Source organism: Bombus vosnesenskii, unplaced genomic scaffold (genome assembly GCF_011952255.1).
Source record: "Bombus vosnesenskii isolate JDL3184/JDL3185 unplaced genomic scaffold, Bvos_JDL3184-5_v1.1 scf7180000014105, whole genome shotgun sequence".
Taxonomy (NCBI): Eukaryota; Metazoa; Arthropoda; class Insecta; order Hymenoptera; family Apidae; genus Bombus; species Bombus vosnesenskii.
The window spans coordinates 4,564,562-4,852,919 of record NW_022883371.1 but is presented as its reverse complement, the minus strand read 5'-3'; the positions used below and the strand labels follow the sequence as shown (position 1 = coordinate 4,852,919).

The 288,358-nt window shown below is 36.0% G+C and overlaps 1 protein-coding gene across 5 annotated transcripts; it reads left to right on the top strand.

Annotated features, from left to right (window-relative positions):
• The first annotated feature begins 125,561 nt into the window (after positions 1-125,561).
• LOC117239588 (Down syndrome cell adhesion molecule-like protein Dscam2) lies at positions 125,562-285,070 on the top strand. 5 transcript variants are annotated; one of them, XM_033505294.1, is made up of 33 exons: positions 125,562-125,745; positions 139,451-139,540; positions 222,342-222,528; positions 232,009-232,151; positions 245,760-245,924; positions 265,438-265,584; positions 266,106-266,246; positions 267,055-267,245; positions 270,068-270,308; positions 272,447-272,600; positions 272,666-272,817; positions 273,686-273,955; positions 274,877-275,022; positions 275,484-275,919; positions 276,518-276,811; positions 277,457-277,687; positions 278,111-278,266; positions 278,364-278,434; positions 278,603-278,846; positions 278,968-279,114; positions 279,553-279,714; positions 279,801-280,017; positions 280,093-280,181; positions 280,251-280,454; positions 280,794-280,982; positions 281,101-281,286; positions 281,366-281,813; positions 281,983-282,209; positions 282,364-282,532; positions 282,683-282,846; positions 283,140-283,242; positions 283,806-283,994; positions 284,688-284,739. In XM_033505294.1, the coding sequence occupies exons 1-33, from the start codon at positions 125,697-125,699 to the stop codon at positions 284,737-284,739; spliced, it is 6,054 nt and encodes a 2,017-aa protein (XP_033361185.1). In that variant the 5' UTR covers positions 125,562-125,696. The 5 variants fall into 5 exon arrangements, with proteins under 5 accessions (XP_033361185.1, XP_033361188.1, XP_033361186.1 ...); XM_033505297.1 differs by having other exon boundaries at positions 125,563-125,745; positions 283,806-284,022; positions 284,688-285,070; XM_033505295.1 differs by having other exon boundaries at positions 125,564-125,745; positions 282,698-282,846; positions 284,688-285,070.
• Positions 285,071-288,358: the final 3,288 nt, after the last annotated feature.

Below are 288,358 nucleotides of genomic sequence, written 5' to 3'. Positions count from 1 at the left end.
TCAAAGTCAGCTTTTCTCTACCTCGTTAAAGATTCATAATTTCAGCGAAACTATTTTAAATGCTAGTTGCTTCGAGGCATTCTGACCTGAATGAAAGAATCAAACCAGCGTATAAAACATTTAAACTAGCCCACCGCTGACGATTTTCGTTAATAATTGTTTCGCGTTATTGTCCGCTCGAGTTAACGGAACGTTTTCATGTTTTCGCTGATAGGGCGCCCCGACCTCTGCTGCGCTCGTGTTATTATTTCTCCAGTTAAAAAAAGAAAAATTCTGATTTATTTGTCGATTTGGCAATTTTAGTAACCATCTATTTTCCTCTCTGTGTCTTTTCTCTCTCTCTCTCTTTCTCTCTCTCTCTCTCTTTATATATATATGTGAAAATATCAACTTTTCCGATGCGTTGGTCAGCGGTCGAGTTTAATTTTTCAATTTTCTCTTCCCTCTCCCCTCGATCCTATTTTTCACCGACGGGGCATTATTCAAGATCGGATGAAAAATGCATCGTTCAAGGTATAAATAAACATCAAGCGAGACAGTTTCGCGTAATAATCGATTTAAAATAAAAAATATGCACCGATCGACGCCTTTTGTAATAATTCTCACGAGTTTTATTCAGCGGTTTTTTTTTCGCTTGTTACATCGGTCGGGTGCTCATCGAAACGAACCGAGATCAATTGAAATATTAGCGCCACTCCATAATCCTATATCCGATGAAGATATCAAAGATTCACAGCCGATGCATCCCAATGTTTCATGGAATATTCGCCGGCGCGTCCTCCTCATGGTGCAGTTTCAGGGAATAATATTAAAATATCGTAGGCACGCGCCGCTTTATCACGAGTTTCCCTCGTAAATTTGTAACGTCGATTGAACGGAATTGATACTCGGCCTCGGAGGTGCAACCGTGGAGCTTTAAAAGTCTCGAGGAGTCGTCGCGATACTTCAATTCCAGCTATGTTGCGTTTAAATTCCCCATCGAGCTCGAATTCCCACTGTTTCGTTCCGTAATATATTTTCTATACTGTCTTCTCTTCGTTTTTTCTACTTTATCGATACGAACACGAGCCAAGTCTAGTGGTGCTCCGACTATCAGCCACAATTTGAATTTGAATTTTCGATATCAAACGGAAACTTTCTCGTACAATGTCGCTGTTCCTTTAGAATGTTACTTGGAATATCTAATTCTTTGAAATCCATATTTTACGCAATGAGAGCTATCAAATTGTCCTTATTAAATGAAGTATAGAATGTAAATTAAATTTAAGTAACCTCTGATCTCTAGGATGTTATGGGCACCTATGATTCAACGATACCGATCGATGAAAGATGATGGATCGTGTTATGGTAGATGAATAAATCGTTGATATTTATAAAATGTACGAGTCATGTACTTCTCGAAGAAATGTTTAATAGGTCGACTTTTGCGCGTGTTAAAATCTACGTTGAAACGGTGGAAATATATTTTATGGAACATCTTGGAAACTGTTAAAAAAAAACAGATTTAAATATCGATCGCTTATTGGACAAACATTCTATGACCGCTTTTAGCATTTTCGAGAGAAACAGTTTAAAACATTTCATCATATTTTATAATGAAATAAATACTTTATGTATTGTATTCATCTTTATCAACGCTATTTCACTTGCAAACTGCGTGTTGATCCTTTTTAGGTAACACAAAATGACGAAGATGGTTCATACGCTAAATACGCTAAACAAAAATATTATTTTTAACAAATTTACAAACTGGGTATAAATACGATTTTTATACAGCATAAAGAAATAGTCAACAACTTCTGCGTATAAAATCACAAATTTCACAGAATATGGACATAGTATATTTATGCAGTAAGCAGAGGAAGAAGATTTGAATTTAAGGCAAACTCGCAATTACACGTGACAACGCCGTATTTAATTTCCACAATTGCGATATAAAATTGAACTTTGACACGAGTACAGCTTACCTTCGTTGTATTTAAATCCACTCGACGAGCGTGAATCAATATCATAAGACAAAGGGTTAACATAATCTCTGAGTAGTTCTTTTGTTTTATACGGCACAATAGCACTCAGCTGTTGCATTTTATTTGTTTTCACTGCCAAGGCTCGTCGTAACGTTTGTTACGCGGGTCCCGAGGTTTATTAATGGAATTAACGAGACGGCAGCTAGAGACAGCGTAACAAAATGTACGTATATATAAAAAAAAGGCGCGTAAAAAAATTTACGAGCCGTTAAAACGCGGTATTCGCTGCCGTGGCACCGGGTAATCTAGAGTGTAAAAATTTACGACCGGTCACGCCCTCCGAATTTCTCTCCGGCTGTTTGTTCGAAGGGATGGCTCCGCTCGTGCAAGCGAAAAGCAGCGAATGTTCCTTTCGAATCGCGCCACTTTCGATCCGCACCCGACCAAATTCATGGTGTCTGATACATTGTGTACACTCTGCACTTTGCCGAGTTCTTTCGAGTTTTAAAAGCACTACAAAACGATTGTTAAATGCTTGCAAACGTAAAGGGATGTGAATAGGTTCGTTCTGCTCTTCCCTTTTTACACAGCATATCGATTTCACGAAGATTACACTGATGGCGGAGATATGGAAAAATATAAGGCTTTCCGTGTTCGTTTTATTCGCGATCGCGTAATGCCTTCTGATAAGTAGACTGCAACACGGCTTGAAAATATAAAGAAATACAAGAGAATGTCAGATGCTTGAAAGAATTGTTCAAACTAATTCGGAAACTGTTTCGGAAATTCTTCCAAACACTTTGATGTATCTCAGTTTAGAGAAATTTCATTAAAATGCACCTTTGAAATAGTAGCTTGTCGATTAACATGGAAGAATATTTTGAGAAAAAGTTTGAAATCGAAAAAATGTCGAATATAAAATGTTGGAGGAACATCGAGATTTCTATTAGAAATTCACAGACGGAATTTGCTGATGGAAATCTGAAATATTAAAAACGCTCTAACGTCGACTTCGTTTCCCTTAAAGAATTCTCGACATATCTTCACGGATCAATCCAACTTACAGAGAATCATATTCCATAATTTCAAAGGTATACGTATTTGCTTTATTTTTCCGTCAGTTTGCGTAACGTATCATGAAAACGTACGATATGTTTCGAAAACTATCGAATACAACAATTAAAATTTTCTTTAATCTGCTTCATCTTCGCCTGGAATACATATTTTACAAAATTCTCCATCATGGAAAATTCTTATCACGCGTTTAATCTCGTCTTTGCCCTCTAATAACCAAAATATCGAAGATTTTGAGCATCTCTTCTCAAAATTCCAATCGCACATCCCGATCGTTTTTATCCTTCAACCGATTCACGAGTCATCGGCTCACCGAACAATTCATTAAACTTGCAAACCATGAAATCTACATTGAATAGATCACAAAGCGCCATTAATAAATCATGTGAACCGCGTTTAATAAATCCTTAAAACCGTTAAATCACCGAATCCACATTCAATGAATCATTAAAATAACAAATCATAGAATCCCACACTTAATAAATTATTAAAATCGTCGAATCCAAGTTTACTAAATGTTTACATCTGACAATTCTTTCTTCAGCATTTCATCCTTTTGTTCAGGTTGACTGATAGAGGAACGAATGGATGAATTTTTAATAGAAAAATATATTGAAATAAGTATACGTACAGGTATAGCGTATGCTGATCGAAATCCCCACTCTTACAGTGTTACAATACAATAGAAAAAATGATAGGGAGCACGTTCATATATTTACAGCAAAGGACATTACCAAAAAATTAACCTTGGTGTGTAGATCTAGCTGAAGGCTACAAGAAACAGCAATAGAAATCTACTTATAGTTCTTTCGTTTCTACACCTTGTAACCCAAAACAAAATTTATATTCAAAGGCACAATAATATGGACCTCTCCTTATTTTGAATTTTGTCACTAAATTCTATTCTCTTGGTATCCACAGCGGTCTCCAGGTCACGGATATACAAAAGAAAAGATGCAGAGTTTTTCTTGAAGTAATTACTTCAACATCTTTAAATCTAGTTTAGAAACTAGTTAAGAATTATCCTCTTCTCCGTCGAATTGGTGGCACGAATTACACGCTACAACCAGGATACTATAACTCGCATTGAGCATCTTTTTTTTTTATTTGGAAGAATTTTACAATCAGTTCTCATTGAGAATTATAAGTAAATTATTTTGGCGCGTTTACTATGTCGTGTTTAATAAGTGTTTATCGTATGCTTGATTCTAGTTGGATTTAATGCTTAAATCTAAGGGGTAATGTCTTTTTAGCCTGCGGAGCTGATCCGTCGTGTCAAGTAATTAAATAACTAGTGGGTTTTATCTATTACTGAATTTGCATATTTCTTCTTTAACTGTAGGTATCTTAAGGTCGCGATGTATTGTTTCATTGGTAACATACCAAGGTGCATCTATTAAGGATCTTAGAATTTTCGATTGGAATCGTTGAAGAATTTCTATGTTGGAATTACTTTCTGTTCCCCATAGTTGGATCCCATAGATGCAAACAGGTTTTAATATGGCTTTATATAGCATTATTTTACTCTGCGCGTTTAAGTTGGAACGTCTGCTAATGAGCCAGTAGAATTTTTTAAATTTCGATTTAAGTTGTTTGGATTTATCTACGATGTGTCGTTTCCATGTCATTCTTCTGTTCAGAATTACGCCCAGATATCTGACTGACTCTTTGTTTGGAATTGGAGCATTAAGCATCGCGTGATAAATATATTTCATCTATATCGCGGTGAAGTTTCGTTCGGCTTCGAAAATAGCGACTGGGGAAGTAGTGGCGTTGCAACGACGACGAAGTTTAAGAGCGACGTTACAGTGGCGCGAAATAAACCCGGAATGCCAGCCTTTTGATACCGCTGTTACAGGATCGCGTTAATTGCGCTCGTACTTAAAGCGTTGCCTACGGAAATTAACGCGAGCTTTCCGTGTTGCGTTTTTTTCCGCGCTCGTGCTTACGCGCGCTACCTACCGTTCGTTTGGCTCTCTGTTTCTTTCTTTCTTTCCTAGTCGTTTTTCTTCCCTCCAGTCGCGATTATAACGATTTTACACCATAGCTGTAGCATTGGCACAGTTGTGAATCGAAGACACGAAGTCATTTCAAACGAATGATTCTTTTTTAAGAAATAAAGAAGGTAAAAGCAACAGAGGATTCGAAAGGGGCTAGTTTCGAGGCGAGATTTTCAACAGTGGATTATTTTTCATGCGGAATTCTTATTATTCCAAAACTGGAAGAAGGTAATTGTTAGGGAAAAAATGAAGAAATTATTTGTTTTATATTATCATGGTTATATGGCTTTTATATTATGTTTTGCTGGTATTTTGTGAAAGAAATGTGGCATTATTTGAACTTTTGCAGAGTCAGGTTTTTAGAAGCAATGGAAAAATTGTAAGGGTTGAGAATAAATGATTCTTGCAGGCTAAAGAAATTACAAATGACGCCAATATCAGAGATGAGTTATCCTTCACGAGATGAAGATGTTACAGATGTAGCAAACAACACCTTAACGATTACATTTCTATTTCTTCGAGTTGTATTGATACGAGAAATATATAGTACGATTGCTTTCCTTCGATGTGAAACAAACACCATAAATCAAAGGATGTACTGAAATCAATATGGCATAGCGCCTAAATCAAACATTCATAGTACATTTTCTCAACCGCAATCGATGTAACAGAGACGCGTTAAGCGAATTTCAATCGCATGTACCGTTCGCAATGAATTTACATCAACAATTGCCAGTTTTAAAAATCTATTACACTCGATCCAGACATCGTTGCTCGTACAATTTCATTCAAATTCATACAGAAGCTTGTTATTTCATTTAGCCAGTACAACACGTCAACTGTTCCTACGAACAACACGTTAATCTTAATTTCTATGAATCGTATTCTTTTTCCTTAAACAAACGTTCATTTGTATGCTTCGCTTGCCTATCGTATTCACGCTATTCTGAAATAACTTTCCTATTCTAGTCGGAAATAAAATTATTTCGTTGGATTTCAAGTTTACTGAAATTAGTACTACGATAAAAATCACTAACGCGCTTACTTGCCTTTGAACAAAACGTAACAAATACAAACAAGAAAATTACTAACTGTATCATCGAGTATAGTTTTTAAAACGTTGATGCTGTAGCCCAATCGAACTGTAAATAAGAAATTGATGGCGTAACGTTGATATCATATCGATTTGCCATGGATTAGTTCTTTTAGTAAATACAGTCGGACAAAATAAATACACTGTAATTACAGTACACTGTAATGGAAGAAGTTGTGCAACTATTGTTTAGTAGAGATAAGATATATTCGTTTTTTTACATTTAAAGTTTCTTTGGATCTTGAAAACATTTCTCGCACGTACTCCCAATTGTTGGAAGTCTCAACAATTCGTATTATTCTGCGATTCTCGTTGCTCCATCTATTCCTATCGTTTCTAGCGAAGACAAGTGTGGAGAAACGATTTTACATAGACACAGTAAAATAAGCCATAGGTATACCGTTGGAAAGAAACACCGTTTGGAAAAACGAGAAAATGGAAAAAAGGGAGCATACCACGGAGATGAAGTCAGCTTTGACATGGCGCGTAGGCATCGTCTAGAAAAGCCGGTCGCATTTCCTACGTGGAATCTAATTCTTGTCATCCATTTCCCACTCCATTCTCGTGCTGCTCTCATGAATATGACGACCAGTGACAGCGTGCAAATATTTCAGCTGGAAATCTATTTTCTACGACCTGTGAGAGAGAACAGGGACCGCGAGCTTTGACGAGTGATTCGATTAAACGTGGATTACTCGACGGCTGATCCTGCTTTTTTACTTCCCAACTTTTGTTCTTTCGTGCTCGTTCCTTCGAAAATGAGTATTCTTACGCCGTTTGCTTCGGAACCAACTTGTTTTTATTTCTTTCTTTACGGCCTGATGCTCCTAAGCGCCGAGATCTTTTCCCCTTTGGAGCGTTTGTCGAGTTGCTTCGGAGAATTTGTTACGACGATAGGGATGTTAGGCTGATGTAAGCTTCCGTACGAAACAGCAGTTAACTTTAGAGATTAATATTCTCACACAGAGTTTGACAAAATCTTTGTTCCAAATGCATTCTATTCGTTTAGGCCGATCAATGTTCAAATTCGAAGAAATCTCCTATATATTGTACATATATGTACATGCACAAGGTCATAATACAAGGCAAACCGAAGAAGCTACCGTAAAACGAATACCTGTAACAAAATTTCTAATTAAATCTCTTGCGTCATTTATATCCTAATTTCAACTATGATTCTTTGTTACTGAGCTGCATATATATCCGTGCAATCTCTCTATATATCCGTACTTGCATGAAAGTATCTCGTTATTGTCCAGTTCTACATATTCGCACTCAGCATAAACGCATGAACATCCATCGTCCATTCACTAGCATTCTCGCATAGAACTTGCAAAAATTGCAGTGTATTGGATTGGCAACTAAGTGATTGCGGATTTTGTCAATACCACCTAATGACAAAATCCGCAATCACTTAGTTGCCAACCCAGTAGTTCAAACGACATAACGTTGGCGTTTTACCATCATATTTTTTCTCTTCAACGCGTCCTCCTAAGCTCTCGAATCATCTATTTCCGATTCGAGGAGCCATTGATCCCTCGAATAGCATCGAGAAGCACAACGGTTCGTTAATGTCGCGAGGGGCTTCGTTCGCGTTCTTTCGACGATGGTTGCGCATCGTGGAAAAGAATTGCATGGAAGTTTTACGACGGCCTTGGCGTAGAATCGAGATTATGCTACACCGGTAATCCACTTTGTCGCGGTTACAATCGACTTGATATTTCCAGGCCATTTAACCGGGTAATCGTCGATACGGTGCACGCTCTTACAAAAGGCATCGTGGGATCTTAAATTGCCTCTGAAATTCACCTCATCGGGGTGAAATTTAATTCTCGCGGATTTACATGCTGAGAACGACGGGGAGAAGAAAGGGACGAGGCCATTTTCATCCCGTGGAAATAAACGGCAGAGGAGAATGTCTCTTGTCATGAAACTTTCTCTTAGACGACGATACTACGCGAGAGCAATGATCGATGCGCTTATGCTAATTCCACCGCCATTGTCCATATTAAAATTTTTCACCTGGGCGCAGTCGGGTACCTTCCGACTATTTTATAAGAATGAAGATCTCGTGGCTGGTACGCATACTGGAAAAGCGATACGTCTTCGGAGGCTTGGAAAGTTATGCGGGTTGAAGTTGGAAAGGTGTAAATTAGATGCGAGTTAACTACAATACGCTGGAATAGTTTAGAATTATGGGATAGGGAAATTTTTATTGAAATTAGAGACACTTTTCTTGGACATACTTGATGTATAGAGCAAAAGGGATTGGACTTAAAAGAGTTCTCTTCTGAATAGAAAACATTAAACGAATATTAATTTGCGTATATAGGGATGCGTAAGGATTTTATTGCGTAAATAAAACACCGACAAATAATATAATTTTTACGCATTCAATCGTTGATATCGATAAATTGAGAAATACTTGTGTCAATGTAGTTTCTTTTATTTTTTAATTCGATCTACACTTTGACAATTTATCGTCAAGGAAATTTGGACGTGGTACTTCAATTTACTTTGAGATTATTTCTTAGTAATGTTTTATTTATTAGATTCTTTGCTTTTTTAAATAAATATATATCATAACACTAAGTAGGTGTATGTGCGTGTGTCCAAGGTAATCCGAGAAACTGTTCGATCGATTTGGTTATTTCTTTCACCGTTGAAAAGTACATTTCCTCCAGATGACCACAGTCTACATTTTATTATTATTGCTTACTTCTCAAGGAACCGAGCAATGAGCACAGATTTGATCCAAGTCGCACTAACGCAGTTTAATTTCCATTGCAAGATCGGCAAATATTTCTCCAAAATTGCTTACTATATTGCCATCTGTTACAATCGATTGAATGTTATGCAGTGAATTTAGAATAACAAAGTTAAACTCATATTAGTTTCTACGCAAACGAAGTCGCGGACAACAGCTGCTACTATAAAGTTTAAAGGGCGGGAAGCTTCCGTTTTTTAATTCTACTCGCGAAAATATTAACTTGTATAAAGATCAACAGTCTAATTATGAAAAACGGAATACTCGAAGATTGGAAAAAGATTGGAAAAAGAATAACAAGTTTTCCATAAAATTTAATAGAACGACGTATCTTTCTCGAACCTTGCTACTAATTTTTCTTTTTTATTGATAAAATATTCGGCCGTTCGCGACAATAACAAGGCAGCCTTATCCTCAGTTAAACATCCTCTTTCTCCATCCATGAACCTATCCCACGTCGTTGTTATTTCGCGGTAATTCTTCGCTGAGAGTGGTCGTCTTGTCCGGCTGGCCGTATTAAAACGTGTTTTCACGACACTCGTTGGCAGAGGGCCGGTCTCGCGACAAGGACCGACTCGTCCGTTCATTTTGCAGCTACATACGTCATGGAAATGTCATTTGCAGCGTTCGCGTACGCGCGTCGCGTGTGTATTATGTAATTCAGTGGCCCTGCAACCGGGTCACATGAGTTACAGGCACGTAGCACGAGTATCTGGTCGGCCTGGTCAAACAGGCCGCGCTAATTACAACGCAAACCGTCGCATAATCAAACAGGTTACGTGTACGTCAACCTGGCTCCACCCCCTTGTTCGTGTATTAATAAACACTCAAGATCGCTGCCGGACCTAACGAACGCAGATCCTTCGCTATCGACCACCAATTTTACTCTGGCTGAAACGTTTCTTGTTGCGTTATGTCGAGTATTAGTCGACGAGGGTAAATTCCCGATGTTTGTAGTCGTAATTGACGTAGCTAGCTGCTAAGGTGTTAACAATTCGTCGGGGCTTGTTTGTATTTATTAGAACCGCTATTGGAGGATTAAGGGATTAGAGAGATACGTACAGAATCCAGGATATAATTTCAGCGTTCAGAGTTTCTCGTTCCGTAGTGTTATTAAATTCGGTATGTGACGAGGAGGGGGTAGGGAAGATCGATTCGGCGAATCGAGAATATCGTATTAATTAGGAATATTGTTGGAGGATTTGGATGTGTAGTATTGGGATTTGTACAGAGTCGAGTATGGAATTTGGATTTTTGCATCTTCTCATTTTCTTTATTTATCCCTTTATTTATTTATCTTTATTTATTTTCTTTATTTATTATTTAGAAGATTGGTCGGCAATTCGTATTTATCAGGATCATTGTCGCAGGATTAGGGTGCGTTGTGAACTTCTCGAAATTGGTAATGTCGTTCAATCAAGACAGTGATGTTGTGTTTATTAAAAACATTAAATTCGTGCAGAATAAATGACGTAGATTTAGTTTTCGGGTTGTTTCCTGTCTCTTTTCGATTAGTATTCAGATCAGTGTATCTCTTTCTCATTGGCAATCAATTTTCTGAAGATTCGTTCTTTGAAAAATATTACATTTAAGAGGATCGAAATTGGTAATTCTACTTTGTAAATGACTGTTCTCAGTCTTTGAAGAAATCACGATGATGACAGATATGCTTTTGAGTTTTATTATATTTTTTTCAATCGAGTTAGCTTGAAAGCGGATGTACATCGTCGAGGAGGAGATCGGTTTATGAATGAGAGGCAGAATTTTACGATCGTTCGAGATTAATTAAGTGGTAATTGAGTTATTAGACAGCTGGAAAATGATACTCCGCGCGAACAAACGCTTTAAGGGAAAATTATTAAGGAAATAGATGTGTACAGTAACTACTTTATATAGCTACTGATTAAATTGAGATTGGAGAGATACCATCGACCAAGATGAATTGGAAATTATGCGAGAAAGAAAAATTTATCTGGAGGTTTATCAAGATATTTCACGTTTCTCTGGGTATTTTACAAAAATTTCAGCTGATATTCTTCATTATCTTTTAATATAATTCTATAAGGGACTATTAATTACTCGTGATACATTAAAAATCTTGAATCCCTAAAATTACCTCTTAATGTACAAGTTTAGAACATTCCGTATTAATATAGACATTGCTTAGAATTTTCAATATAAAAATCTTAATTTCTCAAGAACCGTTCAAAGTCATCATTAAATTACGAAAGATTCTGATATTTCACGCTATAGCTAAATATCTCAGTTAACTGTTTCCAATTCTAGTTACAATCGAATCAAAGATACACGAAATTTTCAATATTTCCTACATTTAATAAAATATACATATTTTACAAAGAAGTTTATATCGAATCGTAACTTCAGCAGTCCACGAAATTAAATCACGCAGCCGAATTAATTGCCAATAGGATTTTTGAAAATATTTTTGCTAATTTTTGCAGAATAGCCTTTCGAACCGAATAAAAAAATCTATGCAACTAGCATCGATTCAATAGCATACTAGTACATACTAGTCAGTCGCGTACATCAAGAGTCGAATAGTCGCGGCATCGTATTTTAATTTTAACGACGACAATTTTACATTGACGAGTTAATTATTCCGACGAAGTCACAGGAGAGTCGAGCTCTTCAATTAGCTCGATCAGGACTTGTGTTCATTAGGACGAAGCCTGTTCAAAATCGTTGGTACCCGCAGCGTACGGCCTCATTACACGCCGCGGCTGATTAAAATCCCGCGTGTCCCGTCTGAAGAGTGCGTGACGTTCGCTACTTCGATGCCTGTCGCGTCGCATTCATGTGGACCCGACATTCAACCGGATGGACGCGACACGCGGCGATCGCCCGGCGAATTTTCAATGGACTAATCGAGCGGCGGCTTTTGATTCGCGGGATGATGTAATACGAGGAACATGCAACGCGCGTAAATTGTATGCGTGATTGAAATGGAAATGTCCTGTGCTCCTGATATTTCATATCGATCGTTGGAATTCTTTTTTTCAATTTTTTATTTTCTATTACCTCGACAAATTTTGTGTAAAGCGTATTTAGGAATTTTGCGACGTAGAAAATTTTAGGAAATGTTTTCATTAGACAAATTATTTGCTTATTTATAATTAATTATTTATTTATTATTCGTTTGGTATTTTTTCTATTTCTTCTTTTTTTTTTTACGAATTTGATCCGTAGACGCTCATAGAATTTGTCGCTGCGCAATGTCACAGAGCTAAGTCCATCACAGAGTTCCCTTCGTCGAAATGCATTTTCGTACTTCTATGGACCAGCAATTCAGCCGATTTGAATGCCATTCAAAATGTTCGAAGTTTACTTAACGCTAGAACTAGGCACGTCATACGTGATTAATTAGAATGAAAGTAATATAACGAATATATGTAACTATATCTAGCTATATTTGTATTATACTATATGTGTATGTATCTATTACATATAAGGCATATAAGTTAGTTAAATATACAGACTTTTATACGTTTATCTTAATAATTTTATTATATAATAGTTTAGGAAATTTAAAGGTAAAAAGGAACGCAGATAATATGCAAAAGAATACGAAATACCCAAAATGGAACACTTGTCACAACATTTAAAACGTGAGTTAAATATCTGCTTAGTCTAATTACGATTCCATTTTTTTTGTATCTATAAAGATACGAATTTGCAAAAATGTTATTGCAGCTTAGTTACCGTGGGTATACTATATTATTTTTTCCCAGAAAACGTTCACGGAAAGGAAAGATTACGGGCGATATCGGCGAATTTCCATTATCGAATTTGCGGTACAAGCATTTCTCGAGTATCTACTTGTTCGTTCTTCTATCCAAGACGCGCGAAACTAAGGTAAACAGGAAGTTGCGAAATCCGATTGACCGAGGATACAATGATCGCGAAAGAACGATTCGATTCGTAAATGCAACGAAACGTCAGATTTAATAGAAATGGAGATCGATCTTCGTGAAAAATAGACACGATTTTCAACGAGATGAATCGGCTACTTCGTAAAAGTATTCTATTATCTATCGTTGCTCTCCCTTCCGACTTGTATCGAGGAAAAATCGCGTAACGCGATTAAAGGCGGGACTAATTTAATTATCGAACGAGGTTCGATCGAGTAGGGGTGTGGTAATCGTCTGATAGCATCGAGGGGCTCGGATGAGATGATGCTCGTTTTAAGTATATTTATCGGGTTACTTTCGATGATGGAGTTTCAAGTTTAGAAGTTTTTTACAGAATTTTCTAATTACGATGAAAATTGAACAATTTTTGGAATCGTAATTTCAGAGGAAGGCAGAGTATTTTAATTGAACATTTGTATGTAAAACATACATGTGATAAATAGGCCATGAGATTCATTGTAACAGTTCGGTATCGAGCTAATATTGTATTCGTAAGAGAAAATAGTACAACGATGTAATGATAAATCAGAATTTTAAAGATTTAGACGCGCGATTAGACGACGAAACTTGTGAATCGAATGATCTTTGATTCCAAGGGATTCGAAGAAAAGTAGAAAATTCTAAAAGTTTATATAAGATTCTCTATATGTATAAAATTCTCCCAAAACTTGTGATTCTATTTTCTAAAAAATTTTATTCTTCGAGAAGCGTTCTTAGAAGGAATCTAGGAAAGCTAAAAAATTTTAGATAACATTTTCTATACAAAATCCTATCAGATCACATTTGCTCTCAAAAATCTTATTTCTTAAAAACATACATATACATACAAATACCTTCTCTTATTCCTACACTTACCTCCCCTTTCTCTCCTATCACCTCTGTTCATTACACAAAATATTCATCCCCTTCGAAGGTCTATTCACGAAATGTCCAAAAAAAAAAAAGAAAATCAACATGTCTAAATCATGTTCAATTTGTCAGTCTCAATAACGACCATTAACCTAATTATCCGTACGAAGATCACTTCCATCCCGTGCAAAAAAACATTATCCCATCCGTTTCCATGGACTCCGGTGACTTTGGAGAAGATCAGCCGGGAAAAAACCAAGGAAGGAAGACGGATGAGCGAAGATCGCGGCGCGATTATCCGGAAGGGATAAGGGTGACCACGGCGGGTAACTGATCCCTAAACGTTCGGAGAAGAAACGAGCGGAACGTTTCGAGGCCATACCCATGGATCTCTGTAACGTATCGCGGCGGCATCGAGCGATTTAAAGAGAGAAACGAGCGTGCCAGTTTAAAAATGTTTCCACGGTGAAGCAGTACGTTTCCTACGGTCGTTCTGCCACTGAAACGCGACCCTGTGTACCTAGTGTTCTATACGAAGGGGTTTACACCATGGTGAGCATGCCTCAAGCACGTCGAGCTTCCGCGAGAATTTTTACAACCGCCACGAAACCCTTACGACGTTGCTTGATTCTGCCGAATAATTACTTCGCAGGTTTTTGAATTTTGCAGTAACTCTTTCGCAAGAATAATTGGCCAGTGTTACCGAGAGACAGAGTTATCGGGGTTGTTCTTCAGCCTTCGCGTTTCTTTCCTTTGCTTGGAAGACTGAAAAAGCGGAGTGGATCTAGGGGATGAAAAAAGTATGCTTCTTTTCTTTGAAGGAAGATGCTATACTTTGAAGGAAGATATACACTATACGAGACTCATGTCGTAATATCGAGGAGCTAGTTTGTACTGCTAAATGAGAAGAAAAAGTTACATGGGAAATCGATACAATATATTCGAATAACGTCGGTTGTTTCTTGGAAATTTTGAAGGAAGAAAATAGAAAAAGTATTGGAGTGTGTTATTGTTGATAGCATTGAGCAATACCAGGCTACAAGGTTTTACGTTTCATCTTTGCTTGGAATTGCTTTGCTTGAAATTTTAGGAACGACAGCTTCCATACCATTAGCACGTCCCTTGGTTCCTCTTTGCGGCTGGACAATTGTGTCACAGTATTCTGAATATTAAAGCAACAAGAACAATTTCTCGTTTCGCAAGAATAATTGGAGAGCGTCACAGGGACAGAGTTATTGGGGTTGTTCTTTAGACTTCGTACTTTTTTTCTTTGTTCGGAATGTTGAGAGCGAAACGGATCTAGGGGATGGTAGAAGTATGCTTCATTTCTTGGAAAGAAGATATAAATACGAGGCTATTGTTTCGTGTTTCCCTTCTTAGGTTTCACGTTGTAAATTTTGGAAAATTAACACTGCAATTACCAAATCTATCGATATAACAAATTCTTGCAATTCTAACAAATATTTGTCACAATTGGTATATTGATGTTTCTGTTATATATAGACATATTTATTTTAATTCATATCATTTGAATGACAATGATTCATACACGTGTAAAATATTTAATTACATGTTGGAGGGAATTGAAATGTTGAGAATGTTGAATTGCAGATAGATTTTAATTACCTTATAGTGTATTTAAGAAAATAGTTTTTGGTAATGTATAGACGGTTGAAATATACAGACAGCTTCGATTTAAACATGTTTGAGAGATGTTTGTGAGGGAAGTTTGCAAAGTGAAACAAGTATTTGGGTTGGACAGAGGATGTATAATTAGAAAAGTGATTTTAGTAACGAATTAGGTCGCTGGGATTTCAGTAATGGAGATTTCGTCTCAGGAAAATGCTGTTAAGAGTGGCTTTCGGTGATTTTGAGATTGACGAATTGTTTTCGTTTTTATTTCGAAGCAATTGTTGAAAATGTTCTCTTACAAATTATTCATAACTAATTGAAAATTTTCTATTTTAAATAGATATACCGAGTGTCATTGAAGTTGTGAAATTTGACATGACAACACGAAGGATACTAAAAAAGGATACATTTTTATAATGATACCTTGTTTATCTCCATCAGACGACGACGATGTAAATTTTCATTCTTCAGAATAAATTTGATATCCGATACTAAAAAAGTGAAACTTAATACGCGCGAAGAACCGATGAGAAGTAAGAAAATACCTTTTTATAAACCCTTAATTATTCTTCCAAAGGTATTAAGGTGATTGAATTTCTCACAAAAAATCTATACTAAGAAAAAAAGTCTAACTCGATAACACAATAAACGAGAAATGTGTATAATCTACTACGAAGGAGAGTATTTAATTAAAAAAATAATCTTCATCTATCGTATCTTCAGTTTGTACCATAAACCCAGTAAATAGTATAAATTTATCATCGAGATTATGCTTGTGCATCACGAATTCATTAATAATATTACAATCGCGCGGGTATAATAATAATAATAATAATAATAATAATAATAATAATAACAATAACAATCACTGTGATTTCTGAAACTACTAACGTGCTGACGTATATTGTGGTAACATAAGTAGCTCACCATGAAATTACATTGTAATCTCATATGATGGCAAAATCGATAGTATTAGCGCTTGTGTTTCGTTAATTACCACACTTGATGAACGTCGATGAATGAAAATTAGTTGAAAAATATTTCTTTCTTACAAACTAGGTCCTTTAGATGATTATGTACAATGATCTATGTATGTACACATTAAGTTGTATTTGAATTTGACCAAGACGAATATACAAACTAAATTTTGCGATTGGAGTTGCACATGAATTAAATTTTGGAATTGAAATTGAATTTGACAAATTCAATTTTCTAATTAAAATCGATATTAATGACGAACTGATAATTAGAAGCACCACTTTCTCTATCGTTTCACGTAGAATTCCGCGGAATTTTTCAGAAGAATCGAAACTGCAATTAATTAATCTTTAAAAATGAAAATTATAATCCTAATACTTTTAAAAAATACCGTAAAACGTACAAAAAAGTTCATTTTATCTAAAAAGCACGATATTCCTTCTACCTTATAGCCTTGAGTATAGATACGATGATTGTAAAGAATAAAATTTGTTGCACATCTTTTTCATCTGTAATTTCATAGCTAGAACACGTTTTTTCTTATTCTTCAAACAAATGTGTACAAAAAATATTTTATCTAAGAAAACGCAGGACGCTTCAAAGTTTATAGCGTGCGTGTAGATATGATGATCGTAAAGAATAAAATGACTGCGGACCTTTTCACTTGTAATTTCATAGCTAAGAGACGTTCTAGCAAAGGCGTCTGGATACTTTTGGACGGTAGTGTACGTAAAGCTGCGGTAGGATTTTGCGTCTCTATTCGAAGCGTAAAATCGTCCAGCGGTGCATTTTTACGCCGCCCCCGTAATTTCTCGTCCTTCCACCGACACTTTCCTTCTACTTTCTTATTGTTGGTCCCGGCGTCGCAGCGACGTTTCGCTAACGTTGCTTCGAGTTACCGTTTTGTTCATTGCTTTACGAGAAGTACATATATAAGACGTTTCGCGGTTACAATAGAGACGTTCGCAACGTGATGGTTTATTCCCAGCTTTTGGATTCAAACGCAACACAAAGTATACAATTTCCTATTTTATTGGGAAGCGAGGTCGTTCTTTATTGAATTTTCGATGCAATTATGTATCTTGTTGTATCAATTGTAGTATTTGCTGATCTTTATAACACTATGTTTAGAACATACTTTTTGATACGATGAATTTAATTTAGTTAGTTTTACGTTTAAGGACTTGTTTCTTTTTTATAGTATCTTTCCTTATATTTTTGTACACTTGGAAATATTTGGCGTTTGATTGGAGTTTGAGGACTATGAAGTTTTATTCGAGATTTCAGATTTTTTAACGTAGAATTTTATTTTAACTTCTGAATATTTCACAGATTCGACGGTATTTTAATCTAGAATTCTACGTTCTACTTTCGCAGAAATATATCTTACACTATGACGAAAGTTTGTACCGTAGGTTGGAAGATTTTTTGGTTCAGTGAACTCGGAAGGGAAATTCATAATATTTTCATTCTCATTTCTTGGGAAGCGAGATAGTTATTCTAATAGTTTATCCCAAATGATGGAGGTGTTTCGTATTTAGAAAATGAACTCGGAGTGCTTTTATTATGAAATACGAAATTCTAGAATTTCTAAACTTCAATAAAAATATCCTATACCGATAACTCATTCTTTTCTATACTCTATAATAAAAATTTTAACAAATAATACCAGGTTTTCTCTTTCAAAAAATTCCCAAATCAAGCAATTCTTTAAATACGAAAGTAAAATGCCAAATTTCAAACATCATTCGTTATCCAAATTCCAGTAATCGTATATTTCGTTTGCCCTAGAAAACTTTTTATTCTCCACTTATCGCATCGAAATTCGCGTATTAAACTTCGAAAAGTGACTTTAATTCCACGTACTGGCATATTTGAAAAATATGAAGCGCACCTTTCGTATCCACGTTAGTTGCTGCGTTTCCCGGTAAAATCTACCCTCGTCAATCCTCCCTGGAAGCAGGAAGTTCCGCAACTTTTCGCTCAGTTGGTTTTCCTCGCGCCAGACCGTCGTCCCCTTCGAATTTCAAGCGTGAAATACGTCTAAGAGGTCAGCCCTTAGGACAGCCGGTGACACAATTTACGACGTCGACCCTTTAAAAATGATTTTCTCATCGCATCAGAGTCACATGGCGGTGCAGCCTGTTTCTATAGCAATGAAGTTTCGGTCGAAAGCTTGGCAAATACAGGATATTAAAAAGCGCGGTAAGCGATATTTAGCGGATTGAATACCATAATTGTGCAGGTCAAAATTTTAAGAATTTCGATTCAATCACATATTTAAAAAAAAAGAGACAGAAATTTAACTTTTACTTTCTGAAGTTATAGTTAGTTTTACTTTCTGAAGAATATTTGTTGCAATGGCTCGCAGGAAATATTCGAACATCATTTGCATGCTAATTAATTACAGATTCACGTACAAAATACAATCAAATTCAACTACGAGAATATTATACTGTGAAAATAAAATGTATAAAATCCGATGTATAAAACGCTTTACCGGAGAATAAGGAGGCTAATAATTTTTGTAACCACGGTATAACTTCAGAAAGTAAAGGTTTCCAACGTTTAGTGCAAAATAGGTAAAAATAGGCGACGTACAGTGTGAAAAGCTTTAGTATGCCACTGGATTAAACTTTCGTGAACGGATTATAATTAAAGAACGCGTGTCTGTCTGTTTCGTCGACGTTGCAAAAACGATGATTCTTCTCCTGTTGGAAAGCTTGCGTCGCGTTTGCAGATAATTATACGTCGTAAAGCGCCTTACGAGCGTTTCGTGTCTGTCGTTAATTTGTTAGGTCGACATCGTAAAAGTCGCCATAATTAATAAGCTGTCTATACGAGCCTGTAAATGTGCTTCGTCTGTTTTATGGTAATCGCAATATGTAATGATACAGGTTATGGCTACTATTAATCAATTTATGATGGCAACACGTCTTGTCTGGATTGGGATACGGGTAATAATATCGGTAGTAACACCTTTATGATACCTTTCTTCGATAAGTTCTAGATTCTTTATAAGCAGTCGCTGTTAGTTAATAAAATTTTAGAAGCTTCTAAGAGCTTACTAAGAGATTTGATTAATTCTGAATTTCTAAATAATTCTTCCCCTCTCTGATAGTCAAATTTCATTTGCAAATTCTCTTTCTTCCACAGTTTTATCTTTCACAACATGTTTAATCAAACCTGAACGAGATAAACGATTACAATTATAAGAACCGATAATAATTTCTTAGCTGTTCAATTTAGAGCTTTTCTATTCTTTATACTCACGAACAACTGCTATATTACATCATAAAGATTCGTCCATTGAGTCGAATTTAGAACAACCCTTTAATTGTATTATAGAATCTCGACCTAAAATTTTTCAATTTATCCTTATCTCTCACATTACACAGATCTTATAGATAATTCTCTCTGTCTTCCTTACATCTTTGTCGTACCAATTCTCCGTTCAAAAACACGTCAGTCAAATCCGAATTGCAGCACAATTACATTTTATACTTCTGATCGAAGATATCCGAACGTAGAACCTTATCTTTCCCTGTTTTATTGTACAATCGCAGATAATCATTTCTTTCCTGGTATCACGTCTATCTTCTACGATATCTCCATTTAAAAACACGCCGATTAAATCCGAATCGGAACGATTCTCTCAGTCATACCGCATACTGTCAATAACTTAGCTTTCTATGGCTTACAATTACAGATAACACTTTCTTTCTCACAACACGTACAACAGCTTCTTTCTATAAGATCTCTGCTTAGAAACAGGTCGTTCAATTATATCGTCTCTCAACTATGTCGAAAATTTCCAATTATAGAACCTTGTCTAGGCTGCGAATATTTACGCAAAGTTATATTCTTACCAAGTTGATTAAGAAACTAAAACTTAAACAAAAGTTTGCTTCACGTAAGGTAAACGTTACAACTCTTTACTCTGTGCTTTACTCTTCATGTCTGATACGTTTTCTCGCTCTGCACTCTTCTTCACGCGCACTCTGTTAATCTTCGCATGCGCAAATTCTTCATAAACGCACAAAATTCCGCGATCTACAAACCACATTCTACGATCGCCAAATGACCTTCTTTCTCGTTTCGCCGCATCTTGCTTCCACAAGATTTCTATTCAAAATCGCGTCGATCAAGTTGCGGATCGTAGGAACCTCGTCGATCTCCCATTACCGTGTCACCATCGCCTGCGAAATCGAAGATCCTCTCGCTGCTTTTCTCTCAATCGCGTCCAGCGTTCGGTCCTTTCTCCACGTTCCCCGGTTTCTCGCCTCCCGGTGACGGGGCAAGTATTACTCGGTGAACGAAAGGCGGTGGCGAAGTGGAGGAGAAGAGCGGGGCGGCGGTGTAGAAAAATGGAGAGAAAGAACGAAGGAAAAGGGGACGCTCGACTCTTTTGGCGCGCGGAATCTCGCACAACTCGAAAATGAATGGCACTTCAATCCTCGGCCCAGGACGAGGGGTCAGGCGACGCGGTGGAAGCGGCGACGGCACCGGTGTCTCCATTGTAAAATGATACAAAGAAGAAGGACAAAAAAGCAGAAAGAACGAAACACAGAGGGAATCGGGAGCGAGTGTTGGAAACGCGCGCGCGGGACAGGAGACGGAAGTAAAGACAGCGTACAGGTTGTGAAAGGGCGGACAGAGACGGAGAGAGTAGGAGAGAGGGCAAACACGAGTGTCGCGTGTCTGTTCAAACACGTCCCTGTTCCCTGGTTCCTCTTTCAGCCTCTTGCGCCAACCCATCCTCCCCCGCCTTTCCGCCCTCTTCGCGTGGAGCGCGCGAGTACGAGGGACCAAGTCGAGAGCGACACTCCAGCTTCATTGCATAATACATACACGGCACACCGAGAGTTACCCTGAACGTACGCAAAGCTCGTGCGCGTTTTCCTCGCGCTTTGATACGTCGGAGACCAGCCCACACAGAAATCAGACACCGCGGTACGATTCGGCGCCAGAGAATCCGCCACTTCCGGACGATCGTTTGTTAGGAATTTTCGTGGTGAGCGCGGATTGGAGTAGGTGATGGATGGCTATGTTTTGATACTGTGGATCGTTACTTCTTCATTGATTCCATAACGAGTTATAGAGCTTCCATTTCATGTTCTTTATCGCTTCGTTCTCTTGTTCTAATTTAACGCGATGCAATGACAACAGGATGATAATAGAAAGATAAATATAGTAATACTTTTGTAATATCGTAAAGTAGTTTGAACTAGAGATCGGTTGAAAATAGAAAAAACCGTGTACGTCGTCCTTTTATGGTTCGTTTACATTTAAGAGCGCCTATGTGACTAAAGTCACCTAGTTCTTACATAGGTATGAGAAAAACAATAGACAACGTTAGATCAAAAGGACGGTTTCGTGTTTCAAGGTGGGACGACCGAAAGGTCAGAGTGTGCAAGTCGAAAAGTGTGTGTGTTGCGAGAGTCAGAGCTAATCGAGTCGTCGAAGAGTAGAGTCGTTAGAGTCAATCGAGACACCGAAGAGTAGAGTCGAGTTGTTAGAGAGAGAGAGAGAGAGAGAGAGAGATTCGTTGTGACGAGAGTGGCCAAAAACTGTAAATCACATTTAATATCAGTTAAACAAATATCGTTTCTGTCCAATTTATATTTGTATATTCAATTTAATATTACTAAATTGTAAGCAATCGGAAAAAAATTTATATCTTTATTTTCCGATATTATACTTTATTTACCTTATGGCGAGTTTACAATGATATAAAAGTAGCTGATAAACTACTGTATCGTCTATTCTGTTAACGACCAAAGATATTACTTGGTGTTAAGAAAGAATGAAAAATAACGGGAAAAAGAAACGAGATACTAAACGAAACGTAACTGTTTTGGTGTTAGGTTATGTAGGTTATGTATGTTATTTTGGTTATGTAGGTTAGGTTAAGTGGTGTAGGTAATAACCGAATAACTTTTGGAATAATTTCAAAGTCGCTCCCTTTTGTTGTAATTTCTTTGTCACATGGGATGAGAAGCATCTAAGAGACAGGAAGCTGTTCGAACGAGTAACATAATCTGCTTTTTTCGAATGAGATTTAGAAGAAACATTTTAAGCAATTGACTCGGAATTTTTGTTGAATGATCGTAGAAAGAAAATTATATGGAACTATAAATCAGCGAGTCTCTTCGTTTCTATCTCGTACTATCTTCACAAATAAATCCAGTAAAAGAGCAAAATAATCCCGCGTTGATTTATAACTTGAGACAATTTCTGTCATTTAATCTTATTGCTTTACTTAAGTGTTCTAATTTATAATGTTGCTGAATGAACGAAAGTAAAATTCTACAAACACAATTAATATCTCTGCCATGAAATACGACCAAAGAAAATCGTTTTGAAGCTACAATAAAACGTCAAATATAAATTACGAAGAACCTCGGCGAGACATAAATTCCTGCAGTATCACAGGATGGTTCGACCGATTCGTTCGTTCGTTCGTTCGTAAACTCGATTGACCGAAACGTGATTTCAGCCTGTGGTAATTGCATTACGCCCTATTCGCCGGAAGTACCACCCCTGGACGACTGCCTTTCGTTGCTCTTAATTTCTAAAACGATTTTCCACTTTTATTTTCTCCCTTCTTCGTCGTTTCGCTTATCGATCGTTGTATATCTTAACCTTCGTTCAGATTCGGCAAGTTTTCTAAATTCCAATATCGTAGCAATATCTCAACAAAAATGTTAAATTCACAAGTAACATATTATTTTCAATTCTAACGTGCAATTTATTTTGGAGTTTGATTAATTGACGATTACGATATTCTGATTTTATTAAGAAACAACTCGTGACATATTATATATTAAAGCAATTTTATTGATTGAAGCGAGCAACTGATTTCTGCAATTTGATAAACAATTATTCTGTACGTTTCTATCGGAAACATTACGCTTTTTCTAACTAGTTAAACGAGTTACGTTTACAAATAGTTAGAATCTGTGTCGTGAGGGAAAAAAATGTTTGCAGTGGCTGGACAATAGTCGTGGAGAGTAGAAAAAAGGAAGAAATTCGCGATAGGCATTGTTCCCCTAATGACTCGGTTTTCGCGGTTTTCTTTCGCGTGCGCGTCGTCTCATCTTGCTGTTTCGTCGCTCGAAATTTTTAACAGCGAAATCCTTTTGCCCATTGCAACGCCGCGAATAATTAACGAGCGTGCTTTGTCGCCGAAAGAATTGCTCGGAAATCGCTTAGGCGTGGCAAACAGTCCCGTTATCAAATTGAAGAGAAGATCTTGGTTCGTTGAATAGATTACGGTATTTGTTTTCTATTTTTGCTTTTTTAATTACATTGGAAGAAGAATTGATAGATTTTTTTGGTATTCAGGGAATTTTGATTTTTTAAGGTTTCATTTGTAGCATAAATTTTATCTAATAAATCTTATCGACGTGATACTTTAATAATAGTACAAGTTGACAAATTTTAAAACAAATGGATGAAAATTAGAATAATTGTTATTTGACATTAGTAAAATATCAAACATAATTCTTGTCACTTAAAGAGTCGTTTAGAAATTTCATGTAATGAAATGTAAAGTAACTTAAGACGAGGAATAAACGAAGTTTCCGTTGTAATACTGTAGTTTTATTATTATATTCGTTAACTTAAAACATTCTTAACGTTACACTCATTTGCTGTGGCGGAACTACCATGAGCGAAGTAGCATAAGTAGAGCAAAGCTGCGCCGAGTTCAGGTAGTCGTGGCTCGATGCTCACGCGAGACGGAACTCCTCACATTTGTTATAATTATCGTTCCAATATACTTTGCGTTACCTGGTTTAAACCTTCGCCACACATTCATTCAATTACCGTAATAATACCAATTCGTCCTTTCTAACCATAATTAAAAATAACATAGTACGCATTAAAAATACTAAAAATAATATTTCACGTGTTTCTCCTTAACAAAATCAGACTATTGTAATTATCGATTAATCAAATTCCTAAATAAATCGCACGTTGAAATTAGAGATAACATATTGAGTGTTAAAAATAATGAAAGTAATATTTCACACATTCCTCTCCAACAAAATCAGAATATGTATTATAATTATCAATTAACGAAATTTCTAAACAAATTGCAGATTAGAATTAAGAATAATATATCGTCTATTGAAACTAATAAAAATGATATTTCGCAGGGTGATCTCTCCAGTAAAATCAGAATGTTATAATTCCTAATTAATCGAATTATTAAACGAATTAATCCGATAGATAATTCAAAGAAGAAGGACGATGATATTTAACAAAATGTCTTCACAAATACATTTTAATAACGCGATTGTCAAGGTTCAGCGGGCAAAAGTAAGTTCTCTAAGAGATTACAAGAGAAGTTAAGACCGCCTTTCTCTGGTCTATTCGCTTCGACAAAAGTAAAAATCAAGAATCGAGCGACCGAGCCAGTAAAGGAGACGGTCTTTTGTTTCTAATCAAGGAATTACACCGAGTTGGAGCAATCGCTTCGTTCAGGGCCAATGTCGTTGAACATTCCATCGATTTAATTCCGCCTTGTTCCTGTTCCACGCTACCATCTTCGCCGCATTCCTTAAAGGAACGAACAAGGAAACGCGAATTACATAAACGTCATCCCGCCATTAATCCAGCAAACCATCGAATCACATTAAATCTTAGAGTTCTGTCGTTCCTTTACGAGAGTTTTGTGGTTGGATCGTTGCAGGGTAATTATGAATAATTCGATTTAAAGGCTGTTACAAAAATATTCGATGTTTTAAAAAATAGACCGTGAAAAAATAAATCAATGATCGTTCAGATCTAAGTAATTTTAAATAAACTTTATAGATATTTTATTTAAATATTAACTACATTTAACTATATTAATATTTCAACATTTTACTATAAAACATCTAATTAACATCGATAGTATTAGTTAAATATTAGAGAAGCTTTTAAGCGGTTGAATTTAGGCAGTATGTGTGATAATATTTTATTGAAATTCAATAGATTATAAAATATTTCAAATATGCGACGTGTTATTTGAACTTGAGTAAAATTCTGATATTTAATTCGACGCTTTCGATATGAAGCATTTCCGATCAACTAAGTGCCATGATACTTTATATATGCTGTTTAAAAATTATACTTAAGACCATTTTAACATTTTCATAAAACACAGGTTCAAACAAATGCAGGCTGTCTCACTTGAAATTACACACGAAATTCACAGCGAGAAATGTTCGAATGGAAACCGAATGGTTTCGAAGAGATTGACTTGATCGCACATTGATTTAAAAAATCACAGTCGATCTTCATAACAACGACAACAATCGTACAAGCTGGTAATTTCAAACAAGGCACCCTGTATACATATGCATTTCAAAAAGCAATAATATAAGAACAAAGGTATGGAGCGTCTAAAGGAGAAAACAAAATTACAAGCTCGGATCCATCCAACATATCCGCTTTCAGTGAGTAGCAACAATATCAATCACATTACGGTAACTCACACTTCCATTCAGTGTTTCATCCCTCGATAACAATCGCGATAATCTGATCATGAAACGCACACACCCTCCGACCATGCAATTCTCCAGGGACTAAACTCGTTCGCAAAATAGACACGTTAAGGTCAGCTCACATGGAAGTATCATTAAAGTTCGTCCAATACGAAGGTACAAAGAGAGTTTCTAAAGGTTTCTTCTTAGTTTCCCATTGCACACGAGGGTATCATAAGCTAACAGACTGTCGTAATCGGCATTTGTTCGCATATCGTGACACCAACGCCTTACTGTAAGTTCTCTGTGCTTTTGAAATGAGGAATGGTGTGCAATAGTGATAGTACTAATTTGTAAATTTATATTATCGTAATTTTGTATTATGTAAATTTATTTATTATATATAGATATATAATAAATTTGTAAATTTAACTAATCGCATTTCATTTCTATTTTGTTATAACATAGCAGTTGGTGATAGCTTGAAGTATCATAAACATGGAACAACTTCAAAATTTTTATTTCCAGTATTAATCGAGCTTTTTTAGACGGTAAAGTGAATCCTGTTTTTTATGATTTCTTAAAATTCACTATTCGAATGCACATCTGGTTTTGAAGAGTCGAATGTTTTAATTTTGTAAATATGTTCATCGATAGGAAACGTAAGCGTGAATAACAGTGAATCCCAAGGTAAATTTATAATAATAATATTTGAAAGCGTTCAATTTGTAAAAATATTACATTTTGTCACGTTATGGAAATATCCCCTTTCTAATATTTACAAGTGGCTATATACGTGTAGTAAAATTTCTTTTATTAATTAGACACAATTAAACGTCACTGAATAACTAACGCAACCCATAACAACACGAAAGAATAAAAATTATATGACAGCGAGTTAATTAAAACTACCCAGTACGCTTACGAATCTACTGTCTCTTCGAAAACGAATTTTCAAATAAAAAAATCTTATTCTACACTTCCAAAACATCTTCGTATACGAATCTTCTTTACAAAAAGAATTCATTTCCCCAAAATCTACTTTCTTACACTACAGTTGATAATCCAGTATACTATTAACATTAATTGGTCGCACATAATACTTTCATATTGTTTAAATAACTAAATAAGAACACCATAATCACCAGTAAGCAACAATAGTAGATTTTCGAATAGAATATCGATAAAAGGGGTTTACTAAGAACAGCGAACATTCAGTAGAGAAGCTAGCCACGATGTTCTTACTACTTTTATCTATTTCCGTGCCTGGTTTAGACCTCCTCCCACTTCGTTTTGCCTTTTAATCTGCTGCAATCTGCGGCGGTTCCGCTCGCGGAATTTTCAAACGTTCCTCGACACGGATTTGCATTAGCGTAGTTTGTATCCCGTTGAAGGCGAAATCGGATATTAAGTCTTGAGAGAATAGGGAAGAGATAAAGGCCCAGTGAGAGAAAAAGAGAGGAAGAGAGAGTTTTCGACGGTCTCCCGAGAATCGAGATTATGAGCTGCTCTCTGGTTTCTTGGTAAGAGGACGATTTGACGCGTTGGAATAATTTTCGGAAGGATTTCAAGAGCTTTTGATAGATCTTCAAATGGAAATGGAATTGAAAAGGTGAAGGGTTGAGCTTCGTTCTTGGAAAGTGCTTCGAATTATTTCTTTTGGTTTTAAAGTAGTTCGAATAAAACTTTTAACGCAGTTTTATTTAAGCTATTAAAGTTTAGCATTGTATTAACGGGACATTTCATTCGCGATTGTTCTTTCAATTACTTTATACCGATGAATTTATAACAAAAAGTATCTTCAACAATATCTTTCGCGTCACTATTTCTTCTGTAACTTAAATGATTCGATTTTCTGATGTTTGAAGAAGTTGTAACAGCTCTATATAGAATTAATTAAAAACTCTTGATAAAACTAAATATGCAAGTCAAGTTATTTATATTTTTCGATAATATCGTTCACGAAACTTTTATCCTTTTGTTGTCCAGTTTTTAGTGATGTTAATAAATATTCAGCACGAGAGTGATAATTATTTTGCTCGTTAAATGAGACAGAGAAATTAAGTAAAAAGATATTTCAAGTTTACTTTACGAGGAAATCTAGACCACAGAGTCAGAAAACGATAGAACTTCATCTACTATCCACAAGAGTGTACTTTGTTCCATCAACAAGATTACTTCCTAACAAGTACTCGGTTTAAGCCAATTTGTTTAAGTACCTTCACGGCTAGTAGCGTCAGCTTTAGTGTAGATATAGACGTAGGATGTATAAGTATAGTGATTTTAACACCGGTCTGCCGTGAGTGGATTTCGAGCGTTCATGTCGCTGCATAAATTTGACGAAAAACATAATGAACGTTTATACGAAATTTATAGTAGGTACAGTTATTTATTCAATGTGATTAATATGTAATACCTAATTTAAACATTTTACTGACAGTTTATTATTTTTCGAGACTATTATATTATATTATATTTATTTTTCGAGAATAATTGAAACTAAATCAATATTTTAATATTCTCTATCTCTAATATATATAATATATATATATATATATATTATATATATTCTCTATTATTATATATATATTATATATATATATATATGTATATATATATTCTCTAAATTTAAAATTTTAATAGTTCTACAAATATTTCAATCTTTATTACGATGTCATAAGACTTTATTAATTTATCACCAAAGAAATTAAACTAAAATTTAATTAAAAGTTAAATTTGTAAATTCACCTTAAATTAAGAAAGTAACGTAGGATCGTCATATGTCAGACACAGAGGAGTTGAGGTCAACGTACTCTGAAGAAGCAGCGAAGGAACGTGTCTAAATAGGCAAAATCAAACTTGTCGAAGTTTTCAAGAATTTAAAAACTCCATAGCACAAATTAAAAGTCTCTCAGTTATTTAAAAGTAGCTTGTCGAATTTCTTATATCGTTTTATTTCCGATCGAAACTTCTTGCCAAACGATAAGCAGAAGGTCTGTGTTGAAAACGAGTGCTCCAATAGCTTTTCTCGAATCGATATAATAGCATTTCATCGTCTTCCTGGTCTGTTAAAAATTCCTCGCTAATCGTCGAAAGTCAAGGGCCAGAATTTTCAGTATCTTCCTCTTCCCATTACTACTTTCCCCTGCCTTTCTCATTTTCCAACACATTAAGCCTCCTCCCCTCAACGACTTAAGAACTTGTCATCAAATTATCAAAGTCAAAAAATCTTCTGCACAAGCGGCCACGTCGCGTCGTAAACTCCTTCGGTGATCCTCGGCATCGGTCTAATCAGAGTCTCTTACCGGAAGTGTGACGCTCGATCGACCAGGGGATTGCAGTGTTCTGGAAACTGGTTCACTTCATTGTAGCCGCTGTTTGTACGTCACCTTCCCTGGAAGAAGAGGACGGGACAAGACCAGTGTAAACGTGAGGAAGAAACACGGAAACCAGAATCGAATCTCTTCGTGAACGAAGATGTAGTCTGTCGTGGTCGTCGTTCGATTTCTCGAGGCGGTGGTTAATTGGATCGAATCGAGGCGACGCAAGGCCAAACTGGTGGCCGTCGTCTACGTCTTGGTGGATGCGCTCGTTTCACGTCTTAAATTTCAATTACTCCGAGGCATCGGCCGAAGGCGAAGGGTCAAAACGTCGAGCAATTTACCGTTGATAGGACGGCGACGTCGTTTCCGCTGACTGACCGCAATTAATTAAAGTGAGTCCCCGACGGAGGGAGAGGCCTAGGTGAAAATCAGTTCGTTTCTGCTTCTCTGTTTACCGTGTTTCGTGCTGCTTGCCAAGGGGAATATTAAGAGACTCTTTAAAGCTCGTTCCTATCGACCTCGATGATTATTAATCGTCCTCTTGAAGTTATTCAGCTTTCTCGTAGCTTGGATGAAACGTCGATTTCTTTTTAGCAAATCTTTCTGTTATTCTATTCGATTATTATGCGTTTCTATGTATTTTCTTCGCGCGTTCACAGACTGTTTTAAATATTTATTTACGTGTTGGTAGTCTTTTCTGGTTCACAAGTTTTTAGAGATGCATCAGTGACTACGGTAAGCAAGTGAAATTTTGTAAAACAAGTATAGAATTATTTTGGAACGAGCCGAGAGGGATAGAAGGTGAAGAAAGTAAATGAAAATAGAATGTACGATATTAGTTTGTTGAAAAATTATTTGACAAGTTACTCGACAGAATACTTATTTTTGAGATGATAAGGAGAGAAAGTATAGATCGACGTTACAAACGAATGTGTTTCGATTCCGTATTTTTCAGTGTATACAAATTTTTAAGAAAGATCGAAGGAAACAATTTATCACTACGGTAATCAAACATGAAAAGTAGTATGAGCGTATATATGATTAGTAATCAATCTCCTTTTGGAACTCTCGCATATATTCAATTACGTATTTCAAATTAGGGATTATATACTTCAAGATGAGTAATGAATTACCCAACAAACTGTTTAATCTCACTCCATCCTTCCGACAACCCTTCGAATTACTAAATCCTCTTACTTCATCTTGATAAACCAGTTTCTGACTCGACACTTCCAAGACCAAATACTATTGTAGAATATCCATTTAAGGCGTTGTCTTCATTTGCAAATTAGCAACGAAACATTAAGCTTCTGTATTTGCGTGAGAATCAACAATTTTCATATCATTTTCCATCCGCGCCAAAACAAGGAGAAAGGAAAATCCAACTGAACGCCAAATTTCAGTGAAATTGTTGGAATAATTCGTTTCTATAATAAAATTGTTTTAAGACAACATATTTTCTTGAAAGTCAAGACCTCGTCTCCACAACGAAACACTAAGCTGTTGCTTGCGAGTAAAGTCCAGAAATTTCTACATAATCTTCCTTTTATTGGAAAACAGGAAAGACGGAAAACCTTGCACCGAAGATCGAACTCGAGCGATCGTTGAAATAATTCTCTGCTGAAGGAAACTGTGGTATTCGACAGAGATGCAAAAATCTCCGCGAAATAGTCGGAAACAAGGGAAAAGGGAACTGAAGGCAGAATTCCAAAGATTGCTGGAACAATTCGTTTCTAAGCAAAATTTTGTTGAAAGAACATATTTTTTAAAAGTCGAGATCCCATTTCCACGATGAATCGCCAAACTCTTGCATCCAAGAAAAGACCAGAAATCTGCGCATAATCTTCCATCCACCGCCCCCTTCCAAAAAAGAAAGTGCAGCCGAAAAAGGTAAAATCCAAGCACGACAGAGGGAGGCGGCTGGAATAATTCATTTCCGAACGAAATCCTTTTAAAACTCGGCGAATGCCCTCCAAGAAGTCCCGGATTACCGGCATTAACGTGAAAGCTTATCACGAGCAGGCCCCATAGCCCATATTCTCAACCCCTCTTTTCTTTGCTCGTCCAGGAAGACAACGAGCTTAAACCGGGCTCGAAAGGGCGTCGTTCTGACGTGCGTTCCACCGTCGATGCGTCCGCTCCGCTCGTTACTTTTTCCTTTACCTCTTTGCATAGGTAATTGCCTCCACCATGGGATCAAGGTGGCAAGAGGGTGGATGAAAGGGGTGGGCGGCGCGCATTACGGACGCCAGACGAGCAGGAACGAGGCAAAAAAATTGGATTGTGCCGTAGCCGGCTAACGGAGGCACGATATAAACGGGCCTCGTTAAATCCTCTCGCCCAGTCACGCAGGATTTTCTTCGATCACGATGCACCGCTGGTATCCGCTTGCTCTCCTTTTTCGCGTCGTTTCGACTCATTTAGCCGACGATGCGTTTCGTCCAACCTTCCGAGTCACCTGCAACCCTCGTTTACCGAACGGAATGAGTAGTTTAACCGTTTTATGGGTGCAGTTTTTTTCATTATAGGTTGTGGACTTGTAAATTTTCTAATTGGTTGAAGTATCGTTAAGACGGTTGAGCAGATCTACTTTTAACCGACGTTATATAATACAGAAATATTTTATACGGTGTAATTAATTTTTGTAAGATTTTAGAAGACTTTTTGTTAGGTGGGTGAGGTAGATTTATCGTTGACGGGTGTTAATTTAGGTAGTGGTTAATTTTTGTAAATACTCTTAGAAAGTGTTAATTTTAGATTTTTCATAAGTCAGATGGATTTATTTCTGAAGGATGTCACAGAAGGATGTTACGTTATCTGATTAATGTAAAGCGTTGATTTGAGAAGAGAAAGAACGTTCTTCTGTCTTCAACTTTGTCTGTATTTTGTATATAATGATAGCACGCTTATGGGCGTGATTTTTTCCATTGCAAGTTGCAAATTTTATAGTCGGCAGAAGTAACGTTAGGAAGTTTATGTATATTTGATGTTTGAGATGTATAGTACAGGGATCTTTTATATCGTGTAATTCATTTTTATAACCATTCTTGAAGCATGTTAATCGTAGAAAATTGTTAGTTACGTAGATCGGATAAGATTCATTTTTGCGGGCTACCATAATACAGAAATCTTTCGTGCCGTGTATTTGATGCAAAGGGTCGATTGTGAAAGGGAAGGAGAATTTTCATTAATATTCAACTTCATCTTCGTTTTATAAATATAAAACGATATAGAAATACAATAAACAGTTTCTTTTTCAAACGAAATAAACAGCTTCTCAACTCTTATAAATTTACAAATGAAATAAAAATACTCCTCGGCTCCTTTAAATTTCTAAATAAAATAAACGTTTGCATAATTTTCTCTAAAGCCACGGCGAATTCGTTGAAAGCATCGCGACGATAAGACTCACGCCTAAGAGTAACATTACTCATACATCTACGATAATTGGTACGATTTACGAAAGAAGAGGAGCAGAGATTGTAGAAGCGTGGCATATATCGAGGGAATGTGAGAAGCGATTTTGTACGGCGGTGTACATCCGATAGAGTTAAACAAAAGTGTCCCACGTCGGCGTTGGAATAATTGGTGACGGAGGGAATTAAAGTTTGTGGATGCGGCCGCGGCAACTCCACGAAAATCGATTTAAGTTACCTACATGGGGGATACTCATTTATGAGGGAACGCGGCAGCTTGAGCTACTTCCGTTTTAATGAAACTTTGTTGACTCCCAGGAGATTCGGCGGTGCTTCATTACTACCCTTGCCACGGACTGCTTTCCACCAGGTGAAATACTTTTCAAGTTTTCATACCGATACCCCGATGTTTGCGCCCCGGCTCCTGGAAAATCTCGATCTAATTGATTCGAGAAACGATTCATCGATATTTTCCCTTGGCGGATGCTCGCGTGCATTGGCCAAGTTAGAACTATGAAACTGTGGAGATTTAAAAGCAGAAGAAGATTGCAGTAAATATGAATGATGGATTTTTGTAGAATTATGTGAAATTTGGAAAGTTTGTGAAATATTCCTTGACGGTTATTATACGATATATATTCATATTGTACAATATGAAGATATTGCCACACTTAAATATTGTATATATATTGTTGTTACGTTATGTGGTATATTTTTACATCGAAGTATTGGCGAAGTTAGTGCTATAAAATCGTGTAGATTGTACAGTAGTAGTGAACGATGGAATTTGTAGAATCATTGAAATAATTATTGAAAGGAAATCGTTACAGGTATTTCCTTATGCGATTAACTTCCGACGTTTACTTTCTTGCATTTTTGGATAAGCCAATGTCTGGAGCGGTGTAAAATCCGTTGTTCATGCAAATTCACGTTATCACGAGTACAGATAAAGAAACGAAATTTAAATGTGAAAGAATGCTTCATTGTTTGAATTTAACAATACGTGCTTTACCCTCGATATTTTATATACCTTTGCATTCATACGTATTCTTCTACATTTCTGGATACTTGTATTTGTTTCTTGAGAATGGAAAATTAATTATTTCTATATCCGATCAATAGAAATTGCCAGATTTGCAGAAAACCACCATTTTAGCGATATATTCTTTGATACTTGCCTCGTACCTCTGTACTGAAAGATAAAACTGAACAAACAAGACCAAGTACAACCGGTACATGGAAAAAGTCGCGTGTTCCCAAATTAACCTTTCAATTACAGCGAACCTTCGAAGTAGGACAAGAAACTCACGGTATAACAGAGCTTCTTTTAGCTTCATTCGGCTCGAACGTCCTACATTTTCGGACAGACAACCGGAACACAGGTCCGGAACACGTTCACGAAGTAACAGGAGCTGCGCGTGCACCAACGTCGCCCATTAATTCCATTAAGTGGTAACCACCGGGTAACAAGTGCTTATAAGTAACGAGATCCCCCTCGAGTTCGGTCGCCACGTCGGATTTACATTTCTGCCGTGTTACGGTTTCATTTGCATTCTGGCGCAGCTCCTATTACCGATTTCGTAACGACCGAAAAAACGAGTATCCACCAGTGCACCGGGTGTCTCGTTTCTTTTCTCTCCTCTTTCTTTCTTTCCAGTTTTTAGCCTTTCCTGACTTTCTCTTCTTCGTCGAGCCAGACCGTAATCACAATTATCCTGGCACTGTCGCCCGGAGAAGCGGAAAAATCGAAGGGTTACATCCCCCATCTTTGCTCGTTAGCTTCGGCTTATGTAAGTGGAAGGTCGTAAGGGCAGAAGATCGCGTAGCTGCAAGTCCGAGAAACGTACGGGCGATTTTGTACTTACGTTGGTTTGAATAGCTTGGGTTAGGTTGGTTATTTTATGTTGCTTGGACGAAAGTTTTAGGCTTCTTTAATCGTACTATTTTTACTATATTTCGTATATCTTTATCTAGTTAGAGTTTCGATCAAGAGAAAAGTTTTTGATACTCTTTGGCGTGGAATTCAAATGAAACACGACGCGTTCCGATGAGGATTCTTTTGTAACAATAGTCTTCTCGAATTTGAGAAATCGTCCGATGGCATAGAATTGCGAAGGGACGTGGCAGGGTTAAGGATGAATTTCGTTTGATTAAGAATTTCAGTCTTGTGGATCGAGTCATATTTGAGTCTTGCATTGGAAAATTATGAAAATCGTCGGAGAAAAATTTCGAGGGATAAGAATGGAAAATTGCAAAATTATACGGTTTCCCGGAATTTAGTCTTTTTGCTAACTAACTTTACTTGGTAAATAATTTTTGTATAAACCTCCTAACTCCTGAAAACCAACGAATATCAGAAATCCCAATCTTATAAAAATTCGAGAAAGAAAATGTATGAAAGAAAATTCATTCGTAGATTTGAAATATTCGACACTTCATGTTCGGAAGGAGATATTCGAAAAGGCAGGAACGAGATCGACGTTCGTATTTTTCATTGATATTCCTTCAGCCTTATCGACTGTAAAACTGCGAAGTAACGATAACGAAGAAACTTGCCACTATCCCAGCGAAATCTGAAGGAGGAAATTTGCGAACGTATGAGAATTGTTTTTGAACTCCACGCGAGTCAGCACAATTCTACTTCATGTGTGTGTGTGTGTGTGTGTGTGTGTGTGTGTGTGTGTGTGTGTCGCGAAAGAAAATCATAAGGTTCTGGAAGATTCGTGGGGAGGATGGTCAACGACCCCCGAAACTTTCCAATACGAAATCGGACTAAGCAGTTTCAAACTTTCTAAAACTCCATAGAGCTAAGCAACAAACGTCACGTAAGATATTTGACATTTGGTTGAATTGGATTGCCAAGGGATTGAAAATACATTTCATTTGGTAAGTAGAAAAAAAAAATTGGCTTATAGATAGACGAAGACTGGAACGTTTTGAATTTTATATCCTTTAGAGGAAAGTGGCAAAATACGAAATGGTGCCATTTTTAATCATCATTTTAAAAATCTAACAAATGGTTAAAATTTATGGTCTGCCGATTATGAGCTATCTCAATCGTTCAATTCTGACAAGAATTCGTCCTGCAATAATCTGCTGAGGAAATATGAATTAAATGCACGTTACTCATATAATTCATTCTAGGCATACGACTAGTATGCTGTTTGCAGACTTTGGCGCTTGGATATGTGATTATTGCAGGTAGCAATTTTTTAAATGTAATCAATAAGAAGAATACAATTATTTTTTGCTTGTTTTCCATAAAAGTATCGTATCTGATGTCAGTGTTTCATATTTGACAACCTGTTCCACGTTAGGTACATAAATTTATGTTTGTCTAATGTTAGTCCAATATTGAAAATTATTCATAACATTAAAGACACGTGACTGGTCTTAAATTGACCGTAATTATATGGCTGAATACCCACAAAAGTCTTTTATTTGTTGCGATCGATTCTGTCAGAATGACATTCGGGAAAAAAGAAAAGATATTTTTTACTTGGCTACTTTCCTCTACATTAATGAAGTACGGTGAGTAATGAATGAAGAAGACGTAGGGTGGGAAGCAAAGTACAAGAAGAAAAACACGGAAGGGGGTTCGCAATCGATGGAAAGTTGGCGGTTAAATAAATTCCATCTGGTCTGTACACACTTTGGATGACCTTTGGTGTGGATGTACGCGAGGCAGCGAGCCCCGACGTCGTGGAAAATTAAATTTTTAACGAGCTGGTCGCCGGCGAGCCAGTGTACGAAGTAAATATCTGCACATCGGTAATTAAATTCGATTCAGTCGTTCCCCATTGGGCAGGCTCGGTCTTCATGCTAGAAGGGGTAGGGTCAACCCTATGTAATGTATATACAGCGAAAGTCAAAAGTGAGTACACATCTTAGGAAAATCAGGTTCGTAAAATATTATCTTACCCACAAATTTATTTATGATTTTTACTATTAGTTTATATTCCTATATACTTTGTATCAATTCATAGTATCCTTAGGATTCGTAGGACATATATTTTAATTATATGTTCTTAGCTTCGAAACTTCTATGTCTATCTTTCTCTTCCTCATCTTTTCTATTTTGCTTTTTTTCATTTTTGTATATATACAATATACAGTGGTGGCGAAAAGAAGGCTGATAAAATAAGGAAAATAAAAGAGCAACGCAATTTTACAAAATTGCTTTTCATTTATCAAAAGCAATAAAAAGATAAGTAATACATAGCACAGAATAGATGATCATTATTAATATGACAAAAAATTGTTAGTACAGAAATTACTAAGATTCATTGAGATAAGATTGATCTCAAACTTTCCTTTATTGCATTATATATATATTTTCCCTACATTATATCCTTTTGTAGCAAATGGTTTTCCCCGTTAATAAATAAATAAATAAATCTTCTCAACTTATTTTTAGTTCACGTAACACGCACATAAAAGTTTCTGAATGAATTTCCAAGCCGTATGCTTGCAAGGTGTATGCTCATTTTTGATTCTCACTGTATGTACACGCCGGTGACGGTTTCTAACGGCGAAAATGAAGACGCCATTCGCCAAACTTCCCTCCTCGTTATTTACCACCGAAACTATTTTGCAATTTAATCCCGAGACTCTTGGCTTGGCTTCGCTTGCCTCGCCGCTTTTCTTCTTTCGATCTTGTCGAGGAGGGTTGAGTGAGGTCGAATGAATGAGGTTTCGCGACTATTCGAAGATGTGGAACGTTCACCAGAGTTGTTTCTCACTTAGGGGAGTGGTGTTAGGGGTGTCGAGGTCGTCGATATTGAAAGAGAAAAGCCTCTTCAAATCGGCAGGGTTGAATTTCCACGACTTTTCTTTCATAGGCCGTGCAGTTGTTTGGAATATACGTACTTAGCGATTCTTTAACGTCGAAGAATTTGGACCGCGGCTGGCTGTTGTGATTTCAAGTCTTTGAACTTTAAGTTCTTGGTAGGTCTCCGGTGTTGTTGCAAGTAGACTTTTAATTTTTGTAATTTAATGGCTGCTTTGCTCGTTGAAAATTCCCTGTAAATACTTAATTCAATTCTTCGCAGATATACGTGAATATTGAAAGTAGTTCACGTATAATAAATACATAATTAGATTGCGAAGAAATTGCTTATGGCTTTTCTTATGAATTCCTTGCGAAGAAGAGTTGTTAAGAAGACAGATTTGTATCGCTTTCTTGATGCACAATAGACAAGACATTAACAGAATGTGAGATTTTCTATTAATATTTAACTGATATAATATCAATGAATAATTTAAACTCTCACCATATCCGATTATCCAACTATTAAATTCAAATTCACCATTTTCGAAAATTCCTGATGAATGCATATTCCTCTTCGAATATTCTCCTAATTATTAACATTATTGACAAATACAAATTCCTCTATGGACGATCCTAACTTCCTTCGCCAGTACACAAAATTACTCTCAACACTCGTAAATTGAAAGCTAATTCTAATTGCAGTTCCAGTGAAAACGAAAGAACAAACTCTTTCAACCAATCTTGCTGTTCTCCTAAGTTTAATGGAGGTCAAGCGTAAATAGCGATTACAAGAGAACACTACGTATCAGGTCTCAGGGGTCCATATATGTTAATATCCAAGGACGTTCGTCACTCTGGTTCCTTGGAAACAGGGAATACCTCCGGAGACCAGGAGGGGATTATCGCGTGGCAATATCGCGGTACCACGAAATTATTAATCCTTTTGCACCGTGAGAGGATTCGGTTGGTTCGCCAGGACTCTCGGCCATTGCAGTTGTACGCGGACAAACCTCGCGAGAGACGCGGTGCAATTAATGGATGAATACCGGCGAGATAACAAGCCCAACTTTTTTAATAATAACGCGTTTTTCGCGGTGTTCCAGGCCGAAAGGAGAGCTAGACTCGTTCGCTAGACGGCACACACTCTCTTTTTCTATCTCGCTTTCGTTATTTCGATACTATTTATCCCTTTCTCTTTCTCTCTTAGCCTTTCGTTTCGTCGTTACGTTCTTGTTTGATTTGCATCCGATTGCACTATGACGACGATGCAGCACGGCGTTATTTCTTTTTTTTTTCTTTTTTTCGACGCACCGTTAGCCGCTGCTTTTCGTTTTTCCTTTGTTCGCCGGACCATTGTCTCGCGAGCGCGGAAGCTCGTCGATGACGTACAGGAAATGCCTGCTGAATGTCCGGTGGAACACCGTGTCCTTTGCCTGCTCGCTACTTGCCGTGTCGGTGCTTTTTCGAAGCTTGTTTGCGTGGCACTTTCAGCTATTCGATATGACGACATAACATACAGGATGCAGCCGAATAACATGTACAAGCGGTCACGAGGCGGTTCCTTATGAATAGATAAGAACAAAATATAAATAGGGATACAATTTTTTCGTGTAAGCTTTAGTTTTTGAGGAAATTGAATTTGAAAATTTATCCAGTATACTTGAACATGGTTAATTCTGGACTGGCCAGTACTAAATAATCGACAAATGCTTTTTTTTCTCCAAGGGTTGCCTATTTTGTCAGGAACTAAAATTCATTTTCTCGATATAAACGATCGTAGTGACTTGGTGAAATGGTACTGATTGAAAGCGATGTTTAAACACAAGATCAGTTGCATCGTTATCAGTGCAATAAAAATAAATTCATATGATCGAAGTATTCTCCCAAGAGTTTATAGAAATTATTATAGAAATTATAGAACGTAGAAACGTAGAACTGTTTATAGAAATTATTGTACGTGTCTGAGTTTCGATATTACAAAGATTTGAGTTTCGAGGGGTTTCAAGACTTGGAGATTTCGAGCGGCCAATCTCCGCGACGTTATAAATATTGTTAATTGATAAACAGTTTATGTATGGATATATTCGTTAAAAAAACACGTGCTTAAATAACAACACGAAAGCGTTTATATTATACTACAGCTCAAACTTAATGCAAATATAACGACTCTTATAAATGACATTCTCATTTATAACCTAAAATAACGAAGAGGTTAGATTGGGGTTAGGCGGACAGAGTAGATGGAACACCCTGTATAATTCCTCCCTTTTTAAAGTGCTAGCAGTACTGTTAATTTTGTCGTGGCACGGAACGTGTTAAGTAGTACCGCCATAAAGCTCGAGCACCCTGTCTCTTGTGAAATTTTGTGTGCACGTGTATATTTTTATTAGAAAAGCGTGTAAAATCGAGCGAATTGAAGCAGAAGGGTATTTAAAGCGAACGTTAACACGCGGAAGGTGTGTCTGGAAAAGTAACCAGCGAAAAGGTGCGAAAGAAAAGTAAAAGCACACTGAAAACGCGCTTCGACGAAAAACCTCTTTCAACTGATATCGCGTATTTCTCGATTCAAAATGTTCTCATGCGGCTTCGTCGTTCCTTCTAATGATTCTCATATAGGTCAGCTTTTATTAAACCGTGAAATCTTTCTCTTCTTTTATCTTCTTCCTTTCTTTTTTTTTTTTTTTTTTTTTGGTGGGAGTTTGAATGCGTGTTTCTCTGTCGTATTCTTTAATTCCAGGGAATCACATCTTCACTGATACTGTGATGGTCGAATGGTTCTTTTTCCATTCTATTTTGTATGATTTTCACTGTGAATGAGTGTGTTGGAAGTAGGTTTCTCATTGAAGATGATCGAGATGCTGAAAGGAAATGCAAGATTGTGTAAGGTGGTGCGATATGGGTTAATGAGGGGTGAGAAACGTTGGCGAATGTAACGACGATGGAGAGTCGAATACCTTCGAATAGCCAAAGCATGTACACGAAATATTCTTCTCTAACCATTATTTCGTCGATCCTCATTTGTATACACCTTATATGGGAGTAGTAGAATTATTATTCTAATATTATAGAAATTAGAAAAGAACGGGATCCTTCTAACGACACAAAAACAACGCCAACCACCACTTTATCATTACAAAATTTCAAATATCGTATTAAAATACTAGAGCAACGCATAAATACGAATATTGGAATAACAGAAATTTTAAAAGCGTAGAATTTTCCCAGTGATACAGAAGTAGCGCTAATCACGGTATTTCATCATTTCAAAATTACAAATACTTTCTGCGTTAAAATACCGATATTACAGAAAATTCGGAATCTACTACAACCGTACGAAAGGGCAAATATACTGTAACGTATTTTCCTCACCAATACACCTATTCTTTTCCATTTCATTTACATATTACAATCTAATTTTAACGATATTTCTACTCTTTTTTGTATTTATGATATTCCGTATGTTCTTCGTAAGATTTCTAAAAGTACACGCAATGCAACGTGAAACATCTAGTATGCGGAGAGTATTGGGAACTGCGATCGAACACTGTGGTCCTCGAAGAACAGGATCATCTTCATAGAACAGCAAAGCCACATTGTGGGCTAGGTGTGCTAGAGGCATTCGGTTGTCCATGCTCAAAGGCAATGGAGACCTGAATATGGCAGGTTAGGCACTTGTATCCGAAATCCATTGATAGGATGATCCCACAAACGGGCGACCAATAATCTGCGTGGCTCGTTTCTCCCCAAGGTATAAATGACACTTGGCACAGATACAACCATTATCATGCACGCGCCAGACGATTTCTTTCAGATATGAAAAATATTCGTCTGTTCCTCGTTTCTCACAGAAATTTGTGTTTCATAAGCTTAGAATAAGTTTGGCAAGTATAGAAAGAAGGATAGACAAACAGAGATATAGAAAATATTTAGAAACTGATAATTCGCTGATTGGAAATTTCTTCATCTGTTGCGATCAGAATGTTTATAGTGAGAAAAAAAGAATTGTGATTAGTCACAGGGTTTCGTTTCACTCTGAAAGTAGCCTGTACATTTTCAGGGATGATTATTGTTATTTTCTATTCTATTCTATGAGTTATATTATTGTCAAATCGCGTGCAATTAAATTCGATTTACATAAACGAAGGTTTGAATCGATGAATTTATTGCAAAATATTAGAAATATTTTTCATAAAATATATGAAACTGTATTTCAGTTTCCTAAATCTTAAATTTATTATCGATTTATAAATATTCATTACTTAAAATATTTTTATTACGAATAATTTTTCAGATAATTTTTTGTAAATTGCACATTAGAAAGTTGGATAAACTTGTTTATGTATTTTGGCCAGTGATAAATTTAATTCGATTGATTGATATGACGAGGTAGTTACAATAAGAGAAATGATTAGGTTGTCAGAAAAGTTTCTTTCGTTTTACAAGGAAATAATAGACGCACAATGTTTTTTATTTTATATTAGTTTATTGAATTATGCACGAACATAATAATAGAAATAGAACGAAATGGATGATACCTAATTCAATAAAATAATATAAAAAAGAAATTATTGTTCATCTATTATCACCTTATGAAACGAAAGAAACTTTTCGCACAACCTAATACTATAAATCTATCCATGTTGCAGCGGCTAATAAATTACTATGCAAAGGAAATGTGATTCTTAATTACTATCGTAGCTTGTCAGTGTTCCATGACATAAGAGCGCGTTGAAAGAATTAAATGCGTCTTTCTTATTACAGCTTGGAGCAATAAACGCTCTTTGTTCAACAGACGCCAGTTTACGCGAATAGATTCTTGATTCTCTGCTCGAGGTGGGCTGAAATGCCGGTTATTTAAACGTTCACAGGTGTGAACTACCGCGAGACCTTTATTACGCCGTTACTCGGATATTTCACGGACTTTTAATTAAGGCTGGAACACGAGTTAGCTTCTCTGTATTCGGTAGGATATACATTTTGTCATTTTACTTGGAATTACATTGAATATTTCGATGTTATTACATTAGATTGCCTTTGGATTGCAGAGGTGCGTGTAAAATGTGCAGTACTACACGAGTAAGATACAAGTTATCAATAAGTCTGAGGTTTCGGTGGTTGAAAATCGAATAAAATGTGCGAATCCTCCATTAAGATTTTCTTTGATGCTTATTTTCCGGTTTATTTGTCGCTATGAAATTTTATAGGATTCCTATAATTATACATTTTAACGAGTTTAAATTATTCTTTCGAACGAATAAAACGAATATTTTCTATTTTACATAAATAAGAGAGCTCGTAAGACTCCACTACAATTTAATACTCCACATTCAAGATGTTTACATTTTTATAAGAACATTGAGATTCGCAGGAACGCGAAAACTTCAGACAAGGTCAAACAGGATTTCTCACGGAATTCATTGACAATTCATCAACGTCCATTAAAACTGTATGCCTATTATCATTCTTCTACGTTCCTGCGCTCAATATCGACAATTTTTGCATCTCCACGAGAGTCTCTACATTTCGAAATATTTCCTCCTCCAAACTAGATGCACGCCTCTTCTCACAGCTTTAAACTGCACTGAACGCACAAAAATCCAACAACGCTATCAACTTCGTAATTTTTATATTCCAACGAAAATCCCAGTATTGAATCCGATGCATGTTGAAACATTCAAATTTTCCAAATTGCATCCGCATAGACAAAGCTGTTTCAAATAATGTTTCACATTAGTAGAACGATATTACGCGCGCGCGCGCGCGCGAGAGGGAGAGAGACAAAGAGACAGAGAGAGAGACAATGACAATTGGTTGGTCGTAGAGGCTGTTAAGTAGGCCGATCGCTAATTTAACGCGTTTGGGAGGGTGGTTCGGTTGCTTTGCCGGTATGTAGGTCGAACAGTGGACCGACCACCGGCGCGACCATTGAAATAATTACGCTCACACGTTAATTTCGAGGCTCGCCACGATATACGTGTACGTCAGTTGCGCGAATCTCACGCATATATTCCTCGAACGAATAATCTACGTGTGCATAATGCGGCGCTCGCGGTGCTGTTCCACGTATTTCCATGAGAATCGGCTCGAATCTCCGCGATCGGGCCCGATTTTACGTAACATTTCGTTCGCCATGAAATTTCATCCGCGTTTCCCGATATTTTCCATTTCTTCAAGTTTCGAGACTGAGACGTGCTTTTCGATGAAATTCTTCCGTTGTTTCACGAAGCGTTAAGCGCGAAAGAGTGGCGAGAGGATTTTGAAGCGTCTGATCTGTGGCATATAGAGATTGTTACACAAGTAGGTGTTTGATTAGATTAGACGTTTGGCGTGTTTTATGTATATAGGGTGGTTCCGCACAATGAGATTTACTGGGCTAGAGGGTGTTGCAATGGGCGAAAATAAGTTGGGAAATAGAATCCTCTTTGTCCTTAAATTTGCGGACTTAATTTGAAAGAGAACTGGTGTGCAAAATTTGTGTCTTCTACCTCGTATTTTTAAGAAAAGATCGTAGCAATAGTTTCTTTATATTCGTTTCGAGGTTGTAGTATGATCTTTCTCAGATTGAAAATGAACTAAACACCGTAGCAAAATTAATATCGAGAAATTTCATAGAACTTGGTGTATTTAAAACTGTCGTGGATAATATTTTTGATAAATTTTTATTAAAAGTTTACCGTATTAAATGTTTAATAATTTATTGGATATATTTTATTAAATATATATAAACGGGGTTTTGTGAAAAACTAGCAACAGATTGAATTTACTCAAACTTAATAGAAGAAATTTTGTTTGAATTCGTCTTATTTCTGCACGTACGTTGTTCGAATTATTTTGTAGGTGATATTGCGGGCACCCTATACATCTTCATCGAACAGCTGTCTGTAATGCTCTATCTGAGACGTCCATGGAGCTGTACGTGTCTCGATCGACTGGGTTAATTCGCTCGTATCAGTCTCTGAATAGTCAACAGTAATGTCTCAGATGCTACGATGCAAGAGGAATTCAATTAACTTGTTCGTACTGTGATGATAACCCTTTGGAAATGGAAAAGGGATATTACACGGACTATCTTTGAATTAAATTCATTTCAGTTTCTATACATTTCCACTCATTCGTTTCTTACGTTTTCGTTTCTCGTTCTCTCTTTTATCGTTCATAGTTTTCGAAACAAACATTGTTAAATATCATTAAATATCATTTAAATAAGGAGGATAAGAGTCATTAAGAAAATTCTATATTTATTTATATATACACGTATTAGATATACCATTACATATAAGCATATTATATATAGTTCTTCATGGAATTTTAATTTTTATCAAATGTTATGGATTTTTGTGCGTTTGAATTTTGGTTACGTGTTATAAAATATTATCGAGAGCAGGATTTTGAAAAGGGGAAGATTTATTTTGAAAATCAACTTCTTTCTACTTTGATAGAATTTTATATTTAGTTGAATATCATAGGATCCATAATTAGAAGAGAAAATCCATAAATTTATCGCGAACGTTCATCTGTTAATTTGTAATTTGAAATCATCTGTAAAATCATCTGTAATTTGAAATAATTTTGTTTCGTGTATGATACTAAAGGCACGTTTAGTTATGGATTATTAAAAGAATTCTATCTAGTTAATAATTTCAACGATCAATTTCCATTGAATTCAAGGTACCTTTTGAAACATGTACGTATGTTCGACCTATTTCCAGCAAAGCGCGTATTGTACATGGTCGTTTAACTTTACCACCCTAAATACAGAGATATAAAAGAATAAAATTATCACTGTACGCTGGTTTTCAGAAAAGACATATAATTTTTATAGAAAACATTGCATACTATTTACTTTAATATAGCAAAAGTATTGCAAATAGTAAACAGATAAAACAACCTGTATACATGTAATATCATAAACTTTCGACATACACTATACTTTTTTCTTGCATATAAACGAAGGGAAAAAGCAAATTTTCGTTTCTTTCAAAAAGCGAGATAATATGCTATCAAAGGAGGTGATTCAACCGGCTTCACAGGAAATGCTAATGAGTATTCGCGTGTGTTACCGCGGAAAAAGTTTTAACCGGGGAGTTATGTCCTTTTGAGAAAACGCGGAAGCGTATACGAACCACAGCATCAAGATCTCCCTTCAGTATTTTTATTTTTCAGTGCAGACGATAAAAAAAAAAAAAATAGAAAAATATTCACGTAGAAGATTATCAAGAAATCGTTGAAAAATCTTATCAGAGATTCTACTTATATCTTTTTCTCTGTTCGAAAGACAAGACAAGAATAGAATGAAAAATAGAAGAAGAATGTAAGATAGGATCTTTTCTTTTTCTTTATTTTCTAGAGAAAATATTCGAAATAAATAGAAAAATGTCGACGAAACAAAGATTGTCGAGAAATTTTCTTCGAAAATGATCATCTTCGATGAAAAACGATCCCTTCGTATTTCTTTATGCAAATATCCTGATACTTGTCGGTTCGTTGAACGAGGAAGATAATTCGTACAAGAGATTTTAAACCCAGTAATAATAATTTGGTCGAAACGTAGAATTAAAAAGCACGCGTTAATTTCAGAATGATTTTGTTGGGGGATTTCATTTAAAAAGCAAAAGCTCGTCGGAAATAATATCGTATGTTAATCAACACACAACGAAGAACCATTAACTCGGTTTTGTACATTACAAGACCGTTCGTGTGGATTCTGTGTATTTTTTCGCCTGTAATTTCGGCCGAGATTTGAATCTCTCGTAAGTTGTAAAATCGTGATTAACGAAAGGGCAGGAGGAAATATGTATTATTTAAAATAATTACAGCAATTCGTAACAAGAGAACCTTTGATCACTGTGTAGTTCCTTTAAAATTAAAAAATCTCATCCCGACGTTATAATAAATTCAACAATGATATTTTTTCTACCTCTGTATGGAAATAATTCGGTATCAAATTTTATTTAATAAATCTCGATAGTTTCTACGTTCTAGAGTAGTGAAATGAAGTTTTCAACGCTTTTTTATTATAAATATTTGAGCTGTTGGAGAAGTCAGGTACGTCTTTAAGGATCGATATGATCCGTTACGTATTTGATGAGATTGAAATGCAATTATCTATCGTGAATTCATGCAAAATACATCAATTCTAGTAAATAAAGCTTCTGTTAAGCCATTAAGGATCGAGCAATGGTTTATCGTAACGTTACATGATGCACTAGTTTCATAAAATCGTAGAACCGAAATGAAGGAAATAATGACGGAACAATATTGCAATATTAAACGAATCCTTAAAATTCCCTCTCATAGCTACAACATGAAAAAGTGTAAATACGGAATATGAAACTTGATAATGCAGATTCATAAAAAAAAAAAAAAGAAAAAAATTCGCAAATATAATGTTGCGTTAATGCAATACCGGTGATTAATGGCAATAATTCAGAAAAGAAGATTTGGCATGGATTAATTAAAAAAAGTAGAATTGTCAATTTTTGCGATAATACAATGATAACGTTAGAATTATAAGGAAACGAGTATGTACAGCGACTGTACTCAAACAGATAAAAATGTTATATGAAAAAGTACATAACACCGGGGATCTAATTAAACTGAAATTCACTATTCTCGTGGAATTTCAATAAAAGATTAAGACGAACGATTAAGTCGTCGGAGTAAATGTTTGTTTTCCTCTGGTCGTGTTATCGGTTAAAGTTCAGAGAAGCTTGACGACGACGTGTTTTCATCGTGAAACGAGGAGAGTATCTTGCAGACATAATTTGACGCATGTTATGGTGACGTCCCTATAGCGGTGGCAAAAGCATGCTCGTACGAGCGCAAAATCGAATCGTTTCCAGCGGGTGGCTTCGCAGTTTATTGCTAGATCCTGCGCATCGACGTTGCATTCTGCGAATGTCTCTTCTCTGAATAATCCCCGGTAATCCAACAGCCTACTTCCGCCATTCTCTATTTCTCTCCTCCCCTCTTTCCCCGATTCTACTCTGTTTCCCCCTTTAATTGCAATTTTTCTTCTACGGCTTCCCGAAATACGACAGGAAAGACAAACTTTATGGACCGAACGTAACGCGATAGACAGCTGGAAATTTGCAAGCGAGCTTTTTCGAATTTTGCTTCGTCGTTTTACACGGGAGATACATTCAGATGTAATTAGCAAAGGATGTTGTAGCGATGTTTTCAAAATAATTTCATCTCCTCTTTACTCGGCATCGAAATTGAACATCGTGTTAATTCAGATTTCAGTTCTTAACTTTGCAGAAACGACTTTGTCGAACGAAAACTAAAGATACCAGACCGTCCTCAACTCAATCTGTCGATTAATCGCTTGTCCCTCGAAACAAGTGTCTTCTTTAGGTTTTCGATTTGCAAAGGTAATTAAAATATATCGAATAGAAATTTAGGGTATCAAAGTACTTCGAATTCTACTTCTCAATTACACTGGTTCGAAGGAAACGTCGTTTATTTAATTTTCCTTCCTTCTAAAACTATCTCCTTCTCCTTCCTCCCCCTTGCTGCTAAAAAAGAGGGAAATAAAAAGATACAACAAAAGATAAGGAAAAATCTGTTAATAACAAAAATTCAATTTAATCTTAAAAACGGGAACATTTTAAACCATATCGAATTGCCGGGGAAAATTCATAATTTCGTAGACGGACGAAATTGCTTACCTCTGTCCCCCGCGATTAAACGTCCGGTAAAATATTTTCGAGATAATTAAAGTAATTAAAGCGGCGTCGATATTCCGTCGTTTTCGCGTGCATCCTCGGGAATGAGACTATAGATGTAAAAAAGGGTGAAGCAGGGAGGGGGTGGTTTCGCATGTACGTCCATTGTACGTCACGATGGTCTACACAAAAATGTTTTCATCAGTCAAATGCTCCGTTTCGAAATATGCAAAACACACGGGGGACACGTGTCCCGTGAATGCACGCGTAGCATCGCGCACGCGACTTCTCTAAATAGAGTTTCCACTGGTAAAAGATGAAAAACAGCAAGGTTTTTAGTATATTGAAGCACGTCGAGTCTGCTCTTGTCGTTGAAAAAAAATGTTCAAACACAGACAGCCCTATTTTTCCCTATTCCAGTATCATCCCCTTTTCTTCGCTTTACTTCCCATTCTTTTACTTTTTGTATTTTATCTCTGTTCGTTCTCGAATATCCTGCAACGGAGAAATCGACGAAACGATTCTTTTTCTCGTTGTTAAGTTTCGCTGTATTAACTGTTTAAACAGATGCGATTATTAACCACGTAGAACGAGTGTACTTTGAAAAATTACGCTGCTTTAAAAAAGAGAGATGCTTCTCATATTCGTCCTGTAATTATTTATGTAAATTCAGATTTTTAACGAAAGCGTTAGAGAAACTTTATCTCGGCAACGTCGAAGATCCCGTTTATATTTTTAATGATCGTTCGAGAGAATTTCGATGAAGAATATTTCCTTGGTATATTTTTGTTGAGGACGAACGAAGATAATACGCTGTCCGAGCATTGTTTACGGGGGAAAAAATAATTCACCGATATCGAGTCGCGATCAGCTCGAGCTCGTCGTTCGTTGACAAACTCATTATCGAGCTGTCATTCGCACAGGTCATAACATTTTTGAATCAATCAACTGCAGATCGCCGAGCTGGTTTATAGGATTCTGCGTACGGATTATGAACGTTCGTTCGTTGTATCTCGGCATTCAGATTCCATCTTTGCGTCCCATGCAACTGAGACTGATCGTTCTACCAGGAACGAGATTACAAGCCAGTCTCAGTGGTTTCTCGGGAAGATTCATATCTGTTCTTTATATTTCCTTTGGATTTCAATGGTAGGACAGAGAAGCATTTTAAAAGCGAATAGATTCGACGAAATAAATCGATTTAGCTGACTTGAACAACTTGTTTGATCATTGTTGTAAATTATCTGTGAAACAGAGAAATTAAACTCGACGTGGAATTTTTATTAATATTAAGTAATGCGATATCTCTAGATAAATCAAGGCGATTGTTATAGGTTTATTTCTATGAATCTTTCTACCTTCTCTTGATTTTTATTACATCTTTACGATTTATAGATCCTCCTCAATTTTTCTTTTTATGGATTTTTAGCTTCTTCTCTCCGTTTTATCTACAAAGAATTATTAAATGCTTCTTCCCGACGAAGAATGAGAGAAAAATACGAAGAGGAATTATTAAATGATCGTTCTCTCATCGACTAAAATATTTTTAATATTTCACCTGTTGTTGCAATATAAGGAGCGTTAAAATACTGTAGAAAGACATCGTCTGCTTCGAGGAAGAAATATATGTGTAATATTTTATTATGAGCACTGTAATAAGCAAAGAATTACTCTTACGCTTGTGAAAATACAATAATACAATTTACAGTGATACACTAAATTACTTGAGGCGCTTACGTACTTAAAAGTAAGGCAAAGTATTTCAACAGTAGTTTAGTTTAAATTAAACGATTCTTTCAATTTTCGTCGCACCGTCTTCGATAACAATGGTGGCTTCGCGCCATTAAGTTGTCACATCGAAAACTCTCGGAGTCGCAAACTCTCTTTCGAGATCATTCGACGTAAAGAAACATCACGCGAGTTAGCGAGTTCAGCAAAGTTATCTATTAAGATTGCTTTTCAAATTGGATAACTTTCCAACGAAAAGTTACGATTTTCCTTCATGCGATTCCAAATAGAGAATTAAGAAAGTTAAAAGATACTCGAACCTCAATAATCATCGCAATCAGTGCATATTTCCCCCGAAATAAAATTCTATCAAAGATCTCCTCAAAAAGATATTAGAACCTTTTCTGCTTGGTTGAAGCACACAAAATCGACTTTAAAACACGCAAGGACAATACTATCGGTAGAATGCGGTTTTTCTTTTCTTCTATATAAATTCATATTTTTGGGGACATAGTTAAAAAAACGTGACAGATTATTTTACCCATCAGATATTGTAGAAAGCGCTATACCTTGAACATTTTATATATTTTTTCGCATCATCTGCACTTTGTGCAAGTTGGCGATTTTCTGCCAAACGTATAAACACCCGCACTCCAACTAATTAGCTACGTTGTAATTTCATTTGTATCGGTGAAATTAGAGCAAGTGTCCTCGCTCTGCGCAAACGTAACACGTTTCTCCCTAACTTCGCTGCCCAAAAACTTGTAGAACGAGATTCGAAGGTCCCGGAAACAGCGAAAGCTGAGCCCTCGATCCATTGCAAATCGTTAACAAGGAGCGAGGTAGAAAAGTTGCGTCGTTAAAAGTTCACGCGAAGAAAATAGAAAGGGGGGGGGGGGGGGAGAGAATCGAAACTGCCGTGGCGAAAGGAAACGAGGAAAACAAAATGCGGCCAACGACGACGTATTTATACGTTCATTAATCGCACGGCTGAATTCCTCGCTGCTCGTTTTCCTCCAATTATCGGCAGGGATCGCGACAGTTTCCCTCTTTGATGCGGAAAAGCATCGGCAACTTTTCTCAGAGACAGAGGCCAGAGATCCAACGAGATCAAAACCTTGATGTCTCCTCTGAAGACGAGTCTGCACCTCGGAGAAAGTCGATGGAGAAAGTCGCGTAAAAGGACGCAAGTGGTCGAAAGGTCGCGGATGGAACGAAGAATACGCGAATCACGTTGAAGCTAAAAAGTTCGATGTCGCTTTTGCACGGTGTAAACTGTTCCTTCGCGACGTCTTTTAATTAATCTTCTCGCGCGGAACTTTTAAAAGAGTTCTTCTCTTCTTTCCATCGTTTTTGCCCGCGCAATTGCAACAAGACGGAAGTAACTGGTGGAAGTCGGTTTCCACGGTCGAAGAAAGTTCATGAATGATAATTCCGTCTTGTTTTACGATGATGAGGATCTATCTGCGAGAATGAGAAACGAATGCAAGTGGATTTAGGATATGTTGTAGACTTATCTGGTCGATTGGGCAATTTACGAGAACGACGAGGATGATACGATAAGAAATTGTTCGTGCAATTTGGCGCGGTCTTTTAATTCTGCAGCTCTGTTTACTTTTGTAAGTTCGTTTTATTTCTTTTCTCTTTCGAAATTCTTGGTTTCTTTCATCTGTCGGGAAATAAAACGAAGAGAGATACTTGACGTAGCGTTTTACTCGTGGAATTTCGACTGGTATTTGTTTGCTTCTTTTTCTTAATTTATTTTACCTGCTGTCTCTTTTCTTTATACGAGATACTTGGAACAAGAATTATTATTTCTTTTCCTTTTATAAGCCTACTTTCTTATGCAATTTATAAATTATAAAAATTCCATAGTAATGATTAATATATTTAACAATTTACTATAATCTATTTATGTGTAGCCGTTAGATTATAAATTCAACAAATATATTACACATCAAAGTCTATATATTGTTATAAAAATGAAACATGGAACATAATTAATAAAAATGTTCTTCTTATTATTATTTCTTCCGTTTACTTTACGTATTCTTCTGCACCGCATATTTAAGTATTGTTGTACACGTAACATTGAACTTTTCTTCAGAAATGTTTCATATTCGGTCCAGAATCACGTACGCACATATATCATTCCTACTTTGATTTGCTAGTACCGATGTGCTTGTACCTCAGGATATCTATGAAATTAATTCCATTTGACGACTGAACAGGAAAACGGCGTAGAAATTGCAGTCCATTAACGCGTTGATGTGTTTATACGCGTGTGACGAGACGCAACGAAGAGGAGAACGTTGCTCGTGGATTCGCGATGGACAATAAAAGTGTTTCGCGTCGAGCTATCCACGTAGAAATGCGCGTAAAATTTCCAGTGACGTGGAAGCGGACGTTCGTGTCTGGAAAACGGAATATTTAAGAGGAAACGGTTGACTGGAAAGAATTATAAAGGGTTCGGATTAATATCGATAAAACTGGAAACATTATATTTTCCAAATCTCAAATATTATATTTAACCAACAGTAAAATCTAACATACAATCTTTTCAAAATCTCAAACATCCAATCAACCATTCTGATAATATAAAAACAAGAAGAACAAACTTTATCAACGTACGTACTACAGAAAAAAAGAAGAGAAAAGATATTATTAATAAGATGGAAGTTATTATTTAAGTTTTCGAATGTTTCTCGTATCAAATTTCTCTCAATTCACTCGATAACATGCTCAAACATATAAATTTAATCCTTCGACTAATTTTACGATCTGGTTATATCATAGATCGTATTATGAAGTCAACGAAGGGACACGATTCACCCTCCTCCCTTGCAAGAATGATCGTGTTCGCCTGGGCGAGTCGATTAACGGCGATCGTGTGCTCGCTAATTACAAATTATTAAGTAAACGTTAACAGCGGAAATCGGGGCCGCCATTCGAGCAAACAGATGAGCTCGCGTTGACAATTATTGACGATAAATTTGGCTCGGAGCGGGCCGAGTGTCGCGTTGTTATCGGCTGGCGGATAACAGATTTCGTACACCGTGCTACGATACCGGACCTCCGGCTAATTGTCGTTAACTGTTTATAATACCAGCAATTTTCAGTCGGCACCACGTTCGACCCAGATTCGTTGCCATCCTTCTTTTGCCATCTGATGAAAGCCGCGATAATTGGTCGCTAGCGGATAAAATAAAATGGTTCGTTAAGGTATATTCTCTGTATGTGTATGCGTGCGATTTTTTTTTAACAGTTTCGTCGTTGAAGGTAACTATAATTACCTAACGTCGAACGCTTGCTAAAGGTGACTATAATTATCTGACGAAACTCTGTATCGGATAAAAGAAGCTCTGATTGGATACAACGCGACTGGACTAATTCCAGTCATAATCGACGTTTTCTTATGAAATCGTTCTCAATCGAGTTCGTTCAGTAATTCGCAAATTTGTTTCGCAAAACAATATTTGTTAATTTGTTTCGGACAAATGATGTATTTTGTAAGAACGGAATTGAAAGGGTTGGTGAAACGGTTTTCATATGATATGGATCACGTACAGATTGCTTTAAAATGTGAAATATCGTATTACATATGTCACAGATTGTTATCAATGTAATATCCATCGATCTGTATAATTCCATTGTTATATAAATAATAATCTCTGTTATTACGAGTAAACGTGTATGGAGAAATGTAAACTAGAATATAAAATTAATATTGAATATAAACTATTCTATCGTGGAAAAATACGAATATGTATAAACAGACGTAGGGACGATACAAAATGAATGAATAATACGAAACGCTCGATTAAAATTAGTGACTTTATATCCGTCTACTTTATATAAAATTATTATTTCACGAGTTGACATCGAGATATCTCACGAATATCTATTATATTCCTATGTACAATCGTATCTTCAAATTTTCAAGATAAAATAGAATTACCGAATTATACACGAACGATTGAATGCGAAATACTCAGTCAGGTACGTACTTCCGTCACTCCCGATCTACGTTACGATTCACATGAAAAAGAAAAAAAAAGCGCATATTCTAAAGAGAGAATTACGAGCTGTAACAACGCATTAGGCATATATTGGAATAAAAATTCACGAAGAATTTAATTTAGCAGAGAAACGTGGTAATCGTCGCATCGAATAGTCGAACATTCGAAAGCCATGAAAACAAATTGCTGTGGAGGCTTGTGAAGGGTACACGTGCGAGCGAGTCTCGGGTTTTTAAATAAAACGTCACGTGTACAAGGTATTTCATGGAGTTACATTATGCCATATAACGAATTCAACTAGGGACGGCGTCGCGGGAAAGGGCTTTCGGAGAATCGTGGAGGGAAGTCACGGCAGATGTACACAGAAAATGCATTTTTTAAAGTGAGCCCGAGTTTTTGATGCGACGGGAATCTCGCCGGATCTTGTTTAGTACTTGCGCTTTTCCTCGTTGAAATATTTTAAAGTTTCATGTGCCCAATCCTTTTGTGTCTTGTGTCTCGAGTACGGATCTCGTTTCAACCTGCAAATCTTTCTCTGATGAATACGATATCCTTTATGTGTTCGTGAATATGCGTATTTAACACGTTAGCGTCATTAATAAAAAATTACGAAATTTGGAAATTAGAGATTGTTCAATTTCCTCGGCACATTGAACGGTCGTTCAAATAACAACATTTACAATGGCTCGTTAAACTATTTGAAAGTAACTGAAGAAAGAAAATTTTATGTATATGTTACGTGTGTCGTGTAAAATATTTCGAAGCTTCGTGTACGTTGTAACGAGACACCATTATCGCGATTATGTGAACAAAGTTCAAGACAGGTTTGAAAATGTACATGGAAGTTTCAAGTATTTATCGCAAACACGTGTCAGTTAATATCACGAACAAACTTTTGTACCATTTTTCTTCTATACGTGTGAACTTTTTATAGAAGATGTGACATAAGTTAATCGTTACGGTATTCAGCACTAGAGGTACCAGAGTTTCTTGCTTCTGGTGTCTTCCCCTTAGGTATCTATACCTTTATTATTATACCCCATAGAAACCATTGTTAAAAATAATCTTTTGTTTCGTCTGCAACAGAAAGTTTTATCTAAAAGAAGAAAACGATTTTCTTTGAAAGTTAAAAGCTCGCAGATAATTATACTTGTTAGTAAAAGCAGTAACTTTTGTCGACACAAAATTAATTCAATGGGGCAAAATAATCCCACTGATCTTTCCAGTATTAAATTGATTCTAATAATTTAACGAAGAAATGTTTCAAATAAAAGCTCAATGGTATAAAATAGAATTTTCTAAAATAAAATAAAATAGAATATTCTATCGACATAGAAAACGGGGTATCGAAAGTAGGTTTCCCTTTGGCAGAAAGCTAAAGCAATTTGACGTGTTTGAAATATTTGTTTACTTTCCTTTTCGCTATGTAATTACGAGAGTAATTCGTAGCATTCTTTCATTTTCTTCATAAAGTTCGACATTTTCCTCGTTCATCGAAGAAATCGAATGATCGATTCTAATCGCCGTACGTTCAATTCGCAGAGAAACGCAACAGGGGATTGGGAAACGGTTGCCCGAAGAGAAATATGATCTGTTCGGTCCCGCTTGTCGACAACGGTTACCTATTTGTCCGTTTCCGGAATAATGCCACGTTAGTTCTGCTCGGCAAACCGTGAGCTCTGCGATTAGTTTCCATGGCGGGTGGAATTATCGTGGAGCGAGTGCGACGAAACGAAACAAAGGGACAAAGAAATACGGACCGTATAATGCGTCGAATGCGTTAATGAGTTCGTTGATACGGCTGCACGCTGAAAGATTCGCCCGGAAGGTGGTTAAATTAATTTCGACGTTGTATTGTGATCGATTATGAACATAGAGAATTTTCGAATATATTTGGGAGAATATGGAAAGATGCTTAAATCGTATCGATGCTTTGTATTCCATAGCATTGACATCCTTGCAAAAGAATAATTAGGGAATTGACGAAAAATGATTAATCCTATGATCTAAAATTTCATCCTCGTAATATTACGTTCGATGAAAATGCTAATATTATGTTTCTTTCTCGCGCACTTTTCTAAAATTCAGTGAACCCCTAAGGGGTTAAGAAATTATCGAGAGCTTTAAAATTTGTTATCTCGTTGGGAACTGTGTTCTTGTATATTTCGTAACGATGAATAGCAAAATAAGGTATAACGTAATAAATAACTTACGTATCTACAAGGTGTATTTTTGTAACTGGGCCAAGTTGTAATTCTGACACGGTAGAATATAGAAAAAGGTTACCTGGCTTCGAATGATACATTACACGACGTATGTATCCACTCTAGAAATGGAGATGTTTCAAAATCATATATTGAAGTTGAATATAAAATTATATATGTCATGAACCATATATTTTTTCACACAGCTATCGATGTGTTTTATCATCCCTTACGTAAAAGTATGTCTTATCGTCTCAGAGTTACGGCTTGGTCCAGTTGCGTGAAACACCTTGTACTTGCAAAATTAAATTGATATTTGTCAATTAATTGAATTTCTAATCCTTTCCCGTTCCATTTTATTACGACGTCGAACACGTGAATTTGTTCATACTCTAAAACTGTACAATTTACGATCGGTAAACTACGTTAGTCTATTCATTTATGTTATATATGTAATATTCGCATAATACTCATCGTTTTCACGCTATCATAATTGCAATGCGAAGGATCGAATTCTAATAAGCTAGCTCGTTTTATTATTATTTCTCAGGATTATTAAATACGAGCAATCTTATCATCTTCTCGTTATACCGTACTAACACCACCACAAAATTCCAATAATAACGACAACGATAAATATTCGCTATCAGAACGAGCGTTGCAGAGAAGTTGCACGTTCACCCGCGCATTTTCCAAGGCATCCATAAGCGACCAAAAGGCTGCAATATTTCATAGGATGGCGTTCGAGCGTATCGAAATAAAGTCACGGGAGAATGGTACTTTTCTACTCTCGTTTTTACTTGAATATTACATTTTGAAATGTTACGTGCGTGTACGAAGTTTATCCGAAAAGTGTCCAAATATTTGGAACATCAGAAGCATCGCGCGATGCTGCTCTAACTTAACAGTCATTTTAAACAAATGTTATCGAACACGTGTGAACATCTGTTGTCTCATAGAGTCGTCACACTGATAGCGTAAATTTAATGAACAGTTCTGACCGCGGTTATGGTCGTTTGCTGGTAGGTTAGATCTCTGATACGACTAAGGATAATGTAGTATCGTAAATAATTATGACTAGTTTATTAATGATAAATGGATTAAATAGATGTTAATTAAACAGAAAACAATGCTTATTAAACACGAACTAATTGCAACAAACGTATAATAATTAAAACAACTAGATAATTAATTAACAATTCTTGTCAACGTAAATTCAACTCTCTCTTAACAATACTAACAACACTATCTCGGCAACGCAATCCGCACTCTCTGACTTCTCAACTCATACTGCTGTTAATTCGTTTATCGTCGCCTAGCAACCCCTTGTCTTTTATCTTAGCCTCATATCTCTTGTCTTTGCCCTACTATCCACATGCTCAGCAACCGCTTCTTTATAATTCGCATCTCAGCAACCGCTTGTTTACAATTCGCACGACACCCCCCAGGTCCCTCGTCCACGATACTACAATAATTATCGTATTAGGTAATGTTAACTCTGGAATGATTACGAATTACGATAGAACTTTATTCATATAAACTTGTCAAGAGATGAAAAGTTCACTGATTTTCCTCTTCACTTGTAATTTTTCATGCGTATAACAAGGGACAATGGCGATTAGATAACTAGATTCACCGAATAATTCGCGACGAATGTTCATTTAGCTAGAGCACTGACTAAACTTTCGTTTGTATAAATGAAAATCTTATTTTCCATTTACGTTGCCTATCATTTTCATATGCTCCTCACATTTGATTTCTTCGGTACAAGCTTCCTACTATAGTCGTCAATAACGTTCCAGCGTTATATTTATAGTCCTACGTAATATCAAACTGGATTCGACGTTTTGTTTCAGGCAAATTTTTTCATTTTTCACATATAAAATATAATGCACAAAATATTCTTCCGTATTACATGTTTCTTCGGTAGAAATATTTCAAGATTCTGAGCAGCTTCCGAGAATATCTTTTTCACTATAAACCAAGAAGAAACTAAATATCAAACGCTGATCGCGCTATAAACATTGAACATTGAACATCCAGCAGACGCATACTTTTTTTATGGAACTCGTGTACTCTCGAATCGCTTCGATCTTTGCGCACAAAGTAGGACCAGTCATAGCATTCGACGTCTATTTTTCGTTCAACGTATCTGGAAGGTGGCGAGCTGGATCGTATCGTGGGAAAAAGGCACGTAATTTATGGGCGGACAACAACGAATGGAATTTGCGGCGCGGCTGGAACGCGAATTGCACACGCCTTGCGCGTGCAAAAAGAATCGAACGAGGTAAGAGCAAGAGCGTGTAACGGTGGCCGGACGTGTGCGCGCACGTATCATAAAGGTATCATAAAGCTGCGGCAATAAACGTGGAATCTGAAAAATGTGTTCTCCACCACGTGCCTTGGTTTGCGCCGTGTGCATTAACGGACGCTGTTTGCTGCCCCCTTTCCCATACGGAATTACGAGTTGCGGATCATTGGAAAACAAATTGCACCGAAGCCAGGCGTAGAATTGCTGTCCGAGACGATACTCGTCCGAAAGTTGAGGAAATAGCAGTGGAATGTGTAGGAGTTTCACGCTGGAGATTTATAGCGAAGATATCGAGGTTTTGGCGAAGTTGATAGGGATGAGTTTAAGACGTCCGTGGCTTAAGCTTTCGCGTTCTGAACATTTTTATGATCAGAAAGGACTTCGATATATTGCCACAATGAAACTCTTTTAAACTAAAGCGCTTCAAGAAGCAAAAGGTTCTAAACGTTTATAGGTCTGTGTAATAACTGTAACAACGTTCTTCCCTCGTTTCTGCATTTTATCGATGAACACATTACCAAGGGAAAGGGAAAAAAAGAAATTTAAATATAAATTAACCACGTAATAATCATCGGTTACCTTATACGTATAAAAAGGACAGGATAGACAAATTGTTATTAGTATTCCTAATTTTAATGACTGTATATTCTATTCACATAATTGTAATAGTATGTTTTAATTAATTAAATACTATCCGTAGTTGTTTGAAAGAAACTATATCAGGAAAGAATTATTTTGTTTCATAATGTACTAACACAATACACAAGACAAGCTGAAACGTTAATTCATTTTTCTAGAAATATCTAGACAGCATTTGGCAGTAGCATACTTTCTAAATGAATAAATTTTCACATTTCACGGACAAAGGTCTACGCCAATAACGTGCAATTTACATGACCGTTGCATCAAATAATCCTAACGCTCGATTCCCATTTCCGAATACACTTGTTACAACAAAACAGCGCGCCTCTTTCCCTCTAGACTCTCTCATATCAAAGATTCCAGCGAACGTATCGCACACGGCGCACCTAAACTCCGCCGTATCTGAAACTCAATATACGCGGAGAAACGACAAAAGCCTCTCTCGTCTCGATTCTCGTGATTATTGCCGGAAAATTCAGTCGACGTCCCAGCGAAAAGAGGCAGGCCATGTCACGAAAGAATACCAAGAATTTTCACCGTTGGAACTTCGGTCCACGATACAAGCGGGACAACGTTATTCTTGGCGAAACTTTCGCGTATTTGAATTTCAAACTTCTGACTCGCCATCGCACGATGAAGAGACAGCGAGAAAGAGAAAGAGAAAGAGAGGAAGATGCAGAAACGTAGAATAGTACGAAGTCAGGAGAAAAAGTTCCGGGACGAAGCTGCGTCGGATAGTTCGAATTGAAACACGGGCACGGATACACGTTGCCTGGGAATATTTTGTTGGGATTCCAGCGACTTCTGCCGAGATCCCTTTCGTCCCGAAATACCTCGCAACTTCCGCTGAAATTTGTCTCATATTTCGTTGATGTGTTTGCTACGCGGACGGAACGGTCTTATCGAAGGGAGAAGTTGCTGAAACGCGGTTTCCTTACAGTTTACTCTTCTTGTAGTTTACGTTGAGACGTTCCGTAGCAGAGAATTTATTAGATTCGTATGATATTGCTTTTGTCATTGTGCTTTTGTTCGATAGTTATTCTACTTAATTGTTTACGACTAGACAGACAGGTAGTTGTTCGGCGTTAATTAACACGAGTTTTCGTTCTCTTTATTTGGTATTCTTCTCGATGTTAGAGCCACAAACCTGTGAAAATTACTAAAGTCATTTCTATCATGTGGTTAGTTTTAACAATTATCATGGTTCATTCTTCCTTGCGCTTTGCCTCTTGTTTCTTCTTTAATCAAATCATTTACACTCTTTATAATTTTTCTCCGATCGACACCTTTCTAATTCGCCTGTAGAATCAGACACGCTTTTTTTTGCCACCCTATCGAACATTTCAAAAATACCAAGTGCTATAACATGAAATATTCCCTTGATTATCTAAAAGTTCCACAGATTTATTACCTATTTTTGAAAGATGTGGATTTTTAATCTAACGAGTCGTTCGTTAAAAACGATATCAAAATCAAATATTCAGGAAAAATAAACTTTCGCATTTTTTGCTGTATACACTTCGATTAAAAAATACATGGAACATATAACACGTCGATTAATTCCTCGCAATACGTCATTCACCCCGTAACATCGATCGTAACGATACAACAGGAAGAAATAGAAGGAAGATAAATAATGTAAAACAAACCGGGAGGGATAGAGAAGATTCCAGGGGATCTGCATTCGAAAGAAGAAACAACAGAGGTTCTCTTATCGAGTTTCGAGAGTCGGGATACATCCAGAGACGGTTCTTCCTGGTCGTTCGCTGTTCGTTCGCCTCTTCACGCAAATTGCCGCGTTTCAAACGCACTACTTAATTAGGTATTTCTTTTTCCTCGCGTTTACCAGACGAAAGCTGCGAGACCCTCTCCAGCGTTGTTTCATAGCATCCCCTCTTTACGGACGAGTCCCCGCGGCCTCGTCGGTTAGATAACGATTTTACTTTTTCTATTTCGCTACAATGGAAATTTCCAAAGGAAAAGCGCTCGCCGTGCGATTGTACTCGACAATTTGTGGTTATTACGTTGCCCTCGGTGTCCAGGCGTTGGATTTTTCTTCTGGTGAACTCGACGCTAGTGTCGTTAAGCGACGACTGCTTTCGTCCAACAGTACTTAGAACTGTAATTCCTTTTTACTGTTTCTCCTCTTTTTTCCCGCGTACAGCACTGCAGATTTCGTACTATTTAAATTTTATATACAATCACTGAGTTTTATTCAGTTTGGTTAACCTGCGAATTAATGGATAACGATCGTATTCAAGTAGTTTGGAAACTGTTAACAAACAAAGGTCTTTTTCTTTTTTTTTAATGAAGATGTTTAATTCTTTTGTGTTAGGTGAAGATTTTCTTTTCCGTCGTTTGAATTTTATTCATGGTTAATAAAATTTCGTTCTTCGATTAATGTTAAATGATTGATAGGCAACGATTATTAATTACAATGTTATACCTCGCAGAATATTGCATTTGGAAACCTCTTTCGTGAGAGTCAAAGGGATTATAATGTTTCTATTCTGTTTCACATCGAACACCAACTATGTCGTGTTGCTCGTTACAGATAACATAATTTTAGTTAGATTTCAGTTAGAACGCCAATCTGCGTTTATGCTGTGTAAACGGCTTATTTAATTGAGAAACATAGGGATTTACGTTTGTCTGACTCTCAAATAATATTCTATTTGAAGTAGTTTACACTGTCGTGTGTATTCCTGTATATTTCGTTTAATAAGAGATATTTCCATATCATAAGTACGTAACCCTACTACTAGTGTTATGTGTTCTACTCATTTAGCGACGGAACAGCTAGATCGGAGTCTTTAGTTGAGAAACGTAGGGATGCAAGTTTGTCTGACTATGGGGCAACATTCTACTTAAGGTAGTTACACCATCGTAGCGCCCTATTCTACTTGCAACCAAAGTTATCCCTTTATATATTGTTTCTCAAGATTAAAAAATATCACTAATTATAAATTATTCGATATACAACAACGTAAAGGAGGTTGTTGTTAAATAAATTTCTCGATCAAATTCACCTACTTGCTTTAAAATTCGTATGAACAAATTCAGAACTCAAACACTTTATTCTGCAAAAATATAAATATTCAATCCGAAACATTTCTACATTTCAATCGTTCAATTTCTTAAATACTCGGAACGTTAATCGAATTGGAACTTTTTACAGAGTGGATAATTCCGTTTCTTTATATCGCACATATACATTCTCTTAAGCACAAAAGAACGTCTTAACACCTGACACCGTTTCGATATTAGATTCCGCAGAGAAGAATGAGAATTCTTTTTACTCGCGAGCGCATCAAACGTCCACAGAATGGCCGTGTTCTCGCATAATAAAGCCAGTGCTGGAAACGTACCGTGACGTTCGAGAGTCTCCAGTTTCAGCGCGTTATTTGCACCCTGGAAACCGACGCAGCGCGTCGCGTTCTATCGAGTTCTCGTTTTCCATAAAATACCCGTTCCATCCCCCGCCGATTTTCACCTGTGCTTTACTCTGCATTCTCGATCGGTCACGAAACACGACCGCCAACGATAACTCTTCGACTGGTCGATTCGTTTCTTTCGTAATTTCTAAGATGTTGTACCGAGATCCACGATATTTCAGTTTTCGATATGTTCGAAGTATCGATTGAAGGAGCCATAAATTTGAAACTTTCTCGGATGAATTTTTCTTTCAACGATGAACACTGAAATTTAATAGATATACCTACAATACACTGAGTCAGTCATAATTTTTTTAGAACGAGACACTTCATTTATAACGATAGGTCTTACATGATATGTGTTGTGATCTAGCGATGTCAAAGAAATTATAACTATCGTTCCAGTCATTTTCTTCAAATTTATCGTAAGAATTTTTTGATAGGTCGAGAGATTTAAAATTTGAATCATGCAACTTGCGAAATTTCAAATATTTCAACGTAACAATTTTTACATTTCCGTCCTCTGATTCTCATTATGGTTTCCCACACTGAAAAATGTGACACTCTGTTAATTGCAATTTTTCCCTTTTCAAATTTTATTTAAGTAATTTAACACGAGTTTTAATTAATTTGTTGCGTTCTCTGTAAACAGACATTGGCTTCGTTTAGTGGAATTCGTGTAATGTTTAACGAGGGTTTTCTTTATTTTTCAATTTCTATACCTTTTGTTTAAGTTAATGTCAATAGTACAAAATTTGATTTTAAGAGGATTTTTCTTCAAGTAGGTAGCTAAATTTGGAGGAATAGAATGTACGTTGCAACAGGTACTTCTATGAGTAAGTAAACGTTGGTGAAGTCGGTTGGTGGTTGCTGTTCCTCTTATTTATGGTACTTATTCAGCCCTATAGCCGTAGGGTCTTCCTTTCAGGATATTATCGTTGATATGTAGCATTAGGATTACTAAGGTTTCTCAGACTCCTTTCAATAAAACTTGGATAACACTTTCGAAGCATACTATTGAATTCAAAATTTCTCTCGTTCCAAAGAATTTGGACCTCAAATGATCTATAAATTCAAATTGCTCGAAACATTAAAAAAGTTACACGAAAGAGATGCAGAGAGATGTAAAAATACAAAAACTCGGCAATTCGGAAATATAAAAGAGTTAAATTTGCAGATTCCAAGACTTGAAAATGTCAAATAGAAATTGAAGATTTAAATATTCGACTGTTCAAAACTTCGAAAGATCAAAGGCTTAACATTATGAAAGTTAATTGAAAATATGAAAGATTTGTTCAAGAAGTTCAAACTTTTCGAATTTAAAAACTCATAAATTCGAAAGGTTGAAGATTTAAAGATCAAAAAAATAAATAAATAAATAAAAGAGAGGAAACGATAAAAATAATAACCTCATTCATTCTGGATCGCTTCATTACAATTTTCAGTTATTGTTGAACGATCTATTTATACCCCGTCACGCAACAAAAATTTCTCTCACCTATCTCACGATAACAGGCGCCGCTGCATTTTGTTTGTTCTGGACTCGTATCGCGGGAAAAAACGCGAGTGGAGTAGCACGAAACAGGGCGGAGGAGGATTTCGTGCGAGCTGCGGCGAACCAGTAGAATTTTCGTCGGGTCCGTTAAGTCTTTAAGCGGCTTACGATTTCGTTTTACGTTACGCGGATAGCGCCGGTGGAGCCAGCGGGACCGGCAACTTCCTGTTAAACGGATGCCGTGGAAATTCGAATGCTGAACGAAGAGGTTCTCCGAGAGGAAAAGTTTCAGTCAGTTTCTCGATTGTTATGTCCGTTTCAACTTGCGTTCGATCTGAAAATTCCATTGAGATTTTTTCCTTTGTCGTATAATCTATTAATACGGAGTAAAACGATACTGAAACATGAAATTATGGTATCACAGAGATAGAGTATAATATACTCATGATCATCTTTCTTCATTACAAATCATTTTCATGATTTTTAGATTCCGTAAATTGACTTTGTTTAGTTTTTAGATTTTATAGTCGCCCCGATTTACGATTCATTCTAAATTCATATTTTTATTTTTTAAACGATCTTCCTTCAGTTTGATCATTATACCTGTATACTTCTACGGTGCTTCTACTGATCTGAAAATGATCAATCAAATTATTATGAGAATTATATAAGTAATTGTTTTATAGTTTCAATGTGTTGCGGATAGAATGTTTCATCGGTTAGGAAATCTATGTCTAATTTGATGATCTCGTTTGCTGTTTTTCTTTCGCTTTCTACCCTCTTAAACTTAGGAAGATAGTTTCCTGGACGACAATTTCCAGTTCGTAGTTTTGTAACTGAAACCGAAGTTCAAACAACTGAATCGTTTCGCGAAACGCTATCTCGTAGAGGTTGGCGTTTTCACCGAGCGGTTTGCCATTTTTAATAAACGAAAATTGGCGAATGCAAAAGAGGGTCGAACGATTGTATCGATCAGTGGCATAGGTGAAAAGGGGCGCTGAATCCCTGGCCGCCGCGTCGTCGTGCAACCGAAACCGATTTGAAATTTAAATTTTGTCCGGCCATGGCGTCGCATTTAATAGAGCAACAGTCGGCCGCTAATACACGCGTATCGGCCGTCGTATATTAATTAGAATAATAATTCCAGACCTGTCGCGTTTAATGGAATGCGCCACAGAATTAATTATGTCCGACACGGATCGAGCACCTTTCGCGATTTCGAACGAAACGACGTGAAAATCCTGAGACAGGAACGGGAAAAATGAGAAATTTCATTTTTCAGGCTTTCGTTACCTGCATTCTTTTATATATTATAATATTATCTTTTATATATTATAATATATATCATAATATTACTGAATTGGTAGATTATAGACTTCTTTTTTTTTAATGATTTTAAAGTTTCACTAGTACAGTTCTATTAATTTAAAATATTACGTCTATTTGAATTTTTCGATTTCGTGGTAGATTTCGAAAATGTGATAAGAAATTCGATAATCTTCATGAAAGAATCTCATATTCATAAAGAAGTTTACTAAAAGTTTGTGTATTCTTAAGGAATTTATTACACACTGAAACTACGAATGTCTATTTAGTGAAATCCATGTTAATTGTTATAAATATTTCTTCAAATTATATTTCAAGCTGACATTTTCAAATTTTTCGCTTCTATAAATTTTCTTCGAAAAGTGCGATAAAAATTTGCAAAAAAACCTTACACCGTAGAATTTTATCATTTGCTAAAAAAAATTCTATATTCTTAAAGAACCTACTGCATATCATTTTTGCAGCGATATTTGAAAAACTTATCTTTCGATTCGAGTCCTTCAAATCTGTATAAATTCTATCAGCGAATTTAAAGAAATGAACGTATCTCCAGGAACGTTTTTATTCTTTTTTCAGCGTGGGTGTAGCAGATCAGAGGTCAACCTGGAGGTCAGGCCTGAATGATCAAACAACTCTAACGTGAGTGACCTGCAATCTCATATTTCTTCTATAATAACATTTATTTCGTAAAACATACATAACTATCAATTATCGAAATATTCGTTGCTGCAACTGAAAATCGGATCGTATTTCTCCATTTGGTGATCAACGCTATCAACCCGGGATAAGCGAGTTGTAAACTGCGGGTTCGATTTTGAAATTCCTTTCGTAACTAAATCATCGGCAACAAATATATTTAATGGGTTGCCTAAAATTAGTCGCCTGTTTAATGTTAATTCGTTAGCGATCCTGGTACAACGTTCGTGACGTGGCTGGATGCTTTTAAGTTATTACCAAACGGTGATTTATCAATTAAATGTTCATAGTATTAAACCGTCGTTGATTTTACCGATTGAACGTCGCGTGATGTTAGTATATTCTGTATTTTAACGTTAATTGTGTAATTAAGTAATCACACTGGTGCGCAGAAAAAAATTATTTCGTTATCTGATAAAATAATATAGTACGTAGGAGAGAGATTATTTTCGTACTTGGTAGTGTTTATTTTATTTATATTCTATTTATTTAGTTACTTTATTACGATGCATTTCAACGTTAATCGTTTAACAAAATTAATAATAAACGATATCTTTCGTATTTTAAAATTATAGTCGATCTTCGCGTTTAAGATTTATTTTGTTAAAAAAGCAGCTCAGATCTTTTATAATTTATTTTTTAATAGCCATTGCATTCGAGCTTACATTAAATCTCACGGGAAACGGCTGCGTGTTTAACGTTGAAACGCAGGAAGAACTGCAGTAGTAGAAGACCGCAATGGTCAGACACGGCGTAGCAGTTCCGTCGTTGACTACTTGCACCGTTGCATGTTCTACATGAGGCATGATTATTCATTTGCTTTTGTAATAACGAAGAATTAGTAGTATTTTAACAACGCTTCAAACATAACGACTACGGGAAAGCTTGTATAAATTATAAGCAACTTAAGTGAAACTTGTTACTCGTTGTACATGTGTCCGAAAAACATTTTCTCTAATTATTCGAATACGAACTCAAATCTACGTTCGAACATACGACTCTTAAAATTCAAATTTCAATTTACATTCAAATTTATATATTCACGAATACAGATTTAAATTCAAACTTGCAAATTCTGATATTTCCAGACTCCCTGCCGAAATTACAAAACTTTCATTCAATCGTATGTATCTCTTTTATTTTTGATCATATGCTGTCAAAGAATTCGATGAAATTTTTGCTTTCCTGAAAGAAATTTGTTTATAAAGTCGAAGTTTCATAGAATTATAACATTTACGTAATTGATCTATCGTACTATAATTTTGTCTACATACGTTACATGCACATTGGCATTGCCCTTACCACGTTTATTGCTTCAGCATCATATCTAAAGCAGAAAATTAAAATCATTAATCCATTCACTTCGAGTTCGATGTCCATCATCTACCGTGCTGTGTATTAGCAAATACTTTTTAAACGTAAATTTTTACGTACGTATTCGATGCGAATTATTATAAAATATTTTGTCACAGTTTCGTGCTTTTTGACTCGCGTCGCTTACATTCGAATCAATACGTTAAACGACCCGAAAGTATCAATTTTTGGATTCATATCGTACATATTGAACGCGTTAAAAGGAAGCCAGTAACTTTGCCATATCTCGAAGCTTGTCTCAAAAGTAATTGCAAGTAATTACTAAGCAACAAAACGATTGAAAACTCGATTCCTCCGGAAACTACAATATCCTTCGTGCAATATTCTTTGGATACCAGCGATATTTCTGAAAATATTCACTCGTCACGCTATCTATCAGCCCGCGTTATAATTATCGAAGCGAAGAATATTCGTTGATACGAGTTGACCGGCTGGCATTATTAATTCGTCAAACAATTGTCGCGTTGTTAGAGTAAAGGGAGCAAACAAATATCGACAGGTAAATCAAACAGATTTTATGGGAAACGGGGTCTAATAACAAGCCACACGTTGAAACTTCGTTATCGAAAACACACGTATCGCTCTGTCATTGACCGGATACCGTTAAAATCGATCACGATACCACGCCCTTTCGATAACGAAGCGAATGCCGTTCACGATCCTCGTTCGCGATTCTCGTTCACGAGCCTGTGCACGGAGAGACTCGCGACAGAGTAGTGACACGACAGTTTCTGCTGCCTTCGTGCTCGACCTAGCGTGTATTTGCCCACTGGACATCCATACAACCAGATACACAAGGCCCTTTCACGTCGTTCTATATACGTACACGCACTACTATACGGAACACACGCGTGCAAATGGGTTACGTGTACACTGACCTCGTGCAGAACTGTTACCAACGGACGAAATAATTGACCCTTATGGTAGAGAGTAGGTGAGGCTATCGGGAAATTAATTCTACATCGTTAGAAGAGATCGTGTGTCCATATATATTTTTAGAACGTTAGGCAGGAGGAAAGGTTGACAGGATCGAGGAAATTCGAAGGGCGGAAGAAGTTGGAGGAGGAATGGAAGAGGCACAACGTTGATGTATTAGGAAAGTATTGTTGGCAGGTAAATTCGTAGATAGTGGCAATGGTGGTGATAATGGTGGAAATGTGTTGCTAGTGGTACTGTAATTATTATTTCGGTGTATGCAACATGTGCACATACATATTGTATCGTGCGTGTTTGCAAATTTAAGATACTCAGGTATATCGTGTACAACTTCTTCATTTTCAGGTAGTCGCTTCGTAGTATCTTTAGGAAATCGGGTGAGAATAAGGAAAAGGGTTGGAAGGGTTGAGGTAATTGTATATGTACAGGAAGTTGTGACTAAAGTGAAGGGAACACTACGTTAATGAACTGGGGAACTATTACTAGTTAATTATTAGTACGATAGTAGTAGAGGATAATTATTCAGCTGCGAAAGTTATACTGTGTACGTACGTACTATGTGTATCGGGTATGACTGAAAAGTACCATGTACAGTTATTTTATTTCTATGAAAGTTCTAATGAGGAAATCTTTAGGAAATTGAGTATGAACAAGGAGCGACGGTTGAAAGGAGGAAATTGCACACGAGGAAGAAACAGAGGGCGATGAGAAGTGTGTTGCGTCATTGAATTAGGAAGCTATTATTAGTAGATAAATGTATATAAATAGAATACCTTGTTACTTCTGTAAACATTCTCAGATTCGAGTAATACCATCACGACAGCCGTGTCTCGTCGTAATTAAATTTAGAATTTCTTCATACGATACACATAATATATCCATAAAAAGTTTCTACGAATGCTCGAATATTTTCACGAGCCATTACGTATGCATAGGATAAGATAAACAACGATTAAAAAGATTTCTCAGCTGTAACTAACAATCCCCGTACGCCACAGAGTCGTAAACGTTCTACGAAACGAGGGAATATTAATTTTCGTTGAACAGTGGAATTTTTGTGCGGCAATTCGACCGACAGGTTGTATCACCGGGTCACACGGGACCGATAACGAGGTACAACCTGTCTTCTCCCTTCCTCTCTCACGTGACCAACAGGACGAGGTCGAAAGGCCGGTTAAAGGGCAACGAGACAGAGGTCGAGCTCGCTCGTCATTGTTAGGGTAAGCTTTGATCTACGCGAGCCATCCAGCTGCGGCTACGCGTATCTCCGTACGCGTAATTAGCGGCAAAACGACCGCCTCGCGATCGCACGGAGAAAAATTTACCGCGTGAATTAGATCCCTTTGACGCGATGCAGAAATTGCGGTTCACGCTGTTACATATCACTGCAACAGAAATTGCAGAGCCATGACAATATCCTTTACGTAACACAAAATTAATTTTTAGTTTTTTATCGCCAGATTGATAGTACCCTCGGTACGGGTTTCGAATTCGATTTATAGGTTCAGGGATATTTTGTTAAATAAATTTATAAATTCAATGAAATTATTCCTTTAGGATATGTTGGAGTTGGTAGGATTGTTAGATTTAAGATTATAAAGATGGAATATTTCTTGTGTGGATCGAGTTTGATGATTTTAATAGATCGATAGGTGGACTGAATTGACTGTGGAAGATTAGTTCGATGAATGTTAAAATGAACGAATGCGTTGAATTATGTATGAGATATGAAAATTGGAAAACTGGATTTGAAATAATATAACAGGAAGGAAAGGTTATCTTGGTAGAGGCTAATAAGTAAATTTCTATCTTGATTAGATACTTTGTAGTTACATTTGGATTAAATTGCACGAATTATTTGCCTGAGTTCCAAAGTTTACCAATATAGTCGCGACAGTAACGAGGTAACGACATTATAGTGGCAATGAAATTGCAAAATCTTATATTTTGTATAACGCATACGATGTGACAAAAGTACATCGAATCAGAAAGTACCAAACTCTATAGGATAAGTGTTCAAATATTTTCGCGAACCAGTGTAGATGTATAAAGAAACTAAAAATTAAGGTAAAAAAGAAGAACGATCAAAGGTATGATCTTCTCCCGACGAGACAGGCTGTCTGGGACATAGTACAACGTATCAGTTATCAAGAGAAATAGTTTTCTTGTTGAATGCGGATAATGAAACCAGAAACTGAGTAACAGAGTATGATCACAATTAGAATCTTTTCAGCGACAAACGTTTTCAAACATAATGAAACGTCTCAATTACCAAGAAAAATAGTTTTCTATCTGGATTCTCAAACAAACCACAAATTAAATGATAAAGAATGGCCAAAACTATAAATTTCCCCAGCGAGACAAACGTTCTCAAACATAATGAAACGTCTCAATTACCAAAAAGAATAATTTTCTATCTAGATTCTTAAACAAACCACAAATTCCATAATAAGGAATGAGCAAAGCTATAAATTTCCCCAGCGAGACAAACGTTCTCAAACATAGTGAAACGTCTCAATTACCAAGAAGAATAATTTTCTATCTAGATTCTTAAACAAACCACAAATTCCATAATAAGGAATGAGCAAAGCTATAAATTTCCCCAGCGAGACAAACGTTCTCAAACATAGTGAAACGTCTCAATTACCAAGAAGAATAATTTTCTATCTAGATTCTTAAACAAACCACAAATTAAATGATAAAGAATGGCCAAAACTATAAATTTTCCCAGCGAGACAAACGTTCTCAAACATAATGAAACGTCTCAATTACCAAGAAGAATAATTTTCTATCTAGATTCTTAAACAAACCACAAATCCCATAATAAGGAATGAGCAAAGCTATAAATTTCCCCAGCCAGACAAACGTTCTCAAACATAATGAAACGTCTCAATTACCAAGAAGAATAATTTTCTATCTAGATTCTTAAACAAACCACAAATCCCATAATAAGGAATGAGCAAAGCTATAAATTTCCCCAGCCAGACAAACGTTCTCAAACATAATGAAACGTCTCAATTACCAAGAAGAATAATTTTCTATCTAGATTCTTAAACAAACCACAAATCCCATAATAAGGAATGAGCAAAGCTATAAATTTGACAAACGTTCTCAAACAAACGTCTCAATTACCAAGAAGAATAATTTTCTATCTAGATTCTTAAACAAACCACAAATTAAATATAAAGAATGGCAAAACTATAAATTTCCCCAGCAGACAAACGTTCTCAAACATAATGAAACGTCTCAATTACCAAGAAGAATAATTTTCTATCTAGATTCTTAAACAAACCACAAATCCCATAATAAGGAATGAGCAAAGCTATAAATTTCCCCAGCGAGACAAACGTTCTCAAACATAATGAAGCGTCTCAATTACCAAGAAAAATAGTTTTCTATCTGGATTCTCAAACAAACCACAAATTAAATTATAAAGAATGGCCAAAACTATAAATTTCCCCAGCGAGACAAACGTTCTCAAACATAATGAAACGTCTCAATTACCAAGAAAAATAGTTTCCTATTCGACGAAAGGAGAACCATCCCTTTCGTTTCGCTCGACTCGTTGCAAACGAATCGGTGGCGATTGGTTTTTCAGCGCGCCGCGACGCGCTGATTCGAGGACAGCTCCTCGAATTAGTCCGCTCGCGGCTTCCATCTGTCCCTTCATAGGCGCGGATCGATCGCGCCGGAAAGCCGGCGGCGCTTTTGTCTCGGCCTGAAAGGCCCTTTCATCAGGGCAAATACCTCTCCACGCTCGTCCTGCGCCTGATTCCATGGCAAACAGCCACCGTCGCGTCTATCGAACGGTTCCGCCGTTGGATCCACGTCGATCCTCAATTCCACGTTTCCGCGTTCCCTCTTCGTTTTACCAGAGGAAGTTTATCCGTTTCTAGCGATTTCTTTCGGCCGGTTGATCGCTGTTCCTTGGCTCGTTTTACGATCTACCGACGATCGCGTGTGATTTGTGTAATGGCTTCGGTTCGTTGATGAGTTTGGAGCTGCATGGTTGCTGGTCATTTAGCTTCGTCAAGGTGCGGGTTTTAAAGGTGTTGTTAAAGGTAGAATTTATAATATACGCGGATGAAAATGGTATTTTTCTTTTATTTTTAAAACTATCTTGGTTTAATATTTTTGCGGCAGAATATATTTCGCTAAGAGAAATTAGAGATCGTGTAGCTTAGAACCTTTAAGTATTCATATTTTTTATAGGAGGATGTTGAAATCGAGTATGTTACTTAAGAAGTATACTTGATTTCTGGCGTGAATTTTTTGTTACAGGTAGTTTAGAGTTTGAATTTATTAGAATTTCGAGACATTCGTCTTTTTCGTAGGAAAAGCTTATTATTTTGTTGAATCGAAGACGTTACTTCGTTAAAGAATACGCGTTCCAGGATACGCTGAATTGATTTACATATCGAATAATAAAAAATGTAAATTGTTGTACAAGGTCGTTGCAAATAAAATTAAGATGATATTATTACAGTACAATAATGTAAAAAGAAAAATTCGCATGAATTTTTAGTAATAGGCAATCTGGATTAGTAAAGAAATAATATATCAGTACAGAAATAATATGTATCAGGCTTAAGGTCGTTTATCTTCGAAGATGCTATTGGGCTAGTGTTTGATGTATCAACATAGGTTAATATAGTACATACGATATACCTCTATGGACTGCTTCTGCCAGACTATAGTCCACTAAGGTCAAAGGCGAAGATAATTTTGAACGAGAACAGAGTGTTTATTTCTGACGACGAAGAGACGTTACTTAGTCAGTTATTCAATAAATCACATCAAACTTATCTTCAATTTTTCCAGATTAAGTTAGAATTAATTCAAAATTATTTCTATACCCAGGCAAGGCCGCATATTTTGGTTTTTGTTCCCGAAATAAACTTACAAAATATTTTAATCTCCTTTTCTAAATTATATTAAATTTCACTTAAAAACGCTGAACCTTTGTTTTCATCGAACGATCAATCTCTCCCAGCATATCTCCTCTTTATATTTAGTTGTATGTCGATATATGAAGCGAGTCTTTGCTATTGTTTTAGCCATTGCTTAATACATTTAATTCTCGTCTACAATTTTATTCGAAGGACTACCTATCTCGAAACTCGTTCTCAAAAATGTCCTTTCTCAAAGATAAAAGGAAATCAAGGTGCCGACTTGTAAATTAAAAATTTTACTTCTCTACGCGACAGAAGATCGAGTCTCCAAACTTGGAGATAACACGAAAATATTATAAATTATCAAAGGACTTGCGCAGCACGTTCCACGCGTTCGTTTCAAGGATTCGAGTGCTTCCTTTCTTAGTTAACCGTTTCTGAACTTCTTGCCGTCGAAATTCTACATTCTTCTGTCGTGCACCGTATCTCACGAGAGATTTCAGATTTATCCCAGGGTCCCGTCGTATAATACGTAGAATTATTGTCCACCGGCTGAAGGATTTACATAAAAATGCCTTTTGTGTCGGACCTCGTTCGTGGTAATCCCCGATACGATGGCACACCCTTGTATTATCATTTTAAAAACATTCCTGAAACTTCACTCGCGCCCTTTTTCCACCTTTCCTTTTTTCCCCTCTGTTCTCCCTTCCTCGATATTTTACGAGAGAAAGTTCACAAGCTCGGGTATTCTTTGATCTTCGATCGATTAATTAATAGAAAAAAATCATGGAAATTCATGAGTAATTCGAAAATATCAACTAGGAGGACGAAAATCAGAAAATCAATGAATTTAGAAAATTGAAATTAGAAGATTCACAATTACCTGTTAAACGTTATTATTTTTCATGTCGAATATTTCAAACCCTTATGACTTCATTCTAAATGACTGTATTTTAAATTGTGATTTTGTAGAAGCACTGCCTGTAATTGCAGTTAATTTTTATGGATAATGAAAATTACTTTAGCGATTAAGTTTATATCATATTCGTGAATGAAATTGGAATTTTTCTTGTTTTTTGGAATTTGGAATTTTTCAGTCAGAATACGTTCAATTGATTTACATATCGAATAGTAAAAAAATGTCTACGTTTTAAATTGTTGTACAAAGAAATTGTTGTGAAAAGAAAAATTCGCCTGCATCTTATCCGACGATATCCTTTACGAGTTAGTAATAACTCGTTTTCAATCCTCCTTGATAAGAACGGCGAGGATCGAAGAAATAGTTGCATCCTGTTTTAATATATTATTCATGATATTTCATAATCGTTATACTGATGTAAAACATGTTGGCAGTTCATATCACATCGATGCAACGAACTTCTATGCAAATAGAAAGTAACATTTCCATATTATATCACTGGTAGAAGCTGATTTAAATTGGACGAGGAACGATATCTTGATCGGCGTATAACAAAGAAGGTTCTCGTAAATAAATTCACAATTAATGTTTTCTCTTCCATTCATATATTCAACTTTAATCCACCGACTGAAATTTTAATCTTTCATCTCGTTACAATGTTTCCCTATCCCATCCTGTATTCCTCGAAGCATACAGTAACGGAAACGACATAAACGACAGAATAGTAACCATAATAAATAGCGTAATAAATACAGCAGTTTCTCGGTTCAGAAAAGTCCTGTAATCTTTTCATGACGGATTACATGTAAAACTAGTTTCGAACTTGCTGCTTCCATTAATTATGTTTAAAGTTATGCAAAAGATAAAGTAAAGGAAAATTTTCCTTCTACTTTCGTATTCTGCTACTTTTATATCTTAGATCTTAACAATGAAATATATATATATATATACACACACGTTTTATTAACAGGTTATATTGGACATATGTATTTATTCTTCGAGTCATTTTTCATAACGATCTGGACTGTAGCAGATGATATATGAGATTCATTAATGGCAGAAGGATATACAATGAATCTTACACGGTATTTCAAAATTTATCATTCAGACACGTAACAAAGACGCAAGAGTAATAACTATAAAAGCTATATATTTCTATTTATTTCATTTGAGAAATATCGTTTCAGCAGAATCTATAACTGTAGAATGGAGAAAGTACAATGTAGAATATCATCTCTCTCATTCGGTAATCTTGTCCTTCTTATCGTTTAATCCAGGAATATCATTTCCAGAGAATCTATAAATGTTTTTTTTTTTATTTGGAAGACTTTTTACAATCAATTCTCAATGAGAATTATAAGTAAATTAATCTATAAATGTAACATCGAAAAATCAAAATAAAGAAATAATAACGCGAAATTATTCATTACACATTGTTGCAAATCGCTCACGTAGGGAGGCAATAGATACGAAGTGAGCGATAATCAAACCGGCGTTTGCTCTTATTTCATTATCTCACGTAAGAAACAGAGTATCGGTTGAAAAGAACGTTGCCACGGGCGTTTGGAAAGAAGTTCATTCTCGTAGGAAGAAAAAGAAACGCGACGTACAGAACGCCCCTTGGCTCAGCTTTGCTAAGAGAATACGCTCTGATGCGGAGCATCTTTCCTATCCTGGCTTTCTTTGACATGTAAATGCCGCGACATCCCATAACTGCTGAAATATCGTCCAAAGGGAAAGTAGCGAAGGAATCCATCAAATTTTTCCAACGCACATTTCCGCTAGAACACTCGCATCTTTGTATTCCGCTCGAGTTCGCTATATTTCCTTCTTCTTTCTTCCTTCTTCCCTTCTCATTCTTTAAAAGAGAAATCCCAACAACGTCGAAACAGCCCTCATACGCCGTGTCACGAGCTCCACATAATTTATAATCATTTCGTTCTCGTTACGTATTCAGAAGGTCCACGTGGACAGAATGTTGCTGGGAAATCTTTTCCATCTTACTCGTGGGTGGCCAGTTAAATTTCTTCGCGTAGGAGAAATATTTCTTAAACAGACGCACCAAATATTCCATTAACGCCCTTTAGACTCAGTGGGTTGTTCTATCGTTGGTCACCGGAAGTGGAATCTTCGTTATGCGAAAGAAGATGGTTCTTCGATGAGCATCGTTTGTATGCTACCGTTTGTAATTGTTCGATCGACATTACCAGTTGATGGACGGTTTTCGAATAATTCGAATTTGAAGTACATGCAGTTTTTGACGAACAACACGATAGAAAGCGTGGCGCATTGTTTGTAATTAATTGGACGACGTTCTTGGATAATTTGAATTTAAGACACGTACGAGTTTTAATCGATGATAGAATCGGAGGTGTTCACTGCTCATTATTCAAAGCGTCAGTTGTTCGAACGACGTTAATCGTCGATGGATGGATCCTCCCAGTACTTAGAGAGATGTACTCTTCATCTTCTTGTTTCACGGGAATTCTGAATATTTTAAAGATCTTTTTGTAACTTTGGAAAGATGTATTAGTTTTTTATCGGATATAACGTCGTCGCATTGCCTCTTTTTCTTTACGTAGATAATTTTTTATTTTCGTCGAACAACATCAGTTCAGTAATATCCATTTGAATTCTACCAATTGTCGGATATGCAAGGTGGATTAAAAATTCTAAATGAAAAATTTGAAAATGTTTCTCCAATGAAACGAATCGGAAATTTTGCAATCCTATCGCCAGTTTCCTGCAATTACGTATCCTAATGCAACTTTTAGACTTAGTTGGGAATTTCTCGCGACGCTCTCCATTCCCTTGGTGCACGGGGCGTATAGAATACTTGAAACATGTTTAGGATATTCTTCGGTTCGACCGCGACGAAACTTCGTTTCCAACTTTCTCCGCTGGGAAGCAACTACGAATTTTTCTCGTCATTTCTTTCATCATCGTCGTATTTTGTGCTTCTCTTTTCCTCTTTTTACGGTGCACCGGGACGCGAATGGTGTCGAGGGCGCAAGAATCGCCGACGCGTTGTGATCGAGGGCGCACGTGCGTGAGGGTGCTTTTATGAAAAGGGAGAGTGATGTGAATTTACGGCTCGATTCGAGGAGCCCACTTTAAACGCTGAACTATACCCGCGCTTCCATTTGATCGATCCTCTTTCGATTACTTACAAAAATGTATTTTTTATTTCTCTTTCTTTACGAGACAGATGGAACATTCCGAGCACTTTAAGAATTCTCTCATATATTCCTTTTGCGTCGAATATAACGTTTCGTACTCTTTTTTTTTGCGTTGGACGGGCAATAGTATTGTTGTGTCATTGCATTGATTTTGCTATTGCGTTGAACACGGCGTTATTATCGAACGCTGTAATACACCTGCGTTTCTCTTCGATTGGTTCTCCTTTCACAGCTCACAGAAATGTACTTTTTACTTTCTTTTCTCACGAGAGAAATTCTGAATACTTTAAGAATCTTTTTATAGCTTTCGAGAGATGTATTCTTCTTACATCGAACGTAATGTCGCTCCGGCGCCCTTTTTTTTACCTTCAATGTACAATGGTATTTGTCGCGTCATTGCGTCGTTGCATCGAGCATAGCGTTATTGCTACGAATACAGCGTCATCGCGTTATTGCGTTAACACGTTGACTGCAACGGTGGCTATTTTTTTCCTTTTTTTAGAATTTTTTTAGAACGATTAAAATAAGGTAAGTTTTATGCAATAACAAATTATCAACGATGCGAATGATGTAAATAATATCGTGAGAGAAAATTGCTATAACGTAGATACGTTTCGATCTATTTCGATTCTCAGGGCAACGTATGTACAAGTCTTATGTATATGAAAATCAACGTGTTAACTGATGATGTCGTTGCATCGAGTATAACATCATTACATCAATTATAGTATCATCGTGTATAATTTTTTTCCCCACTTTTTCCCCACTTTTACACAATGAATTTCACAAATCTCTATTCTTTTCACGTACGGTGAGTACAAAAAATATTTGTTCACAACTTTATCTTCTAATAAAGCGTTGTTTTATTGAATTCTACGCTTCGTTTCCATATTATACCGAATTTCTTTAATCACACTGGCGATCAGGAAAGCGCTGCAAAACGATACGAAACTTATTATAGTTGGAGCTAATTAACTAGCGTACGTACACCAGTGCAAACGTAATAAGAAATGCAGCGACTGGCAAGCAAGTTCTGTAGCCACTATCGTAAACAATCGTCGATCACACGAATTTGCAGGACGGAGAGACAATCAATATTCTCAATCAACAGACTACGACGTACGACCTGATGCGTTTCCAGGTCACCTTTAGAGTGGCGAGCTGTTTTTAATCGCGCGTACCCGTGTAATTTGCATTGTCGAGCAATTTGCACGACAATTAAGTGAAATCTGCACGACTGTAACGGCGTGACACGGTTCGGACCAGAAGACAATGGACGTCGCTCTCGTTTACGGAAAGTACCAAAGTACGGCCACGTTTCAAGCAAACTACCTTTCTACTGCTTTTTCGACACAGTTTCTTGAAAGTGGCCTCCGTAACCTTTCCAGCGGCTATTTATGTTTCAGGTGTCTTTTCTTTTTGTTCTACCGGACTCTTTGTACGAAGCTTCTGCGCGTCGATGTTAATTATTTTTTATGGTTCTCGTTGTTGCTGTCGCTTTTTAGTTAGCGCGGGGTCGCGAGGTGTCTTGGACAGGATTGGAAAAAAGATAAAGTTTTGATTAGAATGCGTGATACTTTCTGTTTGAGGATGTTGAGGAACGATGGAGGGTGAAATCGGTGTTTCTGTTTGTGAAATAATTATTCTTTCTTCGTAGAAGCGATCATTATATTTTAATGGTAGAACGAAGAGATTTAGTTTTGAGAGAAGACGCTAATTAATTTTCTGAGATTTATTTTTAAGAGCAACAATAATCGCTTGGCATTTATCTTTAACAGAGAAAAATATTTCATTTCGATTTGTTTATTTCTTAAAATAACAGGTACAGCTCAATGATAGGATAAAAAGTCTTGCACTTTTAACGAGACAAGCTAAGTAATTTTAAGTCATTGATTCTTAAGAATAACAGTCAGGAATTAATGTTATGATAGTGTAAAGAAATTTCTATATATAATGGGACAAAATAATTGGGTTAAGATTCATCAATTTTTAAAGATAATATTTGCAATGTAAGATATTAGGAAAAGAAACTTCTTTTGTAATTCCAGGCTTTTAAACGTATCGTTTTAAGAGAAATTTTAGCAGCGTTTCAAGATACCTCGTGTTTTAATTACTTCAGAATGTGTTTCAGAATTTTATCTTAAACTCAGCAATTCTCTTAAACTTTTCCTATCTCAGAAACTCTTAAATATACATATTAATTATTTAATAAATTAAAATAAAACCAGCAATTACCTATTATATATAATCATCATTGTCATTATTACGTGGTATAATAATTTCAGAGCAGGGAAGTAGGAAATAAAAAATCTCGTTGCTCTTGCGAAACTTGAATTTTCATGCTGCCACGCGGCAAGATTGTTTCGTCCACGTAATTAAGTTGGCGAAAAACAAACCCGTTGGGCGAGTCGTCAGGGGGTTGTAATTGTGTAAAAAGCCGCGGCGCAGGTTCCTCGGGGTAACAAACCGGCGCGCTTTATTTCGATCCACCGTCAAAATCCTGAAATTTTAACTTGCCATTTCCTAGGATACTCGCACTTATCAACGTCTCTGTTGGATTCCAAAAAATTCCACCTTTGAATTTTCAATTGTATCTGTCCATACCCGTAAGATTATCTTCACCTGTAATTAAGTACAAAACTATTGAGATATATATAATTTTGTGTACTAGACTAGATTAGTCGCGTAGTAGTGACACACGTATGTGAGTATGAGTGCATGGAAGTATGTGTGTGCACAGCGTCTCGAAAAACAGATGAACGTAACTGTTCCGTTGGCAGTGTGGTATGGAAGATGCTGAGACGCGTGCAAATGTAATCGACAAAGATCTTGCAAATCGTTTATTAAATAAATCTAAAACTATTTTAATATAAATTCTGCGAGTAATCTTAGTGTTTCTTTACTTTTATTTCGGCGATTAAGATCCACAATTCTCAACAAAAACAAGCTCACAAAAGTTCTTGAATATTATCAATCCATTGCAACGAACCACCAGCGATCAATTACCCTCGTAATTTACGCCGAAATTTGCATCCACGAAAATATTTCAAAGAATTCCGAGAAACTTACTAAACACCGTGATAAAGCTATCAAATTCCTATGGAATTCCTCTAAAATTCGTGAAAAACATAAAAAGGTACACGAATAGTAATTTAAAGTGTCAGAATTTATGAAAATATTTGAAAGGATCGTCGAAGATCCTTGAAAGATCGTCGACCGAGGATTCTACCGAGAATAAAAACGCACGCAGAAATATTTCCAAATTTTCTAAAATCTGGAGTCTTCCCTTCTAAATGTTCAACAAGCCACAAGTCGCGACTTTTCCGACAAACCATCTACTCTGACACGATATTTGTTAACATGTCCCAGTATAAACCTAATGACCGTGTCCGATTGTTTCATTCAATCGGACGACAATGATCCTGGTAAATCGCGGTTGCGTTTACCCTGGTTGCTTGGGACCCCTGTTCCCCGATAAATACCACGGCTGTATCGTTGGCTAGGGTTACGAAATCCCCCTAGGGGCAATCATAAGGTGTTTATATCGCGTTACACGCGGCGTGCACAACGGCTGGCTGTTGGGGAAGCTAATAGTCAGCCTGCTCTGCTAGATTCAGGATACCAGGGACACCGGGTATTTAGATGCTTATCCGCTGGTGCACACGCCCTCGTGAAACGGCTATTTATCGTTATTGGACTGCAGTTGTCCGGATTAGGCCCTCTACACCATGGTGTATCTGAATATCTGAGCAGCGACGACAATGGATATATGTAATCGCGATGTCGATTAACGCGCGTTCGACTGAGAGCTACGAGGGTCAGGTCTCTCCCTTTAATCGTTTCGTTTAGGGTTTGAACTCCGGGAAATCGCGTTGTGTGTACGTTTGTCGAGTTAGTTTGGTCGCTTTGACGAACGTTTGGTGTTTCTTTGTTGAGTTTGGATAGGTGTGATTTAGGATTCAAGAATGTTTTGAGTGTGGTCAAGTACTTGTCACTTGAATCGAGTTTCTCATTTTATTTGTAGCGGCACATGAGCGTAGAAAAAGTCAAGTTGAAACGGAAAATTCAAATCTAGCAGAGATTCATGTTAATTAATTGTGCTTTTGAATACTAACATTGTTTTGGTTAGAAACCTAACCCCAATCTAGAGGCAAATGAAATCTGAAGTGATTGTTATTGCCGTTTCTTGTAATCTTCAGCCAGAGTTACATAGGAAGGTTAACTTTTTGGGGTGACGTCTGTTGATATAAATAAATGTATGAACGTGCTCCCTAAGACAGAGTATTATTATCCTTTCTTCGATTGTGTAGTATCGTGTACGAAAGGCCTAAGAGATATAGGGCGAACTATAAACAATGTCGCGAGAAAGCCGAAGTGTCGACAGGCCCAACAATGTATCGTCGGTCTTTCAATCGAATAGTTTCGTGGAAAAGGCTTGTGTGACCCTGGCCACGAGCGGTTGCGGAACACGTGCGTGGTGGGGCTAAGACAAAGAGACAAAGGGATGGTAAGGGAGAAAGTCGAATTAACAGTCAGTGTTAGTTGAGAAGTCAGGGAGCTAGTGTTGCTACGTTGCTGCTAATAGCATTACGTAGGATCAGGATGCAATCAGGATCCTTCCCTTGCCCCTCAACACCTACAAAAGCAACATATAAAAACTGCAAGCATTCGACCACGAGACTAGTCTTGAGTCTTGCGTACAGTTTTGGTCGCGATTTGAACAACTATTTTAACTTCGCTACTTCATTGTAATATTATACTTAATCATTTTCGCGAATAAAAGCCCACAAAATTATAAAAGCACAGTCAAGTTAAGTTACTGCTCAGCTACTCCTCTTTTATCATTAATCTTACGTGACACTAGCGTTGTCGAGGGAGTGTGGTCCGCGTGAGAGAGAACGTTGGATCCGTGGTGACGAGAGTTGGAAATTAACTATCTAGTTGTCTTAATTATAATACGTTATTGTGATCAGTTCACGTTAAACATCGTTTCCTGTCTAACCAACATCTGTTTAATCTATTTATTGTAAATAAACTAATTGTAGTAAAGGTACTACAATTGGTATAGTAGCATCGACCGAGCAACGATTACAACTTCTGTACTTGTACTTATACTTATTTTAATACATCTGACTATTACAAATTCATCCACTCGTTACATTATTGAGTACACGTTGTAACCACCTCATATTGTTTCCGACATGTCTTGCTTCAGACATCGAGGGGTTGCTAGGAAACGATGGCTGATTTGTGAAATTTAGGAATCGTGTTATTTACATATATTCGTAGGCTTAGTTGAACTAATTGATATTTTGCTAGCAAGTTTCCTTTTTTAGCGATCTTTTATTTCTAACGTGTTTTTCATCTTTTCTCGTTTTTCTGAGTTCGGAAGGATACGATAGGAAATTTCGAGGATAGCAAACGCCCTGAAGACACTCGTTAACCTGACTTATGCAGACAATTACTCTTAATTACTTTGAGTTTGTTACCAGTTCTTTCGATTTTCTTTGCTTTGATATTGAACAATTTTGAGTATCGAATATCTGCTGAGAAATTGGACCATCTTTAAATTTCGTTACATTCGTTGAATTTTCTAATTTTGTCTAATTTTCCACATACATGTACGAAAGTATATATTCATACAAGTACATTTTGTACCTTCTGATCGCTTATTTACGCAATAGTCAAGGTAGATATTTCTTAGAAAATTACACTATAAAGGGAGCATTAACGTTAAACGTAGAAAACACCACAAAATATCCGAGCTTATTAAATTCGATTTCCAGAAGCAAGAAATAATTCTCAAATTCTCAAATAACCTTTTCTTGAAGAACCGCAACAGAAAAGGAACATCAACGTTAACCATTGAAAATACCACAAAAATTTATCAGCTTAGAAAATCTAATTTTACAAAAAAAAAAAAAAAAAGGAAATAGAAGACCCAATTCTCAATTCATTCAAGTGACACTTGAGACAGTAGCATTTGAGATCAGTAGCTCCTTGCAAGAATTCAAATTTCAATTTCCAGAAGCAAGAAAGAATTCTCAAATTCTCAAATAACCGCTTCTTGAAGAATCGCAACAGAAAAGAAACATCAACGTTAACCGTTGAAAATACCACAAAAATTTATCAGCTTAGAAAATCTGATTTTACAAAAAAAAGGAAATAGAAGACCCAATTCTCAATTCATTCAAGTGACACTTGAGACAGTAGCATTTGAGATCAGTAGCTCCTTGCAAGAATTAAAATTCTATTGAAAAGCGAAGGGTCGGTGATCAGTTGGAGTGACCGGAAGTGGTCATCCAACGCCGAGGTGAAACGGACCCGTGGGCGTTTTCCCAGCGCAACCATAGCCGGACGAGGGTCAATCGGAATTTTAAATCGTCGCCGGCACGGATGTTTGCCCGAAAAGCTTTCAACCTGTAAATTATTCATCGTATGGTCCTGGCCGTCTGCTCGCTGACGCATTAAAAAAGAGCCTCTGTCATGATCGTGTTGCTCCTAATGTTCGACAGCGTGCTCGATCAAAGATCACTTTGAAAATCTATCTATTTGTCCATATATCTACGCTGAAGAAAAATCAACTTAATAATCGAAGCTTTTACATTCCATGTTTATTCATTTTTTGTTCTGCCACATGGGAAATTCCGAAGAATTTGCTTTGTTCTCGAACTCTGTTACATCGACAGATTTAACTTTAAATAACGATGCTATTCGATAGGGGAATTTGTGTGATCAAGATATAAGAGATAGAATTTTTCTTTTAATAGAAAATAAATGGAATACAAAGAAAATACAATGGAGAAGTTGCTGGTAAGTAATTCACTTTGGAGAAGTGGAGAAACTTTGCTGTATTTGTTTGTATTTGCTGAATAGAAAATTCTTTAGAATTTTTCAACTTCTAATATAATATGATAATAATGATATTCTGATATTTCGCTACTCTATTTCATTCTAGTTGAAGGTCTCGTATGATGATGGAATCGAGTTTCTATGAATGTACACATAGCGCTAGAAATTGAACTTTTCTCTCGATCTCCCATTGTTTTTACAATTTTTTTTCGATACGAAACAGGAAGAGAAAATTGATATCGTTCACAGTAGAATTGTAACATCGCGTAGTAATAAAATAAATACAGTTCCTTTTAATAAAAGGAACTCTGTAACAAATTTAATTCTTCGACATAACATAAGTGTAATAACTAAACTGAAAATATTTGTATAAATTTATATTTTCATGCTAAGGTTATATATATTTTTGAGTATTATGTATATTTTGCGTATTTAATATTCCAAAGCAGCAGCCATCGCTAATCTGCTTATCCAAGCATAATTTTCCATCCATGACAGTATTTTAATTGGAAAAGTGAAATTCTACATGGCAAGCTGAAAATCATAAATGAAGATTTTCAGAATTTCAATTTAGTCAGTTATTTCAATTTGAACAAATATCATTTCTTTAATTTTGTATTTACTTAACAACTTTAATCAGCAAAGTGACTTACACCGCTATGATTCTCGGTCCTCCGTATATGGTTTTAATTCGATTTCCGGAAACCGTAGAAAGATTTCCAAATCAAAGATAAAACATCAAAGATAAGGATTCTAAAGGAAAGGAAAACCACGTTTCTATGTTCCTTTCTCTTTTTCACCGTATCGGTACGCTTATGCGAAAGCTTCAAAGGGATCGATGAACGTGTGGCTTTTTCCGACTTCGTTTACAGTTTCTGGAACGTGAACACAGCAGGAGGAAATAGATCTACGTGAAAATCGATTCTTTTGCGCGGAGAATTTAAATGCTGGCCCATTCCCACCGGGCCAGGAACGTCCGTGGAATTCTCAAAATCGAGAATCGGTTCTTAATACCAAGGAAAACTCGAGTTTTCCGCTCGTTTTATCCGGATCGCTTATGCCGCCTGGTATCAGCAAAGAAAGGAACATGTTGAAGGAAGAGGCGGCTATTTCCGGGACGCAAATCTCGGATTGTTCTCACGTAGTGAAGTATTGTTATTTCGTTTGTGTAGAACTTGATGGAACTTGGTAGAATTTACTTTTTAGGGATTTGTATAAATCTTTTCGGCTTTTTTTTTTGACCATAAATGAATTTTTATCAATTGTCAGTTATATTTGAAGACTACAGAATAAAGACACGATAACTAGAGTTTCGTTGATTTTTTGTTGAATTTTGAGGTAAAAGGAAATTTTTTTTGGAGGTTGAGTTTAAAATCTGTGGAAAGGAATAAAACAGTTGTTATAGAAATTTTTTCCAATATTTTAAACTGCAAGGTTATTCTTTGGTTATATTAATATGTCTGTTTTTATGGGAGTTAAATTTTAAAATTGAATATGCTGTTAATCAATTCTATTAATCAATTTCTAAACTGTCACTTTATTCCGCTTCGCGATTAAATATGTATTTCTGTCACTTTTCTGAATTTCAAAAATATACTATCATAAATATTGCGTATTGGTATTCATAGCTTATTGATTTTTAGCTGTAATTTAACTGTATGTTATTAAAATTATTTACCAAGCGATACGAAAATTAGTGAATTCACACATTGTAACAGATAACAAAAGAAATATTCGCGAGAAACGTTAAAAGAATCTAAAAACCTTAAAACGAATTGCTATTTTTAAATTCCAAACACTTTCTATTCCAAATTTAATAATTACTGCTCAATTTATAAATTTTGAACAAAAGTTTTGATAATCAGGAATAATGTTTCAATAATAATACTAATACCAATACTAATAATACTAATACATTAATGAATTTAATCAATTCGATGCAATATTCAATAATCAATGATCTTCATAGAATTTAATAATTTATTTTAATTTTATTAATTTATATTTATTTAAGAAAGTTTGCAATTCATACAAACTTTCAATGAACATTTATAGAAACCTCGTAGCAAAGATGTCAAGAAAATCAAAAGAACAGAACAAAGATCTCTTCACTCGGCAACAATTGAACAAACGTATCGACAACTAATAAATAAAATACCTATACTATAATTGTAACTATAATTAAAAATAAATTTAAAAAACAACTCTGTGACACCGTTAGCTTCTTCGAGCTTCTGACGAGCGTAGAAAAGAGCGCTGAACTTTCTCATCGGTATGTCCGCTGGAAAATCGTTCCACGTCTTGCGATTACTTACGAGTATTAACTTCTTCCTCGATAGACCATTGTCCGACGTCGTTCACGAGGTTTTTAAAGGGCGAGGTATCGAGGAAATTTCATTTTCTCTCTCCTTTCCTCTCCTCTCCTCTCCTCTCATCTCATCTCATCTCATCTATTATCGAGATCTTAAATCGTATTGTCTCCCCTCGAAAATGTACGAGCTTTTCATGATCTCGAGAACGCAACGCAGCTCTTCTCTTGGTTACAAGAGTTTCATTGTCACCCCATGGGAAATATGGGTATAATGTGGCGTGATGCAGATGTTGCTATTTGCTTTTTCCCTTCTATCGTCCCTACTACATTCTCACGTTTCTCTGTCCTACTGTTTCGCCATTCCAGTGAAATTATATCAATAAGAGGCGTACATATATTTATCTTAGTAATTATCAACAGGAACTCGTTTCCTTTCGATTTCTCTTCATCTTCCAATAATCATCGAATACGAATTTCTTCGATCGTCAAACTTCGTCAATTAGATCCAGTCGATTCACGAGATCTTTATCACTGACGTATAAATCAACAAAGTACTCTACGATGTATTCTATGTGCTCTATGGCATCGCGAATAATTATTATAAAATATTATTCTTATTAAATGAAACGATATTACTTCACGAAACGTCGAAATAAAGTTCGGGCGTATTTCGATTAAATCACAAATTTCAGCGAATAAATTGTAAGAAACTGTAACTTTCCTTCGACAAGAGCCTTCTAAAATAGACAAAGAACGGGGTAGTATCGATGAAATCGTTTACAGGGCTGCTGTATAGCGCAGGAATAAATAGTAGGATTTTCAGGCGGAATGGGAACTTTCTTGGAGTGTTCGAACGTCGAACGCTTGACCGTGGCCATTGCCGCGAAATTTACGAGAGAGGAAAGTTCGCAAATCTTAATAAGCTCGCTGGCAGCGAGTACTTCTTTCCCATCGATAGAAAAGAGGGTGAGCTGGTAATGTGGTTCCCCGAAAATCCTTCGCTGGGATTACAATGCTATCGATTTCTCTTCTATCGGGTGATCCGATATCCAGCTGACACACACCTAGGTCCATGGACTGTTTGTTCAGAAAGTAGTCAGAATTTCAACAACGTGATGAAACTTCCTCGAAACGTCGTTATAATAGTCTGCATCGTACAACGAGATAATAAAGCCGACCAGTCGTTAGAGTTCGCATGATCGAAGCGTGTTCCTGAGTAAATTGACAAGTTAATTTTTTCTATGAACGTTGGAATTGTTGGAATTACGTAGGTACAACGTGTAATATTTCTTTTGAATAGTAACGAACACAGGATAGAAATATAATATGCTGTATTTATATAGTATATATTAAATTTATAAACAGCAAGTAGTAGATTTTACACTCATTTAGGAGAAATTTTTGGGTGCAACATAGTACAGAATGCGTGAAATATGGAAAATAGTAAAAATATGCTGTTAGTAATAATATTTAACGGATGAAACATATCTCTACTTAGTTTCCTCTAATTATATCCATAGAAATATATAATATCTTATAAATATAGTAACTATATAAGTTTAGCTACCCTTATCCCGGATCCTCGAAATTTAATATCTTTACTATTTGACTAAATTTATTTACTCGTTCCAGAAGCCAATACTCACCATCGGTTGGAACATCACTTGCTTAATTTCCGTATGAATATACATGGTGTAATAACTGCATAAATTTAGCTGCTATTATTTTAGGTGCTCAAAATATAGTACATACCTAATTTATCAATCATTCTATATAAACCTTCTATCTACCAATTTTTCCAAATTTGCGAAATACCCCATCGCACACTACTCGGCATCGATTTAGACATCGGCTGTTTAGCTTCCATTCCATTAATTTTGATCCTAAAAATATAAATATCCATAGTTTTCCAATCGCACAAATTTAGTTGCTACTGTCATACATCTTCAATATATGATATATTTTAAATACAATTTATCAACCATGCCATATATAAACGTTCTATCTGTCATTTTTCTCAAATTTATAAAATGCCCAATTCAGTCAGCCCAGAATACAACACTCGGCGTTGGTTGGGACATCACGCGTTCGATATACCAGTTGGCGTAATATCGAACCAGAAGCTGTCGTCATAAACGTCGATGAGCGCGCGTGCGGCCGCCGTGAAACGCGCGGTGTACGCCGGACATCCGGTTAAATACTCGCGGTGCCGGTGACGGTGCATTCATTTGCCGCGTCGACGGGCGAAAGTAGCGTGATCGCTGGACAGAGAGGACCACAGCACGCACGTGTCCTATGCATGCTACATTCACAAAGAGCAATGCTTGTACGCTCTGACCAACGAGAAATCGTCCGAGCGGAATACTCTGACCTGGCTCGACGCACGCTTCCATCGTAATTCAGCGAGAATAGCCGCGCCATCAAACGCGACGATAGTGCGGCTGGCAGGCCTGCACAAACAGAGGTGGGACAACGCTCCCCTGAAACAACTGGTTGCTTTGTAACGCCGATGGTCGAGGGCCATTGCGGGCCTGCCAACTTTGGAAACACTACTGTGGCTTGTTCAGAGGTAACTTCGAATTGCCCCTCCAAGCGTTGATTTCTTGCTTCAAGAAGAATTTCGTGGTTGTAGTGGCGTGCTCGAACTCTGATTGCTTTTGCTAATGCACACGTGATTACAATACTTTGGTGCACACTTTGAGTTAAGTTGCATGGTTTCGGAACATTGTAAACGATGGAAAATACAGTTCGAGACGAAACGTTATAAAACTGAGTGACTTTGCGTAGATTATCGTAACAACTCGTATCGAGTGACTGGTAACTTGGAATTCTTATTGATTTCTTAACTCAGGACAAATCTCGTGGTTATTTGATGGCGTGGTGAGATCTTGTCTAGTTTGAATTGGATTATTCGCTGTTGGGATCTTTAACTCGTGTATCGTTTCGTTTATCTGAGAATTTAGAATAGGAATGGAATTAAAATACTTTCTTCAAATTTTTATGTAGATATAATTCATATGTACCATGGAGGGATAGTTTGAATGCAAAGTGACTGTCGTGGATATGCCGAAAGTTCTTTCGAAGGATGCTTTGCAGGGGCAAAGAAATGCAGATTTGGTCGAATGGGAATTTGAATTTGCAATCTTATTAGCATAAAATCAACATGCATTACCTTTCTCCTACTGCTTTCAGTTTTCCTCTTTTCAAAAAACAAATCTAATGCTTTCGCTTGGGATATTTTAATATGAAAGGATTAGAACTTTAATTGTTTGTTTAGTTGTCGAAAGACAAACTGGTGGAATAATCCAGGCCATCGACAGATTCATTCTACTTGAAGCTAATATTCAGATGGCTGCCACCTGCAGTACTTAGCTTCGTATCCCAGCTTGTGTACCTAAACCTTGACCCATTTCTCCAGCATAAAAGCAGCTTCGTACTTTTGTCTTAGCTTCTCCACTGTATACTCCTTAACTGTGCCAAAAACGGTTTTCGACGTTCTCAGAGGCTCTGGTAACGTCGTTCTGGATTTTTTTTATTAAGTCACCAATCTTAGAACTCTTCTATATTCCACTCTCAAAATCATTTTATCCGCTAGACATAAGATTCTTCATCCGAAATCATCAATTTCCACTCGTCATAGATCTCAACAAATATCCACAAACATACATATACCACAAATCATCTGTTCCAAAAAATTCGGCACCCATCTTACAGAAGAGTCCGCAAAAATCAAGCGAAACTACTCCCACCATTTCGCATCTGTGTATTACGCTGCATCGAGTCCAAATCAAAGATTGATCTCTGCTTGTCAGAAATCTCAGCAACGAACCACAGGTTTCCAAAAGTTCGACACTCCTCGCAAAAGAATTCATCAAAATAACTCTTTCCTCTTTCTTATATTTGTGAATCTCCGTTCCAATCGAGTTAGCGGTACGTTTCGTCGCGACGTTTGCGCTTCATCTGTTCAGGACAAACAGTTCGACGAGATACACAGATCGAAATGCAAAGACTCAAAGACGTGTAGTCCAATTATCCTGAACCTTCTTCGATCTAAAACACCTTTTCTAAAACACAATCTCTCCGCGTCTATGTACCACGTTGCACGCGCAGAAGCGTTTCGCCGATCAAGCCGAAAATTCACCATTCGAAACCATTCGTTACCACGGAACTCCCCGTGACAGAGTGGCCCTCAGCGAGTCCCACGTCCTCTGGTACGAGCCTTATCCTCGTCGGCGGACCGCCTGTCATTAATGTATCGCTGGCGTAGGTAGCGAGCAAACAGGGGCTCGCTGCACGGTAAACACGGCAGGTAGCGGCAGATGCAGGCCGCGGGATCGATGCCCGCTTGCTGGATTCCCCGTGTGCGTTTGCGGCGTGACGCCGCGTCGTTGTGTCGCTATGTAATGAATAGGACATAAATCCAAGCGCCGGCCTCCTACCGGTGCCTGACCGGATCCAAAGCCCTATCTCGACCAGTATAGACCAGACGATGTGTCCACTGTAACGCTTGCGTACGTGTACAAACGGTTGCATAGTGCATAGGCGTGCACGACGCGACATCCGCCACGCGGAACAAAACTCGCGTTCTTGCTCCCGGTGTTCGCAGCCTGTTCGCGTGCCTCGATAATCGGTAGGAGGATTGTGAACGATGCTGGTCGTCTCCCTTTGAATTCGTATCCATTCAGCAAAATTGATCTGTTTCATGGATTTAAGAATTACTACGTGTTTGTTGTCGCCGTTGGAATGCTTAGGGTGATTCGTGGGATGATTCGTGAGTTATATGTTGTATGATGTATGATTAGGTTGGAAGAAGGTTTTAGATTTGTTTGTGTATATAGAGAGAGTTTTTTCTCATTGTTGTTCGCCATGTTTTTCTGTAGGGGTAGGTTTGAATAACCGAGATGTACATTTCAGTGAGTCTGGGTTTGTTGTGAGCGTCCGTCGTGAGGGATTATTTGTGAATGATCATTAGGGCAAATGGCGTTGGATGGGTTTGGGGGTTGAGATATTTGGTTTTGTTCAAATTTCTCTATGCAGGTTTTGAGGATTAAAATGTGTTAGGGTGTTTTGGGATTGGTCTGGATTTATGGTGAGCTTTAAAGGGATGATTCGGAAATGATATTTTTATCTAGTTACCTTTGCAAACGTATAAAAAGTACTCTTTTCTCAAGTCGACAAGGTACAATAGGAGTTTGAGTTGCAAATTGGCAAACGCTCAGATTCGCAAATCACCAGTCATCGATCTGGAACACTATATGGAGAAAAAGAATAGATCTTTATTCATCGTTGGCTCAAGGAAGGGAACAGTCAATCTACAAGTTAAAATTACGTTAGATTAAACGACGATCTTCAAAATTTAAAGCATCTTTCGAGAGAATTCTCTTGTCTTCTTTGTGTTCCCTCGTTTCTATTATTCTTCTACAATGAAACTAGACAAGTCTTCCTTCGAGAGAGATACAGTGCAACTCATTGATACTTTCCGATTCAACGTTCGATCAGCTGCAACTTCTATTGCATTGGAACGCGATTGTTAACTTTTGTTTGTTAATTTATCGGGTCTGAATCGGAAACGAGACTTGAACTTTGATATCGTCTACCGATTTCCAACTTCCGAACACGATTGGATTTTCGATTTTATGCGCTTTTAAAACAGTCAGTGAGTGTTTGCTACCCTCGTGAATTTTTCGGTATTAGAAATTTTGCTGATTTTTCATTGGTTTCCGCTTTTTGCCATCTTTAAAAATAATTAACGAAATATGCTGTTAGCTAAATCTGTACCATCGTTGAAGTATTTTGGAAATCCTCTGAATTTTTTCATCCAATAAAAGAAAAATATTCTGGCCATACTATATTAAAGTTGTATTAAATTCCATCCTGCAACATTAAAACAGATTATTATCAGACTCTACGTATCGTATTAAAAACATTACTGTAAATTTACGTTGAAATATACACGATCTCCGAAACGTATTATAATTGGTGTATGTTGAAGTATACATTGTTAAAATATTATAATTGGTATGTGTTTCTCGCATAGATTTTACCAATGAAACAACTTTGAAAATAAACTTCTTTCAGTAGTCGAAAATTTTCACACGAGATCCATAGAAACTAGTTAAACCTTCGAATTTTCTCCATTCTTCGTCTTCACGTTTCAAATAATAAAAAGAACAAGAAAAAAAGAGCCGATGTATTATTAATATAATATTCCAAATAAATAAATGGAATCCTAATTGTTAATTTATTATTCGCCCATAATATTTGCAAACAATCTGTACCATCTTTTATACCTTAGGTCGTATTTTATATAAATCGAAAATTCTAATCGATCCTGATAATGTACATCAATTGTCACGTTCTGTGCGAGACCAGCAGGTGTCTTAATATTTACGAACGTGTAATGTTAAAGGAACTAGTGTCTTTGCACGACGGTTCCACGTTAAAAATATCCCGCTGTTATGTAGAGGACAATTCGAGCCACGTTGTTGTTTTGCCTCGGAGTACCAACATCGTTAGATTAGACATAATGTCCTCCTCTAACGCCAAACTCAACAGTCAGAAAATTATTAGGACTGGCTCGAACACGAGGACGCGGGAAGGAGGTTCAACAGAAGATAATTCATAAGAGGTTCCTGGAGCACTCCTGTCATACGTGTAGGATGGTCATCGTGGAGTTTTAGTCGGTAGGAGTCCGATACTACTCTGCTGTTACCCGATTGTTAGCAACAGCGGAGTGCCTATGAGGATTTCTCCACGTACAAAAAAAAAAAAAAAAAAAAAAAGAAAAGATTAGACACAATGTAAGAATAAATCAACTCCGGGCAAAACAATGTCACCGCTACGGGTAACCGTCAAACAAAGGCGATTTGAAACATACTGGTACCCCATCGACCAGTATAAATAAACGAACATGATCGTAAGGTGACCAGTTTTTCAGTCTCCGTCTTGAGCGATTTTATTAGCGATCAACACACAGTCTTTAGCGAATCAGTTAGTACCGATCGTCTTAGTGAACATTCTTTTAACGACCCGTATCGAGCAATCTACGGTTGATTTTGTATTTATAATTGTTTTTGCTAGAATTTAATCTTGGGATTAAGATTAATAACTGTGGAAGACACAATGTTTGTGTTATGTGATATATGTATATATGATAAATAATGTGATATTTATTAAACAATTATTTCGAGAGTTATAAATGTGCGTTCTGGAATGTAGACAGTTGGCTAGTTATTCACAGACTGGCTTAGTGACCCATGGCCCTTGAAAAGGTTTAGAGCCCCACTCTCTACGCAGTAATGAGTGTGACCTGTGTGGGTGTCTGTGTGGCGTCACATGTGGCACAGAACCTTCTAGTAGCTTCTCGACGTGCCCATCTAGAATGTTCCATCCATATCCTCACGCTTCTTCCGGCGTTTTTTGAAAAAGTATGCACGTGCTAACTGCCGTGGTGCATCTCACGAACGCACGCTGGTGGGGATGGCGCTGGGCAACAAACGGAAGAATCCGTATGATCAAACACTCTATCCGCATGCGACTGATATCGTTGTGTTCCAACAGTTTTAAAATATTTGACGGTTTCAACATCGAGTAATCTCGTCATTTAAACTACCACACCACCGACCATTCTCCACAGTTATTTGCAAAATCTTAGAAATTATCCTTCAATTCTCTCATATGCGTGCTCCAAGAACACTATCTGTAAAACTAAAATAACACTCGTAAAGCTATGGAAACGTATATAGCAGCTACATTAAACTCTGAGTCGTCGATCTGTAATTTTTCTTACCTCGATCTCAACCAAATTCAATGGCAATAACAATGATTCTAAAAATTCAATGACCGCCTAGTTTCTCGAGGAAAACAGTCGTCGTCCATAAAAGGACCAGCGTCGTTACGCTATAGTTGCATTTGAAAAGTAGCGTGGCTTTTATTTGGAAAGTCTCTCGCTCACCGGACGCAATACGAGACGCCCTGGCGTGTTAACGACGCCAGACAGAAAGCGTGCATCCTCTGTGTTCACCGCAAAAACATATAAAATATCGTGTGATTCTTCTCGTTCCTGATAAAACGGGTTACTACCGCGGACATAAATCTCAGTAGCCGCGAACCCGATGAAATATACGATGCAGCCTGTACCGTCAGCCATCTTCCTCGTATCCGTTTGTTTCACTCTGTCGGTACATTTTCCTGTTTCGCCTCTTTTTCACCCCCTCGATCGTGCACACTGTTCGAAACTGGTAATGGAAACATGAATTTTAGATGCACCGGAGCACTCGGTTAATGGTCATCCGATGATCCGCTAGATTCCAACGTACTGCCCCAATTGAAAACGCTGTTCTTCTGGCGATCGTAGCAGAATACGAGCGGCAATCGGGTGCCTATGAATTTTCTATCGCGTAAGATGAGCGGTGACAGGAGAAGAGGTCGTTTGCGACCGATCTGCGACTTTTCTTTCGTCGCGTTCCAAGTTGACGAGGCGTTTGTTTTCGGCTCGCGTTAAAACTTGGGAAGTCTTCTTGGGTAAGAAATACGTAAGAAATAACGCGATAGAAATTCTATATCTACGAAGGTTTCTTATTTACCCAAGAAGACGAGTAGTCCAGGAGAATGGATCGTTCGCGATCGATCTTCGACCGCTTTATTGTGTCTCAAGCTGGCGAGCAAAATTAGTTTTGTTTTATTTCAGAATTTAACCCGCCAACCGCTGCCTTGTAAAACCGCGGAAATTTTTCTCGCCTGTGCGTTCACCGTGTGAAAGTATTTCAATGATATCGAAAAAGAAATCTGGAAGTTAGTGTCGACGAAGGAAATATTTTTATTTGCTTTCTGGCATCTTGCGGGAAACGCGAATATCGACCGTACAAAAGGAAAGTTAAAACTGTTTTCCAGCATGATATATCTGGAAACATGGTTCCGTGTAGCGACATTAGTTGATGAAATAGCGACTACATATAGTCAAATACAAAATACAATTCAATCTACAAGAAGCATCGTTTGGCATTGTTTGGCGGATACCGAGGTAACTCGAAGCGACGCGATAATCGCGTCATCCGCGCAAGTTAACAAAAATTACAACAGTTTCCACGTTGCCCGCGGCTGAAGGATTGCAGAGTTTTTTCTTTTTGGATAAAAAAGAACTTAATAGACAGAAGATTCCTATCACGTAACTGACGCAAGAGAATAGATCATTTGCGATCGATCTGTCACTCGCATTTTTACTGTGCTTCGAGTTGACGAACATTTTGTTTCTCATTTATTTTCTAACTGTCGGCGAATTGTCTTGAAAAGAGAAGATAAATAAGAATTTAAATAACAATTGTATGAATATTTTATCATGTAAGATAAATGGTCCAGCGGGATAGATCATTTGCAATTTGTGGTTGTTCCATCGTGTTTTGAGATTGCGTGACGAGTAGACTGCGGATGTTTACGAATACGATGAATAAATTCATAGAAGAAATGCATAAAATGTACATAACATTCAAGAATGTAGAAAACATTTAAAATACAGTATTCATTGTTATACAAATCCCTGTTCGTTTCATTTCTTTAATCGAGTTGGGAAAGACACGCATTTGCATAAATTAATGTTGCATAATCTATCGACGAGGAATTCGTTTTTCTGTCTATCTTGAAGCTGTCAGAAAGTTTTTCCGGATAAATAATAATTTCATTTTCCATTATGCAAGATGAGCGATCCAGGCAAATACATCGTTTGCAATTGATCTATGACTTTTTTTATTATGTATCGAGTTTGTGTAATAAGAGTTTCGTTTTACGTTTATTTTCAAGCTGCCAGAGACTTTCCTCGGATAAATAGAAGGGTTGGACCGCGATTGGATTAGGACAACGAGTCAGGATGCTCGATAAATCATCCCTGTCACTGATAGATCGCTTTTAAATTTAATATCCGAGGAACGAGGCTAACTTGCTCGAGATTATTCTTAGACGACAATATCGAGAGCTCGTTTGAACATGAAGGAAGAATGAGATGAGCACTGTATCAAACAACATACTATTTATTTACATTATATGCACTAGACACGTTAGTACTTTTCAGTTCCTTTTATTGTAACTGTTTCTTTGTGAGATGATGACTCTTCATTGTTTATATTTTCTAGCAATCTTCAAATATGGAAAGGGCACAATTATTTAAGTTTCAATTTGATCGAGGGATAGTTGATCATATTACAAGATCTGTATGACTACATTTCGCAAGAGATAACGACGAATAGACGAAGCAACAATTTCTTGAACTCTTCTAACTGATATAAAACACGTTACAACTCTTTCCACTTGTTAACTGAGACATTCCGAAAAGATTTCGTTTCGGAAGCTTTACAAATTTCCTTCCAAACCATTGTCTCACTTGCTGGCGATTTTCAATCACTTTCAATTCGATAACGCAGGTACTTCAATTTATTACACCGAAGCATCTTCGATTTGATAACGAAGATAGTCCAAATCTATTACATACACGTGGTCTATCACAAAACGCGTATGTGTACAACAGAGTAATAACATTTTGCCGCAAAAATGTCACGATCGTAGACCGAAATCTCGTGTGATCTATCGAGGTCTCATCGAGCTCTCATATCCCCGAAACGTTCATTGCGGCATCGTTGAAAATGAGACTCGACGTGTTTCCATTTCCCCGACGGAGACGCAGAAAGCGAAACAATTGCTCGCAATTCAGTCAAATTTTCCGCGGCGTGCGTCACCGTTGAAACGAGACAATTCTTTGGGAGCGCGCGCACGATTCGTTGGAATTTCATCCCCGTGCCGCTATAAATTTCCCGGCCAACTTCCTTGTATCGTCGAGCTTCCGTTCAGACACCGGCTAACGTAGTAGAATCAGATTCATTTCGAAATTTCAATGAATGGTCGCATAAATTTTCGCGACATTTTCCGGCAGCTTGACCAGTGAGCAGCGAGCTGAAGAGGAGCGGCGGAGGATTCGCGTGCTTCCGTTTCCGCGCAAGAATGAGTTTTTTCCTTCGATAAATCGCTCGACCGAGAAACATTTTCAGCCGCGATTATTTTCGCAACGAGCGCGCCGGACGCCAAGCTCGGTTGAAATGGCTTTATTATCCTTGTTGCTTCGTGTGTACGCGAATATACAGTTACTCCGAAAGGTACTCGTACACTTTTCATGGAAAATTTTCATTTATGCTCATACTATGCGTATTACGCGAAACATTTTGATATTTCATTAGCGCTGTAATGAGGCGCGACTCGGAAGATTACATTGGCAGAATTTTGAGTGTAATTTGAAAATATACATAAAGATGGCAAGATATTCACTGCAAACTTATATTTAGCGCGAAATTAGAATACGGTATCAACGATCATGTATTGTAAATGTATTGTAGTATCGTGGACAAATGGCCTAAGAAATATCGAGTGAACCATAAATAGTATTGCGGGAAGGCCTAAGTGCCGTTGAGCCAAAAAGACCTGGCTGTTTTACCGGGGAGTCGTGAGTTGAGAGTCGAGTTGAGATAGTCGTGAGTTGAGATTCGAGCTGAGATAGTCGTGAGTAGAGAGTCGAGTTGAGATAGTCGTGACTTAAGAATCGAGGTGTGAGGAGTTGAGGAGTCATGAGTTGACAATCGAGTTGAGATAGTTGTGAGTTGAGAATCGAGTTGAGATAGTCGAATTGAGATAGTCGTGAGCTGAGAGTCGAGTTGAGATAGTCGTGAGTTGAGATTCGAGCTGAGATAGTCGTGAGCTGAGAGTCGAGTTGAGATAGTCGTGAGTTGAGAGTCGAGTTGAGATAGTCGTGAGTTGACAGTCGAGTTGAGATAGTCGTGAGTTGAGATTCGAGCTGAGATAGTCGTGAGTAGAGAGTCGAGTTGAGATAGTCGTGACTTAAGAATCGAGGTGTGAGGAGTTGAGGAGTCATGAGTTGACAATCGAGTTGAGATAGTTGTGAGTTGAGAATCGAGTTGAGATAGTCGAGTTGAGATAGTCATGAGCTGAGAGTCGAGTTGAGATAGTCGTGAGTTGAGATTCGAGTTGAGATAGTCGTGAGTTGAGAATCGAGTTGAGATAGTCGTGAGTTGAGATTCGAGCTGAGATAGTCGCGAGTTGAGAGTCGAGTTGAGATAGTCGCGAGTTGAGAGTCGAGTAGTTGAGCTATCGAGTTGTTATGAGTTGTAAACTATTAGTTGAGTTGTGAATTAACTATTTAGTTATAGCACATTACTGTATTTAGTTCACGTTAAGTAATCATCGTTTCCTGTTTAATCCATTGTAAATAGATCTATCGATCTATAAATTTATCATATAGGATAAATAAAAAAATCCTATAATATTGTGAACGATCTCCTGTTCGAATACTTTTCTGATCTCTGGAAAATATATACTTGCAGTAAATATTTTCTAACTTTTGTATACAGCTTCAGAATCGTTAAAAATTTTTCCCATATAAACATGATATAATTATGTATCATTACTAATGAAATTTCAAGATGGTTAACACAAGTAACGTGTTCATAAAACACGCGGAAAAGCGTATATATATATATATCTGTGTTTCGAATGTAAAATAAAAAAAAATTTGTCAGCAACAAAAGGAAGAGGAAGGCGGGCGAGCGCAAGTATAACTTCGCGAAAAATTGGCGCTAATATATCATTTAAAATAATCGTTTTAAAACAGCAGCAGCTTAATATCATTTTATACAGAGATAAATTTATTTTATAATATAATTAAACCTACGTTATAACCTAATTAAAAATTATAATTGTAAAGTACGTCAATTAACGTATGAAAAAGATATACGATTCTATTTAAACGAGCACGTTAAGAGATTTTAATAACGTTGAATGAAATGTTAAAAAATCCAGTTGACCTTGAGACGTATCCATCTACGTATAAAACTCGTACATCATATAATACACCCCTGGAAACCATTTAACATTGCAATTTTACTTTCTATCTTCAACATTTCCAAACCCGTACCTACCTAACTCCAGCTAACTGTCTGGGACACCCTGTATAAATGGTTATGTGTCGCACGACGTTTCCGCTTAATCGTTCTGCGTCGCGAAGATAACGTTTATTTATTAGCCGGATAAACGGACAGCGCGTGTTTTTTTTTCTGTCGTTTCCTTGAAAACATCCGAGCCAGCTTTATTCAAGTGGTAGTATGTGACGATTCTCATTCTCGGTGTACTTATGGAGAACACGAACCGATAGGGAAAGTTAGATGAGGTATTTTCGAATAATAAGACGAGAAGAATCTTTTTCTTGTACGCGCGATATCAGGTTTAAGTTTGCGAGATGGAATTCTTCAAGCGAAGCCTTGAAGGTTCTTCAGACGAGTACCATATCTTCCACATTCTCCAGCGCTTCTAATATTTTACAAACTTCAACCCCGACACCGTATACGTCGCATATAGAAATCAATATGTTTGAATATGACCAATCAATATCGCGCATCAATGCTACCAATCAACGGTAATATCAATGGCGCGAATCAATATTTTCTATCGGCGAAAAAACGCAAAAAGAGGAGTCAATCGTTTCTGTAATTTCGCATACTCTACCGAGCTATCATCAAAAACGAAGCTATCGTCAATAATCTTTCACGGTCTTCCGAAAATGTTCCATCGAACATTCTCCGTCGCTGCTGCGATTCCTCGATATTTCGCCAAGCCCATCCCCGACACCATGGACAAACAGCCACGACTATCGCGGATAAACGAGCAACAATATAGACGATCGACGAATCCATCGGATACTCGAATATCTCCATGTCATCGACCCGAAGCTACCACGATGAAGGACCTTCGCCCTCGAGGCCCGCGGAGATCATCCAACTATTGTGCGAGGCTATGCGTTTCGCATTAGCTGAGAACGCAGCAAGAGAAGAAAAAGAGGAGAAGAAAAAAGAGAGGGAAAAGGGGGGGAGAAAAAAAAAAGGAAACAGCAAGGGTAGATTATCGCGTCGGGGGCGGAGCAAGAGGGCGAAAGATGCGAATAGCATAGTATCGGTGATTGGAAATGCCCTTTGTGTTTTGGTTTCCAGAGTTCTGATGATGGAATCGCGAGTCGATGTTCGCGGGGGCGGATGCATGATGACGGAGGAAACAATACAGCCTCCATTGTTGATCATATAGCCCATTGTTGTGTTTAGATGTGATTCGCCGCAAACGATTTTCTGCCATCGTGAAACCGTGAAAATCAATGATTAGGGTACGCTCTTTGTTCGCGTTGTCGGCAACGGAGTTATGCAATTACGATTTCCGTGCGGATAGATGTTCCGGCTAAATGAGAAACGGCACCCCGTCGTCGTCCTGTCTTTTCGCTTTCGCCTCGGTTGATCTCGATTCGGCCGATGATACTGTGGGGCGAAGGTTTTTTCGACCGGTGAATACGTTGCCTCGATTGTCTCTGTGATCCTTTTTCAGGGCGGAAATTAGACTGGAACGAGTTCTGTGGTTTTTAGAGGAAAAGGAAATGATAGGTACTATGGGCATTTTAGTTGGTCATTGAGAAATGAATTGTGGTTTGCGACTATCGTCGAGTTTCGAATGGCAGCCTCTTGAAGGAAAGTGTTGAAAATTGTGGAACTTTGTTCGAAGTTAACTTGTTTAATGGAAACAGAGATTATTATTATGTATATGAGGATCGAAGATCACAGGTTTTGATGAATTTTTAAAACTCTCTTACAGCGCCTTTCACATAATTAAGCAATTTTTTATTGCCCGAGATTGTATAAATATTTAAGAAAATATTCTATCGATACATTTCGCACCTGAATATTGATTAATTAATAAATCACAGTGGTAAGTTACATTCCATGTCAATATTACGTACGATATCGATTAATTCAGAAACTTAATCGATGGAAACGAAGAAACACACGTTCGTATCCAGAATCTGCACAATTTTGCCTTATTCAGGAAAATAGCCACGGCGACCCAACACTCGTCGATCGGTGGCTGCAAAAGCGCCCCCGTTCAAAGCACAGAAACTTCCTTTTCTAAATTTTTCCATGGCTCAAACAACGCGCGGGAACAATCAATGCCGCGTTGGTCCTCAGACGCCACTTTCACGGCTGCGATTCCGAAAGACATTCGTTCATTGTTTGGACGAACCTTAGCGGAGCTCGCTAAGATTCCGCAATTAAAACGACTTGCATTATGCGGCTCTTAATTACTGAGAAATCGCGCGTTGTTCGCAGTCGATGCGACGAACGGCCAGACGAACGTTTGTTTTCAGAAAGTGTATAGTTTCGGTGAAAAGGGGTGTGAAAGCACGCGGGTGAAGAGGTATTGTGTCCTTTGTTCGGGTAATTATCGCGTGTTGATCCTTTGAGTCGCGTGCTTTTCCTTCGAAACCCGTTTGTTATTGAAGCTCGACGCGGGTAATAGCGCGTTTAAGCGCGCGCCATTCTCGGTTTTGTCGAGAGGACAATTATCAAAGAAGTTTCAGACAACGCTCAGTGAATATCGTTAATCGTGGAAATACCGAACCTGACAGAACAATGAACTTTACAGTTGACACGATTCTTCTGACAAACCACGAAACGTGGGAATTTTATTCTAAATTATCGAAATGATAGATTCGAAACTTTATCGTAATTTATCGGAACGATACATCTTAAGTTGGATTCTAAATTAACGAAATGATAGATTTGAAATTCCGTAGTTGTTATAAAAGAAAAAAAGTCACAGTCGGAAGATTGAGTGCGAATAGCATTACCAACGGAACGATGGAACTTATTAAAGCGATGGATTTTGGAGTTCTAAATGGAAATTTCTTTTATTTAGTTCATATCATAACGAATACTTTATTTTCCATATTTCATACATGTCGCAAATTACATGAATTGCGCTTTAAAATTTCTCACAAGCACCTAAAAATACACGTCGTAACATCCAATGAAAATAATTTCTGGTGTAGAAAATATAATCGTTACAAGTTACAACAAGATAAATTACAAGGAACGAAAACAGTCCAAATAGCCAGACATATAACTCAATATTCTCTGCCTCGAATGATGACAAACGAGACGAAATCCAAGCTTCTTACCTCAAATATTCATCTTGTAACGAGCACGAATATCGCTGACTCAAAGAAAGGAAACAGACGCTATTAGCGCAGGTATTCATTACTTTATTTTCCACATTTCATATATGTCGCAAATTACATGAATTCCGCATATATCTTTGCGCTTTAAAATTTCTCACAAGCACCTAAAAATACACGTCGTAACATCCAATGAAAATAATTTCTGGTGTAAAAAATATAATCGTTGCAAGTTACAACAAAGTAAATTACAAGGAACGAAAACAGTCCAAATAGCCAGACATATAACTCAATATTCTCTGCCTCGAATGATGACAAACGAGACGAAATCCAAGCTTCTTACCTCAAATATTCATCTTGTAACGAGCACGAATATCGCTGACTCAAAGAAAGGAAACAGACGCTATTAGCGCAGGTATTCAACACTTTATTTTCCACATTTCATATATGTCGCAAATTACATGAATTCCGCATATATCTTTGCGCTTTAAAATTTCTCACAAGCACCTAAAAATACACGTCGTAACATCCAATGAAAATAATTTCTGGTGTAAAAAATATAATCGTTGCAAGTTACAACAAAGTAAATTACAAGGAACGAAAACAGTCCAAATAGCCAGACATATAACTCAATATTCTCTGCCTCGAATGATGACAAACGAGACGAAATCCAAGCTTCTTACCTCAAATATTCATCTTGTAACGAGCACGAATATCGCCGACTCAAAGAAAGGAAACAGACGCTATTAGCGCAGGTATTCATTATCGTCGTTTCCGGAGTTAATGGGACAATCAGTGTGCCAGATCAAGGAGGGCAGGTGGGGATAAATAGCGAACGAGCCGCAAATTCGGTGGAAATCAACGCGAATCCAGCGGACGACGAATATCTGCTTAAATTTGCTTCCAACGCTCGGAACTTTCTGTTTAAGTACGGAATAAACTTGTTCTAATTGTGACGTTCAAATACACGTTGAAAACGGGTGGCTGGCTATAGTGTCTTATCTTATCCACACGGTTATCCTGCCATAGTTCTTAATCGTTCGTTGGTAAAATGGCTGTGGTAGAGGGTTGCGTTTGGAAGGTCGCTAATAAAACGCTCGACCGACGCGGACGGCAAGACCTCGATTATGGAGGGATATCTTGTCGAGGTAATTGAATCTTCCGGCTAATGGCACGGTCCTGGATCCTACGGCGAGCTTCGACGATCCTAAAATATGCCGGGAACTCGGGAGAGATTCTTGAGAGAGGTTTCGTTAAACGCCTCGACGAGACGCTTGAGAATCGTTGCATCCATTGTACGATATTTTAGCTGATAGTTTGTACAGTACAGCATCTTGATTATCTATTAGAGCACGACGGATTTCTATGAGCTTGCAGGAAATTAGAAATTGCAAGGATGCACAAAATGCACGTAACATGGAAAAATAATAGACAAAATATCCAAAGTACTTGTCTAGGATATTTAGTAGATGAAATTAGAAATGTTGAAACGTAAATTCCATTTGCTTAATCGGCTGTGTGAAAATACGAATTTGCGTGAAAAATCAGCAGTTCATTTATCAGACGCTGGGGTTGTTGCGTTATGACTTTGGATGGAACAGATTTGTTTCTCGAGGCAATTTGAGTGGAAAAAGAAATTGTTTAGAATTTTATTAGGGATATTAGAATGTAATATTTTTGTTGTATTAGAAGGTTTAAGTGTCAAAATTTAATGTTAAAAATATACGCGTAATGTTTGTATGTATGTAAAAGCGATCGGGGTTTCACGGAGAAAATTTCAAAGTAATATAATAATGAAAACAGAACTTCAACGCAGTTGAACAAGATCGCTTTTCAATCGAAGATTTCCTACATGTATTTAATTAATTAGAAATCTTAGTAATCTTAATAATTCATCAGATGTCAGAAACATACCGATTTCAGCTAAACCGACAGGGTTTGATTCTTAGAGTGGGTAGTAAGGATTTAAGGGTAGAAAAATGACCGATCGTCGAATGTTGCATGATTTTTAAAGCCTTTTATCTACAAATACCATATGGTATTCTTAATTATTTATTAGTCATTTGATTTATTGTATTAACTTTATCCAGATATTATGAAGATTCCATTTCACATCTAATATTCCTTTAGTATAAAAAAGTATTATTATGATTTCGTAGATGAAATATTAAATAATTCGAGTCGCAATATTAAAATATGCGAGAAGCCTGTTTACAATATCCAGATATGCATATTGGAAATTGTATATTTTTGTCACAGATATGGCAAGTATAGGTACTACACGTACATAAATAATATGAAGTGTAAAGTCAGAATGCTATATGCGAATATATATTTGGCGATGTCAAAAATTGACAGAATTTATAGGATTTATTGGTGGATATTCTAGAATTTACAAAGTATGACTGAGATAGAGAGTAGATTTATTCTATCACTGGAAAAGAGAATCTTTTATTATGTGGAATAATCCTCTCTTTTCGAGTCTTTCACTTTAACCTCCTTAAAGAAATCCCTTTGGTATGTAATTCCTTTTCCTTGGCTTTGATTTTACATTATTCTAATACAGTCAAACAAATCATTTTTATAATCACATACAAACAACAGAATAAATAAACAGATTCCGTATTTGTACAAAATTAATAATTATTTCTAGATAATATTCGTAAAATATCGATGTTCGATATTTGCGTTAAAAATGTCAATTGATCTGTCGAAAATATATGAACGTTAAACATTATCCGTGCAAATACAGAATTAGTATACATATTGCTAGCATTAAAACATATTGCTATTGCAACATTGAAACATACACGAAATATTTGTTAATATTAGAAATCATTGGATTCGTCTTTGTGTTGGTCGAAACGCAGTATTAAAAAAGTATTTACAAAGCTTGATGAAATTTGTAGGGAGTTCGATTCGTTGAAATTTAAAAAGCTCGGAAGATTCTTTGACGTCTCTGATAAAATAAAACATGAAAAGGTGAAAAAAAATGTAATATATTTCATATGAAAAATTCTTTATTAAATGAACCGGTAACGAGATGGCTCTATTAGTAATTCTTATTGATTTACTGCATATGTTGCAAAATGAATGAAAAATACTTTTCATTTAAATATTATACATTAGATATCCTATCTGTTATAGAATATTCTAAAAGTGAATTGGAAAAAGAAATGTTCTGTTTAATATCTAAGAAATATTTTATTGTCCTGTTTTAAAATCGTCTTTAGGGAAATTTTAACGATCGAAAAAATCTCAGTATGATTTAAGTTTGTCGCGACACTTACGACGCATTTTTCCTTCATGCCATGCTATTCTGCTAATTTACGATCGCTATATCCAGCCACGTTTGTGAAATCCGCGCGAAGCACTTTTACACGTTCACTCCTGGCTGACATTGTTTATTGTTCGCGGCTGTGCTCTCGCGCGGACCACGCGATTAATTTTTGTTACACTGCACGTTCATAAATTCCTTGCACGGATTCATTTTTTCCTACGCCCGGAATTTATGGATTTTCACCCCCAAAAAATATATTCTACCCACAAACACGTTCTTAACAACTAATTACGAAACAATTCCTGCTGTTCGATCTATTCGCGTTATTCCAAATATCTTTCGCTTATTTGCCATTTATAGCACATTTCACACGTGCATTTAACTCTCGGATATGTTTAAACAAATGTTACATTTCAAATTTTCTATTTCGCTGATTCTTGTAATAATTATTGCGTCGACATCGAGATTTCGTTGGAATTATGGAATCTCACGAAAAAATTGACAATTTTATCACAATTATAATTTCATAGTAATTTCATAGTTATCATCATCAAATTTGGAATTCGAGTTTAAGCGTTTCTGCGACTTCAATTGAAAGTTCGAAGGATTGCTGAAGTAATAAGTTTCTCAATTTCAAAATTGATTGCTGCTGATAGTATCTTAATATTCCGTATGTTAGAATGTACTCAAACATGTTCGACACGTGCTTCTTTTAATCGGCAAACCGTTGTATCCGAATATTCACTGTAGTTGCTCGAAGTTCGACAACATAACGTTGTAGTCTTTAGCTCGAAATTCCATCTCCTCGACAATATTTGCTAATAACCAGCAGTAAGTATCTTCCTTTCAACGATTCCATAATTTATCCCGTAATTAATAATAATTTTGTATTACTGAGAAAAATAGCTAGTTTACTTTCGAAATTGCTTTTCCTGCCAGATCTTGATGTCTAATAATCTCGATAACTAATCAGGCTCATTACGAGTGCTCGCGTATGGGTCAGAAAAATCCACGACAGAAGCATGGTATTCGGAAAGAAACGAGTTTCCACGTGACGTTAATTGATAAATTAAAAACGTTCCAAAATTGTTTCGGCCGTTTTGAACGTATTAATTAAATACCTGAACAAACCATTCAATTCCCATTCACCTTTTCGATTCTCCTCTCCTCGCGATACTCAAACGATCAAACCCGTTCTCGTGTACCCCTTTCCACCCCTTCGCTAATAATTCCGCTGGAAAATAGAATCGAGAGTCGTGGATACGCAAACACGATCCGAACTGTACCTGCTGCGGATATTTCAGCGTGCAGTACAAGCTGATTGCATTTCGACCGCATAAAAGATTCCATTCCTACGAGAGGGTGGAAAAGGGGTTTACCTTTCGTTGCCTTCGCTGCTTCTCGCGAAACCTGGATCGGCTTCTCCACGTTGGAAAATTTATCCAACCGGAAATTAAACCGACTACTCGGACGATTCGTCCATCTCCCTTTCGTCGTCTCCTATTTCTTGCCTCTCGTCGTTTCTTCCTCCCCTTCGTCATCCCTCGCTTTACCTCGCTTCGATGGCAAGTTCGGATTACGCTCACAGGTGGATACAAGGTGAAATTGGAAGTTGTCGGGATGTAATGGCGTAAGATGGGTTGCAGAAGCAAAAGGATGAGAATGCTGGTTACTTTAGGATCGGTACATTACAAGTTGAGAATTTTTGCGAGCTTTAGTTCGTTTCCAGAATTGTTTGTTTGTTTCTTTTTCTTTTTATTTTGTTTTTTGGGTGGTAAATTCCGAGTTTTGAGAGAACGAAATTTTGTAGATGTAGATTGATTGTAAGTGGAGAGAGTGAGCTTTAGTTTGCTTGGAGAGCTTCTCACGATGAATCGCGAGTCTTTGTGAACGAAATCCGCGAAAAAATGAAAATTTATGGATTTGTAGGTGGCAAATAATAGTTCATTATAGTGACTACTAATAGATATTCTAGTGACGAATGATGGTAAAGGTACAATTGGCAACACGTTTATTAATTTAAGTGATTCTTCAAATTCAATAATTCGCTCAAGGCTCTCTTCGCTTTATACAAATTAAAAAAAGTCCTTGTTGCATAATACTTGCATAAGATAGTTTCCATCACTTTAATCGTTTTTACCATGATCGACGTTAGAATGCTACAGCGTTTACTGTACCGTCAATTCATGATAGTGGAATGTCTTGTACCCTCAATCTGACCGGAACTTCGCCGATTGATCGCCATAGAAAACGAAGATAAATCACCTTACTTGTAAGGTGACTTCTTTTCTTCTCCAAAAAGGGACGCGTAAGAAATCAGCGTTGCAATAAAAACGGTTTCGAGTGAATAGTACTAAAAATCTCTTAAATTAACTCAACCCAATCTTTTTAATCTTCACTGTGTAATTTAGATGGAAGAAAAGTAGCAGGAGAAAAATGTCAAACAAATACTTGGAATTTCCATTTGTTACTAAAAAGATCGCAAATTAAATGGTAGATTAATGGAAGAACATATAATGATAAAAAGAACCCTTGGAATTTTCTTTTATAATTGAAACATTCAAAGATATTAAAAAACAAAACTCGTTGGCGTGAACGGTTCAAAATAAAAACTACGAATCAAACAGCGAGTTAATACAATATTAAACGAAACAATAAATTACACAACAACAAATCACAAAGATTTAATATTGGAAATATTATTTAAGTCCTAAAACTTCAACGCTTTCGTAGCTAGCATAATATTAGAATCAACGTTCGATAACATAAATTACCTAAAAGAGAAATTACAGATGAAATATTACAGATGATCGAATTACCAAACCAGCGTTTATCTTCAATAAATTAACCAACGCCTAAATAAAATATGCATAAAGGAAACTGCATAAATTTCCCCATAAGAACCGTCTTCCCCTCTTATCGCCACGTGTCTTCAAACAGCCTCACCGGTTCAATAAGAAGCAGCTATCTATTCAGGTCTGCGGAAGGATCCGTCGGCGTTTCTCGATTCCATTCGCGCGCAGCTTCGAAGCAGGAAGCAGTTTCATCGGCGCGGTTCCCGCTAATCAGCACTTTGGCTGGGCAAACGCTGATGAAAAATCCTCATAGCAGTTGGCCGTCTTATCCTTCTCCCCCCCCTCTCTCTCTCTCCTTTTTCCTCCATCTTACTCTTCTTCTTGAAGCAACCTTGTGTCCCGAGGTTGCTCCTGCCGGAGCTGAACAATATCCTTTCTTCGCGACGACGTAGAAAATCGAAAAGTCGGCTGCGAGACGAGCGAAAGAAAAGAGCCGAACGAGAGGTAAAAAGGAGACGTTCCCATTCAGCCGTAGCTTAACAATCTATCCTTTCAGAACGACAGCACATCCTCCTTTCGCCTCCCTCGCCTCCCTCGAGTCCTTCGAAACCCGCTGCTGTCGTTCCTTGCCACCCACCTCCCACGTACTCCGCCCTCCTTCCTCCTGTCTTCTCTCCTCACCGCGTTTCCTCCTCCCCAGTTGCCTCCCGAAACCTCCATTTCTCCGTCTCTCTATTTCCTGCACTCTATACACCGTCCGCTTTCGTTTTATCTCATTTCTAGCCGCTCAGGCATCGATCGATCGAACAGAAGGGTTAAGCGTGCGGAGAATAGGAGATGGTCTTTTTCCACCACCTTCTGCAAAGGAGGGCTGGCTCGTTCCTCAGAATTAGGCAATTGGAGGACGATAACGAAGATCCTTTCCGACCAGGACTGCAAGGATCGTGGCTTCGTGTCTCTGGAGTTCATCTAGACGGGTAATCGTGCATCAGGGATTTTGTTCTAGTTGCCTCTTTTCCATCGTTCCAGGTAGTTTACGACGGTTGTTGCGGGTCTCTATGTTGTACAGACGATTCGAGTTTCATGGATGTTGGTAGATTGTATGTTGGGTTACGTTTGATTTGGTTGGATGGTTAGGATCCTTCTTCGTTGTTCACTTTGGAAAGAGCTTGTTCACCAGTTGCTTGGAATTTCCAGGCGCCGGAAATGGATAGTTAGGGGTAGGTCAGATAGGTAGAGGTTGGACGTTGTTTGATTGCGTGTAAACGTGTTTCATTTTGGATTCTCTGTTTGCATTGTCAGCTCATATAGCTACTTTGCTTGAATACTGAATAATGGTACGTAGATTTTGTATTGTATGCTTTTCAAACTGGTTAAGAGTTTAGATTATTCGAGGTTTCCAGATAGTAGAGATAAAAGGTGTTATGGATGGTGTTGCAGCATATTGGATTACGTATCACATGATTTTGCAACTGGCAGATGTTATTTTATCTTTTTCATTTATCGATTTTGCAGATTAGAGGCAAGATCGTTTTTGAATTTTCGACATAGTAGAAATAATTAGAGGTGTGTACGTATGGTCGTTAGATTAATATTACCAATATCTCAAATTTAACGGTTCAGCCAAGGATCCCCAGTTTTCGACGTATTCTCATTTCATATGCATTATACGTATATCAATGAATGCGTTACGTGCAGCTCATTTACGCTTGTAAAAATCGAAACGTCACGCGTTTTATTCGTTTGCAAAAACTTACCGTTTCACCCTTAACAGAAACGTTCATTAATTGATTTTCATTCTCGTGAAAACCCACGACTCTTCCATCACTCGTCTGCGTTACGTAAAAGTTTCATCAAAAAGAATACAGAAACTTTCGCAAAAAATGCCGAACTGTTACGCAAAATCTGTCAAAAATTGCCATTTCACTGTAACAAATATCAATATCGCTAGAGATACATCTCGCGTGATAGTTTTTTTCACCTGAAAAATAAATACGCCATGAAACACGGAAAGAAAAGCGGTATCAACGATTCAAAAAGATGATTTGGACCGGGATGCAAGCGATCGTATCGTATCGAAGCTTCGAAAGGATTTAATAGGAATGAAAAAGAGATCGGAGATTCGAGATGGAGCTGCGTTTCGATATAAATTGCCCTCTGAGCGACCGATATATCGAATATACGTGTAACGGTACGCTACACGATGAAACGACAAACAGCGCGAAGATGTTATCGAGCGTTTAAAAAACGCGGTCCCTCGCTAAAGTGAAAATTAACGATCCGTCTGCGTGTTCCTGTCGCCAAGTGGGGACACACTTCGAATGCAAGTTACAAAAGCCTCCTCGGTCTGTTGTTTATGCGTCCTTTCGCGTCGATAACGAAATAAAAATTAAAAAGAGAGAGAGAGAGAGAGAGAGTCGAATCGCGTACAAAGGGAACCAGAGGATTTCTTTGATCTATTGATGGCGTTCCGGTCGAGCCACGCTGTAATAAATGTTTTCATATCCACGGCAATCTTGGCTCGTTTTATCTCGTTGAAATACGAATTGGAGAGCAGTTGGAATGGATCAGGAAAAGTAGAATCGATTGATATTGATGAGGATAATCTTTTATTAAGTGGACTAGATGAGAGGTTAAAAGATGTTTTTCAACGTTTTATTGGAATTTTGGTGTATGATTGGGAAATATATTGGATGATATTGCAAATGCATGGCGAACCGAGCTTTACGATTAATATCGTAGCAGGTTCCATTGTTTAAATTCATATCTCAGGGTTAATAAGATTATTCACGTTGGTGTTATAATTATTTTGAGATTATCGCCAATATCTAGTCATCGTTTGAGAAACCTTCAGGCTGTAACTTAAGTTCGAAGAGTTAGGCTAATAATTTCTCTGTAAATATCGTAGAAGCCACATAGTAAAAATAGTAAAAAATAGTAAATAAAGTAAAAATAGTAGAAGCCATCAGATTTCTTCTGGAAAAATGCTGAGACTAAGTCGCTCATTTTGCATTATAAATTGTTCTCGCTTTTTAGAGATAAACTACAGTTGTAAAGTATATTTGTGTTCGAATATGTTACACGGTGGAGCAAACGAATGTTATTGCGAGTAAGACACAGGACGTTCGCCCATCGATGTTAATATATGATAGATATATTAACGCGTTGTTCGCCTTAAGCTTGCGTAGTACGCTTTATTTCCTTCGTCTCGACTATTTTCTTTTCATTAGCTGAAAGGCACTCATAAAAGACTATGATACTCGATAATTTTGGCATACACAATTTCAAACTTTTGAGATTTGTAACATTATAATTTTTGTAATAATTATTCTAACATTTGACATGATTTTATATTAGTTAAATATTTATTCTACCAACTCGAGATTTGTAACATTATAATTTTTGTAATAATTATTCTGACATTTGACACGATTTTATATTAGTTAAATATTTATTCTACCAATATAATTTGTTGTTAATACGTTTATTTATTTCTATTTATGGATATATCATAGTATATTATTTTATTCTTACATATCATGCATGTATTTCTTTACAAATATATTATAGTGTGTATTATATACCATAAAGAGTAGGTAACAGAAGAAAGACAGAAAAATAGGAGAAAATGAAAGATAAGAAGACTATGGAAGGGGAATAGGAATATAAAGAAGGAATATTCCTGTTTAAGTAGAAGAAAAGTAAGAGAAGAAAGTGCATAAAATAATACGTTTCCCGCGCGACGCGTTTATATGCTGATGATCTGAAAAAAAGTACCAACAAGTAAGTCAAGTGAAATGAAGCAGTTGATTAATAAAAAACACTGGAAGGTGAATTCGAACGTAAAATATAGTTCCTTAACAAACGAAGATGTAAAAATCTGATTTCTTTTGACGAACGGCAGTACTAATCTCATTGTCTTATTTGCTTCTCGACGTACTTGTAGCGTGATGTTATTAAATTTGAAAAATACAACGTCGCGAGGAAGCCATTCCACCGGAAATCCATATCGGAACATAGTGAAATAGAAAAATACGTAAAGAATATTCAGAGTGAAATATAATATTTCAATTATTATATATAATATAAAATAGTAGGTTTAATTAACACAAATATCATACTATATTTATTGCATTTTTAAACAATGCCGATGAAGAATTCAACGATGTACTCAAATTTATCCTGATATGAATTAGTTAACATTAATAAATATCAAATTATGAATATGAGTCGTAATTATATATCAATAGAATCGAATATCGGAAAGATGTAACGGAAATATAAAAAAAGTTATTTTAACAAAACGCTATCGGAAAATTTTTAAACTCACAGCTTTCAATATTGATAATCGTAAACATTATTTTGCGATCTCTACAATATCAATATCGTCCTGAAAAGATGGTTATATATTTTTTTAAATCAGCTAACAGTAACTAAAAATATAAAAAATACGTTTAATTTACATTCAAATAAAGAAAGGGATGAAATAAATAAACGTAATAAATAGTACGAACATTCAGACGCGATTAAGTTAAATATCTAGACGTACAGTTGTCGCCTTTGCTTCCATTAGAGTTCCTTTTGGAACGCGAATATACAGTGTGCCGCTCGACGAATTCTAATAAAAGCAACCGCAGTTCGTGAACAGACGACAGCAAGGAAACGAATGGCCATTGGTAGTAGCACGTAAGGAAACGACGGTCATTTCTCAGTTAGAAATCTGTCGCGATAATTCAGCGACTCTGAGAATTAGCTTTAAGAAGTTTCTCACGTTTCACGACACACGCTAATAAATCGCAATAGGACGCGTTTTCAATAGTATTTTGGCAAGAACTTCGTACGGTATCAAAGTTGAGGCCAGGCAAGAAAATATCGTAGGGAGGAGCAACTAGGTTTCCTTTAGAAAAGTAAGAGGATTATTTAAAAATAATATTCTACGTCTGTACAAATTTATAAGAGGCGAAGAAAACACGAAATAATTAAATCATATTACGAGTTGAGAAAAAATTAACGGAAACATTTTCCCCTGACAAAACCCAAGGAAATCATTGAGATTCCAAATAAATGGAATTATCAAATTTTTATTAGTAGAGTTATTATTGAGAATTGTGGATCTTAATCGCCGAAATAAAAGTAAAGGAACATTAAGGTTACACTTGAAACTCATATTAAAATAGTTTTAGATTTATTTAATAAACGATTTCCAGGATCTTCGTCGATATACATTTGCACGCGTCTCAGCAGTTTCTTTATCTCACCATCTTCCATATCACACTGCCAACGGAAGTTACATTCATCTGTTTTTCACTACCACGCGGCCAATCTAGTCTAGCACACAAAATTATACATATTTCAATAGTTATAGTACTGATATATAAAATTGCTAAAATTATCAATTTAAGAAACGTACATTTTTATGATGAGATATAGACAGCTCGTTAAATGCTTAGATTTTACAATTAATACGAACACGTATAAACTTTTAAAATTCATAGAATTCGTAGTGGAATATTATATAAAATTTAAAATTATAGAAATTATTGAAAATTCTGCAAGCACGAACCAAGAAATCGGTAGCTTGCAGACGCAATTATTTCTATCTCTATATTTCCTTTGCTTTTTTGATTCTCAATGTTCCAAAGTAACTCGTTTGCATATACACAGAACTTATTATTTTATTCTTACACGATTCTCATATTATAACGCAACACAAACTACTCGAGCAAGTCTCAATCTGATTTACCTTTCCATTTGACTGATGCAAGCTTGTCCATACGCAATATCGGAAGCGTCGCGACGCAGGCAGACGCGAAATAAGCCCCTGATTCTCAAGTGCAATCGAGGTTCGTCGCGACTAACTCGATACGAGACGCTTTTACATTATATAGATACGTATAAAGTTATATTCGAATTACATCGTTGACAAAGCTCGTCTACAGAATGAAAAGCCAAGCTCGCCAGCTCGTCGATATCGACTTTAATTGATATGTGCGTCGACGAGACAATGTACAAGGTGTGACTTAATAAGGGAGTTAGTTAATAAAATCACGAGTGAATCGTGTCACGAATATTCGAACGGCGAGTAACCATTGGATTTTCATTGAAACTAATTGCTCGTTTTAAACAGAATGCAATTTAATAGAATTACGTTCGTAAAAGAATCTGTGCGATCATTTTAATATTACGTAGTCTGTGGAGTTATGTACACTAGCCTATTGCTATTACTATGAAACGTGCAAATATATATATTATAGACCGTATATGTAATATTATAAAAGTGTACAGAATGTTAAAACTCGTTGGAATATTTAGAAGACAAAGCAAATCTACATGTTGATTCTACGTGTTTACCTATGTTCATTTTACGTTATTATGCGATAAAAGTAATTTCTTAAAGCCACTCCGTAATAGTCAATAGTTGTATGGAACTCTTGTGTTTAATTAGAAAACTTATAGGAATCTCCAGGCTCTGTGTAATTTTTAAATTATTGTTGGAATAAAGAAGATAAGTAAAGAAGACAAAAAATTTAATAAAAGAAAGAATTTAATAAATATTGTATATTTGGAACTTTTAACATTGAAATATTTAACTGCAAAACGTAAACAGACAGTCTAAATAGAGAAATAATGAAAAATAAATAAGATTCATGCTCGCTCTGGTATACGTTCAGATAAGCACTAAATTGTACGTTTAACACAATTGGAATTTGACAAAAAAAAAAAAAAAACGTAAACAGTATTAATACAATAGTATATTATGTAACATAATTAATATTAATAACAGTATCAATGTTACTATTATAAGCTTAACAGCCAATATATTGCTGTAAATTGACTAAAATGTGCTTCAACTTTTACACGATAATACGCACGGGGAAATGGAACGTTAGCAACGCAAACGTTGCATAGTTCAGTTGACGCGGCACTTTTAATTTTGCGTGGCAATGTGGCTATTACCAGCCGCGATTCGGCCACGCGGCGACAGAGGGGAACTCGATTATTCCCATTCGGTCAGACATTCGTTTCCTGGTATCTGGTAATCGGCAACAGCGCTCGTTCGTTAAAGAGTCGGCGAATTTTCAATTTACGGTCGACGAAAAACGCCGATTAACGCGCACCCGGTTATCGAACTTGCATTGATTTCGATTTGACTGTCGGACAAAAAAATCGCTCCGTTCCCTGTTGCCTACGTACGTTCAATGTTCGATGTCGAGAAAGAAAATTTCATCGTGTTCAAGCGACATCTTTTCTGAAGGAATTTTCAATTATAATTAATTTCCCGGCAATGGTATTTGTTGTATATATCTGGCCGCTAGAGTCAAAGCGTGTTAAGTTACGATTTTCAAACTTTTGAGAGCAAATCAAAGTTGCGGAAACCTTGTAATTTCGTGATCGTTGAACGTATACAGAATTTTTGCCTAGTTTATACGAACGCTGATAAAAACTGTAGAATTTTATTGGTCAGAAGTGAATTCGTGTACTGGACATTGTTGCTTTTTGAAATGAAAAATACACTGTCTTGGAACGAGATACAGACTTAATATCATTTTTGCATTATTATGTGAAAAACATGGGGCAGAAAAATGTTCACCAGCGGGAAGAGTGAAAAATTTGATACGAGGAACATGTAAAATGTAATTTTTCTTAAAATGATCGGCTGGATACACTCAGAATCTGAGCTCCAAATATATAAACGAAGTAAATAATGTAAATTATTCAAATCTTATCTGTCTCAACCACTGTTAGGCATTACTACTACCTCTTCATTTACGCTCTAATGATTGCAACAAGTATTTAATACACGTCATTTGTGTAGCTTTTAAATATTAGGTCGTCCGAAAAGTTTCTTTCGTTTTATAAGGAAATAACGAATGCACAACCTTTTTCGTTTTATATTATTTTATCGAATTACGTACGGTCCATTTTGTTCTATCAAAATAAAGATCACAACCTTCGACAGATTAAGTTTCATATTTGTATAAAGATGCATCGTTGTAAAAGACGTGTCTGTAAAAGAAAGACACTTTCCGGATAACCTAATACCTGGAACACAGACTATGATAAAAAGGAAAGCAGATTTCAATGACAAAATTTAGAACTTATAGGGTTAAAATTGGTGATCATTGAAAGATCTTCCACAATAGATGACACCGTGTTACGTCATCGAAGGATACGTATCTAAACACATCGATGATCAAGGAATTTGCAAATTTCAAAATTGCTTTTCATCGGACGACGTTTCACCATCGATCAGAAGGTTAAAAAGTACACCGATCTCGACGGTTGGACGAACGTTGATTCATCGTTGGCGGCGATTCTAACCGTCGTTAGCGATTTCTCGCTGCGGATTTTAGCAATGGGTTCGTCGTATATCACGGGGGAAGAGTGGTAGCCCGTTCGCCGAAATATCAAGCTGACACGCTTGGTCGTTAACGGAAGAACGCTCTCAGACGCGTCGTTCCGATCGCTTTGATGAAAGATTTATGAGATTTACAACGAGCCGTGGCCGGGACGCGCAATCAAACCGAGCACAGCTCTCGCGAAAATAGCTGATGTCGGCGCACCCTGCTTCTGCAGCCACGATCGCGCGATGAAACAACAAATCAGGAGTTCCTGATAACGATCTCCTGTTGAAGATAGTTTTCGTTTAAAAGCACCGACAATTTCACGCTTTAAAGGGCGCACTGACGTTCGAATGTGTTGGTATGTACGTATAACGGGTTTCATGGTGTTCCATTACACGATGAAATTTTATGGATTTTATTGTACAGTAAATTATAGCGTTAGTTAGTTTGTTGATATTTCTCGTAAAATAGAATTGTGGATCTTAATTGCCGAAATAAAAGTAAAGGAATACTAAGGTTACACTTAGAATTCATATTAAAATAGTTTTAGATTTATTTAATAAACGATTTCCAGGATCTTCGTCGATCTTCTTTGTCTCGCCATCTTCCATATCACACTGCCAACGGAAGTTACATTCATCTGTTTTTCACTACCACACGGCCAATCTAGTCTAGCACATAAAATTATACATATTTCAATAGTTATAGTACTGATATATAAAATTGCTAAAATTATCAATTTAAGAAACGTACATTTTTATGATGAGATATAGACAGCCCGTTAAATGATTAGATTTTACAATTAATACGAACACATAAACTTTTAAAATTCATAGAATTCGTAGTGGAATATTATATAAAATTTAAAATTATAGAAATTATTAAAAATTCTGCAAGCACGAACCAAGAAATCGGTAGCTTGCAGACGCAATTATTTCTATCTCTATATTTCCTTTGCTTTTTTGATTCTCAATGTACCAAAGTAACTCGTTTGCATATACACAGAATTTATCATTTTATTCTTATACAAAATTATACATATCTCAATAATAGTATTTCGTGTCGATTGCTGTAAAAAATGTAATTCGTGGAATGCGTACAAATGAAACATGTAGCAATGTGGTTCTTCGAATATCTGTATAGTATAATTGAACTCACCTAGGAATTAATGTTCTTTCAATGGATAATCAAACTGAATACTTGGATGAAAGAAAATGCAGTTTGTTCTCCTTTGTGGCACGTGAAATACTACTTCGCCAGACATTTAGAGAATGAAGTTTGGGAAGCTGCAAGTTGGAGTTAACAAAGATACATTAAAATTGCGCCTTAATTGAAGATCGTTATCCCAGCCCTTCGTTAAATGGTCTCATCTTCTTAATGCTCTCCAATAAAACATTAATCCATTATAAATAACTTGAACTCCGATTTAAAACCGACTGTAGATTCCAAGAAAATATCTTGAAATGTCGCTCAGATGTAATCAGACCTTACCCTCGCTACGATTTCGATAAAAATATCAGACGATCTCAAATGGTAGGAATTAAAATCTGACAGCTAAATAATTCGAACCCGACAACGATTCTCAAAAAATACAACAGTATATTGTTGAAATAATCGCCACGCTTCAATAAAAATCCAATCACCTCCACGTAGCGCAGATTTGAATCTAATATCGACATAACTCAAATCTAATAAAAATACACGCACACACAAAAAAAAAATATAGAACAGAAAAGATACCTATTAAAAAATCATTTCTATAAAAAAGACCACCGTTTTGCTGGTTCCGCCAACCGCTCTCCGCCTCGCAACGCCCCAATAAAATCTCAATCCGCTCTAAACCCTGGAAAATAGCCTGGCGAATAATCGTACAAGTGGTCTCGTTCCAGCCATAAACGTTCGCAGACATCTGGACGCGTCGGGACGCGACGCGACGTCGTTCGCGTGCGAGATGCTGCACGAGATAAATGAAATTCATAAGACGACTGGTTCGCTATCCTCCAGACGGGACTTTCCCGGTCTGCAGGTTTGAGAAACGGTGGTTGGCGAGCAATAGTTTTGCTCTCAGCTCGAGATTTCGACGAAGCGAGGGGGTTGGAGCGGGGTCACAGAGGCTCTCGGCCCGTGCAACAAGTGATGCTATTAGGTTGGCGGCGGAGGGTGAAAAGGGGGCCTGCGAACGGCGAATCATAATGCATAACTCTTGGCCGTCCTTGTCTTACCCCTCGGGCTCAGCTATTCAACTTCCAGCGGGTTACCGTTGACGCTCACCCCGAGGTTTCTCCAGGAAACGGAAGCTGTCGATCGATCCCTGTGACGTGTTGCGTGCCGTCGAGATTGTTCTCTGTGCAAAGGAATTATTTTTCTTAATTATTCTTTTGTTTTATTCCCTTTCTTTATGTTTTTTCTCTTGTTTTTTAGAGTAAGAAGAAGTGTGATTGTGCAGTGAAAGGGGATGGAAATTATTTTCTTCATTGAATCTTTGCTTTTTGTAATATTAACTCTCAGGAATTATTTTCTTATTCTTCTCTATATAATGGAAAATAGTCGGTTTCCGAGTTTAATTTTTGACATGGTACAAACCGCGCAAAGGGAAGAAGCTATTACGGAACAATTTGTAGAAGGAAAATGCAAAATCCTTGCTCCTGCTTGTCGTGCGACGATCTGACTGTCCAACTTCTAGTTTCCCGTGTCTGACTAGCGACTGAGGCGTTCTACTTAAAACTCGATTAACTTGTTTTCCTTGTAATGGATGTCTCTTCACCACGGTTTTATTTACTAGAAATGTATTAAATACAGCAATTTTTACGACGAGAAGTAAAAGTTCAGACGATGTTCTTGTAAATTGTTTATCTCTATAGAATTTTTCCACTTAGATTCAAAGACTAATTTGTAACTTTTCTACAAAATTCAAGTCTTCCGGGTATACTATGTACGTATACAACATGCAACATCGTATTAAGCAATAAAATATTTCAAAAATCTCCTAAAAGGATTGTCAATTTGTCAACCCACTAATTCCACATTTATCGATTTATAAATTTCCCTTGAATTTCGTGAACAGTACAGAAACTACCCTCTCAAATATTTTCTATTTCTCGTCGCAATAATCCTATACTTTTAAGATTGAAAATGAATTCACGCTTACTACTATATGTACAACATACAAAACTACCTTTCCAAATATTTTCAGCCCCAACAATTCTAATACTAATAATTCAATACTTTAAAGCTCCTGGCATATCACAATTAAAAATTAATTCAGACAGCAATTTCCTCCGAAATACTAAAATATCTATTCCCGCGAATATTTCCAATTTCTCGCCCCAATGATTCTATACTTCAGAGCTTCCGTCATATCACAATTAAAAATTAATTCACGCATCAATTTCCTCCGAAATACTGAAATATCTGCAACATACAGAAACTATCCTGCCGAATATTTTCAATTTCTCACCTCAACGTTTCCACCTTTTAAATTTCCTTCACGTCATAACCAAACATAAATTCACACACAATTTATCAATTTCCCTGGGACTGCTAATATATGTACTGCTATATAACTGCTACATAAATTTCGCGTCACACAAAACCGATCCAACTCTTCTCTTCGCCCTCTTCGCGTTCCAAGCGCTTCAATTAATTCTCTTCACCAGAGGCGTTTCACCGCGGCTGAAGAGGTCACCGATGACCCGATCCTTCGTTCAGCAGCAGAAACCTAGCTCCAGGTAGCTGTGATTTTTCCGCGGTCTGGAAGTCCCTCCAACCTCTGCTAGAACATTTACACCGAGCTCCGGCTTCTCATTAAGCCAGCTTCGTCCTCTCCAAGTGTCCTCCAGAGTGTCCGCTATGACAATCGACTGAATCGAAGATGAACCGTCGGAGAAAATAAATTCTCCTTTTTAGTACCTGGCTACGTTGGTTGGAAAAGGAAAAGGCGAAGAGTTGGAGAAGGACAATGAAGCCACATTATGCGAGAAGGGTGGAAATGGGGAACGTAGAAAACGGAGATTGCTAGGTATTCGCGGCCCTGGCGATCTTATATCCGTCACTTATTACGTTTCACGGCGGTCGTTTTACTCGTCGCATTTTTACCGAGTCGAACGATAATTTTTGCCGTGATTTTCGATTATGAAAATTCAGATTTGTACGAATAGATCGCGGCAGATTATGCATTCATGAGAAATTTAAAGGCGGCAGAATGCACGAAATCATACATAAATAATACAGCAGCGGATAAAAGAGAGTTTAAAATTGATTCACTATAATGTACAGAAGGATACATAAAGTTTCAAATCGATGTTATCGTATCGAAAGCTTTTTATCGTGTCGATGATTCATCCAGTGAAGTACAACGTAATTCATTTGAAACGATTTTCGATGAAACCAATAGATAACGAATTAATTTAATTACTACTTCTTATTGACTCAGCCTGTATCATATTTATTCGTTGCTCTTATCGTTGAAAATAAATTCGTTTTGAAAAATTATGATACCCTTGCAACATTTTCTATTTCATAAACTTTCTTTTGGCCGCCACTATATAAAAGCGTGCAGAGTACGAAAGAGCGAAAGACTTCCTCTGCTCAACTTCCATTTCTTTAAACGTGTTCATGAAAATACCGATTTGCGCAAACATCCAAAGTCCATTTACGAATGTAACCAAAGGAATGTAACCTAGATAGAAATGCGGTTCATCCTTTAAATATTACGACGTGTGTGCTAGATACGCTTTACTTTGCACGTTCTATACATCCTTTATACATCTTTAATTCAAACATCTTATATTTGCACATTTCGATTTCCCATAAATGCATAGACACGCACAGTTTAGCGATGATCTTGGTCGCTTGAGCGATTCCATGATTCTACGATTGGATTTTTATTACACGAAATGGAATGATGAAATGGACTTTTGGTTTTTAGATCTTGTTTTTTGCATTTCGGTAAGGAGCTAAGGATTTCGGAAGGATTAAGGGTTGAGGATTAAGGATAAGGAAGAAGTTAAGGATTTGGATAAGGAAGTTAGGGTAAGATAGGAAGTTAGTTAGGTTAGGACTCTTACTTTAATATTTCCTTGATCGTACGTGGTCTGAATGAATAGTTCGAGCGCGTATAAGAGCAATTAAAACGAATAGAGTTTCCAATTCTTTAATTGTTTGTATTAATTGTTTCCACCATATAAAAAATTGCCGCTATCAGATTTGTTGATTTTAACGAAAATACGAATGCTTATTTTTATTGAGACGAAAAAGCAATTACATGTACTTACGTATTTAACAATTATTGTGTTGGTGAGGTGATCGTCGGTGAAGGTGCCCACGAGAAATACTCTTCATTTTCAACAATAACGTTTATTAAACTCTTAACAATTAACAACCAGTAACGATTAACACTGTGACCCTCAAAAGTCAATAAACCGTTTCTCTAATTGTGTTAGCTTCGCTTAACCTTTCGCACTTCGCAGCTCGGGGCAGAATGAATCTTTTTGGTTCAAAACCGAAGAGATTCTTTTCTTTGTTGCCCCTCGATATCTCCACTACGCGTGTGTTTATTAGAAGTCCGCCACATTAGCAACTAAGTGATTGCGGATTTTGTCATTAGATGATGATTACAAAATCCGCAATCACTCAGTTGCCAACCCAATGTATGAGCTTGTTAACTTTCGGCGTACTATTTTAATTCTAATTAACTGGATACAACATATTTACTTACACGTTAAAAGTGTCCATCTGTATTTCTCTAAGTGAATGACTATATTTTACTCGCATCATTAAAAACAGGAGAGAATAATATGAAGAGAAATTTCGTAGAAACTTTTTCCATAAATTATAAGAAATAAATAAAATTAAAATAATACGTGTCGCGAACTACAGCAAATTGCAATACAAAAAATTGTTCCTCCCTCTTCAACGTTCCTCTTTCTTTCCTCAGCTGGCAAAGCATCTGCTAATCTACAAATTCCTTCACATGCTTCCAAGTCAAACGCTTCGAAAGCCAACGAAGCCTTTCTCTCTTTTATCTGACAGGCGAAAGGTTGAAAAGCTGCCACAGCGATTCCAGAGACTGACAACTGCAATCGTTTTCACTGATAAAGTGGGTGCGGAATTTAGATAAGGTTTAGCTAGCACTTTACGAACACACGTTTAAAAATGGTCCTAGTTTGTATCCTTTACCGGGACGTCCCTCGAGCGTCACATAAATTGCGTCCTGTAATTTCACCGCGTCGCCCCACGCGGAGCTTCGATCATTTAGAAACAGTTCCAGTGAATTCTCGTTCGAACATTCTCTAAATTCCACCATGTAATATTTCAATATTCTACGCTTTTCCAAATCTTTGCGTTTTTCTTCGATACTTAACTGCACGATCCCTTCAAACGTAGGAAAACATTTCGAAATGCGTGTGTCAGAAAATTACGGTTTTTGAGACTTACGAGAGACACAAAAATGCAGAAAAATAATGTAAGAAAGTCAGCCGATCACTGTCGCGTTGCTTTACACATTTAAACACGCAGAATCACAAATATATTAAAAATACTCTTCTGCGATTTTTATGACAAAATAATTTTATTATGACAGAGGAATTTTGAAGACCTCGCTTGACGCGTAATATGCGAAACGTAATCACCGGATCGTTTTCTACGTTTATGCAAAACTTGAAGACGCAGGAGATGCACAGAATTCGTATTTAACGTAGCAAAAAATACAAGACAAATGTGTATGACATTTCTCGAAATAGGATATTTCTTATCGCCTGCAATATGTAAAACGAGTCTCTATCTAACTTCCATCCTTTTAATTACGTCCACAGCGGTATAAATTTGCATGAAAGTACGCGATCTAGTAATCACTAATGGTGTCGTCGTTTCTAACGCTTACTAGAAAACAGGATGGCCGAAGAATTAAATAACAGCGAGTTATAGGTCGAAAAAGAGATAAAACGAGGACGAAAGGCGGGGGAGGGGACGAGGGAGGGTTCGCTGGAAAAGAGGAAACTGGAGGAGCTCGTTAAAGTGGTCGAAGCGACACTCCGTTCCGCTCTTCAGCCTTGTCGTCTGTCACGATGCACCGAGTCGTTGGTCGGTAAATTGGAAAGAGGCGACGACGAAAAAAAGCTCGATCTGCTCGGCGACGAGCGCACTCGTGGCATCTGATAAGGCACGGCTATTCAATTAGTGTCCCGTGAACCTGTGTGTCGATCGATATCGCCGTTATAAATACGCGTTGGAGGACACAGGAGGGGAAGGAAGGAAATGGAAACAGTCAGAGATGTATATGGGAACCCGGTGAGATGGATTTTGAAGAAGCGGGGAATGCGATGATTGAAAAGGGGGATTTTCGAAATGACTTTTCTCTCGAGTCCCTGTGCGCTTGTAGATGGATGGGGATGAGAGTGGATTTCTCTCTTGTGAAAGCGGAATAAAGGGGGTTAGGGAAAAATATAAATATTTGCTTGTTGTTCGTGGTTTAAAGAAGGGTATATAATATATAAGTAGCGTATACCAATAGTAAGGTTTGTAATATTAAGCGTTTAAATAAATGGTTTCCTCCCAACGCGAAGGAGCGACGTAGCTAAATACGATATTAGGTTGTCCGGAAAGTGTCTTTCTTTTCCAGGCACGTCTTTTACAACAACGCTTCTTTATACAAACATGAAACCTAATCTGTCCAACGTCGTGATCTTTAGTTTGATAGAACAAAATGGATCGTACGTAATTCGATAAAATAATGTAAAACGGAAAATATTGTGCATCCATTATTTCCTTATAATACGAAAGAAACTTTTCGGACGACCTAATACTACTAAATTAACGTTTTATTGAAAAGTTATGATAAGAATACAGTAAACATTTTGATAGAGGATATTAATACTAACGATTATGGTTATTAGCAATCTATTATCGTTTTCCATTAGGTTGGTCACAAGTGTCTGATCATTACGGCATTTTCTGCTTAATTCTTAATGTATACGTTCACATTGTACAATTTACTTTGTTGACAAATGTCCAATATTTTACTTAACTAATGATCAAGCCTGCTACAGAACAAATTAAGAAAGTTGGATCAAAGAACCGTAACGTGCTGTGTATTTATCAAACTAAAAAAAAACTTTTAATTCATAAAGGAACATTATGTTTTATTAGTGTCCGAGATTGTTTATTGTTATGCATTTATGGAAAATTTGATGGCTCAAAATTGCACACGATCTACGCAAATGCATATATATATAAAATATCCAAAATAGAGTATTTGTTATAACTAGAACGTACATTTTTTATAAGCCTATGTGAAATCTGCAAAAATGTGAAAAATGCTTATAACGTGTACGCATATACGAAATTCTACCGAAAAACTCTCTATTTCTCTATCGAAATTCTGTTTCGTCGATCATGTTCATCAAAGTATAACAATATAAAACAATTTTCTATCGAAATTCCATTTGCATAATATAACTATACATTTGCATATAATGTATACGTTCAGTCGTAATAATAGAAATATTTCGCAAGAATATAAAAATCCATGAAATTCCGCAGTCGAATCATCGCCAGAGAATTACGACATCCCCTCCACGACCTTTCGCCAAGCGTCAATTGTGATCGATTTTCAAGCTTAGTCGCGATTAGTCGGGCCCAGGTAACGAGTCGAGGACAGTTTCGTTTGCTCTGTGTCGCGTAACGATGTCTTAACTCGCGTTATTGGATTTCATAATGAGTCGCTGTCGGCGTTACAGCTTGTTTACGCGACGTTACGTGACTCGTGCCCTCGCCGAAAGCTTATTGTGTTTGCATTTAGACAAGTTCGGCCGGCTAAACAACCGTGACCTTTCACGTTCGCCCCTTTCTTTCTTCAGTTAATCGCGTTAAGCCGTACGGGGCTGGTCGTATCGCGAAACTTTCGATTAGTTACCGGTCTTCTCGATAGCGAAGCAAACGTGTTTTTCGTGATAATGGAGCAACTTTGGTGCGTTTCATCATGGAGGTCGTGGAAAAACACCGAAGGCTGCTATGGACCGATGTGGAAGGTTGGTAAAAGTTTCCTTTTGTTTTACGTTAAGTGAGAAGTTCTGCGGAGAAACGACCGATACAAGTACGTCTTTTTTTTCAAAATTGACACGAACATAGGGAATTACACGTAAGATTTCTTTCTACTTTAGACGACTTTGTAAAAGATTATAGAGTTTTTCTGAGTGTAAGTAAGTCAGTTGAAAAATAGTTAACGCGTTGCTGTAATAAATTTTTAAAAGTCAAACTTTTTAGACATTTTGTGAATCGTATCGGTGTTGTTGTGCAACTCAAATGTGCAAAGTGTTAGGAGGAAGGGTTTAATTTCTTAATATTGAGATTTTATTCATTATATTTATTATTTTATTTATTATATGAGATTATTTTTCTTTTACATAAAGTCATATCCCGTAAATATTGTAACGCGTTTATTACATTTTCGTTGTTATACGGTTGTACGTTTGCTGAAAAAGAAAACGTATAAATGGAAAGTACAAACCATTCTGTGTCGAATATTTTTTGTATAGTTTGTCATACGATCTGTTGTGTAGTTTCGATTCATGAACATGTGTTAGCGTCAGTCAACATCTGTGTTGCGAAAAATGTTTGAAAGTAAATACTTAATTAACATGACATTTTATTAAATTTTACTGGAAAAAGTACAGTGAAAAGTATATTCCTTCGCTTAATGAAAACTCTGCTCTTGATTTCTGTCGTCTGTTATCGGTGCCTTGTCGTACCATCAAAACAAACGCTTCGTTTCCCGATTTCTTTTGCCTATCTCCGTACGTTTGTTGTCATTTTGCTCATACAGCTTTTACATATTTTTTTCAAGTATCTTCAAACGATAGATCAACTTCGCATTTTCTCATGCATACAGTTATTTACGAAATTATACTTATAGCTCGTAGGCATTTCTTATGAACACATATTATATTTTGCCTTGTGTTCTTAATATGAGTCTTATATTTATTTTTATAACTTATTTCTTATAAATTATTATTACCTTCTATACATTATTCTTATAACTTGTAGGTATTTCGTATGAATACAAATTATATTTTGCCCCATGTTCTTATTATGAGTCTAATACAAAATTATTCTTATAATTTGTAGGAATTTCTTAAATACATATTATATTTTGCCTTATGTTCTTAATATGAGTCTCATACGAAATTATTCTCATAACGTGTAGGCATTTCTTGTGAATACAAATTATATTTTGCCTTGTGTTCTTAATATGAGTTTTATACGAAATTATTCTTATAACTTGTAGGAATTTCTTGTGAATAGAAATTATATTTTGCCTTGTGTTCTTAATATGAGCTTTATACGAAATCATTCTTATAACTTGTAGGAATTTCTTGTGAATACAAGTTATATTTTGCTTTATGTTTTTAATATAAGTCTTGTGCGAAATTATTCTTATAACTTGTAGGCATTTCTTGTGAATGCAAATTATATTTTGCCCTATGTTCTTATTATGAGTCTAATACAGAATTATTCTTATAATTTGTAGGAATTTCTTAAATACATATTATATTTTGCTTTTTGTTCCTAATATGAGTTTTATACGAAATCATTCTTATAACTTGTAGGAATTTCTTGTGAATAGAAATTATATTTTGCCTTGTGTTCTTAATATGAGTTTTATACGAAATCATTCTTATAACTTGTAGGAATTTCTTGTGAATACAAGTTATATTTTGCTTTATGTTTTTAATATAAGTCTTATACAAAACACTTAAAGGTTTCATTAGCAGTGTAACGTAAGTGGACTATCGTCATTACATTGGCAAAATTTGAAACAAATTTGAAAATGTACATAGAAGTTTCAAGATGTTTAGTGTAGATGATTCTTCACAGAGATCATAAAAGTATTTATAAACAATTTATATATATTATGTATCTAAATATAATAATTTATAAACAATCAATTATTTAGTATATCGGTACACCTTAATGCTTATTGAAACTACTTTTAATACTCATTATATGTTTAATATAATATAATTGTCCAGACTATACATATATTACATTTTTTACGAACTATATATTTGGAATAAATCTCTTGCAACTTTTACATACATTTCAAATTTCGTGTTTCTTATGATACACATAAAACAAACATACAAATTTCCTATGATAAATGTTCAAATATTTTCACGAGTTTAATTGGCTATTCCTTCAGCGTACTAATTTTCTACTAAATGTACATTCGCAATAAATCCTTCCTGACTTCCACTAACATTTCCAAATCGTTTTCAAATTTAATTGACATAATCACCTAGTCACTTCTCGTTACAATACTATTATAATATTACAATAAAAATTTCAAGATGTTTTATACAACGCACACGATATATGCATACAAGTTTTCTACGGTCAAACGTTTGAATACTTTCATTAGTCAGCCACTGTATGCAAAGTTGAAAATTCCTCTAAAACGAGATATGAAACGAAACATCAGAACGCGTCGACGTATCCCAAAAAAAAAAAAAAAGAAAGAAAAAAAAGAAAAAATGAAAGAAAGAGAAAGGGATCGTTCGAACGAACGAAAGGAAGGAAAAGGTCGGCACGTGACCGGTTTTGACCTATTATTCGCGCGCAACCATCTGCGAGACCCTTTTCTCGTTATTCCTGAGCGCGGCGGCGTATCGACGCGCCCGCCGAGCGAACTTTCTTTGGTATTCAACAGGTGAGAGAACGCAGAGACGTTCGGATAAGCGATTTAGACGTATCGCGGTGGCGGACAAAAGCGAGGCCGAGTTTCTGCGATCGATCGATCGCGGCGAAGACTCGGCCCGTGGGGGACTTGTTAAAGTGCCAACGAATTCAATATCGTAATTTTCTGGCAAAGTAGATTTTCCACCGATTAAACCCGATCCTGTTCCGCCCATTCCCGTTCCCTTTGCCCGCTTACCCGCAAAATCCTTTCGATATTCGCCGTAATAATGGTTTCCATTACCGGAGGGTATCCTTAAGCGAAAACCGCCGCGAAATGCATCGAGACATGTAATTTTCAGGATACGACGAGAATTCTTTGTCGTGTGGGTGAAGAAGTATTTACGTAAAGGAGTATCGAACGTGTCGAGGAAATTAAGGTACTGTAGGATTTTTTTTATTTATTTAGAATGGATTAAACAGCAAACGATGGTTATTTAACGCGAACCAAATACAATAATATGCTATAACTAAGACAACTAAATAATTAATTTACAACTCTCGTCGCCACGGTTCCAACGCTCTCTTTTACGCGGATCATCCTCCTCGACAACGCTGACAACACTCTCCACAACGCTGACCGCACTCTCTGACTTCTCAACTCACGACTGATTATCAATTCGTCTTTCTCCCTTAACCTTTTCGCTTCGGCAGTCCAGTCTGCCGAAGCACTGTCACTGAACGGAAACACGCGCCAGAAATACGCACAGTGTGCGTGGTTGCCGTATATACGTTTTCCTAAGTCTTAAATAACAATAATTCTTGTACGAACCGTATATGAAATATCGTTTCACTGTCAATGGATTTAATAGATTTTTTTAGCATGAAACAGTACGCGATCGTTTGGATGTTTGAAATATATTGCGTGAAACGTTTTGATGTTGTTTCATCAATGAGTAACTTTAAGAAGTGGTTAATTCAATATGTCAATAAAATCAACAGATGTTCTGCCGATAACGAAAAAATATATTATTGACTACAGATAGCACTTGTATATGCATCATTTGGATGTCGGATATATGGGGTGCCGGATCCAGGAGACGTCGCGTGGTCGCGGTCATTTCGCGGGTGCTGCCTATAAGTGGCGCTCGAAGCGAAAGGGTTAAGCATCCCTTTGTCGTTTGTCATAGCCCCACAACTTACGCGTTTCGCAACCATCCACGGCCATGGTCACATAGGGCTCTTTTCCGCGTAACTGTTCGACTGAAGGACCGACGACACATTGATGGGCCGCTTGGTCCATTGAAGTTTCCAGGCTCTTTTGGCCTGTCGACACTTACGCTTTTTCGCACGCTTTTTCGCAACATTGTTTATGGTTCTATCTGTGATATAACAGTATTGTGTTTCTTGTGATTTAGCGTGGCATAGGTGGGTGCATATGAAATGTTTTTTCAAACGAAACTTCAAATGTATGTGGATTTTTAAAAATATCAGATATTTGATGGAGCTGACCTTTACGTGATTACTCCATGTATCTTAATAGAAAATGAAATAATCTCAGTGTATATACATCCTCGGTGATTAATTACACAGATTATTTCTAAATAGCTGCAGTAGTGTAGATCTATAAGAATCATCAGAATCCAGGAATTCTTGAAACTGATTCTGATAATTGATGTGTTATGAAAAATGATCTAAGAGCAGAAACGACGATGACTTTAACATTGATGCTACGAAATGCAGTAGTTCGTCCGTTTTCGTTAATGCCGAGCAGATTATCGTTTATCAGTCGCTGCAGTTGCATAAGAGATCTTTCCAATCTTTCGAAGATTCAAGTTAAAATTCCAATTGATAGAATACGCAAATGTTTGCCATCGATTAGCGAATACTCGAATCGTGATCAATCGTCGACAATTATAAAAGTGGAAAATTCAGACTCGTATTGGTTGGAAGGAGATATGGAACGGGTTCCATTTGACTGAAATTTCCAATTTAATAACATCACGATACCAGGCTGCAAAAAGCTTGAAATCCCAAATCGTACGAATTTCTCGCTACGAAACTCTATCAAGCGACCAACGAACCAGTGAAAAGTACGAAAGTCGCCGAAAGAACGTCGTCAAACCGTCTCTAACGTGATCAAACCAAGCTATCCATCGACGTTCCCTTTCAACCACTCGACTCGAACCACTGCCACGAGACTGGCAGAAAAATACAGAAGAAAAAGAGAAAAGAAACAGCCCCTGAAAGGCTCCCTTTCTCGTGACGAATCGAATATCAACGAAAAAATCTCCCTTTTCCATGCAGTTCGTTGTAACGAACGTATAGCCATTCGCCGTATAGGCGAGTTACGCTCGCGATGCTCTCGACGCGTGTATACCGCAAAAACCACCGACGACGACGACGGCCAGAGGAAATCGTGTCGTCGTCGTCGGTGTTTCCCGTGCCCGGTTCCTGGCTTCTTTTCACCGGTGCAAAAAGCTTTGAAAAACGAAAGGGAGAAACGGCAGAAGAAACGAAAGCGAGAGAGACGCCAGAGTAAAAGCATCAAACGTCGGCGCAAAGTGACAACCCCCGGCGGGGCAGGAGAGGTTGAAAAAACCTTTTTTCCCTCGGTCGCATGATCGAACGAAATCTGTCGAGGCTCTGCATGCGTGTCTATGGTTACTCACCGCGGTGGGCACGTTTCAGGCGAATAATGCATTCATGCGATACTGAAACGGTTGATCCCGGTTGTAGCAACGTTCCAACGTCGTCGACGTCGTCGTCGAGACCTTTAATAATTTTTTTTTCTGCCCTATCCATCTTCCTCTCGTATTTTCTCTGTACGCTACGCGCTATCGTTTCAACGTAACTACCGTTTCCTGGTTTACGTGGAATATTTTTCTTCTTCCCTTTCCCGTTTTGTGTGTGTTTTCGAGATGTGTCTCTCTGTAGGAATATAGCGAGCGAACGAGGAAAGGGTGGTTTAATGGTTACGCAGAGTACAAGCAGCGGCTCTCGAATCGACAGATTGAATGGGACTTGGCGCGATTCTATGGGGGTTCTTTGGTTATTCGTTCTGTATGCGGTTGATTTTGCGGGCGTGAAATTGGGCCGGGCAAACGTCGATTTTTTGTTTGGCCATTTACATGTTAATTTGACGATGATCGTATGTATGTGAGAAGGGATTTTTTTTCTGTGAAATTATTTTTTAGTTTGTGAATAGGTAATTGCTCAAATCTTTGGTACAATTTGTATGTAATGATTGGTAATTTGTATGTAACTATGGAAATTTTATTTGTAGGATTTTTTTTTATTTATTTGCGTCTTTAATTTGCACTGTATTAAAAATTACGTTTAAGAGTTGGTATCGCGCTTTGTAGCTAAAATCTTCGTTCGATACTTGGAACAGAGTTTTGGAAGACATAGTAACACGTCGGGAGTTAGTTTTGTATAGCAATTCAAAATTCCGCTACTGTTTAGAATATTAATCGCACGAATATTCATAACTGTATCAATGTAACGAATTCAGTGTATGATTAATAGGAACGTAACATATTTCATAAAATAAAAAATTTGTAAATGAAATTCGCGATAAATCAGTATAATAGAAACAAGGAGAAAAACAATCCATTTTAATAATTCTCATGCGCCAAATATCTTTTATGGTTGACACTCATAAAAGCTTGTACAATAAAACGTCAATTTTTCCGATATATCTTTTCACCGCACGAACGATACGACAACGACGCAACAACGACACATTTCTTTACAACAAATAAACGAAAGTTCTAAAACTCGACAGTGATCCATTGGCTCGGTGTATCGATCAAACCAATTTGTATTCGCAGCTACATGCAACGTAAATTGCAAAGCTAACCGAACTCGAGAGGATGTTGTAACGGGAACTCTTTCTCCATGAAATTGTCCTCCATGAAAATGCTTCGTTGTTATTGCATTTAAATTGCAAAAAATCGTAACGTTGCGGTTTGGGGCCGAATGAGCAACGATCCTGATGATTCCTCATCCTCGAATTTCCGTGTTAGTCACGTCAAAAGCTGGCGAAATGTGAAATAAAAGATTTTCTGCTAAAAAAAAGATTGCTGACTTTGAAAAGCGCTAAAAAGTATGAAATAATTTCTATTTTGTTATTTGTATTTTATCTACACACATATAGAACAACGGTTCCATTACCCATTTAGTTACTAAACAGCATACTAATTATATTGCAACCTTTTCGAGAGGCGGCGAAAAATTAAAAATATTACTAATAAATGGTCTAATTCCATTTCTAATTGTATAACATTAGTAATTGTAATGATTGCATCTCAAGTTAGTAACAAGCTTACTGTATGTGTAATACCATTATCCTGTACACTATTAATATATTGAGCGTAATTTGTATATCGAATAATAAATGGAAGAAGTGAAAGTTATAAATTTTTTTAACTTATATTATATAGATTATATAGATTATATAGATTATATAGATTATAATATGTAGAATATACATTGAGTGGAGAGTTGAGTTTTATGTAATAATTTTTCGTAAGGAAATATTTTCTGTACAATATTCTTCTTCTTCTTTTTCTTCTTTCATTCTTCAGCGTCGCATCGACAACGCGGTCATTAGCTACGGTTTTGCTTATATCTGGATCTCGTTTCATGTGTCTGTTGATTTGATAAATGTTTCATATCCTAACCGTATTCTAACCATATCCTATATTCTCAACACACTATAAAAAGTAACTATTCTAACCGCAAACATTGAAGATTTTCAATTTTTCTCCGTCACAAGCTTAGCAAAATATTCTCGAAAATTTTCATCTCGGGACAGTTTCCAACTATCTACTTCCTATCAAACGGCTGAGCTTAAATTCTTTTCGCCCGCGCCATTCTCATATCGCCTGATACGTTGCGATCGCAGGGGTCGATTTCCCTGAAAAGCTTGGAAAGGAACCGTGTCGGACCATAAATCATCCTTTTTGGGCTTACTTTAGTCAAGCTGGTCGCTATTCGGCTGTGCAAGAAAAAGAGACCCTAAGAGACCTTAACAGTAAATTCTTGTGCACGCACCATAAACCAGGAAAAAATACGATCGACAGGGGAGAGAACCGAGACGATATTTGTCGTTGGCCGCTAAGTCACCCACTGGCAACAACTATCAGAGTATTTCGTTTTTGTGAACTTATTTCGTGACGAGTACCTTTTTAGGTTATTTCAGGGACTAGCTGTTTAGTTATCTTTTATTATTTTGCTCGAAGTTTAGCTTTCAGATTAACAGAAACGTTTAATAGAGCGTAATATATAAAATGATCTGTTTGGAATTTATTTTATAAAGTGTAAGTGCATAAGTATATGTGTGTATAAGTGTGAACGATCGTAGGATTAAATCGAATAATTTTTTTGTTAAACGATCTCTCGTAGTTTCCTAAAGATTGAATTTTTATTTCATTACTTTGGCTGAAAATTGTAGATATTTCAGCATATGCGTACTTTTAATTGGAAAATGTTGTTGTAAATAAATATACGTCGAATGTTGCATTAATAAGTTAACTCATATAACACAGTAATGGGATAAAAAATATCAAGTAACGTAGGAAACTACACATCCAATAGCAATGGTAAAATCGAGTATCAGAACAAATCTCTTTTTCTTAGTATTTATAATGCAACCAAAAATTGTAAGAATTAAAGTAAAAATTTCATGCAATTTCATTTAAAAAGGGGAAAAACATTCGTGTAATCGTAAGAGGAACCATCGTTAATAACCTTCTCGATTATAATGTTAAAATTAAGTTTATGCGTAGAACGGAAAATTACGATAATTAAAAGCAAGATAAAAGAACGTGCCATTAAGAAACTAGCAAATTTACGTATCATGTGACCGTGAAGTACGTACGTACAATTATGCACCTCTTAACAAACAACATTATTCTTCTCGTTACTCATTAACTTCTTAAAGATGCAAGAAAAGAAAGAAACAAGAGAAAAGTTACTATACGCGGAAAACAAGTCAGTTGAAGCCACTATTCATTCTCTGCATATTTCCTGGCCCATTTTTGTTTGTATTTCGCGGTGATCGTAGACCAGAAACGGACGTCCGTGCCGTGAAAAATGACCGTCGTCGCGCTTCCGGACACCAGTACAACCGCACCATCCCTACTGAACTATTCCCGTGCTTTTCTGTCCGGTCAACGAAATGTGCTTCTAAAGCCAACCACCCATCCTACAACCCCCGTAAACCCCTACGCGACCATAACCCGGACGTCGTCGTCGTTCCGCTGGGATCAACCAGCTACAACCGCGTGCGTGGCCTTTTTGAAGTTATACCGCGGTGCAGAGTACGTGCGACTCTGGATACTTGGAGTTTTAGTCTGCTGTACGAAAAAGAAATCGAGGAACTAGGAGTTTGGTGGTACGCGTACTTTTTCACGGATGATGGAAGACGAGTAGAGAGGATGGATAGGGGTGAAACACAAAGTTGAAGGATAGGGAGTAGTATTTTTTACTGTAATTTTCTTTTCCTATTTTTCGATCGCTCTGAGAATGTGAAAAATTAATTAATTATTTAATAAGAAGTAATCATAGTAATGTAGAGGACTTGTACAGAGGATGAGATTTATTAAATGTTATTGCTTGTTGTTGAACCGTCGAGTATATTTAAAATAATAAATTAGTATACAGGCTATATTTGTTGAGACGCTCGTACAGTGTGTAAGTCGTAAAATAGGATCGCTAATGACACGTTAATCAACGTTGATAACTCATTGATAACTGATCGACAACTGTAATTCATTTCCTTGCGATCGCATCCGCTTATTTATACTGATCGGGGGAGAGTCGAAGAATTCAAATTCGTCTTTGATCGACGGCTGCACGTAGTGGCGACATTGCTTTGTCTGGAGTTTATTTATCCATACGTTTTTTGCGTCAAGGCGGTGTCAATGTCCCAAGGCAAAATAACACGAGTCGCTCTCGATTCGCATCGTCCTCTGACTCGTGTGCCGCTACAGTAATTATTGGTAGCATGAGTTAGTAGTATGCAATTAATATTACGATCATGTTCTGGTAATTTAATTTCTATGTTGGATGATTAGAAGGATGATAAGAATAAGGGTGGGTAAGTAAAGAATGGAGAATTGTGAGATAGAGAGTAGTATGTTGGAATTTGATAAATAGTAAAAAATGAGAATAAAAAGATAGAATCGAAGGATAGAGGATATTGTTAATGTTTATTTTCTGATGTTTTATCGAAAGATCTGGAGAAAGCTAGGAATTGATCATCCTTTGGGAGAATTATCAAAAAGTGAATAAAATGTAATCGTAAAGGAATGAAGGGATAGTTGAAACACTTTGTTTCATATTTGATTTCAATTTTGTCTATATTTCGATAGTGGGAATATCCTAGACAGAAAGGAAAAGTTCTCTATATGTCGATATAAAAAAATCTCTTCCTCTCTTTCATTTATAATATCTAACTATACCTACTTTAGACTTCTTGCATAAGAAAAAAAAGAAAAGAAAGAGAAGAGAATTTGAATACGATGATTTATTCCAAAGTTGATAGGGAGATGAATCGCCTTGAAATTTAAAATTCAATTTATACACAGGAGATGAAATATTTCTTTTATCGTATATTACCATTTACTATATATCACAATATCTTCGGCCCTTGAATATTAAATAAAAGCTTTGTAAGAAGAATAAAAAGAATGTAATGTAAATGGAAAGCTACAATTACTGTTATCCCTTAGAATTAGAATAGAATAAAATGTGAATGGTAAAAAATAAAAAATTTGTCGTCGTGTAATTCTTTCTATTTCCAACGTTCGCAGTTACATTTGTTCTATATATACACACGCACACACGTTTTCGGCTCTCTGGACAGCATGAAATATTAAGATAAATGTATTACGCTCGTCGAAGAGCGTCCTGAAAAATAACGTGTCACTCTTCAGAAATAAATGAATATCTTAACCACGCCATCATCAATCTTATCGCTTATCGACCGGTTTATACGTGTACCCGCGTTCAGCCTAATACGTTTCAATTCCAACGTTGGACATTCGAGGAATCTCGAACAGAAATTCCTTCACTTATACATCATGTTACTTTTCAGAACACGTCTTTATAAAATTTTATAGAATTAACAGATGTAGAATACGTTTAATAGCTTCATCGAATTCTGACACGGGTAAGAATTATTTATTGGTTAACTGTAACAGAAAATATATTACAATGAGGTGAATATCTTTAAAAATATTTTTAGGAAGAATTATACGAAGGATTGGAAATCTTAGAATTTTCTCAAATACTTTCGTTACCGCGTGAATATTAATTCTATGTAGAATGATCAAATGATTCTACTTTGTTAAGAAAAATGAAGGCAAAAGGTAGTTTCACTTTTTAAACAACGTATAATAGAATATCGAATTTATTAAGATTTAGATTCTAATTATCGATTACTAACGTTGATTCTCGAGTCTAGATGCTGCAACTACTATTTGTGCCATGTTTCTTCGATAAACAAAATTATGGAAATGAATTATTTATTTTTTGACAGTGGAACGTTAATTATATATCTCGGCAGTAAAATTGTGAAAATTATCTGTGGCTTCTAAGAGACTCGTACCAATTTTGACCATATTTTATTATTACTTGCAACGATTAATTAAAAAAACCCTGATAAAAATCATATTTATATCCGACATGCGATTTCATTCGATTTATTCAGCATACCTCATACGACCATTTATTTTGTTCAAAATTGGGCGTTAGTCATATATTTGGGCAATGAAATAGTGGAACTGATAAAAAGATGAAGCTCGGTTCCCATCTCTCATATGTATATCTCACGTATCAATATTATTCCAATTTTACCATTTTCTTTTGTAATAGTTCATTAAAATAATGTAGCAAAAATCACATTTATCTTCGACACCTGCTTTCGTTCCATTTATACAGCACACCTCATAATCCTCACCAACGATGCCCATTCACCGGCATTTCACGTCCAATAACCCAACCAAATTCCCGAAAACATTGCGCGTTATCCTTCACCATGAACAACCACAATACACCACTGCACCATAAAGCGAATAATTTTGTACGGCCACCATGGTCTGGCCGGTACGGTTTGACGATGGCCGTTTCTGTCGCGTTATTAAACTTTACTCTCGCCGCGGTTTTCGACGTGATCATTTAACACGCGCGTAGTACGAGCGTGCGCCATTTAACTGAAATTTTACGCCACGGGGACACTCTATCGCTTGGACAGTCGTTACACCGCCTGCATGCTCGTGGAATCGCGCTAATTGATTAATGGTCAACAGATGCGTAGGCAGCATGCTAATTCGCCCTCTGATTCTCCAGGCTGTCTCCGTCGTTAAAGCTCTCGCAAAACTCGTCCAACTAACCCCGTAAAATGACGTGAAATTAGGATAACGAAGATAAAAGATTCGCAAATGTTCGATCCTCTTTGACACTCCTTTTAGCGAAATTTTGAGAGATTTTCGAATTACGTCAATACGAACGACTGCAATACAAACCTAACTCGTGGTACGTAATACTGGGTTGGCAACTAAGTGGTTGCGGATTTTGTCATTAGGTGGCAATGACAAAATCCGCAATCATTTAGTTGCCAACCCAATAGAACGAGCCAGAGTGACGGTAAAACATTTGCAAGTGCGATTTATTTCGTACCTTTTTTTAACGACATTTTGAGAAATCTCGCGCTACAGCACGAAATCGTATGAACACGAATGAACTTAAAGTATAGAAACATAATTTTCGATTTAGAATAATACCTGCAACTAGAATAATAAAATTTAGAATAATAAATCTGCAACTGTGATTCGCGTTTAGATGTGGTAACGATTTTTCAGTAAAACGTTACTTTATGGATCTTTAAGTCTTATTAATACGAATGATCTTTAAGATCAGGACGTTCCAATAGCTTCAGTTTAATCGATCGAATCGTTATTTACACTGAATAGCGGGGAAAAAACAAAGAGAAACAATAAAGGATTCGTAATTTTTTAGATTTTTAACGAAGCTCTGTTGTGTTCTAAGTACGTTAACGAGGTTTTAAGAAATCAACTCTATTACAGCCTATAAGTTGTATTAGCATAAACGATTTTATAAGATAGACTGGCAAAATATCTTTTACTAAACCTATGAAATCTCAAAGAAAAGTTGCTTCAATTTTGCATTTCTAGGCGAAGTTGATCTTATGAATGGGAATTACTTCGTGCCATGGTAGGTTTTGTAACGAATGTCGTTTCGAAGTTTGACTCGATTCTGCGTTACATGGATTAAGTTGATTTTATGAACGAAAATTGTTTAATACCGTGCTGGGAAACAGTTTCATTATTTTGAACAGAATTATGACAAATTTGGTAGGATCAACTTGTACTTGGGCGAAGTTGATTTCGCTCGTATGAAATGAAAGTTGTTTCAAATTAAGATAAATATTGTTAAATGAATTTTTTAAATATCCCTTTGGATTATTATGTACAATTTAATTCGGAGATAAAAAATACCTGCTGATAAAAGGATAAGGTTGTTTTTCTAAAGAGAAACAATTTTAAATTATAAAACAGGATAAATGGAAATAGAAAATAAATAAATAAATAGGGAAAAATTGGAATAGGATAAATTTATTCACCTTCTTTGGTGAAGTTAATTTTCTTCTATGACAAACAGATCCTTTAGATATAAATAAATACATAAAGTTATATAAAGCGTTATATATATTATTCCAAGTATATATCTCATAGTATAGAATTATATATAATATCCTAATATAGACTTTGACGACCTCTCGAGCGAAATTTATCGAATAAATGCGGGTAGTAAACGTATTTACCGCTCAAACATCGATACATCACCGACCAATCCGTTGGAACCTTCTATCCTAATTAATCGCTTGGAAAGCCATTTCCGTCCGGTCTCCGACGCCCGCAAGAAACTCCCAAAATCCATCATAGCAAAACGTACACTGTTCCAAACTACTTGCCACCCTATGATCCCAGCTTTTTGCTTCGTTCTCTAACCACCTGGTAATTCTTGTTACAGGAATGTTCCGAGAATGCGTTGAATTGATTGCGTTTCAAAGAGTTTCGGCTTTGGGAATGGACTCGACCGTGGCGTTACTCCTTCTGACCGGTGAGTAGTCACTTTTTCAAACTTCATCGTTCAATTTATATTTCTTGTACATTACGTTACTGTAAATCATGTAACTGATTTCTTACAATTGCGAGTTATAATTTATAGGAATTTATATCGTGTATGATGTACATTTTTTAAAATATTTATTTTCATATCTGTTATCTTTAGAATATAGATTATTCGGTTTTCTATATCGGTTCGATGTCTCCATTATTTTCAACGATATGAAATGATTTTATTTGCGGAAGTTGGACTAGTATGTTGGAGTAGTATAATAGATATGTAAAAATACAATTTTTCCAGCAATTTTCCAGAATCCCAGAATTTAGTTAAAATTACAGAACAATTCTTTGTTCATATTTTATCCAGTGGAATACAAATTATTTAATTCATCTTGCAACAAAATCTCCAAAAATAATATTTTATATTATAATCCGTATTCATCGTATTAGTTTATCCAACAGAATCAAAATCCTTTGATTCGTCCTTCGCTATGAAATTCCAAAAAACGATATCTTCCGTATATTTAATTCAGCTTCATCGTTACATTAGGTTGTCCGGAAAGTGTTTTTCTTTCGCAAACGTGTTCTTTACAACAGTGCACGTTCATACAAACGTCTGTGAAAAGTCACGGTGTTTATCTCAACAAAACAAAATGGATTGTACGTAATTCGACAAAATAATATAAAACAAAAGACGTTGTGCGTCTACTATTTCCTTATAAAACGAAAGAAACTTTTCGGACAACCTAATACTTCATCGATCGAAATCAAAATTCTCTAATTGACCTTCTGTTGTTATTTCTATACTCAGAGGTAGGATCACAATAGTTATTATTTTATTGAATGGATAAATCTATCACACCGTTCCGAGCTAAAAAAAACCTTTATTGCACGCTCTTACAAAAACTAGGGATAAAAAGAAAGAAGCATCGATTAAATCTATCGATTGTAACTAGAACTATCTTCTAGTTACTATTTATTTCTTATAACTAACGCATCTGCATATGGATGGCGAGCACGAACTCACGTTGTCATTTTCAACACCTTCCGACACAAACTCTTCAAAAATATTATTCTCTATATGATCCATATTCATCGTCATACTTCATTCAACAGAGTGAAAGCTGGTTAATCAAACTCGCAAAACAAAACCTTCGGAAATATATTTTTCTGTACACGTAATGACATGTCTTGTCTAATAATAGAATAAAAATAAATGTTCTGCAACAAAATTTTCCACCTGGGTGATTCCAAAAAAATGTTCACCCCAACGAAGAGTACAGGTGAAATGGTAGAATGGCCGATTGCCAAGGACAATGGAGAATTGGCAGCGTTCTGGCGTGTCCAGTGTCTAGGCTTATTCTCGTTTCTGAACATAGTACGACCTCTGCCTCTCTGCTTTCTTCTCTCTCTCTCTCTTTCTCTCTCTCTCTCTCTCTCTCGCCTCGATAATAGCCACCAGCAGGGGGAAAGAAAAGGGTTTGTGTATCCTAGGGGACGCGTTGCCGTGCTTGAACTGTGTCTAGATTAATGGACAGATAGCGTTCTTATTATATGGGAGCAACGTAAGACAATGACCTACCCAATCTGGCGATCTTTTTCAAAAGTGTATGGAGTAATTTGAATTCCATTTTACGTGGAGTACAAAGAAAACATTATATGAACGAGATTGTTTCTTTTGTACGGTTGACCTATTGGTTTATCGAGAAATTGATAATAGCGTAGATAAGACGAGTGATTGTGATTCGAGTTTCTCTTTCGGTTTAGAAAACGAGAGATTGCATTTTGAAGTGGTATATCGCTTAAGATGCTAAATTTTTAAGCGGGGAAGTCTGTGCACGATGTTATCTAAAAGTATCCGAGGATAAAATATTTACGAAATGTTTACAAAAGTTAATTATTATCCAAGGATAAAATGTTTACGAAATCTTTACAGCTGTTAATTATTATTAAAAAGTAACTAGGTTCAAATTGTTTAATAAGAATGTAATTTAATGTTGTATGACGAAAGCTGTTAAATTCGCATCTTTATAAGGGCGATAAGAAACTTGATTATAGTATTTATATCCTAAACAATTAATTAATATTGTTTAACAATTCTATGTTCGAAATTTTAATAGAATATTGAATTTATATTTTATATTTTATTATTATACATAATTTTCATTATTTAACTTTAATTAGTATAATTAGCATCCTATTATTATTGTACCATTATTTCAATTAATGTTAATATACTGCAATAATGCAAACAATAAAATTAATTTCCGTATTGTATAAATGAATTCATCAACATATATTAGCAGAATTGAAATTTGTAATTGACAAACCTGATAAAACCTGTTTATCATTTGAAATCATTCGTTTCTCGACGTATCGTCTTTATATTGGATGATTCAAATATTCTTATTTAAAACGATAGAAGAATATTACAAGCTGAAAGATCAATATATATTTCCCATATTTCTCTATTAATTGTAAGATTTATCAGAGTAGAATTAGAAAATCTGATGTTTTCTTTCAATCACGTTGAAAACATTTTCATGCGCACATAGCCATGCCGTATAACAACTAGGAATTTTAATGAAAATAAATATCTTGCTAGTCACTCGTTCGACCAGATTATGATAATAATTTAAAAGTCACGAGAGCCGTGGATGTAAATTAAGAACGCACGGTGGCTCATCATTTGCGTATTTTTAATTCCGGTATTGAGTTTTATTTGCTCAACACTGTTGTTTGTTACTCTACATTTTAATTAAGGACAGAGGTGGATGTTTGCGCTAGAAGCACGTGGCTTTCGATAAAGCTTCGTCACACGCACTCTCTGAAAGCATCCGCGGTTTTCATGCATTTGCGTTTTTAATCTCGAATAAAAATAACGCGTTTGATCGGCTCAACTTCGATTACGCGTCGATTGAGATTTATCGTATTAAAGGAAATACGTATTGTTCTTTTCTCGCTTGTTATAGTTTTCCTGTTGTTCTACTATAAATGCACGTTGTATCTTTAAAAAACCTCGTACCGCAAAACGGATAGAGGAGGAATTTCCTGTATCAAGGAATCGTAAAGTGTGGATGATCGCGGACTAGTGTCACCTTATTCAAAATCAAACAAAATCTCTGTAAAGAAGCTTTATCGCGAAAAACAGAAGAAAATTTTCCATCAAAGAATCGAAAGGAGATAAAACGCAAGTATCGAGAATGGTCGTAGACTAGTGATCTTCTTATTCAAATCACTATCCATTCAAACAATCCTATCTTCATCCACGAAACTCTCAATATTCAAATCACAATTCGCCGAACCAAATCAAATCCCTCTAAAGCATCTTTCTCTCTCAAATAGGGAGAGGTAAATCCTCTATCAAGAAATCGAAAAATGTCGTGATCATGATCGTGATCATATCCTAGTCACTTTCTTCCAAATTATCATCCACTCAATTATCTACCTGCATGTATGAAACTCTAAATATTCCAACCATAATCCGCACAGCGAAACATTTTTACAAAATCTTCTTCGAAAGAAAGAAAGAGAGACGAAAACTCTCTATCAAGGAATCGGAGAAGCTCGTGTATGAATAATAACTCTGCTCATTGCAAATCGTCATCCGTTCAAACGTCGCTCTCTCCACGTACAAAGCTCTCGATATTCAAACCAGGAATCCACACAACCGGCTCGAAGCAACCTCCAATAAAGAACCTTCGTCTGCAACAACGTGGACAAGAAAGAGTCCTCTATGAAGGAATCGAAAGGAGATAAAACTAGAGCATAGTTTGGTCGTCTAGTCACCTACGATCGATACTTTGAACGCGGCGAACCATATTCCGAATGTCCGGCATGCGACGGAAGACGAGGGGGCTGGCTTGAGTTTGATTTGGCAAAGATCGTCTCTTCCCGCGTGGCTGGTCTCTCTCTTCTTTCTTCTTCTTTTCCTTTTTTTTTTTTTTTTTTTATTTGAGCCTACGATTCTCTTCCGGCAAGGAGAAGAGGAAGGATCAGTCTGAGTGTGCGAACGTCCATCGTATACAACGGCCGTTTTCTACGTGTGTCGAAAGAGAGAAAGAGAAAGAGAGAGAAAGGTGGGAGCGAACGAAAGAGAAGAGATCGATGCAACGACCGAAGAGAGGAACCCGTAGGTTGGAAATAGAACAGGGGAAAGAGAGCAGGAGACAACGAGCTCGAGTAGGAGGATAGGCGAGAAGGGGTTGCAGAAGGGGTTGGTGGGGTGTGGAAAAAAGAGAAAGAAGTACGTTTGGTTTGGCAGCGGGCGGTGGGCGTCGAACTCGGGACATCGCGCGCGGATGACGAGTAATCGATCACGAGCACTGTGCCAACACTCCGGCCCGAACAGCTCAGTGATTCTCATTTTATGGTTTATCGATGCCGGCACGATGCAAGATTCGACGAATCTTGGAATGATGATTTGAGCGTCCAGGGTATATTCTACTTTGGAATGTGTTTTCTCAAGACTTCGTTGGCTCTTTTGCCAAAGGAATTGCGAAGCAATGAGAAGACACTTTAAAGTTTAGAAGCATAAAAATCTATCGACTTCTTGTTACTCTAGATGGTTAAAAGGATTAGAAAAAGTAACGATTTTGAGCTCGTTGTAACAAGCGTGGAATATAGTCTTGTAATTTATATATGTACATTGCATATGTATATTCGCTTCAAACTCGACACTTTATCGATGATATGATATTTATAACGGTTTATCGATGCCGAGAGGTCGCAGGATTCGACGAATCTTGGAATGATGGTTTGTGTGTTCAGGGTATTTCAGAATGTGCCTTTTAAGATTTCTTTATATGAAGCAGCACTTGTATAAAGGAATTACAAAAGTGTGGAAAGGCACTTGAAGTTTGCCTATCGATGTTTTATACTGTAGGAGATCGAAAAGATTGGGGAAGGTAATGATTTCGAGTTAATTCACTAGAATTTGCTTTTACACAATTAAAATTTAAACTTGTTACAACGGCTGAAATCTAACCCTGTAGTTTCTACATATACTTTTAGATTAGTTTCAAATTTGACATTTTGCGGCTTATCTTCATCTCGGAATTATAACTTGAGCTTTGATGGTATTCTACTTTAGACTGTGGTTTTTGAGACTTCTTTGGCATCATGCCCGCTTCTGCATGTTACACGACTGGACAACTGTAAAATTAAAATTTTTCCTTCTCTGAATTACAGTAATATCTTAGAATATCTAACGCTGCAAAACATTATAACGAAAAACAGCTTGGTAAAACCCGTTCTTCAAACAGCACCATAAAAAGGACACGCATACTCGTCTCGGGGATTTTAGGATCTTGGGATCACGTGTCACACTATGGCAATAATTCAAGCAACATACGCGAGAGACTCGCGTTGAGAAGAGACGCTCTAGACAGGCCTATTGATTTCTGATCGAGGCAATCGTCGATGCCAACAAGCGTATCAGACCAGGTTTTTTCGCTCGTTCGTACAAAGTTTCGACGCAGCAACAGGGGTGGGATGGAAATTATCCATTAGAGGACAGCGAAGATAGGCCGCGTTGAAATATCGACGAGTAAACGACAGAAAACGGCAGGGTGATACGACGACGATGACGACGACGATTTCAACCGGCCCTCGACATTGGTAAGAATCGAAGCCAAACGAATATTCTTCAAATATTTAAGAAAAACGATCGCAAAGAGCATTGCTTTTATCGGTTAATTTTGGATGAACGGAAGTCAGCGAATCAGCCGAATCTGAAAATGCTGACGATTCGCTTGTTCGCTAATTATTACGGTGCACAAGTCGGTGTACGCCGTGGAGATTTTGCTTCTGCTTATTCCTCTTAATCTGCCTGATGGTAACGAAGAACTCCGCAAAGTGGGATTTGTTGAGTAATTAATGGTAATAGGGTGGCTTCGTTCAGATGAGAATGAAGTGTTTGGATGGATTTTTCCTAACTTTTCTGTGCGTTCAGTAGCATTGAAAAATATTTACTTTATTTAAAAATTATAATATTTCAGATAACATTCAATTACGATTACCAAATGTTGTACTGTTTGTTCGAGATTTGATTAGGTGTTGAGTGGTTTGTTATAATATTATAGAGCGTGAATTGTGGTAAAAAATTAGGCTGAAATGTGTGATAGTGGAATTAAATCGAATTTGAAGTCGTTGGTAGTGTTTCAATTTGAATGAAAAATTATATAAATAAATATAAAATATAAATTTCGAAAATAAAAAGTTAGACGTCTTAAAGGAGGATAGTATTACTGTAACGATAGGTCGAGAAAGTAGTATTATACACGTAGAAAATTGAAACAAGAATTAAAGCCTAGGATTGAAGATAAGTGTGTCTGACCAAAGCCAGCCCTCTTCTCCTTCCGCTGTTTGTTCTGCCGGTATGGTTTAATCCAATTCCAACAGAAACTTGGCCCGCCTTGCATCAATTTTCGAAGTATCATCGTAATATTTCTACAAAGATATTGCTAAAACTAATCAAGAACTTCAAATGAAAATCAAATTTAACTAGGTAATTACTTAATTTACATTATACTTGTGATGTTATACTTAATTACACATGAGTAGAAAATTAAAAAATCAGAAATAATATACCATAATCAGTTTGTAAAGTAAGAAGTTTTCTAATTAACGCCTTCCATTTCGACGTAACATGTCATAATAAATAATATCTATGTATAGTTTGTCGCGACGTTATTCATAAAAATTAGAACTTTTTTAATTATCTTTACTTTGTGTATATTATTAGCAAAATAAGAGGATGAAAAGTTGGATGTCCAGGAAGTATTTTCTCGCAACGTTAACTATAGAAATCCAACATTTTTGGATTATTTATAATGTAAATACTTCAGTAGAAAAATAAGAGAACAAACGAATTAAACAAGTCCGAACATGCAACAAATATTTTAATTAGAATTCTCCCTGCTAAAGGTGCTTGTTTCTTAATTAACAACGGTTTCATCTTCGTAAGAATTAGGATTTCGATAAGCTCGAATTAATGTTTGGAGGTCTGCTTCAGCGGAATCTACATCGAATAACTTGCCCGCATTAACAACTTTGTAACGAGCTGAATGAAGTATTAATTAATTTCTCGCAGTTAATTAACGAACAATTAAGCTAAAGTACTAGAATTGATGCGAAGCACCAATAATTATAACACTTGCCGTTGCGAAACCAAACGAATAAAAAACTGTGCTTCATTCTACTTCAAGCACGTAATTTTCATTCACAATGCTTTTTCCCTGCTTTCATTCAAATTAACGTTACGAGTTAAAAATGATGGAGGTATTAAAAATTCAATTTCGCGGCGGTTTTAATCAAAAGTTTGATCGAATTTATAAAGTAAATAATTGATTATAACAAAGATTATCATTGCCAATAAACGTCATACAGTTATGTGTGCATGTAAAAAGGTGCAAATTTAATTCCACAGAATATTTTCATGGAATATAAGTAATTTTGAAAGTTAATATTAATAAACGTATAATACCCTTCTGTAGATCATTTTTAAACTCTATTATATTATCGATAAAAGTTCTGAAAGTTTTAATCTGTTTGAGTTGGGTTTGTGAGAAAGTAAGGAAATATGTGGGAAAGTTTTGTTCACGTGAATTTTTAAATCAAGCGTCAGAGGATGACGCTTATGGCGAAGATAACTTGCGTCTGACCATACGCAGACCTTCTCTCCTTACAGTGTTCGTTCTGGTAATTAATTGTTTCCTTATAATAAAAGCTCTAGCTTCTCCCATATACAGTTTCTCGCGATCGTATTCGAATACTTATGGAAATTTTTCACGAATGTATTACATGTGTTATATGGAACATCTTAAACTTTCGTTAACAGTAACGCAACTCAATTATCGTAGTTTTATCGGTTGTAAATTTGAAAGAAATCTGTGGCGAAACTCGACTACCATAATTATATTTTAAAAACTTGAAAATGTATATAGATACTGTAAAGATATTTGGTGCAAGTATACAATTTGCAGACAATACGAAAGTATTTAAATAGTCAACTATCGTTTATATTAATAAATCTAAATATTCAGAGACCATTTTTAATACTTAGTATATATTTTATATGACTATTCATACTGTATATTAATTTTCTATTAAATATACATTTGCAATAGACATATCGTAACTCCTACGTATATCTTTAGATTAGTTTCAAATTTAACTAATCAAATCACCACAGTCGTGTCCCATTACAACGCTAATGAAATTTCAAAATGTTCTACATAGTAAGCACGATATACACAATGTAAATTCTTGACGATTGATATGTACCATCAGTGTATATTGAATTTTCCTTTGAACGATAATTTCTTAATACTCACTGAAAGAGCATTAATTCGAGTTCCATAATGTATTGCTGGAAATACGAATATTTTATTAATATATTGTATCATAAAAAATATGCAGCTTCAAAAAATAACAGATGCCTATTCACATGCTACTTTAATACTACTTAACACCAGAATCTCTAAATCTTTTTTTTGTTCTGGCTTTCATCTGTATAGTATATATATATTTGTATTTTTAGTTTTAGGATTCCTGATATTCAATAATTATTCAAATTTTTCTTCAAATATTGCACGTACAAAATTTCGTAGTAATACATTTTTGACCAATAGTATACGAGTGTCTTACGCTATAGCAGAAATGGCTGGTTCAGCCATTCATTTGTCTTATTAATTTCTAAAATCAAACAATAAATGTCCTAGCACGCTATACCTCCACGAAGAGTATTAACAAACCAAACAACTCCGTCATCAGCCAGCTTTTTACAATACAAACACCGAAAACACACAAATCCAAATCCATCATTCGCTAATTAGAAAATTAAATACCCCGAAAAAAAACCTAAAAAAAGCATTCCGTTAGCGAATCGAGCCGAAGAAGAAACAGGAAACTCGTTCGCATGCTTATCTTCCATTAAATTCCACCCCTAGCGAAGACCAAACTCATCTACATCTAGCATCCGTTCGTTCGCGTAAAACAAACACAGCTAGAATTACCATAGGTAGGAGATTCCCCGCCGGCGAAATGTTAACAACGATCGCTTTCCAAACAGGTCGAAAATTCATCATCTCGTCAACGTTGAAGCACAGCCGAAAGCCACGTGCAACGTGTATCCGAGGATCCGTGCCCGCGCGATGCTTCCGCGAAAAATACAGACAGCGAAGAGGCATCATCCCCCTGTGGTCCCTGTCCCCCTGGCCATCCCCGTATCGATTTCTGCCCGATGGAGTATCGCGATACTCGCTCTTTGCCGCGTCTACCCCTTCGCCAACCCATCCAACAACCCCCGCTGCCTGCCTGCCATCGTTGGTCCACCCTCGATCGCCATTCTTTGTGACTCTGGCGAGCAACCCACCACCTCCCGAAGCTTTTTTTTTTCTTCTTTCTCTGCTACCCATCGTGTCCTTCGTCCTCCGACCATTTCCCTTGCACGCGTGTTCCTGCATCACCGTGAACGGACATTAAGCGAAGGTACGTGTCCGCTGGAAAATGGACGACTTTACGGTGGCTACCGTTATTCCGGTAGCTCGCATCTTTCGCACGAAAACGTCACTGTTAGGGGGATGATGAAGGGGGTGTTTGAACGTGCATGGAGTTTTGAAATGGTGCGATGTAGTGGCTGACGAAAGGTGTTCGAACGTTTATCGTTAGACCGAGGATTTCTATGCGAGTTGGTATTTTTTGAGAGTTTAATTAAGAAACCGTAGAACCTCGGGAAAAGATCGTTTTATCTAACGGGCACCATGGGGACCATAATGTTTGAAAGAATAATTTATTCATTTCAACAGTCATGAAAACACGTAAAATTAACTTTGTAAAAACGTGTGATTTAACAATTCAAATTTTGATTCACTTCGGCATCTGTAGATTCTAATGCATTTGCAAAGCAAATTGAAAACAATCGCGGCATATCGCTTTGCTTGTAAAAATTAAAATGTTGAGAAAGGTGAAAAATATGAATCATTTTCTCTTCGCGTTACAAGTTGCTGTTTCCATCGATCTTCCCTTCTCCTCGTTTATGTTTCATGAAAGAATACGTTTTTAATGAGGCACGATAGCCGGACAACGGTAAAACCGTCTTTTTTCAACCCTTCATCTTCTTTTATCTTACCATTTCTTTTAATCAGCGTTCCATTATCGCATTTTATTCGAATCACAGTGAAAATCTTCGATTTATCGTCGCTATATATTTCGACGACTAAAATAGAAAAGAAAAGAAAGGAAAAGAAAAATGGAGCAGTTTTGATTTCGGATTTGCTATAAATTATTTAGATCGGCGTTGTTGGGATCTTTCTCTGATTGTTTTACTCGCTCAGTGATAACGAAATAATAATTATTTATTGCGAAAATATTAAATATTAAGCTAGCTATTACAGTCGCTCAAAAATCTTGTCTTATTTCTCAGTCAAAATCTTTATACGAAGCATAAATATCATATTCTTTGTTAAACGAAATATTTTCTCTAGTTATCTATGATTTTTTATCGTGAAAATTACTTTTTAATATTCTTCGTTTAGATAATTCTGCCAATGTAGCAAATATTATCGTAAATAACGATATTTTGACGTTTATAACATCACCCAATGATAATAAATTTTGCAGTGATCTAACGAAGTAATTTTTAATACAGTTTGTCAAATAATATTGCAGAATCTATTTCAATATTTTTGTATATCTTTTTACTATTTTATCTTCTCGGCCTGTCTTCTTTATCCCTCTAATTTCCCATATTTTACGACGATTTTCTTTAAACGATAATTGAGAAGGGATATCAGAGATGTCCATTAATTTCAAAGCGTGGTTGAAATTTCGAATCTGTATGGTCGTAATATTACCGTTGGTATAAATACGTATCCGTTTCTAGAGCGATACTTGATTAATCATTGGACTAAATACGTCAAAATTAAATTAGGGTTTTTTTTTTAAACTGTCGAGTTTAATGTAATTTGGTGTTGCACGTTACAGAGGCAATTAACTGTCATATAATGAACTGAATAATTTTCATCATTTTGCGCGAGTATCGAAATCGTTGAAAATAACATCGAATCGTTTGAAGATATACCAAAATACCTAAATAAGCATATTTCGAACTTTCTGACATAATTTTATTTTACTTCAAAAGAATTTGTTTCACAAAATCATATACGATATCGTCAAATTGAACATTCGTATAACAATTTCATTTTTTCAAATTCACTGTTACCTAATTCTCTCACATTTGTATAATTTACCTTCTGAGAAACATTCTGACAGATTTCTTCTTATAAAACAATGATGTACGATCCGTACAATATTTTAGAATTAAAGTTCCTATAAATAAACAAACGATATGTAGTCGAATAATTTTCTTCGCGAACATACGATTTCTCCTTACGCTTAAACTTCTCATAAATAAAGAAATATGCGCAAATAATTTACCTTACTAATTTTATACGGATTGTCTTTTTAAAAAAAACACACACAGGTGTGCAATCTACACAATGTTTTACGTTTAAGCTTCTCATAAGTACAGACACACGTGCAAATAATTTTCCTCGTAAATTTTACACCGATCCTTTCTATGAAACGCAGATGTGCAATCTATATATTGTTTTACATTGAAATTTGTCCTAAGTACAGCCACATGCGAGAATGATTCTCCTCTCAAATCTTAGACGAATTCTTCTTGCAAAACAAATTAAATCGTCAATCTTGAACGTGGAGAAACTCTATCGCCAAGCCGAAGAAATTTCAACCCCAATAGGTTTCCACATCCACTCGCGCTACACCGCATAATTACCGGGGAACTCGAAGAGCCCATCAATGGGCCGCGAAATTCGTGCCATTCCACCTGCAACTCACTCGATTCCGCGCGAGGAGCAATTTCCTGACGCGACACTACTCTTTCTCAGCTTCGCTTCGCTGCGAAAGCAGCTGAAAGCATGCGCCTGTCGCTCGAGCTTCATTCGCTGACAATGCTTACGTTGCCATAACTCAATTCCGTGCCCGTTCCCAACTGATGAAACGTGACCGTATTCTGAAATCGAACGCGTAATCCTATGATCATTTTCGCTCCTCCAGCACACGCCGATCAAACTATTCTATTTATCAATAGAATGATAGATGATTCAATAGATGATCAATAGATGATTTATCAATAGAAGGTGGTCCTTAATACGATAATTGATCATAAGACTCTAAACAGTTGACACGGAACATGGTCGCATCCCGAATGAAAAACCGATGCGAAGTTGAAGAGGTTGTTGAAAATTGAGATGGTCGGTTGGATAACTTGTCCGTGTTAATTTTTTGGTCTCACGATGCGATGTAACGCAGCGAAGTATGTAAGCTAATAATTGTATTAATTTTATAATTCTGTAAATCGTCACAAGTCTGGCGTATAGAATTTGATAAGCGATCTTCAACACCATGGCTCACCATGGAACTCGAAGTAGCTGATTCTCGGCGTGGATATATTAGGTTGTCCGAAAAGTTTCTTTCGTTTTAGAAGGAAATAATAGACGCATAATGTTTTTTGTTTTATATTAGTTTATTGAATTATGCGCGAGCATAGTAATAGAAATATAACGAAGTGGATCATATCTAATTCAGTAAAATAATACAAAACAGAAATTGTTGTTCATCTGTTATCATCTTGTGAAAGGAAAGAAACTTTTCGGACAACCTAATAGAAAGTGTCAGATCTTGAATGAAGGGTCGAAGTGAATGATAAGGGTTGTTGCAGCTTGACATGGTTATTGGTTTTCTTGTCTCTGGTTATATTCTGATGAAACAGTATAATACAGCAAGGTATGTGGGTAATTGTAGTTTAATAATTACAGCTGATAATTGTAATAAATTTATGGTTCTGTAAATCGTCTGTCATGCACGATAAACCATCGATGTAGGTCTGTGAGTTTGATAAGTGACCCTTGATACGATGGCTCACCATGAAACTCGAAGTAACTGATTCTCGGGGTGGATATAGAAAGTGTCACATCTTGAATGAAGGGTCGAAGTGAATGATAGGGGTTGTTGAAACTCGAGATGGTAGTTGGTTCATTTGTCTGCGCTAGGAGTTTTATGAGGCAATATAATGTAATGAGGTATCGAAGTGACTGTAACGGTTCAATGGAATTTGGTAATTGTAGCTAATAATTGTAATAATTTTATAATTCTGTAAATCGTCTGTCATGTACGATCAACTATCGATACAGGCTTGAGATATAGAATTTGATAAGTGAGCATTAATACGATGGTTCATCATAGAACTTGAAATATGTAGCTGACCTTTGACGTGTATTTAAACAATATAGATTCATTGTGATAGTAATTTCAGAAGGCAGTAGAATATAGCGAGTCACGTGAGTAGCTATGATAGTTCAAGGTAGTTGAATAATTGTATGGTGATAATTTTATAATTCTATAAGTTATTTGTCATTCGTGCTCAATTATCGGTGACGAATGAAAGGCTTGCGATGTAGAATTTGGCAGCAATTTTTTGACATTGTCAAAATGTCTTAGAATGCGATTCTGTATTTGCTTGTCTACAATTTTACGTAGTAGGTTGTCCGAAAAGTTTCTTTCGTTTTATGAAGAAATAATAGACAATGTTTTTTGTTTTATATTATTTTGTCGAATTATGTACGATCCATTTTGTTCTGTTGAGATAAACACCGTGACATTTCACAGACTTCGTTTCACGTTTGTATGAAGGTTCACCGTTGTAAATAACACGTTTACGAAAGAAAGACACTTTTCGGACAATCTAATATTTAATTTAATTAGCGTTTCTAACAAAACAAATGTACAGATATATACGCCGTTCTCGGTGTCATCGATTGACGCATAAATCAATAGATGGAGAGTTATATCCAATTAGTAAGAATTATCGCGTAATTTTACTTGAAAAAAGACAAATTTCTGCCATCCAGTTCGAGGATCATGTTTGAAATTTTCAGAGAATTCTTTTTAAAACTTTTAACGAACCTTACCAGGATTTTAACCAACTTTTTCAAGAGCCTGAATTTTTAATTCTAAGTTGCTCGTGTCGAATCTTTTTAAGCAGTTACTGCTCCACACAGTAAATTACTATCTAATTTATTGCTTTTAATATAAATTTTCATCAAAAATATTTAACGGAAAATTTCCAAAGTAAATAATCACCGTTCATCGATCACGAATTTTATTTAGCTGGTTAAATCCATCAGATTAATTAACAAACATATACTTCGAATATTAATTCGATGCAGGCATCCCCTTCGTCCACAAATCGATTTTATATTTTTAACATTCGATCGTTTCAGAACACCGCGAAAACTAATTTCACGCGTTGCGCGGTACCACGGGGAATCCGATTTTGATCTCCCGTTATTATGTGTTTTTCGTTTCTTCCCTGCAGCTCACCCTTCGCCACTCTAGTCAACCCTCGCTTCACCCCTATTTTCCGGATTAAATCGTGTCCGTGGCGTGCACATCAAAGCGGTGGAAAAACGATAGATCGAATTTGCCGGATTTCCATCTCGTTCAACGACTGACGAATTTTCACGGGTTACACCGTGAAAAAGGTACATTCGTATCATGTGTTCTGCCTTTTTCTACTTTGCTTTTATGGATCACGGTGTATTTTTGATCTCAAGTTAGAAATCATAAAAAATGCTCTAAATAATAATATTAACATCGAAGGCCATTCGCAGAGTATCGAGTATCAAAATAAAACTATAGAATATCATCGCATTATATTTAAATTAGATTTCGTAACATCGGTGTATTTGATTTGTACTATATATCAAACATAATAAAATATGAGTCTGTTTTACAATAGCTAACAGCTATCATTTCTCATCTAGCCAGAAAATCGATGAAAAGTAACTATTACTTAGACGATGAGAAATTGTATTATAAATTGAAATAAACTTCGATTTCATATTTCCTTGTTACCTCATTGTAGGCAAATGTCCGCGGGAATTTAAAATAGCCAAATGTACACTCGTTAAATTTACAAAATCATTTCCCCGCAAGGATAGCCTCATTCGCAACAATTTTATCTCAATCCGTTATTTTTATACAAAATAGATCGCCATTAGTTTTATTCGTTCAATTTCAGTACATACAGCAGACTGTTCTGCTCAATTCTGACAATCGCGAATCCGTTTACCGTAGAATTCCAATTTGACCCACATAATATTTCGATTGCCACTGTCGCGAACGAATAAAGCACCGCGAATATGAAACGCGAAGCCCGAAGAGAAAGCGATCGCGAACTATCGACGGCAGGCTACGTTTGATCGACGATATTGTTAATGAAATTTGCGATACCTGGCAGCGATGCGTTCCGCTTTGCGGTCCAGAGTAAATATTAAGCGCGCATTTTAGCGCCTCTGGCAACGCGTGCTCTGCGGTCACGTAAACGTCCGGCTGGGGCCGTAATATCGCGGATAAAATCGATTTCGACAAAATCGACAGCTTGCCCCGTAACAAACGTTCCTATATTTTGATTCATTTCGTTCTTTTTTTACACTATTTGCTTTTATTTTTTAGTCTCTTACGTTGATTTTTTTTTTTGTTTTTGTTTTAGTCATTGTTTTTATTTTTATTATCTGTATCGTTCACGAAAATAGATTTCAATGATTTTAGGTTGTAAAAATTTATGTGATTTTTCCGAGCAAAGGTTTTAAATGTACGTACACATCGTCTTTAATTTCAAGGTATGTAACATTTTTCGACTGACTTGAAAATGTAATTGACAGAGGATTTTTATTGATTTGAGATATCTAATTGAGAGTCTTATAGCATTAATAATTGTTGCGAATTATCGAATAAAGAATTATCGATATCGCGTACCTCGAATGAATTAACGCTCAAGGTGAAGGAGGTTTAATAGATCGAGTGTTGGATTAATCTAGAACTTTATTTGCACTTGTTGTATAAAAGTAACGTGTGATGTTATGAACACGGCGGTGGTAAAATCTTATTGGGAGTGAAGTATTTCATCCATATGATGATGAACTGTCCTCCTACATTGCTGATTCTTCCCATCAGCCGTTGGGTTTCGTCTGTCCATTGTGCTCTTCCGCCTGGTCCTTTCCCGGGGTTTTTTACCTGACCTCGGAGTCATTAGGTTTACAACTCGGTGAGGATATGTATTTCCCAAAGAAGGGAAAACTCCGAACAATGATTTTGATGGAATAAAATTCTCCGGGTAAATTGTCCCAATTTTTGAAATATAGTTTAGTGAAAAATTTTGAAATTTAATCAGTAGCTTTGGAGCAGGGGCACGTATATTAAATCTTCTATTTTTTGTAATTGATCGTAATAGAATGATTTTGAATCGATCGTCGCGTGCTAAACTATTTCGCTGTTTAACATCTTAATAGGAAGTTTGAAGGTACAGCAGGTAACGGTTTAATAGGCTTATGGGATAGCTTTCAAGAGAAATGAGATGATATTCAAAGCACGCTCTATCCTACGTCTTGACACGTTGACATTGTGAAACGTAGCAGGGAAAGTTATTAAAAGATCGTAAAAGATGCAACACGAAAAATGGAACGACCGCACGTGCCTGTAACACACGTGATGGAATAAGAATTTTAATCACATTTCACAAAAGCTCTTGTCTCTTCTGCTAATATAATCTTAAGACGTGACGTGATGCTTGCGCAGCTCGAATAAATAACTCTGATATAAAATTGATACGGGCTCACTTAAAGATATACTTAAAGATATACTTAATTAAATTATAATGACTTCACTGTTTATACTTTTATTATTACAATAATTACAATTTTTAAATCCCAGAATTTAAAAACTACAAATTTTCGTCGATCTTTCTATATTCTCTTCTTGCTCACTTACATCTAATACACACAAAATTCTCAAAAAATGTGTAATTATCTTATTTACATAAAGATACAGCATTCTGCAATAGTGTTGTGTTACGTATTTACAGAATTATTTTATTTTCTTCCCACTGGTCTTCCAATAAAACATTCTTAACTTCAAATCAACCTAATTCTTCCAAAGAATATTAAATATTAAAACCATATTTTTAGTCATTTGTACGAAACATCAACGTTACATTACAATCTACTAAATTTCAGGAATTCTCCACAGTCTTTAATAATCGAAAATCGCACAAATCACCGTATTCTTCCCAAAAATTAATTTGAATCATTTTGTATACTGACTGAAAAAAAAAAATCAAATGTTACATCTGCAATTTCCGCGAGAAAGCTGAATCCTATACCAGTCGGAATACTCGCTGGTTGTGTATACGTTCCGAATCAGATTTTCATCTGGTATCCGTGACGCGTCGTTCCGCGCGTCTAATCCATCACCGCGTGGCAGCGGCGTTAGGCATCGCGACGCCGTGTCGACGCGTACACGTTCGCTATTGCGTGTTGAAGTTCGTCTCGGCTGTCAGCTTGACACAACAAATCGGGTTTGCCAGCCTGTTCCGCCCAACAACGTTGTAATCGGAGCGATATTAGGGGGAGCGGAAATTGGCGGACTCTCGTGGCTGCCGTCGCGTTTTACAGCGATCTTGTCGACCTGTTTATTAAAATAGAACCGTTTTCAGGGATAGGAACTTAGGATCATAGGAACCATCATGGAACTTGTCTCCCAGTGACACCATATACCCGGTGTTTGATGATACTTTAAACGTAACTGCAGAAAATTTATTTGAGAATTGTACCCTGTACGATAAGTCACATTTCTCGTCGTTTGTAATAGAGAAATTCGAAGTTTGAAAGAATTTTGTATTCTCAATATATCTTCATTATTTTACTATGAAATATTAGAACATTAAACAACTTGCAAACTCAGGCACGAAATATTTGCCATAGAAAAAAATCAACACCTTTAAGAAAACATAGGATTAATATTCAAAAATTCACTGAAATGTACAGAAAGATAAACTTCCGCGTTTCTCGTTACTTGTATTTGAAATTTGCGTACGCGTAGGAAACTTAAACCGTGAAACTGCAAGAAAAGCAAGAAAGAAACGTTATTATATGAAGTTTGCCAAGGAACGCTTTGTTACAGAGTTATGAACGAATATTGTACGTAGGAAATAGGTAACGACGTATTTTCCATTACAGCACACAAAAGTTAACTGTATTATTGTGTCAGCGTGATTACATGTTCTTTATCGCGTGGTAACAATTCTGTGCCCAGTTCAGAATAATTATGATAATAATACAATAAAAAGCAATTACCTATTTAGTATTTTTAATCCCACGTTTCGAAATCTCCTTGTGCTCCGATTCAGTCCTTCACAATTCCAAGTCCTTCACAATTTCGTTGAGTTTCGAGAACTGTGTTTTTTCATTCGTTACATTAGTTCTTCGTGCCAAGCACGCTGAAAGCTGTATAGGACGTGGTGGAACAGCTTTTTAGCCACCGAGATCACCGAGCGTTACATACCTTGATTTTTAGTTACGGGAAACTGTAAAAGAAAAGGTTTATTCTATAGAGACGAGTTCACATAAAAAACTAGCGTAACGAATGAAACACGTAGTCGTTGAAACTCAACAAAATTCCGGGCAACTGCGAAATGCTATTAATTCCATTGTTCATCCATGTTAAATTTGTATCCAACCACAGGGACAGTATAATTAAAAATACTACTTAATTGTTTTTTATTGTATTATTATTGCAGCTATTAACGGCACAGAGTTGTCATCACATGATAAAAAGCACGGAACTACGCTAACACGATAATGCAATTCATTTTTGTGTGCAATAATGGAAAATACGTCGTTGCTTATTTGATACGTGCGATATTTAGTTTACAGCTCTGTAACAAAGCGTTTCTTGACAAACTATATTTTTTCCCTTTTTTGCCTACAGATTCAGCCGTTGCAGTTTAGCGGTTTAGGTTTGAAACGTCTCACAAAACAAATTGTCCTATCGATTGAATTTCTAATTTAGAATCTAAAAATAATTCAGAGAGCAGCTGCAACCGCAACTAACTACAACAACGTTTATCGCAATTCTACAAATCGACGAAATCCAAAAGACGCGAACTTAAACTAACTTGAGCTAGCTAACTTAAAAGCTAGAACTGCCAAGAAATCGAACGAAATTTCTAATACGGCGAAACTACGACATACAAACATACAAAGTACCAACCATGTGGAAGCAAAAGAGACAATGTTTCAAGAAACACGAACCACAACTTTCTCAAATTCCCCTAAACATAGACAATTAACAATTAAAAATTCAGCAAAGTGTACGTCGACAGCCCAATCGACTGAAGCTGCAATCTGAAATCTAAAAATACCTGAAAACCGTGCAACTTTTCTCGAACCTCGTCGACCACCCTTCTGCGACCCTTAAAATCGGGGGAAAAATTCCTGGAATAGTTGGCCCTCTGTGAAAAGAATCGGAAAAAAATTGTTCATTTTTAATATCGCGAAACCCATCCCAGCGGCGAAAGAGAATTTCGCGAAATCCTATTTCACGGTCCGCGGAATTCCCAATCCCACTCGTCTCCATGACGCGTCCGATCGCCGCGCCAAATTCAATTATTCCCAGCGCCGCCGGGTTATCTACATAATAACGGAGAGGATTCGATTAAATCGGTAAATCGTGTGCCGCTGGTATTCGTGCCCGTTGGTAATCGCGTCTTTCGCGGAAGGCGTGCACGATATCGCGATACAGAAGGCTACCTCGACGAAAAGATTTAGTGTCGGTGGCACGTTGTATTTCCGCCAGTGAATCATCCACCGTGCGACGCTTTTACGCGTTCATCGGACAGCGAACCGCGACTCATCATCTCTATCTGACTGGTCGCATCTAATCGCCGTGCTTGAAATGTACGAAGCCGCAAATTGACCTCGGTCAAAGCTGAATGAACGTCGATGGTGATTGTTGATAATAATTATGAGAAAGGTTTGTGTGAAGGGTCGAGAGAGGATTATGGATTATGGAAAGTTGTGGTTTTAGCGATGTATAGGTGTACATCTCTGTCCATTAGTCAAGTTATACGAAATTTCTATAGATTTTAAACGTATACATCGCATACGCGTTGATTCTACGTGAAGCTAACGCCGCTGCGATAGTCCAATTTTTATATCCCGATCTTGCTCCAATTTTATCAATTAACGAGAACCTGTAACGACTAGACGGCGATAGGAAATTTGAAAGTGGAAAATTGTACGGGGTACATTAAGCACACAGGGTAATATTAAAAAATATACGAATTATTCAAAATGCAGTGCTTTCTATAATTTTCTATAATATTCTACAATACTTTTGAACAACTTTCTACCGAGCTTCTACTCTCGTAATTATCTTCTTAAATATATGTGGGATAGTGTGACATCAGGGAAGCACGTAGCGTGAGGGGTAATTGTTTATTAGCGTTGTCAAGATATGTTAACGTTGCCAAGGAGTGTTGTGAGAGTTTCCAAGGTATGTTAAGGAAAAAGTGAGCATGGAAAACATCGTAACGAGAGTTGAAAGGGTCAGAGTTGAATTTATGGTTGTTGTGTGAAGATCGTTGTGTTGTTGTGTCGTAGAAGTAGTGAGTAAGGAATACGTGAAACGGGGTATTATATTCGATTTCGTCGATATTGTATAAATCATACTGTTACCTACAAACTAATAATATAACATTCCTACATATATGAATTTAATAAATATGAAATATTCGTATAAAGATTCGACTTAATAAGATATTCAATACAGGATTGAAACGAGAAATCATGCCTTTGCACTGGAGGACTTTTTCGGCCGGGTGTAGCAGCTACTCCGGATGATTTAGCGTATACGTGACGCGTGTCTTACAGCTAGTGTAAAATGATTTCATATACAAATTAACTTATAAAAATATTATATTCTAATAATTTATCTATATTTACATCTTTGAAAATATGATTTTGTAATATTAATTTCTGTATTTTTTTGTATGATAACTTATAAGGCATTCACCAAGATGCATTCTGGATATAATTAATCTCATTTTTCAACAATTCAAAATCAAGTTCATCTTCATTTCAGCTAATTTCACTTCCGAAAACCACTATTTTAAGATTTCTAAATTATAATACTTTTGCCATGATCGTCGAATCCGAACTAACGTTGGAGACATTGTTTCAATACCATAGTTGAACCATAGTTTCAGAGGGATATGGAATTAAATATTTTATCTCCGTTTTAAAGTCTAACACTTTACGCTTCCTAACAAAGAACACAAAGAGCTAAGGAACCAATTTAGGAACCAATATTGCACTCTCATCAATTGAAGAAGTCGAAATGTAGCATAAACAGGGACTATCGCCTCTCGCTCGCTACCGGAGTTGCAGCACGAAACGCCGTGGTGACTGAAAGTCGCCTCCCGAGTGCAAAGGGTTAATAAGGATCTTTCCATATTCTGTTCGAGCCTTTTAATTTGCTAAATACCACTATTGAGATATGTATAATTTTATGTGCTAGACTAGATTAGCTGCGTACTAGTGGTACATGTATGTGAATATCAGTGTGTGGAAGTATGGGTGTGCGCGGCGTCTCGAAAACAAAGGAATGTAAACTGTTCAGTCGGTTAACAGTCTGGTACGGAAGAAGGTGAGACGCGTGCAAGTGTGTATCGATGAATATCCTTGAAATCGTTTATCAAATAGATATATAACTATACTAATATAAATTGTAAGTGTAAATTTAGTGTTTCTATACCATTATTTCGGCTATTAAGATCCAAAATTCTCAACGAGCACAATGAGTTTTATAATATTCTATTTTCTGTTTTGCTTATTACGTGCGTTCTGCGTATTCTTGTGTCTTCGAGTTTCCCATAAATCGCCAGTTCTGGTCATCGTGAATTCTCTAAATCGTAGTTCGTCTCCTTCGTCTACTGCGCCAGACCCGCTGACCCGCATTGCCACAGTATTATCAGAACTTTCAAACAAACGGACAAGCTTGATAGTAAAAGGGGAGAAGACATACAGTGTGGCGTGACGGTATGACGATTCAAGAGGGTGAATTCACGCGATTGAAACAAGAGGATGTGTGAAAAGAAAGGAAGGGGAATCGGGCGCGAACGGAAGGGCGTTCCAGGGCTGCCTTTTTTAGACCACTTATCGAACAGCCACTCGACTGCTACACGGTGGCTATATTTAATTCACCGCTTAGGTGGTGAACCGGCCCACTTGACTCCTTTCCCCTGGTTCGATGCACTTGGAGGGCTAATTCCGTACTATCTGCAGCGTCTAGCGAATCCAGCATTGTCCCATTGTCACGATTCCACCGTTATTTCCGATGAAATCGATGACTCGTCTCTATAATTCGACACCGTGCTGAAACTGGCGCGATGAGTTTGTATCTGTTGTTTGTGCTGGTTTGCGAAGGTTTGCGGATAATAGCGAAGGAAAATGAACACTTGCGGATGATGTAGCGGCAGGTTCAATTAGAGAGAAATGGTTACATTGATCGAGAGATTGGGGAACAAGAATTGAGAGTTGTAATATCTAATGGGTGAATGAAATTTGTGTTTTGAGGGAAATTATTGACACGAATATTTTAGGTGAATGGTTAGATTTAATTGTTTTACGATGCAGCTTTTGTGTATTTCATTTTCGCTGCTGCAGTAATTCTGCTGCAAATGTATTTATGTATATGTAAAATAATGTTCGTTAGGCAATTTTTTCATTGATGAATTCAACTAATTAAGAAAACGAAGTATTAAACCCGTGAGATATATTAATATTCCAACGTCGAACGAAAGGATGGATTAATATTTTCGGTACAGAGCATCAATACGAATCATTATTTTCCAATTAGTCTACACGTGTTAATCTGGATTAATCTGCGTTCCTTGTTTGCCTACGCTAATTAATTTCTTGACGATTCACAGAACGGAATGAAACTGTGCATTTTCTTTGATTAGATGTGCAATTATATTCCAAATATATACATTTCATTTTCTATAAATGTCCTATTAGTCACGCCTCAGGATACACGTACCTAGTAGTAATTGCATACGTATGTACTATGTTAGATACAGAAGCCACGATATTAATCACAGAATCCATTTGACGTGTCTAACACAGAATTCAATTAGTTAATGTCACCATTTCTAACAATTATTTGAGCCAATGTTTCCAACCGAACGGTATAATAATTCTTAAAGCGTTTACTCGCTCCTCGACAATTTTCAAATACATCTCATCGTTGATAAATGTCTCGATACTGGCATGTAATCACAAATGAACATTTTCATTGACTGCAATATAACACTTCTTCGATCTGTTACTCGTTTCTCAATATTTGTCAAGTACGCTTCATCAGCCATAAATGTCTCATACAACCACAAGCGTACATTTCTACCGACTACGATATAATAATTCTTAAAACTTCTACTCGCTTGTCAATAATTTCCAAGTACACTTGATCAGCCATAAACGTCTCGATATTTGCATATAACCAGAAATGTATCGATTGCCATCGACGAGCCTCAGGACCAAGCGCGTAACGATCGACTCGTTATCCTATCCATCGAACGTTCCCTAATAACGTCACATAATCGCAATAATTTCGTGTATTTCCACTCTACCACTGAATTATCATCGAGAACCGCGTAATTCCCGGCGGAACATTGTCCTCGGTGCAATCGAGAAGAGGGCAGAAGAATATGGAGTCAAGTGGCGATACCCTGAACATGGAGGTCCCGCGTTTTACCGCGTCGATTCCTCGTTAAAAAGCTGGGCGGACCTTCGTTCGCGATACTTGACGTAATCATAGCATAATGGAACTGTAAACGTGAAGTGTGCACACAGTAGTGTCTTTCCGTACTGTCGGCCTACTCGCCTCCGGACAGAATAATGCAATAACGTTCTGCCATTATTAACGTTCATGACTGTAGGAATGTAAAAAGAACAGAGGGAAGAAAAAAGAAGATAAAGGGAGAGAGGGAGAAATAGTAAAAGGAGCTTTGGAGGGCCACTCGACCGTATTTCCCGTACGAGGACCGCAACTCTTCCTGCATCCTCGTTTTTTTTTTCCTCTCTAGTCTCCACTTTTTTCTCTCTCAGATTTTTTGCTCGTTCTTCTTTTTCGTGTTTTAATCTCGTCGATGCCGAAGTGCAGGCGGTAGAACAGACAACGTGAAGCTTTTCGCGAAGATATTAGAAGGAGGATGCGCCTATCGGTGATTGGTAATGTTATGTTTGTCGAATATTTCAATCTTTGAGAATTATCTTTGTTTTCTCTTGTCGAGTTTTATTTGGCATTTTTAGCGTACTTATATTGTGTAACAACGTTATAATTGGTTCTTTTGATGTTCCTTCTTTTAGAGATTTACCGTCTCTGGAGATCTGAAAGTATCGCTTTTAGGGGATTTTATTGTTCTCCTTTTTATGGATTAAAAAGGTGGCGATTAAACGTAACTGTTAAAACCTTTGCCGAGATTTTGACTCTTGTTCAGCGAGTTGCAGCTAGTGCTTTGAACAATTTTTCAAAGTTTCATCGCACCTGCCTCTTTCATCAAAGAAACTAACACATTTTCGAATAGTTGTATAACCTTTGAGAATACTTAGTGGAGTTTTAGTAATTATTTATGTACTTTGGAGGATAAAAATAACAATTAAACGTAATTACTAAACTCTTTATCGAATTTATAATCTGTTTCTGAATGTCTTTCCAATTCTTTAAACAGTTTTAATGCTCATTTCTTTCATAAAAAGAGAATAAACATTTTTCTGAATAGAATATCTGCCTTCCATATTTTTCACCATTTTCTAATATTTAAATTCTGTTCTATTTTATTTGTGCGAGAAATTCTTGCGTTTCATCGATTCTTCGAATGAATTTCGAATTTCACAGCGAATACACATCGTAACTTAAAAAGATATTGTGTTCGAAGTTTTGCATTTAAGGAAAGGAATTGGAAGATCAGTTTGGTACTTGTGCTTACGATAATATAAGATCCAATGACACAACTATGAAATTCTCTGTAATGTTATAAAGTGTATAGGACGTTAAGGATGTGCAGAAGCAGGATGGGTAAAAATAGCGAAGAAGAGGAGCGAAGCGTATGAAAATATGATACGATACGTGCAAGTTAGGATAAATAGGAGGCAGCATCTTAAAGAACTCTGGTATTTTTAAACTTACAAAACGATGCATCAGGGATGCTGTATCTCATGCAGTAGAAACTTCACAAAGTATAAAGTAGACTAAGAAACGATATAGCAAATTTACTTTATTATCAAACTTAAAATTAAAGTATCCATTTAATGTCTACTCGATATCGATTATATTAATATTTGTACATAAACCCCACGTTACAACAGTATAAAATAATTACATCGTAAAATCATTTAAATAATCCAGATGTTGGTTAAATTGTAGGATCAAGTAAATAATAAAACTGCACAGTTTCGAGCTATAAAAACTGTCTGAACGATGAAAACACTTGGATATATTGAATCTGTTAAAAAACAACAAAAAGCCAATGGTCCGGCAGTAAATTTTTAAATTGTAAAAAATTTTTGAAGTGGCAAAAACACTCGAATATATTCCAGGCTACGAAAAACCCAACACAAGAAATCAAAGAAATTTCACCTACGTATAAAATCTCAAAATACCACGGTCGATTATAAAATGGTGCGCGATTTTTTAAAAATAACGAAGAAACAGGTGAATGCAATTTAAGAAAACAGGACAAGAATTCTAAATTTGGTGCTCTTAAACAGATCGGTGGATCCAGGTCAAAAATATTTTATTCGCCCTGACACTATTTCGTCGTTCGATTTTATCCCTTCTTTCATTCTATTTCCCCGGCCCCCTCTCGTCACTTTTACCACCATCTGCCGTCGATAGAATTTTATTTCGAATTCATTTAACACGGCCGACGCGACGCTCGCAACGATCCGCAAACATTCCATCGAACCGGTTCGATTCACGTGTAGAAAAGAGCGAGAGCCTTGGAAATGATCGGACAGAAGTGGAGAGCCTGTTCGAATAAATAAATTGTTTACCTGGGAACAACGGCAGTCACGAACAACACGGAACATTGTCGTCGACATATATGTGTCGATTGTTGGGCGCACACTATCAGGCCGAACAAATGAAAAACAAATTTTCAAAAATTCAGCAAACATCGCCGGCTGCTGTAACGTGGTTCGCGTTTCGCAAACGAGATATCCGGTTCCCATGGAAAAAAGATAACGCCACGAGATGCGTTAAATCGAAATAAAGAACAGCAGGAAATTACTTTTTCTTTGTTCTTCTTTTTTTTTTTTTTTTTACGGTACAAAATATTTTGTTTTCGAGCAGGTTGTAAAATATAAAACGAATGTAGAAATTAGTAGTGTGGAAATGGTTTGGTTAGTTACAGTCGAACTCTTTGTGGATAAGACGAACAATGTGAGACTGATCGTCTTGATCATTATTATATTTATTTATATTACCGTACTTTTGAAAAGATTCCGTTTGAAAAAAATTTCGTTTCAGTATTTAGGTCCAAAGGAAAAAGTTTGTAGTATCCGCTACGAACCCATTCATTCTATATCTTTCATTGCAACTGCGTTTGAATATTAACATCTAGAAACTTTATTTTCTACCGCAAACTTCAATAAATAAATCCCTCTACCTTCCGTTAAACGCGAGAATTACAGAATAAATTCACCGGTCTTAAGAAAAACGAACCTCGCAAACTAACTTCTAAACTAACTTCTAACCAAGAAAAAGTTCCCCATGCTTTCTATTAATTCTCCCCTATTTTCATCTTATTTCCAAAGAAACCAAACCCAACTCGAAATAATTCAAACAACCTGAATAACCCAAGTATACCTATACAACTTAAATAACAAGCCCCTGCAACTAATTTCCAATCAATGAAAGTGCCCGAAATTTCCTCACAACTCTTCCCTAAATCTCTACCCTATTTTCGAGCAACACATATCTCTCCCTAGTCACGAGCAATCATCAAGCTGGCCGAGCGAGTTGCACGCGAAACGACGCGTTAAAATCTTTCTCGCACGATCGAATCTCGTTTCTATTCTCTCTGCCTGTCTCTCTTTCTGATTTTTTCCACCCCTATCGACCAACACCCGTTCTCCATTTCGACGTGCACGTGTTACGACTGCGAACGGATCTCAACCACGGGCCACGAGTAACGCAATAACGTTCGATTATTGGTAGTCACGGGGCGCGCGAGGACACGGCGAGATTGCGACCGGTCTCTGCTCGTATATCAAAGCTTCCGTCTGTTCTCCGCTTTTCCGGAGCTTTGCAACCCGCCGTCAAAAGCCCGCTCGCTTCCATCCCCATTTTCCCAGCTGCAAACCCCACCACGATGTTTCGATAATGTACAAATATGGACGACAAGCTACGAAATGGAGAGCTCTGGATAAATCGAGACCACTCGCCAGATACTGGAAAGATACGATTAAACTCGATCGTTGTTGCTTCGTGATTTACGTGTTTCACGGGTTTTCCATGGATTTTCTGTTTATATATAATTTCAGCGCGTGTATCCCTTTGAGACTTTTCGCATTTCAGACAGAAGAATATCATGAAGCAACGACAAACAAACAATGAAATTCTTCTGATTTTCATCTGTGACGATTTTCTCATTAGCCGAGTATTTTACCCCCAGTATTTCGATTAATCGTCAAGCTATTGGTATTTCGTAACCATTGAACTACTATTAGTCTACTATTGGTCCACTGTTAGGCTTATCTAGTAAACAGACTAGTAGACTAGTAGATTTTATTTTTCGAGTATTTCGATTAGTCGTTAACCCCTTAACCTACGATTTATGTTCGAGAATGCCCGTAATATTTACGTTTGGTCCGATCATCTACTACAGGCTATACCCGTAATATTTACGTTTGACCCGATCATCGTCCTACGAGCTATGCCCATAGTTGTAGGTCAAGGGGTTAAATCAATGGTATTTTATGAGAATCGTTGTATATATTTACTTTTTGGAATTTTTGTCCTTTTACCGAAAGGAACAATAAAGGCGTAGAGCGAAGATTCGACTAAAGTCGATATTTGTCTCGTGATCTTCCCCTGTAAGAATTTTTCGGTGAATTCTATGTTTCATAAGAATTTTACAACGATATTGTCTTTATAACTTCTGTATCGTTTCATCGCCTTACGATTTATCCTTTATCGGCTTTAAGGAAATTTTGAAATATTGGCTTTGGAATTTCTTAGATTTCAGATTACTTTATTATTTCTTTATCGTTGTTTTACAACTTTCCCCTTTGGTATCTTTCAAAGGATTTCATATCTCAAGAGGATTTTGGAATATATTATCTTTAGAATCTTCTCATCCCTTCTTTACGGTTGCTTCACAGTCTACCGCTTTATCGATCTTTCAATAGATTTTACGTTTCATGAACATTTTCTACACTTTCCAGTAGAGGCTCTAATAGAGGCTTGGTTAGTAAGAACTTTCTAAACTTGAAAGCTTTTTATCGTTTCTTTATCTTCGTTCTATCATCTGCCCTCCTGATGATTTTTCCATCGATTTTATATTTCATAGCCATTTCTAAATACACTATGCATAAAAATTTACTCTATTTTTTCTATAAAAATTTATTCTAATTCGAAAATTTATTCTATATACGAGACATATCTATTTATTCATTGAAAGTGACAATGATAACACAGATTTGATTTCGGAGTACCAGATCGATTTTGCTAATTAATTTCACCATCGACTCCACAATTTTCTCCCTTAACGATCTTCCAATCGATTTTATAATCCACTTATCACCACTTTCGGGCATATTATTCCTGCAACTTGTCTAAGCTTGAAACCTCCTTATTATTTCCTTGTCATTCTCATCGCGATCTTCTTCTTTGACGATCTTGCAACATATTTGCAAATTAGTTTATCGATTGTAACAAGCCTATACACCGATATCCAGAGTAATTAATTAAATCTGGTTCGTGCTGCAGACTGAACTCTGTCGAAACGTAGAGGGCGTACCGGAAGTCGGAACCTGGCTCTGTGTCGTCGGGGCTTACATCCTCGAGCGTTGACAATCTAATGTCATTTACTTACCGTTTAACGTAATTAAAGTGTACTTTGAGGTGTGGCGGGACGAGAAATTAGCAGTGAACTTCGGTTTACCGAGAAACTTCCTGCGAGCGAAATCGACACTGCCGCGATCCCGCTTATCTTCCGTAAATTTCGCGCACAATCTCGTTGTTAGAGGTGATTTGCGAAACCAGACGAAACTGAAGGGCGAAGGGAGAGGGATAGAAGGGTTGAGAAACGTTCGGCGTGCTTCCTGTCGCGATTACGAGCATTCCACAAACAACAGGTCGTGTTTTACCAGAGACAACCTCCGTTCGCGAACCTCGTAACGTTTGTCGTTGCTTTATTACAAAGTAGTTTGATGAACTAGAAAGGCAATAAAGTGGAGTTTCTTTCTGCAGAAATATTAATAGCGAGATGAAGCTTTATTTAACTCTGTTCTTGGTATTACGAAGTAGACCCTTGGTTTATTTTAGTAGAAACTAAATTAAAATGAACAAGTAATATACAACGAAGAACGAGATTAATCCCATAAAGTAGATTTTATGATTAAACGAAGAAAGTGCTTATTAATCTGTACATTGCGGCGGAATATAAAAAGCACAGCTTCTTGTTCTGACTCAATTTTACAGGTTTTCACAGGGTAAATCGTATCCTTAAAGAAACTTGATACTTTGTCCATAAAGCATTTGCAATCATAGCCGTTGTGGTTTGTTTATTGAAGGGAATAATTTCTGTTATAAGAAATGGCTCGTTTGTATTATAGTTATTGCGTTATACTTAAGGTACTTGGGGAAGAATTCCGACGATTCGAACCAGAAAAAAGGATGGAAAAGGAAACATAAAGAGAACGTAATTTTGCAAAGTTATTTATCTATATTAAACAATTTATGTAGTTTGATAGACAATATTACATATGTAACAAATTGTCAATGTTCTTAGTCCATATTTATATAAATATTTAATATGAAGAAAATGATTGTTCCATTATGTAAAAATTTCATTATTCGAACATTTCTATAGGAGACTATACCGTATTCCATCTACCGTGTGTAGAATAAATATTGTATATGAATATCTCTTTAATTAATTAGTATATTATTAAATATGTAGGATAAATATAAATTTGTATCCCTCTTACTCCACTGATCCTGATCGTTTTCCAATACAAAGCCATAATTTTACCCTTAAGTATAAGAACGAATTGTCAGTCTTTTTCATCTCCATTGAATAAACGAAATTTAATAAAAAAAAGGTAAACATTGTATGATCTAAGAAATTCTATTATTCAGACGTTTCTGTCTGCTTATTGGCTGAAATACAGTGGTTGGATAAAATAATGGAAACGCCTCTTATATATCATATACATTTACTTCTTTGATATTATATTTCCATGTTAAATTACGATAAATACGTATCTGTCGTATATGACGTGTAGGAGATGTTTCCATTATTTTGTCAAAGCCCTGTCTCTACTGTGTTCCATTCGTCATAGAAAATTCCTAAATATATCCTCCTTATCCCATTAATTATAACTACAATTTTTCAATAGAAAACCATATTTTGAATTAGAAAATTGGACAAATTGAATATTAGAACGAATTAATGTGTTTTCACAGGAATGAAAAATATCAAGAAAGTGAACGTTCTATTATACAAGAATTGGTTCATATATTGGTTCAAATATAGGAGGCTGTACCATGCTCCGTTTATCGTAAAACAAACCTAAATACATATATCCCTTTTATTCCACCAATCGTTAAACCGTCTTCCGATACAAAACCATATTGCCATATTTCAGCCAGGGATTTTCATAAGTGACGATCTGAAAACAAGAGAAGGCGAATCAGCACGATTCGTTTGAATTTTTCTTGTTTCGGGGTCATAGCAAGCTATTACGTAGATCGCGTTCCACGTTGCAATATCTCGACTACTCGATTTAAAATTTCTTCCTGCTGTTGCACTCACGTGCATTTAAAAGTGAATGACGTAATCCCCGACGTAACAGGCGGGCACCAGAGCTTTTGCTTCTGTGCTTGATGTTTAAATCCGACGTTACGTTACGCGGAAATAGACGAAATCTATTCGTTGGCCAACGCAACGGAAATAAATTGCGAAAACTTCCCTCGTATAACCAGGCTACCATAAATATTACCGTGGTTGAGTAGTTTAAAGGGTCTATCTCATTTTTGTTTCTCTTCCAAGCCACTAGATCACCTTATGCAATTTTCTAATCTTCTTTGAATCTCTTTCGAGTTTCTGTTTCTGGTTTCGGTTCGTTGCAATGTTATTGCGTATTATATGTGGCTGATTATTTTCTGATAGTCGAGTCTTTCAGAAGCCAAACTAATTAAACACACTTTCTACTAGACTAGATAGATCGACTAATATCCAGCTCTCAAGAAACGAATCGTCTACTTTCAGAAATTTATCGATTCAAAAACGACACAAACAACAGTAAATATAATTGAGCCTGTCAGAAGCCAAACTGATTAACTTCACATTCTATAAATTTCTCAATTAAATTACCCAATTCTCAAAAATAAGAAAACAAAAGAAACAAGTGATCTACTTTGACAAATGATCACAAAAGAGTGACAAAAGTCACAGTAAATGTGCCTCTTTTCAAAAGTCAAATCGACTATACTTTTTGTAAATTTGTCAATTTTCTTATCGCACAGTTCATATTCAATTCCCAAAAGACGAATTATGTATCGTCGTAAATTTATTGATCATACAAAATCGACACACGTAATGACACATTTCAAGGTAATTTTCAAAGATTTCGTAATATCCGTTAAAAAAAAAATTGATAACATTGCTACTGGCGTAAATTCAAGTATAAAACTAACTACATAAATGCTTGGAAACCTAGATACATATATACCGAATGTGACACGGTTCATCAGATCGACAAATCCGAAAATTGTTCCCCAATGCGTTCATCATTAGAGGATTGGTCTATTTGAACGGAACAACAGTCACGGTACACTGCAAACAGTTTAGAGTTACTTGGGACCCTCCATTCAGCTATCATCGGTTATAACAATACGTTGGGCGAACGCGCTCGAATTCAACGGGAAACTGTTTCCGGCGGCGTTGTTTTCGAACGCGCGACAGCCCTGCTTTCCTGCTCGCTTTCAATTATCTCGAGAACCGTGAGTACCGCGATCGAAATCGGACAGTTTCACCTGGACATTGTATCGACGATGGGAATTATTTTTAATAGCATTTCAATGGCATAAGAACGCTTTTCATCTGTTTTTTAAACATTTCGTTGTATTTTGGAGTCGCTACAATATCCTTTTCCATGATAACACGAAAAAAACGAGGTCTTTTCTTTTTCTTTTAGATAATTTTTAATTTCTAAGCTTCATATCAAACTAGAGCATCGAATGAGTTTTTTTGCACTAGAAAACTTGAACTAGAGAAACTATGATTTTTTCACAGCCGCACAAGGTGTGATTGTACCTGAAGGAACGTAATTTATTTTTCGTTATTAATAGCAGTGATTGTTAGCCATTTATTAATCGCAATTCTTGATTCCTATGTTTCAAATCAGACGAAAATACCGCGACCAATTGTGATCTTTTATTTCGCTGTCAAACTAGTTTCAATTGTGGAGAGTCAAATTAACGTAATTCGCGAGGAATCTCTCATTTTTATGAACGGTTAGACGTAGTAATAGAATCTGAAGAAACGTAAAGCGCGAAGCAATGAAATTCGGTCAGAATCTTGTCATATTTGCAAAATGCTAATCAACAGAACGAAGAAAAGTGATAAGAATTTAACGTACCATAGGAAGTGAAAGTTACAAGGAAATATACTTAATACAGGTTTAACCTACTTTCACTTGAATCTGGTATAGATCCACGTCGATTCCAATGCTGGCCGTAACGTTAATTCTTTAAGCTCGCTCCCACGTGAATTTACTATTCGTCAATACCAACTAACATTTCTCGAACACAAAGTGTAATCCAGACTTAACCTGAAAAACCGAGTCAGCAGGAAAATGAAGAGGTCCTTTGCAATCTCGGCCTATTTGTATTATTCGACGAATATTACCTTGCGTCGAAGCAAAGTAAACAGAAATTAAAAATCTCGAACGGAAAAATACCGGGAAAAAAGCTCTTGCGTGGTCCAAATAGCAAATTACATTGGCAAACGTTCCGAGAAACGCGACGTCGGACAAAGCATTGAAAGAATAATCGAAAGGCAGAGGAAGCATAAACCGAATGATGCAGGTGGTGACGTTTGATATAAAAGTGGAATGAATTCAGAACGCTTCTGGAAGAAAATGAATAGTTCTAGCGGCGTGGTTCGGGGCGACGATTTGTAAAGCTTGGCAGCGACAAAACAATCAAAATGTAAAGGACATTCTCGTCGCGGGCTGGCTTTGATCTGAAGCACGGTTTTGCCGCGCGTCGAGATGATAGCAATATACCGGAAACTGGGTCAAGTGCAGTTCAGTTACCCTGTAGAGACGAGCCGGTATAGCCAACGTTTTCGAAACATACAAAGCTTCCGTTCTCGCGGTCGTCACGCGCTTATTTATCGTCGTTTCTACCATGGCGAAATTTAGAATTGCGTTTCTGTCATTCTCTTTTTTTTCTTTTTGTGGTTCGCAGGAATGACGAAAATGAGAAACGGTAGTTAAAAGAGGAATTTTTTTAGTTTACGTAAAATTACTGTGTTTGATGATCGTGGGAGGCAAAGATGAGAAGTACGTTCCTATTGATTTTTTGATGTTAATGTCACTTTATGACATTTTAATGCCACTTTATGATATTTTAATGATACCTTATGACATTTATGAGTCTGTTAGTTGCAGCCAAACATACAGCTGTTAAAACGAACGATATTTCAATAGCTTCGATATTTAAATGCCTGTCGACGTTTTAATATTACGATAAACTGTATTTTTTTTCAATTGGGAGAGATATGAAAATATACGTGTCCATTATAGAAAATGAATAAAAAATTATTTAGTCAAAAAGAAGTATTCAATAATAAGAGTATAGTAGGGAGAAATACTTATAATATAGAAATATTCAAAATATTCAATAAAACATGACGAAGAAGACTACATATAATTTAGGTATCGATTTAGTAACATTTGTTTTTCATGCAATTCATTATAACGCAACTTATTAACGATATTTATACAATATCCATTTAATCATACTTATTTAAGAGCATACATCTCCATAAACGAAAACATTCAATCTACGATAATATTTCTCTTCGTTTTATCTGCATTAATCCATCATTCATTACGAAAGTAGTGCATGAAACAAGCAAAAATTCATTCTCCTTAAATTTCAACAAATCGCGATACCCGTTATCCGCGCCGAGACAATTATATCAGAAACCAACATTTTTCTTTTTCTTTCTTTTTTCGCCACAAACCATCGTTCGATATCAAACAAAAATCCTCTAAAAGCAAGCCAAAGGAAAAAAAAGGAGTGAGAGAAAAAGTATTATTTTGGAATTGCACGCGAATATATATATATATGCGATCTTCCACGGTGAAGGAACGCGAAACAAAGACAAAAAATAGCGACCACACGAACATGATATTTCGTAAGCGAAATACGAGGGTATCATCCCTGCAAACCATATTGAATATCCTTTTCGCGAAACGTTTGATGCTAAGGTACACTATCTTTCACGTAGAAACGTGAAAGTAGGAGACACAGGATGCGCCGGAAACCAGGTCAAAAACAGTCTGGTTAGCCTGGTCGAACGATGCTTGAAAACGCTTTGAAAACACGAAGCTAGGCCTGCGAGAGAAGCTTGCATTTCCCTCGAATTTATCGATGACCCCGTTGCCCTAACATCCCCTCCGTCCCTTAGCCAGACCTCTCTAAATCCCTGCTCGATTCGATGCCGGTCCTCTCGATCGTCCAGCTCATCCTCCATCCGCGATCCGTATGATATCCGATGCACGTGCAGGATTTCATCGGCAATTTGGCGACGATTAACGGCTCCATTCTGCAACGAGACGCGCGCATCGCAGAAAATTAAGAAACATTCCCCTGTTGAATTGTCGTGTGCTTTTCGCTTGTTTCGATACTGCGATGTATATGTATTGGGATTACAGAATCGTCATTGGAGAGGATACACAACTGGAAAGTGTAGAGAGAATTTTTAAAGGACGAAATAGTCGGAGTTCGCAGCATTTCAGAGTGTCTTAGTTTCTCATTCGTTTCTATGTTGGAGGAGAAACTGCGATCGCGGAATCGTCATCGGGAAAAACAAATGATAGATAAACGCGAAGAGAATTTTTGGAATGTTGGAAAATTTGAGATACGGAAATTGAAGTGGAAACGCGGGCAACAGTTACGTTCTTAGTTTTCGATTTGTTTCCATATTCGTGGAGAGCGTAGGGGTTGGGAGATTGTCGTTGAAAAGGATACGCGTATCTACCGGGAAACACAGAGAGAATTTTTCTTGTGAAACTGGATCGAGATAGAAAGCGGGATGGGCAAGCTGAAGTTTAGGAATTTAGCGGAAGCTTCGCAAAGTCTAAAAAAGTGTCTTCTAAAGAGGCAGAAAAATCCGTTAAAATTTAGCCAAAGGAACGTTAACTTGGAATATTGTATTTACACGTAGTACGAATTTCAATTATCTCAGAGGAAACTGGCATCTCGTATGAACATTCGTCGATATTGAAATCTTCGATCATCCAATAATTCACGAAGCAAATATCATCATTAACAAACAGTTCATTAAAATTGTCTAAAATTAATCTTTAATTCTTCCTCGCGAGTATAACGCATCTTAATAAAATTCGTATCACGTCACAAATGCGACTTGCTACCATAAGTCACGTTAAGAATCCTTATTAAAGTATAATCACTACACTCCTCCCAACTCTGGAAAGCATACAACATCTAAACCTATCTGCCAAGGGATCAAGACAACGACACGATAAATCAAGGCAACAGCCTCGAAGGTAACCCGTCTCTCCGATTCCTCGTCTGGGGATCTCGCGTTTCGTCGAAAACTCGAGCGCCTATCGTCGAACACGCCACGTTGCCGTCGATCAGAGGCTGCAGCAGCAGTGTGTGGGAGGTTGGCGAGTGTGTCGGATGAACAAGGATGCAGGCTGCAGCGGGTATAATCGGCTTACAGCAACGCAGCCTGACGAGCCCGTGAACGGACGGGCAGACTTGATCCCCAAAAGCCTCGATACCTCGAAAGCCCCGATATAACTCCCACCCTCTCTCACCCTCTCCTACACCCTCTCTCTACCGTCCTCTCGGCTCGCTCGGCCTGGCAAAGCCGGCATTCGCTCACGGGGTCTACGACTTCAACAGAATGGAAATACGAAGAGAGAGTCGGGTGATCCGTTCGTATTTCCCGCGAAATGCGGCCTAGCTGGCTTCCGCCTATTCTGTACCCGTTTTTTTTTTTTTTAACCTGTCGAAGTGTCACAACGCTGCAACAAGGAAATTAGAATGTTGATTCGTAATTTTGTATCTCCCTTTTCATCGTTTCTTGTTTCGTTCGGAAAGGCTAGTTACGTGCGGTGATTGCCAAACGTATTTGCGTGTATCCTTTTCTAATTAATCGCGTTTTTATCAGATTCTATGTTTCATTTTCGTAGATTGAAATTGCATTTGTATTCCTCTGGAAGTATTGCAAAATGATACGAAATTTAATATACTTAAGCGTAAGTATGTATAAATGATGAAAGTGGAGGGTTTGGATTAGGTTTGTTTTATCGTTAGCAAAAATTTGCCAGGTTTTTGCGACTGGAAATTTATAAGAATATCGTTTCGCGCTTTACACGTGTACAAATGTTTGCTTAACGTAGTATTTTTGAAAGGTAAGAATTGATGCGAATAGTCTGCTATTGGAAGAATATCGGTAGAATAATATGATCGCATGTAATAAATAAAAATAGTTTGTTGAGAATTGTGGATCATAATTGCCGAAATAAAAGTAAAGGAACATTACACTTAGAATTCAAATTAAAATAGTTATAGATTCATTTAATAAATGATTTGCAGGATCTTCGTCGATATACATTTGCACGCGTCTCAGCAATCTCTTTGTCTCACCATCTGCCATACCACATTGCCAATGAAACAGTTACATTCATCTGTTTTTCGAGACGCCGCGCACACACATACTTCCGCAAACTCATATTCACATACACGTGTCACTACTACGCGGCCAATATAGTCTAACACACAAAATTATACATATTTCAATATAATTTTGGATGATAAGGAAATAGAATAAAATTCAGTAAATATATCATGAATACTAGGAGATAAAGTTTGTTGAATTTTAATTTGAACTAGCTTTGAGTATGAGGAGCTGGTAAGTTGAAACGGATGGGAAGTTCTGTCAAGTTCTCGGTTGCAACTGATCCATTAATTAAGCAGAAAGACGTTTGATTTGCATCATCGTTATAAAACTTGATTCTTACCTTATCAAGCACGTACTACAATTAAACTAAATGAAATAGATGAATCAATAGATGAAACGAACATTTGAAAGAAACACTCATTTATTATTCATCGGTAAATGCAAAAATATAATTGGACTTCTATCATCATTAGAAAACTTCAATTTTCACTTTATCAAACACATATTACAATTAGTATACATGAATAAACATTTGGAAGAAAATGTTGAAAGAAATCCACGTACATTGGCAACACGCCTGAAACCCAATTTCGTAATTAACAATCAAGTTGTCCACAAATCTCGCCAAGCATGGAGTACTTAAAAGTATTTCGATCTACTATCGCGCAAGTTAATCTTTTAAGCTTCGTTAGCAAGTGAAAAATTGTGGAAGATGTCCAAACTAGATTCATCCGAGGAGTCTGCTAGACTTTCGAATCGAATGGTTGATCGACGTCACTGCCGTGGAACGATATAACAAGATCGTGATTGTGAAAACTTTCTCGAGGAGCAGGTTCAAACCTAAAAAGTTATTTCTTCGGTGGCTGGTTGCCGCGAGGAACGAAGTAATCTAAATAATGACGAGAATTCGATGCTTGGCGTAGAAAAGAATCGAACAGAGTGTTAAGTCGAACGACTCGCGATAAGAAGCGTCAAACTTCCAGCTCTTATTTTCACAGACAGCGCCGCGTGTACCTTTTTCTTCTATAAGTTCCCTTCCAACTTCTTTAACTTCCTACATCTAATATCTCTTCTTTTATATCTTTCTTTCTAGTTTTCTTCCTTTTTTCAGGATTATTAAATTCTGTATGTCCCCTTTCCTACATTTTTTAGGCTGGAAGTTCTTTTGGATTCTTTCTCTTCGTGGAATTATTTTAAATAATACAGAACTTTCTCGCTTCCTCGTTCTGTTCTACATTAATCATTTAATATTCTAGTGAAATGTATTAAGGCTAATCTTTTTTTATTTTTTATTTCTTCTCGTAATTATTCTCTTCTTTTTTTATTTTATGAAAATTGCATATAAACGAAATAGATCATTCCGATTATGGAGACACGATTTATCCAATTTATTCGCCTTGAAACTTAATAAATGATTCGGCATCACGAATAACAGAAATGAAGAAGCCGAGAAGAGCGAGGACGGAAGGCGTTACGAATTTATTATACAATTATAGTTAGGTTCACCGCGGACCGCTGTGCGTTATTTACATTAATAAATTATCTATATATATAACGTACGGCAACGTAATAAACTCGAGTAACGTGAGAAAGCGCCTCTGGCGAGCCACAATCTCGACTAATCTGCGTCTCTATGGGTGCCACTGTCTCTCTGCTTTTCAGCCGACTATACGTACATAAATGAACCCGCCACCAGAATATACTGTAATCATGAAATCCACTAATAATTTCAGCCAATACTGTCTAGCACTGCAACTATATTAAGAACAGTCAATCTCAAAGGAAAAATCGATTAATCGTTAGGAAAAAATACTTGCAGTATTTTAAAATCTAATAGAAGGATGAAGAATATGACATTAACAAATAAATAAATAATCGTGTACATAAATTCGATCGGACAATACCTTTGAAATTTCCTCAACAGATTTCGTAAAAAAACTTTCTATTTTCTATTTATATATTTAATTATCAAAATCCAGGAAAGATTTCCAGAAACTTTTGCGTTTGAGTGTTTTTTATCGTACAAAATACCCAAACAAACCCATGTGTCATTAAACAACGCTTTAATGTACCAAACAATTTGATAAATAAAATATCAAAGAACGTCTGATAATATCAAAAATATCGATTTACACAGTTGAGATTAGATAAAAACGTTCAATTTCAAAAATGTTATATCCTTTCAAAAGGAACAGCGTCCGACTACGAAAACATTCAGAATGACCTAATGTTACGTTTCTTCCTCAAACAATACACCAGGCTTTTCATTCGATCCAATTAATCATTTGAAAGCATCAATCGCCACGATCAACCACTCGAAGCAAAAATAAAGCCCGATACTTCTGAACGCGCAAGAATAATAAAGCTACGTTACCAAGCCGTTCTACAGATGGTGAAAACAATGGTGGCTCGTATAATCACGGCCAATCCACGCTCGTGTCGCCGCGAGCGCGAAATTGAAACGCGCGCGTCGAATGTCCAATAGGTTCGCCAGCCTCCTCGTGTCGTGGCCGATCAAAGCGAAAAGTGTCTTCTGTTTCGCGCTGCAAAAAGCCTGGATACCGAGCTTCTTCCATTCCCCTCTATCTTCCTCTCTCTCTCTCTCTCTTTCTCTTTTTGTCTCGTCCCCTTCCTTCATGACTTTGTAATTCTGGCTCTTGATTCCTCGCGATCGCCGCGCAAGTGTCTACTCGGTTGAAAAATTGCGCGCATCCTCGATGACGGAAGAATAGATCTCGTTCGAGACGCGAACAGACCAAAGGGCTGCTGATGAATAGGGTGACGGAGTTAGGGGAACGCCATGCGAGGGGTTTTATTGTTAGATAGCTGAATTAAGAGCTCACCGGTTGGGGAACTCGTGTGATGTTCGCGAGATGCGTGGAGTAAGCCGATGTTATAAAGCGGCGCGCGAAGATTTCCGGCCAGACTGGATTTTTAAATTCATATTCAAAAGGCGATATCCATTAGGTGCAGAAACCAATTCCTTCCGACAATGAAACTTTCACTTTATATAAAAATCGGAAAGGTTCATTTTTGTGTCTAATAAACAAGTCTTAAACAATATTGGGTATAAGAGTGTGACAAGTAAAAATATAGTAATATGATAGATAAACATTGTTATATAGTTGTATAATATTGCTTAAAATTCTTTAAAGTAGCGTATTTGAAATATGTGAAAAATTTACCTGCCTGGAAACTTTTGCACGCCGTTGTACCTGTTGAAGAGGTTGGATGAGGTTTCAGGGAATTTGGCTAAGTTTGAATATTATTTGGTCGATTCTTTGTATGCCGACTAGACTGCGGATTTTTATAAACATTCATATTTTTATGAACGCTGTCAAACCGTTGTACCTGTTGAAGAGGTTGGATGAGGTTTCAGGGAATTTGGCAAAGTGTGAATATTATTTGGTTGATTCTTTGTATGGTGAGTAGACTGGAAATTTGTATAAACATTGATATTTTTATGAACGCTGTCAGAAAAGTAGAAGCTAGGTAAATGTCTGTCTTATGCTTATAATATTATAACAAGAAGTTTACCCTGAAGATCTCACAGGTTTTTGCATATTATTACATTTAAATGCTTCATAAATGCGGAAAAATTTACAGTCTAATGATAGTTGTTTGTTGTAATTATGAGCTTGGTATCTGAAAGATTGTTGAAGATGTATAGGATGAAACTTTTGGGAAATTGTAGGATTGTATTGGCGAATTTGTTGGACGAAAGAAACCAAAAGGCTTGAATTTTGAAATTTAAAAGTAATCGAAGCAACAAACTACTAAACAGTTACATTTTTAAGAAGGTTTATATAGATTAATTCAATTATTATCTTGACAAGAAATTTTGATCAACATTATAACTTTTCTGCCAACTTCAGAAACATTCTATATGAAACGCAGATCGAGTCATCAATCATTCGTAACATCTCGAAAACCTCAAACTCTTGAAAATATTTCAAAGTCAACATACTTCACGAAAGACTATTAATCATTCGTGATACATTCAAAATCTTAAATTCTCACTCGCTAACTCTTAATACAAAATATTCTGAATTCTTAAATATCCCACAGGAAATATGAAAATGGCAGCTACGCAAATCTCTTTGCAAACCTCCTAAAAACTTAACCCCTGTCCCGAAAATTTCTCCCAAAATACCAAAAATCTGAGAAACCTGAGAGACTCCGAACCTAACCCAAACCTCCTTCAACCTCATCCTGTTTAACCACTCTAAGATCTACCCCCATAACCTCCAAAAAGACCTACACCAGCCTTCCATTTGGAAATCTCAAAAGCCCCATCGGTAACTCGATATCAGAAACGCTAAGTGCGTAACGTCGCTCGACTGGTTTCTCACCGCGAGCAACGCAAACACACTGGAACAATGGCGGAGACAATGCTCGGTACGGAGTGCCACAGCTTTTTATCCCCGCGCCCCCTTTCTTTTTCCCTCTTCTTCACCCTCTATATGCCTCTCTTCCTCTCTAACTTTTTCCCAGTCCGCACCCTTGGCGAAGTCAGAGACACCGAATGACGGTTGCCCGCGGGCCGACACCCAGAAGAATAGCGGCACGACAGCCAGAGAGCAGCAGCAACGGCAGAAAATACCAGGAGGGGACCTTTTTTTTATTTAATTAGCAAGATGTACGAGCTACAAAGATCCCTTCACTCCGCGGTCGCCAACGGTTCTGCTTCAAAGACACCAGTCGTCCACTCTCTTGCCTCCCTTCCTGTCTTCTCCTGGTTATGCTTTCTCACTTCCTTTGCCGTTTCTAGGCTCCGGATTAATACCACTCCCGATCGTCCTGCATCCACAAGGAATCCCGATCCCTTCACAAGGAGAGGATAACGCGTTGCTTGTCATCGTGTCCCTTTGATCCTCGGAACGTTTTGGTTCTGGTGATCGTATGGCGACGTTTGAATGAAAATGACGAACGTGTTGTGGTGCTTTGGAGCTGATGTACTGTACAATTCTATTCACGTAAACCCATCCGGGGAAAAGCAGTTGGTACAAATTGGAATTGATATAAGTAGACTGCGGAGTTTGTGCATTTTTATATTTTTATATGTTTATGCTTCAAAGGATTTTTTCAAGGGATTTAAAGAGAAATTCGTTTCATCTACTATTTTGGATATTTTGTCTATTTTTTCGTATTAAAATTTGTACAAAATACATGAAAATCCGTAGTGTATGTAGAAGGGTAGTTCGGTGATTCTTGTTATTAGCTATGATTTTTCGGCCACGTAAGGGATCTATTAGGTCGTCCGAAAAGTTTCTTTCGTTTTAGAAGGAAATAATGGATGCACAACATTTTTCATTTTATATTATTTTATCAAATTACGTATGATCCATTTTGTTCTATCAAGATAAATATCACAACGTTCGACAGATTAAGTTTCATGTTTGTATAAAGATGCATCGTTGTAAAAGACGTGTCTGTAAAAGAAAGACACTTTCCGGACAACCTAATAGATAAGTCAGTGTTATCGGTAGTTGATTGAACAGCCGAGTAAAATTTGTAAGTAGCTTTTGTTCTTTCGTGAAACTGATTTGGCGATTTTTGCAATAAGTATAAGTATGTTGAACGAAAGGAGAACGTGGAAGACGTCTTCGAAGAACGATCAATTGTAAAGTGAGATTTCTGTTACCACGGCATATTTGATCAATGATAGGGATAACAAATTTCTCTTTTCACGATGCTGACTTTCCTTAAAGTTATATCTTTGCGCCAATCTCTCGTGAATCTTCATTTTTCAATTATTTTTCGTCTTTCTCCTATAGAGGAAGACTATAAGCAGTAGATTCGATGAAAGTTGAAAAATCATAACTCATTCTCCTTAGAGACTCGAAGTAGCCATTCAGAAGATGAGTACCATATAGGTTAGATCGTTTATGCCATTAACTTGTAGCTACGACACTACTCCATAGTATGTCGAGTATGGTCGATAAAGCAGAGTTTATAAAACTCGAAGATCTCTGAAAATGTACACATCGTTTTCAATAAAACGTTACTTTCTGTAAGTGCTTTCTAAGTATCACGTAGATATCTTTATGTTCCCAAGTGTCATAATGCTGATCTATCATAATTATAAACTGCACACAAACTCTCAATGAAACTTGTACTTTGATATTTTATCTGTATTATCCTTTTTATTGCTATATCTTTCTGAAACATGTGACCCTTCTTTCTGAAACCTTGATATTTTATCTGTACTATTTCCCTTTATTGCTAATTTTTCTGTACCTAACTCTCTTTCCTAAGTATTTTTTTACTTAAATTTTTTGTTGATCCCTTCTCCTCCTCTAGACTTCAGTTTCAACATTCAGCCTCTTTTTTTTATTATTATTAAATCCTTAATTTCCAGAGTCTTAGATTTTCTCTTAGTTTCTCATTCTTTGGATTTTCTCTTCCATTACGTTCAGCCTTTCTTTATTCAAAATTTTTTATTTCATACATCTCCATCTTGCCAATAATCTATAACTGCTACATTTTCAATAATCTTCCTCCTCAAATATTCTCCACCTCACACTCTTAATTAAAAATATCTTTTCTTACCAGTTTCTTCACTCCGGATCCAAGAATCCTCAGTATCAAACACCAGTAACAAGGACTCTAGAATCCACCGTTATTAAGATTTCTCTCTTTCTTATACTCCCACTAGATATTAAGTTTCCCTTCATTCGAATGTATGAGCAGCTTTTAGTCTGCCTCTCACACTTCCACTTTCTAGGTTATCAATATTCAAACCTTTCCTTCTTAAATTATATTCCTTTAATCTATGCTGCCCATTAACAACCGTCCAAGTCAATCCAAGAATTCTCAACATCAAACGCATTCTCTTCAAAAAAGAAAAACAAGGACTCTGCAATTCACGATTCTTAAGATTTTTTCTTCTCATACTAATACTACGTATTAAGTTTTTCTTTATTAATCTAAACGCTTAACTTCAAAACGTCGTTGCTTTCACTTGCATCTCTGTATCTTCAATATTCGGACTTCTCTTTCTTTAAAACATAGTTGCCATCCAACTCTCTTACTTTCTTTTCTTTCTTTTTCTCTACACCTGCTATATTTTCAATACCTCACTACTCCCATTGCAAGAATCCCCAATATCAAAGTACACTTTTTAACTCGTTTATTACACGTTAAATTTCTTTTCGTTTCAACGCTTAATTTCTAGTACCACCAGCCCCTACCATTTGCCCCGTACGCTCTTGTAGTCTGAATATTCAAACCCTTCCTTTTAAAAACACGCTGCCACTCTATTATACTCCCCGTACCTCAGCCCGCTGCCTCTCCATTAAAAATACCCGTTCGGCCGATCCCAAAATCGCAACAACGTCCCCGTCCTCGACGCAAGAATCCTCAGCATCAAACGTACACCCCCAGTCCCCAGACGCTCCTCATCCGACAGCTCAAAGAAACAAAGCGAATCCACGTGCTCGATTCGCCATTCTCCTTCTATAAAATCACGCTGATAGGATGGCCGGTTTGCACGCGGGCGATCGATGGCATCGCGATGTTTGCTTCATAGTCGAGTAAACGCGAAATCCCGGAGATGCTTCTCCGGGTAATCAACGTCGATTCGCATTCCCGCCGTGTACCGGCGGCTCTCCTTATACCGGCCGCCTCGAGAATGATTCAGGAACGCGAACAACCAGCCACCATCCCACGCAAGTTCATTGTCAGCCGCCTGGTTTGAAGATTCAGTGGAGAAGAGAAAGAGAGAAAGAGTAAAAGAAAGAGCGAGAGGGAGGGAGGAAAAGAAGGGAGATGATCGGACGCGCGCAAATACCAGGCCAGCCTCTCGCAGAGTATAAAGAGGGAAGTCCAATAAAAAACTTATTAAAGGGGCCGTTGGAAGTCCCAGTAAATATTTGACTGGTCTTTTAGATCTCCGTGCACCGTTATGAGGAAACTAACCCTCGTGCGGACGACCTCCGCCTTTCGGCCGCTACTTTCCGCTAGATTTCAGGCTTTCGCTCTTACGCGAGGCGATTGTGGCCTAAACATTCGGAAATTTGATTCTTTCCATCGGGTATAGTTTTATGTTTCCTTTTATTTCATTTTATTTTTTATTTTCTTTTTTGTTTGTTTGAGAGTTGGAAATTTTAGGTTTTATTTTTTTTAATATTTTCCCTACGCCCTGGCTCAGTTGAAATATCTCGAATGTTTATCTCTTTTTCTAAGCACACATGGTGGCGTTTAAATAAATACTGCACACGCTGGGAACAATCTTTCCATTTTTTCGCAAGTGTCGTGCAGAAATCGTTTATCCTCCTCTCCATTTCGTCGGGTATCGCGCTGACATTTAGTAAAGAACAGAGTCTTTCGGTAAGTTTTAAAATTTTCTTGAAATAAACATGGTCGGAAATTCAGTGTTCGATCAAGTCGCGATTATGAAATGGATTTTATTGAAAAAAAAAAAGAAAAGAAAAGAAGCGTTCAGTGTAGTGGTTTGTAGCGGAAAAAGATTACACAGCAATGTAATGGAATATCTTCTTGACACGGAAAGATCAAAATTACAGGGTTGTTTGAATCGTCTTTTCTTAAATCACTCTTCAAAGAAAGAAAGACATTTGCATGTTGGAAATTAATGTGATACGTATCTTTGCAACAAACGCCAATTTCCAAAAGATTCGATTCTGGTGTACTGATTTTTGTTCTTCCATCGATTTTGGGGAGGATTGTTGTTTACATTTACATTACTGACATGCAGGCTGATGATACCATCGATTAAGGTCAAAGTCGAACAATGACTATTTCCATTTTAGTCCACTGCATGCCATGTTCACACGTTCCACAGTGCGGCACTTGAACAAGGACTCCCGACAGGAATGAAAAAACACGTATAATGTGCAATTTTCCTGAAGCTTGATGTCGACGATATCGCGAGAAGCTGGTAAGAAGCATTTTCATCGAATCATTGTTAGTATGAAGGTTTTAGTTTTTACCAGAGACGATGATTTGGAAGGGGAAAGGATGGTTAGATTGGGTGATCTTCATGTTCGTAAAATGAGAATAATTGTTAAAGTAAGAATATTTTCTTAGGATTGTGATTATGATTTCTGTAGAAGAGGTTGGATAGATTAATGACACGAATAATTTAAGGAAGAAAATAATTAGAGTAGATTTTGTTCTTTGTTCTTCTGACGTATATAAATGTAACTTGTACAATCAAAAAATACAAAAAAAAAAGCACATGGTCGCCGACATAACGTTTTATACATATTTAAAGAATTACTTTAGTGTCCAATCTATACAAAGTTCTCAATCTTCAAATATAAAATCCATCTCCGCATATCAATCAATCGAAAAGAAAGAAACAAAACGAAACAAAAAAGACTTATTAACCCATAACCATAGCCCGTAATCTATAGATGAAATCCATCGGTAACTTCCAATTTAGTCATCGACGGATTTCGTTGGCGCAAGGTAGAACGATTTCAACGACGAATCGAATTCTCTCTCTCTCTCTCTTTTCTCTCTCTCTCTCTCTCTCTCCACCCTTTTCCGAACCGTCGAACAATCGCTATTCCATCATCGGTTTCGACTCTGAATTGGCCGAAAGATATCGCTATTGTTTAGAGACGTATTGTCTCGACGGGGGTCTCCGTATCGTTGCACTCGTAGTTTTCGAGTGGCATTGTGGAATAAACGCGTACCATTGTCCCGCGGTTTATCGACGCGCGGGTTCAGCCTCGTTAGCTTCCCAGCTTCGATTTATACTTACGCGTGCTGCCACCGAACATTCGCAAATATCGTCCTGCGTCCCGTTCTTTTCATGCGTGCTCCACCAATGTGTCGTGTATCGTGAGATTCGTTGCTGTAGGTACATGCGACAACGATATTTGTGAGATCGGAGGAGGTTGGATTATTCGGTTGGTTCGCGAAAGGGAATTGAGAAAGGATTGGTAATGGGGGAGGTCAGGGATTAATGATTTATATTTTTGTTCCTTGGTATTGTTTGAAGCTAAAGGTATTGTTGGAACGTTGCTGATATTAACAAATAGTTAGAAGCAGAAAGGAAGCAGATTTTTATGCAGCTGAATTAAGTTGATGGGTTATTTCATTTCTGTTTACTGTTGTTTATTTATGTGGTTGAATGGAATGCATCGAGAAGCGTTCTTTTGTACATTAGTAGTTAAATCTTAGGAACCTGTTACTGCACTGACCACTCCAAAATCGTACGTATCCTTGGAAAATCGCAAATAAATTCTCTCCTGAATACCTGTAGACCGTTACCTTCGCGGATATCTTTAGGAATGCAGAACTAAATTCACCGAAAGTACGAAAAATCAATTAATTAATCCTCAATGATAGTCGTGAGCCTCTATCGAATTTCTTATGAAGCCAGCAGCAAGACTCGAGTAACCGAAAACCTCGCGTTTCAATCCACTCGCTTCTCTGCCTCTAAGAAACCAATTTACAAAAAAAGGACAGCTAACCCAGCCGATAATATTGCAACTCCTCTACAGAAGCCTCGCCGTAGCTGGAAACATCCCCCGGTTGGTCGGAAACGTAACGTGGAACGTAGTGTCCAAACATTCGCGACGCTCGCAAAAAGAGAATCTCTCCGATACGGTATCGACAGCCGGTGACAGTTTAAGCTCGAGTTCACCGCGTTCGGAGATCGATGCAGCCTCCCACTTTACCACCCCTGTCCCACCCCTTCGTGAGTCGCCAGGATTCCTCTGGTCCAATCGAAAAAAAGTAACGATCCATCGGTCCAGGGGCGCTTCGTTTCTCTGTTACGCGACTGCCTTTGGCCTGGATGAATGGAAAGGGAGCTTGGAGAAGAAGGAAAGCAAGAGAAGATACACAGGGTGTCCTAGTAATCGTGGTACAAACAGGAAAAAAGGTTACTTTATACGGGAAAATAAGTGGAAAACGTAGAATGGAATATTTTCGTACAACGTCTCATTTTTCAGATGATCGAGTTTGGAAACTTTGCAAGTATACGATTGCTCGCGAGAGTATTTGAATATTTATGCTTATATTATGGTAGGTAATGGCGAAAACCATTTGCAGATATGTTATGTGTCTTATACGACGTCTGCTAAGTCGGAATTCACATTTACTACACGTGTTCCAATACTCTATTAATTTTGGACTAGATTTGGATTAGAAAACATTAATCGTACAATACATAATTTTCTCAAAATATCGTATACTTCATTAAAATAATTTCCATATCATCCAATATTCCTTTTCAATTATTATTTCGTTTCATTGAGTCTTGCGTAGGAGTGATCGCTTTTACAATTCAAAAAATCTCAGAACGTGCTAATGCTTTTGCAAGATTTAAGAATTACAAGAAGAATTATGGGTTTCACTAGTCAAGAAATCCAAGAACAGAGTGATCGTGATCTCTTCGTTTATAGGTCTCTTCAAAATAATGTATGCGTCGAAACGTTTGCTTAAATAGAATAAGAAGTATGTTTAATCTTCCTCAAATGCTAACATCACATTCCCGGAAACCTTTATCTTTTTCAAACTTGCTTTCGCTAAATTGAAGTGCAGCCAACATTTTTATTCCGTATACTGAACCTATTTCCTCATGAAGTATCATTCCTCGCCCGGTTGCACCACGATTACAGAGACACTCTGTATAGATAGGGGCGGTAGAGGGTTGCTGGAGGGCGATGAGGAGCCTGGAGGGCGAGGACCCAGTCAGGCGGTCTCGAGTGTCTTGTCAATATGTATAGTGTCATCGATGTCTCTTCACTGGACGACTATCCTTCCTATGCATCGCGTAACAAAGATATATGTGTAATGTGCACGTGCATGTTGAGTATATGCATATAGATGTGCAGGCTGGCGTGTGGGAGTGTGCACAGGGGATGAGAACGACGGGTGGAAATTATCTGCCTATCTGGTGGCAAGGATGCCTATTGTGGCTGCGGGGAACTTGGTACGAGGCCAACGACACGACGTGCATTTTTCCGCGGCCTCGAAATCCTGCATCCTTGTTATGCAAGTTGGCTTTTCTGCCTTTGAAATTTTGGGTATGGTGGTATCGCGATCGAGGAGACAAACTATGATAATTATATCTTTGATGGAGAGTAGAACTTGAGAATGAACGATATTCGTCATCCAGCGATAAGATTTTTAGGATTACGAGTATTAAGAGAGCGGAGCTTCCTCGTTTTGCGGGTATAGGGTTTCTTCTGGTTTGGTGGCATCGGTGGCAGCTTCGGGGGTTGAAGCAACAGAAAGGGGTTGGTAATTATGTCTTTGATGGAAAGCGAGGATTGGAAACGAAGGATATTTGTCGTGCAGCAATCGGATTTTTAAAATTGTCGGTATAAAGGTTTCTAGATTTTTAGCTCGATATCTGAAGTGGGATTTTTGCACTGTCGGTCTCTCCGGTCTATCTATGACGTTACTGACTTTATGAATTTTTTCGAGGGGACACTTTTTGGAATTCTTGGTCTTCAAGGTTTTAAGATTTTGAATTTTGAGTTTCACGGATATCTGAACTAGCTTGGAAATCCTTAAAATGTTTTTCAGCGTGTTCGTACAGCGAGAAAAGACAGAAGGATTGGTAAAAATATTCAAATGAGACTTTTTGATAGGCAGTTAATTTTTTTTACTACTTTCAGTCAAGGATATTTTTATTCACATTTCGCTAAAACAAACTAGCCAACTAATTTATTCCAACATGGAGAAAGCTAGAAATTTTGTCAACAAGTTTGAAAACGTTATTGGACGTATAAAAGATGAAACAGCAACGTTTCTCGAACACTGATTGCGGTCGAGCATCGACAAGGAGGAGTTCCTCTATTTTTCAACGACACTGGCCAGCGAATGGAGAGTCACGTAAAGGGAATCGTAGAGACTTATGGCTCGATATTAATTTGGTGAATTATCGAGGTCACGGGGTGAATTGTATCGGCTACCCTTTTCACCCCGATTTACCCTTTCCTCCCTTGTAGTACGATGCCGAATTTATGGAAGCAATTTTCGGGTGGGAGGACGAGAAATTAATACGAAAAACCGGCGTGGCCAGCGATCGTAAACAACCGACACAAATTTAGCGCGGTTATTTAAACGAGGCCGATTAAAATGTTGCTGTTATCGGTAATTATAACGATCAGCACGTGCAACTAATTAACGTGCCATTAGCCACCACCACCGCCACCCCACTCTCCCCGTTTTGTGTATTACGGGATCTGCATATCTGTCCATGCTATCGACCTTATTGTTGAGAGATATACTGAGTGGACATTAGACTATTTAATGAAAGTAATTAAATATTTCAAATTTTCTGCTGATATAAGATAAAGGTTTTTTTTTACAAGCCAAAATTATCTTTGGGTTTCCGCTATTAGAGGAGATTTTGAAGCTTCGTCTTTGTTATTCAAAACATACTATCAAGCGATTTACTGCATGAATACTGTGTTGCTTACTGTGTCTGTTATTAGTTATTAGAGAAGAAATTTGATGCTTCTTTTATATTTTTCAGACTATAGTGTGGAAGATATACCGGGTGAATATTATGTTACTTACTGAAAATAATTGTTCCAAATTTTACTCTGAAATTAGAAATGTTAACTAATTGGAGTCGTTATTTAAAAAGGCTTTGAAGCTTCTTTTGTATTATTCAGATCATATTGTTAAAGGACACAAGGATGAATATTATGTTATTTGTTAAAAATAATTGTTTAGAGTTTTACTCTGAAGTCAGATAGAGGTGGTGCTATCCTCGGGTGTCTGTTGTTAGTTATTAGAGAAGACTTTGATGCTTCTTTTACATTTTTCAAACCATATTGTGGAGAGATATACCGGGTGAATATTATGTTACTTACTGAAAATAATTGTTCCAAATTTTACTCTGAAATTAGAGATGTTAACTAATTGGAGTCGTTATTTAAAAATGCTTTGAAGCTTCTTTTGTATTATTCAGATCATATTGTTAAAGGACACAAGGATGAATATTATGTTATTTATTGAAAATAATTGTTTAGAGTTTTACTCTGACATCAAATAGAGATATCTGCTATCTTTGGATGTTTGTTATTGGAAAAGACTTTGATGCTTCTTCCATAACATAAAAATTATTTAAAAACTTGCAACTCCAACTGAAACCTAAGGTATACAAAAAAGGTGATAATAAAAAGACATAAATCACCATTTATTTTTAATAATAGTATACTTATGTGATAAATAACTTCCGAATATAATTCAAACGGTAAATCTGAAACTTTCAAATGCATGTTCATTTCCACGTTGTAAACTAATTTCCAGTAATTTCCGTGTTTCTTTTTATTATAAGAAAAAAATAGATCGGAGGATCATCAGAGAAAAGAAATAGAGTATTCGTTCATTTTCAAGTTATTCAAAGTTATCATCAATAAGTACCCTGATAGTTACCTAGCAACTAATACCTGATAACTGTGCACGTGTTACTGGAATCTCGTGAATTTGGTCCCGTTTATTAGGAACGCGACGATGAGCCTAGAAATGAATGTAACCAGGCCGTTTAATGTTGAAATTTCAGCTAGAAAGCGGAATAGGTAATTTTGAACGCATCGGTGACGTTCAGAAGTTGATTAAGGTCGGAGCAAATGAAATTTTTCTGCCGATTGATTATTGCTGGAATGTTTGCTCTATAACGTTCCATGTTGCTACTGTTTGTGATTGCTTGGTGCAGTAGGTTTACAGTTTGCTCCTGTTGAAACTGTTGAAAGTGCTAGGGAATTGATTTTGATTTGGATTTTTTCATTTTTTATTGAGGTCATTCGTGGGTGGTATCTTCTTGAGAAATTGTTGTGCTCTAAACTAAAACAAAGATACGCGCATTTGTGTGTTAATATTGGAATTTGCATTTTTTTATTTGCAATAATCTTTTGCTGTAATTTTTTTATCACATCTTGGTGTAAAGTAGCATGTATTAAACTGATGTAAAAGGTACAGTATGTAATTTATTTTGGCATTATTTAATATAAAGAAAATGACGTGCTCATATAATGAGATAAATTTGACAGTGGATTATTGCGAATTTCATAATACACAAAGAAATAATCATTAAAGTTTACTTCATTAAAGGAAATAAAATAATGTTCATGGAGAAAGAGGAAGAGAGAGAATGAACCAAATATTCCTAAATTATTATTCCCAGAAATTACGAATTTCATACTCGTAATACAGCATATCTTTGCTTGATTAATTAATTCATATATGTTGCATTTCAATTTTAAATTTATAAATATCGCCAGCTGCCGTGATGCTGATCACCTTAACCAACATTATACAAAGAGAATAAAAGAAAAGCAATATTCGAAATTAAATTCAAAAAACCAAGAAGTATGAACTTGAACCATGCTACTTCTTAAATCTTTTTCTAGCTAAATTAAAGGATCGAAATTCAGCGACAAAGAAAAGATAGAACACAGCCATGAGTTCGTGAAACGTTAATGACTAATCATCTCCATAGGTAAATTTTAAAATTCGCATCCTATTCGCACAGTCCATTTTAAACTTAATTCAAACGAAATTAAATCGTGTCGAAAAGGACAACAATTACGGTTCTATGGAGGAAAAATGAGTTATTATTCTGCGGTATCACACTGATCCTTTTTCTTCTTTTAAGGATTAATCCTAATTCGAATCAAGTCAGACCAGGAAAAGAAAGAAGTTAAAAGCGAAAGAAAATAGGAACAAAGAAGCGACTATAATTCCCAGGAATGTCAATTATTCCAATAAATAAAAGGTTCGTAGTTTCCACCTCGCTCATTTCTTTAAATCCAAATTAAACGACATCAAACGAAATGATAAAAGCAAAATGAGAGAAAAAGAAAGTAAGAAATTATTTCAGTTGTATGAAACGTTAATAAATAATTATTACCAGAAATATGCGAATGTGGCATAAAACGCGCAAAGAATTCACCGAGACAAGAATACATTCCGCATGAGACACGAACAGACTGCATATTCAACGTGATCATTATAATCCAATGTAATCGCGAATATTTATGATGGCTAGGGATAGGATAGTTGGAAGTAGGAATGAAAAAAAAAAGAAGGCAAGCCGCGAGCAGAAGTTAGAGAACAGCGCGTATGGCGAGGGTCTGCTCGAATATTGTTTGAATTTCCCTCGGTTGAGCTTCGATTAATTAAGTGCTCGACCCTTTTCGTCGCTCACGTATTGCTTGGGGGCACACTTACATTCAACCCCTTCCTTCTGAAAAGTGTTTTGTTTGTGGCAGCCGGAAGCCGCGTCGCGTAAATTGAGGACACTTTGGCTGCCTCCTCGCGTCTTCCCCTCCTTTTTGTTTCGTTTTCCACATTGTTAAGAATAAAATCAGTTAAGTGATCAAAATAATTCTCGAATTCACATAAAAATTTCATAAATTATGACGCATAGTAACGAGGCATTTCTTGGGGTGTTGAATTATTCTTTGTGGAACGTATGAATGAAATCTATGGATTAACGCGATTCGAAACGGAACGATGAAAGTAATTTAGCTGTTCGTGTCTTGAAGCAGTACGTTTTGTACGTTTTATATCGAACATCGAAGGAAATAATTTAAATGTTCAAATTTTCAAACGTCATATACTTGCCTTTTTCCATCGAGCATCGATATAAATAATTTAAATGTTAGTTTAAATTATCTTTTCTTGTTTCGAATGCCACTGGAAATAATTTAGATGTCCAGGTCTTCGGACCATACAAACTTTTCCTTTCATATCGAACATCAATCGACATAATTTATATCTCCAAGTTTTGAAAGTATATAAACATTTCTTTTTATATCGAACAACAATGGAAATCATTTTGATCCTCATCTAACTTACCTTTCTCCTCCTGAATGTCCGTGGAAATAATTTAGACGTACAAATCTTGAGAGCAACCAGTCTTGAAACCTTTTCCATTTATATCGAACATCATGCAAAATATATTCAGATGTTCGTTTAAATTACTTTTTTCGTTTCGAATATCGGTGGAAAGAACTTAGATATCGAATTGAAGCGAGATACACTGTATCTTCACGAGGTCTCATTTCCACGTACGATCCTCGTTAACACATTTCTTTTGCTCTTTTTTTTAAATGTGAAGCCCTCTGTTTCCTCGTTAGATCGGAATGGTGCGTGTCGATCAATCAATCCTCTTCGTTATCGACTTACTCGAATCGCAAAACTCAACCAGGCGAACTTGAAAACCAATAATTAGGGACGCGACTGTAATTAAGAATTATTGCCTATCGATTATTTGCCCCGGAATTTCCTGGCCCGTTATCGCGTGTCGTCTTCTTCTTCTTCCGACCCTTCGGCATTTTCTGTTTCGTTGACCCGTCTGCGAAATTCCAACGAATGCTGTGCTACTTTTAATTAGACCTACCCCTCCCTCGGCTACATCGTGTATTTCCGCGAATAATTAGGCGTTTCGCGGAAGAGTATAATGAGCAAGTAAAGTTTCGAAATGTTCGAGTATCGAAGATTTAAGTATCGAATTGTTGAACGAAGAATTCTTAGAATTAGAATCTTCTAGCTGGATTTTCTCCTAACAATTGCTAAGTTTAGTATTTTAGAAATTAATTATATGTAAATGGTAGAGAAGCATACCATTTATTTGTTTTTTCGTTTATGGGTTGTTCAATTGTTTTCTTTATTATAATACAAAGAGAAAATGGTTGACAAATTGTCAGTAAATAACTGTGCAGGACAAAGCGTCCTATCTAAAGCGTTTATCTAATTTGATAAAGCGTCGAATTGTTGAAGGAAAAAGTTTTAAATATAGTTCATAGATATTAAAAAACGTAGATAAATTAGTTTTACAATTCGCTTAATTAATTAATTAACTATGAGAAATAGTTACGATTGTCTTACAGTCGTGCAAAGTTATGTTGAAAATTTTAATAATAAAAGGCAGAGTACCATGAAAAAAATCAATCTCAAGAAGTCAATCAAAAATCTGAGAATAGAATTTCAAGAAAATTAAGAAGATTGATATTTCTATTAAAGTTACTGCAATTACTCAAACTTAGTACAATTGAAATATTATTTGATTAGAGTTGCTCATTTTATTCTAATTTCTTTATTAACCACAGTTCCCGATCTTCAAAATAAATTAAACTGTCTGGGACAGCAAAATGCCACGTTGATACAGTTTGAACCGAAGTCGCTAATAATTCTCCTCGAGCGGTTGATGTTACTGTAAACGATAACCTAGGAAGGAAAATACTTGTTTGAGAGATATAAGATAAAAATCAGGACTAGTTACGCGGATACAAGCTTGAAAACGGTGGAAAAGGCTGAAACTGAAGACGCAACTCCCTCGAGGAGTTAAGGTAGTGAAGATAAAACAGACATTTCCGATATTTTCCTTTAAATCCTCCTGGGGGAGCGTTTCAAGAATCATTCGTTCCCGTTTCACGGACAGAATTGACCCGTGAGGTGAACAGAGTTCTGACGTGGACACTTTTGCTCGCGTGAAAGTGCTTGTCCCGAGGTTTTCTCCGTCACGTTGTCAGAATCCTTCGTGTATCGGTGGATTTAAAGGATTCACCTTCAGAGCAACTATTACATTCTTTGTTGCACGAAAAAGTTTCCAGCGGACAATTCTATTTGTAGGATTGTTGGATACTTTGATAAGATAGTATCTTGGGAGAAAACATTAGAGTGAAAAGTTGCAATCAGTTGCGAATGCTTTTTCGTCTGGAGTAATTGCTTCGATTTAATATGTTCGCAACAGGTGATGGTCAGGACTTTATACTTATTTTACAAATTACATACAAAAAACATTTTACAAATGTTTTCTTTTTCTTTATTTGTTATTATGACAATGCCCATAATGGAAAAGGAGCTTTTTACGATGAAATTATATTACAGGTATATGTTTATGTATATATATTAGTCGCGTGAGTTAATTTGATGCATTTTCGAACAAAACTGAAATTCCGATTTTTCATTTGTCATGTAATATACAGGGTAGTTTGTAACTGGTGATAGAAGCGGAAAGGGGGTGATTCTACGCGAAAAAAGAAATCGAAAATGTAGAATAAAAATTTTTTTTAACTTTTTTTTAATTTTTCCATCGAGACAACGATCTACAGTGAGATCCGTTATAACGTACCACACGCGTACTGAGCGAAAATTCAAAGTCGATTTTCTCGAAAACAAAGCCTCAAACGAAACATTTTTATTCTATATTTTCGATTTCTTTTTTCGCGTAGAATCACCTCCTTTCCGTTTGTACAACCAGTTACCAACCACCCTGTATTTATGATATAACAATACATTTCCAACGAATTGAACGCAAAATTGTTCTTTAAAATTCCCTTTTTAAGAACGAGCTTACGTTACGATCTAATATATTTGAGAATTTAATTGGTCAGAAAAAGGCAATTCTTTTACTAATTTTAAAGCTACCTCGATTCTCCCAACGATTCAAGGGATTAACAAATTCATTAGATCCTACGAAGGGCACGTTTCGCCTTTTCGCGAATTCTTCGCCTTTGCAATTCTTCGGTCGCTCTGCGACAAATGTTCCTCCAATAGCACGCAGCCTTCTATCGCTTAGAACCTGCGATAGACCTGCATCAAAGCCGAGCTCGGCATTCTTCGCTTATTCCTCATCTTCTCGCGTTTCCTCGCGACACAAACGACACAAAAAAAAGAAAAATGAAAGAAAATGGAAAATAAATTTCAATGCTGTCCGAGCGACTCCGAACCTTAGCGCGCTTTCCTTAAATCGCGGAATCGCCGGTTGACGCTTCTAAAAAGCGTGGAGAATCCACCCCCTGTCCCCGTCTTGAGCACCAGCGAAGGTCGGACGTTTCACGACGCATTCACGACAGAAATAAATACGAAGTTGAAAAGGGCTCGGGTTCCTTTCACGGAAGAATATAATTGCCAGAAAAATAAACGATCGCAAAGTCTGTTTGCTCGCGCCTCTTTCATCCCCCTCTCACTCTCTGTCGTTTCATCCCCTCACCCTTAGTTTCCCTCTCACGCGGAATCTCTTCTCGTTGCTTTTTCTCTCTGTGTGTAACAGCTTCTACCCCTACCCCGTCGTTCTCTCTGTTTTTCTTTCTCTTTTTATCCCTTCTTCGTCCCTCTCTCTCTCTTTCTCTCTTTCTCTCTGAGAAAGAAGGAAAGAGAGAATGCTGCCCCTCTCTTCTGCTTTGGTTACCTTCCAACCCCTCTTCAACACAGCATCCCTCTATTGCGACTTGGTGGAAAAGCTCACTCGACTCGCGGGTCAACGAATTCGCAATTACGATCTTTCACGTCGACGTGACTACCTACTCTCTCGTCGACTTTGGAATCCCCGACGATATTTCTCTCCCGCTCTGTCTAACTCGCCAGAGTTCCACGCCTTTTTTTCCCCCATTTTCTCGCGTTCGTCCACGACGACGCCGATCTTCTTCTGTTGGTTTTTCCCGTCTTCCCTTCCACTGTTGACTTTCCACCAGAGCTTCCTGCCTCTTTCCGTGTTCACGTCTTTCGGCTGGCCTCGCTCTTCCTGGTCTCGCGGGCTCGCTCGCAGTTTCCCCTCCTTGGCAAATTCCATTCGTAGACGACGAGCGGCTTCTTGATCTGCTTTTTATTAATCGCTGTTAACGCTTTTAATCTTTGTTAGGGCTTTGTTGCGAAAGGAATGTGCGGATCTCGAGTCTATGGGGAGTTTTAGCAAAGAGGCGATGCGCACGTTTGGTTCTCCGTTGGGAATGTTCTACGTATCTTTTGAGAAGATCTCGGATATTGCGATTTCGATCGTTTCATCTCTGTATCGTTTCATTTTCTAGCTATTTCATAGTTGTTACAGTGGCACACTATAATAACGATTTACTACAGTTGTTTTATATACGAGTGTCGGTTGATAAATAATGCACCCTCGTTTGTATCTCGAGAACGAAAAGAGTTACAGCTCTGCGTGAGCACTCGTTTTATAGCTGCTACCCTCCTTTATAAACATACCAAGCTTCCGCAAGTTTGTTTAGCGCAATCACGTACAGTATCGTTCAGAGTGAGGTTTGATATGGATGCGATATGAACGAAATTCAAACAGCGTGGAAAGCTTTACACCCCTGGAAATTCATCGCCGTTTACTGGCAAGGTATACTATCGCATTAAGACAAAGCATTGCCGAAGCATTAGCGGAGACGTGCACGTCGGGTTTGGAATTCAATCGAGACGATATCGTTGCAGCACGACAACGTTCGACCGCACACCCCACTCGCGACACTTGATGCTTTTGCGAGTTTGATATTTGAAGTTGTTGCACAGTCTACATCTGACTCCTTCGGCTTCCTATTTCCTCCCAAAATTGAAGAGAATCTTGAAAGGTATTCGTTTCAAATCGGACTGGCAAAATTCGCTGACAAAATGAGAAAACTTTTCGTTCGTTGGCAAATATGATACAGACAGGCCCATTCCCTTCTTGAGGAAATTCCGAATTACATGTCCTCCCCGAGCTATAAACCTAATGACTCCGAGGTCAGATAAAAACCCCCGGGAAAAGCCGAGCCGGGAAGGCACGATGGACAGACGAAACCCAACGGTTGGTAGGGAGAATCAGCAACATAGGAGGAGTTCATCATCAGACATCGTACCGTGCGTGTGAAATACTTCACTCTTAAAAGGACCTTACCACCGCCGTGTTCATAACATCACACTTTACTTTTATACGACAAGTGCAAATACAGTGCTAGATTACTCTGACACTCGATCTATTAAATCTCCTCCACCTTAAACGTTAAGTCATTCGAGGTACTCGATATTGACCGATCGGTTTGACCTGACCGGCTGCTCTTTAGTCGAGAATTCGCAACATATATGTTGAGAATTGTGGATTGTAATCGCCGAAATAAGTATGTAGAAACACTTTCATTACATCTAGAGATGATAATAAAATAGTTTTGTATTTATTTATTATACGATTTACAAGATGTTTATAGATAACCATTACACGTGTTTCGGCATTCTTCTAGTCTCACTTTTACCATGGTACAGTGACATTCTTTCGCTCTGCGAGACGCTGCGCACGCACATACTTACACACGTATTCATACACATATATGTGTATCACTACTACGTGGCTGATCCAGTGTGGCGCACAAAATTACATATATTTCAATAATATACATAGGAAACAAATACAGTATTTTCTAGCTAATAAATTGCACTTTTATTTTGTTTCATTTCGATAAGCGTTTTCGTTCAAGAGACACAGTCGAACGTGCACTAGTTATTTTGATTTTTCTAACGTTCTCCAGGAGTTCAATACTCTTTCGGCTCGTTCCAAACATCTGTTTCTCGTTCGTCCATCCTTTTTCATATTTCCCTATTTCTTTCATCTGTTTCTCGCTGTTAATTCTGTTTCTTTGAGTCTCGACTCGAAGGCTGAAGAACACTAGCGTCGAGACGGTAATGAGATTCCCCAAACCCAGAGGTGGTGTCATAATCGCCTTAGGCTGGGACGCCACTATCGACCAAAATCTTGTTCGTCTTTTTCGCGGTATAAAGTCAACATGAATTAAAGAATCGATCACGTTTAGGTATAAATCGATCGACTGAATCGAACGATTATTACAATTTTTTAACGATCATTTCAATGACTTTCAGTATCGTTGATATTAGAATTTGATTAATCTTTTATTAATCTTCCGTTGAAACTTTATGACATTAGGTTCGTTAAACCGAAATGGTTTGTAATATTTTTATACTCCAATTAAGTAACATTTCAAATTGATTTGATATTATTCTAATTATTTAAAGTTGTATGTTACATTCCTATATTCAAGCTATCGTTTGACGCAGTTTGTCTTCGTCTCGATAAATAGGGTTGGAATAAAATACTAAACTTTCGAAGCTAGAAGCATACAAGTTTTTTCGTAACATGTGCGGCCTACCCCAGAATAGATGGAGAACACAGGAACAATGAAAAAAACTCCTATAAATATCTTCCGTATTTTAATTCGTTGCGAAGTTAGTAGCTTTTTTATGTTCCAATAATTCTTTCTTCTCTGTTGTTACTTAAAATTGCAGCCACTTTTGAGAATTGTTAGCAGGTTGGGGCTTAGCGTCGGAAAAGACCATTTTATACCGAGATTAAACTGTTTTAGAAAATGTCAAGCCAATAAAATCGATTCATATAATATAAAACTTATGAGGAAGCAAGTAGTCGATTAACGATAATGGATAAAAGAATAGCATCGTGTCCGTCCATCTATACTACTGTAGCTGTGAACATTTAGAACATTTAGATATAAAGAAATGGATACTTTAATCGGATAGAATAACGTTCTTTAAAAATATATATATAATATTTAGAGAAGTTGGAAGTTTGAAAAGTTGTAATTGAGGAGAGCCAAGTCTATGTTATATTTACTCACTATTACAGTTAGCAAAACCACCAGTCAAATTGCTTCTGAATTACTCACTGAATGTACATGATGCAGTAGAACGTTAAGTGGAGTAGATTGAGTATGCAATATTCAGACAACCGCCTCAAAACTGGAGCGTAGGCTATCAGTCTAGAACTTAATATCATTTACTTCCAACGTGTATTATGTTCCACTATATTGTTACTTATTACATTGTATAGTAAATATTGCAATTTATCCAAACATTTTTTTATTTGTTTCAAATCTTTAATTTCAACTGTGCACAAAAATAGGGAATTCATGTAGTTATTGAGATATGTATAATTTTGTGTGCTGGACTGGGTTAGATGCGTAGTAGGGATACTTGTATGTGGGTGTCAGTGTGTGGAAGTATGTGTGTGCGCGGCGTCTCGAAAACAGATGAATGTAAACTGTTCAGTCGATTAACAGTCGGATATGGAAGAAAGTGCTGAGACGCGTACAAGTGTGTATCGATGAATATCTTAGAAATCGTCCATCAAAAAATATATAATTATTCTAATATGAATTCCAAGTGTAAATTTAGTGTTCCTATACCATTATTTCGGCTATTAAGATCCACAATTCTCAACAGTAGTAATTTTACTTTGATTGCAAGATGTCAACATTAAGAGAAAGAGAGAGAGAGAAAGAGAGAAATGATTGTAATTAATGTTTTAATTAAATACCGTTTTGCTCTTTCGATTTACTATAATCAATTCGCAGTAGGACATTGCATTATACATATCTACATATATACATATTTATATAAATGAATTATAATAAATATTAACTGTCAAGTATATGTAATCTTTCTAAACAGAAGGAAGAAATACATACCGAAACGAAAATTAATAACACAGTTAATAAAGTAGTAAAAATACTTTATAAATAAACTATTAAAAATATTTATATAACCTAAACATTCATGTTGCAACCGTGACTAATTTTTGATAAAAAGTTTTCGCTATTTCCTCTGTTATATTCTGTTATATCAAAATAAAATATTAAACGATATCAACACGTGCCCGTTACGTGTTCGTGTTGCAAATTAATAGTCCACACGCCTTGCCTGACCGCGAACGGCATGCCGCGGTAGTCTTGCACAGCGTGTGTGGCCACGCATCGGCGCATACTACTTGTACAACGCTGCGTAGAACTACTTGTCGGATTATATACGATCCGCTGCTACTTGCCCCGATTATATATGACCTAATACTACTTGCCTGATTACATACGGTCACGTACTACTTGTCTAACAGCATACGATCACGTACCATTTACCTAGTCACATACGCTCGCATATTACCTTTCTTTGCTCATATTATCTCAGGCTATTTTCTATTATATCTATACATTATAATTCAAATTTGGTTTCTTCGTGAAATTTATTTAACATATGATATTATTAGATGGGGTTATAGACAAGTCTCCACACTTTGAATGCAAAGTAGAAGAAATAAAGTTATATTTGATAATAATAATGAAAATTCTTGGAATTGTTTCTCCAATTATCAAATTACTTATTGATTCACACAGGACTCTTTGGCTTCTGAATCGTACTGTACTCTTAAATATCTCGCATACACAAACACATTCCTGTGAGCTCTGCATGATATACAAATTTTTACGCAATATCATGTATCCTAGCTTTTAGCCATTGAAAAAGATAATCCTTCGTCTCATTAGATATTTCGTATTTGGATTAATACTTCCTGAAATGAGATCTCAGATCATTTTTGATCCTATCATGGCAACATTATCGACTGCATTAAAAATATTTATATCTATGCATATATGTAAAAACTAATATTTAAAATTCAAATGTTTATCTTATTATTTTCCTTGTATTTGAAAAAATTAACTATAACAGAAACTTATTCGACAATAATTTATTCAATCTTACCACGAAATAAAGTTATGTTGCCTGTTATTCTTGAAATAAATCTCTAGTAGAAATAATTGCTTATCTCGAATCGTCATTTTCTATCTTGATCTCAAATAAAATTTGCCCAATCTGTAACCCCGTAATACGATCGCAGGGTTAAGTCCAAGAATTCAGTTCTAATAACCCCAATCTAATACTTGTGCCGTGCTATCATTCATGCTTGACAACAATATTACATCCGGAAAAAAGCTTTTCTAGAAGTGGTAGGGAAAATATTACCAGAAATCGGTGTTTCCCGTCGAATATTAATCAGGAATCGATCGAACGGTCCGCAAAGTCCACGGGAACCCGTGGCATTCATGAGTTTTCACGTTTCACCGGCGTCGAGGTTATTCTTTTTTTTTCTTTTTTTGTTCTGGAATAACCCGACGTTCGGTTATTCGGCCTCCGTGCGACGTTCTCTCTCGTGGCTCATAAAAAATGCAGCCCCGCGATCTCACATGCATTCCTCATCAAAGCAGGCGCCGGCGGAAAGGGCTGGGAAAAACCGTGGAAGTTGCAAGGGAAAACCAAAATATTCTGCATTGATGTTTCTCCTTTCCCGTCGTTTCATCGCTTTCGTTTTGCAGTTTAGTCACGTAGCACGCACGCACGCGTGTGCTTGACGCCTACGTGTCCAATAATACGACCCCGAGAAATAAACGAAAACGCCACCACTTATACTGATCGATCTTCCGACAGTCTTCTTTTTCTAGCACAAATCTACCAACAGTTCTGCTATTTTATTTCTGCTACTTGTCTTTTGTTAGTTTTTGTGTATGCATGTGTGTATGTGTTTTCTTCTTTTTTTAATAAAATGGGAACGCAAGCATTCATACTTTTTCTTTCTCTAATGTAAGTCTATGAACACTTTTGCTATTTTATTATCATTATTCGTGTTTCGTTCGTTTTTACTTGTTTCTTCTGTTTTGGTATCTAATAATCTATTCTTTTTTGATTCTTGGAGACGATGATATTTTATGGCGTAAATAAAATATTTATGTCCTTTGGTGTCATTTGATACTTTGACTGTGTTCTTCTTAGAAGACTACGAAGTTCAGCTGTTTTATTTTTATTATTTGTGATTAGTTAACTTCCACTTGCATTTTTACATTTATTACCTTTTCATGTATTTGTTGATTAATTTCATTCCGCTAATTAAAGACGATTCACCGGGTCAATTTCAATTGCCTGGATACCGCAGCTATTTCCAGTAGGCTGTTTTTATCATTTTCTAACATGGAGACACTAGAATCATCGAAAAAGACACTAATTAAAAATATGCTGAGTTTCCATTGAAATTTGTTCTCCAAGTAACTGAACAAAGCTAATACTAGGTTTATTATTAGTAGGTTAGCTTTATTGTTTTAGCTATTCCTAACAAGCGTTAACTCTTTGTTATTGATATTTTTGATCGTTTTTAAACATAGAGCAAGTAATATCATTCCAACCATTAATCTTCAATGTTGTGAAGCTGCATTAAAATTTGCAACTAGTTCAACGATACGAAGATCGGGTTAAATTTAAATGTAGAAAAGTTAATTTCATTCAGAAAGGTAAACGTCGAAAAAGAATTCCATGTACAATAGTTTCCAGAATAATCCGAAGCTTCTACCTGCGATGCTTCGAATTCTCGAATGTTCGTAATTCAGAGCAATATACGCGTATGTACATACTAGCGTGACGAGTATCTCTTACTTTCGCAACGGGTCACGAGTCTACGGTGGAATATCGACGCGCTGTAAATTGGTTCATGTTCCTGACGCGCCGATAACGTACGAGTGCTCGCATATTTCGCTCGATGTCATTGTAACCCGAGCTATCGTGTCCAATGGTGAGAAAAAAACCATCGACATATAACTGCGTCATACATTTAGGATCCCTCGACACCCTTTGAATTACGACGACGACGACGAAGATGCGACGCCGAATCGACGCTCCAACCTTTCCAACACCAACTCCAACCTTTTTATTCTTTTTTTCTCCTCTTTCACCTTTTTTTGTCTCTTCCTCGTTCGTCTCTATATCGTAGCTTTTTACGACTCGTTCGTGAACGATGGAGTAGTTTCGTGCTATGTCTCACCGTGAAAACTAAATAAAGATGAGATGATCGATTCGAGATGTCTGTTGCATTGTACTGTTTCGTATTACATTCCTTGTTTAACTTTCGTTCGGATTAATTCAAATGACTCTAAACCCATTTATTGGAGCACCTATTATTTTGTTGACTCGATGTATGTTAATTTCATGAGCAACAAAATATACATATTTATTTATTTATTTACTCTGGTTTTAATAATAATAGATATATATACACAAATGTTAACCAACATATTAAATACATAGACATAGGAAAAGGACTGTCAGCCCAGAAACTAATAATGATAGGGCTACCAGTTAGGGCAACAAGTGTGCCAAAGATCTTGTCAATTATATATTAGTTTAAATTCTGAAATTTGTAATTCATCCTCATACGTTCTTTGACTCTGTTGAAAAAAGACAAACACGAGCTGAGATCGCTTTTGTGATAATCTTCTAAGTACTTGAGTGTCATAAATTTAGGATTTGAGTTACACTGTTCTAAATATTCGTAGACAGTAATAATAATTATCACAAATTAATGCGTTACATTTATTTTATATTTACATATAAAAGACATATTTTTAGAGAGAGAGAGAGAGGGAGAGAACAATATTCCTTTATCCAAGCAACAGTAGATTTATTGTAATATGTATGTCGCTAAAATAACAGAAATTCATTAGTTTATATAACATAGGCGTCTTGTTAATGCATGATACATTTCAGAGCACGAATGAGTTCATCATTAGTGGTCTGTTCATGCACAGTGCGATTCCACTTGCGTGGCATGCAACGCCTCGTGATTTCTCTTTCACCATACCGCAGCTTATACCATCACGTGCCTGGCCATATAAAAACTAATACTACTTTTCTACTCTACCGGCCATAAATATTAAAAAATTTCTTTCTTTTATTGATTTCTTCCCTTTATTTCCACATGTAATATTTTTTTCCAATTAAGCCTACAGTAAAATATGTAACTTTTCAATTTCTTTCAAAGATATCGTTAATGCAATATGTAATTTTTAAAAATCCAGTAGAATTCCATGAATTTGAACTTCTCGAGGGACACACGGTGTATATAATCGGAGTTATCCCAATTATCCCCAATTATCTCCAATATCTACTATTTTTCGTTCACACAATAGGAGCTCGCGTTCGCCTAAACGAATTCAACCAACAAAAGTTCAATCGATCAGACATGAACTAAAATTTCCTTCGGAAAAATGGAGTTCTACTGTACGTAATTGTAAAGGCGTGTCGCATCCTCGCGAGGAAAGCGATACAATTCAAAAAACGCGATTTTCGAATTATCCTTTTGAAAATATTGCAGAGACATTCCTCGAGCAATTATGTAAATTTTATTCATTTATCTTCACAATTTGGCCGGTAGAGAGCAGTTATGTCGCTCTTCCTGATTTACATATGTGGCACTGTGCTGTGTCCTGCAAACGCATCTTATTATTTGTTGTGTCCTGACTGCAAGGGTGGTCTCTCAGTTAAGAAATAAAAATGGAAAAAGGAACAACGCCTGAGCCTGTTTTACGAGCGTTATTCTTGCCGATCATAAATTTGATTCAATTAAAAACAGTTTCTCCCGTTTTCTGGAAAATATACTTTCTCGAGTTGAGTCGCTTTCCTCGCGAGGGTACAATATGCGTTACGCTTTTAACTAATATACCTGTCATAGATTCGAATTTCCAACTTAGCAATTTATATTATAAAATTATAACGAATTGCAAAGAATGAATTATTTAATAGAAAACGTCGCAAGTTATTAAAAACGATAGTTCATTGTCATTTAAAATATAAAATTTTCGTATTTTCGTTAGAATCGACTTGGATCCGCAAATACGTACTGAAATTGATCCAATAATAGTTTTAATCCTCGCTTCTCCTAGTTACGATATGAAAAAGTTTTCTCTCATTTCACGCGATGAGTTCGTTCGTTCACCCCGGAACTAATCGGAAAAATTTGAAAACACTGTATTCGCGACGAATACGCTGATTGGAACGAAACTGGTCGTTGCGTTATTTTTTCCCTTTTTTTTTCCTCCATTCTTCTTTTTTCCCATTCAAATTCGCCGCGTAACCATTCCGAATTGGCTGCTAAAAACAGGAAAATTGGACGGACCCCTTCACGCGGCCATTTTCCACACGTGTCGAGCAATTACCCCCGGTGTTTTCGATCGCTCTTGCGGTGCGAACGATTATTGCCCCGTGGTAATTGCAGAATCCAATAACAAACGTCCTTGAAGTCCACCTCGAACCTTTGTGATTTAACAGCGACATAACGGCTGCAATTATGAGTTATTGACCCTCTTGGAAACTTATCGTTCGACCCTGATCTCTCACTAACATTAAGAGTATCGATCGCCAGGCCGTAACTGATTTGTGAATGGCAGTGAATGTGTATTTTTAAACGATATTTCGGATATATATTTTATTGTTAACGTTTTGATATTTTACAGTACTTTTATATTTTATTAATCAGAATAATTCTTGAATATTTATAGTATCCTATATAGTATAGTAGTAACATATTATATTTTTATTGTTAATTTTACTTTTTAACACACTTTATTTCATATTTTATAATACTTCATCTTCTTTTTCAATTTATATTTTAAATCTCCAATTTAAAGATACCATCGGTCCCACCTTACTGCAGACACTTTCTATCCTGGATATTTAATACTTAGCATGGTCCAATACCTTTTGTAAGCAACAATACGTCATCAAAATACAGCGTAAGAATGAGCATAACTCCTAATCGAACGAATTAATCGACTAAATTAATCCTAGTAATATAAATTCTAAATTAGACATGCAAATCACATCTCGATACAATATGAGATATTTATATCGCAGATGTTTATAAACTATAGATGAGGAAGTAAAACTAATTTACTATTTACTAACGCACATCTTTGTACTTACATGTGTATATATTTGCACTTCTTATAAATGCATAAATATAATATAATATATAATAATATATAACGTAATAAATATTCTAATAACAAGAGAGGCGTCGTATAATAATAAAACCGAGCGAAAAAGGTAAGACACTTTGACAGGTATTGATACTAGAAGGAGTATAAATGAAAAATATAGTGCTATATGAAAATTGGTGGAAACGTGACCGAAAAAGCAGAAAGATCACAGAAAGAGGGGATGCGAAGGATCGAAAGGGACCAGAGGGAGGACATTGTAGATTGGATGGTGACAAGATGCGGTAAAATTGCAACTGTCGGATCTCACGTTCCACAGCTTCACGTGCCACGTACAGGCACGCTATTCTGGCAGATTTTGCGAGCTTACGAATGAGCTTTCGCACCGATCGATCGACGGATTGCCGGAACGGAAACGGTGGGTTCCCTTTGACACGCGACTTTCACGATTGATGGAACGGTGCCGTTTAATGTTATGTCGTTTTGCCCGCGCTTTATTGCCATCTCGTGCGTTCGCCATTGTGCAAAAAACGCTGCGTTAAAAAACCAAACGAATAGCCCACGTTTCGTTTGGAGGAAAACAAATTGGTTTGGTGAAAAAGATTGATTGTAGGAAGTAGTAGAGGCTTTATGGGGTGAAACGATGTTAGAAAAAATGATGTAGGAAATTGTTTTGGCTTTGAACTGGTTTATTCTTGAATTATTTAACAACCATTATTACAATATAATATTTTTACGTAATTCTTTTTGTCGTATGTTGTATGTCATATAATAATGTATTCGTTTGTCGTGTAAGAAAACAGAAAAATGCCATGTAAAAAGATAGAATAGTTACAGGCACGTACAATAGACAAAATAAATTGTCATATGGTAAATAAAAAAAATTAAACACGTATGTTTTCTAAATAATAATTAAAACAATAAAATAATTGAAAATCTTCGTATGTACCTCGTAAAAATGTTATTTTCATAATAAAATCAAATCTCTCCTTCAATTACATTCAAAAAAACATAAACGAGTTAAAAATCAAAAGATCCATGTTTTTATTTTTAAATAGTTTCTGGAATCTCTGACGCAACATCTAAATAATTTCCGTGCTGTGTAATATCTTTCCTTTGCTCGTAAAAAATCCAGAAAAATTCAATTCTCCAATTTCCATAACCAATAACACCGTTGCTGCAAAAAGAAGTAGAAGAACAAGTATGGGGGAAGGAGGAAAATAAAAGAAAAGAAAGGAAATAGCTACCAGTGAAGAAATGCAATTCAAGTAGAAGCAGCTAATCGAAATTCGAAGAATCAACGCGGACGTGTGTAAATCGTGCTTGGGACAAGTGCACGCGGCAAAACTCGAACGGTGAGCCGATTATTCGACGTGGTCGCCGAAATTGGTCTGCGCGATGGCCACCAGTGGGGGGTGGATTATTGATCAGATTATTTGGAAGACGTGGCCAGCTGTTCGGTTCGCAGACCGAATCGGATACACGAATTATTCACGTATCGGATGGATCGACCAACGCGTTACTTCGTTATCGCTGGATGAGGGAACCCGTGAAATTCTATGATTTTGTTTCGTTTTAAGGTTGCACGACTTTTTATCTTTACAGACCAGATTATAACTTTGCAATGAGATAATAATGTGTGGCCGTTGTATTGGAAATTAAGCTATTAAAAACCAATCTTTAGTTGGTGCAATATTTCATTTGCAATTTATGGTAATTTTTAATCAATTTAGTAGACGTTATCGTGTTGCGGTTTTTTGACGTTGCGGAAGGTTGTCCGAAGAGTTTCTTTCGTTTTACGAGGAAATAATAGACGCACAACGTTTTTTGTTTTATACTATTTTGTCGAGCATTTTGTCCTGTTGAGATAAATACCGCGACATTTCACAGACTTGGTTTCATATTTATATGAAGATGCACTGTTGTAAAAAACACGTTTGCGAAAGAAAGACACTTTTCGGACAATCTAATAGCTGTGAAAGTGAATTGCAAGAATTTGTTTGACTGTTATTTCGTTGACACTATTTCTTCTCTTATCTAGGTTCTATATTATTATGGCATTTGACGAAATTGTTTAAGAAAGTTTATAACATTGTGACAAATTATTTCTTCTCCAAGTCAGAGGTATTTGTCTGTTGTATCTGATTTATGTATTTACGCTTCTGTAAGGAGTCTGTTGCTTTAATATACTCATCTTGCTCAACTTCGCAGATTCTATTTTTCCAATTCTCCCATGAGGAAAATGGAACTAATTTTATAATCCTAAGTATCGTAGTTCAAATAACTACATCACATAACTTTGATTATACTCCAAATCTGATTATATTTACCTTAATTTGAATCGAAATCCATTTATAATTTCTTTGATATACATCGTCTGAAAAGAAAATCTACGTATGTTTGAAAAATTGCAATCTCAGAAACTTCCCTTGCCATTTAAGGAATAAATCTTTCGTTCAAACGAAACTCGCAATCGAATCTCAACACACGTTCAGCTATTTCTAACGCGCGATCCCAAAAATCTCCATGTCTCTCAATCAACATTTAATATCGTAGAATGTCTGTAGAAAACATCTCGAGGAATAATGTACGATGTAGAATCCTGAAATCGACGCAGCAAACAGAAGAAATCTTTCTTATCTTGCGTTCGTTCTGACTATTGCTTCACAATACGTTTCCACTTGAAAATCTCAAAAGTAAAACGTAATAATCATACTGTTGCTGATTTTCTGAATTTAATTTAATTTTATGGTTATGTAGGAGGATTTTAACATGACATAATTGTAAGAAATGAACAGTGGCTACAAAAAGTACTTCCGCACACCCTTATTTTTCAATGAAATCAAATTTTACATTTCATTTTCATAATTTCGAATTTTATAACCGTATAAAAGTACTGCTAAACGATTTGAAAGTTCATATTGTTTCATCTAATTATACATATAAGTGCTATAATAAATAGTGCGTAATACACAGGATGTCCGGTAACCGGATGGGGTACAATCGGATGGGGGGTGATGCTATGTGAAAAAATAAGTCAAAAATATAGAATAAATTTTTTTCGTACGACGCTTCCTTCTCGAGAAGATCGAATTTGAAAATTTGGCGAGTATACCCCAGACTTGGTTAATTCCGGACTAAACAGGACTAGATATAATCGATAAGAAGCTAAACTCCGTGTCAAAATATCATTTTTGTCGTGAGAAAAATAAATTTAATTAAAAAGAAATCAATAAATAATAAATGTAAAAATAGTCAGTCCTTAACTAGACATATTCAAATTTTATTTTCTTGAACATATAGAATAATATCCTGCTGATTATTTACCCATACCTTGTGGGTACTATTGAGATATGTATAATTTTATGTGCTAGACTAGATTGGCTGCGTAGTAGTGATACATGTATGTGAATATCAGTGTGTAGAAGTATGTGTGTGCGCGGCGTCTCGAAAACAAAGGAATGTAAACTGTTCAATCGGTGAACAGTCTGGTATGGAAGATGGTCAGACTCGCGCAAGTGTGTATCGATGAATATCTTAGAAATCTTCCATCAAATAAATATATACCTATTCTAATAAAAATTCTAAGTGTAAATTTAGTCTTCCTATACCATTATTTCGGTTATTAAGATCCAAAATTCTCAACAGGTACTTAGCTAAGTTGAAGTATACTCGACAAACGATATCGTACTATTGTATTATAATATTTTTAAAATTTTTAGGAAGATAGAAAACAACACTTTCAAAATTTCTATCCCAATTCAAAAATAGAAAATTTGACTTGTCGCGTCCGTTTCTTGCAACCTTTACGTGGAAATCGGTTTTTATTAAGGCTCGAAGTGACGATTAATTTGTCGTGCAATAATAGATCCGACCGGAAGTAGAGGAACGCCTGGAGATGAAGAAGTACGGTTCTTTCAAATGGAGGAGAGTTTTCCTTAGACTTTTATCATAAATTTAATGAAAGCCCGACCCCCTCTTGCTTTTTATTTACCCGAATGCCTCCATTCTTCGGATGAAATCGCGCATCGATGAATATCGAAGAGATTGAATTGAATTAATAAAAAGGATATAGAGTGTATCTGTCGCTTGAATCAGCGATCGCTATCGAAACGAAATCGATCCAACCGATCAGCCAACCGACGCACATTCGAGTTATTAATTAAACGAGGATCACGGTACGGGCTTTAATGAACTTACGATTTCCATTGGATCTCGTTCTTGGATATATTCCTTCGTATTCGTTCGACGAGCTGACTGAAGATAAATTCTTTTATTATTTGAGCTGATTGAATTTTGGTTTAGCCTGTGTGATGGATTGTACGATTGTAATCGATGGCAGAAAAAGATATACAAGAATAAAGGAGATTTTATTACGTAGAGAGAAGTGTCCAGAAGTTTACAGAAAGTGGTACTGATATTCATGCTATACATTGAATAATGGGACAACACCTCACGACCCGTGCTTTCCAAATTACCTTAAAAATAAAAGTTCTCAGGGTTTCATAAATCATTTTGCTACTAATGGGTTTAGACTTTTGTTTGCAGTGGATGGAAATTGTTTTATATTTGTAATATTATACAAAATGTAAAAATTATATTATAAATATTATACGATATAAATGTAATATTGTATTTATTATATTTATTATTATATTTTATTTTAATATTTGTTTGAGAATATATATATTTATTTGTTTTTTTTTGTATGATAAACGGGGGGCAATTATATAGAAATAGAGAACATCCGTAGGTTTTGTAAGATATAGTTGAAGATTATATAATATAATATAATAATTTTATTTTATATAGTTATTAAAAATTAATATTTAAATGGACTATAATTAAATTAACTTGAATCCCTTCAAACAATAATACATTTGCCCCTATACCTAACACTTTGAAAACGTTAACGCGCTAAAAGAGCTCTAAAACACGGTGTGGAATACTAATCGTATCCTCTCGGAAACGCAAAGGCGCAAACACAATCGCGGGTACGAATCAGGCTTGGGGATCCTGGGTTAAATAAGATCAGAAATGGATCTTCCTTGTCGGACAACGCGGCTCGCGAGATTATGCATGTGCGAAACTACGGCTGCGTGATGGAGATAGATGAGAGGAGTTCGCAGTAGCAGATGTTCCGTACGCCACCACCCTCCCAGATTATAATAATGATCAATCTTCGTGCCTGTGTTGCCGCACACGTATTTCCCGGTCACGTGATAAATCACGGGACTAAATTAACCAGTAAAAAAAGAAAGACCGCACACGATGAAATTGTTTTGTCAACTACAGTTTTCTGTCAGAAGTTATTTGGATTTCATCCCTTTAGGAATTATTAATAGCTTCAAACTTGTTGTAGTTTAGGAATTTGTTTCTCTTTCTATTTTTTTTTTTTTTTTTTATCGAGTTGGTAGAATTTTTTCGATATTGGAGAAATATGTAAATATTCTTTTGTAGGTTACTACGGTATGATTTTAGAACTATGTTAGTATAGGAATTTGTTTAGTGTCGAATGTTTGTATACTTTTATTTTCGAATATGTTTTTTTTTTGAGAAAAAGTTGCATGAAGTTTTAGAAAGCAGAAATACATGAAAGCGTTTTTTTTTTAGAAGTGGTTGTATTACTATTTTAATGTCATAATAGTTTTAAACAAATTTTTATTGACAAACATTGCTTGTTAAGTAAGTTTTATTTTGAGAAGACATTTCTAGAATTCCTGCGAATATCATTTATAGATAGATTATCAAAATTTGACAATGTCAAAACAATATAAAATTAAAAATTAATCGTAACAATGTTGCACAATCAAATCGCTAGGATACTTACAAAAATTTCATAGCATCATGTTTCCCACATTTTATTTTTTCTTAAAAAAATCTTATTTCCTACCTTGTTTCATCTCTAGAATAAATCGTAAAGTTCTATCTTGTTCGTGTTAGTAGAATATTGAAATTAAGTTTTTGTCGTGTTCGGTTGTTCAACTGTGTCGGATGTATAGCCGTGGCTGATCGTGTACGGGAGCAAGCTACTTGTCCAACATTACACTGGCTTGTTTCACTTGTCGGCCAGTGTTCAAGCCTCATCACTTGTCTGGCTACATGTAGGTCTATGCTACTAGCTGTAGAGCAAACGTTAGGCGAAATACACAGGACAAATTTTATTATCCATTGATTAATGAAGACCACAATGTAATTATTGAAAGTATATTCAAATTATGTAACATTTTATGAATGTCATCGTATGTATATTAGTAGGCAGATTAGTGAAATAGTTGTGTGTGTATAATAGGACAGTGGAACAATTGGCAAGAGAACTAAGTTGCGATAAAAGCCAAAGAATTCTTATATCACAGGTTAACTGTCTATTAATTATAAGCTGTAGCCGCTAGATTTTACGTCTATGGTTTAAGACTAACTCACATTTGTGATACTTGATTGTATCCAAGAATTACAATGTACGCATTATACAGACAAATAATAAGATATATATATATAGAAATAAATATATGTATATAGAGAGGGAATATGTGTGTAAGTGTATATATCTCTCAATTTTAAAAATTTCAAAAAGCACCACTGCATGTATATAAGAGTTTAAAATAACAGTGAAATATTTGGAAAGTCTTGGCAAACATTGAGAAAATTTACAATACGTTGGAAAATACAAAAAGTTGCTGCTTCTTGTTTATACGTCGTTATTAATATGATGATATTATGGGTTCGTGAAATTTTCAGATTAAAAAAGTATGGACGTATTAATTCCATTATGGAAAGTTAAATACAGCAGAAAAATATTATTTACATTTACCGATGAAAAGCAGTTTTTCAAAAGTAAAACGTTTCATAAAATTTCTATAAATCCAACCCTATATAACATAAAATTTCCATGTTGAAACATTACTATTTCGTCGTTGAAAATTTGAAATGGAAGAAAAATATTTGATTTGTCAATGTGACAGAAGTGTAAAATTTCAAATATTCAACGACATAAAATGTTAAAATTTTTGATGTATACATCCAGTAAATAAAATCTGATTATTTATTGTTCACACAAAAGATTGATAATAAAGCATTTATACTGAATGAACATTTCTATCAATCTTTCTTCGTATAACGTTAAATTTCCATGTCAAAAAGACGTCACAACGTAATAACACATTTCATTGTCGGAGATATCGGGATAGAACTTCGAAACTTTTAAAAATTCGAAAACCTTTGCCAACGTGATAACAGCGTGAAATCTATGATACTTTTTAATAATAAACTACTATCTTTTATCTAAAAAATTAATCCTCCCAACAAATAATATTTCGCGGAATTTATGTAGTTCCTACAAACATAAAATTTCCATAGCAAGACCGCTTTCAAAAATCCTATTTGATTATCGAGAACTCAGAATGAATGCAAAGAATTGATAAAATCTTCATTGTTATAACTACAATATAAAATTTATAACACGTAATCCTATGAAAACTAATTAAATTACGATCTTTTATCTGTTCTTGAAAAAAATAAAAAACGTAGTCTTTCATAAAATTTCTGTAAATCTTCCACATAACATAATCTCTAAACACACATATTTCACCATCAAAAACTTAAAATTTCAACAAAAATCCCCAAATGATCATAGTACGACTCATAAAATTGTATACAAAAATCATGATTGACAAATAAAAGATCTGACAAACTTTCTATAAATTCTCCTCTACATGATAAAACCTATGAATACTTATCTTGTTATCAAAATCTTCGAATTTCAACAAAAATATTTCAAAACCCGTCGTCATGGCGAATCTACAGTGGCAAATGGAAAAAAGTTAAAAATTGATATACTATGAATTTTGCACTAAAAACGAAAAAATTAAAATAACTTCCGCACCAAAAATGTTTTACCATATTGATAACAATCATCTGTTCTGTACCATATACAATATCATATTTATTCATCGCTCTTATTTAACATATGAAATTATAGTATTTCTATACTTCTTGTTGCATCACGAATGCTTAACGTGCTTAATGTGAAAGTAGATGTATGACTGTAAGAAATGAAACTGAATGTAGATGTATGATAATATGTAAGTACAACTTACCATCGAAAGTTTGATTAATCTAAGTGTCTCTAGAGTCTTAAAATCGCAATCTCCATCCTCTTCAAGAAAAATAGAATGCGCCAAATCCCTTTTGGCAGAGCTGACTGAGCGCCGTCCAACGAAGAATTAACATCGTTAACATTGAGCTAATTTTGTCCAACGAAGAGTCAACTTCTTTCACATTGCTAACGCCCAGGAAAACACCGCCCTCGGGAAGTTGGTGCGGGACAGAGGTCAGTTGAGTTAGGGAAAGCGTAAATCCAAGGTAGCGTGCGTAAGCTTCGACACTCTGAGAGTTTACGTGAAATGCTTTTGAGGTTCCAAACGAAACTTTGACTATCCCATTAATTCTCCAAATTAAAGTTCTGACTATAAAAAAAATTACGTGTTCTGTAGCAGCAATACGTATAGAAACATAAACTCAGAAATAACAGCAAAGTCGCATCCGGATCGTACACCCTGTTTAAACTAATTGCTAACGCCGTAACATTTCTTATTTTATAAACTTTCTTTTGTCCGCCGCTGTATATCGTGTGGCAAAAATATACAAATGTTATTATAATTCGAGTACAGAATTTCACAGATGGCATTGAAAATTTATCTACGGTAGAATATACGCCGGTTTGTAAGCAGCCAGGGATTTTTGCCATTCTCGTTCAAGCACCGTCGGCTTTATGCGTTCGTGAAACTAATTGTACCGAAGGCGATGCATGTGTTGTTAACAACAGCCAATGGCGGTAACAGTGTACACCAGCTATAGATTTCATGCTTCAAATCCTACATGGCTGAACAAAGCTCGACATACCGACGTCTACGTTAATTTATATGGCTGCCAGTACAATAACTCGATCAATTTATTCATTACAGCGAATGCATTATCGCTGATTTATTGGCCCATGCCTGTTTTAAATGCGCGCCAATCGAAAGGCGATTTCGATTCTCCTAGACACTGTTGATGTACGTTTCCGGTGAAATAATAATCCGACATCGATGATAGTTATTGATACAGAGTTATTTATTTTCAGAGTTTATGCACTGTTTAAGAATCGATTGAATTACGTGGATATTTTTACGAATATTTCATTACACTCCTGTGATTGTCAGATTAAAGTTTGAAGATTTATGTGTAATGCTAATTATCGTATAGGATGATTCGGAAGTTACTATAAAACTACGGATCACTATACTGTAGTTTTATATATTTTAACTATTACACAGTTGATTAAAGAAACGGAATCTCTGCAGAGATTTGTTTCACTCGCTAAGCGTTATAAGTAGTATAATTACGCCTGTAAAACATAAAGATTCCCAGCCTCGTTATTATATTATAAAAATTATAAAAATAGTTGTTCGTAACGTTGCAGACAGATTTATTTCTTCACTTCAAGTTTCTGGTTTCTTTGGATTTTTTATTCCTCCAAGAAACTTCAATTATTATTATTATAATACCATTTTCGTTGATTAAAATTCGTTTAGTCGTTATTGCACGAAGCTTTCATTCTCTAAAACAATTCTTCGCCATAATTATAACGTTTATTGTTCATATCGCTTGTTTCAATTTTCCATTCGTTAAGATTTCGAATGTACATATGAACTTCTCTGAAGTTTTGATCTAATTCGTTCAACATTTTTTTAATGAGATGTAGGTCATAGCATTACGGGACGTCACATTCTTTTTATAAATGCGAAATTTTATTCACTTAATCGTTTCCCTGAAAACTTGTTGCAATTATCTCTCCATACATAAAACCAGGCTCTATTTTATAAACAACATTATACGATTGTTCATTTTATATCTGAAATTAAGTTTCCACGTACACGTTACTCTTTAAACGTGCCATCATACTCTCACGCAGAGAAACTAGCTCGTAAAAAGAAGAGCGCAACAGGAAGGAAGGAAATAGAACAGAAAGAAATTCTATTATTTGAATTCTACGGCGAGCAGAGGTTCGTTTAATCGGTGTGATTTCGCGCGTATTTCGAGCGAATTGAGGGTGGGAGTTTGAGGTGGTCGAGGAATCGGTTTCGATCGATGGAAGGAAGAACGAAAGACGATCGATCCTCGTTAACGGGCGTCGCACGAGCGGAAATAATTCATCGGATGAATTATTTCAGTCGGCCCTCGGTCCGTGTCACGGCTTAAAATACGTTTTGACGCTCGGCGTCTCAGCGCCCCGACGCCAAATGAAATTTGCATCTCTCGTTAGATTCTGTTAACCTACGACGCTCCCCATAGCCGGGAAATTGAAATTCCATTTCAAACACGAGCTTTCCCTGGATCCTGGCAACCCGTGTTGCGCAAAGTACTTTTGTGTTACGATTACCTTTTTACATTTTAAAATGTCATATCGACCGGTGGTTGTTCGTGTCTCAATCGTGTTTTTATCGGTACGAAAAATATTACAGAATATATAGCAAGAAAAATATTTTGGATCTGCTTCTTGAAGAAGTGGAGCGGAGCGTTCGAAACGAAGATAAAAAATGCATATAACGTGCAGTTCTCCTGAAACTTGATATGAAGGGATCCGACGTCAGTAAAAGTCTGTTTGTCAAGTCTTTGTTGGTAGTTTTCTTATTCGCTGGCTCAGTTGAAATATCTTCGATATTTATTTCTTTTTCTAACCATACAAGGTGGAGGTTAAGTAAGTAGCCCCAATGCCGGGAATAATCTTGCCATTTTTTGCAACTGTCATACAGAAATCATTTATCCTCCTTCCCATTTCGTACTGACGTTTAGTAAAGAACAGAGGTTTTGTGTAACTTTTAAGATTTTCTTCAAATAAGCTTTGTCAGAAATCCATTCTTCAATCAAGTCGTCATTACTAATGGATTTAACTAAAATGGTAAAGAACGTCCGGTGTAATAGTCTGTAGCAGAAAAAAATGATATAGCAATGTATAATAATACGGTACCTTCTTGATGCAAAACAATCAAAATTACAGGATGGTTTAAATCATTTTTTTTTCTTCAAATTATTCTTTAAAGGAAGAATGACATTTTTAGAGCGGAAATTAATATTTGTATCTTTGCTCAATTTTTACATGTTTAAGATATAACAAACACTATATTTGACAAGAATGTATAATATAATGAAGGAGTGAGAAAATTTTCAAGTAATTAGATTTTGTTGTATAAACGATTTTATTAACCCTGTATCGATTTTTGAAAAAATTATTATTCTAATTTATATTACTTATAGACTGATGGTAATATCAGAGAGTAATAAAATCAAAATCGAACAATGATTTCTGTCCATTACATGCCACGACATACTAAGGAAACCACCATTGAAACTCGAAAAACCACAAATCCAGTGATGGATAAGAGAAAGTTTAAAATTAATACACCATGAATTTTGTATTAAAAATGACAAAATTAAAGTCACTTTTATACTAAAAGATGTTTTCCATTCTGATAATGGTCATCTATACTGTGGTATATACAATATCGCAATCATTCACTGTTCTTTATACAAAATTTATTCACTTTATACACAACGTGTGAAATTATGGTGTCTTTTTAAATCTCTTAATATTATACGAAGAAAAAAGTTGGTGAAGATTGAAGGATTAAGGATTAAACTAATATTTAAATTGCGTTTCTGGGAAGAAATTGAAAGGTACAGATACAAGATTCGACAATTTTATATTCGAAAACGCAGAAATTTATTACTACGGTAGGCTTTGAATAAATTAGATTATTAACGAATTTTGAATAAATTAAAATATTGGAATTTTACTTCAATTTTGTAGTGGATAGCTTTAGGTTAAACGGGCATTAACTAAAATTTTGTTGCAGCAAATGAAGTTCAGATAAGTGGAGTTCTACAATACTATAGGTCGTTTAATTTCTGAAGCTAACTATATATTATATTGAGTATGTAAATTAACATTACTTCATATTAAATATACTATACTATACGTATAGAAACATTCTTCACTATCTTAACGTCTAGAGTTACATTTCATAAATGTCAGGTGTTTTTTTAAACACCTTGTAGAAACAGACATATATCAAAGAATTTCAAGTTTTGTATGCCAAAGGAAATCTTATTTCTTCTCTTCCTTCCTTTCTTCCTTTTCTTATAATAATTCTTATACAATAATAATAACTATTATCAAATATATATAATATTATACATCTTGTCCGAAAAGCTTGTCGATAAAAAGCTTATACTACGTGCTAATGACATCAAGTAAGTAAAAAAATCGTTCAAAAATCGTTCAGATTGTTCCTTTTCATAAGCCTCGTTATACAGTTATACAATCGCACACAATCTCAAATATATTCATTACTGTAACTAGAACGGCAGGAATATTCGAAAAAGATACAAATTTCTGAGCGCCTATAACTCTTCAACAAACCATTCTCGGACATAATTTTACATAAACTTTTTTCATCTGCCTCATTAACACGTACTATAAGTTTTGTCCTGACTTTTCGGGACACCTGTATATGTAGAAAAAAAGTTATATACAAACGATGTACATAATCTGTATATAAAATACATATATATACATAATATTTGGTTATTATCATTCACCAATACAGAACTTGAAAAATATCAAGTCGTTGCGTTCCATAAAGAAGTTTCGCTCGTGAATGTCGCGGCTACGCGTGCGAAAATTCCTTATCTTCGTCCATTGCTGCAAACACGGTGGGAAAACGTTTTCACGGCTGCCTGCTTGCCGTGGTAAAAACGCTGCCCTTTGCGTTTTCCCGTGTTGCCTGTTGGCATTGGGTTGCCGAATCTCTGCACGATGCTGAGGATCGCGAAAACTGGACGATGCTTCATCCAGCAAATTGAACGACCAGGTTAACTCTCGTGAGATAAAAATTTCCTTTCGATCAATAACTTTTAATTCCCTATAAGAGAATAGAGATTGATACGTATCGATTAATAGCTTAGCGTTTAGTCTTTTGTGTAATTGGAAATGTTATGCTATATTCGTAAATTTTGTTTGATTTATATTTTTGAATGTCTTGCAAGGAATTAAAAATCGATCAACAGCTTGATATTTGTAGAAACTTTTGTGAGACTTATGCAAATATATTAAGATATTATCAAGTAAATATATTTAAAATATTAAAAAAGCAAGTATTGTTAAACGTACGATAAAAAAAGATAATTGACAGTAAAGTAAAATAGAGCCGAAATTCTTCGATATATATTTAAAGAAATAACTCGAACTCTCACAAGCTAAGGAAGAAACGCGTGAAAACGTGGCAGTTATTGATCGCAACATCCATAACATCCATATTTAAATGCTGAAACCGAGTCTCTATTTTCGGCGAGTGAATAAAATAACCTGTCTGTGTGTAGAAACATCAGTGTTCTGTCGAAATCAATGAAAGATATCTTCTTCCAGAACTCTGTTTTAAACTGTATCTTTGCCGATCGAATCCTCTTATCTGAACGCGAGTTCCAACCGTGTAAACGAAAAATAATAACTAGTGGGTGAAGTACTATTACAGAAATTCCAGTTATATAAACTGTTTGTCTCCCGACATGTTCAGATAAGTGGAGTTCTAGCGTAAATATAGATCCAATAAGAATCTTTTATTTATCCGTGTACCACAAATGGCGCACAAGATGCGAAAGAATGCATCTAGGGTACATAGAAGCCATCGTACAGAGGCCAATGAAGGGGAAATGATTCGATCATAAATCGAGACGGCCCAGTTTCCGGGAAACGGTTTTTAATCCTTTGGATTTCGAATTAAATATTTTAGCAAGCCGATGATGCGGTCACTCGGTTCCCAGGCCGTTTAATCTCAAGCTGTCCGATAGTATAGTGTCAAATCGATATGGAATGTAGGTCGAATTCGGCTTACCAGAATTGATTTCTCCGGTTTCTGAATTATCCCTCCATAGACTGTCCATTTGTCTATCTTTGTTCGTTTGTTTTAATCCGTTGCTCTGATATGTAAATATCCATCGCCTGACATTGAGATATTAGAAGATTAATCGACTGTTCTTGTTAACCAATCGTAAAAGGAACATTGGAAACTGGAGAAGAAATTTCTATGGCTCAAGTTATCTGTAACTTCCTGAAAAAGTGATTTATTGTACACTCTGTTGTTTTCCTTTACTGTTCCTAAAAAAAAAGAAGAAAAGGGGTAATTAATTTATTCTTGGTTATTTATTATTTGCTAGCTTGCTTTGCGATACTTTCAGGTACATTTACATATATGGATGTTTATTTGTTAAATATTTTTCTCATATACGTTGTGCCCTGGTTCTTCTTTAAAAATTGCTGAATTTTGCTTCAAGGAATAATGGGATAGATTCCTTACTTTTCTCATTGAAATCTAATAACTTTTATAAAAGAAATATTAAAATATTCGTAAATAGAGTGGGATTATATTTAATTTAGGACACGATATATTAAGACAAATACAAATTCTTCTTTCACCCTTGTTTCTCATGACACCCTCAAAAAACAAAATGTGTCTTATGTATATGTATGAGTTGTATATGTATCTACATATGTCTTATGTATACGGCGGAACTTTATTTATATGAACTCCACGTATATGAACGAAATTTCAGTAGTGCCAGATTAAATAGGCTTTAGCCCTGTTCCTATTACCTGAACTACCAAGGGTCCATCTACTCATATGAACATCTAACGATAAGGCTGTAAACTGTAGGGACACACGTTGTGTAAGAGCAAATGTTTCGTGGAATACTCTTATATAAACATGAACATTCCTATTAACTGAACGAAAGATCATAGGTGATATGGAGAAACAGATGAACTCTTTTTATATAAACCACCTGATTATATGAACTATCTTATCTCCGGCAGATTCACATAAACGTAGTTCCACTATATTTACGAATTACTTCCTTGCACTCATCCCTTAAACTGTAAAGGTGGGTATTTCATGCTCGGATTATTTCGACCGAGTTGAACTTCTCGCAAGGGAGTAGCCTTGAAGTAGAAAATCTTCCACCCTCCGTCTGACTAAAAAAAAGTTGCATAACAAAAGTTTTACGATAGCTTTAATTTAGGACGTTTGAAGGTATTATATGATTTTTCTGGACTTTTTTAACAAGTTGTTATCTACTGAAAAATGCGTCGGACGTAAAAGACCCACGTTTACGGTTCGAGGTTACCGTAAGAACGTTTACAGTCTGAGGGTTGTTTGTACGTATTTTTACTTGCACGCGAAACTGTTGCACAATCGAATTTGTCGATCGCGAAAAGCAAACGAAATATCTCTATTATTTGCAAATGTGGGAACTCCATTAACGTATCCGTCTATCTTTACTCTGTTCTTCAGCTTGCATTCTGGAACTTGTGGTTGGTCAGCAAGGTCCGGTGTTCGTTCTCGAGCCACCAAGTACTCTGGTCTTTTCCAATACCACAGGCTCACAGCTAAGCTGTTCCGCTCATGGGAGCCCAACGCCGCACGTCACCTGGATAACTAGTCCGGATCAGAGATCGGTCACCGCAGTTCCTGGACTAAGGTGAGCTAATTAACATAAGTACAAAGTACTTATAACTATACTTCAACCCTTTTATTAGGTTCGTAGGTTTTCAGTAGGTTTGGAAGTTTATACCAATTTTTGAGAGTTTCCCGTTACGATGGAAAAACTCTGTTTCGTAAAATCTATTTCGTAAAATTCGCAATTAAATACATATGCTCGCGAAAGTACGTAGAACACTTACAAACACCTTTTGTGAATTTATTACACGTATTATATGGAACATTTTGAAGTTTCATTAGCACTGCTATGAAACTCTATCGTCATGATTACATTAGCAAAGTTTGAAACAAATCTGACAATATATATAGAAATTACAGGATAATTCACTGAAATAAAAATGTATTAAAAATAGTACTAAATGTATTAAATATAATTGGCAAAGATTACAAAAATATTTAAACAGTCAATTATCCATATTCGTATACGATATCCATTAAATTGTGTTAATGAACTGCGATATTCTGTGACATTGTATTTAACGCTTATTATAGTTTAATATATAGTTTAATATATGTATAGTAAAATAGCTATTCGTGCTAGATACTAGTTTCTTACTAAATATATCTTAGCAATAAATATCTTGTAATTTTCAAATACATACAACTTCAAGTTGGATTCAGATTCGACCAATATAATCGTGACAGTAAGATAATCATTACAGTGCTAATGAAGTTTCGAAACATTCTATACAACATGTACAGTATAAACATAAATGTTTCCTGTGGTAAAGATGTGGATAAGATAATAATTTGTAAACTAATGACACCTGTTGACTAAATAATATCAATAATAAATCAAAATCAATTAATCAATAAATAATAATAAATAATAAATAAGTCAATAATAATGTAATAAATAATATCTGTCTATATGGAACTAATTAATTATTACTAACATAACAATATATTACTACTAATCTTCAGACGATTAAATTAAAATTTTGGAGAATTTTCACTACAGTGTACCTTCTTCATTGCAGATGATAACCATTTTAGATGATAAACTTATAATTAAATACAAAAATTAAACAATTACAAACGCACAAATACAACTTAGTTGAATATACGAGTAAACTAACGAACAATCAACAACGCAATAATATTCTATATGTCCGATTTGTATAGAAATTTTGCTGAGAAACGCGCATGAAGAGAATAGATTTTCATCGACGCGGCATAGCTTCCGATAATAGCGTTTCCACTATCGCTGGCCTGTTATAAGATCCGCATTTTTGGCTGAAAATTCACGATTTGTAAGAGTGCTCGACGCGATAGAGAGAGTCTAAGCGGATTAGAGTGCCGGGATTTAGAAGTTGCGAGCTGCTGTAAATTGCGGGAGTTTCGAACACGGCGGAATTACGGCGTCCCGTGAAAAAATACAGCTGCAACGACGGCACAAAACATAATTAGGAAGTTCAATTACTGATATCAGACGGGGGAAAGTAATCAAAAGGAACTTCTCCGTTTGTTTTTCGCGGTTTTCTCGTTTGTTGTACTTTACAGACTTGTTTAATATCGTTTATCGAAAATAGTTGAGGCACTGTACGAACATAGTTTCACCATGAAAAATTTCAAGAATGTGAGAACCTAAATTTTACTGCCAACGTCATGATCTAAAATATCATTTTATTATTTCAGAACATTTAAAGTATATTTTTAAAATATAGAATAATATCCGAGAGTTTTAGAGAATTATTCAATGTTGAAAATAAGGCTTGAGATGATCAAAATGTCCTAAAATATCGTTTTACTATTTTCAATTGCCGAAAATATTCCGTATATTTTAAAGCGATATTAAAATAGAATGGTTGAAATGTAATTGAAATGAAATTATCTTCAGTTCTCAATTATTTAACGTATTATTTCTGTGTAATTCCAAATATTATTTACGTATAATTATTTCATTTTCGAAACAAAGAATAAGATAATTCGAGCGTGATAAAATTTCACAGTGAAAGAACTCCTTTGTTCCGTGTAATTTAATTCAAAATTGTTATTATTTTCTACACAGTACGCTACATCAAACGCGATATTAATCAATCTATTTAATTAATTATCGTACTGTTATACTTATTTGCACGAACATACAACGTATTCCATTTACCAAATCAAGCATTGTTCTATTATACTTGTCTGATCATGTGTCATCCTATTATACTTGTTCAATTACATTACGGTTATGCACTAATTATCTAATTAGATATACAGCGATACCCTCCAAAACTCATAGTTCTCTGTTCTAGAACCATTCGTTAATTAAACATTACTAATATCATATTTCAAGGTAAGTTTATTAAACGTTTGGTGTTCTATTAATCTGAAGATTCTACTGTAAATGCTTTTGTTGTGTGGGCACATGAACTTGAACAGTTTTCCGGAATGTATTCCAAGATAAAACGCGTGCAAATCGCGTGAGGTTAATATAATTGGAAATTTGATGCCACACGTCCGGCAATATCGTAAACGTGGCACCTGGACAAGCCATTTCCTCTCGGTAATTGAAATGTTCCTTATCCAATGGTCGTCCAGTAAGTTTGTCCGCAAGCAGACGTCCCACAGGAAAGCGTAGCCTCCCGCTCGACCTCGTTTCGATAACACCCTTATCGCACATTAATGAACTTTTAACCAACGAGTGATCTTATAAATGAAAAAAAAAGAAACGGATTATCTTTCAAGAAGTTTCTAGAATTCTAATCAGGTCTGTAACTCAAGTCCGTTTTTCTTAATCCTTTATTTAATTGCAATTTGATCATTTTGTTTTTCTAACTTTCTTTAATTAGGAGATCTAACTTCTTCGTTTTCGAGTTCTATTTTCTTCGGTAACCTCAAGTTTCATATATCGTGGATCTTAATTTTTAAATAAGTCAAATATTTCAAATTCTGATTTCTATGTAACAGACAGCTGAAAAATCTATATCCAAATTCTAATTTCAGAATCTGCAGTTTTAATACCGGATTTTGCTACTTCTTTTCATTAATGTTTCTTATTCTTATTTGTTCCTCTGTAATAGCAATTTTATCACTCACACCTTACTTTCAAATTATACTTTAACTTTAACTTTCTGTCTCATACAATGTAACTTTGCAAGCTCTCGTTCTTCGACCTAATTGTACGATACGCTGTCCTGCACAAAAACATCTTCGAATTCCAGAAGAATCAATAAACCCCTCTTTTAAAAAACACAATTCGAAAGCATACTTAAGACATAATATATAAAATGCTTCAAATATTTAGAGTATCGTAAAACACTTTCGCTTTATTCGCTGATTCTTCAACCTCAAATATTCCATTGAAGACTGCTCAGCTTGTAAAAACCATCTTTTGTTCCTCGTCAAGGCTACGCGATCTAATTGCCCCTGAAGCCTGGCAGAAAGCTTTACTTTCGCCCTTCTCATACTCCAGACGCATCGATCAGAAGCAAATCAGAGCCAAAACAGAAACAGGCACAGTCTTGAACCAGTCGAACATTCAGCAGTCGAAACTTTGTATCAGTTGGAAGCCGCAAGAGAAGCTGGAAGAATTCAAAGCAAAAGCAACCCCTTTCGACTTGCGATTCGACATTCATCCGCAAAACATTCCTCTTTGCTGTTCGATTCTCGGTTTTCAGTAATTCAGACGTCGAGCTTTCTGTTCATTTTGCATCCGACGAAAATTCACTGCCGGCGGTGTTGGTGTTTCGATACACGTCGATCGATTAAAGACGCGAGAGGAAACAGCTGGAGGCTGTTTTTCGTTTGCAGAAGATAAAGCAACCGGAGGAGGAATTGCTGGAATAAATGTAACGACGCGCGCGCGAAAGAGGATGCAGGGATGGAAATGATGAAGATGAAAGGTGAAAAAGGGAGGGTGGAATGAATAAAATAGTGAGACGAAGAATTGATAAATTGGAATCAAACTGGTAGTGAAAGGTTGGGGAATAAAAATGAGAGGCAAAGAGATAATGGTGCAAATATTTGTCAGAGATTACGAAATAAATAAAATATGTATCTTTTATATTAACTAATCGTTAGATAAACATTTTATATTGAAATTGTGGTACGTTAAATGTAAATAAAATACATTTAGAAAAAGTATAAACAAAATTGAAGGAAACGAATGAAGTAAGTAAAAGAAAATATAAAAGTCTTTTACGGTAAAAGGTTCAAGTTTAAACAAACATGCAGTTTGAAAATTTTGATAAATGAGATAAATACAGATAGATAAACGTAGAGAACCTTACGGGAAATGGTATTTGAATCATTCAGACGTAAATTCAATTTTGAAATTATGCGGGAAGCGTTAATGAAAATAACCAGTCATTTTTCTCAATGTATATAGCATACAGACAAGTATTTAATAAAAACGAATACTCGCATCATTGAAATATAAATTGCACTTAAAATGATGCAGTAAATTCTACGCTGTTTTTCGCAGTTGTGTTGATAAAAGAAGCACCCTCTTCTTGAATATTCCAGTTCTTCGAATGGAAAAGGAAATTGAAGGAAAGATTGAAAATAAGGTATAATTGAAACCTAATGACGAATAGACGAGAAACAATTAAAGTGAAAGTCAAAGAGATTGTACAATGTACAGTATAAAAGAAACGTAATGTTGATCGTCGATAAAAGGTAGAAACTGAAAATGTCAAAGGAAATGTTACATAATAAACAATAAAAGTATGTAAAGGGTATCCACAGAAAAGGAAAGAAACATAAATATGAATACACGAGAAACAAATAACACGAGTGATGTGGAAACACGAAATCAAGAACTAAAGCCAGTGCAGCATAAAGGAATAACACCTATAAAATCATTCATACAAAAGTAACGCGAACAACGAGCTACCTGGAAACTGGAAACAGGTTTCTGCCATTTCGAGTTTTCGCTCGAATAACCCCTTTCTTTGCTATATTTTTTCGTTTTGTTCCCCTTTTTTCTTCATTTATCTCTAAATTTTGATATTATTAGATGTTTCTTTCTCTGTTTTAGAATTTAACTTTCCTCCTACGTAGCTTATTAAAAGACTAACATATTATTTAAACTGTCAATATTGATATTTGCAAAAATTTACTGTGATAGTGTGTACTACTATTTGCTAGAATATAAATGTCATGGTTATCCAACAAAATTATAGTATTTATTAAAAATATTACAATTCACAAATCTTTTTTTATTTTCCTGGAATAATAACAAATGCGTGATTTTTTATTAAATACTCTCAATACTCAAAGAATATTAGTTGAATAATAAAATAAAGCAAATCTTTTCAATACCAAATACTTGAATTGTTAGTAATTTTCTATTTCCATTTTTTCTACTATTTCTAATAACTTTTCGTCTCAACAAATTCGTTTCTATTATAACTTTCTATTGGCGCCTGGTTCCTTGAAAAAACGTACGTCTATTAATCGCGTCATTCTTTTAGCGAACCGAAAATGTTGCATTTTCTGGCTTTCGTATCTTCATTCGTGTGTTATTATTTTGGAATTTCGTAAATCCTACGAAATTATCTGAAACAAATGTGATTCGTGAAATGGCTCGTGACAAATAAAGGATCGACATCATCAGATAATTATATTTCAACATTTTACAATAGTCAGCAGGATGTATGATCAAGAGTCAGTTAGCTCGAAATGGGACATTCGCGTTCGCAGGCGCAGCTTGGAAAATCTGTTGATGACACTCGACACGCGGAAAAAGTGTGGATGACAAGCGTGTGCTAGTTGTACTGTGCGATATGCTGCGTACAAGTGGAGGACATAAGCAAATGTTCATCCGCTTAATATATTCTTCAACACTTTCTGAAATTGCACGTATGCAACGATTTTCACATCCGATTCAACATTTCTTTCCACTATTATTTATATATTTGAAGGGTCGATGGGAAAAGAGGAAAATATCATGTCATGAATTTAACAAATTTTAGAGTTTAACAGTTTTTCGTATATCCCTGTGTATGTGATGCTTACCACTGGCTATGTTGCTGTATTAATTTGAATTAAAATTTGCTAAGTTCTAAAGCAGTTGGAAGACATTGAGATATGCAACATATTTTTGATCTTTTACAACTTAACCTTTTATGCATATATTATTTAAAATTATAGATAGAAATTGAAAACAATGCAGAATAAAAAAATAATGAAATGTTTTATTTCAATATAATATTTATTGAATTATATCTAATATTATATTGAGAAATAAATGTTTGTTTTCTGGGAAATGCTAAAACTTGACATTTCCCATTGATTTGTAGAAAGTTTGATTCTCGAATAATAATTGCAATTAGTAGATTATTACTAGAATTATTAGATATTAGCGTAGGTACTATATACTAGGTTATTAAATTATATATTAGTACACCACATTGTGACTGAAACATGACACTTTCTCATTTCTGATCCCCGTTTGTAGTTCCATAAATGATCCGATCCACTTGAATAAATTTGTCTCACGTGTGACGTTATTTGCCTTCGACACAACCTGTTTACGAGCAGGTAGATATTTGTATAGTTAAGTAAATCAACAGAGCATATATAGCATCATAGAGAGATAATGTTAATCCTGCCATAGCATCTTGTATATTAATACGACCTCCGCTAATAACTCATTTAATTAGGATTAATTACACAATATATACATATTTAGCTATAAAATTACGTAACTTTTACCTCGCAAAACATTTAACTCGTATATTACCATCGTAATACACTGGCATTGAATTCCAAAAATTCATATCTAAAAATATATCAAACTGTTATTCTCTTTTATATCTTACAAACATGTTATTATTTCCATAAACAATAAAGAACTATCAAGATCAAACTATCGCAAAACGGTGCATAATGGAATAATAAAATAGAGTTATCGGTAGAGGACATTATCGGTAAGATAAGTAGAATTGGAATGTACATGGTCGAACAAGTAAAATAGAGCTCTACAGAATGCTGCAGTAGAATAGGTCAGTAAATAGAGTCATTCTACTATCCTCCAATATGCAGTAAACATAATACAGGTAGAACACTAATCTTCTCTGAGTAGAAAATCGATCAGAGTAGATAATAGCCGATCAATAGAATTTGTTAAACAAATTTAAAGCGAAACTGGTCAGGAGATTAAAACAAACGATCGAGTTCAATAGCATACGGTTGCATTAAACTAGACAAGTAGAATAGGTGTAAATATTGTCCGACACAATATCTAATCAGACAACGGCAACAGTAACGTGTTTTATCAAACAACTGTTACCCGATTGTGTAAGTAATCAGTACAAGTAGGTTACGTAAGCGATTAAGTAGTATGGTTCGGTGTGTAGTTAAACAAGTAGTATAGCCGAAAGCTTTGTCAGCCGGCTATCATAACCTGGAACGTAACCGCATTGTACGGGCGTACACGAACGCGTGTAATTACGCAGTGAATACAGAACGGTTTCTAATAACGCAGGTAGCATAAGACAACTCGGACATCTGACGAGAAACAATATTAACTTTAACGTGTTGAGAAAAACCTATTTTAGAAGTATCTTGTTTGTAGCGCAGTAAATGAAGGTATTTGTTATGTTGATGCTTTGGAATAATATTTTGCATCGTAATATATTACAATTTTTACAATATTCCAATCTTTAAGAATTGAATGTTGAAAGGATCTATTTTGAAAGCATTATATTTGTAGCGTAAAAAATGAAGATCCTCGCTATAACTAGATTTTGGAATAATGTCATGCATCATACTGCATTATGTTACAATTTTTACGATATATCGGTATTTAAAAATTATTTGTTTTATTAAGAAGATCTTATACGTATATCATAGAGAATGAAGCTTTTTGCTGTACAAAGGAAAATTTCATTTCACACAAAGAGAAGAATTTCATTGCATAGAGAAATTTCCAATTTTTCAACTCTTCAAAATCGAAAGATTTCATCGTGGCGATATATTTATACTGAAGACGAAAGATATATTTGTTATAATTCTAGTTTGCAATAATATTTTCGAAGATTATCAAATATTTTACCGAAGATAGATCTTCGTAATAATAGTAATTAAAGAGTAATATGCGAATATCTAACGAAATATCCCAGTCAATCCAAATTAATTTCAATTTTGAAATCCTAAATTCCTTCAAAGAACTGAAAAGCTTCGTGATGATCCCACGTGTAACGAGACGAACAGAAACTAGCTGCTAGTTTGACCTCTCGAAGAATCGATATCGCGACACAGTTAGACCTTTTTGGCCATTTTTAGCTATGCTATTATGACGCGAATCCTGAATGTTTCATCTCGTTTGCGGTTAACTCGATTCGTTGATCGACCTACGGAACGTTTTCTATTGCAGCTCGAAAGATACTCGGCTTTTATGTTATGCACATACATTAGCGACAATTTATCGCTTACGGGAAGGACATTCGCTTATATGGACGTGCGCGCTTTTCACGATGCGTCTGCAGAACGACTTTTTCTTTACTGATAGAAGAAGAAATTAAAATGTCGATCGACGCGAGCGCGATTTGTACACAGTCTTAACGAGTCTTGACAAAATGACTATAAATGGAACAGATTAGAAGGAAACATAGGGTTAGAGGGGAATAAAAATTCAATTAGACAGCGTTTATTCATAGATTTTGGTAATACTAGATTTCGAACTGATACTTTATTGTTATTGAAACTGAAACTTAATCTTATCATTTGTATATTGTATTTGGATTGTAACCATTTACCTAGCGTAATTGATTACGTAAGAATTTTATTGGTTTACGTACAGAAGAGTAAACATATCAAGTAAAAGATAACTATTTTTGATAATATAATCGAGTGAAATAAAATTTGGGATTGAAACTCGAAGAACTGAATATTCTAAAAATGTGGCAAATTCTTAAAACCGGAAACAATCAACATAAAACTCTAAATAATACCATCAGATTTCCTAGAATTTAATATATTCCCATAATTTAATTTCATTGCGCTGTATAAAAATTCTTAGAATGCAAGAAACTTGTATAAAGGATGCAAAAAAATGTTTTAAACGGTATTAAAAAATGAAACTTTTAAATAATTTCTCTGAATCTCGCAAACCAAATGACTGAATAATTAAATAAAAAAACATTGTGTACATGAATTGTAAAGAATCAACGCAACACTCTAAATAGTACCATTTAATTCCTTATAATTTAATCTGAAACACACTCTATTCAATGCAACATTAGAATTTCTCTCGTTTATTCGCATATTTCAATTACTCTCGAACCACGTATTTTCTTCTGCAATTTTAAAAGCTTTCCTGGGCGAATTAATAAAAGGCATTTGCTCGTGAGAGTGTCGGTGGTAAAAAGGCAGAATGGTAAAAGGAAGCTAAAAATGGGCGAATTTATATCGCGAAATGGTAACGCCAGTAATGGAACCTGGGCGAAGACGTTAGAATTCTAGCTTCTTCGTTTCTCTCTCCTTTTTTTTTTCTTCCTCTTTCATTCTTTTTCCATTGTTTCAGACAGCTGCTCGGGAACGGCACCCTCTACTTTCCGCCATTTCTGGCGCAGGACTTTCGGGCGGAAGTGCACAACGCTAGGTACAGGTGTCGTGCAACCAGTTCCGTTGGAACCGTGCTTTCCAGGGAAGTTACTCTTCGTGCTGGTGAGTTTGTTATACTTTTGGTAAAATTTAAAAAGTCGGCTGATCGAATTTCTAACTCGTAATGTGACATTCAGTTTATAAATGAAGACCACAGACAGGAGAAATATGATGAGTGCGTTTTTATTGATTTTCTCAGTTTTACGTCGCACGATAGCTAAAATGAAGTATTTTATTAACATGAAATAGTCGATACATATTTTTTGAAAATAGGTGATAAATTCACAATGTATTTTTTAAGAAACGAACAATGCTTGTTAACATAATTATATATTAACGGTTTATAAGAAAGAACGGACCAATATGAATGATATTATATTCATAAATATGTAAATGTACGGATGTATGTCTGTAGAGATAAATAAATATTAACAATTTATACATGTATAAATCTTTAATGCTAATTTGATCTTTTTTGAACGTACAAGAGGAGAACAAAGGCACATATTTAATCTAAAAATCAAATGCAAATTACATTTCGAGATTACTCTTCCATAAGATGTGACTCATCGTGTTTTTCGCTTATGGTCGTCAAATTGTCTCATAAAACCAGTGCAATGACTTAATACTGGAACAAACGACGAGTATAAAGACGAAATAAAATTTTTAGTAATACAATAAAAATGTTAAGACATATAGACAATGTGTATAATATAAAGGAAGAAACAATTCCATATACAACTAAAAATTGTAGCCAATAACAAAATCTAACGCTCAAATGAAATTTAAATAAATATAAAAGAAATATAAATATACTAAATTGCATGCATTCGTCTATAATTTCATTCCAATTAATACTGATGAAGCTGAATCGAAGCTATGGTATATTTTTTAGTCGGTTGAAATGGCAACAAATAAGGGGCTTAACGAATAATTAAAAGATTCTGGTTGCGTCGCCTTTTATTCAGTTCCGCGGGGTGGCCGAGTAAAGGGCAACGCGTTAATAACATAAAAATAGCGGAAAATATCGCGAGGGAAAATCTCTATCCGTATTTCTGCATTTATGGACAGAAGTCTCATTATCGTGTTCCAGCGCGGTGCTCATTAATTACTATGTTTTTTTCCACCGATGTCACAGCATCGGAAGGGGAACGTTCACGCAGGCTGCTGTATAGAAACGGTACACATATACACGATATATTGAGAAAATAATAATTGCGACTTTAACCTGAAATTTATTATTAAAAACTTCTTCGCTCTCTCTCTGTGTAGATGGTGATTTATTCGAGTCTTATATGTTATATCTTCCATATGTTTCTTGGAAATATGAAGTAATAAAAATATACTATATAATATAAGGATATTGTATGGAAATATTCTGTTTTTTATATATTCTTCAAGCTATTAGGTTGTCCCAAAAGTTTCTTTCGTTTCATAAGATGATAATAGATGAACGACAATTTCTGTTTTATATTATTTTATTGAATTAGATATGATCCATTTTGTTATATTTCTGTTATTACGTTCGTGCATAATTCAATAAACTAATATAAAACAAAAAACATTGTGCGTCTATTGCTTCCTTATAAAACGAAAGAAACTTCTCGGACCACCTAATACTAAATTAAGGAGTAACCGTTATATAAAAGAAATATTAGAAACAATTAAACAGTCCAGTGTAGGATTCAGAATAGGACGACAAAATTGTGTAACAATAAATTATTCTTGCTATATATAATTATTCTGTTCTGCAAGCAGCTAAATTATAAAGCAAACGATGAAACTATCACTAAAAATAATAGTCGAATGCTACTGAAAATATCTACAACGAAGAATAGTGAACAGTAATCTTGTACTATAAATAATAAGAAGTAATAATCTGCAAACAAAATTGCATAAAGACCCTTCGTTCTTCTTATATTGTTCAATCTACAAAACTGAAGGACAAACGATGAAAAAAGAACACTGAAAATAATAATCGAATATTCACTATACAGGATAGAGACTAGTGAATTTTTGACAAGAAAACTGTACAAAAATACCCCATCTCGTCTTCCATTCTTCGAATAACAAATGCTGAAACTTAAAAGAGAAACACTAAAAGTAATAATTCCCTGTCCAGAACAGAGCCTAATAATGTTTGAAAAGGAAACTGCACAAAAATACTCCATCTCGTCTTCCATTCTTCGAATAACAAATGCTGAAACTTAAAAGAGAAACACTAAAAATAATAATTCCCTGTCCAGAACAGAGCCTAATAATTTTTGAAAAAGAAACTGCACAAAAATACCCCATCTCGTCTTCCATTCTTCGAATAACAAATGCTGAAACTTAAAAGAGAAACACTAAAAATAATAATTCCCTGTCCAGAACAGAGCCTAATAATTTTTGAAAAAGAAACTGCACAAAAATACCCCATCTCGTCTTCCATTCTTCGAATAACAAATGCTGAAACTTAAAAGAGAAACACTAAAAATAATAATTCCCTGTCCAGAACAGAGCCTAATAATTTTTGAAAAGGAAACTGCACAAAAATACCCCATCTCGTCTTCCATTCTTCGAATAACAAATGCTGAAACTTAAAAGAGGAACACTAAAAATAATAATTCCCTGTCCAGAACAGAGCCTAATAATTTTTGAAAAGGAAACTGCACAAAAGTATCGCGTGTCGTCTTGCATTCCCCGAACTGTACGGTGCAAACGACGAATACACGTCAAAAATTATAATCGTATATTCATTATTTAGAAATTGTTAAGAGAAATTATTTAGAAGGGAACTGCACAAAAGTAGCTCGTGTTATCTTTCATTCTGCAAGCTACAGAGCCTAAAACATAAATCGCGAAAGGAGCACTAAAAGGTGGTCTTGTACCCATCGATACGTTTCCACGGAGCGTTGCGTGAGCACAATAAACGTCAATTACAGTAGAGAACGTCGCCTTTGGAACGTGACTGGTCGCCGGAAACGGCAGAAAGTTGCTGAAGATCCCATTATGCCGGAAACGCGGCCCGCGTTTTCACCGAGACATCGCCGAGTAAATACCGGAGGGAAAACGCCAATGAAAGCCGTTAAATTGTATCGAAGCAAGTTCGATTTGAACAAACGACCAGACAGAGAAGGAAAGAGGCCAGAGGAAAGATGGAAATAGGAAAAAAGAAGCGAAAGAAGAAGAAAACAGAAGAAACGTCTGGGGAACGTCGTTTGAGAGAACATGGGACAAAGGTTGGTCCGGTACCATGAGCTTTACGTGAGCCACCATTTAAATGGCTGATTTTATGCCGACCAACGCGTATAGCAAGCTACGTGCTTTCGCCTACCGTGGATAGCACGTGTACACTGTGCAACCGAAATTAGAAGAAAATTTCGAATCCTTCCATTTAACTTGCCTTCGATTCGTTCCGTTGCTTTTTTAATGCGATCTCGCCGACACACTGTTTTACTTTCGCGTAGACGAGTTCTTTCTCTACGTTTAGCCCATTTTTAGGTGCATTTCTGTTTGATTAGGAGAAAAGAAAATTAACGTTGATGAAGGTTTTTTCGTTTGGAACTTTAAGGTTTAAGTAGGCAATATAATAGAGTAGATGTGTGTGATTTTTGCTTTTTCTAAGTTAGGTTACTTTATTTTCATTTTCCAGACATTCTTTGAAATTATGATATATAAGCATAATTTGAAATACGTAATTTTACGAATACTTGCCTTGTGAAAGTTTTTTCTTATGCGACAGCCTAATATTTACGAATAGGATTCTCCCTCGAATTTACTGTTTGATAAAAAAAAAATAAAAAAAGGATAATACCCTAACTTAAAGAAGGAAGAGCAAGAAGCTCCCAAATTAAAATCTTACTTAGAATGAAAGCTAACTCGAACTAGATTGCCCTTTTCCTAATACTTACGAATACTTACGATCAATGATCGCCTTAACTTAAAACCAACAAATATAATTATAAAAGTATTTTGAAGAAAATAATTTGCAGAAACAAGTATATTGGAGAAAGGTCGTTGACGTTCCTTTTTTTTATTTAAAGATATCAACCTCGTTGACAGTCCTCCGCTACTACAACTTATTAATCCAGTCTTCGTGTTGATTTTCTAATAAGTGATCTTAAATTTTGCGACCTCATCATTAGATATGCAATTATGCAATTACGTAAATTACATTTCTAACCGTTTCAAATTCTTCTCTGATTCTTCCTATAAATTCAGACAATCAACTCTGCAGTTATTTAATTGTTAATCAATTATCATTAGACTGCGGATTTTTATACAGTTTTATATTTTTATGAATCTAAATAGGAGTTTCGTGTACTAAATATTATAATGAATATTTTATTTTGAATATTTTATATACTTTATATACTATATCTGTTATATATGTTATATATTGTACACATACACTTTTGCACGTTATATGCATTGAATGCATTTTGATACCTTCAAATTTCCTATAAATACATAAATATAAAAATTTGCAGTCTAGTTAATTTTTCTTTTCTACGTATACATATGTATATGCAACATACGTACAATTATAACTACTGTGTTCTTTTTTCGTAACAAAGGTTTAATACTTGTCAATTACTAAATAGACAAATTTTCGAAGGAGAGACGTAATGACAGTAAATTCGGCCAACTTCTCAAGACGAAGGTGGAGGAGCGTGTATCGATTGGTCGGTTTTTCGTCTGGGGAAGTTCGTAAGTCGCGGCCGTCAGCGGCAACAGAAAATTCTTCTTTCTACTTTACGTCGAGACATCCCCGTCTGGGGAACTGCGAGAAAGTTCTCCGACAGGAAACGCGAGCGTATACGGGCCAGCCAATTTGACCAGTTGGTGGAGGAAAAAAAAGGGAATAAACTGGAGGAGAATTCGAAAGTCAAATCCTACGATCCTCACCGTACGATTTCCCCTTTCTTAGCTTCATCCTTCGTTCGTAAGTCGGTCACTTCGCGAAGAGTTCTCGAACATGAATCGTCCGACTTGCACGTGTTCCGGCTGTTCTCCATTAATGCTATTTATTAGATCGAAGAACGAGAATAGAAGAGTTTACTTTGATCGCGTCTTCGACTAATATCCCATGAGTTTCGTCTCGTTTCGAGGATTTAGCTGTTTAGATTAGAATTTTTCGTAAAGGCAAAGACAGATTTATCAATTCCACTGTTTATTAATTTCTTTATTTCGTTCCATAAATACCTACACAGTTAATATTCAACTCTCAACGAAGAAAGAAAGAAATATAAATTTATGTATAGTTACATGAATTCATTTAGACGATGATATAAGATGAGAATAGATATAAATATGATGCAAGAAGATGATACAAATGATGATAAATTGCAAGGTAAATATAAGAAACTGTGTTCGTAGTGTCATTATTCTTCTGTACTTTTCACTTTATGGAATTGGTCAATGCGACATTTGATCGTCTATTGAAGGTAGGATTTAAGAAATTATATTTTAAGTTTAAACATAAAATCAAACAAATATAAACGGCATCCCAAATATCAGTATTTAAATCTTTTAACGAGGAACATCATTTTTAAAAATATGCCTATCTGTCGATAAAAATACTTTTAAAAAGTATATAAAAATATACAAGTTCGCCAATGTTCGTTTACGTTGATCAACTATACCAACGTAAAATTAAAGCATTTAAAAAATGAACATAAATAACATTTTCCGTTCAAAAAAGAAAAAAAATTAGTTCTTAAAGATATCTACTATTCTCCAAATTAGCACAAAGTACAGACTCCTTCAACTCATCTCAAAGTAGGACTTCCAATTAAACGCTATTGAGTGCTGCTTAATCCCATGAAAGATGCAACAATAACAATCGAATTATCATGAATTCGCCAAGAATTTCCGCCAAATTTACTCTCAAAGTCCTCCCACGCTGTTCCCCCGTCCCACCGTGAAAACTCAACGTTTTCCGGTGGTAACAAGTCTGCCGACTAATAAACGACGCGACTTTCCTCTCTTCTTAAACGTAATTACCGCCTGGCAAGAGAAAAAAGGAGAACGAAGGGAAAAAGACGGAAGAGAAGACGCGACAAGGGGGCAACGGAAAAGACGTTGAACGTAAACGATCATAGAAGCCAGATCTATGAGACGCGGCGTTAATTAAACCTCGTTACATCGGACTTTCTACGAACTTCGTCGTTAACAAGCTGCCGTCGAATCGAAATCTTCGATAATCTCTCGAACGTCTTGGACCGTTCGGGCCTTCAGCGTTTCGTAATAAATCCACCCTTTAAAAGCAGATTGCCAAAGAGGATTTCGAAAAGAAGTGGCTCGTTATCAACCACTCTGTTTCGCTCGGCATCACCCTTTCACCAGGCTTCTCGTCGAAACCTAACCTTCGCGTAGACTTACGCAGAACTTATGACTTAGGGAAACCTGCCAAAAAAGTCTGGCAACTTCCTTTTACGTAAGAGAGTCCCCTAGACCCACGCACAGTTTCTCCGACTTCTTGCAGCCCGGCAGAAAAACACAGGAGAGGAACGTTTAGCTTAGGTCGACAGAGACGGGGCAGAGCTTCCTGGAAAAGGCACCGTTCATTAAAATGTGTTCCAGCCGGCGGTAATTACGCGTTTAATTATTTAAACGAGTGACCCGGCATTCAGCAAGATTTCATCCCCACCTCTGCTCTTCCGCGTTTCATCCCCATTTCGATTCCCTCCCTCTGGTTAAACTCTACTCCTTCTTTCTCTCTCTCTCTCTCTCTCTCTATCTCTATCTCTCGCGCTAGCTCTTTAGTTTGTGAAAGTAGCGTTTTCGTTTCTTGTCTCGATAATATCAGAGAGGACTCGCCATCTTCATTCAATCTTCCTACCCTTTTCTCTGTTTCTTTCCACGTTTCCGCTGTAGAAAGAAGGGTGGTAAAAGGGTGGGCAGAAGGGTTGCCTCGCGATGCTTGGACGTTAGGCCTGGTCCTCTGTATTTCTCGTGTCTTTCTCCTTCCGTTTTTCAAGCTCAAGCTTTTCAACTCTGCGCCTTTTCAACCTCAACATGTACCATTTCCGTCCCGTTTCCGGTTCGTACGTCTGTGTCGCGCTTCAAGATAGAGACAGACGTACTTGAGGATGTTGCAGCGTCTTCTACAGGCCAGATCCGACGCGGATACCGCGAATGAAACGGTTAATTGGTCGTGAAGGGGACACTGGGATATATTCGCCGAGCTATTCGCTTGCAATTCGAGCAGTTTGCGTTTCGTGCCGCGGTTCCGGATAAGAGAAACTGCTGCGCGCGTTAATTATCGCTGCCTCATCAGATGGAAGGATAGCGGACAATGTGAGACAAAGTTTAGGGGAGGAGTTGCAAGTTCTCGTGTGCGGATATTATTAATTTTGTCGCTTCTGTAGCGAGTGAAAGGAAAATTGATCGTTTTTGGTGAAATTGTTAAGATATAAAGGCAGGGGATTATTTCTAAGCGTAGTTTAATTAATTAAGAATTTGTTTAGAAGCTAGTTTAAAAAAGATAGATTTTTAAAGCGAGTTTTTAGTTCAAGGAAATTGTTTTCTTTTGAATTGTAGGATATACAGATTCTGTATTTCGATAAGAATTAATTTTCAGCTAATTTAAAGAAGAAATTCATTTTGTTCTTGTTTTCTTCTTGAGTTCTGATATGAAAAAGATTTCGACAACTAATTCTTAAATTCTTCCTTCTTCCTCCTATTAATACAATTTTAATATCTTTGAACAGCTTATTGTTGCATTTTATTATGAGATAAAGCTTGTTATATCATTTTTTTATACTATTAAATTACAATTTTGTACAAACGAAAAGTAATTTTATATGATCTCTCTAGCAAACTTAAATAAAATAAAATATTCGACTATAATGGAAATAATTAGAATTCGACTTCTCGAATCCTTGCTCCCGCGATAAATAACAAGATTCCCAAACAAAAATCCTTATTTTCTAAAACAATCCTTTATAAGCCCAACAAACATCAACCGTATTATCCATCGTGAAAAGTACATGAAAATAAATAATTTGACATAATCGCTGCAATAGGTGCAAGTAAAGAATTTCTCAATTGCTTGTTCTCGCAACGAACAAGTGCAACATTTTCAAGTTTCCAAAACAACCTCTTCAAACCACCAAACATCAATCGTATCATTAATCATAAACGTCAATCACAAAGCTAGAAAAGAAATACCGTTGCATGAAATTGAGAGAAACGAGAAGAACACTCATCGCACCTGGAAAAATCAAACTAACCGCAAGAAGGAACACACGATTAAAGAGGAGGGATGCAAGCTGATTTCCACGTGTTCCTTGCTCTCTTCTCGATGCACGGTATCGCTGGAATGAAAGGGCCGAGATACAGAGGTGAGGCCTGGACCCGGCTGAAAAGCGATGAGGAATTTATCTGAAATGACATCGGCTCGACCCTCGTCGTCCGCCAAAGGACTTGTTCCCGAGAAGAGCTGCATTGTCTGGAGAAAAAAGGGGAGCCGTTTCTCTTCTCTTTCTCTCTCTGTTTCCTTCTACGTGCTTTTCTTTTTCTCTCCGGCCAACTTGGCGCGAGTTTCTCGTAAGGGCATCCCAGGAAGCGCTCGTGCCGCGCCACTTCCGATGATGACCTCCGACAGCGACTGCGAAGCATCGTGCACCAAGAACGAATGGATCATTAATTGATCCTGAGATGAATCGAGAAATGGTTTTTATTTTGATTCGTCGTTTGTTTGGAATTTTTGGTTTCTCCTTTCCTCTGTTTTTCTTCTTTTTTTAAGAGATTTTTAACGTCGCGTCAATCGTCAATTAAAAAGGTTAATTATTATCCAACTTCCAGTTACGTGAAATCAGTGAACAACAAATGATTCACGGTTATTACTATTTTTCACTGGATCACGGGATATAAATTGGCGGATCAGATTTGGAGATTAATTTGGACAATTCTGAGACTGTTTAATATTACTGTTTGTTATAAATTTCGTTTTTAAAGAGTGGCTGATAAAGTATCGGTGCATTAATTGGCTAATTTTCTAACAAGGCTTGCACTGATTTAGTGTTTAATCTTTCTAAAACTGTCTTTGAAGTTGTAGAGAAATTTGTCTTTCGTTTGTCGTCAACAATAGAATCTCATGTTCAACTTGGTATCCAAAAGTTTATAACGAAACAAGAACCCAATAATTTGAACAATAAAATAATTAAATACGTAATTCAACGACTTGAACGACAAAATATCAGAAAGAAAGACATCATCAAAAATAAACAATAAATTCTCGTCTTCAATTATGTCAAAGAATTATCCTCATAATTACGTCAAGCACCATCGAATGATTAATAATAATTTCAACGATACAGTATCTACATAAAGAAGTTAACAAAAATATTTGACAATGTTTCCAATTGAAGATTCAGCGGATGATCTGTCTGTCCTCAACAGATTACGTCAATCTAACCGAGAGAAATCGAGGCGTTGCAGGCTGCGCCACGATATCGAGGGAACGTGAATCGAAAAGAAACTTAATCCTGGGGTTGGCTGCGAATCCACGGGAAATATCGTTGCCCGGTTCGCTGGAGATCTGCGCATATTGGCCTCGTTTGCACGTTTCGTTTCGTTTTCCTCCCCTTCGACGGAATTTGATCGTTATCCAGGTATTTGCCAGCTCCAGTCACGGGGCGTTCTCCAAGTGGCTTCCTAATTTTTCACGTCTCCAAAAAGCAATCGACTCGACGTTTCCTCGAATTTTCTTCTTTTATATTCGAATATTTTCTAGCTCCTTCCGTTCCACTAAATCTTTCTATGAAACATTCTGTCTCTGGATATTTGCTTAATTTTTTTTACGACACCAGGAAGTAATTGACTCGATATTTCCTCGAACTTTCTTCTTTTATATCCAACATTTTCTAGCTTCTTCGGTTTCAAATTTTTTACGACACACTCTACTTTCTTCATTTTTCATATCTCCAAAATGCAATTGGACGCCTCCTCGAATTTCCTTTTTTCCACCGTTTTCTGTCCACTCTCGTGCTATCAAATTTTTCTGTGATGGACACGTTCTCCTTTTTTAACACTTCATAAAGACGAACGATGGGACTGTCAGTAGTTCTATTTAAATGCCTCTGATGTTTCGCCGAATTTTCATTTTCCTTGCTCCATATATAGCAACATGAAACACGCAAATGGGAAAGGACACAAAATACTACTCAACTAGAAATATCCGCCATACTTAAAAAGAAATACAAAATAGCACCAAATACTGTCCAATTTGTAACTTATTGTAACAGTGTAATTGTCAATTAATTCCATCGACCATAGAAGAAGAAGAAGAAGAAGCCTAGTAGAATTTAGAATCGAAATAACATTGTATTAAACGTAAAACTGAAATTATCATGCAGGTGACAGACAAGTGCCTTGTCCGGACGTATTGAATTAACACTATGAACTGAATCTAATTCGTTTAAACGACGTTGTTCACTGTCGCGCAACAGCGTTTTCCTTGGATGGAAAGCGAGGAAAAGAGAGGAGCCGGGTTATTGCAAAATTTTCGAATGTCAGAAGCAGGGAAGGAGTGACTTAAACGCGTTACGTTTAATACTTAAATTGTGCCTCCGAAATGAGACGCGTAACAGCGTGACGCCCAGGCTGACAGTGCTATTAAGAGCAATATCGTAGCTACCTGTCAGATCTGGGAATAAATGGAGCGGCGACGGAACTGCTGGAGCTGAAAACGAATTTCCGGATGCGACGCTAATCTTATCTCCGCTACGGAATTTACCTCGACAAACGTCCTCCTTTCTTTTCACCGAGGAAACCTGAACGAGTCCGTGAACGTGAAAATGGTAATAATCGAGAATCATTTGTTGTTCAATGATTTCACGTAACTGGAAGTTGGATAATAATTAACCTTTAGCTGGTATCGTCGAGTGATATAATTTAATGTATAGAATTCAAATCAGACTACTTAATTTCAGATTGGTTGGATTTGTCTCCTTTAATTTATCATCTCAAGCTATAAGATAAATGTCACTAATATTATTATTATATATTAAATACAGATTAAACCGGAGAACTCTAAAATCATATGATTTAATCGAAATTATTATCGTCGATATACATAGCGATATGTGATCTTTTCGAAATATACAAGTCCACTAAATATATATCCTGTGGCTTCTATGTACAGGCTCGCATTAATATTCCGGCACCATGGTGTGCGCAGAATTATTATTGCATAAGTTTGTGTCTGATAATTAACGCATTATTGACGATACACCGTGAAATAAACTTTACTCCAGTTTCTACATAAAAAAGAATGAAAATCGTCTCCAGTCAACGACTAAATTAATCAGTCCTTAATATATTAATACAAATAATTGGACAAATATTTTACTTGTCCAATGCATATACTTTTTCTAAATAAAAAATGATAAGCTAAATAATTTTTAAACTGTATGGAATATCCGAGTTAAATTAAATTAATACGGATCACTGTATATTTTTGAATTTCTTTCAAATTTTATCAATATAACCGTGATAATCGGGTCTCACTGCAGTTGTAATTAATGAAACTCCAAAAATACTTCCATGGACGATTGTATCTTATCTCGATACATAACTCTCGATAAATTCGCTCAAGCAACTTTATCGTGTAAACGATTGTAGCGAAAGGAGATTGGAACACGGGAATGAAAGATTTCGATCCACTACTTTATCGATTTAACAGCGGAATCGCGAGCGTAATGGCATTGCGGGGGTGGTAACGTCTTCCCGGGATGTTTCGTCGATTTTTACTCTGAGAATTTTCCGTGTCGGGTCGGAAACGGATGTCACGTCCATCCGCGTGATTTATAGCTCCTGCATCGGTATTCGAACGAAACGTGTCGGTAAACAACGTGGAGCTCTGTGAAAAATCCTCGTCCGGAAGGGGATTTATGTAAATAGCGGATGGGCGAAAACGACTGTCGCGATTCTTTCTTTTGGATCGTGTGGATAGAACGACAAGCGTACTTGATTGTTCTATTTTGTTTCAGGGTAATAATTTACGATAGTTTTATGAGAATTGATCCTTGCAATAGATTATTTCTCTACATTCTCGTAAATCTCAACACTGACTTCAGCTGTGAATCGAAGTATTTTTCGAGCATCGCTGAGGTGATTTTTGATTGAAGATTTTTAGTATTTATTTTAATATGGCTACATTGTAGCGTTAGATAAAAATGAATCGCGATATTTTATTAGAAAATATCTTTTACAAGCAGGAGATTATATTTGGCTATTAGAGAAGATCGTTGTTGTAACTCAAAAAAGATAGAGAATATTACTGCAATATGATTATGAAGGTTCAAACGCAAAGTCTTGTTAAATAATCTTATAATAATGTAACAGATGAAAGATATGAAGTAGGATTTGAAATAACTAATGCTCGACTAACATTTGAAAGATATTATTTGAAATATACAAATTAGAGAAAAAACTTTATTTTAAAGCATTGTTTAAAGCATTAATTATCAATCAGAAACTTGCTACCCAACGTACAAAACGACTTCGCGATTGGATTCGAAACTTCGAAACGTACAAAGAAACAGACAAAAATCTGTGCCTTCGAAAAGCAAAGACCTTTACAAGTTCGCGTAACTTTAATCCACTCAAGAGAATCCCGACAAAACGCACTCGAAAACAAATCGATAACTCACCCCTTACCATAAACTCAGTTTGGAAGTCTCCGATTCCTAAAGAATGAGGAATCTACAACCCCAAACTTGTCAAACTTCCCTTTCATCTCCGCTTAATCCACGCAAACAGCAGCGCAAACATCTGCAGCAACATTTTTTCCATCCTTCTCCTTAAGGGATGAAACTTTTTAAACGTAAAGCTCAGAGAAAAACGAAGGAAAGATGGAGAAAAAGGAAAGTTTAATGAAGCATTGGGTAACTACGCTTTGTCAAGTCTGGTTATCAAGTTTGTATTAATAATTGTTCGTTTCAACTCGTTGCTGGAAAGTACGAGTATCAGTCGTTTGAAAACGTGAAGTTACATTGGGAGAAACGAGTCATACGCAATTCAGTAAAATATTAACTCTGCGTTGTCTTAAAATTTGTCTTCAATTTCGCTACGAACAGCTTAATAGTTCTAATTTGGAGCTTCTGTTCGAATTTTAACCCTTCCTCTTCGGGCGCCACTTATAGGCACCCGCGAGATGACCTATGGGTCCGGCACTCCGTATATCCGGCATCCAAATGATGCATATACAAGTGTTATCTGTAGTCAATAATATATTTTTTTGTTATCGGCAGAACATCTTCTGTTGATTTATTGACATATTGGATTAATCATTTCTTAAAGATACTCATTGTTGAAACAACATCAAAATGTTTCACGCAATATATTTCAAACATCCAAACGATCGTGTACTGTTTCATGCTAAAAAATCTATTAAATCCATTGACAGTGAAACGATATTTCATATACGGTTCTTATAAGAATTATTGTTATTTAAGACTTAGGAAAACGTATATACAGCAACCACGCACACTGTGCGTATTTCTGGCGCGCGTTTCCGTTCAGTGACAGTACTTCGGCGGACTGGACTGCCGAAGCGAAAGGATTAATATCGACGATAATTTAATCAAACGTTAATTCTGCGCTGTCTTTAAATTTTTTCGTCAATTTCGCTACGAATAGCTTAAAAGTTCTAATTTGGAGTTTGTGCTCGAATTTCAGTGTTGACGGTACCTGGGTATGATGTAAGGGTGAACAGGTCTCCGGTGGTGGAGGGATGCAACGCGGTTTTGTCTTGCACGGCAAGAGAAGACGTGAAGGAACATCTGACAGTCACCTCCTGGTTTCGTGACGATGCCATTCTTCTACCTGGAAGCACGGACACGGGTGAGTGTCAACGTTCTTTAAAAGTATATTTATACTTTCCTTCATATGTTTATATGTTTCATGTTTGTTAGAGAAGCTTCATTTTTGTTACACTTGCTACTAGTTGCCTTTGGTAGCTTACAGTTTTACAGCTTTGCGTCCGGACGATACGGTTTTTTTGAACGATTCAATAATTCTGTCGAATTATTAACGCCCACACATTTCTATATTTCACGTCGCACGTTCAGCTCTCAATATATACGAATTAGTGGATTCAATGAATTGTGTAATAGCTGTTACTATAATAGCTAATTCACACTACGGCGAACCGTTCACTTGTCGATTCAATTGTTTATTTGTGTAATTGCACATTTACTTATCCGTGCATTCAGTGAGACCACCGATTCGCTCGCTTTCGACATTTGGTTTTGTCGATGGTATAAAGTGAACAATAAAACCGAATCGGTCGATACGTTTTTTTTTTTTTTTTTTTTTATCGTATTTATGGAAGAGTTATAGAGGAGAGTGTACACGAACCGTGGAGAATGGCAGAAATAAATACAGAATTTTGTCATCATGTTAGCAAAGTAAAGGTGCGCTGTATGACGTAGAAGGATATACGCGTGCAAAGAATAAAAATTCGAAAGAAATGGAATGGAGGAGGAAACGTATCTGATTAAAAGAAGATTTTAATTTTGTTAAACCTCTCTTCACTCTTTTCAACGGATCATTAAATAGTAGATATTGACAGAAGAAAATAGTTAAAAAATGTTATTAAATAATGTAATCATGAGCATCTGATAGAAACCACATTGATATCTATTTTTTACAACAGATTGTGACCAATGTTTTTTGTTGGTCTTTTTTCTACGAGCGTAATGTCAAAACACAATGAAAAATGTATTTACATCCATCCTGTTTAACTGCAAATGACAGAACAGGCGAACAAACGAAGCAAGTAATCAGGATCTTTAGCGAAAACAAGGAATTGTGTGAACGCTGTTTTCGGTTGTTACGGATTCGGTAAAATTACCCAATCGATCGAAAACCAATATCGTCTGGACAAGCTACGAGCTCTTAAAATGCAAGATCAGTTGCTGACTATTGTTATTAACATTGCAACGATCCTCCAATTTTCGTATTTCAATCTCGCTCTCATTTAGGTAAACATAAAGAAGTTGTAATATTTTTGGAGAAGATATTAACATAACATTGAAACGAGAAATCTTGCGCTTGAATAAGACTTCTTTCGTATTTAGTCCAAACTTCACGTACTTCGTAACGTTAGAAGAATACAATTGGGTCGAAAACCACCAAAACAACTTAGCAGGTTTAATATGATTAACCAAATCTGTTAATGAGATACCTAACTTGAAAAGTATCTGTTATTCAGATACATCACTCTACTTATTGTGCAAGTACTCAAGAGTACTTAGATACAGATACTTACGAACACAAGTTCTGAAATAATTCCTCCTATTAAAGAAGAAATAATCATTTCTTCAAATCTACAGATGATACGTGTCAAAAAAGTATTTGTCATGGTTTTGAGAGTTAATGCTACTAATATTATATTATGCTACCACTATATTGTTGTTCATTTGTCTTTTATATATTACTTCGATGTAATAAATGAAATATATTAAGAAGACTAATGGAAGTTTAAATATCTTTTTCCAAGATGTCATTTGCAATCCGTGGCTCCTTTGAGACTTTTGTTCCTCGTGATGAATACCATACGATGCGAACAAAAAAGATTCTGCATCCAAATTAATATTCAAGGTCAATTTTGTGAACTACATTTTTAAAAGATCTCCATCGATCCGAAGGTGTAGAATCACTTTGCAAAGCCACGAAGAATCTTTTTTGACATTCCATACATTTATATTACCTATGTTTACGACAATGATAAATATTTCAATATTTTCCTGTTGTCGTGAAGCAATGAGAGCGTAAAAATTAGAATGCCTGTCGACGAAGCAATATTCCATAAAATATTTCATAAAATGGCCGACAACATTCCGCTGTCTAGGTATTTCTAAAAAAATAAAAAATAACCTACTTTGAAGCGCGCTCTTTCTGGTGAAATAGTTGACTTTAATTGCTGACAAACGGCACACCTTTGTTGATATTTAAAAAAAATATATTAGCGTCGAGATATATGTCAGTTAAAGTTCACAAGCTTTCCACAGGAATTCATCAGGAGAATTCGACCTTTAAACGATCGTATTTTCGAAGATGTTACATCCTTTCAATTTTTCATTTTTTAATTGGAAATATTTAAAAATATTCGTAATTACTATACACGTATTATGAAAAACTCGTAAAAATTGTGCATTTCTCACAGCATATTATTATAAAGCTATTCAAATTTTAATTGATATTGGAGAACAGATAACGAGAAATTATTGACTTAAGCATTAAAGAACAAATTTAAATTAAGAATTCGATTAAATTCAACTGTTACAGTCTCAAAATACAAGATACAAAAATTCTAACGCGGCAAGTGAAATGAAACATTCAACTTTCTCCGATCAAATTCTCAGAAATTGAAAGAATATCGTTTTATTAATTTATTGCTTTCTTAAAACGATTTTTGACAAATTTCAATAATTTACATTGTATATAACATAACAATCCAGCTTTAACATTAAACGTTTCGAAGTTATATTATTTGTGAATTTTATTTTGTTATATAAAATTAGCTAGAATACACATATACTCAATTCAAAAATCATTTCCTATGCATATTTTCCTCCTTCACTTCCTTTTTTTCTCGCAATATTCTTTACGTTATTCGCGACTTTTTCTTAGCTATATTATTTAATTCAGGAAAATCTATTCGCATCCTCTTTTTCCCTCTACCTTTTTAGCGCCATTCTCTAAATTATTCATCGTTTCTCTTAACTGTATCATTCAGTTTAAAAAAAATTTCTGTTATTTTCCACAATTCTTTTCTCGTTCACTGCGGTTCATTATCTTCACTCTGCAATTCACTATCCTATTTTGAGTCACATTTGATCGGAAGCGAGAATTGGATACTACGAGGTTTGCGATTAAGGCGCGGCGAATTGAAATTTAAATATGTTGTTTATTCTAACAACATCAGTACGTTGTGACTGAGAAAATCGTCGAACTATAATGCAATCTCTTCATTCATCTATATATTATCACCATATTCTTCTCACAAAACTCATTCCAAACGTTTAAAGACCTCCAACAGCCGGATCGAACGGAAATCGACCAAAAAATGTAATCTGGAATCGATCAGTAGCGACACGATGATAAATCGTCGTTTCGTGCCATGAAATTCTAAACACGATCGAACGAGGCCAACAAAGCATAAAAATATCCACTTGAATAGAGTACAAACACAGTGGGTCTCCAGAGAAATAGAGGATGACATTCGATCGCGAGAAGAAAACGTGGGAAAAGAAGGTGGCGGGGACGCTTTCGACGAAAGGAACACGAGTCCGCGATAAAGTTGAAAAGATGGAAAGCGGAGGAATGGGGCTGAATATAACACGCCAACTAACTGTTGAGTTGTTTCAAAGTTGTTCGTTCGATGGACGTGTTTCGAACAGGCGGTAGGTAGGACTTGTGAACGGAGTTTGATAGTTTTTAAACGGTCTGCGTGCCTGAACTGGGAATAAACGTTGGATGACACTTTAATGGATATCGATAGAGTTGAACGACGTCTATTTATGTATTTTGAAAAAACTTTTTTTAATTATGTAGCTTATAATTAAACGAGTAAGAGATGGACGATGAAATTCTATCGGTATATGTAACTTTTTATATTGATTTTCATTGAGACAGGATTTAACATTATTTTTGCAAAAGTAGATTGTACATATCTGAGGAAATAATCCTTGTTTACTTTGTTAAAATTGAAATCCTAAATTTTAAGAAAGCTTCTTATGTTGATTTCCATTAAAATACAACCTGATCTCGTTTCTAAAAAAACCAGGTTATGTGTATTGACAAAATTATCTTCATCTATTCGTCGAGTTGAAATGTTAAATTTACAACAAGGAAATATATAATCGATTTTTATGAAAATAAAATTTCACGTCATTTTTTAAAATGATGGGTCGTGTGTATGAGAGAATCAGATTTATCTATTCTTCACGTTAATATGCCAAATTTTAAAATACATTCTAAGAATGAAAAGCTAAAATGCGCAGATGCTCGTTATTAATACAGCGTTCTCGGTTCTTGCATTTCAATCTCTTTATGCAGTAACAACTAAAACAAAACTAGCCTCATACCTGTAATAACGATCGCATCCCCTTCTCTGGTCGGCTGGGACGTCCCAGCACCGGAAATAGATGCTCGACTCCTTTCCGCTTTTTTCAGACAGCGGAGCACGCGCGATTCAGACGTGTTTCAAGCGTGTTTTAGCCGTGCTTCTCTCCGGCTTTATGCCTTTGTACAATTCCCGTGCCTCATTGTCCTTTCAACGACGACGACGACGACGACGGCGACGACGCGTGTTCTCATGTGTTTCATCAGCGTAACGGTTGTTAAATCCAAATCGACAGCACATCGTAATCGACAAAGCAGTTTCAGACGATCTCGAAGCTTTCCCAGCTGCCATTTTCCTTCTTATTTCGCGACGTTTCGTTTATCCGTCGACGACGAATTTCCATTTTCTTTTTCACTCTCCTTCGCTTTTTTTTTTTTTTTTTTGTTCTTGTTACATCAAACAGCAGAGGGATCAAAGATCAACATCAGACAGGATGCAGATATTCGAACGGATGTTTAAAGATCTTTGAAGTGCGAAGCGTTGACGAAAGAAAGCTTCTGATGAGGATGGAAGCGAGCTTTCTGCAATTGCACGAAGATGACGTGTGTGTTGTAGCGTGTAGTTTTCTTGAAAGGGTGAAATTTCGAGAGATGTAACCGGTTTGAAGATTTGTAATGCAAGTAGAGAAATCAAATGATGTAACATTCTCAGTAATAAGGTATTAAGTCTTGTCAAATCGTTTTAATTAAACACTAATTATGCTTACATATCCGACACTAATTATTCAAGAGATTTAACGGATATGAAGATTTATGATGAAAGTCGACAAATTAAGTGATGTAACATTCTCGGTAATTAAAGGACTTAAAGCATTAAATCTGCTGACTCGGATTATTTTAATTAAACAGAAATTATATTTGCATACCTAACATTAATTATCTTGGATTACTCTAATAAATATACGTTAGCGCACAAAATTATTTCGATATTCGTAAACCTGTATCTTGCGCGTGTTACATAAGACATTTTGAAATTCCATTAGCACTGTGCTAATATCTCGATTATCATGATTATATTGGTAAAGTTTGAAACTGGTTCGAAAATATACATAGAAATTACAAAATATTTCTTGCAAGTATATATTTCGTAGAAAACTTAAATAGATTCAAATAGTCCATTATCCGTTATATAATACTAAAAATCTCAATATTCAGTATGAATATTTATGTTTAATGCTTGTCATATGGATAAATGTATAACGACTATAGAAAGCATTTGTACACCATTGAATTTATTATAACATTTATTAACTAGTTATTTAAGTTCAACCAGGTTAAGTTTCGTAGTATTTCGTAATACTTTTCATATGACTATACAAATTTAATACTTGCATGAAACGATTGTGAAACACGACAAAAAAGCTTCATTGGAAAGTAAAAGTATGTACAAGTACTTTCATAGCCACTGTAGTTATACAAGTACTATACATTCGTTATATAATTACATAACTCATCAAAAATACAATATAAAGTATATCCAACATCGAACATGGAACATAGAACGTTCTACCACACTCGAAAACCGAGAAAAATTGGTGAAAACTTGTTACAAAATTTGTACGTATGAAAACTTCGTCAATATAACACGCTTTCCATTATCGAAATAATTTTTTAGTCTGCATCCGCTCGTTTAAAGCCGAAGTTCTCCACGTGTATGGATTTATAATCGTGAAAGGGGTTGATTTCAATTAAAAAGCCGAACGTAATGGCTGAGAGAAGTTTAAACGTTTATACCCGACACGCGTGCAAGTTTCATCGGTGGGCCCCGCATAAACAATCTCCGAAACAGTCTCGCTGGAAAATCAAATGGAAGAAAGAGAGAGAGAGAGAGAGAGAAAGGGGACGAAAAAAAGAGGAAAAAAAGAAGAGAAGTGGAGGTCTTCAAACTTCATTTTCTACGGCGCGAGACTTTCGCTGGTGCCTTTCTATAAACAATCCTCGAAGCACCCTCGGGGAAAAATACCGCCACCCTGCTCGAAACTTAATCTCCCTACTTCTTTTTCAGTAGATTTATTCGTAAATTCGTGCCACGCACCGCCGATACAAATTAAAAAGCAGGCTGAAAATTCAACTATTCGTACTGGCCAGCGAGTACTGTGAATTTAAATAGTTTGAGAGTTTCGCGATGATTTTGGTTTATTTTGATCGGGATTAGACGAAGTTAGAAATCTGAGGTTTTACGGTAATGTGTCTGGAAAGGGGTAATTAATTAGTTTGGAGAGATTGATCTTCGCAATTCATTAGTTTTAGGAGATTGATTGGTTTTTAGATATTTAGAGGTCAGAAGATGTTAATTAATATTAGATGTTTGGATTAAGAACATGTAACAGAAGGGATAATTGAATTTATTAGTAATGTATTTGGAAAATGGTGGAAAGATGGATAATTCGTCTTTTGTGTGTTTGCAATTAATTAGTTTAGAGAGATTGATTGGCCTCTAACTGCTTGGAAGATAGAGGTTCTTAGTTCGTGATGGACACTTATTTAATTGTTGTTAGAGATTGGGAAGTTCTAAAAATATAACGAATGAAGTAACAGTATATCTTTATAAAGAATTTGAAAAAGGTGCAAAGAATAATTTTTTTTCTTTTGGTAATGATTTTCTTTTGGTATCTAAAGTACCAAGAAATCCTTTCCAACTTCACCATAACTTCCCAAACTCCATTACCTCAACGATTAATCAAGACATGCCTCGTGAAACGCAACAAGCAAACAAAAATCAGAAGAATGTACTTTAAAAATTCCCAAGAACCATTCAGACAAATTTAATTTTCAACCCCTAACTAAAGCATCTTTGCAGTTTGAATATTTTCTAAAGGCTACCCCTCCATTTCTGCTTTCTCTGTCCATTTTCCATCCTCTTTCTTTGTCCACATTTTGTCACGAAGCCGTCCACTGTTTGCAATCGAGAGAGGGGCATCGTGCACGAGGGTATATTACCATCTCGTCATGGCTGATGCTCGCTTCTGAATGCTTTTCCCCCGGAATATTTCCATATTTCTTCCGGTGGCCATATTTGTTTTCGCTATTGCCGATATTAAAACCGGCGGAGCGCACTACTTCGACGCGAACGTTTATCGTTCAGTTTTCCATAGTAGTCGTAGCGATTCCTTACGGGGCCCTCGAGGACATCCCCTACAGATGTTACGATTCTTATGAGAATAGAAAGGAATTCCATATTTCTGATCTCTAAACTGAACGGTTATTGATTCGAAATTGGCGGGAGTTAATTCAAGGTAATCCGTGATTGTTACAGTACAGGGTGATTCAGATAAGTTGGATCACATAAAATATCTGACTTATTAATTATTGTATAGAAAAACTTTTCAGAAGAAAGTTACGCTGTCTCAAGACGCGTATGTAAAAAATTCTTTATCAAGGTAATTCTTTTATCAGATTCCACGATCATCGGTATTTTCTTCTAGTGGAACCCTATATAATTTTATTTAATTCCAAAATCCAGGATTAGCCTTGTTTTTAGTATACTTGATAAATTTTCAAACTGGATTTTCTCGGAGACTAAGCCGAGAGTGAAACAATTTTATTCTATATTTTTTCTTATTCTTTTCTCCACATTGAATCACATAGTAACTTTTATATTTTATGTTATATTTACATATTATTCCGCCAGGTTCTGTATATACATTTTTATAGTACGTACATTGTCTAATAAATAATTGAAATTAATATCTGAATTTTTATCTAAACTTGCCTTACTTAACGAAACTTCATGGACACCTACTTTTGTTATCTGTCCACTTATCTTCGTCCTCGGCTATATCTCGCTACATTAAATTTAAAACCAAAGTAAAACGAACAGACGCTATGAACACACTGGACGAATCGTAGCTCCACGATACAGGTAGTCTACCAATAAACAAACGTGAAAGAATCGGAAGCAAAAGCGAAAGAAGAAGTAGAAGTTAGGTACGGAGAAATAAAGTCGTAACGCGTCGACGCAAAGAGAGAGGAAAATGAGCTGGAGAACAAGAAGGCACGGGGAAGTTGCTGTGCAAATGTGTGCGGACACACTTACGCTTGAGGTGGCCAGCTTCTGCGAAGCTTCGCTGTCGGAAAGGAAGATTTTTAAGTTGAAACGTCGGTAATAGAAATGGGAGCTAGTTTGAACCGGAGAATGAGATGTCAACATTAGCCGTCCTCGTGGAGTAGTACCAATTACTGGACCGGCGGAAGATGGAGGCTTGAATCATTCACTAGCTTCCGGTCGATGGACCGTGCACGAGGTTTGGTTCAGGATAATTCTGGTTCTGTTTGTTGAATGGCTATGAAAGGATTTTTTTCACTTTCGCTGATAAAATAATTTGTGTTTAAATTGATTCCATATCTTTTCAAAGAGAATTCAAATTTTAGTTTACTGCTTTATTGTAATTTATTATAATCATGCGAAATTACAAGAAGAGAGGAAAAGATGTTGCAGAAATTTCTGTAAATTGTACAGAAAATGTAATTACATAGAGAGTTATGACACAGATGATGTTTCTGTAGAATTGTAATATGGAAAAGGGTTTTGAGCTCGAAATATTTATTGCATATGTAAATTTGCCCAAATATTGAATGGACATAATGAAATTTTTATTCAAATATTAATACACATACATATAAGATACGAGGTATATAAAATAAAAAAGATCGGAGGGAAAAAAGTCAATCGTAGAATTTAAATTCGGTCAGATTAGATTTTGAAGTGAAAATGTTGGGTTTGTAGTAATTAAAATAGTAATTTTACAATTTAAAAACTAATTTTTTTACATTTGTCCAATTGCACATTATTTTGGTACTATCTATAATATTTATACAAAAGTTAAGTTCTACAAAAGTCTTACTAATATTTCAACCACTTTTTCACATATATCTTCGTTTATCAAATTTTCGTAAATGTTCGAAGAAATTAAAAAAATAGGTTAAACAAATCAATTTAGCTGGAACATCGTGACTAGCATTCGCGATTAAAACAAATTAGAAGTTCAAGCGAAAACAATTCCAAACTCGTGGGAATTCGATAGACACGGAACTTGTTAAACTCTGAAACTTCGTAAACTCGGAGCTTAGAGTCTTGGCCATGAACTTGCACCATCACTAGATCCCATTGCATTACTCGATAATTGCAATAACTGATTTCATAGAAACAAAATTGTAAATATCCTCCTCTTTTTCCAGCAAACAGAAAATTTCTTACAATGATAATCCTTAACAATTTGCTAATAATTTCTCAATATCTGTTACAAAAAAAAACATCGTTTGTACCATTTCTTGAAGAGTTTAGATAACGAAAAAATCAAAGGGTGGAAATAAAAAAAACTGTATGTCTTTTCAAAAAAAATTCTTTTTCCCTTAAAAAGGTCGTTTATATGGAAACCAATATCACTAAATATGGAGGCAAGTGTTATTAATTTGTAGCATTTCGTTTGTGATATAGGATGTATGTTACACGATTCGTCTCCGAGATTAGGCTAAATGTGCCTGCGAGCTCCTCGTGCTCGGACATGTACGTTGCATCTTGAATTGCGAGAAGAATTTATTTTTATTTTCGTTGCTCGTCATTCGTTATGTGACCACTCCACGCGGACAGCGTATGCTATAAATAAACGTAATATAAACACATATATACACCCGCTATACCTGTGGAAAACGTAAACGTGATGAGTAATATGAGTGTTGGAAAAAAATGAAACGACGGAACGACGAGAGATGCAAAGGTAATGAACGAAAAAGAATTCGGACATCAAACAAGAATTATAACAGAGAAGAAAATAAAATTACTCGCCATCGACATTAAAGATAAATCTACTTCGTTTATCCCATCAAGACAGACAATATGTACTGGTACTTTCACTTAAAATATAAAATAACTTTTGTTATTGATTAACAAACCTTTGAAATATAAAACTAAAAATATTGTAAAATTATATAGAGTAGCACAGAACCTATAATAAATGAATTTCGTTATATTCTATCGATAAACTACATTTCGGCGAACAAAAAGGTATTTTCCACGAAACTTTTGTTTCATCACTTGCAGCCTTATTTATTTCCGCTTTTCAATTTTTATTGAAATATTTTCATACAAATATCGCATGCAAAATACAATATAAATACCGATATATAAATCGAAATTTCGTTTTGGATATTAGTACACGAATATCTATAGTGACAAAGAAAGGAAGATATTATTACGTTTAGTTAGAAAGATATAATAACTAATAAGACAATAATTCTCACCTGCGCAACGAGATCTTCCGATTAACATATCTGTTTAAAACATAAGAAAATCAAATTTCAAATTATAGATATATCCATCCGCACCCCAAAAGGACCCTTCAGCAACAATCACCAACCCTCTCGAACAGCGTCTCGCCATCATCTTCGCCACGTAGTAAGCCCATTATCTTACATCCCTACCTATACCTCAACCTGAAGCACAAAAGAAAACCCATCGCCCCATCGATTGTATCGTTCCCCGGAGACGCGGGAGACACGCCATCCACCTTCGTCACCAACCCACCCGTTACCTCACCCCTTAACGACGAACGCGTTAACGACGTTGGCACGTCGCCGCGATACGACGTCGTCGAAGGCTGCTCCGTCTACTGTTCTTGGGTCAGGATAGCGTCGCTGATAACGTTGCTCGTTGCGATGACTAAGGAGGACGCGCAGGTGTTTCCGTGCGACGCGACGTGTAGCATGCACAATGTTGGCCCAGTTGGTTACGAAACAAACGTATCATAGGCGGACACGACGTGATGTTCACCGTGATATCCTGCGTCAGCGGACACACGCTGCCTCGTGTATACCTGTACTGATACAGGAGACGAGAGAGAGAGAGAGAGAGGATGAGGGAGAGGTTAGGTGGAAGGTGATACCTGTTACGTGCAACCGACCGACATAAATATGTATGGGACATGAATGGCTGAGCGTGTACAGGACGAGAGTAGAAGCGGCCCGTTAGCCCGTGCTGGATTCGGATGGATGGATGGGGGCGGATATCTGTTTACGTATGGATGTTTTGCACACTCTTCGCGAGAAGAATCGAGAGTAATTTCGTTGCTGTGAATGATACGCCACGCGATGGTGATTACGAAAGAATTTGTTAAACATTTTTTTTTTTTTTCAAGGAGGATGAACTGTGGATGTTTATAGATTTCCGGGGTGGTTGAAAGTGCAATTTTTAGTCGTATCGGCCTGTAAATTTTTTATCATATGAATGCGTTAAAGCATTGTACATTGTCGCGGGAACCATGCACGCGTGCCAATTTTCAAGCTGATCGGATATGTGGGAGTAGGCGAAAATTCAGTTAAAAATTTTCTTAAATACAAGTGAAGCTAGATAAAAGTATGTAAAAAATACACGTAGTATATTTAAAAGTATGTATATAAAATATTCGAAGTATGGTACTTGTTAAGTATATATTTAATATTTAGGGGGAGTGAGTTTCGCAAGACTGTGATTAAGCGATTAGGGAAGCGTTTGCGAATTACTTTTATCCTCGGTTTAGGAGAAGAATAGACTGCAGATGTTTATAGGAAATTTGGAAACGGTGAAATACCTATAATATTTATAAATACATAAAATATTCGAAGTATAATACATTTGCTAAGTGTAATATTTAGGAGATGAGTATCACGGTAGTATTTGGTTACGTATGAATGGTTTGTACTTTCTTTGCGAAGAATCGAGAGTAATTTCAATGCAAATTCATCGACTTTAATACGTATTGCTGCGAATAGTACACGACGCGATGGGAACAATTTAATAGTTTAAAGACTTTTTCTTATCACTATGAAAATTCGATACGTACGTATTTACAAGGCATCAGGGAGAATAGACATTTACGAGGGACGTCGTTTGAAAATGAATTGTACGACAGGTAGAATTGACACGTGAAGCGGAATAACGTCAATCGAAGAAAGGACTTTGAACGGTATTTCATAGAGGCATTTGTACCATGGAACGTACACTTGCTGGCATGTTTAAACATTTGCCAATATTTCACTGTCCCTTCGCGTTTCCTACGAAATCGATAACGAATAGGAGTAGAATGAAACGATAGAATCATTTTATGGAACAAATCGCTGCTTCGAATGGTTTCGTTGATATTACAGAACAAATTTGACGTAAAGCTCTTTAAAATTACGTTTACAATGTGTTTTATTTGAACAAAAATACAGATATATAAAATTGTATTGCACTTTTAGAAGAAAGATTGAAGATTTTATTACCCGTAACAATCAAACATTGTATACGTAAAATCTATTTAAAATTAGATTCTCGTCTACAAAAAATAGCGATTACAAAAATGCTTTACTATTTCAGATTTTCCATTGCAATAAATGACTATTTTGAAAAAGTACGAATAAAATTTATCAGTTTTTATAGATGAAAAATAAATAAACCATGTTTTCCTTCGTTAAAGTAATTCTACTGTTTTGATAATATCACAGACCAGGCATTATAATAGCCAAAAAATTAAATTACTTTCTCACGCTCCGAAAAGGCCAATTAAAAATCATTTTATTATCTTATTACTCGATGAAACAAAATCTCTAGTTCATGAAAGGATTATGTCATAAATTATTATCGAATAAAATTAAATTACCTTTTTACGCTTGAAATACCACATCTAGGAATCAGTTTGTTATTTCATTACTTCGTTAAACGAAAAATTATTTCGTAAAAGGATTGTGTCGCAAATCATAATCGAGTCAAATTAAATTACTCTTTCACGCATGAAAAAGAAATTCAATTGGATGTTATTTTATTATTTCATTACTTCGGAAAATAGGATTATTCTTCCATCAAGAAAGATTATATCACAAACTATAATCGATTATACTGAAATTACTTTTTCAAACTTAAAAATAATTTTACTATTTTACTAGCTCGTAAAACGCAATTGTTTTTCTATTAAGAAGGATTATGATACAAAATAAGAAACTAAATCGTAGAATCTATTTTTTACGTTCATCAATGATGAAGCATAGTAGAAAAATAATATGAACTATTTTAAAATAATATATGTGGAAAAATAATACATATGTATAATAAATAAAGAAATATAAACAATAAATAAAAACAACAAATAGAAATAATACGTTTTGGAAAAATAATACAAATTTTTCCAAAAACTAATTGACCATATAACTAAATATAATTAAATCAAAACTATTATAATCGTTTATAACTCAACAAGAAGATATTAATCAAAGATCAAAGTTTTTAGCTTTACCAGCAATTTCCTCAAATTAAAAGCTCCGTCACTGCTACAGTTTCTCCATTACTCCTTTAAATTATTCAAAAAACAGCTCGTCTATATTTCATTGGCATTGGTTCAAAGATCGTGCGTGGAATTATTCCACCTTTGTTCGTAAAAATATTCTTCTTTCTTGACTCGGTTCTTATAAGAAAAGGGGATCAAATGGGATAGTTTCACAGGCGAACGAACGCTCGATTGAAATACGTGCCAGGAGAATCTGTCGCGAACGTGCGTCCATAGGGCATTCGAAGATTTTACAAAGTAGTTCGAAGCTTTTACGTAAACGCCTCGTCTTCCGTTATATGAACTTCTCGATACTTCGGTTGAACGAAAGAACGATCGTCTTTCACTGCGCTTTCGTCGCGTAATTATCGAGTGAGAAGTTTCGTTCAACGAAATTTTGAAGTTGCCACAAGTTTCTGCAAGATTTTGAGGCTCCTACGAGAATTGGAGCATGGAAATTTCCAGGTGTATCAAGTGATTTTATATTATTAAGGTAGTTTTGAGGAGTACGTTGTGGTTTAAGAATACTCGAAGTTGTTCGCGATTATTATTTTCAGCCGGATATAATTAAACGGTTTTTGAAAATAATTCTTCTAAAGTTATTTTTTTTACGCAAATATTAGAGATATTTGTGATTTTTATCGTCGTTATTTTTGTCCTTTTCAGTGCGTTTTACGGTGGCGTGTAATAATTAGCAAGTGTTAACAACTGGTCCATCATTATAAAATGCAATAATAGGTGTTCGTTAAAAATAAATTTCAATTTATTTTCTCCTTGCTAGAACATAATTTTATAAAGAATATATTAAATATAGTATTTGAATCATATATGTATACTCAATAATAATACATAATAGCACTTAATAAATACGTAACACGTAGCCAGATACTTTTTGTGGCCAATTATAAAAATGGCAAAATAAAACAACTATAACGAACAATTTCAATTGAAACCTTAAAACGATGTTACAAACGAAGTCGCACGTTATCTTCAACGTCGTAAAAAATGTACGTGTTTCTCTGAAGAGCACGCGAAACTTGGAACAAATTACCAGAGAATTTCGAAACTGGAATTGTTTCTCGACGTTAATCCCCTTTTTCTCTACGAATCTCCATGAAAGGACGAATGTTTTCGAGGAAAAAAGCGCTGAATGGTTCGTGTGTTCCGTTGTTTCACTCGATGTCTGAGACAACGACGTGACAAGAGGGCTGGATGTTGCCCTTCTTGGAGAAAATGAAAATGCGCCATGCAGACGCTGCAAAGACGACAAAGCTTGGCCGACAGACGTTTGACACGAACAGCCGCCGGTGTGACTCGAAGAAAAACTTCAAAAAGAATCGATAGACCTCGGCGCAGACCCCTTTTCTCCTCATATCCTGTTCCTGCGAGAGGATAGAAGCCTCGAAGACGTGTCAGACCTTCTGATATTGAGGATAATGGAGGTGTCGTAAAAATGAAAGCCACGTGTACCGTTTTCGGTACATTCTGAAACTGGTTTTCAGATCGAATGATATTTTTGTCATTGATCGATAAAGTGCAAGAAGACAATCGCTGTTAACTACATACGGCGCACTCGGTTTACTTTAATTTATAATCAGCTTGTTTTTAAATTTATGAATTCATCGTTATCGTTATTACAGTAGAAACCACTTAGGGGATTTTCAGGGAATAAACAAAGAAAGACGTAAGGCTAACTATTTTTCCTATTCTTTTTTCCCTTTTTTCATACAATAAGTTTTACAAAATAAAAGTCAAAATATCTACTAAATTAGTAATGTTTCGAAATAAATAGATTAATAATTTTTTATAGAGGATTAAAAAATATATGGTTCCATTTAAAAAAAAAACCGATCATTTTGGAATCACGAAAAATATGATCCTAAGACAAAATTTTTATTTGCCATGATATTTGTTCCTCCGTACCAAACAATTTATTTCTTCGTCATCTTTGCCTGTCGTTGAAAATAAGGAAGACATCGCCTTGTAACGAAGTTAAAGGCGTATTTATACGCCTTACGCGGCTAAAAGAAAGAGATTGACAATGAGTTTTCAGATAATTTTACGTATTTATCAAAGTCTATATATATTGAACGAAAGAAAAAACTACGGGTACAGTCGATAAAGCTCGAATCGATTGCCACTGGTCCGTTTCCTGCGACTGCACGTCCACGTATCCATCCTGATGCCTCGTGACAGGAACGTGCATGCGCCGTCCCACTGGTGGACGACAGTAATCGTACTTCCGATTCGCATAGGGCTGTCGAGCTGCAAGTTACGAGCTATTTATCTCCGTATTTTTATTCCGTCGGGAGAGACGATATTAAATTGCTTCTTTCACATCCAAGAAACTCGGCCCCGTCGGGGCTGTCTAGCAACCTCATTTCCTGTTTCTTTCAGGGCCATTCACGTATTGTTGGATACCTTCGTGCGTAAAAACATTATTTGATGTAATGAACAAAAAAACTGTGTGCGTACTTAGGAAATAAGCACCAGCTCGAATGTTCGATCGAGGGTAATAAATAGCTACTTTGGTTCGTTCGATTCCATTGGAAATGGATTGGAAATATTTATTGGGTAGAGAAAGAAAAATATTTTGTCATGAAGTTTAAAAAGTTTAAAAAGGAAACGTAGAACGTTGGGGAAGACTGTTGCGTAGATTTTGGAATTCCTATTTTTCTGGCTTTGGAAGATGTAACATTTCAGGTATTGTCAATAACAATAGAAGGTACGGGATTTTAAATATCGTTAATAATATAGACAGTATAGAGTTCTACATATTGTTAGTGATATAAAAGTATCTTTAATAAAAAGATATTATAAATAACAATGAAAGCAAAGAATCTCAAATAACGTTTTCTCTGGCTATTGAAGATATAGAATTCCAGATACTGTTAATAATATAGAAGATCCAGAGCTTCAACTATTGTTAGCAATATAAAAAGCTCCTTGATAGAAAGATACCGAATAACAATAGAACCGAAGAATCTCAAAACTCGTGAAAACTCCAACGACACAAAAAGCTGGCAATCCAAACTACGAAATAGCTTCGACAAGTAAAAATGAAGACACTAAGTGAAAACAATCTGCACATCACGATCGTTATGAGGAGTAATTTCATTTTCGCTGAACCGGAGGATTCAAGGGTCACTCGAAATGTCCGAGCGTTTACGTTGGCGTGGAGGGCAGTTACACGCGAGCAGCTTAGTCGAAATCTGGTGGACGAGGCAAGGATCTTGAAAAGAAGCAGAAGAGAGCCGAGGTCCGGCGAATCGAGCGGCCATTGGCTCCGACTAAATTGAAAATTTCACGCCTGACGGTACGTCGGCAGCGGGATTTCATCGACAGATACCGAGGATTTTGCATAACCTCTCGCGCGGATTGGAATCGAGACGAAAATATCGAAGCTATCGCGTTATTTCCCCCGGATCCATGAAATCCACGCATAACCAGCTTTTGTTTTCGATCGAGCCGACTGCTTCCGGCCTCCTGAAGCCGCTTTCCATCGGAAACAGTCGCGCTCCAAAAGGAATATCGGCTTCGATCGCGTTACGAAGATGTGCAAAATAGAATTGCTTTGTTTTCTCGTACTGAATGCGATTGATCGATCGAAGATAAATTCTTTTAATAATTTCCTGGTTTATTTGCGATCTGTTATAAATAATGACAGGTAAATATGGTAACATAATGCATATAAATAATAGACATTGAGTCCATTGAGACATCTTCTGTTTGTAATGTGTGTATATACATGTTTTAATGTAGTTTGAATCTTTAATTTGCTTTCATAGTTTAATATAGATTAGAAGGTTGAAAGCTACGTAGAAAATTGTTTCATCTACTGGATATTATAATGAATTTAATGTATATATGACGTTGAATGTTTTATATATTTTTGCATATTTCGTGCATTCTGTGCACTTTTAACAATTTGTTATAATCGTTATTGTGTTTTATCTTCATTATATGGAGCATTATAAATTATGAAACATTGCATTGAATGTTAATGTGTTTTTATTCTTAATGAATTTTATATCAATTTAGTAATGTTTTACATTCATTGAATTGAATATGTAAAAATTTGTAAGCATTATATTTAATGTTGTTTAATTTCCATGGTGAACTGTTAATTATCTTTTGCGATTCCTATATTCATTTGAATGATTTTCATGCTGAATGATTAATATTTTGAAACTGTACGTAACAGAAGTAAATTTGTAATTCGAATTAAAGTTCTTCCGATATGAAACGTAAACGATACATTTCTCGTTTGTCGATTAAACAATTTTCCAAGATTCTAATAATTTTTCGAACCGCAGAAACTTCATAAAACTTGAATTTATTGAAAAATTTATTTAGAGAATCATCAGAATGAAGATACACGTTTCTATACCGTTAATAAAAATTATTTTCGATGGAAAAATAAATGAAATGTAAATAACGTACAGAGCATAATGATGTAAAGGTGTATTTTTTCCATCAAGCTCTCACGAAATATTAAAAACAAAAAAAAAAAAAAGAAACGTGATATTACACGCAAAATGAATTAATACATGAAGATAGTTCTCAAAATAATCCAACAAAACGTATTTATCACGCGATTCTTCATTTATCAAATTTTATTACACACAAATATATCATGAACGATACCAAGAGATTGATGATACTTTCCAGCAATTTTAATATTTATATTCATTACTTACTTCCATAATATTATTTCACATTTATATCCGCTAGCTAATAAATCATCAAAGGCGTTGTTGGTCCCCATTATATAAATTATTACTCGGTGAAGAATTGAGGATAACGAACATTAACGGTCAATTCTACAGGACACTCGATGAAATTTCAAGTTGAGCTTCGTTTCAAATAATCTACGTACACTTTTTATTTATCGGGTAGACATTCAACTCGTGTATCTAATTTATTGATAACGATTAAATTAAGAGATAAATTCCATTGTAAACTGTCCATAAGTGCTGGAATATCTGTATTCTTTCGTTAAATAAATTATTTCGCCGTGCTGCATTCGCGGATATAAATAGCAGTAAGTAATTTCACGAGTCGAAAGAACATTTTGTTTTTCGCGATTTTTAATGTACGACCTCGTAATATATGACGTGTTTCCGGATATACGCCGCCGTTGCAACGGAAGTTAAATAAAAAGCTGCGCAAAACGAGGACGCGCGAGCGAAACGTTGAAAAATGATATTTCTCGCGGGCTTTGGGCAAAAACGCGTGAAATCGAACAACGAATTAAATGATACGATGCACGATATATATCGATGGTCTGAACCGTGGAAAAGTTGTACAGCTTGTAAAGCTATTTCAAAGGGATTATTTGAAACGTGGCGTTCGCAGGCCGCGTCAAATACTGGAGATTAACGTCGGCCGCTGACGTATTGCGTTACTTTGACGATGTAATTCACCAGTCTCATCCGTAAACACCATAAATCACGCTGGACTTGTAATTAAAACATTTACTGGTGACAAGAAATAGTCTAAATGAAAGCTCAAGGAAAACTGGTATTGTAGCGGAATAAAAACTGCAACGTTGTTTAATTGATTGATTATAGTACTTTTACGAGGTGTACAATCTAATCATCGATAATAATTTGAGCCTCTGAGAAATCAATTTGATCACGCTAGACTTGTAACTAAAACATTTATTGACACCAAGATTCAGTCTAGATGAAGACTTAAGTGAAATTGGTACTATGGTACTTAGAAAAAAACTGCAGTATCGTTCAACAAATAGATTATATTACTTTTAAAAGATATCACTTAAAAGTTGATAATAATTTGAACTTCTCAGAAGCGAAACTGATAAGCTTTTTACGCGACTGTCAATTTCATAATATCGTAAATTGGACTAAATTCAATGTTTCCCTTTTTTAATCAATTCCTTTGTCAATTTTAGGATTTTTCTTAGTGAGAAATTGATTTGATCGCAGGTGGAAGGTTCGTGGTCACGTCTCAGGGGGACCTGCATATCCGAGCCGCTAGACCGGAAGACGGCAGAGCCACCTATTCGTGCTTAACTTTTCACGCGTTGACCGGTGAAAGAAGAAGAAGCGAGCCTGCAACGTTAACAGTCGCTGGTATGTTACTTGTATTTTTACATAAACCATATTTTTCTCTTACTGCTGAACATTTCTCTGCTTAAGCATTCTATCCCCATATTACCAAGATTCTCTTGCTAGAAAGCAAATTTAGATACAATGTAACTATTACTAAAACACTGTCTAATTTTTATACCCCTATGAAATTAATTCATTATTACCCTTCAAGTATCATATCATTTATAATCATAGCAATGTTACGATTTAATTTATACTTTCACATTCACTTAACATTTCATACTACCTATTACATACGAAACTTAAATTTGAATGAAATTTTAATTGAAGTATTAAATAACAATATCGATTGCAACATTGTTTAATTATTATTTCATTCATAATTGCGTCAATATTAAAATTTCACTTGGACTCCTATATTTACTCACATTCCGTATTATACAATATAAATTATATTATAGAAATATTAATGTAAGTTCAATTTTCATCGAACTATCAAAGAGAATGAATATTTAATAGAATATATATCGTTTAATTTTTAGAACCAACAGGATCTATGCCACCACGGTTGATGCAGAGATCTCAGATCGCCATCTCTGCTGAAAGCGGCTCGGACGTTCATCTAACTTGCTCAGCCCAGGGGACTCCACCCCCGCAATTTACCTGGTATCGCGATGTTAACGGTTGGTTTAATTACGGGATTGTTTACTGTGTAATCTAAATGCACTATGGCATCATATAATCCAACGTGATCAAACCATATCAGATCATAAGCATAATATCGTTTAAATAATTATAATTCCTACGATTGCTTTTAAAAAATAGATCTCACGTGAATTTGGTTACAATGGTCACTTTATAAAATTTACACAAAAACATTTGTTTGCAAGCTTGTGCACGATTAAATATTTGCCATTAATGTGCTATTAATGCTGTCCTCAAATGATACAATATCATAGCCACGAGATTTGTAATATGATCAATTTTGAAAAGAATTATACACACAATTAAGAATTTTCACTGCCATTTTTTATATATCGTGCATTTTACTGTAAGCAATGGATGTTTAAGTAATTCCACAGATTTAAATAAAGAGTGTAATAAAAAGTAAGATTATTTCGTCATATTGATGGTAACAACAAAATTTGGAATTTTTACGTACTGATTGATCGGTCATAAATGTTAATCTTTAACTTCTATAATATCCAATTCTTTATTAACTTATATACTTCATAATTATTCTGAATTATAAAGTTAGGATAATAATTGTAATAAATGAAAATGATAAACCTTCGTGAAATCAAAACTACAATACATACATCATCTATATTAAATTTTACGCCAATCAGTTCAATTTAACAATTTTATTCCCTTCCATTCTTCGTCTTGAACGAAAGTATGCATGAAAATGACGAGGTACGATAACATGTAATATCCCGCGTTAGCAAGAGTAGTATCGAGCAGCAAGCAACGAATATCCTGTTGTTGCAGGTCATTCGATACCGGTGGAGTCATTTGGTCGAATTCAACTGTGGGGCGATTTAATGCAAATTCGCCGCGTGGACGCTCAGGACGCAGGAAGGTACATTTGTCGAGCCAGCAATCAGGTCGGCGAGCAACGAGCGGAAACACACCTGTCGGTTACTTCAAAACTTAACGCACGAATACAACCCCGAGTTCAGGTAGGACTTGGATTTATCACCTTCATTCCTGTGTAACTTTACTTGACTTAAAAATTGCATATTTTCATACAGATACAGTGGTGTGAAAAAATCTTCGTAATTTCTCCTTATATTATGATAAATAAAGAAATATACATAGTACGTATATCATAGATCGTGATCTTTTCAACAATAACATATCTGCGATAGATTATAGTGTTTTGCCTCTTCCTCGATAAGAGATTATTAATTATACTTTTTTTTCGTTTTTCGTCATGTTATTAAGGGTAATTCATATTTTTTCAATAATAACAATAAGAATGATTTATTTTATACTTCCATTATATAATAAAGAATTAGCCTGCATCAAAAGTCGAATAGAACTGATCGTGAGCTACTCGCTAATATGACGTCAAGTCATTTCCAAAAAGCTTTTCACACTTTGTTAGTGAACAATTATGCTACTTATACTTTTCTTGAAGCTATTGAGGAATTTATTGAGGACTTTTTATGATGAGATATGTTTAATACTTAAGAATTGACATAATTGTACATGAAAAGGCACTCTATATGTCTAAATGTTTTTCATTTCTTTATTTGTTGTAATATAAAGAGAAGTTCGGGAATCTGTTTCATATCACTGTTCATATATGTTTATCTATACTATTTTTAATTTTATAGATTTTTTATTTGTTGATCATGTTTTAATTTTCTTTCCTCTATTCTAACTCTATCTTTTATGTACTATATCTTTCATTCTACTTGTAAGCCTATATTCTTCTTACGTCCTCTATGTTCTTTATTTTATCACTTCCACTTTCTTATTATGTTATAATTCTATTCCAGTAATCATTTTTTTACTATATTAATTCTACATGTTTTTCCATAGCTTACAGACCTCTTAAATCTGCTCGTATTTTATTCTGTACTTTTTATCAGTACCCTCGATAACATCATGTTGATCATTTGTAAAGTCTTTTACTCCTGCTAAAAGTGAAATTATAATACCATTATGGACACAGGCATATGAGTATCTTTTTTATAACTTATAAATTTTTAAATATGAATTTTTAAATATGAATTCTAGATCACGATTTTAAAAAATTTGAATCTTGAGCTTTAATTGTAACAGTGAACATAAGGGTGGACCATAATCATGACTTCACAAATCACAAGCCATAGGTACTGGTGTCGATTTCTATGAATTCATAAATCACACAAATTGGCAAGGATTCATTAAAGCCATCGAAGTCGACTATGGTAACTCCCAGGCTACAAAATTCAATTGCGACCATTCCTGAATCATATCCAATTACAATTGACCCCAGTGTTCCACAATAGTGAAGTACTTATCATAAGTGGCAGCTATGACACTAAAACAGTTACTGTTAACTTTTACGACTATCGCGCCAGAATCGCGGAAATAAGATTCCAGATAACATATTCCTCTTATCACTCAAAGTATATGCATGAATTATATACATGCGTATGCAATTAGCAAACTGCAAGTAAAATGTGAAATTCCTCTGATTTTTATTACCAGGATAAATTCACGATCCTATTAATCTCAAATCTCAAATTGTTAATTGTGTAAAAATGTACATATGCATGTACATGTACATGTACATGTACATTTGCATCATTTTTATTTCAATTCATATGTATTACGTCCCAACTGAATCAAGTATAAAGTACTTGAATTGTAAGCAATTTGATATGTGAAAATATTTTCGTTCTCAAAATAACGAAAAAGCAGAGGCTCGTGAAAAATGACTGTCTGAAGACAATTTTTCTTTCGTATGATTAATTGTAGAGGATGACTACCTAAGGATACCTACAGATAAATTGATGAATAAAACTTTCGTAGCTATCAGACGTCTTACAGCAGATCGCTAGAAAGAACATTTGAAGATGGTACTGCTTGAATTCTCACATATATTTTTTAATAATGTTACTATATGTAGAAAATGTTACTGTCAGTTCACGCGTCTTATACTTTCCATTTTTTAAGTAATCGTATTCTGCTTACATTAATAAAGGTAAGAAATGAAAATTTAGGAAGCAACTCCTTTGAACATTTGTTCTCCAATTTTATTCCTTTAGATTTAAGCATTAGATTCAACTAGAATCAAACATACTATAAACTCTTATAATCCCAGTTACAGTACCACGCCAAAATAATTTACTTATAATTCTCAATGAGAATTGATTGTAAAAAGTCTACCAAATAAAAAAAAAATTTATTCCTATTATTTCAAACAGTAGTATTCTACTTACACTACCGAAGATAAGAGACGATTATCTTAAAGGGAGAAGTTCTATAAAATTACATATAAGTCATTAAAACTGTCATCACATATAACGATCTCCTAACAAGCTTCAAATCAAAGATTCAAGAAAGAGTTTAAAAAGAACACGTACAATTCAACATTATATTACTTCATGAAATCACTGTACCCAGGAAATCTAACGTCGTAACAAAGAATCCCAAAGAGCTTCCTAACACGAAAACTCTCACAAACATCTCAACACTTACCGCGTAAGTTCAAAATCGAATCTCTACTCCATCCATTTTCCACGAAAGACTTTCCTTTCCAATAATCTCCAACATTGCAACAAACCTCTATACTCTTTCGTGAGATCGACTAAATCTTACAAACTAAAAAAAAAAAAAAAAAGAATAAAGATAAAATGCGAGCACCATGAAACGGTTGGACGATCAACGAAGCGGATGAACAGTGCAGTGTTTGCGTCAAAGAGGGAAGGATCGTGCAGCTGCGTAAATCGCGGCACGGGCATTAACTTTCGAGCACGAATCGTTAACCGTTTCCCGGTATTTACAGATCATCAATTCCGGGGAGTCAGCCACTATGAATTGCACGGTGGAGGGTTATCCGGTCGAAAGCGTCGAGTGGTTGCACGACGGTGTGCCGGTATTGACCGCGCAGGACACGAGAATCAGATTGCTGGCTCCTCTGGTGCTTGTGATAGGCTCGGTCGGCCGAAAGGACAAGGGGATGTATCAGTGCCTGGTCAGAAGCGACAAGGAGAACGCGCAGGCTACCGCCGAATTGAAGCTTGGAGGTACATTCGACTAAATCTGATAAAGACGACATACGTATTTGTGATTCGTTGGGTTTCAATCGCGTTATTAGCACGTTGCGCTTCGTTCTGACGTTTCGTGAACATTCTAGCTCATTTTTGCTCGAAGCAGATCTGAAACTGAAGGTATCGCGCCACCATTTTTAAATCTTCGTTTTCAGGACAGATTCAACACCACTGAAAGATGAATTATAGATATCATCATCTAGTCATCGTGAAAGTTCAAAATCTAAAAATCTGACAGAGGTTTCAGAATTAGTCATGACAACTTGAATGGTTATATTCTTTCGTTGAACTAATTAGTCCACTATATGGAGAGATACATCTGATGAAGTCTTGTTTAGATTGGGCAAGTTGCTTGAATTCAAGCTTTTAAATGAAGAATTTCCTTTGCTTGTACCACTTTCCTCAAGAACTCGTTAATTGAATGGAAACATCGAATAAGGGCTTATAGCACATGTGGATTGTTTTAGTACACGTAAATGGCAGATATCTGTTCAAAGGGTGATGTAATGTTTGAAACTTGTGAAACAGTTGAGCTTAAAAACAGCTTTCTCCAAAAATGTATTAAATCTATGAGGTAAATAGGTGGTGATAGGTACTGAAGAAGAACTAGAGTATAATTAACAGTATATTTATTAACAATATTCTAGATGTACACTTTACGTAGAGCTCGCAATTGCACTTAGCGGTTCGCGGTTACAAATTCGACTTCTAGACGATGCGTTACGATAGCGATTCAGCAGAGTGCGCGGAGCGAGTTCGGATGATGATTGCTCAAGATGCGTCGAGGAACTCTGGCCAACTATCAACTACCAACTGACTTTCCGTCACGATGATGCTGTAGAGGAAAACTATGATGGAGTGTGTCTAAGGATACGAGATCATCGTCGGATTCGTCGAGGAAAAGCTTCGTTAGGAAAATGAGGGAAATGGACGTTGCCGTTAATTGGTTAATCTCTAGGTTGATGGTTGAGGAAGGATGCTAACCGCCCTCGAGAGAAAATTGCTAGCGGAAAGCATCGTACGTGAGAAAAAGCAGATTTTCCGTATCTTTTCGTAGTAGGTAATAAATTTAGGGAATGCTAAGACAAAGGCTATTTGTTCGTTTGAAGAGCCTTAGCTAGAGAAATCCTAAGATTTATCGCGGGTCCTTGGGCTAGTTAAAAATATGCTATGTGGATGTTTCGATATCTGGCAATCGTCTTGTCCAAAAGATAGGGTTTTTGTGTAGCAAGCCACGGGACAGAAACCGTTGGACAGTTTGCTATCGAGTGCCTCTACATGTACTTTACTCTCTTATTCGAGGTATCCGTTCAATTATTATTGGAATCTTGAAAGCTTCATCCCCATTATGACATACAAAATTGAAAGGCTCAGAAACAAGAATCTGAACATGGTAAAATCAATATTATGAAATCAAATAATGACGATCTAATTATGAGTCATCAACAATAATGAAATCAAATAACCCATATTTTTTAGAAATTCATATAAACAAAATCAGAAATAAAAATACAAAACTATACATTCTATATTTGTCAAAAAAATATTATTCCTTAGCACGTGTTAGCATATGATACAGCAAATGTTTTATTTATAGAAGTTCATAATAACAAATGTCTCATTTGCGAAATAATTTACAAATGATTTATGATATATTTATTGTATTTTTTATTATAAGAAGAACGTATTTTCCAATAGACTGATTACTCAGTTAAAGCCCTCAATTACCAATCCTTAATGATCTAAAATTAAGCTTTTAATTTCTCAAGAAAGATGTGTCCTTCCAAATTTCTACTAGGTACATTTTATTTCTCGTTCCTGTTCTGCAATGTTTTCTGATGACTTATTTAATAGTAAGTAGCATAATTAATATGTAGTTTAGAAGTTTTCTGCAAAATAATCGTACACTTAAAATAAAACTATGGCTTGATACCTTTAATAGCTACATAATGTAAGAAGAGTTGTTCTATGAATTGGTCATTATTTTTTCAACCTACATCACAAAATTATGTGCTCTGTACCGTGTTTAACTAATTTTTTGTCATTTTTAGGATTGACAGAATTCCACGTAACTTGGCCCAATTAACTATTTAACGCTCGATCTATTCTGTCAGATACCGTACCAGAGTTGCAATACACGTTCATCGAGCAAGCACTGCGGCCAGGTCCTCCAGTGTCCTTGAGATGTTCTGCTACCGGATCTCCTCCACCATCGTTCACTTGGTTGCTGGATGGAGAGCCTCTAAGCGAGATCGCCTCTGGACACAGGTGCGTATCTAGATCTCTCATCGATCAATATTCAGCTTCTTAACCGAGCACAATGCCCGATACAGGTACGCGATAGGACAGTATGTCGATCAGTCCGGAGACGTGATCAGTCATTTGAACATATCGTCGGCTGGTGCTGAAGATGGTGGTCTCTACGCTTGTGTCGCTGCCAATACCTTGGCTACAGTCGAGCACAAAGCTAGACTAAACATTTATGGTAATTCGATTTATCCTTTGACTTGTTACATTGACTAATACCGTGACACGGATTATATTGTTCGAATTTGGTCAAGGGGATTGTATTTGCCATAAGGTTTCATCTTTGTCGTGGCTTTAGATTTATGATAATTGGAATCATCTTTCGGCTTATGATATCAAACGAGAGAGATTGTATCGTTTCAATTCGAAGTATGCAGGTTGCATCTGTAATAAAGTTTAATCTTTAGTCCAACAGATTGGATAAGCAATTTTGCGAATTTGATAGGTGAATTATTAATCAGAGAGGTGTAGTCGTAATTTTGAACTTGGTAATTTACTTGACAAGGGTTACGTCGTCTTTAATGCATTGTCTGATCTAACCGAAGCTAATTCGATTTCATTGATTTTTAATTTCACGCTACAGAAGACCTGTGATAGGGAAACCGGTGGTTTTAAGATAGTGAAATTAGCAAATTAATATAAGAATTTTATTTAACATAGATTAATTTGGAAACGTTGAATAAAAATTCGTAATATAGTTAGAATACAAGAATGTTAATAACATTAATATTAATATTCTCCTCACACGAATATTACTATTTCTAATTTTCCAATTAATTTTTTGTTATAATTCCATAAATATCCTAAAAATATTAAATACATAATAAATAAATATAAAATCAAAGAAATAACAAATAATAAATAAAATTAATTATTTGCACTGAGAATACTTAAAAAATTATGTGATAATATTAGAACATAACTTTGGTGGTAAATCTCGAAGAACATTGATCGCTCCTAATTACGTCGGGGGGTACCTATAATAATTCGACTAGTGGCCAGGTGAAATGTGTCGGAAGCCACTTCACGTCGATTAATAATTTCAGGACCGCCATACATCCGATCGATAGGACCAGTTCGTGCGATAGCCGGTGTCGATACCACCATAGCTTGCCCTTATTCCGGCTATCCTATCACGTCAGTCGAGTGGTCTCGTGGAGGAGTTGCATTGCCTCTTGACATAAGGCACCGTGTAGACAGCGAAGGCCATCTTACCATCGCCAATGTGGATCCAAACGATGCTGGCATTTATACTTGCATGGTTAAAGCAAGATCCGGTGAAACGGCGAGCAGAGACATCCGGTTAACAGTCAGTAGTGAGTATTTTGGGGACAAAAATAGAGCAATTCTTTGACGTTTAAATATTTTTTAACTACAGAATATTGATTTTCATCGAATATTGATTTTTAATTTTTACTTGTTATAGAGTGTTCACATTTCTTCAACTATAAAATACTAAATTATTATTATACAATAATATACATTAATATACATTAATATACAAAAATATTAATATTAATATTAATTTATCGAATGGAATATTAAGATATAGAAAATTGAAGTACTCGTGATTACAGGGTTAAAGTAATTATTAGCGTATTAAGAAGTTTAAAATGCGAGATGACTTTTCTTAGATTTGATAGTTTATAGGAACTTGAAGTACTAATGAAAAATGGAGCATAATATTATACATATTATAAAAGGCGAATATTTGCTATAATTATCTATTTTTCCCGGTAAGATCGTGTTTCAGTAGAAGCAAAAACCGTAAGTACCACTATGCACATACATACATTCGTTTTAACGAGAAACGAGTTTTTGTTTCTGTTTCTTTACGGTCGGGTCGCTTACGTCCACGAAGAAGTCACGAGACTAGGCGAAAGAAGTAAATTGCACGCCGGAAAGAATTCCTCTAGCGTTACTTCTCAACTTTTTCTCATTTATCGTGACGTTTGAGAAAGTAAGCTAAAAGATATACACGTGGACGGAAACTAATAAGTGTTAACCACGATAATTATTTTTACTTTCTTCTCTTTTATGTCAATTTTTACTCCGCAAATGACTGCAAATAACAACATAAAAATTATATTAAAAAGGTATAAAATTACCGCAATAATTGGCGTGATTTGTGTGTTATAGTATATAATATATTTACATATATTTGAAATAATGATTGAATGAATAAAGGCAAGGAAATTTAAAGAAATGGTAAGAGCAAAAAATGTCACTCGTTTCAGGTCCACCTGTAATGAGTCCTTTCAATTTCCCTTCAAACCTCCAAGAAGGAAGTCGCGCCCAAGTCACCTGCACCGTCACTTCCGGTGATCTTCCAATTTACTTCTCCTGGCTAAAGGATGGCGAACCGTTACCTTCCTCTCTACGTGTACGTCTTTGTCTCTCTAAGAAAACTAATTTATGTGAGCCAGCTATTATATGGCAAAAAAATATTTAATTGCACAATTTAAGAACCAATATTAGACTTAACAATATAATTTTTTTTCTTTCTACCTATTTGCACAAGCGTAACAATTTACAAATAAATTAAAATTGTATCGTTTGGTAGTCTCAAAGTAATTTGAAAACTATACTCTATTGTTTGAGAAAGAAATAATTAACAAATTAAAATTCTAGGCTTATAAAAAGAAATCCCTTACTTTCTTTTATAGTCTCATATTCTGTACAATTATACTGTAAAATATAAAGTGCAATAAATATAAACAACCAGTATAACGTACCTACCTAATACCATTTATGATCCCATAAAAACTTCAAAAAATTAGAAAATAAGCCATTAAATGCTATTAAATTAAAAAAAAACTCCATTCACAAATATTTGCATTTCAGATCGAGGAGAGGGTAGCTGAATTCTTCAGTCTACTCGTCTTTAAGGAACTTTCTTCGCGGCACAGTGGCAAATATACCTGCGTGGCGACTAACAGTGCAGCCAAAGTCAACCACACAGCGGAACTTTTGGTAAAAGTACCTCCACAATGGATTTTCGAGCCGCAAGACGTGGCCACCCTCCTGGGAAATCCATTGAACGTCCATTGTGAGGCCAAGGGATTTCCTCCGCCACGTGTCACGTGGTTGCGTGCCAGGGAAAGAACTTCCAACGACTATCAACCTCTTGTTGATGGTTCTGATGGAAGATTAACTATTCTACCGAATGGATCTCTGTGGACAGCATCTGCTGGACCACAGGATGAAGGACATTATCTGTGTCGAGCAAATAATGGTATTGGATCTGGTCTGAGTAAAGTGATCTATGTATCTGTTCATGGTAAGTCAAGTTTAACAAGATGAACTTTGAATTTTATCTGATGGGAACATTATCTTTATTTAATTCATATTTTGTGTTAAGTAAAATTTGAAATTATCTATTCTGCATCTATGTCTTGAGTGTTAAAGGACAAAATTTATACTTAATTTCTATTATATTATTAATTAAGAAAATATATTCTATTTTGTATTATTAAATTTGTAACGCTAACATTCAATCTTGGATCGAAGGAAAATATTAAATATACATCTATAAATTTACTAAAATATTAATGTTGATAATATGTTTATGAAATATTTCTACAGCATTTCAAATACTATTTTTTATAGACATTCATTACGAGTCCCAATTATCACAAACTTTAGTATAATCGTCACTTATTTATTCTTGGTATCTGCGAAATTTGAAAATAAATTGGCATCCCTATATAGTCACAGTTATTCTATTCTTTTATTTCCTTTTCTCTTTTTTAAGAATATACAAAGGTGAAAATACTTGTAAAATATTACCAAATTTATTAGAATTTCGTTGGAGTAATCTTATAAAGTAAGTTTTGTCAAACGAGAATATTTTATCGTTTTTTTTTTTTTTTTTATAGAACCAGCAAGGTTCGAGTTCCAGAGTAAGAACGTGACGATCCGTCGTGGCGAATCCGTGACGCTTGATTGTACTGTCATCGGGGATAATCCCATAGAAGTGCAATGGATGCACAATAGTGATCGTTTAGATACTAACAGTCACCGGCTAAGCATCAGTCAAATAAAAACAGACAACGGCCTCAAATCACAATTATCTATAGCAAGCAGTGATCGTCAAGATTCTGGAGTTTACAGGTGCACAGCGGACAATGCCTATGGGAGAAGCGAACATCTGATTTATCTTGCTGTTCAAGGTAGTATTTTAATAAGATTTATCTCCCTTTGATTTGTCATTGTTGTTTTTAGGATCATATTTCAATTTTTTGATATTATTAATTAGGTAATTTCTTTTTTAATTTTGTATTTCATATGAAATATTAAATATAAATATAAATATTGATATTTAAAATGTAATATTCAACTAGAAGAAGTGTAACAAAAAATATTTAAAAATGGAGAGAATACTTTTAATACAATACTATAATAACTCTGAGTATTGGTATTAATCATAGCTTTTGGAATATTAAAATCCTTGATAATACTTCCAGTACGAAATTCTTAAAATCTCGAAATGTTTCATAGTACTCAGAATAAAAGATTCTTCAAGTTAAAAGACTCTCTACGTGGAAAGGTTTTAAATTCCAAATAATTAATAACGATGATATTTGTTAATACGAATAACATATGTGTATGTTCAATAATTGATAATACAATTGCTATTGACTCATTATATTAATTAAAAAATATTTAATTAATCTCTATAGTATATCTCTTCACGCTCCTAAAACATATTATCATCATGAATAAATTTATTGTTCTATTTTCTCTGCTCAAACGAATTAATTTATTCTGTGATCACGAATGATAATTTAATTATGCTAATTCTATCGCTTGTACAGAGAGACCAGATCCACCAGCCTCGCTAGAAGTCATAGAAATCGGCTCGCGATCGATACGATTATTGTGGAAGAGAGCTTTCGATGGGAACAGCCCGATACGAAATTACGTTATTCAGTATCGATCTCTGAATCACGGTTTAGCTGACGATTGGAATCCCGCAAAAACGCACAACGTAACTTACACCCCTGGAAGTTCCAATAACGGAAATAACATACATCCAACACAAAATGGTAATTTCATTTTAAATCATGTAAAGCTATAGCTGTTGTTATTTTTTGAAAATGTCTTCGTTTTTATCTCTATTTTACTACTTTTTAATCTTTATAAGCGATAATCTTTATAAGCGATTTTCGAGCTTAATTTTATGATATTTAATGGACGACCTATATGTATAGAGTATATCGTTTACAAAAAAATGCAATTTACGAAAGCACCAAATTTTTGTTTAGTTTGATTTCTTTTTACAGTATCGATATCCTTCACATTCACATAAAGTAAAATTTTTAACTAATCTCTTTGACTTTAGATAATGTAACGTCTTTGCTTTTATGTAGTATTCATTGTAATTTAATATAATAATTTCAATAGAACGTAGTATAATAATTAGATTCAATATAATTCAATATAATAATTACAGTTTCATTTTTTTTTAGGTTTATCTCCTTTCGAGACTACTAGCGACGATCAGGAAGTAGCTTTGGTAGGAGGACTTCATCCAGCAGTGACTTACACGTTTCGTATATTTGCCATAAATTCAATAGATGTGAGTGTGCCTACTGATCCCGTGGTCGCCAAAACTCAAGAAGAAGGTACAGAAATATACCCCTGGCTAATATAATTTTAATAAATATATAAATATTTTATTCACTGTTATTTCATAGCTTCCATATTTTTTATTTTTAACAGCACCTACTGAACCGCCACAAAATATCAAAGTGCAATCAGCAGGTCCTGGAGAACTCATGGTTAGCTGGCAGGTAAATATAGTTTATAAAATATACAAATACTCAACTATTACTCAATACATACTATTACGCAACCTAATATATTAATTATATATGTTAGATAAATCTGATTGATTTTGGAGGAAGATGTTAATTCAAAGTAATTTTAATGAAACGCTGAAAGGTTTATTGCGTTTGCAGCCGCCCCCAAAGGAATCCTGTAACGGAGATCTATTGGGCTACATAGTGACATGGTCGGAGCATTCATCTTCGACATCAGGTGTGAACCAAAGCAAAAGTTTAACCGTGAACGGATGGGCGACTACAAAGGTGCAGCTTACAGGCTTGAGAAAGTTCACCAAGTACGATATATCGATCAGAGCTTTCAATAGTATAGCCAGCGGCCCAGCCAGCATTCCCATTGTTGGAACAACTCAAGAAGGAGGTGAGATATACATAAACTTTCCATAAGAACATTTCCTTTTTATGAATATTATTGTTTTACCGTTTAATGGACCGATGGTGATCTCTTACTAATTTATTGTATTATCTTGCAATTGTTTTAGTACCCGAGACTCCGCCAACGCAAGTATCATGTATTCCTCTGTCTTCCCAAAGTGTAAAAGTTTCATGGAGCGCACCTCCACCCCATCAACATGGAGGAATCATTCAGGGTTATAAAGTATATTATAGACCAGTACCCACTGACAACAGTAAGTAAAATAATGTGTATTGTATCTTATGAACATTTTTAAACACAACATTTATTATATTCTATAAGTATTTTCAAGCACATCATAAAGCTGTTTCTTCTTTTCTGATTTTTATCAGTGTATTTAATTGTATATTTTTCTACTTTTCTTCTATAACAAACGGATATCTCAGTCTGTCACAAGGAAATATTTATATTTTGTTTAATAGTGATCCATTTTATAAATTATATCTATTTTAATAAAAACAAACATTTTTCATGTGTTTGTATAGTTTTTATCCAAAAATTGGCACTGTAACACGGATTAAAGTTATAGTACTTCTCAGATGTATCTATGACAGATCTATGATAGCATTTATATCAAGTTAAGCATTTTATATTACAGATATCTGATTCTCTTCCTCCATTAAAGGCTTGTTTGCATTAAAATTTGTTTTAGTGGACATATCGACAGTGGGTGAAGTAAAGAAGACATCCAGCGTAGAAACTTATCTACACACTTTGTACAAGTATACGAATTACTCTATTCGAGTATTGGCTTATACTGGTGCTGGTGATGGAGTTCTAAGTCCGCCGATTTTTTGTACAACGGAGGAGGATGGTAAGAATCATATTTTTATTATTTTTTGATTCGCCTAATATAAATATTTTTACTATTTATTGTAACTTGTTTATCATTCATTTTAGTACCAGGTCCTCCAGCTGGTATCAAAGCTTTAGCGCTAACCGCGGAGAGTATATTAGTTTCGTGGTTACCACCCCTACAACCAAATGGGAACGTTTCCAAGTACACGGTTTACAGCAGGGAGGCAGGTTCCAGTAACCATAACACGCACACCATGCACGAACCACCGTCGTCACCGACTGACACTCTTACTATGGAACTAAGAGGTTTGGTTGAAAGGTAATAGCCATTTTATAAAATTATTGTAATGAAATTTTAATGCAAATAATAATGTAAAATAAAATCACGTATCAGTAAATTGTACGAGTTCTGGGTGTCAGCAACGACAGGGCTGGGTGAAGGAGAACCGACCACCATAGTAACTCAAACTACAAATACTAGAGGTTTGATTATTTATAGAATATTCTTTGTAAATTGTTTAATTTATAAATAATTTTAGATATACATAATAGGGTTTAATAAAATTGTTTCTACAGCTCCAGCTAGAGTGGCGTCTTTTTCACAATTATTAAGAAGAGCGATTAAATCATCAATTACCTTGTCTTGTTTGGTCGTGGGTAATCCTACGCCTCGTCCAATATGGACATATCGAAATAGTCAAGTTTCTACTGGAAGACATTACGAATTAACTGCTGATGGTCATCTCAATATTCGTGGTTAGTTTAACAATATCGGTTTAAAAATAGTTGAAAAGATCTCTGGTAAAGAGATCGATAAGGTAAAATGATTAATTATATATGTATTTAGTCGTATATTATTTATACGATATATTATTTTCAAAATTATAATTTTAATTATATATAATATACAATGTATATAAACCTACAAGCCCTCTCAGGAAGTTCCTCAATTAATATACTTATATGTACTTTAACTCATTCAATCAATAATCTTAAAGAATCGTTGCAACATTAAAATGTTATGTAAGATTCAGACAACTTTGAATGAGTTAAAAAATATATAAACGAAGAAATTAAAGAAAGTAAAAATTTTAGGATTAGAACAATCAGTCGCTGGGAATTACACGTGTTCAGCTAGCAACTTATTCGGTGACGATTCCATCACTTACACATTGGTCGTGGTGATGCCTCCCAGAGCACCAATGTTAGAACTACAGTATACAACAACGAATAGCATAAGACTTAGGTGGAATCATCCTAATAATGGTGGTGCGACTATTCAAGGTATATTAGAAATATAGAATATCAGAAATCGTAATAGAATAATCAAACGATAGAATGATATTATTTCTAATATTAATGATAATTAATAAAACTGATATAAAAATATTACTTTTATCAGGCTACGTGTTAAGTTACAAAAGGGACCAGGGTGGCTGGGAAGAAATCGCATTATCACCCGAACAAACTGAGTTCATTTTATCAGGTTTAAAATGCGGTTCTTCCTACTTGGCACATTTAACAGCTCATAATCGTGTGGGCACTGGAGATCCAAGTCCTTTAATTAGTGCCACGACCAAAGGAACTGGTAAATTTTAACACAGATTTAACTTCTTATATAATCTCCTATTAAAATACGATATAACTTTCCCAAATTTTTCTCATAGCTCCTTTATTACCAAAAGAACGAGACATCATCTCTGCCAATGGCACCTCTGTCAAATTAAATCTTATATCTTGGCCAAATGGTGGTTGTCCGATTCAATATTACACCGTAGAGTACCGTAGACGTGTCAGCACTGAACCATGGAATTTAGTGGCAAGTCGTGCTACAGAAGATCTAGTCATAAGAGAGTTAAAGACTGCCTCGTGGTATAGTTTACGTCTGACAGCTCATAACGACGCTGGATCCACGCAAACGCAAATGGAATTCGCGACCACCACTCTCAGTGGCGTTAGTATTGGTCCTCCGAATGACCTGATTATGGAAAACGATGTTAAAAAAGCTATACCTAATCATAAAGTACTTTACGTGGTTGTACCTATCGTCTGTGCAATCGTGTTAGTTATTTCCGCCGCCATTCTGGGATACGTAATGCTGAAACGCAGTGGAAGGTATATTATTTTCAAAATTATAATTTTAGTTATATATAAAATTTGAATTATATAAGTTCCAAAAACTACCGTTTATGTACATTATCATTAATATGTATAAATTTTAAAAATTGTCATTTATTTAATAAATATTTTTATGATTAAGGATGATATTATTTGTGCTTTTTAGAGCTAATTACTTAGGAGAAATTCTTCCTGGACAACAACAGAATCAACAGTCAGGATTGGGTTTGGTTCAGCAACAGCAGCAGCATCAGCAACATCATCACCTTTCAAGTTGTATGTCGACCATGCAATTGAAGTCCACTGCTGAACGTGATAATAGAAGGAATCATCAGGTTTATACCAGTTCGCCAGTGAAGCAAGAGAATCATAAGTCTAACGACCATGGATCAGGTTTGTTTTTATCACTTGTCAAATTGAAGAATTAGATTCAATAGAAAGAAGTTAGAGACTTATATTAAAAATATAATTTTCTAAAGGGATCTTTAGATAATATTCTTGTATTCTTCTTACACATATTAACTAACAATCATTTTCTCTCTTGTAGAGATGTACGAAATAAGTCCGTACGCCACGTTCAGCGTACCAGGAAGAGAGAATCGTTCAGTAACAACAGCCACGCTCGATTATACGATGCAATTTAAAACGTTTGGACATTTGGAGAACGAAGACATCAACACGATCGATTACGAGAGGTCCAGCGTGGACTTCGAGAGGTAACTGTTTTCTTTCAACCCTTTTCTATTATTTAAAGCGCATGCTAGACAGAGTAAACGTTCCTTGCTCGACTTCCTTGCTAAAGAAAGCTTGATATCCTGCTCCCAAACCCTTTTCTCTTCCTCTTTCTGGTGTTCTTTCACGTTCAGGTCTAAAACTCCAAGGTGGCACAAGCAACGATACTTCCCAAGCATCGCAGAAGCGGAGAGCAAGCTACGCTCGAGTCGTCAGGGTTCCGGAAGCGACACGTCCGGAAGCCCTTGCGGAGAGTGCGCTGGACCTAGTTACAGGGTACCAGTGAAGCCTTGCAGAGGTAAATTTTGTAATATTGTTTCTAGTTCCTGTTGGAAATTCACTGCTTTTCTTTGATTTATTAATACATAACCCTGCTGTTTCGTTCAAATTTTTATTTTTCTACTTTGCCCCCTGGATGACGCAGATTTTCTGCCAAATTTTGTTATTTTCTAAAGTTTTAGAAAGATTCGCAATTAAAGTAGTAATTTTGTAAAAACAGTTTTTGATTTAATTTATTGCTTTTTTATAAAATAAGTCTATAGATCGATAAATTTACAATTACATACTTAATTGCATAAAATCATTCTGTAGATGTATTTTCACGAGGGGTGGAATCGAGTACAGAATCCAACAACGAAGGCTCACCTTCACTTGCGAGACGACGAAGCCGACAGCCGAGCCGGTCTACTCGCAGGTAGCCAAGGTTTGTTTGTTTCCACATAGCACTCAGTCCTGATTATGTTCAATATTCGTATCACGATTTTATCAATCTCATTTCTGATAAATAATAGAAAAATGTAAAGTCTGTAAGAACAATCACGACGATAATAAAAGAATTAAAATCTTTCATATGCAATACATTTCATAAAAATTCATTCTTACTACTACACTGATTACATTTTTCTATTACTTGAAGATATCGTATCGTATATCTTCATAAATTTCATCAAATTCCTTGACGATTAAATTCATATATACCATCATAATCTCTCATCATCATGAAGTAATTATATCCATATAAAATATTTAATAACAATATTCTTTCAAACTTCTCTAAATTAATCTGGATCTACTGAGATTATACAAATATCTAATTTAAACCTTATTTAACCATTAAATACCAGATCCAGAATAATTAATCAAACTCGAAAATCAAAGATCAATTTCTTAATGAATGGCGATAAGAATATTTTCCAATATAATATTATGTATAATTTCTTATTTTTCTAAATGTTGTGTTTCTGATCCATTGTGCAGTTCGGTGGAGGACATGACGTTATTGCCGCCAAGCGGGTTTAGCGACAGCCGCGAATTGAGCGACGTAGAGTGCGACCGTGATCGTGATCGTGATCGTGAACGGGACTGGCAAGATCTGTCGACCGGGACCCGCCACGGCGGCAGTTTGGGTAGACTGCCGATCGAGGCCGTCGAATCTATGCTCGCTAGGTATCGACACGAACCTCCGTAGACCGTAGTAAGCTGACACGTTGAGATTCCCTTCTCTACTCATGTTAATCCTAGGAAGGCCTCTGAAATTTTGGTTGACTATATCCTGTCCAATGAGTTTCGTCAGGAGATACACGATAGTTACCAAAAGTATTTACATACCACTATATTTATTAATGATGAGATTAAGTTCAATATGTACTTACGAATGCAAACAAAATTTAATATCGAAGGTTTGCTTCAAGGACTTCGAATACTGCTTATTATGGTCAATAGATGTCATAGTTAATTCAATGTATTTTATAAGAATCCTAATCGAACCCTCTGCAAGTAACGATCGAATCATGATATTCAGAAATTACCATTTCATTAAATTCTCAGAATAAATGTAGTAAAATTTTATTGAGTTATAAATAAACGGGATTCCTATCAATTTTATTTTATTCCACGACTCTCAAACTATATCTAAAGATTCCAATCGAACAGATGTCTTCTAAGGATTAAAGAAGCTACACCGAAATGCATCATCAGTCGAACTCAAATAAAAATTCACGCCACATATTAATCTAGCAAAAGCTTCAATGACACAAAGCTTGTTTAGCGTTAAAAGATAGATTAGTATTTAAAGAAAAATAGCATACCTCCTGCAATTTGAAGTATGACTAAAAACATTACTATACAATTTCGTTTCAGGTACCAACAAAGAAAGGAACAAGAAAGGCAAGAATTCACTATACATGTATGATCAAGATTTAGCAATTCTAGCGGAACTCTTCATGAAAAGGTATAAATAGAGGTTTAAAGAATCCTCTGACTATCTAAGGGTCTTACAGAAACGTCAACGTACAGTGAAAAATTGCAATTTTCGACAACTGACAGAGTCTGGTTATAACTCTTGTCAAAATCGGAATTAACTAGGGATTTTCGTCGTAAAAGTAAAAATCTTTGCTCACGTTGGAACACTGAGAAGAGCGTTTAACATTTCGAAGATAATGTCCATTGTACTTAAGAGAAATTAATGTTAGCATAACATCTAATATAATATGTATATGTATATAGACATATACAATGCATATATACAATACATATACAACATTTTGTATATATACGCACAATATTGTATATGTATATATACAAAATGTTCCTATAGGTTAAAACGATAGTTTCTCTATATTTAAACATTTTTCTCAGTGCATTCTCCTGTTAAAAGTTATCGACAAATCGTCTGAACGATCGCTTCATCGTTGCATCGAATACTGCCGTTGCGTTATTCGCAGCTCTTTCCGATCGACCAATCGCGAAACGACAGGAACCAGTTACATGTGAAAGTATCGACAAAAGTCCTTAGCCCTATATAAGAATTTCATCTTTTAAAACCCAACCACATACATTACGTGAGAGCAACAAACGCAATCATTCCTGGAAAGATTCTGCAACAGCGATTAACAAGAAGAAACAAGAACATCAACAGAGCGTTACGAGTCAATTTAAAGATGGAATGATGGATTACACACGTGTATAATCGTCTTACTGTATAGTATAGATTGTACGTATCATTAGTCACACTGTTACCATGGATTGTATAGTTGAAGAGGCATGATGAGAGTGAGGTATTGAGAATCGTTTGCTGCTATCCTCGAGAAACATCGTTTAAATATCTATTGTATAATCGCTTCTATTATTCTTGAATAGCACACGAAAAGAACGTGACAAGTCCATCTTTGTTAATTTCTTGATTTTAAACAACTTGTTAGGTGCACAGGTATGTCTCAAAAAAAACAGGCAATATATCTTTAAAATTATATAAAGAAGCAACTGATGAATTATTTTTGGAATGTCCAGTAGAGTGCAAGAAATATGTGATTCCACAATTACTTAAAAGAATAGTTTTAGTAACATGGAATTGATTATTGAATTTTAAAATTGCTTATCGTGTCTTTTACCTGTGGTCTTCGCTTTATATCATAAAACAAAAAAGCTGACATAAAGCGTTCATTGAAAATCTAATGATATGATAACTAAGTACAATTGTAATTCTATTATACTGACAAAGAATTAAGAAGAATGAATGCAACTTTATTTCAGTGTATCCAGGGCAACTATACTAAATCGACTCTGTTTACATTTTAGCATAAAAAATCTATATATTCCCTTCTTTTCATACAAATATCATTTGTAAAATTACCGCTACATAAATTAATAAGAATAAGAAAGTATAATATAACGATGTTTCAAGAAAGAAACGAATCTCCAAATACATCATGGCAACTTCCGCTTTACGCAGAGTGCTAATTGCAACAACATTCCTAAATATCGGCATTAAGAAAGCACGACTGTGCGTTTCAACATTTCGTTTTGATTAATTATGTTGATAAAATAATTCGAGGATTATATTTGCGTCAAAACGCGCATTTTCGATCAAAGATCGAGAAGTGTGAGTGAGAAAGAGTATTTAACGGTATGTTTTAAAAATGTACATACATGTATGCATCATATTTAGAGGGTGAACAATTTATCGACATACAATGAGCTCGATTATTAATTAACGACAAAAGATAGCTTTAAGTATTACGTTGTTTTCATTCGCGAAATATTCTATATAGATATTTTAATGTTTAACCTTTCGTGATCATGCGTTTCGAAACGAGGGAAAAGAAACGAAGGAAGAGCAACAAACAGGAAATTTTTTTATCGATAGTCGGTTTCTGAGAATAAAGGTTAGCTTCCATGAAAGCTAATACGAATTTTATTAAAGCGCGAGTAAAAAATTATAAATTGCTTGTTCTTGAAATGCATAGTGAAACAAAAGGTGAAACATTTTGTTCGAAGCAAAACTTATCGAATCAGACGACTTTCACGATGATCGATAAGTTACCCATTACGCGGACTGATAAGGCATTTTCAAATGTCGATAAGCAATTAAAGTCTCATGCATCGTATTCTCAAAATGATGCGACTGAGGCTAATTAACTACGCTTAAGTTGATTTCTGCCAAACAGAGTTTACGGTTCCCAAAGACTATTAATTTATAAGGCTATTGCCTTAATTGTAATAATTAAACGAGATATCGTTATCATGGCGTCTAAGACCGTACGTTTTTCGACTGCTCATAATTTCAGAATTTTCACAAACGAGGGCATACTCCGTGCATTTTATCCAAAAGGAAAGAGAGGGAAAGAAGTTCATTTTCTATATGAATAATATATTTCTACGAAAACTTTTAACAGACTAGGTTGTTCGTAATAATGTTAATACACAAACGTTTTTAATAAGTAACAGTATAAAAGTACTATTGAAACTATCGAATTCGATGGTACTAATATATTTATATCGATAATTTAGTTGAAAATTAATCAATAAACTGCCATATCAACTTTTAAATGTAACAATTTCCCATTTCAAATTTTTTACAGGAATTTACTAGATTACAGCTTCAACTTCCGAAGTTCCTCTTTCGCTAACGTCACACTCAATAATATGTCACATATTTATCATGTACAGTAGCTCAGAGAAGTGAATAACAATTCGAACATTTGTAGAAATCTTTTATAAACTTTTGTGTTCTACGAAACATTTTGAAATTTCATTAGCATCTCTAATGAGACTCGACTATCATGATTATATTAGTAAAATTTGAGATAAATAAAATATACAGTATATATTATAAAAGTTTTCTATGATAAGTGTTCAAATACTTTTGTGAGTTACTGTGTGTATTTATTAAGGGCTATCCCAATGTTTTCTAAATTTTTTACATTTTTTAATGACGCGCCTTACTATTGATGTGCAACATATGCTTAACTAATTAAATTATAAAACCCCTAGAAAAAAATTCATAATTTAGACATCAAATATGCAGAGTATGCCCTCTTACGAGATAACGACGTAATTTATTATACGTGCATAAATATATATTTCGTCTGTACAAACGTAACGGACATGGCGAATTGTATGAAGATTAAATCGTGCGCAAAACGTACGATAGCAGCGACCGTATGGTTTCTAGTAAATTTTTTTCAAAGTCAAAAAAAATGCGTGATCATAGTTAGAAGAAAATTTGGGCGAAAACACAAAATAGCGCAATTGGTTTTCCGAGTGTGCGTCCGATGAACGCGTGCATAGGTGAGATGCGTGTGATATAGAAACTCGTCGCAGCTACTGCGAACCAGCGAATTATTTGTATAATACATGAGATCTGTGAACCTTAGAACTTATGTATCATATCCTCGTATAACTATCCGTGGACGAGTTCGATAAAATTAATCGTCGTCCGTTATGGTTAACGCGAAAATAAAATAAAGAACATAAAAAAAAAAGAATAAAACAATCGAATGTCTTATCGAAGTGTCAAACTTTCACAAGGT

Excerpts from the sequence above, each read along its gene's own strand:
- LOC117239588 (XM_033505294.1), top strand. The coding sequence starts at position 125,697 with ATGGAGGTCGTGGAAAAACACCGAAGGCTGCTATGGACCGATGTGGAA. Across the intron at positions 222,529-232,008 it reads ACCGCAGTTCCTGGACTAAG|ACAGCTGCTCGGGAACGGCA; the intron begins GTGAGCTAATTA and ends CCATTGTTTCAG. Across the intron at positions 279,715-279,800 it reads TTGTACAACGGAGGAGGATG|TACCAGGTCCTCCAGCTGGT; the intron begins GTAAGAATCATA and ends CATTCATTTTAG.